The sequence below is a fragment of the Pristis pectinata genome, chromosome 9, assembly GCF_009764475.1.
Source record: "Pristis pectinata isolate sPriPec2 chromosome 9, sPriPec2.1.pri, whole genome shotgun sequence".
NCBI lineage: Eukaryota > Metazoa > Chordata > Chondrichthyes > Rhinopristiformes > Pristidae > Pristis > Pristis pectinata.
Genome location: NC_067413.1, coordinates 68,487,333 through 68,718,449, shown reverse-complemented (window position 1 = coordinate 68,718,449; position 231,117 = coordinate 68,487,333). Strand labels below are relative to the sequence as shown.

The following is a 231,117-nucleotide window of genomic DNA, read 5'->3' as shown; positions in this document are numbered from 1 at the left end:
AAAACAAGCTGAAATTGTGAGATGCAAAACAAAGCAGTTGTTGGAAAGCCAAAGTGAAAAAATACTGAAGATATTTAGCAGATCAGGTAGAATTGTGAAGTGACAGAAACTGAGTTAATGTTGAATATGGATGATCTTTCATCAGTACTGGCCAATGTGGACACAAACAGGAAAGGCTGGTAATCTGCAAATGATTAATTCAATCTTGAGGACTGCTTCAGATGGAAGATGAGGTGCAGTTTCACATTGGGCTTTGTTGGAACAGAATAGGAGGCCAAAGATAGAGAGTATGAAAGAGAGTGGGATGAAGGATTAAAGTGGCAGGCAATTTTAAGGCCATTGATCTGAGATATTAAATCTGTTTCTTTCTCCAAAGATGCTGCTTGATCTGCTGAGTATCTCCAGTATTTTCTCTTTTTATTTCAGATTTCCTGATTCTACAGTTTTAGTTTTTCAGATAAAGAATGGGTGCTGAATTGGACAGACATGCTCAGTGGATAAGTGATACATATTCAGATACAAATGCAGAATGAGGTAGCACAGATGCTTGTAGTGCTCCAAACCAGATGAGGATTAAACTTCCTTTGGTGTATTTTTTTCTTGATTTTCCTGGTCCCTTATAGAAGAGAAGAATATGGAATTGAAATAATGCATTAAGTTGTTGGACTACTGAGGTATATTATCACCATTGACCTGATAACTGATCAAAGGTTTGTGCTCAGTTTAAATTTGTATAACTTGTATACTGTGAATAAAATGTGTTTACTGATAACAAAAACATAATGGAACTATAAGCTCAGAGAACTATTGAGGATTGCTGACAGATTAGTAGATAAGTGCTGAGTAAGACCGACCATGGTGGTGCTGCACCTGATCCCTTATCTGTGTCTTGTATCTGATGCCATACTAGGGTGGCAGTGGAAGCATTAGGGTTTGCCTCAGTGCTATGATCAAGAGAAGTTAAAATCAATCTGGATGTATATTCCTGATTTTTATACAGTAATCTTCTCTGGAAGTATGTGTGTCGATAATTTGTTGAGATCAGTAATTGCTTTTGTTTTGATCCCACACTCCAAGCAGAAATTGACATCCAGATTCAGTCATAAAGGTTAGGCAAGTATAAGTGCTGTGAAACCATAATCCAGTTATGAATTACTCCATTCTGGACAGGAGAGGAGAAAGGGGGTAGGAAAAAATAACCTATGTCTACTCAATAGTTACAAATTCCCAACAAAGGTTACTGCTTTCAGAATAGTTTGTGATAGCAGCAAATAAAGTGCTATCATATCAGATGAGAATTGCACTGTTAAGCTTCTATAAAGATCCTGGAAATTATAAGAAATGTGCTCCATCAATTCTAAACTCCAGTGCACATTATAACTCAGACCAGAAGCACCAACTGCCTGTGAGATTTAATGTTTCACACCACTGTGTTCAAACAATGTATCCATTTGTCTATATAAAATCAAAACATGTGAAATCTGACCATATTACATTAACTAATATGTCCACCTCAACAAATCAAGTTCAATCAACTCTACCTTTGTGTTCACTGCATATTCTTAAAAAGTGCTATCAAATAGTGAAGGTGAGTAAAGAGATAACAAAAGCAGGCTGCTCCTTTCCTCTGAAAATGCTGTATATCCTGCTTTTTATCCACATGTATAATAAAAGGGGTACTGTTTATATATGTAATGCTTGACTGAAATGAAATCAGACAGACTTAATACCACATTTACGCTCATTTGGCTGTAACATTCATGCACTTTAACAATATCATTCCCTGTTTTATCTAACATTGGCAGAATAATTACAGTACAGTGATACAGTTTGGGGCCAAAACAGCCCTGGAAGCAGCTTGTGTGAAATATCAGTGCTTTCAAAAAGATAAAAATTTCCAACACTGATGAAGACCCAGAGAAGTACTGTTATGACAAAACTAAACATGAAAAAAATAACACATTTAAACAAATTCACATTGTGTTTCACGCCACGATGCAATAACTTTCAAGATCTTGGTGCAGATTCATTATAAGCCTATAAAATCTACTGTTATAAAACTTAAAAATAGTGCTAAATTTTAACAATGCTTTCCTTTTATATAGCTCATATAGTTTCTCTGTTGTAAAAGCACATAGCTGGCGTGAGTGTTTCAGCATCTAGAGTAAGCCAAGGTGGTGTATTCAAGTATTATGGCACATAATTAACATAACTGTAGATTATTCTACTTCTAAGCAATTAAAATATAAGGTCAGATCTGCAAAATAAACCCTGTAGAGGTTAGAAATTTTGTAATAGGATTCTATTCCTACAAAAACTGTAAAAAATGATATATGCAATCTATAAGTGATTAAAAATGTGCTTTAAAGAACTACTTGCAAAGCATCTAAGAACTCAATACAATTTTTAACTCTGTGAAAGCAGAACACCTTTACAAAGTACATATTTCTATAACTAGAATAAAAGATAATGTGTTATCCAATTCTGGTCACTTTTGGACTAATCTCTCCACATTGCTTAATTTCCATGTGACTAAGAAAGCAAATTTATCACTTGTTCTCACGGATACCTTATAACCCACGGCTAGGCTACTGGGAAGAAAGGGCCGTTCTCTATTTTCCCAGTTGTATGATGTGTGGAACTGCTGGCACAACCTCCTCACCTTCTAATTCGCAAGAGATGCAATGAAGTACCAACATAACGCAATTATCTATAATCATCTAATTCTAATTCTTCTAAAAGTAGAATTTGTTAAATATTGCAGTGTTATTGGAGTACATGTTGTAATCTTGAATTCTGGTGTAGTGCAATGGTACAGCTCTCAAAGGGTTAACAAAACATCCATTGAGATTCTTTTGCAGGATCAATTATTAACAAAATCTTCCTATTACTGTACTATGCGTTGTGGAAAAAATGTTTTTGGTCAGGCACCGTTCTCTATCTTACTACCAAGCAAGCTACACACAACTTTGAAGGCCCTATACAGTCATCATGACAGAAGGCTCCACATCCTTTACACATAATCATGGCTTTAAGTCTGCAAGAGCACTTCAATTCTAATTCTGCACCACTGTTGTTAGAAAACTTATGAGCTAGAATTGAAGTGTTCTGGTTAGATAAAGTAATGGTGTCATTTCCACTACTTCCCAGAAAACTTCCAATGGACTGTTCAATAACAGAAGCAGCTTGCTTCAAATTAGTGCCACTGAAACGTAATGTGGAATAATTTCCATAGAGTTGCTGCTGCTGGATAAGTTTCTGAGTGGCAAGATGTGAGGCTGGCTTAATAGACTCGGTGGGCAGATGAGAAGAAAAATCAGGTTCATTTACTAATTTACCTAAAAAGACATCCATTGTTGGTCCAAAAACCTTTATGTGTTCTTTAGTTTCATAATGATCATTTGAAATATCTTTGACATCCACTGCACAGCTTTTGCTTAAGGCATCATCAACAGAGAACTGCTCTATTTTAATACCACTCGCATTATCAGTTGTAGCATGTAAACTCAGTCTTTTATTGGTTTCCATAGTAACTAATCCTCTATTTTGATCAGATGGTGCTTCACATTCACTAAATGAAGAAGGATGCTTCACAGCATTATTCTGGACAGTCTGTGTTGCTCTGCAACTGAAATCAGTTTGCTTAATTTTAAGACTGCTTGAGAAAACGGCGTCTGTGCTTTCCAAATCTGTGTCCACTGATGTATCTTCTTGTGCTATAGTGTTAAATGCTGGGCTGCTTTGCTCTAAGGATCGGTTGAATGTTAATGCATTTGTGGTGGCATAGCCCAGAGTGGCTGGTGGTATAGTTTGCATTGAGGTTTCTGGTTCAGTTAATCCTCTCAAAGTAAGAGACTTTTGATGAGTGTGCTGTTTCTGTGAGGTAGGGGCTGTGATAATCAAGTTGTTGCTGTTGCCACTGCTTATCAACAAATTCTGCTCAAAACCACATGCAGACAATGGCTTATTGTGCTCTTTAAACTCTGGACTTTTAATGACTTTGTGCTGAATGAAAGTCTTGTTTATCCATTCTTGTTTAAATAATGTTTGCCGTTGCCCTGACTGGTCCCGATCCATACTGACTGGAGTCTGTGACCACATTTCGACTCCTACTGAGGTGAACTGCTTTGCTTGCTTTAACCTGCTTTGTGAGTGTTCCTCTATTGACTTAGCCTGCCTCTTCCTTACTTGCATGTCACGAGTGTTGCACTGAATCTCCCATACTGTTCCCCAAGTCTGCCCCTTCGAGGTCTGAGAAAGAGAGTGAGGAATGTTAATGGTGACATCCCTTTCAGCTGCAGTCATTTTCGATTCACCAGAGCCTCGAGAGGGCAAAGGAAGCCTATTAATTTCAAGCCTGGTGCCTGACCGTAGCTGAGGCAACACTTTCTCCAGAGGCAAGTTACCTTGCAGCAACTGTGTCACAAGAGGGTTATTGGCTTCGACTGATGAAAGATGACGATTAGTGCTTCCAGGAGCAGGACCCTTTTCTTGGTTTTCCACAGTTGATAATGTAAATGCCTGAGATTGGTTTGTGCCAAAAGCTATTTTAGAGCTTGTTGTTTGCAAGTTGCCCACTAATGGATTGATTCTGGGATGAATGGCAATTTCTGTAGCTTCAATTTCTTCCAGGTGCTCCCCATGATTAGTTTCAGAGTCATTCATATTGGACAGATTTTCTTCCTTTTCCCCAGACTGGTTAGCTTCTGCCTCAGCAAAAGTGTTAACAGATTCCAAATTTCTTTGTTTTGTGTCTGTGGATTCATCAGGATTGGTATAAGTATCTAATTTGTCACTCTTCACTATACCATCATCATATTCATTATATTTATCCAAGCTGTGGCATTTGCCATTGTAGCCCACCAGTTCCTGAATATTTTCACCAGCATGATAGCTTGATTTACTTTGGTTTGAGATCTTTTGCTCCTGGTTATTACCAATCACTTCTTCAAAATCTGTTGAGGTTTTAATTGAAAAACAGTGATGTTCAAGATCATTAAACTCAAATTGTAGACCAGTAGTGCTTGTTGTTCCATGCAGAAGTGTAGATACTTTTGAATCTTTAGCAGATTGTGGTGCACTGTGATTCTCTTGTTCTGTTATCGCTGTAGAATCATTGTTTCTGCCATTGTTCACTGACTGACTTTCAGGGTCAGTTTCAGTGCAGTTACTAACAAGTTCCTGAGATTGCATATGAGAATTCAAGGCATTTTCTGTTTTAACCATTTCAGTCTGTGGATCCATACCTAAATTTGACATGTAAGTTTCTGTTGTATGTGAATTAATTACAGTGTAACCAATGTCAGTCTTAGAGGTCCCTTCTGTACTGATAACAGGTTTCAAAGAGCTCAACAGCTGGGCACTTGGAGCACCAATTTCTATCTTTTTTATTGCTGCAGATCCCAGATCCAGTGAGTGATCTGCTGAATTTGATTTGGCTGTAACACTGAAATTGGTTGGCATGTGGATATTGCTGGCAGAGTTCAAAATAATTGCTGTGTTGAAATTCAAAATGCCTGTACTGGCAATGGAGCTGGATAATGTGGTGTTAACAACAGAGGGATTCTCAAAGGCATCTTCACTGCTTTCAACTACATTTTCATTATTGCTTAGAGATGTGCTGTCTTCACCACAGCTTGGAGAAGAAATTTTGCCAGAAGAAACATCGCTGGTGCAATACATTGCCAGGACAGCATTGACAGGCAAACATTGTGCGGATGTATTAAGTACAGTCTGAAATTTGGAAGCCCTGCCTTCAGAAGATGGTGAATCTTTATTATTACTAGAACCATTAGAACTTGATACAGTAATTTCAGTTTCAATTTCAGTGCAGTTTAGCTTTGTGCTGCTGGCGGCACTGCTTGGTATGAAAATCCCATCAGCAGTGCTTGGCATTGCACTTTTATCAGCATACCTTGGCACAGAAGCACTGTTAGCACAATTCTCTTTGTTGATAATGTGAGGACGTTTTTCCTTGTCATTGGAGCTGGGCGCAATAATATTGTCAGTAGAGGCAACCGTAACAAGACCAACAGAACTTGGTACTGCAATATCATCAGTACAGTGTAACTTTGTAGCATTTTTTACACAGCTGGATGCTGTAGAGTGAGGAATGTTTGTCACTGTAGCAATATCAGAGGAGTAATGAATAGCACTTTTGATGGTACAATCTGACGCATTGACATTGTCATCACTTTTGAGTGCTGGGGTAGTTTCAGTACAATACCTTGATGTAATGTTATCTGCTTTAACAACCTCTTCACTCTTTACAACATTGGCATCCAGTACACCTCCTGCTGTGGCCCTGCCTTGCTTACAAGAGGTTTGCTCATCTAATTGCAGTAATTGCGTTCTGGCCTGATGTTTGGCAAGTAACTTTGCTTTTGTTTGTGCTTTAATATCTGCCAATGTTCTGGTCTGCCCTCCGGTTGCTCCTGCGACACTGATCCCTCCATCTCCAACTGGGCCAGCTGCAGCGGCTGCCGCCGCCTCTCTCTGAGCTCGAGCCTGCTGTGCTCTGGCCTTGATATCCGCAAGGGTCCTAGCACCAGTGTTCCTTCCTCCACCCAGTGCCATACTGGAGGATGACTTTGGACATATCTGGTAGGATGGCTGACTCTGGACAACAAAAGGAAGTTTAATCCTTGATAAGTGAATCTGTTGAAAAGAAAACACCACAATTAGAGATCCATGTAAATATTCTGACAAATTGGAGTAAATATGTACATTGCATCATTTGTATCAGATTATTAATTTAAAGCTACTGAATTGGCTTTACTCAGTGGATTTGGATCAAGGTTAGTGCTAGCAGTCAATGGGAGAGTGGCCCTTGACAGTCAGTTGGAGATTGGGTGATCACTGAATTGGAGGACAGCAAATGCTGTTCATGTAACTGGTGAGTGGTGGATTGGGTGGGGCAAGGTTTACGAGCTTGGGAACAGTAGGTGTAGGTAGAACAGTGGGGGTGGAGCTAGTGTGATGAGGAGTGGGGAGGTCACAGAGTGCTAGTAGATAATTAACTTAAGAGGAACCTACTTGAGTCTGGTTTCCTGCATCAAGCTCAGGACCTACTCAGGGAGGTCCCTGTGTTATGCAGAAGCAAACCTCACTGGCACAGTGAAAGCCTGCTACTCAGAAGTGGTTTGTGGGTTAGGCAGGCCACCTCACTATGAATGAGATTTAAGAAATTGGCAGTTAGATTAGGCAGTGCATGTCATTCAAAGCTACTGTGCAGGTTTGCATTACACAGCAAACAAAGATCTTCATGATATGAGCAAATAGTCAAACAAAACCTTTGAAGACAAAAGTGGAGAAAGGTTCCATGTGAACAACTGTTGAACGTGAAGCCAGAACATAAATTACAGACTTTGTAGTAATCCATGCTGTAAGTGCCCTAGTTTCATTGTTTTTTATTTTTCATAGAAATTGGACCATATAAACACACTCAAACATGGCAGAGTGTGATTTAATTTTGGGGCAATTGCAATCTGACAATTTTAGCAGCCAGCTAAGCCTGAGACGTAGGCTAGCTGGCTGTTGAAGTTTTGTTCAGCATATGTGTGGATGGGTTTGTCCTGGTTCTCCTCATGTGTAGGGATTTATGAGTTGAAGGCTTGTTATTGGCCTGGATCTCATTGCTGAGACTGAAGGAGACATGTTCTAGCAAGCATAACTCAAGAGATCCTCAGAATTTGGAGTACTCTGTACAGTCTTGGTCAGCCTGTTATAGGAAAGATGTTATTAAACTAGAAAGAGTGCAGAAAAAACTCACCAGGATGTTGCCTGGACTTGGGGGCCTGAGCTACAAGGAGAGGCTGTGTAGAATAGAACTTTATTCCCTGGAACATAGGAGATTGAGGGGTGACCTGATAGAGGTATATAAGATCATGAGGGGCATAGACAGAGTGAAGGCACATAGTCTTTTTTCCAGGGAGGGGGTGCTAAAAACAAGAGGGCATAGGTTTAAGATCAGAGGCGAGAGATTTAAAAGGGACATCAGGGGCAGCTTCTTCACACAAAGGGTGGTGAGTATTTGGAAAGAGCTGCCAGAAATAGTGGTTGAGGCAGGAACATTAGCAATGTTTAAAAACCATCTAGATAACTACATGGATAGAAGAGGTTTAGAGGACTATGGGCCAAATGCGGGCAGATCAGACTAGCTCACTGGGCAACAGTCAACATGGACAAGTTGGGCCAAAGGGCCTGCTTCCATGTGTGGTGCTTTTTTGTAGGCCAGTGACAAGTGCAGGTAACTCACCACTGATTTCTGGGTGAATACGCTTTGAGAAGTTCACCAAAAAATTGGCCTTTAAAGTCAATGGAAAGAGCAGTGAGTTAATTTCAGCAGTATTTGTAATTAATGGAAAGTATTGTTAGCTTTCTGAGCTTGGTGATCTCAATCTGTCTTCAGAAAAGTTAGGTTATGTCCCACAAACCTAACCCAACTTTTCAGGAAGTCAGTTGAAAGATAAATCAGGGAGATTAAAACAATTTAAGATTTTGAAGCATTAAAGCACCTTGCGCTAAAATTGTTAATGGTGTCTCAGATGGCATCATAACACAGATCATATACTTAAATAAAGGATCATATGCCTGAGGTGAGTTTTAATAGCACTGCTTCCCAGTAGGGTCCAGGTAGAGTTGAGTTGCCTCTGAAGATATGCCAAGGACCAGCAGCTCCACTAAATTATTGAATGTATTCTGAGACTCAAATGTAAGATGATTCTGGGAAGATGGGTAGGCAAAGGCAGATAGAGAGAGTAATGTACATTGAAATCATCCAAGGATACGTAGAAGTTCATATTTAATAAGCATTTAATCTTTGTTTTGATAACTTCAATAAAGGAATGATTGGGATTTTCAATTCAATAGGCATCTTAGTGTCATAGAGTAACAAAGCAATGGAACAACCCCTTTGGCCCAACTCATCCATGCCAACCACAGTGCCCACCAAGCTAGTCCCATTTGCCCGTGTTTAGCCCAGATCCCTCTAAACCCCTCCTATCCATGTACTTATCCAAATGTCTTTTAAATGTTGTTATTGTACCTGCCTCAGCCACTTCCTCTGGCAGCTCATTCCATATACGCACCACCCTCTGTGTGAAGAAGTTGCCCCTCAGGCCCGTTTTAAATCTTTCACCTCTCACCTTAATCCTATGCCCTCTAGTTTTTAGTTCTCCTTCCCTGGAAAAAAGACTCTATGTGTTCACCCTATCTATGCCCCTCTATGGAGGTGATCTTATACACCTCCATAATGTCACCCTCAATCTCCTATGTTCCAAGGAATAAAGTTGTAGCCTGCTCAACCTCTCCCTATAACTCAGGCCCTCGAGTCCTGGCAGCATCCTTGTAAATCATATCTGCACTCCTTCCAGTTTGGTGATGTCTTTCCTATAGCAGGGTGACCAAAACTGTACACAATACTCCAAGTGCAGTCTCACCAATGTCTTGTACAACTGAGCTTGGAATGGAAAATAAAATTAGAAGAGGCACTTAATGTTGGCTAAATTAATATCGTAGTTTTTTTACAATTTCCAAATGTTAATGTGTTTTACTATTTTGTATCACAGTTTAAATAACTTAATGTTGTTTCTGTATCCATTGCAAACACAGCCAAAATTATGCCTACTGGTGCATTGTCATGGTGGAAAAAATCTGGTGCAAAGGTATAATTTTAAGCTTTCCCATTTGAAAAGTAACTTGGTGAAATTGATCAACAACAATAACCACAGCAATTTTTATCTTCTAGGCATCTTCAGGCATAGAAGATGCCCTAAGGCACATCACATAAATGTTTTCAAACAAAATGTGACATCAAGCACATAAAGAGCTATTAGTGATCAAAAGTCTGTCAAAGAGCTGGTTGTGAGAACATCTTAAAAGAAGAAAGAGAAGTAGAAAGGCAGACAGGTTCAATAAAGGAGTTCAAGAAAAGGCCTTGGCAGCTGAAGGCAGGGCTGTTGATGGAGGAGCAATATAAAAAAATTGAAAGGGCCAGAATGGAAAATATCTCATAGATTTACAGACTGGAGGAGGCTGAAAAGATAGGGGTGGGTGAGACCAGGGATTTCAAGGCAATGGCGAGTATTTTAATATTAAGACATTGCTTAATTGGGACCTAACATACATCTGCAAGGAGCAAGATGATGACTAAATGGAACGATGCAATTTAAATCAACCATTGATCCAGGATCAGTTGCAGATTAGAAAAAGGGAGTTCCAAAGTTCTGCCACTTTCAATATGTGTAAACATTTCCTAACTACCTCTGAAAGGCCTGGCTCTTATTTTTGGACTCTGCCCCATTGTGCTCGACTTCTCACCCACTAATTTTTTTTCTTTCAAACTAGTCCATCAGTTACCTTAAGTATCTTGAAAATTTCAATCAAAGACCCTTTAACTTTCTAATTCCCAGGCAATAAAACCCTACTTTCCAATATCCCTCCTTGCATTTTAACCCTTTGACTCCCATATTCCCAGTTAACCTTTGCTACCTCTCTCCAGCACCATTATATCCTTCCTAAGGTGAGGTCCCCAGGACTTCTCATGGTTCTGCGGGTGTAGTGTAATAAGGTCTTCCTGTAGCTGTAGCTATCCACTTGCATTAATTACTTCAATTTAAAAGGCCACCATGGTTGCTCCAGTTTCCTCCCACATTCCAAAGACGTACAAGTTAGGAGCTGTGGATATGTTATGTTGGTGCCGGAAGAGTGGCGACACTTGCGGGCTCCCCCAGCACATTCTCAGTAACATAAAAAGACACATTTCACTTTGTGTTTCGATGTACATGTGACTAATAAATAAATAAACATCTTATCTTGATTACTTTCTGTATGTGCCCACAATAGTTTAATGCTCTAGGCACGTGGACCCCCAAGTCTCAACAGATCTCTACTGCTTTCAGGATTTCACCATTTGTATTCACTTCTATCATTTTAGATTCAAAGTGGATTACCTCCATTTACCTACATTGAATTAAAAAAAAAAGCTACCTATTCATCAATGCACTATTGAGCTGGATCATGCTCGCCCCAGTCAGCTCCTGCGGGATGTCTGCAGTCTACCTTTTATGGTTGCAATGCTCCCAACATCCAGGAGGCTTCAAGACAATGGACACTCTGCAAGGTGGAGTAGTCCATGCTGTAACTAGGACTCAGGCCCTACTCTGGACCAGCTGCTGGCTTTCTGATAGCTCGCCCTAAATCAATCACCGGGATTTCTGCTAGCTAGCTACCTGAAGTGAATGGTGAGATTCAGTGTAAGTGATAAACTCTGACCTCACACATACTTTGAGAGGCGGTGAAGCTCTGTCCTGAGGCTTTCCAGTTGTTAAAGTTATCAAGGAGATTGAATGTCTGTTAAAGTCTCTGACATTGCAAAACTATTTGAAGACTTTTAAACATATCAATAAAATCTCTTAAAGATATGAATATTTAAAAAATAAACACCTAAGAAACAATTAAAAAGTATCAAATATATGTAAATCAACAATTAAATAATAGAAAAGGAAATTATCCTGTACTTACACACTAATCATTACTAAATGTAATGTGACCTGCTCCCTTGTCAGTTCTGTTGTAGCAGGAAAACCTCCCATACACACTACAAGAAATAGAACATAGAAAGAACATAGAAAAACTACAGCACAATTCAGGCCCTTCAGCCCACAAAGCTGTGCCAAACATGTCCCTACCCTAGAAATTACTTGGCTTACCCATAGCCCTCTATTTTACTCAGCTCCATGTACCTATCTAACAGTCTCTTGAAAGACCCCATCGTATCCGCCTCCACCACCGTTTCTGACAGCCCATTCCAAGCACTCACCACTCTCTGAGTAAAAAACTTACCCCTGACATCTCCTCTATATCTACTCCCTAGCGCCTAAAACCTATGTTCTCTTGTGGCCACCAATTCAGCCTTGGGGAAAAGCCTCTGACTATCTACCCTATCAATACCTCTCATCATCTTATACACCTCTATCAGGTCCCCCCTCATCCTCTGTCTCTCCAAGGAGAAACGGACGAGTTCCCTCAACCTGCTTTCATAAGGCATGCTCTGCATTCCAGGCAGCATCCTTGCAAATCTCCTCTGCACCCTCTCTATGGCTTCCACATCTTTCCTGTAGTGAGGTGACCAGAACTGAGCACAATACTCCAAGTGGGGTCTGACCAGGGACCTATATAGCTGCAACAATACCTCTCGGCTCCTAAATTCAATTCCCTGATTGATGAAGGACAATACACCTTATGCCTTCTTAACCACAGAGCCAACCTGTGCAGCTGCTTTGAGCGTCCTATGGACTCGGACCCCAAGATCCCTTTGATCCTCCACACTGCCAAGAGTCCTACCATTAATACTATATTCCGCCAACATATTTGACCTACCAAAATGAACCACTTCACACTTATCTGGGTTGAATTGCATCTGCCACTTCTCAGCCCAACTCTGCATCCTATTTATGTCCCTCTGTAACCTCTGACAGCCCTCCAAACTATCCACAACACCCCCAACCTTCGTGTCATCTGCAAACTTACTAACCCACCCCTCCACTTCCTCATCCAGGTCGTTTATAAAAATCACAAAGAGTAAGGGTCCCAGTACAGATCCCTGAGGTACACTACTGGTCGCTGACCTCCACCCAGAATACGACCCTTCAACAACCACTCTTTGCCTTCTGTGGGCCAGCCAGTTCTGGATCCACACTGCAATGTCCCCTTGGATCCCATGTCTCCTCACCTTCTCCATAAGCCTCGCATGGGGTACTTTATCAAATGCCTCGCTGAAATCCATATACACTACACCTACTGCTCTCCCTTCATCGATGTGCTTAGTCACATCCTCAAAAAATTCAATCAGGCTCGTAAGACAGGACTTGCCCTTGACAAAGCCATGCCGATTATTCCTAATCATATTATACCTCTCCAAATGTTCATAAATCCTGCCTCTCAGGATCTTCTCCATCAGCTTACCAACCACTGAGGTAAGACTCACTGGTCTATAATTCCCTGGGCTATCCCTACTCCCCTTCCTGAATAAGGGAACAACATCCACAACCCTCCAATCTTCTGGAACCTCTCCCGTCTCCATTGACGATGCAAAGATCATCATCAGAGGCTCCGCAATCTCCTCCCTCTCCTCCCACAGCAACCTGGGGTACATCTCATCCAGTCCCGGTGACTTATCTAACTTGATGCTTTCCAAAAGTTTCAGCACCACCTCTTTTCTAATATCTACATGCTCGAGCTTTTCAGGCCGCTGCAAGTCCCCACTACAATCCCCCAGATCTTTTTCCGTGGTGAATACTGACGTAAAGTATTCATTAAGTTCCTCCGTTATTTCTTCCGGATTCATACACACTTTCCTACTGCTGCACTTGATAGGCCCTATCCTTTCGCATCTCATCCTCTTATTCTTCACATACTTGTAGAATGTCTTGGGATTTTCCTTAATCCTGCCCGCCAAGGCCTTCTCATGTCCCCTTCTGGCTCTCCTAATCTTCTTCTTAAGTTCCTTCCTTTTAGCCTTGTACTCCTCCGGATCTCTAACATTACTTAGCTCTCTGTACCTTTTGTATGCTTTTCTTTTCCTTTTGACTAGATTTATTATAGCCTTCGTACACCACGGTTCCTGTATCCTATCATGACTCCCCTGTCTCATCGGAACGTGTCTATGCAGAGCTCCACACAAATACCCACTGAATATTTGCCACATATCTTCCGTACTTTTCCCAGAGAACATCTGTTCCCAGTTTAATCTTCCAATTTCCTGCCTGAGAGCCTCATAATTCCCTTTACTCCAAGTAAACGCCTTTCTAGCCTGTCTGTTCCTATCCCTCTCCAGTGCTAACGTAAAGGAGATAGAATTGAGAGATCTGACACCTGACCAGGTTCATTTCCCAATATCAAATCAAGCACAGCCTCTCCTCTTGTAGGTCTATCTATATACTGTGTCAAGAACCCTTCCTGAACACACCTAACAAACTCCACCCCATCTAAACCCCTCACTGTCTGGAGAAGCCAATCGATGTTTGGGAGATTAAAATCCCCCATCACAACAACTCTGTTATTCTCACCCCTTTCTAGGATCTGCTTCCCTATCTGCTCAATAACCCTGTCACTATTGGGTGGCCTATAAAAAACACCCAGCACAGTTATCGACCCCTTCCTGTTCCTAACCTCCACCCACAGAGACTCCGTAGACAATCCCTCCACAACGTCCACCTTTTCTGCAGCCGTGACACTATCTCTGATCAACAGTGCCACTCCCCCACCTCTCTTGCCTCCCTCCCTGTCCTTCCTGAAACATCTAAAACCCAGCACTTGAATCAACCATTCTAGCCCCGGAGCCATTCAAGTCTCCGTAATGGCCACCACATCATAGCTCCAAGTATCGATCCAAGCTCTAAGCTCATCCGCCTTGTTCACAACACTCCTTGCGTTAAAATAGACACATCTCAAGCCTGTCTGAACACGTCCCTTCTCTATCACCTGCCTATGGTACTTACTCCTAGCCTCCTCTATTTGAGAGCCAAACACCTCTTCCCCAGTCTCTCAAGTACGGATCCCACCCCCCAACAATTCTATTTTAAACTGTCCCCAGTAGCCTTAGCAAACCTCCCCGCCAGTACGTTGGTCCCCCTGGGATTCAAGTGCAACCCATCCTCTTTGAACAGGTCATACCTGCCCCAAAAGAGGCCCCAATGGTCCAGAAAACTGAATCCCTGCTCCTTACTCCAATCCCTCAACCACACATTTAACCTCCTCCTCATTTAAATTTTTCATGCAATGGCGAATTTAATTTAGATATTTACTATCTCTTTTTTGTTCAGTCAGGATTTCAACAAATATTTTTAAACTTAATGAACGTGGGTGACCAGTGCAGTAGCTGCAGAAGTGTGGCCAATGGAAGTCCACAGGATACGTAGGCAGTTGTAATTTTGGAAGTGCAGCCATCGGTGAATTGGGGAGGGAAATGTGGCTTTTTAAAAGGGTGGACATAAAAGCTGGATGTGGAGAGGGAGCAATACAAGGAAGTGATCAGTCATGGCCCATCTCCCTGATGGGAGTAGTGAGTCCATGTGACATTGCAAGATCTGGAACATGGCCATACATTTGGATTCAGGACTTCAAGTCTTTAAATGGAGGGAGAGATTAGTTAGGATAGAAGGGTAATGGATTCAGAAGAGAAACAGCAAAATAAATGAGGAAGTAGATTTTAATCACTGAAGGTAAGTTATTCAGGGCAGAAGCTGAGAGAAATACTTTGGTGAGAGTATGTTAGTAAGAAAATTAATGGTAAAGTGAGGTAAAGAGAAAAGATTGTAAATGAGATCTGAGATGGGTAAAATAAAGTGGGACGTTCAAAGGAGAATTAAGATCTTGTGTAGAAGGAGGAAAGACCAAGGTATAAATGGGTGACAAGAGCCACGTAATCATCGCTATGGTTTGGATAGGTGAAGAGGCGGAAGGCATAGCAATGTGGAGGGCAACACATAGATAGAGGGTATCATCACACAGCACCCAGGTTCCACCGTGTACATGATCTTGATGCAATTGTCCACAACAGGTTTGCTCTTGGAAAGTCTTGTTCAGAAGTGAATGGACCCTCTGGAGGAAGTGAGGAGAAGGGTATAAAAAGTTAATTCACTGATGGAATCCCCAGAACCAGTACTAGGTTAGGTGAGGTAGATAGGGGATTAGCTCCAGTGACCTAATGTGCATGTTAGCTGCTTCAGGTTACTCTTTGTGTGAAAAAGTTGAAAGTGAACCCACAAGACCTGACACACATTTCCTTTCCACTTTGCCTGGCAAATCAATATTCTTCAAGTGGAACAGAAAAGAAAGTCTGCTGTTGTGCGCTCATGAATAATGTGGCACAGAGAACAAATAAAGGAGGGAAGCCAGATCGTTAATCAAAGGAGAGGAGAAGGGGAAGAAAATCACTGGAAAGCACTGCCGAAGAAGAAAAAAATGCTTGTATGTAACACTGTAATGTTGAAATAATATCATCTCCCTTTACAGACTAAATAAGTTGTTAAACACATTTTAAAGAAGAGGTTTTAAAACATACTTTTTAAAAAGCTTGAACTTCTCTGCTAATCTCTTTTTTTAACTGCCAAGATGTAAAAGAAACAGGAAATGGAAGGCTTGTTCACATTGCATGGGAAATCTCAAGAGTAAACAACAAACTGAACAGGAAGATGAAACAGGTGCTTAAAGTAAACATGAACAGAGATGCAGGACGGAGATGATTAACATTTATAGAAAAAATAAGAGGGAAAACATCTTATAAAATCAAAGAGCTGAGAAACAGAATTGATCATTTGTTAACCAGTTGAAATCCAGTTGACAAAAGATAATTAATCCTTTCCTTAGTTTAGACATAGCTAACATTTCACTGAAGTGTCTTATCAAATTTGGAAATCTTGTACTTCCATATTGCGGGTGTTCAAATTCTAGTTATTCAATTAGTTATTCAGCAAATATTAACAAATGGTAACTGATTCCCATTGTACCATACACCAAAAATTAAAATTGCTTTCTATGTTTTTGCTGTGAATTTTATTCTAAGTCCCATTGTACTGCAGTCTCTTTGTCATATGGTCTGAACTGATACTCTAGCAGACAGTGTACTAATTCTTCCTTGACTGTGAATATGCTGGCATATTTCTGAATGCATCTCTCCTGCACTGTTTTACTTTTATTAAACTTAACATGCTCAGAAAATAAACCACTGCTGTTGGGGCAACAAAATCCTGAACTGCACCCTGAAAAAAGTAAATGCCTTCACAGCCCTTGCAGATAAGGGGAGCAGGAGTGATTCCTTAGACCACCTGTTTCCCTGGCCACCATAAGCATAACTCAACCTGCTACTGACAACACTCTCTGTATCAGAATCTGCAGACTTTCCCCCAGTCCTCTAGGGTACTCTCTATAATCCCACAAACCCAGCACTGGCCTTTCTATCTCCTTGTTGCTCAGGTGGGAAACAGATGGATTGGATTACCATGCCTGTTCTTCATTCCATTGAGTTTACTGGAATGAAGTAAGGGGAAGTTCTAGAAGGATCCATTCCTTCAGGTTACCATCCAAGTGGGAAAGATGAAACTTATGTCTCCTGCCTGTCTTACGTCTCAACAATATAAATTCAGCCAGTTAATCATTTTCGAATTTTCACTTAATACTTTACAGTCCACTCAATTTATTTTTGTGTGGGTGTGCACGTCTAAATGTTGTGACCAATGAAGTCCATTGTAAAATTGGTAAGGGTTATAGCTCAGTACAATTAGAAACAAATTGAAGCTTTTTTTGTCAATGTAATAGATTGCATAAGTTTGATGCCTATTGTATACTTTCTGGGAGAAGATACAGGAGATTGAAAGCCCTGACATCCAGACTTAAAAACAGCTTGTTTCCACTGCTATCAGACTCCTGAACCAATCACCTCTTTCACACCCCCTTCCCAGTGGTGCTAACACATTCTCATACTCTTAACTCAACCCCTCTCGGTTATTTCTCTATTGACACTGAAGTATTTTTTTTGCTTCAGATTGCACTATAATCTTTGCACCATTTTGTTGGTTTGCACTCATTGTATTTATTGTTGTATTTATTATTATATTTGTATTTAACATGTATGTTAATAATAAATACAACAATAAATACAATGAGTGTGAGCTTCATGTGAACAAGGAATTTCATTGCACTCTGGTATATATGACAATAAACTTATCTAATCTATTGGAGACTAGTGGGCCAGACTTTACTCAGTCAGACCGTGTTTGCTCCCTGTATGAGACCTGAGGCCATAAAGCCTCTGAAGCTATGTGGCTACAAATGAGCTTGAGACCTTGGTTCTATGAGCAATTGGCTGCTAGCGCTGACCAGGTCTGAACATGATGTATCCTGTGGCTATGCCCAGCATTGCCCTGACAACTTCTGCTATTAAATGCCTGCTTCATTGCTTTTAAATGTCTCTGATAATCAAAGATGTCTACAAACAGTTGAAATTGATTTGCAATTTAAAAAATAACAAAAAATAAAGAAATTATTTAAAACATTAAAATACCATTAATTGATACAAAATATAACCATGCAGAGAAATAAAGCAAAATAAACAAAAACCTAGTTAAACTTCCATTTTTATTAAGATCACCACCCTCTTTCAAATGAATGGGGCCACACAATATCTGCCAGCTTTAGTTGTTATAAAGCTGAGGGAACCAGATACAAAATGTGGGTAGACAGGTCTAACATGCCTGTACCTGACATCTAGCACACTCCATATTTTCATGCTGCTGTGCACTGGTACGGATATGATGATGCACACACTGCAATTTTCTGCAGAACTGCCAGCTATCCTCTAGCATGATCTGGCCCTATGTGTAAAGAAACACACAGAATAAAAAGCAACAGCAGTTAAGATATGGCACAGCAGGGTGTGTATCAGGGCTGCAGTATGTGGGAATTTCAGGACAGCAGAGTCTGTCCAAATCAAACATGTGTAAGTAGATGCCTCCATCTTAAATCTCTCCATTTCTGTCAGAGAAATTCCAGTGCACTGTTTGAGGCAATGCTCCATTCAAGCCTTGACTCTGCAGTGCGGATAGATTTGGGCCAGAATATAGGCCCTTAATATTGAATAGACTATCACTGCCAAATCCACCAGCACCAACATTCTGGGGTTCATCAGTGACTAGAAGCTCCACATAAACACTTTGGTTACATGAGTCGGTGAAATGTGGGATATTCTGTGGAGAATGATTTACTTCTTGTCCTCAAAGCCAAGTAAATAAAACTGTGGTCTCTGTGTTACTGTATCTTATTGGTTATAGAATTGAATCTTCAATTCATTATGAGTTTTGAATCAGAATCAGAACTGCAGCTTCTCCCTGCTCCCAGCAGCAGAGCAGCCTTATTAATAAGTATAAAATGTTCCAAAAGGCCACCAGCTAAAATTTTCAAGTATGAAGCAGCAACAACCACAAAACAACAGCTAAGGTAGTGAAACCTGTGACAGACAACACTTTGGTTCAGTTTATGCTTGTACTTATGCAATTTTTAAAAATGATGCACTCCCTGTCACACATTCTAATAAAATTCACACCAGGTAACCAATGCACTTTCAGCACTTTCACAGAGTAAACTTGTCATAGTCAAAGAGGCTTTCCTGCCCACACATTAAACTGAAACAAGGGGTCAGCACCTCTTCTTCAGAACCATCATCTAAATCTAGGTAAGAACTTGAAAATCACAAAAAAATGCTGCAGATGCTGGAAATCTCAAATAAAAACAGAAGCACTCAGCAGGTCAGACAGCATCTGTGGAAAGAGAGACAGTTCATGTTTCAAGCCTTAGGCTCTTCATCAGAACATTATTCTGATGAAGGTACTAGGTCCTGAAACACTGTGTGGGAACTTACTTGTAAATAATGAAATTGAAGCTTACTGTCATGTTCATTTTAAGAGAATTAAAACATCTATAGGTTGTCCCCAGGTCGTGGCAGGGTTCTGTTCCTGTGAACTGTTTGTAACTTGAACAGTTCACAAGTTGGAAATGCAGCCACGAACCATGTGCCCACATGGCAGAAGATGCCTGCAGCTCTGCAGCAGCTGGCAAATCCATTCCGCTGGTCTCCCAAATGCTCGATCATATGTACAGGTTGTACATAAGATGGGCGTTCATAAGCTGCGGAGGACCTGTACACCTTGTTTTGAAGATGCCAATTCTTAACTATGACACATTTATTTATTTTATTAGAAACAGTCAGTTATTGGAGCACTCAGTTTTAAGTTAAAGACCTTAGCTGTCAAAGGTTTATTTAACTGAAAGTCCTTTATATATATTCTTCAATAAAGAATCCAATAATTTGGTCTAGATAAAATACTGTGGATTACACTGATGATTTTATAAGTTTTTGGATATGTTTATGATTTACTATGAATTTTTTTTATTTTAACACAAAACTACAAAATCTCAAATAGACAACTAGGACAATAAAATAGATGTAAATACAAAGAAATGTAACAGTAAATTAAGGCAGTTTAACATTATGGCTAAAAACAATTGCTGTCTATAGGAATATAATAAGAATATAGTTCACTCTACCACACCTTACTAGACTCCTCACCTCCATGTAACATACCTTGATTGGTGGAACCTTTGGCTCTTCTTTAGAAGGTATTTCTTTTTCACTTTGAGATCTGTTGGACAGAGTAGAAATGGTCTGGTCATTTTCAATTCTAGGTCTTTTCTCATGACAAATCTCCAGAATGTGCTGTTCCGGTGGTTTTCTCTTGTGAAACTCAAGGTCTTTATTATCTTTTCTAAATCCCTCAGAAGATAATGTGGGAAAGTCTGAAGGTGTTGATGTCCGTGGTGGTGGCTGAGGGATGTCCTGCAATATCCTGAGATGGTTTTCAGAGTCTATATTCTCAGTTTCGGAAGGCTCAGACAATATAGAGGCTTCAGAGCATGTAGAAGTGAGGGGATGTTGGGATGTGCACTGTGTATTCCCTCCTGGAGAATTGGGATTATCAGTGAAGGCCTTGAGCTCCTCAGCATAAGTGTGTTCTATGGTACTCTCTTCATTACTTGCATTAGGCGTTGGCTCACATATGTCACTATTAGATGCATCAAAGGAATCAGACAACTGAGAGGATGTAGAAGTAGAAGAAAGCAGTTGGAAAGAAATGCCAGATATCTCCAGGGAAGGTGCCTGTGGATCTATAGTGTGCTCAGATTGTAACTCAAGCTCCTTGATACTTTGAGTACTTAGATCAGACTTCAAATCATCTGTCAACACTACTTGTTCTGTTTTGTCAGGACTAAGCAAACACGACTGATCAATATCAGACATATTAGACTGGATAGGTTTGCTTTCATCATGACTTCCACAAATAGTCGGTTCAACTTCTTCAGCTATCTCTTCCTGAATAACAGATTCATCTGAGGTAATATCTGAGCACAAGGATATTAGCATATCCTCTTCTTTTGCAGTTTTGGATGATTCTTTGGCTGGGGTTTGCTGTATGATGCATTGTGTTTGATGTAGATCTGAATAAGGCACAAGATTTACTTTACTTTCACATTTACTATCAGATGTGATCTGACAAGGCTCTGATATGATGCTTTGTGGTGAAAATGAAGAGCTGTCTTGATTTTCTAAAGAATGTTTTACTGATTCCAGCTTCATTGCTTCTTCTTGTGTTATTCCCAACCTGAATACAACAGAAGAGAGGAATGTAATAATTGTAACAAAGGAAACTTCTTTTTATTAGTGACTTGAGAATAAAGCAGAAGATTATCTATGTCAACAGTTCAGCGGAATATATTAATATGTAAAACAAAATACTCCTATAACGGTCCACATCTTCAATCTGGATCTTTTGTCTTTTAAACACTAAATTGAACAGAAGCTTGGATTCCCAGATGCAGACTGAAGCATGTCTTATGCAATGGCTCGAAGTGGCAGGCTGCAAAGGTCTGCACTGGGCCAATAGACTCCTCATGGAAGCTAACAGGAAGCACAGTCATCTTTGGATAACCCAGCTCTCAGGCCAGGAAATTTGCCTGCTGTGCCTGTGCAGTCCCATTGAGATGAACCAAAGGCTATTAATAGAAGGGTCAGTAGGTTCTTTTACTAAATTAAGTTAGTAAATTTAAATGTATTTCATAGTTTTAACTGGATTTGTTTCTTGGAGTTTAAAGTTACTTTTCTAAAATAAATTAAGTTTCTTCATATTTTTATTTTGTAATAGATCCTGAGTCTAAATAAATGTTTGTGAACTTGAAAGACATTCACTAATATTCAGTGACAGTTTAAAAAGCCAGTGAGCCTTGGAGATGAGCCTTTACTGGATGTCAAAGCCTCTCTGGAAGAATACTTTATGTGCCTGGGACCACACAGCGAGGAACAGCATGATTTCCAGGCCAGGGCGCTAGCAATCAAAGTACCAGCAGAAGATTTGCCCCAGTATGCTCATTGATTAGAGGGTAGCAAGGTGGGACCTGGAAGCTGTATATTTATATTTAATTCTGTAATGTGTGTGGGGGGGGGGCACGGGGGGAGCTTTTTCTGATATGAAGTAGAAAAGGCAGCGTGGCACTGAATAGATACCATGGCATTTTACCGTGAAGAGCAGCTAAAATAACAGTGTCATGTGATTGACCAAAATATGGATTGGTCCCTCTCAGCAGTAGTTGATTTACCAGCCAACTACTAGAGGACACCAATCACATAAGTAGAAAGAATAAAAACATGTGAATTAAAATACAAAGAAGAGCTAACCATGTTGCAGCAAACTGAAATTGTGCAGAAAGCACAGCTCAAAATGTAAAAAATTTGGCTGCAATAGAAGATAACCTATAAAATGCTTACTTTTCTCCATAATATTGTTCAAAGAATTTTTCCTTCCATTGTTCAACCTTCTTTTCCTTTTCAATTTCTTGTCGAATACGTAATTGCATTTCAGGAGTAAATTCACCTGCACAATGTTTCCAGAAAATGAAACAAAAATAGTTTATTCTTTGTTAGAATGTACAAATGTAGCATTCAATAAAAACATTTTTTAATACCGTAGTGCTCCACAATTTAGTTCCTGCTTCTGATAATATATTTATTTATTAGTCACACGTACATCGAGATACAGAGTGAAATGTGTCTTTTAGCGTTACTGAGAATGTGCTGGGGGGCAGCCCGCAAGTGTCGCCACTCTTCCAGCACCAACATAGCATGCCCACAGCTCCTAACCTGTACATCTTTGGAATGTGGGAGGAAAGTGGAGCACCTGGAGGAAACCCACGCAGACACAGGGAGAACGTACAAACTCAGTACAGACAGCGCGACCCCAGGCTGGAACAACAGAATAAAAGAAAACTATTCAGCTGCTCAAGCGTGTTCCTACATTCCATAACATTATGACTGATTTGTATCCTGAGTTCATTCTCATAATATCTTGGCTTTCAAAAATCTCTCATTCACATACTTAAATTCATTGAGTTACCATCCATGTTTTCAAGGGAGAGGTTCTATATTTCCTCCGCCTAAATGTTCTCCATCTTTTCTCCTTAATAGTGTGTCCCTTTATCTTAGACATCTTGACAAGTAGAAAACGCTTCTATCAATTCCTTTAAAAATCATATAAACTTTAATTAAATCACATGTGAACCTTTTGTATTTCAGGAAATACAAGCCTTGAGATTCATAGATAACCAATTGTTGAGAACCAAAGTAGAGTGGGTCAATACAGGTGGCACCACAATAAGTGCTGACAATTATCAAGGCAGGAACTGGAATCAAATGAGATAGATTACTATTCTTCTTTTCTCTGTTGTCATTTACACGGACCAAACTGCAGCATTTGACGCTACTGGACAGGTTTTCTTCTACGTTTAAATCGAGTCACCTTTAATTGGGCATGAAGCAAATTCTCTGTGAAAAAATATCAAGGTAGCTTGTAATTAAGTGTACTGAACACATAATTACGCTAAGCTTGAACATCTTTGCTCTTATATACCTCTCTATTAATCCCTGTATCCAGAAGAACCACATAATGGCTTCATCCTGAGACTAAGGAGCCATATATGTCAATATTTTGCATTTTTGGAATCAGAATGGATGCAAAATTAAATCCAGAATTTTGGGTGTAACAGGAAACAAATTCATGTTTTTGATTATGATTTTTGAGCACTTAGTTATTCTCAAAGATATTGTAATTGCATTCTCTCTTTCCTTGACTGCACTTTTACAGTTTCAGTATAAATCATACTTGAAAAGTTTGCTTGATAATATTTTCTTAATTATGCTGAATGGAGAAACAGAAGTGAGCCATTTACCTCCCTTAAGTCTTTTTTTGTCATTTAGTTGGGTCATGGTTGATCTGCACCTAAACTCCATTTTCTTGCATTGGTTCCATATCCTTCAACAGTCTTAGTATAGTAGTATTTCAGATGTATATTAACTGGAGCTCCATACATAACTTCCACCCCTTTGTATTTCAACACCTTTGAGGTGAAGGTTAATATTCCATTAGTCTGTTACATTATTTTTGTAAGTCTTTAGCCTGTATTCTCTACAATTTAGAAGAATGATGGGGAGATCTTATTAAAATTTATGAAAAGCTTACAGATCTCAAAAGACTGGACACAGGGAGCATGTTTCCTCTGGCTGGAGAGTCTAGAATCAAGGCTCAAAGTCTCAGAATAAGGAGTAGGGCATTTAGGTCTGAGATGAAGAGAAGTTCCTTCACAAAAGGGGTGGTGACTCTTTGAAATTCTCTATTCCAAAGGGCTGTGGAGGCTCAGTTACTGATTTCTAAACAGAGGTTGATAGGTTTCTGGATATTAAGGGAATCAAGAGATGTAGGGATACTGCAGGAAAATGGCATTGAGATAGAAAATATGCTAGTATTTTGATGAATTGCTTGAAGGCCAAATCATCTACTTATTTCTTACGTTTTTATGTTCTTGAAGTACCTATAATTTTCTCACCTACTTTTAATATGCTGGAATTGATACTGCCACGTTCTGGAGATTTTCCAGTTGTAGTCACAGTTTAGTTTTCAAGTTTAGTCAAAGTTCCTGCTCTTTCACTTTATCCACTCAATTATTATTCCTCTGCAGTTATTTACCCTATTTCCTTTTGTAGATCTGTACTAAATCTGTACCCATTACATCAGGCACTCCATTCTAAATCTGAATCATTCATGCCATTAAAAATTACTTCACTTGCTCTTGGTTCTTCTGTCAGTCATTCTAAATCCTTGCTGCTGGTTTTTTACCCTCAACAAATAGTTTCTCTTTATTTAATTATTTAACTTAAATAAACTTAAACTCTCAGATCTCCTAATTTCTGCTCAAAGAAAAAAACATCAATCTTCTACAGCAATTCACATAGCAATCCTCATCTCTAATCATTCTAGTAAATCTTTTCTGTACTGCTTAAAAGTCTTCATTATCCTGCTAAAGTATAGTGCCTGTAATTGGACACACTTCTATAGCTGGGGCTGAATTGGCATTTTACTTTGTTTTAGGGCAACTGCTTGAATTTCATACTCTGTCCCTTTATTGAATATCATCAGTGGCTATTAACTGTTATGTTAACTTGTTCAACACAAACACCCCAAGGTTTCTCCTATCTTTCAGTCCCTTTAAAATCTACTTCTTAGCATGTATTGCTTCTCCTTATTCTTCCAACTAAAATGCATCATCTCACACTTTGCTGCAATGAATTTCATCTCCCATATGTCCCATTGTTCTGACAGTCTGCCTGTCCTTTTGAATTCTATTACTAGCTTCTCTACTGTTTCACTTCCATATTTTGCATCATCTACACCTATGAACTGTGTTCTATACCCTCCAGTCCAAATTAACAATCTATAACAAAAACTGTCATGTTTTGAGTACTAAACTCTTAAGAAACGCCACTGTACATGCCTCTGTTTTCCATACCTTAGCTAATTTTCTATCCATCTCAGTTTTTTAGTTCATGGGCTTCAGTTTTATATGTGATACATTATCAAATGCTTTTTGAAGGTCATTGTATGAAATATCCACTGCATGGTCCTCATCCACTCTTCGATCAAAATCTCAATTGAGTTAGTCAAACACTATTTATATGGGGTGGGGTGCGATGGTAGTGGTGGTTACCACTCAGCAGAAGTTCAGCTTGGGCAGCATATAAATAATGTAGCAAATACAGCAGATCAGAAGCTGGGTATCCTGCAGCAAATGACTTCACTTCCTGATACCCCGAAGTTTTTTCCATTTTCTACACAAGTCAGGAGCAGGAAGACAGACTCTCCACATGCCTAGGTGAGAGCAGTTCCAACAACACTCGAGATGCTCAATACTAGCCAGGACAAAATATTCTGCTTGATTACCTACTGAAACATTCATACCTTCTACTACTGGCACACCGTTGCAGCAGTCTCTGCAACCTACAAAATGCACTGCAGTTACCTCCCTATGCTACACTGACATCTCCTAAATTTGCAACCTTTATCCCCAGGGCAAGAGCAACAGGTGCATGGTAATACCATCACTTCTATGCTCACTTGCATGACTTGGAAATATATTACTGTTACTTTATTGCCATTTCTTTAATGTCTAAATCCTGGAAGTGCCCACCCAATAACATTATGGGAATATCTTCACTGCCACCTTTCCAAGGCGAATTAGAGATGAGCAATAAATGATGCCCACATCCCAAAAAAATGCACAACGAATTCTCGAGTAAGCAGATGGTTTAGCAGCTTGTGGATTAAACAAACAATATTTCAAAGGCCTGCACTTTTAAATTAAAAGCTCCACCTCCAAACAGCCTCCAGGGTATACAGTCAGAGTATAGCAAGAGAAAATTAATTGCAGAAAAAGTGTATAATTTGTACACTTATAGTAAGAGTGTAGTAAGAGTATGTCAAACCTGATTAAACTTTTAAAGCTTCGCAAAGCTTATTTGCATTGCATTACTATATCCGAGCGAATCATATATTGTAACACATCTAACAACCACTGGAAATTAAAACGTGTAGTTTTAACCACTGCAAAGAATCATACAGTTACACAGCACAGAAGCAGGCCCTTCAGCCCAACTTGCTCATGCTGACCAAGACGTCCATCCAAGCTATCCCATTTCCCTGCATTTGGCCCATATCCCTTTGAACCTTTCCTATCCAATATACCTATCTAAATGTCTTTTAAATGTTGTAACTGTATCCGCCTCTTCAGCTTCTGATAGCTTGTTCAGTATACCCACTACCCTCTGTGTGAAGAAGTTGCCCGTCAGATCCCTTTTAAACCTTTCCCCTCTTGCCTTAAGTCTATATCCTCTAGTTTTAGACTCCCCTACCCTGGGAAAAAGTCTGTGACCATTCACCTTTTCTACGCCCCTCATGATTTTATATACCTCTATAAGGTAACTCCTCAGCCACCTATGCTCCAGGGAAGAGTCCCAGCCTCCCCTTATAGCTCAAGCCGTTCAGTCCCAGTTACATCCTTGTGAATCTTTTCTGCACCTTTTCCATTTTAATGATATCCATCCTATAGCTGGGTGACCAGGACTGAACATAATACTCCAAATGTGATCTCACCAATGACTTGCACCATTGTGACATGACATCCCAACTCCTGTACCTAGTGTCCTGACTGATGAAAGCAAGCATGCCAAATGCCTTCTTCACCATCCTGTCTACCTGTGTCTCCACTGTCAGGGAACTATGTCCCTGTACTCTTTGGCCTTTCTGTTCTACAACACTCTCCAGAGGTCTACCATTTATCGTCTAAGTTTTGCCCTGGTTTAACTTACTAAAGTACACATTCTTACTCTTGTTGGGGTTAAATTCCTTCTGCTATTCTTTAGCCCACTTCCCCTGTTGATCTAGATCCCATTGTAATCTTAGATAACCTCCTTTATTGTCCATTATACCACCAGTTCTGGTGTCATTCGCAAACCTATTAACCATTGCAACTACATTCTCATCCAAATTGTTAATATAGACGACAAACAACAGTGGACCCAGTCCCATCCAATCTGAAAAAAAACCCTCCACTACCACCTTGACTCCTTCCACCAAGCTAATTTTGTTTCTAACTGGCTAGATCACCATGGGTCCCAGCCTCTGTTTTAGTGAAGGATATTAACCATGTATTTACTTAGACAAGATCTCTGATAAAATAAAGAACAGAAAAATGTCATGCAACAACATTAATCATTAATCTGTCATCATCAATCATAATTTTTAGTTACATGTGTCAGATAATAGTTGAAATGTCCAATCGTCTAACAAGAAAGCAGAGGGCTATGATTTTGATGGGCTCTTCCTCCAGCTAAAGCACCTTTTAAAATATATTTTCTTATTGAAGATAGATATTTTTATCAATAAGCCTTCAATTTATGTAATCAGTGCATCAGTATCTGGGCGACCAAAGGCCCAGCAGAGGACAAATGCAAGAAAAGTTGCACTGAATCAATTATCTGTTTTATATTGTAACTCTGTCAGGAAACTTTATTTTAAACTTATTGGACAGAATTACATGCACTTGGAAATGTGAAGTGAAGTGCCAAAATCAAACTTTTCTGAGGACTGACCTAGACCCCAGAAGCTAAATGACTTCAATTTTTCCTTCAGTGATGTCTAAATCAATAATTGTGCATTTTATTTCTTTCCCAATTCTGTAAAAATTAATGATAATGTGTTTACCTGCAGTTTAGGTTAAAACAAGCTTTGGAATTCAACTTTTCACAGGCTTTATTTACAACTGATATTTTTCTTAAGGAAGATTTGTTATTGGCTGTGAATGATTTCTCCTATACTGCTATCATTATAGGTCAGAAATCAAGCTGAGTTAATGGTCATGTTGAGAGCGTAATGCATTAGTGAAGAGTCTTCAATAAACTGCTTAGTGGACAATAATGCAGACTTTACATTGACATTCACATTAACTTTTACTGAACAGCAGTGCCTGAAATTCAATGGTGGTTGCACACTGTGTGCATTACTTGGATGTGCTGTGAATATAAGCTCTGCTTCATGAGAGCGGTACGCAGGGGTTCTCTTTCATTCACCCTGATGTCTGGCTGCCTGCCTGCTAGCTAGAGAGTGTCGAAAACTACAGTAACAATACTGCAAATGCTCAATTACTTTTACTATTCAAAGAAAGGAATATTGAGAAAGATCACAGAAATGAACACACAGATTAAACAAGATGTATTTGATTCCCACTTTGAGGAAAGCATAACATTTCAAATTCTGTTTGTACATCAATGAATTAGACATATTGATGAATTAATTATACCTTCTGCTAATCGTTCCTTCCAACCTTGTGCCGCATAAGCAAAGAATTCATTATTCAGGGCTGAAGCACTGAGGCGAGAAACGCCATCGCAACCAATCTGAAAATACAATAATTACAGTATGAGAGGCAGAATGAAATAAAAATTGCAGATTGCAGAAATGTATTTATCAATTAATTTTGAACAAAAGTCTTTAATTTCCTATAGAACTATACTCACCCTATATGAAGCAGGAAGCCATGATTAGATTAATCTGCTTGGCATACAGACTGCAGCTAGTGAATTTGTTTCAGGTATAAATCAATAATGAACTTCACCCCAAAAATAACTTGGTCAAACAATTTCCCAGGCATAGTGAAACCATTTAGCTCTGTAAAGCAATGCAAATTAGATCTGATGGGGATAATTTTTCTACTTTGTGCTTAACTGATTTGCACTGTGTTAAATCATTGGGCTAGAAAGTTGTCGTTGTGTGTTATACTCCACTTCCTAGATTTAGATCCATTTATTTTAATATAACTGAATTTTGGAAGCTTAGTACGACATACTGATACTATTTTCTTGAATGTTTACTGGAAATGATCAATCTATCCCCAAGTCATTGTGATTGATACCTCTCCCTCAGTGGAAGAAAATTTTATGCACTGGTGCAGGGTTTGGAGGCGTGCACCACAATAAAGTAGACATGAGTCCAGGTACAGCCTAGATCTCTGATCATGTGGTAAGTCTTCTTCTGAAATGTGGCTAAGGACCCTCAACAACAGCAAACCAGGGCAAATGCCACCCTCTGCCTCTTTTCTATAGCTATGGAAACAGCACTCAGAAAGTTCAATGAGCCAGCCACAGACAGCAGAATCCATCATAATCTTTGATTAAAAGTTTAGTAAGTAGTTACAGCACTGAAAATTATTCTCCTTCTCATACACTTCAAATATTTTCAAATTTTACAATAAGTTCTGAAGACGTACAGCAGCTTCAAATATCCAATCTGCCTGAAATTGTTTATTCTCTCATAGCTCTGTGTGCAGTTAGGTGAGTCGTATCTTCTTATTAATGTACTCCAATGTTGCATATCCACATGATTATTCCACATATAGATTACACACTGACATATGGGCATGCATTCACAATTAACAAATTGAACCTCTCTTGATTGTTGTTGCAAATTAATTCGTAATCTATGTAGGAGATCCATTCTTGAAGATGAACTTTATAATTTCATTTCTCCTCACACTTCTGGGATCTGAAGCCACTGAGACCGATGTCAATGAGAATCCCGCAGGTTTTCAGTCAGTTAAATGTTCACCTGTAACTTCTGCTGTGCATTTTTCCCCTTCAATTCTCTCAATCAAAGCAAAGTGTAATAAGCAAGACTGTCCAGCATGTCAATCCTCCAATCAATAGTGGGTAGTACGATAACCTTTACAACCTATCCACCACTTATCCTCCAGCTTTGCCTGAAAGTGAGCCACTACTAAGGTCATTAAAGGTGTTACATACTGTAAAATCCTGCCTTTTTTCTTTCTTTATTTTCATATTCAGTACATCAGCCATGCAACATTCCACTCTAAGCTCTATCCCTCCCCTTCAGAGACTACTAAGGTAATAGGTTCTTCTATCTTGAAAAGCAAAAAACAAAATGCAGATACTAAAAACCTGAAATAAAAACAGAGAATGTTGAACTTACTCATAAAGTAGGAAGTATCTGTTGAGAGGGAAACAGAGTTAACAGTACTTGTTGATGGCCTTTCATCAGAACTAGCTATCAGAGACCACATCATGAGCACCAAATGCAATACATTATACGGGAAGGATTACAAGATCCAGATGAAGCAGTGATTCACTTTTACTTCTTCCAGCTTAATGTGCTGAATTCAATATTCATGATATGGTTTCCTCTACAGTGGAGAAACCAAATGCAAACTGTCTGACTACTTTGCAGAACACTTCCATGCAGACTGCAAGAGTGACCCTGAGCTTCCACTTGCCTGTCACTTAAAGTCCCCATCCCACTCTGACCTGTCTTTGGCCTTATACACTGTACCAATAATACTCCCCGCCCCATAGAATAGCATCTCGTCTTTCAACTAGGCATTTATGGTCCTCAAGACTTAAGACTGAATTCAACAGTTTCAGATAACCAGCCTCTCCTGTCTGTATCAAGACTTGCAAGTTCTGATGGGACTATATTCCTCTCTCCACAGATGTAGTCTGGTGAACTGTATTTCCATTATTCTGTGTTCTTATTTCGTGATCCTCTACCTCCTGAACCTGTTCTTGTTTCCTCATACCACTCGACTCACATGAATTATACACGAAGGCAGAAACCATGTTGGACTTGGCTACTCATACAATTGTGGAACAGCCATAGTATGCATCAGGTCTCTGCCAGGATTCCAATGCAGTAAGGATGGGTTACTTCAATCCTTGGAGCCTTATGCTTACAAAAACTTTTGGCTGCTACATATTTCTTCCATTGCATCAAAATTTAAAAGGAAGCACCAGTCAGACATTGTTTAATTACCAACAATGCAGTTACACTAAATTTATATGTGCTGAATGCCATTTAGATTTGGGATATCCCTGCAGTATTATCACTACTTGCTCAGTTTAGTGTTTTCTCTGGTTATAGATTAAATCTCAATAAGAGAGAATTTTTCCCATTAAACATGCAAGTCCCAATTTATAGGCAATTACCATTTAGATTAGTGACTGATTACTTTATGTACCTGGGTGTTAAAATTACCAAGAAACACAAGGACTTATTTAAAGTTAACTTTTTACCTTTAATTGATTATGTTAAACAATTATTTACTAAATGGTCCCCAGTCTCTCTATCATTGATTGGCCAAATTAATGCAGTTAAGATGAATATTTTACCAAAATTTTTGTATCCATTTCAGGCGATTCCAACTTTTATTTCGAAATCCTTTTTCGACACTATTGATTCCAAAATTCTTTCATACATATGGCAGAATAAAAACCCAAGGTTAAGTAAGAAATATTTACAAAGATTAAAAAAGGATGGTGGTATGGCTTTGCCTAACTTTAGATCTTACTACTGGGCAATTAATATTAGATACTTAGTTTTCTGGGCACAAGATTTAGATGCAACTCATTGTCCCTGTTGGGTACACCTTGAGTGTGAGTCAGTGCAAGGATTTTCATTAGTTTCTATTTTAGAAGCTTCATTCCCTTTTGCACTTACTACATTGAGTAAACAAGTGCCTAATCCAATAGTTAAACATACAATACGGACATGGTTTCAATTTCGTAAATTTTTTGGATTGAATAAATTTAACTTATCAAGTCCTATTCAATCTAACTTTTTCTTTCAACCATCTAGAATTGACTCAGCTTTTTCCTTATGGAAAATGAAGGGAATAACATGTTTTCGTGATTTATTCATTGATAACTGTTTTTTATCTTTTGAACAGCTGTCTAATAAATACAATCTGCCTAGATCACACTTTTTTGATATTTACAGATCAGAAATTTTTTTAAAGTTACTTTACCTTCTTTTCCGACACCACATAAAATTGAAATTACGGAAAAAATTTTAGGTTTTAATCCTTATCAGAAGGGCCTGATAGCAATAATTTATGATCGGATTATGAAAATACGTTCAGAGGAACAATAGAATTAAGAATGAATGGGAAAGAGAACTCCAGATACTTGGAAGAAAATTCTTCAATTAGTCAATGTGTGCTAGACACTCTTTGATACAGTTTAAGGTGGTTCACAGGACCCGTATGTCCAAGGACAAGTTAGCCCATTTTTATCATCATATAAATCCTATATGTGACAGATGTAATTTGAAGGTGGCTTCCCTGACACATATGTTTTGGTCCTGTCCCCTTTTGGAAAAATATTGGAAGGACATTTTTAACATAATTTCAACTGTATTGAACATTGAATTACAACCTCATCCTATTACTGCAATTTTTGGGTTATCAATGATGGAATCTCACCATTTATCTGCTTCTGCTCGTCGTATGATCACCTTTGTCACATTAATGGCCAAGCGATCCATTTTGCCCAAGTGGAAGGATCCAATACCTCCCACCACTTTTCAGTGGTTTTCTCAAACTAAAGCACGTTTAAACTTAGAAAAAATTAGGAGTGGTACTATTGATCCTTCGCTTAAATTTGAGTAAGTTTGGAGTGCATTTATTCAATACTTCCATATGATATAAGCTGACCTTTTACAGATCCCTTTCAATAACCTTTGAATACAGAGGAGCGGAGTTGACGACATAATAATGTTTTTCTTTAATTGAAGAAATATCAGTCCATTTTTTTTTGAAGTTTTTGGGTTTTTTTGGTTTATTATCAATTTTTTTTTGATTTGGGGGTTCTTTTCTCATATAATTAAATTTCTTTTCAATCTTTCCTTTTGTATTATGTTCACTTAATAAGAGAGCGGGAGGTCTAGATTACTTTTTTTTACTCCTTGTGATTATAAAAATTAACAGTTATGATTATTATCCTGATCTCTTTGCACCATATGTATAATTACTAATGTTATTTGTATTATTTTGCACTAACTTGAAAATTAATAAAAAGACTGAAAAAGAAAGAAAGAAAGATTTGGGAGGTGGTTTAAAAGGTATAACGAACAGGGGATTTGCGCTAACAATTGAAAATAAAGCACTGTTAATGGGATATTTCTTGAAGATATGGAAATGATGTAGACAGGAGTGTTGATGCAGCAGACAAATATGCGTGGAAAGAAAGGGAGGTCAGTGTACCTCTGACCATACATCACAAGTGTGTGGTACAGCTTGAAATGCTTGACATCTCTCATTGATCCTGCTCTTCTCTCAGACTTGGTAATTCCCAAGGGAAAATCCACTGCAGCACTATGTCAGCTTTTGTGGAAAAAATACTGCACTGAGGCAAATGCTGCAAGAGAAGCAGGATATCTACGAGATAACAGAGAAAAAAACCAGAAAAACAATGGAGAATTACCTGACAATTTGGAAGGTGTTTTCTGAGCTCTTTTCATTCACAGCTCAGCACAGAGTGCTGAAGGTCTAGTTTACATTGTAAGGTAATCAAAGCAGCACTAAATTACAAATTATGGAAACTATGTTCATTTGTTACTTTGTGTGCAGCCATCCACCAAACACATCAACATTTCTTGTACTCATTGAAATTTATGGAATAAGATTGGAGCAAGTGAAAAATAAGTGGAGGACTAGTGTGATAGTGGAGTAGGACTAGTGTGGGATAATTTTCTGGTCGGTTAAATTTATCTTGCATAGAAATGCATAACTGACCTGAAATATTTACCCTAATATGCTTGAAAACCTATACAATTACTTTGTTGAAATTTACTGGATTTATCCTAATGTGTAACTTAGTTATGAAAAATAAGACTATATTAAATGAGATAATACTACGATATGGCCTTGATTTGGTATAGGATAAACCATGGTATACAATTTTAAAGCATTCCCTATCATGTCTATGGGTAACTGTATGTCCTCCAAAGTTTTGGTAACTTATGAGATTTAGTGAAGTCTAACAAAGAAATTTCTTGTTGGCCATTCACTTCCTATCAATGGGTATTAATGTCTTTGCTCTGTTTTCAAATTGATAACCATTACACCCTTTATCTCTTCTCTTCATTGTGACAAAGAACACTATTTATTGTTCTTCAAGGTGGCATTTTCCATTAACTTATCCGTTTATCGCATCCATTAATCAACAGCTCAACAAAGAAACACAAATCCATAAATCCACAGAAAAGGAATTTAGAAAATATATTGGCTTAGAGATTGTTCTGTGCCTGTTTGAGAAAGTTAACCCATCAATACATGGGAAACCAATGCATGTTTGGTGTGGGGGCCCTTTGCATACTTTGCAGGGACAAAAGCTTTTCCTGTGTTAGTGCTGTTATTGTGGTAAGAAGATCATGGATCATGGGAGACAAATCATGTTGGGGAAAGTTGGAAATGGGTGGGTGGGTGGTGGTACTCATGGTGAAAAGAAGCCTAAATAGAATGGGGGAGTGGGAGCCTGGAGTTTCAGAATGGGGTTGTATGGGACCTCGAAGCTGGGCCATGATTGTTTGTTGGGGTGAGGTCAAATCCTGATTGGTTGCTGAGAGAGGAGTGAAAGGAACCCAATATGCGATCTGTCTCGTTCAGCAATGGAGCTGCAGCAAAGGGAGTGGGGTGGGGTAGTGGAGCAAGGCTAAGTGAAATAAAAGGGACCTATCCGTAGGACTCCATGGTCATAGTTATGCTCAAACTGGTTCCCTTTAATTTTGTTGAAACATGTCTTGTCTGTCTTACGAAGGCCTTGTCTTACATTACTGCCATATGTTGTTCACAGGCCTTACATCTGAAAATAAGTTTTGAAAAAATGATGCCAAAACTTAGGTTGAACACCGTTTGATGTCACTGTGCATGTCTGGATGCCCACAACATGCGCCCAGAGGACTCAGAATCAAACTATCTAGGAGAACGACGGAGAGAATGCTTGGGCTTTTTGATGAAATTCCTTTGAATAACATGAAAAACATTTTATACTAACATGAAAGAATTTTAAGGCCTTTAAATGGCTTCAAAATGAAAGTCCAGCTTGAGAGTATTTTAATATTCCAAAAATGTTTCTGCGAAGAACATAAAATGCAACCACCATGGGTTTGGAAGCAACACAGAAATCTTTATTTACTGACAAAATTTATCATAAATTGAAAGTATTAGGGTGAAGTTTCTGTGGTATGCATAATACCACCATGTTTTCTATTTGATAGAATGGTGTTTACCTTATAACCCTGGACTTTTTAAGTTGAAATCTAAAATCAGAATCAATGTGTTCTCAGGTCAAATATTATTGACCAAAGATGTCAAAATTATGTACCAAAGAGGACAATCAAAGTATGCCCAAACTAGAGACCACAGATGAACCGGGAGATCCACTCCCTACTGCAGTCCAGGACTGCAGTATTCAAATCAGGTGACCCTGACCTTTACAAGAAATCGAGATACAACCTCCGTAAAGCTATCAGAGGTGTCAAGAAACAATATCAGTCCAAAATCGAGTCCCAGACCAGCCGTCAGTTGTGGCAGGGCTTACTTGCTATAATGGGCTACAAAACGAAATCTGGCAGCATCGCTGACAACAGCACATCCCTTCTCGATGAGCTTCACACATTCTATGCACATTTTGAGCAGAAGGGGATTGGAAAGCATCAGGCCCAGATGGGGTCCCTAGCTGTGTCCTTAGATCCTGGGCTGATCAGCTGCTAGGGGAATTTACAGACATTTTTAACCTCTCCCTGCTTCAATCTGAGGTTCCCACCTGTTTTAAGAAGATCACTATCATCCCGGTACCTAAGAAAAACAAGGTAGCGTGCCTTAATAACTACCGCCTGGTGGCTCTGACATCCACCATCATGGAGTGCTTTGAGAGGCTGGACATAGCACGCATTAACTCCAGCCTCCCAAAACACCTTGACCCACTGCAATTTGCTGTGGTAAGATGAAACAGGATTAGTGATTTCCCTGTTGCAATAGCTATATAATGGCTGAATATGTCAACAGGATGGCTGACTTGTTTCATTTTAGGCTCTGGTTACACAGGTAGACCTGTCTGAGAGATTTATTGGAAATCATGTGGTGGTTTCCAGTAAATCACGTATTGATGCCTTGCCTTATATGGAATTGTTATTCACTTGTAGGGGAGATAAGGGAGACGCTGAACAGTATAATAATAAGTCTTTTCAAAGGATGTTTTGGAGCTTCTCCATGGGCTGGATCATGACCAGTGCTTGGCGATCTTGATACCCCTCCATGTCTCGTCGAAGTGTTGGAGCTCCCCGGCAGACAAAGACTGAGTGGTTAAGAATACACAAGCAGTGCTGCTAATTGTTAATTGCTGATAAGTATTACTATGAATTGCCTGCAACCTTGAGCTTGATTTATTAGAGGAGAATCAAATAAAGAAGCCTGATTTTTTGTTCTTTTAGTTGAGTTAGACTAGGTTTGTAGCTGTAGTTATAATTAGATCTGTAGCTAAGAGTTAACCAAAATTACTTGAGTTACTAATTTCTTTGTTCTTTTAGTTAATAGCTGAATAAAGTTACTTAATAAAACTATTGGTGTAGTTGAGTCGTTCATTGCCAATTCAGTCACTCGAGAGGAATCAAAAGAAACCTCTGTTTTGAGACAAATTGGTGTAGTCGGCAGGATTCCACTTTGATGGTTCTGGGAATGAAAGTCGAGAATAGACTGGAGGAGTTTTATGTTCCTGGGTGGGCAGATAACTCTGAAGGTCTTGGTTCTCTGGCCAATTTAATAGCAACAAAACATGAGCCAAAGACCTGGGGACCTCGGTTGTTGCAAGGGCCAGAGAAAATAGCTCATTGGATGGCACAGATGTTACGGGAAGCAGGCTTTCAGTTTAAAAAGGGGACCACGGAGCTGCACCTTGGATGTTTATGGATGTACTTAAGGATAGAGAGCAACAAATACATGCCTTAGAAAAAGAAGTTTCCAGATTGAAAGATGAATTAGAGGAGAAGGGGAGACAACTGAACTTAGCACATGAAACTGTACACACAGCCCAAGAACAGGCTGTGAAAGCTGAAGAGTTGGGAGCCACACTGGCCTGCTGACTAGCAGTGGCTAGACAAAAAGAAATGGCAGAGAAAGTTGGTTGTGCCCCGGACCCAATAAAGGTGTGGGCCAGGATGGTAAAAGGCTGGGATCCGGACACATGGGATGGGGATATCTGGTCTGACCCTGATGACAGACAAGTGGATGAATCCATTGATCAGCTGCAAAAGAAAGGGGGAAACATTTTTACCAGACCCACCCTCTTAAAACTGTAGTAGATAAACGTGAGGACAATGGGGAACAGGATGAAGATGCACAACACCACGCACCCCAACAGCTTGTTCAGCGGCGGCAGGTCATCACTGTGGAACAGAGTTGAGGGATTTGCGGGATAGGTTTTTCCAGCAGCAAGGGAAGTCACTTACTGCCTGGCTGACCTGAATCTGGGATGCAGGTGGAGATGAGGTTGAACTGTCAGCCACCGAGGTGGCTATGCTAGGGTCCCTGAGTCTACATTACTGGATCAATGCAACTATATGGGGCGGGTCAGCAACGGGTTCCTTGTTTAGATGGGTGGTGTATGCCATTCGACAGCCTTACCCTAGCCCCATAGACTGGCACGTAAGTCCAGCAGAGTGGAACACACCCGAACAAGGTGTGCAGTGGCTGTGGGAAATGGCCATTCAAGGAACCATGAGCCAACAGGCCCAAATGAAGCCCCTCTTACCCAAGGACTCCAAGCAAGGCTGGTACAATTGGTTGCTAGTTCATTAAGAGGGGTAGTGTTGGCACTAACCACCTCTGTGCTAGGAAAATCAATAGGGGAAATGGTGTTTGCCATGGGAACCTTGGAAAACACAATAGAGGGGAAGAGCAAGATGCGACCAATTAGGGGAAGCACCCCAACGTAAGCAAGGGGGCAGTGACTGGGGAAAGGCTGTTCAGAGAGATCAGTGGGGCATGGTGTCAGGATAACAATCTCTCCCTCAGTGTCGGCAAAACAAAAGAGCTAGTCATTGACTTCAGGAATGGGGGTGTTGCACATACACCTGTCTACATAAATGGTGCTGAGGTCAAGAGGGTTGAGAGCTTCAAGTTCCCAGGAGTGAACATCATCAGTAGCCCGTCCTGGTCCAACCATGTAGACGCCACGGCCAAGGAAACTCACCAGCCTCTCTACTTCCTCAAGAGGCTAAAGAAACTTGGCACGTCCCGCTTGACACTCACCAACTTTTATTGGTGCATCATAGAAAGCATCCTATCTGGATGCATCATGGCTTCGTATGGCAACTGCTCTGCCTGGGACTGCAAGAAGTTGCAGAGAGTCATGGATACAGCTCAGCACATTACAGAAACCAGCTTCCCCTCCACAGACTCTGTCTATACTTCTTGCTGCCTTGGTAAAGCAGCCAGCATAATCAAAGACCCCACCCACCAGGGGCATTCTCTTTTCTCTCCTCTCCCATCAGGCAGAAGATACAAAAGCCTGAAAGCACATATCACCAGGCTTAAGGACAGCTTCTATCCCACTGTTATAAGACTATTGAATGATTACCTAGTACGATAAGATGGACTCTTGACCTCACAATCTATCTTATTTTGACCTTGCACCTTATTGTCTACCTGCACTGCACTTTCTCTGTAGCTGTGACACTTTACTCTGTATTCTGTATTGTTTTACCTTGTACTACCTCAATGCACTGTGTAATGAATTGATCTGTATGAACGGTATGCAAGACAAGTTTTTCACTATACCTCGGTACAAGCGACAATAATAAACCAGTTCCAATTCATGATTAGAGCCTACTATTTGGGTAACATATCTGGGGCTGCTGCAGTGCTGTTTTGAAAAAGAAATTTTAGATTATTGAGGAGCATTGAGAAGTGAACTACCTCAAATATACAGTAATCTTATGTCTCCATATAAGTACTTGTTGCTACCAAACAATAGTTCCACCTAGGTAAGCAGTGCATGGATAGAGGAAGAGCTGACATTCTATCTCAGGCTTCAGTCTCTCAATTCTCCCAGAGAGTACATGGCTTTGTTCTGCAGAAAATGTCTGAATCGTGATGCATATGGGATCATGACTGTAGGGCTGAAACCAAACGGACCTGCTGGCATTTCCTACCTGATATTTTTGTATCTTTGCATTGCTTTTCTCTCCTTCCATCATATGCACAAACTTTGCGATGGGTTAAGTAGATGAATGTATTTGCAAACTTTACGTTAGTAATCAGTAGACTGGAAGGGATAGAAAGAACAGATGAAGATGAGGTTAGAGTCATTTTACAGCTTAGGACAAGAACCAGGAACTCCTGTTCTACCTACTTAACGTCTGCATGCTATCACTTGCTACCTCACAATGCATATGTCAGTCTTTTTTTATGAAATAGATATTTGAAAGGATTTCAAGTAGCCATATTCTGATATGTTATTTTATGAAGGTGTGCCAAAGAAAGTTGTTTTTACCACCTACATCACTCAAGCCTTGAGCTTCTAGTATCAGCAAAGGTATAATCATCTAGCGGATTCAGTTGCTGAATAACAAGAGAGAGTACAGGGTACTAATAGTGATACTAAACCAATAGTGATGGATTCAATAATCCTGGCTCTGTGGCCCTGTTATCAAAGATGTCGCAATTATTGTCTTGGAAATGAATATTCATTTTCTCTTCCCCATTGCTGGATCCTAAATTGACGTACATTGCTGGACTGTAAACATTTTTGATTAGTGAAATTAATATAATTATGTGGAGAATCTGACTGGGGTACATTGGTGCTTTCAATTGCTTCCTTGGCTCTGTAGGGTGTTCTTCTGACTGAGAAAAAAACATTGCTTAATGTAACTTTGTATTCCGCATTGGCTACATGGAAGAGGAATTAATGAAATTATTTGCTCTGTCAAACTGTTGATTGACAAATGTTGCTGACATACAGCTTGGAATGAGTCAGAGCACAAAGTTACGGGTGTAGTGAACTTGAAGTCTACAGGTATTATTTTTCCTGTACCAGACACCAAAATCTCTAGTCATTGCTGTTCAAGCCAACTGTAAAGTGTGAGGACACTTTTACCCAGATCTGCCAAAGAGAGTAACATTTTGGGAAATGTTTTTATTTCTATTTCAGAAAATGCTTCATTTACCTGGATTGTTTTTTTTCTCTAAAATCAACACAGAAATAATGTGAACTCCATTGAAATGCTCACTCTCAAATAATTACAGTAATGAAATGTATCCGAGCCAAAAGTCCGATCATGAAATAATAACAATAAGCCCCATTTTAATTTAGTATCATGTTTTCCTTTGATTGCTGATTTTCCTTTGTTGGCACTTAAAGTTTGCAAAGTTCACATTATATTGGTGAAAACAGTTCACTATGATTCTGAGAAAAGTCATGGGAAATGCAAAATTTTCTCACTTTTACAGCAGTAGAAATGTGTAATATTGTATTGAAGCAGAAACTTCAATACAAAGCAAGAAACTTTGAAACTTAAATGGTCCCCTCCCCTCTTTAATGACTGAATATTGCATATTGGATGGAAACCAAAGGAATGGGTGCTCTGTCCAACTTTATGGCTCGACCATCAGTGGTTGCAATTCAAAGTCAAAATCAAAGTCGAGTTTATTGTCATATGCACAAGTACATGTATGCACAGGTGCAATGAAAAATTTACTTGCAGTAGCATCACAGGCACATAGCATCATATAAGCAGCATTCACAAGAAAAACATAAATTAAACATAAATTAAACAATTTTTACAAGAAAGAATACAATTAAAACAAAAAAAAGTCAATTTTTGTGCGAAGTGATCAAAGCGGTCACGGTGTTGCTAAACTGTAGTGATTAGGGTTGTGCCAGTTGGCTCAAGAACCGAATGGTTATAGGGAAGTAGCTGTTCTTGAAGTTGGTGGTGTGGGACTTCAGGCTTCTGTACCTTCTGCCTGAGAAGCTGCAAGAAGATGGCTGCAAGAAGCTGCAAGAAGCTGCAAGAAGATGGATGTTGCCTTCTAAATATAGTATCATAGAATCATAGAAACATGCAGCACAGAAACAGGATCTTTGGCCCACCTTATCCATGCCGACTGTGAAACCCATCTATGTTAATCCCAATTGCCTGCATAAGCCCGTATCACTTTACTCTTTTCCTACCGAAGTACCTGTCCAAATGCCTCTTAAACATTGTATCTGCCTCCACCATCTCTTCTAGCAGCTCATTCCAGATATTCACCACCTTCTGTGTGAAAAACTTAGCCCTCAGATCTCCTTTAAATTTCTCCCCTCTCATCTGTGCCTTATAGTTCTATCATCCTCTGCCCTGGGGAAAAGATTCTGAATACCTACCTTATCTGTACCCCTTATAATTTTATAAACCTCTATAATGTCACCCCTCAGCCTCCTATGTTCCAGTAAGAATAACCAGCCTCTCCAATCTCCTTATAACTCCTTAAAGCCCTTCATTCCGGGCAACATCCTGGTGAATCTTTTCTGTACTCTCTCTATTGTTACCACATCCTTCCTGTAGTAATGCAACCAGAAGTGCACACAATGCTCCAAGTGCAATCTAGCCAATGTTTTGTAGAGCTGCAACACAATGTGCCAACTGTTATACTTATTGCCTTGGCCTACGAAGGCAAGCATACCAAATGCCTTCTTCACTACCCTATCTCGCTGTGCGCTGTATCACGCTTTCATGAGCTATGGACTTGCACCCCAATGTTTCTCTGTACATCAATGCTCCCAAGGTTCCTGCCAATTAGTCTATATATCCAACCTGAATTTGACTTCCCAAAGTGTATTACCTCACACTTTCTGGATTAAATTTTATTTGCCACTGTTCTGTCCAAGTTTCCAGCTGATCTCTGGCCCAGTGTATCCTTAGAGTACCTTCCTTGCTATGACACTGCCTATGTGTCATCTACAAACTTAATGCAGACCACCCAAATTCTCATCCAAATCATTCATATATATGACAAACAACAAAGGTCCCAGTACTGATCCCTGTGGTACACCACTTGTTACAAACTTCCAGTAAGGAAAACACCATCCACCACTACAATCTGCCATCTATCACCCAGCCAATCTTTGATCCACCAGCACTAGTGGGAGGAAAGGAATTGTCAACATTTTCAGTCAAAATGCTACGTCAGGACTGAGAGTGGAGAGGGGAGATGGCCAGTATAAAGAGGAGAGGGGGAGTGGTACGACAAGAATCTGAGATGATTGGTGGACTGAGGAGGGGTGTAAGATGACAGTTAGGTTGTGACAGGTGGGGGAGCGGGATTGGAGTTGGGAGACAGTGCCTGGTGAATGATAGATGGAGGCAGACAAAGAGAGAGAGAAAACAGAGGCAGATGGAACAAGGTGGGGGAGAGGAGCGTGAAGGTTGGAGACAGTTGCTGGTAGGGAGATAAGCAGGAACACAAAGGGCTACCAGTGCTGGAATCTGATGAGTAAAGGAGGTGGAACCATAATGGGAACCATCAGGGGAGAGGCGAATGGCAGATGGAATTAGAATTAGATAGGGGAGGGTTGGGGGGGGGGGGAAATGCCTGTGGGTGAACTGTGTGTAGTGGGTGAATGGAACCAGGAGGGGGAGGGGGACTAAGATGAGGTCTGGGGGCAGTCTTCGAGGAAATGGAGACAAAAATTGGAGGATCTGAGGAGGATAGGAAGGAGAAAGAGAAGGGGGGGGGGAAGAACCCTCCAGAGGGGAGGGTTATCTAAAATTGGAAAACTCAATGTTCATGCCACTGGGTTGTAGACTACCCTGGTGGAGTATGGGGTGTTGTTCCTCTAGCTTGCATTGGGCCTTACCCTAGCAGCGGAGAAGGCCCAGGATGGACAGGTCATTTTGGGAAAAGGAAGGGGAATTGAAATGCCATTTCAATTTAATTTAAATGCTGTCTGCTCTCCAGTAGTTTGGTTGACCCCTTCAAAATACAGGTAAGGTGACATGGAGTATTTTGCATTTGGTCAGAAAGAACATTTCTAAGCCCATAAAAATAAAAGCTGATAATTTTCTGAATGTTTATCCGAGTCACTCTTTGAGAATTACTGGTTAAATTACTGAACATCAGCTAGTGGAGGAAACAATGCTTAGTTATATTTGAGTTTTATATAAGGGGCTTCTGTAATTGGCTTGGATACTTTAAAAAGTTTAATGCTTGCTTCAAATTGTTCATAGAAACAAATCACCAAAATGAACATTTAAAAAATGTTCAGATCGTCTGATTTGAGAAGTTTCGTAGTTAAAATAAGTTTATGAATTACGTCTCCATTAAGCTACACCAGGATCCAGCTGGTAAATGTGCCTAGCCTGCTGCATAACGTTTTTGGAATTTAATTATTTCTGCCATTGAGGGAAAAAATTAGGTTTCAAGGATAAAATGTTTGGAAACACATGGGTAAACAAGGGAATGAGTCTCAGCATGCTGTTTTATGATGCTAATGAGATAGTGTTCAATTTGATAAAAACCTGCACATATTTTTTGAACATTTTGTCTTACTATTTTTTGTAACTTAAAATTTTCTCCTGCTTCGAGACATACACCAATGTCAATCTGTAACTAACCAGCAATCGTCTAATTTTCGAACCTTCTGACACAGATAACCTCATTGTTAATCTGTATCCTCATACTTGTGGATTACTAATGTCAACAGTTCCACAGCAACAACAGAATTCAGTTGTTAACATTTGTTAGAAGATTTTTAGTAAAGTGACATATACTGATATAGGTAAAGGCTAGTGAAAGTGGGAAAGGACAAAGCTGCAATTCTGTGAAATTCAAAATAAAATCAAGATGGAATACAACTAAATAAGTGAAAAATATTGTAACATCAGAACCAACAGAATGAGATAGAAGTAAAATTGGACTGCAAAGAAAAGAGAAATCAACAAAGAAGAGATGGAAGCAACCAAGAAAACAAAAATGAGGCAAAAATAAACTGATGGATTAAAGAAAAGAGATTCTGTGGGGGAAGAATAAAAGAACTAAGATGCAAGAGGCAACTGGTGATGAAATGAGCATCTGTACTAGAACCGAGTAAAGAAGAGCAACATTATCTGAAGACAAAGGTGGCTTTATTTTGCAGGAGCAACACTTCTCATAAATTGGAGTTTTTAAAACAGCATGCAGCCTTCTGATCTATAAGCAAGTAAGCTAATATTTTTCCAACTCAATGAAGACAAACTGAAATCAAGCTTTATGCATGCAATGTAGTCTCCCTGATTGCTATTTCAGGTAAGGTATATTTGTTTAGAGCTTCAGTGTATTGCTTGAATTGGAACTTAATTTCCATCTGAATATCCCGTCCACTTTTTTCACATCCCAAATACATTGTATTCCTCTGTCTCTCCCTCACTATTACTAAGGTTTCAATCTGGTAGTTTATCATTTTCAAATATTTCTCTTTCTAATGTTCACTCTGCAGCTTTCACTCCCCATAAGTTACAACTCACCCATCACCAGGAATTTGCAGGCTTCATTGGTTCCTTTGCTGCTCATATTTATCTCAACATCTTTGTCTTTGCATGTTCTGTGTTTTTGCAGTGTTCTACCACAGTCTGCTTTAAGTGACCTCCTCCAGCTTTATACAGTCACTCGTTTAACATGACCAACTTGCTGTTTCCCATGGTGCCATGCTTTTAACCCCTGGTACTGCCTCCCCAACCCTCCATACTTTGCTTCTTTCCCTTTTGTCTTTAAATGTCTCAAAATTATTCTCTGCTTTTTCAGCTCAACTACTGATTCTAAAATCCTAGTCCCACCTTCACAGTATCCAAGTTTTTATGCGGACAACGCAATATCTGAAACTTCTATTAGAGTCATACAGTTATACAGCACGGGAACATGCCCTTCGGCCCAACTCATCCATGCCGACCAAGGTGACTAAATTTCCATGCCAACCAAGATGACTAAGTTATTGTCCAAACAAAAAGCATTACTTTCGGAATATAAATTGTAATGTTTCTTAATGACAATGAGAAGTTACAGATACTTATGCTGTATTTTCTACTTAAAACACAGTAAGTGAACTTCAGATATAAAAGCTGGGAATGATGGCGACAGTAAGCAGATCAGGCAGCATCAGTGGAGAGATTAATGGAGTTAAAATGTTGCAACAATCATCTGTTATCAGAAGGGGGCATGACTGTTTACCTTCAACTTCTCCCAATTCTTATGAAAGATTAGTTCTTTTTTCTTTTTCCACTGATGCTGCCTGACCAGCTGAGTATTTCCATTATTTTCTGATGTTTTAATTTCAGATTTCTAGCATTCTCTGTATTTTGCTTAAGCAAATTTCAGAAATTATTTTGAGCAAATAAATTTTCAGATGGAATGTATTATTCGCATATTGCAGTGCTGGCAAAACCTAGAAATCTACCTTTAATATTCTTATACACCATTCTTCTTAGAGCCATTCTTCCCACTCCAGATAAATAAGTACATCCTGTTAACTACATGTTATACTGTATACAATATTCCTGCAATCCAAGCTGCAGAAAAAACAAGAACTGTTATTGAAGCACACAATGCCACTGCCTATTTTTAAATTGAAGCTACATCAAAATCAGAGAGTTAAATGCAGAAAGTAACAGGAAAATCCTGTAATTCTCCACTTTGTTCTCTCAGGAGCTATGGAACTGCAATTAAAATGTGTTTTCATAAAAATGTACTTACTTATTCAGTGACCAATAGGTAAATATCCTTCCATTTTTAGGTTGCTATATACCTTGTTTATTCTACCAGAATTTCAATCAATAATAACTTACTTTCCAAGAGTTCAGACAGAGTAATATCACAGAATCACAAAAAACACTAATCATGGGTGCTAAGGGTAAACAAGCTTGGAATAACACTAGCAGTAAATGAAAAGCAGAAAGGTTTTTCATAACTTTGCAAAATTAGAAAATGCATTTACATATCCTCTTTTTCTGCACTTGTGGGGTTTGGAGCAAGATTTATGACTTTGATAAACAACAACATTTAATCTTCAGCAGCAGAATTCACTAACTTCCTCCTAGACTGGAAGGAGAGACCAGGAGATCCACTCCCTACCGAAGGCGAGGACGCTGCACACAAATCTGGGGATCCTGATCTGTACAAGAAATCGAGGTATGACCTTCGGAAAGCTATCAAAATAGAGTCCCTCACCAGCTGTCAGTTACGGCAGGGCTTACATGCCATAACAGGCTACAAGATGAAGTCGAGCTGCATAGTTAACAACAGCGCATCCCTTCCTGCTGAACTTAATGCGTTCTATGCGCATTTTGAACAGAAGGGAAGTGGATTGTCACCATCCACCCTGACAGCCTCCAATGCAGCTGAGCGTGTGATCACAGTGGAGGACGTAAGATCAGTCTTCCAGAGAGTGAACACGAGGAAAGTACCTGGCCCAGATGGTGTCCCTGGCCGTGTGCTCAGATCTTGTGCTGATCAGCTGGCAGAAGTATTTGCGGACATACTTAACCTCTCCCTGCTTCAATCTCAGGTTCCCACCTGTTTTAAGAAGATCACTATCATCCCGGTACCGAAGAAAAGCAAGGTAACATGCCTCAATGACTACCGACCAGTGGCCACCGACCACCATCATGAAGTGCTTTGAGAGGCTGGTCATGGCACACATCAACTCCAGCCTCCCAGACAACCTGGACCCACTGCAATTCACCTATCGCCGAAACAGGTTTACAGTCCTACACTCAGCTCTGGAGCATCTGGACAGTAAAGACACATACATTACACTTTTGTTTATTGACTATAGCTCTGCCTTCAATACAATAATTCCAAGCAAGCTTGTCACCAAACTCCGAGACCTAGGACTCAACACCTCCCTCTGTAACTGGATCCTTGACTTTCTAACAAACAGACCGCAATCAGTGAGGATAGGCAGCAATACCTCCGGCATGATTATTCTCATCACTGGTGCCCCACAAGGCTGTGTCCTCAGCCCTCTACACTCATGACTGTGTGGCCAGATTCTGCTCTAACTCCATCTACAAGTTTGCAGATGATACCACTGTTGTAGGCCGTATCTCAAACAGCGAAGTGTCGGAGTACAGGAAGGAGATTTAGAGCTTAGTGGAATGGTGTCATGACCACAACCTTTCCCTCAATGTCAACAAAACTAAAGAGCTGGTCATTGACTTCAGGAAAGGGGGCGGTGTACATGCACCTGTCTACATCAATGGTGCTGAGGTCGAGAGGGTTGAGAGCTTCAAGTTCCTGGGAGTGAACATCACCAACAGCCTGTCCTGATCAAATCACGTAGAAGCCACGGCCAAGAAAACTCACCAGCGCCTCTACTTCCTCATGAGGCTAAAGAAATTTGGTTTTTTCCTTTTGACTCTCACCATAGAAACCATCCTATCTGGATGTATCACGGCTTGGTACAGCAATTGCTCTGCCCAGGACCGCAAGAAACTGCAGAGAGTTGTGGACACAGCCCAGCGCATCACGGACACCAGCCTCCCCTCCTTGGACTCTGTCTTTACTTCTCGTTGTATTGGCAAAGCAGCCAATCAAAGCCAATCAAAGACCTCATCCACCCAGGACATTCTCTCTTCTCTCCTCTTCCATCGGGTAGAAGATACAGGAGCCTGAGAGCAAGTTTATGTCTCTGTGTGTGTACCCAAACTTATGCTTCTGCAGGTGTATCTAAACCAATAACTGTGTTGGCGCATTGTGCCAGTGTGTGGGGGCTTGAAGTGTGTGTAACCAGAACAGAGCTCCATTGCTCTTCTTTAATTTTTTTAAGATCACACGGAAGTTCAGTTCAGATCAGATCATAGCTTAATCAAAGGGTAGCCTATTGAACAGGGCAGCACTCGGGTTAGTATCTGTCCTGCAGGAAGGCACAACCTGCATACCTATATGGAGTTCAGAGCAGCTCTTTGCCTCTATGACAGGACTGTAGGAAGCAAATATGACAAAAAGGTTTTGATGCTTTAGTTTTTTTTGAAGCTATTCTCTAAATATTTGGGTCTAATATGCACTCTGCAATAAATTGAAATGAATAACAACATGTACTGAAAATTATGATTCCTAGGGTCATTAATTACATTTGAAATCACAAATTGATTGAGCAAATTAAAGATTATTGCTGCAAATAAAATAATTATATAAAGGTTGTATAAATTTAAAACACCTGCATTCTTCTTGATGACAAGGGGACACCTTTGGAGCAGTAAAGATTAGTTCACACCAACAAATATAAATCATTTATCTAGATTAGACACTACTGCAGAGCAATATAATATTTTATTTACCATGTTTGTACTGAAGCGGAATAGTATGCCACCATGATAAATATCACAGGATGACTTCAGGTTTGACACTGCTGTCAAAAATACCTTAATAACAGATATTGAGCTTGTGCACAGGAGTTCTGCAATTTCATTGCCATGACCAATGGATCAAGTGAGCAAAGGTTTTCAGTTTATGCGGGAAGTATCATCTGGACAAAAATATGACTTAATAATACAAAACTGAAAATAATAACAAACAGAAAGATAAACCACTGAAAATGCAAAGTTTATTTCTGGACAACTGTTGTCTGAGTCATGGAATAATCAATCAAGGAAAGTGGTTGGAGAAAAGAATATAAATGGTCAAAACACAAATTTTAAGGTCTGAGGTCCTTGCCTTTCTCCTAACAATATAAGTGAGTACATCTTGCACTGTCAATGATTTCAGGATCTAAATTTACATGACTCCTGCAAGTTGGCACTGAAGATTGTGCAAGATCCCTTAATTCACTGCTTAGAGAAAGAGGAAAATATGGGGTGAATGAGTCATGGATTGTGCATTCATTATTCTAAAGGCAGAGCATAAGGAAATTATGAGACGGATTTCTGTAAAGAAAAAAGATTGCAGAATTTATTGATGAGGTGAGTAGGTACAAATTATTAATGGAAAGGCACTTGCCTGTTGAATGGCTGACTTTACTAATTACCATACAGCCACAATAGCTGGCATCCTGGGGTCACAGGTTGGAAAATGAGGAAAATTAGCAGAATTGAATTGAAGATGTTAACAACTAAAATTTTCCTAAAGCCATTTTATTGTAGCAAAGCAGGAGAAGGGTAGCAGAACTATTTATTTTGAAGATGCAGAATTGGAGATTTTGTTTCAGGAAATGTCCTGGCCTAGGTTTCACAGTTACTGCAGCCTTTACTGCAGAATTCAATGAAAGCTGCCAACAAACATCTAGTGATCATGGCATGGATGCAAGGTTCTGTCAGGCATCAGATGCAGCAGGTGTCTGCCATGCTGTGATATCATCAAGCAGGCTGAGTACCTCTTCAGAATGAAGACTTTTTTATTGACAGTAGACCACTGAGTAAAAATCTCTAATTGTTAATTACATTTTAAATATTTTATGGAATGAATTGAGGGACATTCACATAAAATTATGTTAGAAATTGAAATTTTTATTGATCTGAATAAAATAATAAAGTGAAATATTTAAATATTGATTCTGAAGAACTTAGATTTAATTCTTTTAAATATTGTTTCAGAACAGCAATCATAATTTAGCAGGGCATCGCAAATTCACCTATCCCACATTTTCAAGGACTTTTATAGCAAGGAAATTACGTAAAAAGTCAGTTCTCATCAATTCAGTGATTTATACAGGAACTTCAACAGTACATCCTGAGAAGGAACAGTATACCACTGACAGCAAGTTCTAGATTTCCATGTTAACTGTTTGAGCAGACTCCAAAATAAGCTGTTGGTTTGACGGTGTAATGACGTGAATGCTGACAATTTTGCTAAGAGTAAAATCACAAGAAATAGCAATACAGTTCTGACAATTTACCTCCAGTCTGGAGTTCAAATATTTGGATGGAAGTGACAGAGTAAAATAATGCAGCCTCCAAAGAAATGTTCTTAATTGAAGGAGATTGGTGAGTGTCCTGACACTTTGCCAACTTTTAATACACAGTTTGTTGAATAAAGCCATCAGGAGCACATCCTCACCTCGGTTTCAGTTCTGACCAGTAGGTAAAGCATACATGCAGCCTTTCAGTTGCATGCACAAGTATGGTCTCAGTCTGAATTTAAAATAATGTCTTTAAGGAAAGAGGGGTAGTGAGACAGAGAGGAGAGGGCCCTGACAGTTGAAGACAAGGCCATCAAAGGACGAAATATTAACATTGGAAATGAAAACAGAAAATGCTGGAAATAACAGCAGGTCAGGCAGCACCCATTGGGAGGGAAACATAATTAATGTTTCAGGTCAATGACCTTTCATGCTTCTGGATTAAAATTAGGATTGCACAGGAGTCCAGAATTGGAATAGCACAGATATTGCCAAAACTTATAGAGATGGAAGAGGTTACAGACATAGGGAAATGGAAGGATTTGATAAGAAAGATGAGAATTTGAAAATTGAGGCCCCACATGAGTCCTTCCTATAACACTGCCATCAGAAAATAGTTTCTTGTGTTTAAATTCAGTGAGTGGAGTGGTTTGATTAAAAAAATGTTACATATTCAAAATCAGCTTTTTTTAGTAAGTTGGGTGTGCTGCAGACCAAATTGTGAGATAATTACTTCATATCTTAAAAATGGCAAATTGGACGGCATATATGCTCACTACCAGGAAGGTATTTTAGTCAATTAAATAAATTGTTTTATATTTAATGTTTTGCTGGATTCTATTTATAATTCCAACAATATGCTAGAGGAAATTACAAGACGAACTCAGTCGAGATTGCACCAGAATTATCAGGTACACAGACCACTGTCACAAAAGAAATGCTGCCCAGAAATTGAACATTAGTCAGGAGAGCTGCATGTGATATGCAGTGCCAATTGCACATTCCACTCTTCTGACAGTTGTTTTCAATGAAGTTATTGGAACTAGATTACAGGAAAAAAATCCACAATTATAAGTGCATTTAACACTACTAATGAAGCATATATTTTTTTTCTGTCTCATACAGTTAGAGCAACATTGATGTATAATATGATTGATGAATAATAATTGTTGGATTTTCCCCAATCAAAAATATCTTTAGCTGTTTTGCTAGATATGTGTATGCATATTTTGTAATAATACACCATAGATGATCTTAATTATGTAGTGAAATATGTTTCATATTAAATAAAAGAAAAATATTTAAGTTTTCCATTGCAACTTAGAGTGGGGGTGAAGGAACAATGTTGATTCAAATAGGAATTGAAAAGCAGAAAACTGCAGATATTGAAAATCTGAAGAAAAGAACAAAATGCCACAGATTTAAGATAAGCATCCTGAAAGGTTAATTATGTTTCTCCCACCAATAAATGCTGCAGGATCTGCTGAACATCTCCAGCATTTTCTGTCTTTGCATTGGAATCAAATCGGAAACTGGATGAGAAATATAAGAAAGATGTGATTGCACTGAAGAGGGTGGAGAGTAAATTGACCGATATGTTGCCTGGGATGGAGAGTTTCAGCTATGAGGAGAGATTTGATAGTCTGGGTTTGTTTTCTTTAAGGCAGAGAGAGCTGAGAAGTCACTTGATTCAGGGACACAAACAGGGTAAATAGTAGGAAACTTTTATCCTAAGCAGAGATGTGTATTATTGCAGCACATAGGTTTAAGGTAAGGGGTGGGAGGTTTTCGAGGGGATTACAGGAAGATACGTTTCTTACCCAGATGGTGGTTGAAATCTGGAGTGATGGAGGCATGTACTCCCACAAAATTTAATGTGTTTAGATGAGAACTTGAAATACCAAGGTATAGTAGGTTACAGACCAAGTGCTAAATAAAAAGATACGAATGGATAAGTACTTGGTGGTTGACACCATAGAGCTATACAGCGTAGAAGTAGGCCGAAGGTCCTACTTCCACGCTGTATAGCTCTATGGCTCTAAATTACTTCTGTTTGAAGTTATGAAGGTTTTGACAATGTTGCAGCCCTATTTTCACATACTTTGCTTTTGAGTGTTACTTCCTTCTGAAGCTGACGGATCTTGGAAACAGTCTGAAATATTGTCACCATGACATTGTCGAAATTACTGTACAATATTTCTGCTTGCAAAGAAAAAAAGCGTTCAGTTTTACACTTTTAACTAATTTGCTGTAGTTTCTTTAATATGTTTTTCAATGTTAAAAAAACTCAAAAAACATAAATAGCTGTAAGTGCAGTATCTGAATGAGAAAGATTATTTATTGTTTTGTAAGTTACTTTTCATCAAATGATTTTTTTGCACATTAGATTTACCATCATCAGTTCACAACCAAAAAACAATTTAATCATTGTCTTCCCTGCACTATGAGACTCAATATACAGCTACCACAACATACAAAGTCATTTATACTCTGCTTACCTGCCTATCTACTTCTGGTAGTAAAATCAGGAGCTGTTGTTGAAAATGATGTGGTAGAGAGGCAAACGTGTGCTTGTTTATTAAAGCTCGCAGATTAGTGTTCACCAGGATAGAACCTGGGGTCTCAACATCAATGTCCTCTCCTCTTGTCCGTTTGAGCTGTCCTGTTTAAAGACATACAATAATGTCATTCGAAATGGCCACCTGTATCAAACATGTTATGGATCTCTAGCAGGATCTATGGATATATGGATCTATGCAATGCTAACCCTAATTTAATCTCCTCAAAGAAAGGCAAATATCCTTCTGAGAAGTTCTCTAGATATCCCCCATGTCCTTCTAGGAAGCAGGAAGGACTTTGAAGATCAGTGCAAAACATGACGACCACATGCATAAAGCATCCATGCACAGCAGACGATGAGAGGGAATAGAGGTAAACAATGGGAATCAATTTTACTTCCACCCCACAGTGAATTGATGAAAGGGAGAGGGAGAGAGGCAAGATTGCAGATTGGGTGTAAATTTCTAAATCCCCAACAAATAAAATTGTAAAAAAAGTTATTTTTTTCTTAAATTTAATAAAACAGAAGCAAAAATTAAACAAAATATAAAACATATTTAGGAATCCCAGGGAGATGGTTGTGGGCCTTAATAACAGAAAGTCACCTCATTTGATTGTATACCACCAAATTGATGTTGGTTTGTGGAACAACCAAGATCTGCCCTGGTTGATATGCTTTTTCATGAGTTATTGCAACTATCCCTCCGAGATGCCACAAGTTTCCTGCATCTCCGTTAAACATTAAGCGCATTTCAGGTGAAAGGACTCAGCTCTTTTCTTCTGCATCTCTGTGCCTGGCACATGTGCCACTGGGTGGAATGGAAGTAAATTCTAACTCCAAAGGATATGCCTACAAATGTAACATTGTATGTCAGTATTATAAAACTGGGAAAATGGGGAAAATTTAAATTTGGGATTTCAGAGAAACATTTTTCTTTTAACAGTTCTTAGCTATTTCTTTGAGAAGATTTAATTCACAAAGCCCAGCTACAGTCCTTTTCCAATAATTTGGCATGCAATATTGCGAATCATAGAATTACCAAAGACCCTATTTGGTCTAGCTTTGCCATTAGTTTAAATGACATAACACTCATGTTGAAAACATAGCGATTAAAATCACTGACACTGACATGATAAACTACCAAAGTGACTACACATTTAAAACTATGACATGTGAAATACTTAGTAATATTTAGTAACTGTGGAGATTGCAAATTATAGATTCAGCTTCCAGTTAACAATAATCCCCAATTTTTTTAAAAATGAATTTAAATAATCAACAGAAAATCTAAAAATTCAGTGACAATTCCTTCTTATTCTTAGGCTGCCCCTGGGGATTGAGGATGACTTGCTTTCACTCCAGTTCTCTGGGTTCAGAGGTAACTGATGAGGCCAACATGGGACCTGCAGATTCTTCCACAGGTAAGGCAGGAAATACTTGGTGGGTCACTGGGTGATCCAGGATGTGGTGCACTCCTTCTGACATTTATGCTGGGCTTCTGTGTACTTCTGGCACATGTACTTCTGCTTCTCTGTGCCAACTTGAATACTCCATCTCCATCTTGGGCAGTCATGAGCCAGAGATTCATGTGGGGAGGTTCCACTTTTTCAAGGATGCTTAGAGAACACTGTTGAATCTATTCCTCTACCCACCTGGCAATCTCTTTCCATGACAGAGCTCAGAGCAAAGCTTCTGATTTGGGCGTCTGGTGCTGGGCTTACGAACAATGCAGCCTGTCCAAAGGAGCCAACTGAGTGTAGTCAGGGCCTTAATGCTGGGGATGCTTGCCTGCGAGAGGATGATAACATTGGGTTGCTTTTCCTGCCAGGGGTGGTGGGTTTGGGGAGACAATGCTGCTAGCAATTTGAGGTGCATTTCAAATACACAGGAATGTAAGAAGCTGCAGAGAGTAGTGGACTCTGCCCAATACATCATGGGCACATTCCTCCCCACCATCGATAGCATCTACAGGAGGTGCTGCCTCAAGAAGGCAACATCCATCATCAAAGATTCCCACCATCTGGGCCATGCCATCTTCTCGCAGCTACTATTAGGCAGGAGGTACAAAAACCTAAGGTCCCACACCACCAGGTTCAAGAACAGCTACTTCCTTCAACCATTCAATTCTTGAACCAACCGGCACAATCCTAATCACTGGAGTTTATCAACACTATGACCACTTAGCACTAAAATGGACTTTTTTTTGTTCTAATTGTGTTCTTTTTTGTAAAAATTGTGTTTATGTTTTTCTTGTGAATGTTGCTTATATAAGGCTATGTGCCTATGATACCGTAGTGTGAAAGGTCATGGCTGTCATGTGACACCATCGAGTACTGGTCGAAAGTGACACTGTCAATCAAGGTCTGGCTTCACCCACTTATTTGCACACACTCTTGACCATTGGTTCCTGTGCACACCTTTTGTACCTGGCCATGACCCATTGGACCTGTTGAATTACCTGAGTTAGCTTCACCCAGCTCTCCAGCACTGTAAAGAATGCCACATGTGCGTGGCTCTTCCTCTTTTTGATTGCTGCAGGAGTTGAAACCACGCCGAGGTAAGAGTGTGCCCTTCCACAGTGGTTTAGGAGCATCCTAAGTATATTCCCGATGTTTGTCCAGAGTCAGGGGGTTAAGGCATCGTATTGCGTTTTCCCTGATCGTTTGTAACTAGTTCGCTATGTGTGTGTGTGTGTGTGTGTGTGTGTGTGTGTGTGTGTACTTCACCGCTGTTGCAACTCCCCTCATGTTTCGCGATCACCCATGTGTGTGTGTGTGTGCATCTGTTCCCGCCCATTCTGTTCCCGCGTTTTTCTTTGTGAATAAATCCTTTTTCAAAATCCAAAGACTGTGTCCAGAGTCCTCTACCTTTGAGACCCCCAAAGGACCTTCTCTCACAACAGATACTGCTGCAATTAAGTTCTTCATTGCACCTGTGCATACATGTAGTTGTGCATATGACAAGAAACTCAACTTTGACTTTGCCTGCTTGAAGGTAGTCTGTGTCTCCGGAGGCATTAATCACTGCTGCCCAGTAAACAGTGAGCTTTGTGCTAGTTTGAGCACTTGATCTTCAAACACTCTTTTCCACAAATGGCAAAAGGCTGCGCCGGTGCACTGCAAACAATAATGAATTTCAATAGCAGTCTATACCTTCATTGAGAAATGATTCCTGAGATGTGGTCCAAGTTTTCCAAGGTCTCATCACACCCTTGATTGTCAGGGAGTGGTGTTGTACAATGGTGACCAATCGGTAGAGGACCTTTGTTTTATGGATGTTGCATGTAAGATCCATGCTCTCACATGCTTTGGTGAACAATAGCATGGAGACATGCACTCCTCATCCCAGTGCATTCAAGCATGACTGTGAAAGGAGCATATCTTCACAAAATTTGCTCCAATATGTGCTTAATTATACATATATCAGGTGAAAGTTGTAATAAGGTTATTATCTTCAGAAGTTACTTTTTCCCAAAGAAATAGCTGGAAGCTCAGTTTCAACATGGAATTCAGTTGGATGGGTGTCAACCTGTCCCCACTGTCCAACACTACTCCCTCACAATAAAGAGTATGAGATATTGGACAAGGTGGACCATGCCCCATATCTTGGGAGCCATCATTCATCAAAAGTAGAGATCAATTATTGCACAGCCAGCATAGCTGCTCTTGGATCTCCCAAATCCTGGTGATTAAATTTTATGCAGGCATCTGGATCAGCATCAAAGCCTTTCATCAAATTAATGGTTTAGGGTCCAATGACATCAGTGAACCCAATTGCAATTCTGAATCAGGTCAAAACCAAAAGCATGAAAAGAAATGGGACATGCTGGGAAAATGAAGTTGAAAGAGACAAGATCATTACTAGTCTTACTAGTGGTGGGAGGTTCAGGAGGAACCATTGGATTTGATAATTAAAGTTTAGGGTCCCCTGCTTTTGTCTCCTCCTCCTTCTCTCTCTCAAAGTTCTCTCAATTAGGGGTCGGGATCCGTTAGGGATCCATGGTTTTCAAGAAAAGTGAACTCATCAAACTGGCAAGTAATTAATCAGACTGTCTAATTCTCACAGCCCTGAAACCCAGAAAGCAAAAAGTGCAGATGATAAGTAACCCATTAACATTTCACAAAAAGTAAGATATCGACTGAGCTTTACACATGGGATGAAGGCAAAACCTGAAATATCACAAAGAAATTAAATAACCAAAAATTAAAAGCTTAAGAAATAGCAGCAGGATTAGACATATGGCCCACAAAGCCTGCCCCACCCCTTACTAAGAACCCATAACCTTACATTCCCTTGTAGTTCAACAATCTAATACATTCAGTGATCTGGTGTAGGAAATTCCAAGATTCATGATCCTTTGAGAGAAGACCGCCATTCCTCGTGTTCAACTATACTTCTCTACTTTGTGTCATCTATAAATTCTCACAATTGTGGCCTAGATCCCCAAGTCAAAGACTGACATGATAGCATATAATCAAAAAGAAATTGAAGTGATTTGGTGAGAGGTCCAAGGTGTGACCGGACTGAGGTCCAGTGTAAGTGGGGAAGTGTTGGAGATGCAATTGGGGCCCAAATAACACTAAGCAATATTTTTAAAGAAAATCTATCTGCCAAAAGGCAGATGGCTTTGATCTCCTGTCCATGAAACACATAAGGCTGATCACCATTAACAAATGCTAAAGCAAGCCTCGACTCTCGACTCCCGACTCCCCAGCTAAGGAAAGTGTCTGAACAATCAGCTAGCACCACTAAAGGGACTCAATGCACATTGCATGCTTTATGATGTAACTGTGCATGCCCAACAGCCTTGTATTTATTCATCAGTTTTTAAATGACTCTGCATTCCACAGAAAATGTTGCACTACATAAAAGAATTTCTAGTCCAACACCTTCTTTGAAAATGGAACAGCATGGAAGGCCAAGGACAGAAGCCAGTTTGGGAGTAGGATGGGAAATTGAACTGGCATCTTATGGAGTCTGCACCTAAGGTGCTGGCTCATGTGTTTTCTCCATGGATGCTGATTAATCCACTGGGTTTATCCAACACTTTCTGTTTATATATAATGTCTCTAATATTTGTGCCTTTTGCTTTTGTTATATTCCACATTCACATTGCTTTTATTCTTATCTGTTAAATCGAAAGGTAAGCTAAATGTGATAGAACTAGCTATAGGTTCTATCTATAGTTTTGATGCTACCAATAACTCAGTAAAATTATTGACACATGAAATGAACAAAAAAATTACCATTGTTATCACATGCTCTGCCAAATATATATTTCACATCATTGTGCATTAATGTTAGACTTAAAAGCAGAGTATTCACATTTTTCACCACCAAGCTGTCATGGCCCCAGGCTAACTTCATCATAGCAGCAGCCTGGGCATTGTAGGATGCAGAGCACATGATTTTTTTAAGACCGCATAGCAACCAACTCAGTAACCATGTTATGAGGGGTTGCAGTTGAAGAAATAATTAGCCTGCTGAAACCTATTTGAAAGTACAGTGGAATCCTTATGAGTCTGCTAAATCAAAAAGATTATCAGTTTAGTGGTGTACAATCAGTCATTTGGTAAATGTTCATTTGGAAAAACTATTATTTAAAAATAGTCCAAACTATATTTATCTTAAGGGTTTTCTTTACTGGGGGAAATGGTGAGGGTTAAAATATTGTTAGTAACTCATTCTCAATACAGTTTTATTCCTCCAGTTTCAGTTTGGACACAAGAAGGCTGTGTATTCCAGGCAGTTAGGGGTTTGGCCATCCTGGATAAATTACTAGCTAAATGTCATGTCAACACCCCAATCCCATTTTAACTCTGAACTTTGGGATGCTGGTACTGTATCAAACCTAACCTCCCCTGGGTCCCCAGCATTCTTGAACTCCTGACTTTATGTATGAGTCCATTTGTGCCTCCTACATTTTTCCTGCTGGCTTTGTTTGAGATTCAAGGATTAAAATGACCCAGACTCCACATCCCAATCACACTTAGTCATTGTTCACTATTTGTTTCCAATTAAACTATGGCTTCTTTATGAAATCTAATGGCTTAGGTGTAAGAGCTACTTTCTATTCTTCATTCTATGATGAGAGCTTTGCTGGGCAGCATTTACTGCCTTGTCCTAGCTTCCCTTGAAACACTGATGGTGAGTCATCTTCTTGAATCAATGCAGAACAGATGATGAAGATATTCCATAATATTGTTAGGTAGGAAACTCCAGGATCTTCATTAGAGGCAATAAGGAATGACAATCTATGTGTAAGGCATAGGGGTGTGTGATGCTGGTTACACAGATCATAAGCTCACAATTTGTTGATGATACAAAACTCAGAAAAGGAATAAATAGTAGTAGAATTCAGGAGGAACATAGGTTGGTAAAATTGGTAGATGCTTCATTCTTATTATATGTTGGGTGATACCGTGGAGGGAGGTCTGTCAAAAGGAGGCAGACCTCTGAGAAACACAGGTATAATGAAAGTTACTGCAGAGAACCTGCACTTTGAACTTTTCAGAAATAGTCTAAAGGCCTTATGATTACACTTATATATTGATTTCCTCTGCTGTTCTTCTCCAAGGCCATTTAGAGGACAGGACTCAGTCAAGACTACTACCAGGCCATAATAATTATCCAGGCAGAAAATATGGACATGTAACCTCCTCCGGTTACAGTAGAACTCTGAGGTCCACACCCTACAGAGGAGAATCTACTCTTCATACCAAAGGATTTTTGTTGATATTAACCAAGATGCTACTACTATTGCTTCTAAAGGAAAGTACAAAATCCACAGTTAAAGGTTCAGATTGATGATGATGTCTGATAATTGACTTGAAGCATTATTTCCGGTTCTCTCTGCATATTTTTATTTCAGATTTCCAGCTATTTGAAAAAGTTCAGATTTCTCTGGCAAACAAAATATGATTGATTGTTGTGAAATCAACATTACAACTAGATTGCCTAGAACTGAATATATTAACAGATAGTCATTATTTTTCTACTCTTCTTTAAAATAACTGCCATCAGCAAATTATGTTGTGTTAATTTGGTGGTGTGGGTTTATTAACTTCTTTAACAGAGCAACTGTTGTATGCAAAATGTGCAATCAAAGGAACAATTCAAATGTTAAGAGTTTGGAATTGAGGTTTATTGATGTTCTTTAAGCACTAAGTGTTTATTGACCCTAAAAGTACTCATATTTTAAGGAACGCTACTGTAGTTTTTGGGAATCCTGACTGGCTGCAACCTTGACGCATTGATAACATTTTCAGCCCCAGATCAAAAGTTTGTGGGCTCCAGAGGTCAGAATATCTAATTTAGTCCAATGGGGGAATCCCAAATCATCATTTGCAAAAGAAGAGGGAAGATTTCTGCACTTACTCCTATCCAACTACACATATTAACTCATAGAAAATAAAATATTGAAAAGCTGAAACTAAAAAAAGAAAATGCCGGAACAGTCAGCAGCTGTGGAGAGAGAGTAAGTTGTCTCAAAAAAGCTTTAAGAAAAGCTAGGTGTTGTGAAGCAGAACTTTATTCCACTACAATATGTGTTTTCATGCTCAAGATACTATGCACTCTACCATTACTGTCAAGAACAAAAGTCTCTGATATAATGGTGGGCAGGAGAGATTAAATGAATAAAAGGGACAATAAAGCAATGTCAAAATTGATAGTTACTGGGCAAATAAGGAAGTAAAAGATTGGTCTGGAGAAGTTGTAAATGGCAAAACAGAATGATTACCAATAGCTGCTAAAACAAAATAGGAGAGGTGTTTGTGATTTGAAATTATTTGACCCAATGTTAGGTCCAAGAAGCTGTTAAATGCCAAATTGAAAGATAAACTGCTATTCATCAAACTTCCATTGTATTTCATTAGAATAGAGTGAGAGGATAAGGGCGATATTAGAGACCAAGTACTCTAAGATCAGTGTGGGAATAGACAGAGAATTAAAATGACTGTATATCTGAAGCTCAGGATTGTACTTGTTGGCTCAGTGATAACCTGATCGAATACAAAGGAGACCACATTGTGAGAGTATGCCAAGTTGAAAGAAATACAGGTAAATTACTTGAGGCATCTAGTGAGATTTGTCCCAGTTAGTGTGCCACTGGTGCCACTTTGAAGATCTAAGGGCATTTGCAGTCACTATAAAGCAGAAGGTAATGATCCAAAATTTGCAGCCAAAAATATTTTGCTGTAGTAAATAAGTATTGCTGTAGTATACATTTCTAGACAGCTGGTTGGCTTATGCTGCTTGAAATTATCTGAGATCATCAAGTTAAGAGCCGTGGTGACCTTGACAGCTACTGAGCACTGTGCCCACGAAGCAGTGTGTCTGCAGGTCAGCTAAGAGCATGCTGCATAACTCTGTCACAAGTGTCTTCTGTAAATTACAGACTCTGCAGGCACTAGATCTCTGACACTGAAGCATGTGTGATTCTAACTCTAAATTTTGGTGTAAGGGTTACCACAAAATGTTTTGGCTGCATAATAGCCATTAGTAACCAGGAAAATGGGGCTTCACATTAGGATCAGTTTTGGATCTGGTCTTAGACACCTCTGCCAAGGTGAAAAGTTTCTTATGATCTACCCTATCTCTGCCTCTCATGGTATATGTCCTATCCTTATGCCCTGCCTAACTTTCCAGCTGATGAAGATCCTCCTAGGGTCCCTGCCATTTACTCTATTTGGCCTAACAGAATTTGACCTCCTAAAATGCATTACCTCACACTTGTCTGGGTTAAAACCATCTGCCACTGTTCCACCCAAATTTTCCAGCTGATCTATGTCCCACAGTATCGTCTGTAAACTTACTAATCATATCCACTACATTCTCATCTAAACCTCATTTCTCATTTGTGAACCAAATCTCATTTGTGTGAATGACTTCACACAAAGTACCATGTTCAGTGAATATAACAAATTCCATCTTCCAGTACTACAATCTAACATTGCTCCATGTTACACACCTCCACTGCTCATCTAACAGAAGTATCCAATACCCTCACACAGATATAATATTCACACACGTAACTTGTAATTTACACCTTCAATCAAGGCAGGCACATCACACAAACACATTGCAACACATTCCCTCTTCCTTGCAGGAAAAGGTGTTATACAACCACTGCCAGCAATGGCAGACTGCAACTGCTACAGAGTCAGTGCTTCACGATGTAACAGAGATTGCTGCAGATGACTATGTGCTCACATCTAGTCTTCCACCTCATATTTTACTTTCCTGTCATTTCTCACTCTTCTGATCTTTAAGAAGTAGATGATGTAAGCATGGACTACTATCTTCACCACGAATGCACCTTGTGGTTTTCTATTTTCAGGTATCCACCACATCAGATCTCAGCTGCTGAGCAAAAGGACTTTGATGAAGATATCTTTTTATTCTATCTGATACTAGCAGCCACCAACATTCCATATACAGCAGAGAATACTTAAGATATGAAACCTACATGTGGTGAGTGACCTGCAGGCGGGGCAAGGAATAAGGACAGCTCAGGTGTCAAGTCCTCAAGAGGCTGGGTTTGTACAAATTCTGCTTTAAAGAGTCAAGTGAGGTTGATACACGAAGGCCAATGTACAAGCATGTCAAAATACGTGGGATTCTCATAGATCTTCCTGAAAATCTGCATTAAGATGCATGGAAGAAGTCCAGCTCTAAGCTTGCATGGAGCCTGGAATCTCTCCTTTTCTTCTTGGAAGTACAACCTGAAAGCTCTTCAGTAAATGCCTTCAAGTCTGAAAACATCTGTTTATGTATACAAATTATAGGATTCCTTATATCTCCTGTAGAGTTTTATCTGATATATTCACTTACATGAAATGACACTGTGGTTGGCACCTTGCCATGCTCTACACACACCATTGCTTCTTACTGAGCCATAAAATGCTGCTTGGCAGCACATTAAAATATAATTTAATATGCATTACTGAACGCAACTAATTTGGTAATTTCAATATCCCCCCAGCAAGTAGTTAGTTAGAGGTCAAAAAGCAAAAAAAACTGCAGATGCTGGAAATCTTAAATAAAAAATGGAAAATGCGAGAAATATTCAGCAGGTCATGCAGCATCTGTGGAGAGAGAAACAGAGTTAACATTACAGGATGCTGAGTATCTGCTGAATATTTCCAGCATTTTCTATTTTAAGAGACACAGAGCAGGATTGGAGGGATTCGACCCAAAATGCTGACAATTCCAGATGCTGCTCAACCTGCTGAGTTCCTCCAGCAGATTGTTTGTTGCTCCAGATTTTCTATTTTACTTTTAGTTACTTGGATGTCTTTATGGCAACTTATCTCTGAGCCTCACAGGATGGGGGACAGTGAGGACATTAAAGAAAATGATAAAAATCTATGCATTAAAACAATGTGGAGTAGTATGTATTGTGCAACTTCACATATTAATGAACATATTAACCTTCAATATTGGGATTATGTGGGAAATAAACATTAAAAATTTCAAACTTGATTCCAGCTCCCGAATTCTGATTTCATGCACTGGTATTGGGACATATGTGGCCAATCTGCTCCCAGGGGATGAACATCCATTTTGAAAGGACTTTTATTTTTGAGAAATATATTTAGGTTTTGCCTGGGACTTGCAAAATTTGACATATAAAAGGAAGTGAGAAGGTCCAGATTCACAAGCTAAGTATATTTACAGAACTGCCTTTGGGCCAGTTGGAACAGGAATGATTATTTCAAAGCTTGCAAGAAACTATGCTTGTTGACCTAACAATCAGCCAAGAACCAGCCCCATTCCATCCCTTCCCTCCACTACTTCACTCTGACTTCTGTGATTTGCCCCAACCCACCACAATCTCATCCTGACTTGTCTCTGAAAAGTCCAACCGACATCTCTCCCTGAAATTTGTACCATGACCTCCACAATCTCTCCTCCAACCCGCTGACCCAATGTTCCCTCTAAATATTTCCCTCCTCTCTCCCTCTTATCCAGTTCACAGCTGCAGATTTGTGCTCATGCTTTCCTGTCTAACAGGTTGTGAATCTGTGATGTATATAAATGTAAGTGTACCATTAAGTACTGAGTGTACAATGAGGTATGACCTCTGTAACACTTTTGTACCAGATGCTCTCTTAGTTGAGAGTTGACTACCTTCAATAAAAGATGCTTTGTTGGTATCTTTACCTCTATTACTTGATTTAGTGAGTGACAGCATTAGAAGACAGCTGACACCACATTGGTGATGAGAATTGAATGTTTGAGGAAGTGTTAGGACTGTGATCAAATGAGAAGCAAATAGAGAACAGGATCCCCTAGCTACAGCAATGAGGACAGCAGACATCACGATGAACATGTTTCAGAACTTGAGAAATATGAATAGTCTTATCTATTTGGCCTGTATTTGAAATGAGTAAAAATGCTTCTGATGAAGAACAATATCATTAAAGTCCTGAGGGAAGATACAGGACAGAGAAATGTGGTCACTATGTGAAAAGAAGGTGGCAATACCTTAGGTAGCAGTAGTGCAGGAAACATCTGAGATATTGATAAATTCATAAGCACCACAAACTATGGATCAGGTCATGTTGAAAACCTTGAACATTGGTTGTTTTAATCTGGATCTGTCAAAAATCCATGAGAATTACAAGTTTGGCACATAGAATAAGGGTCAGAGAAAATGGTTGGTGAATTTGTGGTCAGGCTAAAGGTCCTGGGAATAACAGTATAATTTTGAGAACTTTTAAAATCAGCCAGTGCAGTGTTGCCTTGTGTGTAGGTTGGCAAATAATAAAATTCAGACAAAATTATTTGGATATGCTAGATTTAATGTCAGGGTGAGTATGGAGACTGTGCTTATAAATGTGTGGCAGTATGACTCAGAGCAGAACTCCAAGGTGCAAGCAGAGAACAAGACCACGGGAAGGGTATTGACTATCTGGCCTTCCTTGCGGCTGGGTTATGTGGATGCTACAAATGGGTTTGGTGAAAAACCAGTAGATCACAATAGATGTTCTGGGAGTCACCTGGCCTCAGAATACATTTTCAAAATGGCTAGTTTCGTTGTGCCACAGGTTGGGGATATTGAACAGGATGCAAGTCCCTGAAGAAAGTAATTGATAGTAAAGATGTCAGCACTTTTCATTTCAGATACAAAAAGGATAAGGAACTGTCCCACTGTGCTACTGCACAAATAAAATCAGATAAGTAGGTGGAAATGGGAACATTAAACAGCATTTTATGTACATCTGAGGAGGATGGTAAAGAGCTTACATTTAAAGTCACCCTATTAAATGAAAGGGCAACTTCAAGCATGCACATTGATAATGTGGCAATGTAGAACAGAAAACACTTCAGCGCAAGAACAAGGAGACACAAGAGACTGCAGAGGCTGAAACTTGGAGCAACAAATAATCTGCTGGAGGAACTCAGTGGATCCAGCAGCATCTGTGGGAGGAAAGAAATTGTCAACTTTTCAGGTCATCTTATTGCAGGGTTTTGATCCAAAACGTCAGCAATTCCTTTCCCCCCCACAGATGCTGCTCTATCCACCGAGTTCCTCTAGCAGATTGTTTGTTGCTCCAGCACAGGAACTAGCCTTTTGGCTCACTATGTCTGCACTGAAAATGATGCTAATCTAAACTAATCCCATCTGCCTGCACATCATCTATATCCCTTTACTGCCTGCCTGTTCACGTGCCTGTCTAAGTACCTCTTAAATGTTGTTATTGTATCTGCTTCCACCACCACCCCTGGCAGGACATTTCAGGCACCTACAACTCTCTGTGTAAAAAAATCGCCTTGCATACCTCCTTTAAACTTTTCCCCATCACCTTGAACCTATGCCCTCCAGTGTTTGACCTTTCCATCCTGGGAAAAAGATTATCCATCCTATCTATGACTAGCTACTCTATCAATAAGTTGGTCTGTTGTAAGCCCAGATGTGTATCAGAAATACCTCAACCACTTTCTGCTGAGGCAGGGCAAAATGGTGTTAGGTACATATACAAGACGGATCCACAGTGGTGTGGGGAGAGGGTTCACCATCACCTTTAATGCACTAGTGCAGCCTTTCATCAATTGATGGAAAGGTTGTTTGAAGATCAAAACCTCAGACCTGGTACAAGACTCAATGGACTACCTTCTATATGATTCTAAGACCTGGACTACTTGCAGTAGGCACCACCCACAATATCTCCACAAAATCCTCCAACCCCACTGGAAGCATAAGTGAAGCAACGTCAGTGACCTCTGCCAAGCCAATATTCCCAGCACTGAGACCCTAGGTACACTCACTCGGCTCTGTTGGGTAGCCCACGTTGTTCACATGCCTGACACCAGGCAATTGAAATACACATTCGATTCTGAGGACTGTCAAGGAAAGAAATTACCAGACGGGGAAAGAATTTATAAGGATGTGTCCAAAGCCTCCTTGAAATAAGAAACATCCCTCGTGATTTCTGGGAACTCCTGATCTCTGACACTCAACGTAGCAACACTTTGTACCATCTACTGGATCCACTGCACAACTCTCCTGTTGACAGCACCTTATTCAGCTCCTTCCAAACCCAAGACCTCTACCAGCTGGAATGATAAGGGCAGCAAAAGAATAGGAACACCACCACCTGTAAGGTGCCCTCCAAGCCACACACCATCCTCACATGGAAATATATTGCCATTCCTTCAGCATCACTGGGTCAAAATCCTGGAACTCCCTCACTAAGAGCATTGTGGGTAAACTCACACCTCAAGGACTGCAACAGTTCAAGAAGACACAAGAGAAGGCAGATGCGGTGGTCTGGAGCAAAAAATGAACTGAGTTCCTCCAGCAGTTCAAGAACTCATCCCACCAGCACTTTCTAAAGGACAATTAGGGATGGGCAATTAAATGCTGGCTCAGCCTGTGAAGCCCACATCCCTTCAATGAATACTGAAAAAAAGGAGCATTTAGAATAGTTTTTTGAATCACTAATCCATGTATCAAGCAGAAGGGAACCCAACATAAATAGTGAAAGGAGCAGATTACCTATCAAACAGTTCACCCACCTGCTCCATGAAGATGCAGGTACTGACTCTATCTGTTCTATAACAGATTATAAAAGGAACCAATTGGCATCTTTAGAGGAAAGCCTCGGAGCAGCATTCTGTGGTGGACATCCATCACCCTTTCATCCTCACCTTCTTAGTAGACAACCAGATACATCGATAATTGGGGTGTTTTCACTGAAAATATTTAAAACCAATGAACCTAACTGAGCCCATAAACTCCAGAGTGGGGGTATTTCAGGAGACATGTCAGAACTGAGATTATTTGCAGCCATTTTAGTTTTCTCTAACATCTATAAATAAGTTTGTGTATTGATGAAACTTCAGTATTTGTTATGTGCTGAAAATGTGGCTTTGATTCAGAGGTGGAAGAACCTTGGTCCTCAGGCATATGTCTTCAAGTTAAACTTACAATCTAATGTCAGTCAGGACATGAAAATAAAAAAAAACTGTGTTATTAGTTGAATGAAGATCATGGTTCAAATCTAATTGTTACTGAAATGCTGCTGGCCCTACTTAATGGGGAAACACCTCTGAAGTTACAAAATGGGAGAAGCAAGACAGACACAATATCCTTTCAAATTGCTACTGCAGTGGATGCTATAGAGAAGCCAGGGCTATTTTCGACTGAGTGGTACAGCCTGGATGGAGGTTGCTGAATAAAATAATGCTGTCCTACATCTGCATTTGAACCAGTAAACTTTCAAAGAAGGCACTTGCTGGAATATGAAAGGATTCCAAAGTAAGCACATTCATATTCTGTACTCTTTAACTACTTTGGCTAAAAAAGTATTTTGAATGTAGTTTAATTTATGCTAATTTATAAATGTTCGGTACAGCTTTGTGGGCCGAAGGGCCTGAATTGTGCTGTAGTTTGTCTATGTTTCTATGTTATTGCAACATTATGGAGCAAGCATGCACAATGCTCTGGAAATTGTTCACCTAATTTGAAAATGCATATACCTGTCAATGTTTCATTGTCAATTACAATGTTTGCCTTATGTGGGGCATAAAATAAATACTAAGAGCAGGAGTTTCCACTTGGTTGCATGTTTTATTCACCACAATTTGCTCCAAATAACCAAACGAACAAGAAGTCTTACATATTTTATGCATGAATCTGTGTAAATTGAGATATTGTGATCTTTTGTGGTGATGTTTAAAAAAAATCTAGAAGGTGAATCTAGCAGGCTCTGCCCACAATTCTACCATACTCTAGACTGAACAAATGACCGATGTGAGTTACTGCTAATTATGAAAGACAAACAGGATAAATGTAAGGAGCTGTTCTTTTTTTAAACAGGGCTTGTTCAAAAATTGGAATAGGTTGATATGCAAGTCGATTAGTTCTTGTTTTAGTGATAGGATTGCCCAGTCGGGAACAGATTTAATTTTGAATCTTGTCTGGAGTTATTCAACACTTCGTGTCCATAGAGAGTTAATGGTGATTTCAAGTAGAAGAGAGATGAACTGTCTGGAGCAAAGTTATGAAATGGAAATTCAGCAGGGAAGAATATAAATAGATGGAATAAAAGTCAAGAAGTTGTAAGTGTTCATATGAAAATACAGCAAGTTTCATGGTTAGCCCAAAGAAGGGCAAAATGGGATGATTCATTACTGCACCAGAAAGCAATTGTTAGTTGTATTTGCTGGGGACATAAAATTTCAAGGGTGGAGATAAATGTAAAATGGTACAATCAGAAAAATGTTTTGCTGTTGAATGTAAAGGTTATTGATACCAAGAAAGAACTTCTTGTTTCCTTCTGCCTTCACACCAATAACCTTTACCTTTATCATACCCTTGGCAATCACCAAGTTAATAAAAAAACTATAGAACAGAAAACAGTCTGAGAGGAACTAAGTAACCATGAAAAATAACTTGACGGAATACCATACAATGATAACTTGTTTCAAAATGGACTGTGCCACATTTGTCAAAGGTTTTGAAGATGCATAGGTAATGATGGACAATTCATCATGGACTTCAGAAACAGACTTGTCAAGGTACGTACCTAAGCCACAACATTGCTAGCAGTGTAGACATAGATGAGGGAATAATTATTTGAGTTAATATCGGCTTTCCTAACACTACATATGAGATGGGTATCAATCATAAATTGAATTTAGAGAAATTAGTTGATACTTAAAACAAGTCTTGCATAAAACAGGATTACAATGTTGCTGGTGCTTGGAAATGTGATTGGTCTAAGTTTGCAACAGGAATCTTAGGGAGGTTACGGACTAGGTTACTATTGGTGAATGTTCCTTTAAGATAAAGCATAGTGGTGTGTGTGTGTGGCGTGATGATGACAACAGAAGATAAAGGACATAATGACGTTTTTGAAGCAGTCAGTCGGATCAACTGGGGGAGGGGAGGGGAGGGGAGGGGAGAGAGAGACCAGCCTGCTAGTCTCTATTGATGGATGAAAAACAGTAACTGTATCTGTCACTACAATCCACGTATGGATTTTTGGAATAACCCGGTGGAGTCCACATTGTCATTAATCTGTAGAGGGAAACAGGTATTTGTGTGAACAGCCACATCTCGGATGCCTTTCGGGGTGGCAGATACTTCGGAACAAAGCAGAGGAGTTCACTTTGTTGTTGACCTGTATAAGGAAACAGGTATTTGTGTGGATGGCCACGATTCGAGTGCCTTTCGGGGTGAGGAAGATGCGGTGGAGTAGTCACTGCTGAGTAGACACTGAGGTGTCATATGGGTTCCGAAGTGGAACATTTGGATTTTGTAATGTCTCTATTTTCTCTCTACGTCTATGTTTTGTCTTCAGTCAACGGTGGTTGTTGAAGAAGCCTTTGCTCATGTTTCACCTTACGGCTTGCTGAACTGAACTTTGAGAATTACTCTTGGAGTTTGGGAGTTTGCCACAAACACATTACGAGTTTAGTTTTTGGGGTTAATGTTTAAGATCTAACATTTTTACTTCTAACAATCTAACATTTTTACTTCTATTTTTCTTATTATCATAAGTAGTTATTAATAAAGTAGTTTTTAACACTGATACATGACTTGGTGTGTTTCTTTTGTTGCTGGTTTGTAACAGGGAACAACAAGTAACTAGAAAAATATTTATCAACAAATTGACTGGATGTTAATGACATCTTTGCACTTTTTTTTCCCCCAAGAGTATCTTCCACAACAAGATGGCAACTGCAAAGAGATAAAACTGTTCAATTTTAATGAGATGGTTCTCCAAACCTTTCATGAGTAGGTTGAGGAATGAAGAGAAACTGCTGGGGCACAAATGGAGGAAGCTGAAATAACTGAATTGACTCTTGTGCCATGTAAATGAAAATGGTACTGACAATTATCGTCAACCCTCTCAGCCCCAGCAATCAAAATCAGATGTTCAATACTTTCAATGAGAACAGTCAAGACTAATATGGCAGCCAAATGTCCTTTACCTCCTGAAGCACCTTGGATTCTGGTACAGTCTTTATGCACAAAAATTAAGAGATATACAATTAATCTTTTACAAAGCACTGTACTTAATGGACTGCATTGAATTAGGATGTGTTGACGTGTCTTATAACAGTAGTTACTTGTATAAGGGACCTTATAAATTTTTCCTTCATTGTAATAGGATGATAGGTCCAGATCTATTGAGGCAGTTCTTCTTTGTTCCAAGTACTGTTTAAAATGTTGTGAAATGGACTGATAGCCTTTCTGCTGGGATTCCGTCCTTGGCAGCTGTCTTGCCAAAGTTCACTTGTTTGGTAGATTTTTGACCGAATCAACTGATGGAGAGAGAAAATGTCCTCTATAATGCATTTCAAGTAATTGATTAGGGGTACACAGACCAGATGTGAATGATCTGTTGAATAGAACCCTTTAGCCCAACTGTGCATAATTCTACATCATGCATGTTCCGAAATCACAACTGTCTTATTGGCAGTAATAACATAGAGTGTATGGCGCATGGATTCAGACTAGTCTGAAGCACTACAGGCATGATATTTTTCATACAGAAGGTCTAGGAAAGATGCTTGGGACAGAATATCGACCAGTATACAGTCTTCATTCACTTCACCGAAGTCTTTGATACAACAGGGAGGTTCTGTGGGTTATTCTGCATAAACTGGATTGCCCAAAGATGTTCATACAAATCATCTGGATGTCCCATGAACATAAGACAGGGCAAGTTCTCTCCACTGGTGATTCACTGTCATTGTTAAATGAAGCAAGGTTATGTAGTTATCCCAGTGTTGTTCAACCTATTCTTTACATGTGTCCTTAGTCATACCAGAAGAACGTCAGGGATATAACTTCTATTACCAACGTGATGACTCCATGTTTAATTTTTGAAGATTCAAAGTTAAGATCAAGATAGTGAAAGATTTCTCTTTGAGGCATTCTTTTCACAGGTGTTGTCTGACTTACTGAGTGTCCCCAGCATCTTTTACATACATTGTTGATGATCTACAACACATTGTCCTATCATCTCTCCATTATGGTTCTGAGATGTGGACCCCCTACAGAGAATACTTTAAGCCACTTCACATGCACACCCAATAGCCAAAATGAACATTTGTTAGCTGAACAAAATGACGAACATTGAGATTCTGGAGTGCAAACTCAACTGTCATTGAGGAAATACTGCCGGTAATACAATTTACATGGAACAGACATATCATAAGAATGCCACACCAGCACGTGTGGAAACAGATCTCGAATGGGAAGCTGAACGCAAGTGGAAATAGAATGCATGTAAGCACTTTGACAACTTGAAGTGCAGCCTCCAGTGGGGAAATAATAATACTAAGGAGCTTGTGCAAATGGTTCAGGATAGAATTCATTGGCAGCCCTTCACAAGATAAGGCTGCAACTGTTTCAAGTAAAGCTGGCTACTACTAATGATTAACTCAATATATGACGATTTCATCCTAAGTTACTCAGATCCATAGAGTCATGGAGATACAGCAGGTAAACAGGCTCTTCAGCTCACCAAATCTACATTATCAACTACTCATTTACACTAATCCTACATTGATCCCAATTTTTTTTTAAATTCTCCCCACCTTCTAATTAACTCCTCCCAGATTCTACCATTCACCTACAGACATTAGGGGCAATTTACAGTGGCCAATTAACCTATCAACCTGCATGTCTTTGGGATGTGGGAGGAAACCCATGCAGTCACAGGGAGAATGTGCAAAATCCACACAAACAGAGCCCGAGGTCAGGATTGAACCCAGGCCTCTGGTGCTGTGAGGTGGGAGCTCTACCAGCTGTGCCACTATGTTGTACTGCCTCTTGCAATTGCCCTGTCAAAGCTGCCAAACTAACTGGCCTGTAATTACCTACAATCCACCTTCCTCTGTTTGTAAATTTAGTTTAGATATTTTCCAGACGGTCAGCACACATCCATAGTGAATACAGCCCTGAAATAAAGGTTCTGTCATCTGGACAATTTTCTCCCTCATTTTTCTCAGGAAACCTGGCGGGGTCCTAGTGTAATGTCTTCTCTTATCCTAAATATATATAACATCTTTCTTTTAGCTATAATATTGCTGATCTTACTGTTAATCACTTTCCCTCTTTTAACTAAAGACAGCTTAAGTAATTAATAGACCTCTGTGGCAACAGAAAGGTGTGACTCTAGAGATTGAAAGCCTCATTTTAGTTAGAATTTTGGATTTGGATTTTTTTTTAATTTCAGGTATCAATATAGCAGATTTATTGTATTCCCTAGCAGATTCACATCGAGGAAGTAACCAGTAAGTACCTACAACTTTACAGAAAAATAGACTGTAAATTTGGTGATAAATAAAACAGATCTCTAAGATGCAGGTCCTGATGCAGGGTCTTGACCCAAAACATTGATTATTCCATCCCCCCACAAATGCTGCTCAACCTATTAAGCTCCACCAGCAGTTTATTTTTGCTCCAGATTCCAGCATTTGCAGGGTCTTGTATCTCTATTCTGGTTTGGAGACACAGGATATTACTTCTCTGGAGTCTGAGGGTCTGATAATTGCCATTAAATCTGGCAATCTGACCGATCCGGCATCTGTATAATGGAAACAGTTGGAGGCTCCTTATAAAGCCAGTTATTACTCAGGACTGTAGTGCATGCCTTCGCTTCAGAACAACATGATAATATCATACAAGAAGCAATGTCCTGCTGCCTGGCAACAACTCCCTTCAAGGAGTAGGCTGTCATAAGAGAGCCACCTAGATCACATGCCCACATATACAGGAGGAACCCGATTACCTGCTGAGATCTGTCTTAATGTTGGATGTAGAATTTAAAAGAGAGTAAAAACCAACATTATTTGTTGCACCGTGGGAGGAATAGTAGGTTGTCACTTAGTTACTTTGGAAGTTGTACTAAAGAGAATGTGCACATATTGTGCCTTATTATAATCAGACATTACAATTACACAGGAAAAAGTGCACATACTTTGTGTTGACATCATTATTGCCATGGCCGAAGGGTATCTGTTGTGTTGTGACCTTCTTGAGTAGATTTTGGATTAAAGGATTTCTCCTTTACTTGGAAGTACAGGAGAAGTTAGAGCAGCAATGACAGAGACTAGCTGTTGCTGCCTTGCTTTGATGCCAAGATAGATGTACGGAGTGAAATATGCTTGTCCTGAGAAAGGCACTTAGATTATAAAACACAATTAACCTGTTCCCTTCAGAGTAATTCAGGCATGATGCTGACTTTGTGCTTCCAACTAAATATGATTATACATTCAGTTAGTGAACTTAAAACAAGGTCGTCGGTCAGGGGAAGGTGGATTTGATGGGAATGTGTGCTGGCAGGCATCTCATAACTTGTCAAATTTAAAACAAAACATGAGGAATTACTGGAGTCACTCAACAGGCCAGGAAGCATTCTTCATAGCTCGGAAGAGTTAATGCTGTAGGTCACTGACCCTTCATCAGATGATAAAGGGTTAGTGATCTGAAATGTTAACTCTCTTTCTCTCTCCTGCACTCCAAAATTTATTCTGACTTGGGGAACTTTGAAGAATGCTACACCGCAAGAGACAGTAAGGTTCATGATTTTCAGAGGTAGCACTAGAGGAGATGGAAAGGAGGAGAGAGGTTCCATCCCGCAGGGGGCCAAGAATTTCTCCAGAGGTGCTCAAAAGGCAGTGTGAGTAGATAGCTGTGGAGCTGTCAAGTACTCCACTGATCTCACTGAGTGGCCAAGGCCAGTGAATTCATCTTCAAATGCCATCTGCCACCAATTGCACGATTAACTTAGCCACAAATCTCCAGCTGGGACCTAACTACCCTCTTTCAAGGAACTAACACAGCTTTGTTGCTCATGGTATTTTATATCCTTTATTTATTATGCTAGGCATCACATGTTCCTTTTAATGAGCCTTTTAAGCCAGTCCTGCCAATTTTGAAGACTTGTATATGTAAAACTCTCTCTCTTCCAACACCCCATTTTAAAATTATGTCATTTTGTTTACAAGCAAAACAGAAAAGTTTGGAAATATTAAGGAAGTTGGACAACTTATGTGGAGAGAAAACAAAATTACATACAAGTTGATGACCTTTCATTGGATATATTGCCTTTTGGCCATTTAGTTTATATCGTGTCTCCTCATTTTTTCTATCAGAATAAATTAAAACTTGTTAAATTTAACCTGCCACATGAAGATGTTTTTCCAGCATTGTTTTTTTTAATCTGCCACATCTACCCTTGCACCAGCAGTTAAATAAGTATACATCATCAGATATGACAAGTATGCATCAAAGCAAGGCAGCAACAGCTAATCTCTGTCATTGCTGCTCTAACTTCTCCTGTACTTCCAAGTAAAGGACAAATCCTTTAATCCAAAATCTATTCACGTATTATATGTAATCCAAAACTTTGTTAGCGTTATCTCTATCTTTTTATTTAACTGTTAAACACCCTCTCTGGCACTGAAAATTAATGCTTTACAAGTATATAATCACATTCATTTGACTTTTAACTATTGCCAAGTATTTTCTGTGTACAATATATATTTCACTTTTTGTGCTGTCTTTATGTCCCTTCTATCTTTTTATTTCCTTTACCTGATTTTGTTTACTACTTCAATTTTCTCGTCCTGATTCAGCCTCTGTGCACTACATTAATGATTCTTTGAATTTGATTTCCTGTTCATGCAGTTCCCCCATGGCTTGCAGAGTATGCTTTGAATGCTTGGCTGATAACAGGCTGATGTGCAAATATCCACTGAAAATCTATGGCCAATATTAATCTGAATTGACAGCACTCAGCAAAATCTGTCCCAATGTCTTTTTTCACTAAATACAGTGCTACTTTGAATTTTGGTTTGATGACGCTTAAATGACATGGAAAAACAATGATTAAAACTGCCATCATTTGCAGAGTTTTGTAAAACATACCTGAGCTGGATCTCTTCAGTCTTTTCAGGTGCTGATCTGATGTCTTAATGAGACTTGGTGAGGATCTTGGCCCTTCTTTCAATTCTTTATCAGAACCATTCAGCTCACCAATATTGTTTGTTTCAAATCCTGGAAAAATACATAAAATTGATTTAATCTTACTGAATAATGTTGTACACATCCAGTTCTTTGTTCTGCACATTTACTGACAACATTAGTTAGGACTTTATTGTGGTAGATGAAGTAAGATTAGATTACGTACAAAAGTATAGTTTGTCGTGTCAACTAAAAAACCCATCAAGAGGTGACGGTGACCTTTGTTGGTACATTATCGCTGGGCTCTATTATGGTAGTTTTCTATTTTAAAAATCACTACTCATCCATCATTTAATTAATGCTTCATTTATAACATTCCAGTAGGTATTTCCTTGAGTATCTACACTATGCTGCTTTACTTCAGAGTGAAAAAGAGCAGCAGTTGCAGTCCACTGCAAATTAACCCCTTAGGAGTTATTTGACTCCAGAGAAATATCTCATCTAGTTCCAGCAAGATGTTTTATTCAGCAGCTTTTAGGTAAGTGGCACACATGAGTATGACTGACCTTTGCAGTCATCTTCAGATACAAACCAGGCACCAGGCTCCACATAGTGATGTACTGGTGTCTGTATTTTTTAGATTGGCACAAAGGCTTCACGTTGCTGATCTTTTACTCCTGTTCCTGCACTCAATCTATCTATTTAAATATAGTATGTTAATGTCTTAGAGCAGCTAGCCAGTGCTTAACAATCCAAGAACATCTGAAACAAGTGGCACTAATTACATTTATATCATTTAAATAGAATGCTTCCATAGAATGTGTTCTGATTTTATTAAGGACGCATTTGATCCATGTGATGCTCATTTAACTTATTTGTCAAGGCTAGAATCCTGAAGATATCATTTTCTTATCCATATGATTGTCAAATGTTTCTTGAGCTTACACCTTAGGGAGGTTTTCAGTCTTATACAACTGTTGCAGTTCAGGTCAACTTATCCCTTCTCTGGAAATAGGTGAAGTTAGAAGATATACGGAAGTAATCACATACTAAAAGCATCCAATGAAAAATACGTAACAACTATAGATGCAATCACGAAGAAGGTGTGTCAGCACCTCCAATTAGAAGTTTAAGGGGATTCGGCATATCATTGAAAACTCTGACAAATTTCTACAGATGTACAGTGGAAGGCATTCTGACTGGTTGCAACACGGAATGGTACGGGAACTCCAATGCACAGGAATGCAAGAGGCTACAGAGAGTGGTGGACACAGCCAGTTCCATCACAGGTACAGCTCTCCCCACTATCGAGGACATCTATAAGAGGCGATATCTCAGGAAGGTAACATCTACCATTAAGGCGATGTCCTCTTCTCATTGCTGCCAACAGAAACCTGCAACAGCTTCTTCCTCACTGCCATCAGGTTCTTGAACCAATATGAAAAACCCTAATTCTACCTCGGACTATATTTCCCTCAACTTGAGCTAATGTCGTTATGTCTATTTTTGTTTATTGTGTTGTTTATGTATTATTTAAGTTTATGTAATTTATGTTTGTCATGATTGTAATGTATTGGGCTGCTGCTGCAAAAAGCTAATTTTCATGGCATTTGAATGCCCCTGACAATAAACTTGAACTTGAACTAATATTTTAATATTGTTAAATGAACACTAGATGGCTCCTTGATGGGTTTAAGCCTATTGCTACATTTACATTCCAGTGTCTCGCATGATTTTGTGTTTCTTTGATATAATATTATAGAGGGTTTGAATATAAAAGGAGCAAGTTATCAAGTGGCAGGTTTAAAGTTAGAGTGGAAATATTTTAAAAGGACCTAAGGGGCAACTTTTTCACACAGTGGGGGGTGGGTATATGGAATGAGCTGTCAGAGGAAGTGGTAGAGACAGGTACAATAATGACATTGAAAAGACATTTGGTCAAGTACATGGATAGGAAAGGTGTAGAGTGAGATTGGTCAAATGCAGGCAAATGGGACTAGCTTAGGTAGTTGCAAAAGCAAAAAAAATCTGTAGATGCCGCAAATCTGAAATAATAAAAAAACAAAAATACTGTAAATACTTAACAAGCCATCTGTGGAGAGAGAAATAGTGAATGTTTCTGGTCCACGACCTTTCATCAGAACTAGGAAAAGTTAGAAATCAAGGTTCACAAGAATGATCCCAGGAATGAAAGGCTTAATTATGAGGACGATTTGGTGGCTCTGGGCTTGTACTTGATAAAGTTCAGAAGGATGAGGGCGCATCTCATTGAAGCCTACTGGATACTGAAAGGCCTGGATAGAGTGGAAGTGAAAGAATGTTTCTATTAGTAGGAGAATCTAGGATCTGAGGGCACAGCCTCAGAATAAAGGGATTTCCTGAAAATTGAGATAAGGAGGAATTTCTTCAGCCAGAGGTTGGTGAATCTGTGGAATTCATTGCCGCAGAGGGTCAGGAGGGTCCAAAATTGGCATGGTGATGGAAGTCAGATCAAAGTTCTACACTTCATCTTGTCACATTACACAACACTCACTAACACACCTCCATATCTTGCCAGAGGAGCTGGGCCATAAGCAACTGCAAGATTTTACTTTGACACAGCCACCCTCATCACCAACCACTACATAGCAGAAAGTTCTGGCCATTATTGAATCTAAGAGTATACTGAGACCACTTAAGATATCAGCATTTTCTTAACTGATCTTTCTACAGAGGCTCAATTTCTCCCTCGTCTCACAAAGGTTTCTGCTTACAAGTTCTGGATAGTATAAGCAGCTACCTCCCACTTTCACTCCTCCACTTACCATAAATCTGCTTTCCTTCCAGGACAGTACTTGCTGACAGGGCAGGGAAGATGGTGGTCCAGGTGCAAATTTACTGGACTGCAAAATTGGACACAAGTTCAATAGTACAGCATTCAAAAGATTTTAATGTGGCATAAATACTGAAGAAGGCCAATGGCATGTAAAGTTAAATATTTTGTGCACTTGCAGTGCTTACAGGAAGCATGTGTGCTTGTTAGAAAGCACAAGGGAGCCTAGATAAAACTTTGCATTGAGTATGCAAAATTTGAACCAATCCTTTTCAGAATGAAAGTGGTGGCGAACTCCATTTCAATGGTCATGGACCCAATCACATGCAGCATCTTATTATCAATGTCTCAGATTCCATTTTGGGGGTGTAAAATACCGCTGGTCCTCTTACTTTGTCAGAGGGTGTGATGAGCCAGTCCAAGTCAGAGTGACAATGTCATCAGAAAATATGCTTCCAAGCTACAAAAATCCCAGTCAACGCTTTGACTACTCAGGCCGATAATCTCTTCACTTTCACTTTTCTCAGCATACATGGCAGAAAATCCACCCCACTGAAGATTGCAGGGGAGTGTGTGTGTGAAGGGATGGGTGCAGGAGGCATAGTAATTATTTAAGCGCATTAAGGACTTGCACATATGTGCATATCATGCATTTCTTTTAACATGCCCCTTCAAAGGTTATCACATTTACGTTTCTGTGATTGCCTCTGCAGAGTTATACACTCACAGTTCAGTTCAGGCATCTGAATGCACAACTTCACTTGCTCTGATTGCTATTATATTGCTTACTATATTCTTCAACAAGAATTTGTAGATGTAAAGGTATAGTCTTTGAGCAACATCACGCATCCCCAAAGATCTTGGATCGATCTCAAAACCTTCTTTATGATTATGATGAAATGAATCAGTTATGACAGGATTCTGGCTAAAAAGCAACAGTGCATACAATATTCATAGCATTACAAATTGCATTAACAGCATTGTATGAAATCTTTCTCCATTGTAGCAGCAACTCCATCCATGAAATAAACTGTACAGAAAGAGATAAATCACAATTGCATAAGTTATAATGAGAAATTTTGTGTTTACTGTGGTACCTGGGAAAAGATGATAACTTGTTCAAATGAATGACATTACAAAATTATATTAAGATTACACAAGGCTGACTAGTTTGTGCCCATCAACAGACATGGTGGGTTAAATCAGAAAACCTTCTGCGAGCAATAGTGTGGCTAGGTTCCTTTTATGTATCGGACTCCTTTTAAAAAGGCTTCATTTCATTCTTTAGGGGAACACAATAATATTAAAATAAATACCTAATAAACATTCTTGTACTTTAAGCTTTTATTTCATATTTTTCCTTTAAGTTCCATTTTGAATGGCATGAAGGAAGCTTCTAATATGATAACGTTCTTGTAAGGGTGCAGGCTTTGTTTGGACATTTTCATTGCAATATTTTTGAATGTGGGAATTGCTACACAAATGAAGACTGGAGTTAATATTATTCTCTTTCTAACATCCAGAAGCCACATGAAACAATAATGATGTAGTATGGTGTTGATGAGTATGTCACCACTAACATGGACTTTATTGGCAAGTGTGTTGAGGACTGTGTACCAAAGAGGACAATCCGGGTGTTCCCAAACTGGAAACCATGGATGAACTGGGATATCCACTCCCTCCTGAAGTTGAGGACTGCTGCAGTCCGATCAGGTGACCCTGACCTTTAAAAGAAATCAAGATACAACTTCTGTAAAGCTATCAGAGATGCCAAGAGAAATATCAGTTCAAAGTCCCAGACCAGCCATCAGTTGTGGCAGGGCTTACATATTATAACAGGCTACAAAATGAAGTTGGGCAGACTAGTCAACAACAGTGCATCCCTTCCTGGTGAGTTTAACGCATTCTATGCACGTTTTGAACAGAAGGGTTGTCACAAGTGGGTTGTCATCACCCACCTTGGCTGCATGCAATGCAACCCGTGGTCACCTTTGAGATGTAGGATCACTCTTCCGGAGAGTGAACCTGAGGAAAGCATCTGGCCCAGATGGTGTCCCTGGCCGTGTGCTCAGATATTGTGTTGATCAGCTGGCGGGGTTATTTACAGCCATATTTAACCTCTCCTCACTTCAATCTGAGGTTCCCACCTGTTTTAAGAAGATCACTATCATCCCGGTACCTAAGAAAAACAAGGTAACATGCCTTAATGACTACCTGGTGGCTCCGACATCCACGATCATGAAGTGCTTTGAGATGCTGGTCATGGAACGCATCAACTCCAGTCTCCCAGACAACCTTGACCCACTGCAATTCGTCTACTGCCAAAACAAATCTGCAGTGGATGCCATCTCCCTGGCCCTACACTCATCTCTGGAGCATTTGGACAGTAAAGACACCTACGTTAGACTATTGTTTATTGACCACAGCTCCTCATTCAATATCATAATTCCAAGCAAACTCGTCACCAAACTCCTCCTCCCTCTGCAACTGGATCCTTGACTTTACGACCAACAGCTGCAATCAGTGAGGATAGGCAACAACACCTCCAGCATGATTATTCTCAACACTGGTGCCCCACAAGGCTGCGTCCTCAGCCCTCTACTCTACTCCCTATATACTCATGACTGTGTGACCAGATTCTGCTCTAACTCCATCTACAAGTTTGCAGATGATACCACTGTAGTGAGCCGTATCTCAAATACTGATGAGTACAGGAAGGAGATAGAGAGCTTAGTGACATGGTGTTATGACAACAACCTTTCCCTCAATATCAGCAAAACAAAAGAGCTGGTCATTGATTCGGGAAATGAGGCAGTGTACATGCACCTGTCTACATCAATGGTGCTGAGGTCGAGAGGGTTGAGAGCTTCAAGTTCCTAGGAGTGAACATCACCAATAGCCTGTCTTGGTCCAACCACGTAGACGCCATGGCCAAGAAAGCTCACCAGTGCCTCTACTTCCTCATGAGGCTAAAGAAATTTGGCATGTCCCCTTTGACATTCACCAACTTTTATCAATGCACCATAGAAAGCATCCTATCTGGATGCATCATGGCTTGGTATGGCAACTGCTCTGCCCAGGACAGCAAGAAACTGCAGAGTTGTGGACACAGCCCACCACATCACGGAAACCAGCCTCCCCTATATGTCTATACCTCTCGCTGCCTTGGTGAAGCAGCCAGCTTAATCAAAGACCCCACCCATCCAGGTAATCTCTTTTCTCCCCCCTCCCATCAGGCAGAAGATACAGGAGCCTGAGGGCACATACCACCAGGCTCAAGGACAGCTTCTATCCCACTATCATAAGACAATTGAATGGTTCCCTTATACGATGTGATGGACTTTAGATCTCACAATCTACCTTGTTATGACCTTGCTACCTGTACTGCACTTCTTCTGTAGCTGTAACACTTTACTCTGTACTCTGTTTTTACCCTGTGCTACCTCAATGCACTGTGTAATGAATTGACCTGTACGATCAGTTTGCAAGACAAGTTTTTCACTGTACCTCGGTACAAGTGTCAATAATAAACCAAACCAAACCAAACCAGTAGTTGCTGGGTAATCATAGAAATAATCTCTATCAATTATTGATAAAAGATTCAAATATGAGATGAGTGGTAGAAAGCTTTAGGGCCCGTAGGTATGAAGTAACTACTTCTCTTAAACAGACAGCATTTACCATATGTCATATCTTAAATTACATTACCTTTTTGTACTGTTTTGTTTTTATTACATATCATTTTTCAGAGGAACATGTGGCAAAGAGAAGTCCAGTGTAAGAACTAATGTGATTAGATTCACTTACTTATTTCCCTTTAGCTCTAGAAATCTTTCCTTCTCAAATACTTAATTCCCTTCTAAAAATTACTATTGAATTTTCATCCACTACTCTTTCAGGCAGAGAATTTAAGATCACCACAATCTACTTGTTCTAATTAAATAAGATGCATGGAATAATTTTTGGAGATAATTTTGTTTTACTCATTATTGCAAATTTATTCTTAAGCAACCTTTTGCTTTCTTGGCCATATGAAATCAAACTGTGAATGAAATATCTACGGAACTGCGGGACAAGGGAAAACGGAGAAAGATTATCAAGGAAAAATAATGCCTCTAATAACAAGGATCTTGGTACAAGCTGCAGAATCCTGTGGCAGCCAGCCAGTAAGGGTAAAATTAATGAAATGAAATAAATTAAATTAAATGCATTCCCAATGCAGTTTTTAATGTTGTACTTAAAATATTAGAAAATATTCCAGTAGATAAGCAGGTACTTAAACCAAAATTGGTAAACCAGGTATTGTTAGTACAACTAATAATCTCAGTATGTCTTAGTACATGAATCTGCCAATGGTCAAAAAGAAATGCTTCCAAAGCTGCAAGTCTAAAGACATCAGTTGCTTCAATTTTAAAAGCTGCAATCTAACTGCAGGTAGCTACAATGAAAACACAGCCCCATCTGCAGAAGTCATGGTCACCACTGCCCTCAACATGATAACTTCTGAATGCTTCAAGTCAAGCACTATTAAATCACTAGTCAGTGCTTTTATTTCCTTCTCCTAAAAGAAATGGAAGTATAATATTTATGCCCAATTTCAACACACAGCCAGTACAGGATGAGACTGGGGATAGGCACTGCAACTCTGCCACTATAGCTGACTCCTCCTAACCTGTGCATTTTGATTCACTGCATGATCCTTGGATTCATTAACTGCATCCTAAATAAAGTATATAGCTGATAAACAAAAGAGGATGTGGTAAGACGAAGTGCTCCCACTGAGCTGCACAATGACACATAAAGGAACAAATACTGCAAAACTATCAGTGATGACTGTGTGTAGGTTGATGGGCAATGAGTGTGAAAGGAAACAAAACACAAGAGTAGGATAGCACTAGGTACAGGCGGGGATGAATGCTTCCCTTAAATCATGGAGTAAGGAAATATAAAAATCTCAAGGGTTGTATCTTTCAAGGAGCCAAGGCTATGGGATTACTGCCATCACTTCCAAATTTGACTTTATCCATTGAAAGGTATAATGTTATCTTGCATGCAAGGTAAGCTGCAGCTGTACATGGTAAACATGTGATCAACCCCCAAATCATTTTACTTGGTATTCTGAGGAGATAGTTCCTTAGAGTACCAGGGTGGCCAACTATTCAATCAGCTTCATATGATATCCCTATTTATTTGATAATCAACAAAAAAGTTTGGATGCTGTAGCATCTGCCATTTACCCTACACTGACTTTGTCACTCTTTGTCCTTTTACTATCCCTTTCAAATGTTGGGAAGGCTGATAAATATTCAACAATCATTGTTAAGACTAGGAGGACTGAAACATTACATGCACTGCAATGTCTCCTTTACCTTTAAATGACTACATTTTGTTAAATTTTCCCAACAGCCCACTTTTTAATTCTGCTCCCTGTGCTAATGTGTCCATGGAACATGTTTCCTAACTTCAAATTAATTACCCTCATAAAATCACAGAAGGTCAGTTGTCTATGCCACTTGTGAATCATATACCGACTGTATTACAATATTGATGCCAGAAGGCACAGAAGTGAGGGTGTTACCATTATGCAAAGACTGGCATCAGAGTACTACCTTCTATTCTCTTCCATAGGAGTTGAGAATACAGAATAACCAGCAGCATTCCTGAAGTGCTCTTCATATACTGGGTGAGATCTGCAGAACTGCAAACGTTACACTCTATGTGAAAGAAAGCAGAGGGCAGGCTGAGTGGTTCTTTGCATACTGGAAGTGTATAGTGATGGCTATTATGGTTTGGTATTGGGACCTTTGCTTTTGTTGACACATATTAAAGACCTGGATATGGGTATATAGTACATTGTCTCAACACCTGCGGATGACATGCAGTCAAGAACTTCAGTTAATAATGAGAAAGGTACTAACTATAAGCAGGACATAGAAAACTTGTGAAGTGTCCTAATACATGGTAGTTGAAATTTAACACAAGGAAGTATTACTTCATTCATTTTGACAGAAAGAATGAAGAGAGTCAATAATAACCATAGAATGTAATGTTAAAGGGATTTCAGTACAGGGATAAGGAAAGCAGGACAAACTCAGAAACTAATAAAACTAGCTTATGGCTTTCATGGTGATAAAAATGAAGGTACGGTATGGGAAAACAAAATAGCTTTGCTAAAACATTGATTTTGCCCCAACAAAAGTACATTCTTTAATGCTGGGAACTGTCCTATAGGACGGACAAGGCTTCTGAGTGAAAACAAGATTTATCAGAATGTATGAGAATAAAATAATTCAGTCTTACGTGGTGAGAAAGAGAAACGGAGGTTGTTCTCTTTGGAGCAGGGAAGAATAGGTTTGTAAGCAATATTCAGGAGCATGAAGAGCTCTGATAGAGTAAATTGGGAGAAATCATTTCCAGAGCCAGAATGGATGACAGCTAGAGAATACAGATTGAAGATAATTGGCTAAAGGACTAGCAACAACATCAGGAAGAAAAAAATTATCAAGGAGTTGTTTTGATCTGGAACATGCAGAATGATAAAGTGATGGAAGCAAATTTAATAATAATTCAAAATGGAATTGGATATTAACTTGAAAATGAAAAATCTGCAAGGCTATGGAAAAAGAGCAGGGGCAGACACTAATTGGTTAGCTCTTTCACAAGCCCAGCACAGCCTAAAGGTTTGAATGGCTTCTTTCTATGCTGTATTACTCTATAATTCTTTTATCACCACTAGAAAATTCCTTCTTTATCTGTTTTGTTATATAAACAATCCCAAATTCTCTAGACTCTCCATGCATCCCTAATATCATTCCAGTAAAGCTGTTCTGCACTGCCGTTAAAGTTTTTGCCATTCTTCCTAAAGTGTGGTGTCCAGAATTAGATGCAACATTCCACACTGGGCCTAACCAGCAATTTGAATACAGATTTAATACAGGACTGCTGATGGACGTACACCAGGGAATGCTAAACAATCAGGCAGTCTATCAATGACTCCTATACACAATGTCACACAGCAAAGGGGTCTTTAAACATGTGCCAAAGCATTTTGTGAAATATATTGAGCAGTCAGCTCCATGGATATGACAGTGATGTCCACTTTGAAAAGGCCTCTAGTTCAGTTTTATCAGCTTCAATGGCAGTTTACATTGCTGGCATCATGGCTTGGAGGGCCAGTGGTAACAGTGGTTCCCAATTGTCACCTCACTCTTATTTGATGAACCTTTTCTAGAGAAGAGTTAACTGCAAAGTAATACTTTGATCTGCATACAATAAAAGCATTTTTAATTAGAAACTGCAGTAACCCATTTATTTGCTAATGATCATGTTAAATTCATATACAGGAAGTCCCTGACTTACCAATGCCCGACTTACGAACGCCCGTACTTACTTTGTGGTCGGTTCGTATGTGGGCCCGGCCCCCGATCCTACCACGGTGGCACTACACCTTCTTTGGCCCAACCCCGGGCCAAGTGCACATGTGCGGCTGGGGCCATGCGCGGCCGTGATCCCTGGCCCATGTGCGCATGCGCGGCCGTGATCCCTGGCCCAAGTGCGCATGCGCGGCCACTGTTCCGAGTTACATACAAAATCGGGTTACGAACAGTCTCAGAAACGGAACTCGTTCGTAACCCGGGGACTTCCTGTATTGAAATGCGCATAAACAAAGATTGTTTAGAATACATAAACAATGCGTATGGCAATTTGTGCATTTAAATAAAGTGTGTTACTTTGCATAAAAATGTGTTTTGAATGTCATCTGTTAATCACGTAATAGTTTTATCTGCTTTCCTTTAGCGTAGCACCGCTCAGTTTGAGAACATGCTATGAAGAGACTCTTGTGGTGTTAATTTAGCATAATCTGTGTTATCATCCATTTGGAAAGATTAGCAAAACTGGAATTTTTGAACTGTCATGACTTCCCAGCTGATTTCCATAAATTAGTCAAGAAACACTGAAGTTAATTCAGTATTGCTACTTACCAGATGGTGATTCTGAATGTTCTTCTGATACTTTTAGTGGTGTCAGTACAACACACGGAATGGCCTTGTTCATCATCATAGAAACACCAATCCTCCTCTTCTGTTGCTGCTTCAATGCCTATCAATTTAAAAACATGAACTTTGAGCCATAAACACCTTTTTCTCCCCCATTTCATTTCATATTTTTCCTTACCTTTGTAATTAACTACAACAGCTCGAGTCTGAATTACCTTCAAGTTTATAATCATCTTAAATAGGACACTAATTATCTCAACTTGAGACATTCTGTGTGCTTTTTCTGAATAGAATACTGCTGGCAGCACTTATACCTGCCCAGCCTCTATAAAGAATTGTATCAACATAAATGTATTTTTAATTAAAAGAATACTTCCCCCCTTCTCCAATGGGAAACAATTCTTTTCTTTTAATTTACTGAATGCAAAAGCAATCTCAAATACCACTATGAGACTTCTAATTGCTTGATTGCACTAGAGCATGATTACAACAATGGATCAATTCTGAATGTTGCTTGCAGTTCCCAAATACTAATCAAAGTTTCAGTTCTGATTCATGCTGCAACTGCTACTGGTTCTATATTTACAACTCAGATGCTGCCTGACCTGCTGAGTACTTCCAGAATTTTGGTTTTATTTGGTAATATGTCAAATTTTGATGCAGATGATTCCAATGCCATTGAATATCAAGAATAAAGGTTTGGACTCTCTCTTGTTGGCGATAGTCATTGGATGACACTTTTGTGGTGCAAATATTACTTAGCACATGTCAATGCATGCATAAATAACATCTAAGTCTTGCTATATGCAGGCATGGACTATTTCCTTTTCTGAGAAGTTGCAAATGGAATTAGATGTTTTGCAATCATCAGCAAAGATCCCCACTCTGAGCTAATGATGAAGAAAGGTCATGGATGAAGCAGTTGAAGATGGTTGGGCCTAGGTGCCCTGAGGAACTCTTGTAATGATGTCCTGAGGCTAGATTGATTAAGCTCCAACAACCACAACGCTCTTCCTTTGAGTGAGATATACTCCAATCATTGCTGTATTTCCCCTTGAGAGCCAATTACATCTGTTTTACCAGGGCTCCATAATGCCACATTCAGTCAAATTCTGCCATGAACTTAAGGGTAGTTACTCTCATTCCATCTCTGGTATTCAGCTCTTTGGTCCATGTTTGGTCCAAAGCTGTGATGCGATCTGAAGTCAAGTAGTGCCGGCATAACCCAAAGTGGGCATTGATGAGCAGGATAATAAGTGTTGTTGAAGCTTCCCTCTAGGCACATGGAAACTATTCCATCACATTCCTTACATGTGCCTTTTAGACAGTGGAAAAGCTCTGTGGTATTATGAGGAAAGACACTGACAGTAAGATAGCCAGCCTCTGACCTGATTTACTGTTAAATCCTGGGGGTCCAACAACACTCAAGAGCTCAACACCAAGAAGAGCAAAGCAGCTCACATCCACCAACCTAAAACTTCATTAACTCCATCATTGGCATACAGTGGGTGCAGTGTATTCCATCTATAAAATGCACTCGAGTTGTTTGCCCTGGCTATTCTGACAGCATCTCCCAAATTCATGATCTCTACCACCAAGAAGGGCAAGGACAGCAGACATATGGGTACCTCATCACCTGCAGGTTCTCCTCTAAATCACACAACATTCTGACTGAAAATATGTTGCAGTTACTTCATCATCATAATTGGGTCAAAATCCTGGAACTTCTGATCCAACAGCTGTGTGGGAGGACCTTCACCACAAGGACTGCAGTAGTTTAAAAGCCTGTCTCCAACCATCTTCTCAAAGGCAATTACCTATGGGCTGTAAATGCTGGCGATACTCATCATTTATTTGTTTATCGGGATATGACCATGGCTGAGGAATTGAATAGGCTGAATCAAATTGGCTGAAGGCTGACTTCTGTGATGGTGAAGATCTCAGAAGGAAGCCGAGGTGGATCTTCCATTTGGCACTTCTGGCTGAATGTGCCTGCAAATGCTTCAGCTTTGTCTTTAGCACTCACATGCTGGGCCTGCATCATTAAGGATGAAAAATTCTTGGTGCCTCCTCCTCCCATTAACCGTTTAATTGTTCACCACCAATCATGATATAGTGGGACTGCAGAGTTTGAACTGAACAGTCAGTTATAAGATGACATTGTTCTGTATATTGTGTGCTGTTTTTGCAGATTTGTGTACATGATGTCATATATTGCTGCTTTAACATTTTTAGGTAGGCCTGATCTTGCTCCCAGCATGCCCTGCCTCATTGAACCATTTTAAAAAGTTAATTAAAACTTATATTTTGAAAGTAAGAGAAGAGATAGCATAAGAGCAACAGAGGGAATTGCTGGTTAATTTCCATGATGATGAAAATGATCAACTTACTTCATAAGGTTATATCCATACTTTGATGTGTTAGTGAATTGAACTTCTCTATCACATTTTGGTTATCTAATCAAATGTACATTTACCTGAAATGTTGAAAGATCAACAAGGAATTCTCTTTTTTTTTAAGTCCTACTTGTCAAATTTTAGTACTCAATTCTGATCTCGAAATTCTTTCCAAGATTAACAGTATTAAAAGGATCTTTTTTCTTTTTCCAAGATTATTTAACATAGTTCTTCAATCAAGTGGCACAAAAATTTTAATTTTTATAATCTCAGTTCCTATTCATGATATATTGCAATCTATTATGAAACCAGTACTTGGGCTTTATGGAGTAAAACTAACCAGAATGTGTATTAGGTGGTGGGATGTGAAGTGGATGCCACTGGCAAAGATGACAATTATTGTCCATTTCCATAGATCTTGAGAAGGTAATGGTGAATCATGTCAAATGCTGCAGCTTGTGTGGTGAAAAAAACTAGAAATTAGCTGAAAGGAAGCCATTCAGCCCATCGTTATGCTGGTCAAAAAAGAATTAACAGCTTAATCCCTCTCAATAGCAGGTCACGGTTTTGCAAGTGACATCCAACTATAATTTCAATGTGATGAGTGCTTCTGCCTCTAAGACCCCTTTTAGGCAGAGAGTTCCAGATCTCTACCAGCCTGTAAGTGACAATTTCTTTCCTTATCTCACCTATAATCTTTATACTGAGCTCTTCCTATTTATCTTGGCATTGGATAATTTTATATACTTCATTTAAGTCTCTCCTCTATTACAAGGATTATGCATTAGTTTGTATCAGCCTTTCAGTGGATAAACTGGCCTTTTTACAATATTAATTAGTATTAACATATTAATAGCAAAACAATTGGCTGATTTTCATTCTTTGCTTCAAACATAGAGCATGGTTCTCAACTATCTAACTGAACTGCCCAGTGACAGAAGGAATGAAGCAATGCTGAAGGTAGGTAATGGCCTAAAAGCAGAAGGAGTGGTCTTCCTGATGGAAATAGGGAACTTGAAGTAGGGAGCTGGAAGCTGAGCTTCTGATAAAAAAAGATACTTAGGATGTGAACAATCTGAATCAGCAGCTAGGGGGAGCATTGAGTCAGTAATACCTGCACTGAGATTTTCACAGGATGCTGATATCAGGCATCCAGTATTCAAAACTGCAACCCCCTCAAGATTATATTTTGGTTAAACATTTGAAAATACAGGGATCATGCAAGGTAATGCTAAGGTACACGTGGTGATGTGGTGAGTGCACATGCGGAATATCATGGTTGAGAAAGATGTTGCTTTGTTGAAGAGAGCAGGAGGGGGCCAAAGGTAGATAACTGGATGACTCTTGAGATTCTGATTTGACATTGGACACCAAGAAACCTGGCCTCAGGTAAGTGTGTACCTAATCAAAAGTGCAGTCAGCATTGAGTGCACGCAGAGATCAACTAAGTGAGTAGGTAGCAAAAAGATGGCCTTCAACAGAGAGAACCTGCTTCTGGAGCAGGTACACTGCTACTACATTCCACATACAGTGGGTAATTTTTCTCTAGTGAGCTTATTTCTCGGAACATTGGTTCATCAGGGAGCTATTGATACTCTGTTCTGAGGGTAGGTTTTGAAGGTAAAAGTATATAACTGTATGGTTTCAGCTTTTATTAATTCAAGTCCTGACATACATATTAAATAGTTACTGTAACCAGGGCAACCCAACAGACTATCCATCTGCTTTTCAAACTGATAACAGCACTCCCTTCCATCTGCTGAAAAATCTTGACCCCAAAATCAACAGTTACAATGAAACTTTCACACTGTGCTTGTCACAGACTAAGTGCTAAAAATGGTTCAAGTTTTGAAAATTATATCACAGATTAAATGTTGAAACTCCTGGTGGCTAATAGCTTATTTTCTTTAATTTCTTGACATGCTTGTTCAGCCGTTCTCACAAATTGAATGTTTCAATGTGACAGTTATTGTCAATTGTAGACTCAGAAGAACTAACATAAGAGACCACATTAACAGAAACGATCCATATAAAACAAGCTATTACCTATCAACCCCTGTAGTATTGGTTGAAGTCTAGCATTTTGACAGTAAGTTTCATTTAATTATTGTGAACATTGAAACAAAATCCCAGGATACTTTGTACAAAATACCAGACTGGATTTAGATTGTGATTTAATAAATGTTTGCATTCAGAATGCAAAAAAATATTCCAAGAATGACTATGACAGAATGCAAAATCCAAAACAAAATTATTCTAAGTTTTATTCACTTTTAACTTTAATTTAACAATGGTTCCTTGAAATATCTTTTCTCTCTTCCAGCCTATCACAAGCTTCTCTTTTATTTTCTCCTTCTTCCTTTTTTTGCATTTTATAATTTGATTTATTTCTAAATCTGTTTGGTCAGTTAAAATGAACAGTCATTGACATGAAACATCAGTATTCCTCTCTCTTAAAATGTTGCCCTACTTGCTGAATAGTTCCAGCATTTTCTGTTTTTATTTCTTGTTGATCTAGAAATAATAGCCTATGGGGTTACCTACCCTTGGTGGCACAATAAGTGCTGGCAACTCGATCCAAAGGTGTAGATGCACAGCTAAGGTCTGAAGCTGAGACATCCTGGAGTTGTATTTGGCTGCGTGTTGCAGATGCAGTGCTGATCTGAATTCCTGACTAATATATACTCTGAGATCTCATGAGATATCAGCGTGGAATGCAGGAACATTCAGGATATTAACTTATTTTGAAGTGATTTGCCATTCTCCATGAAATAACACTCCATGTGTGAATAATGAACTTCCCAAACCTTCTTTTCATTACTTAGAGGCTTATCCAGGCTGTATTTAGATTAGTTTATGTATAATGGTTCATACAATCACAATGGTCCGACCAACATTTTTACTTAATTTACTGGGAAGGGTAGTGATTTAATTTATTGTGAACCATCTATTTCCAATATTTTGACTGATTGATTATAGTTATAAATCAATTCACAGGTGGTGTAATAAAACTTAAAAACTATATTAGTGAAAAAATAATGTAAGCTCATTAAGGTTCTTGGTTTAATAAGACAACCAATTTAGTTCATATGGAAGTGAGGATATAACCATATAGGCACTCCCAGATGAGGAACTGTGAAAAAAGGCAAGCTACAGCAACTTATCACTGCCCAATGTGTTGTTTTAATAATGTGCATATGTGGATATTGAATGGTATAAGAATAAGCTTGGCTTATTTAAGTAAAATAGTTTACTGATATTCTCTGAAGTTTGGACAATAAGCAGTATAGGTACAGAAGTGTGACCATCCAAAATCACTGGGTTCAGGAACAGCTTCTATCCTACAACCATCAGGTTGTTGAGCTGACTTGCACAACCCTAATCCTAACTTATCAATGGAACACTACAGACCACCCCTTGCACTACCATGGACTGCAAAGTCTTTCTTTCTTTCTTAACTGGAGCTGCAGCTGGACGATCCTCGGCTCCTAAGGGAGAACGAGGAGTTCATAGATAAGAACTACAGGAAGGCAGTCACTTCTAAGCTGCAGGAGGCAGGTAGCTGGGTGACTGTCAGGAGAAGGAAGGAGAAGAGACAGGTAGTGCAGAGTACCCCAGTGGCCGTTCCCCTCAATAACAGGTATACCGCTTTGAATACTGTTGGGGGGATGACCTACCAGGGGAAAGCCACAGTGACCAGGACTCTGGCACCGAGCCTGGTTGTGTGGTGCAGAACGGGGCGGGGGCGGGGAGAAGAGAAGAGCAGTAGTGATATAAGATTCAACAGTAAGAGGGGCAGACAGGAGATTCTGTGGACATGAAAGAGACTCCCGGATGGTATGTTGCCTCCTGGGTGCCAGGGTCTGGGACATCTCGGATGAAGTCCGCAGCATTCTGAAGGGGGAGGGCAAACAGCCAGAAGTCATGGTACAAATTGGTACCAATGACATAGGTAGGAAAAGAGATGAGGTCCTGAAGAGGGAATATGGGGAACTAGGTAGGAAGCTGAAAAGCAGGACCTCAAGGGTAGTAATCTCTGGATTGCTGCCTGTGCCACGCGCCAGTGAGTGTAAGAATAGGTTGATTTGGCAGACGACTGCGTGGCTGAGGAGTTGGTGCAGGGAGCAGGGTTTCAGATTTGTGGATCATCGGGATCTCTTCTGGGGATGGTACGACCTGTATAAAAGGGACGAGTTACACCTGAACTGGAGGGGGACCAATATTCTTGGGGGCAGGTTTGCTAGAGCTGTTGGGGAGGGTTTAAACTGGTTTGGCAGAGGGATGGGATTGGTGCATTTAGTGTATAAGTAGATGCAGCGTGTAGAAAGACTGAGAGGAAGGATAGGCAGTTGAAAGGGCGAAATTGCGGTCAGTTGGATGTGCTGAAGTGTGTCCACTTTAATGCAAGAAGTATCAGGAACAAGGGTGATGAACTTAGAGCATGGGTAAATACATGGAACTAATACGTTGTGCCCATTACAGAGAATCAACTGTCACAAGGGCAGGAATGGCTGCTGGATATTCCGGGGTTTAGATATTTCAAAAGGGACAGGGATAGAGGTAAAAGAAGTGGGGAAGTGGCTTTGCTGATCAGGGACAGTATCACAGCTCTAGAAAGGGAGGATGTCCTGGAGGGATCGTCTACTGAGTCAGTCTGGGTGGAAGTCAGAAACAGGAAGGGAGCGATAGCTCCATTGGGAGTATTCTACAGACCCCCCAATAGCAGCAGAGACACTGAGGAGCAGATTGGGAGGCAGATTTTGGAAAGGTGCAAAAATAAAAAGGCTGTTGTCATGGGTGATTTCAGCTTCCCTAATACTGATCGGCACCTCCTTAGTGTAAAGGGGATAGATGGGCAGAGTTTGCTAGGAGTGTTCAGGAAGGATTCCTGACACCGTATGTAGACAGATTGACTAGAGGAGAGGCCAAACTGGACTTGGTACCTGAGCCTGATCAGGTTTCAGATCTCTCAGTGGGAGAGCATTTTGGAGACTGGGACCATAATCCTTGACCTTTACCAAAGCCTTGGAGAGACATAGGAGCAGATGATACCATAGAAAAACCATAGAATTACAGAACAATACAACACAATACAGGCCCTTCAACCCACCATGTTGTGCCGAACTTTAAACCACGCCTAAGACTATCTAACCCCTTCCTCCCGCATATCCCCCTATTTTAAATTCCTCCATATGCTTATCTAACAATCTCTTGAACTTGACCAACGTATCTGCCTCCACCACTACCCCAGGCAGTGCATTCCATGCACCAACCACTCTCTGGGTGAAAAACCTCCCTCTGACATCTCCCTTGAACTTCCTACCCATTACTTTAAAGCCATGCCCTCTTGTATTGAGCACTGGTGCCCCAGGAAAGAGGTGCTGGCTATCTACTCTATCTTAATATTTTGTATACCTCTATCATGTCTCCCCTCATCCTCCTTCTCTTCAATGAGTAAAGCCCTAGCTCCCTTAGTCTCTCCTCATAATCCATACTCTCCAATCCTGGCAGCATCCTGGTAAATCTCCTCTGCACCCTTTCCAACACTTCCACATCCTTCCTATAATGAGGCGACCAGAACTGGACACAGTACTCCAAGTGTGGTCTTACCAGAGCTTTGTAGAGCTGCATCATTACCTCGCGGCTCTTAAACTTGATCCCACCACTTATGAAAGCTAACATCCCATAAGCTTTCTTAACTACCCTATCCACCTGTGAGGCAACTTTCAGTGATCTGTGGATATGAACCCCCAGATCCCTCTGCTCCTCCACACTACCCAGAATCCTGCCATTAACCTTGTACACCGCCTTGGAGTTTGTCCTTCCAAAGTGTACCACCTCACACTTCTCCGGATTGAACTCCATCTGCCACTTCTCAGCCCAGCTCTGCATCCTATCAATATCCCCCTGCAAGCTTCGACAGCCCTCCACACTATCCACAACACCACCGACCTTTGTGTCGTCTGCAAACTTGCTAACCCACCCTTCTACCCCCTCATCCAAGTTATTAATAAATATCACAGGTGAGGGGCGCGGCGGAGCCGCCAATAAAAAAAAGAAAAAAAAAGAAAAAAAAGGAAAAGAAAAAAAAATCACGAAAAGTAGAGGTCCCAGAACCAATCCTTGTGGGACACCACTAGTCACAGCCTTCCAATCCGAATGCACTCCCTCCACCACAACCCTCTGCTCTCTACAGGCAAGCCAATTCTGAATCCACACGGCCAAGCCTCCCCGGATCCCTTGCCCTCTGACCTTCTGAAGAACCATACCATGTGAAACCTTGTCAAACACCTTATTAAAATCCATTTAGACCACATCTACTGCACTACCCTCATCAATCTTCTTGGTCACCTCCTCAAAGAACTCTCTCAGGCTTGTGAGACGTGATCTTCCCTTCACAAAGCCATGCTGGCTGTCCCTAATCAGTCCATGATTCTCTAAATGCTCACAGATTCTATCTCTTAGAATCCTTTTCAACAGCTTGTCCACCACAGACGTAAGGCTCACTGGTCTGTAATTCCCTCTACTATCCCTACTACCTTTTTTGAATAAGGGGACAACATTTGCCACCCTCCAATCCTCCGGTACCATTCCCGTGGACAATGAGGACTCAAATATCCTAGCCAATGGTTCAGCAATCTCCTCCCTTGCCTTGCGGAGCAGCCTGGGGAATATTCCGTCAGGCCCCGGGGACTTATCTGTCCTAATACTCTCTAACAGCTCCAACACATCCTTTCTCTTGATATCTACACATGGGAAAGTATTTAATTGGGGGAGGGGGAATTATGATGCTATTAAGCAGGAACTTGGGAGCGTAAGTTGGGAACAGATGTTCTTGGGGAAGTACACAATGGAAATGTGGAGGTTGTTTAGGGAGTACTTGCATAAGTTCTGGATAGGTTTGTCCTATTGAGGCAGGGTAAGGGTGGTAGAGTGAAGGAACCATGGTTGTCAAGAGATGTAGAATATCTTGTCAAGAGGAAGAAAGAAGCTTACCTAAGGTTTAGAAAGCAAGGATCAGACAGGGCTCTGGAGAGTTACAAGGTAGCCAGGAGGGAGCTTAAGAATGGACTTAGGAGAGCTGGAATGGGGCATGAGATGTCCTTGGTGAGTAAGATCAAGGAAAACCCCAAGGCATTCTACAGGTATGTGAAAGATAGGAGGATGACTAGAGTGAGGTTTGGACCGATCAGGGATGAAAGAGGAAACATGTGCCTGGAGGCGGAGGAGGCAGGGGAGGTCCTTAATGAACACTTTGCTTCAGTATTCACGAGAGAGAGAGAGAGAGAGAGAGAGAGAGAGAGAGAGAGAGAGGGGGAGGGAGGGAGGGAGGGAGGGAGGGAGGGAGAGGGGGAGAGAGAGAGAGAGAGAGAGAGAGAGAGAGAGAGAGAGAGAGAGAGAGAGAGAGAGAGAGAGAGAGAGAGAGAGAGAGAGAGAGAGAGAGAGAGAGAGAGAGAGAGAGAGAGAGAGAGAGAGAGAGAGAGAGAGAGAGAGAGAGAGAGAGAGAGAGAGAGAGAGAGAGAGAGAGAGAGAGAGAGAGAGAGAACTTTTGAAAAACATTAGGATAGATGTCACCAGGATCGGACAGGATATATCCAAGCGAGGGAAGAGGCTGCTGCGCCTTTGGCGATGATCTTTGTGTCCTCACTGGCCACAGGAGTAGTCTTACTTCAGTGGTGGGCAAATAACTGGAGAAGATTCTTAGAGACAGGATTTATGAGCATTTGGAGAAGCAGAGGCTGATTGGGGACAGTCAGCATGGCTTTGAGGGGCAGGTCGTGCCTCATGAGCCTGATTGAATTCTTTGAGGGTGTGACAAAGCACATTGATGAAGGTAGAGCAGTGGATGTGGTGTACGTGGATTTTAGTAAGGCATTTGATAAGGTTCCTCATGGAAGGCTCATTCAAAAAGTTAGGAGTTAGTAAGTTTGCAGATGACACAAAGGTTGGTGGTGTTGTGGATAGTGTAGAAGGTTGCTATAGGTTACAACAGGACATTGATAGGATGCAGAGCTGGGCTGAGAAGTGGCAGATGGAGTTCAACCTGGAAAAGTGTGAAGTGATACTCTTTGGAAGATGGAATTTGAAGGCAGAATACAAGGTTAATGGCAGGAATCTAAGCAGTGTGGAGGAACAGAGGGATCTTGAGGTCCACATCCATAGATTCCTCAAGGTTGACGCGTAGGTTGATAAGAAGGTGTATAGTGCTTTGGCCTTCATTAGTCAGGGTATTGAGTTCAAAAGCTGTGAGGTAATGTTGCAGCTCTATAAAACTCTGGTTAGACCACACTTGGAGTATTGTGTTCAGTTCTGATCGCCTCATTATAGGAAGGATGTGGAAGCTTTAGAGAGGGTGCAGAGGAGATTTACCAGGATGTTGTCTGGACTGGAAAGCACATCTTATGAGGATAGGTTGAGCGAGCTAGGGCTTTTCTCTTTGGAGAGGAGGAGGATGAGAGGTGACTTGATAGAGGTGTACAAGATGATGAAGCATAGATCAAGTGGACAGTCAGAGACTTTTTCCCAGGGCGAAAATGGCCAACACGAGGGGGCATAATTTTAAGGTGATTGGAGGAAGGTATTGGGGTGATGGCAGAGGTAAGTTTTTTTTTACACAGAGAGTGGTGGGTGTGCGGAATGCACTGCTGGCAGAGGTGGTGGAGGCAAGTACATTAGGGACGTTTAAGAGAATCTTAGATAGGCACATGAATGATAGAAAAATGGAGGGCTATGTGGGAGGGAAGGGTTAGATAGATCTTAGAGTAGTATAAAATGTTGGTACAACATCATTGGCTGAAGGGCCTGTACAGTGCTGCAATGTTCTATGTTCACTGTCTTGCATAATTTATGTTCTATGTGTTGTCTGAATCTATGTGCCTGTGATGCTACTGCAAGCAAGTTTTATCACTGCACCTATATGTACTGTATTGTGCACATGATAAAACCTTGACTTGACTTGAGGAAATCAAGAGAGATACTTCTTTAAAATTTATTTGAGATGTAGACATTCCTGGAAAGGCCAGTATCTTTTGCCTATCTCTAATTGCCCCTGAGAAGGTGAGGTTGAGCCACCATCTTGAATTGCTGCAGTCTCTGGTGAAGGTACTCAACAGTACTTCAGAACTATTGATGATTGTTTGCTTCCTGAGATGAGGGTCCAAGCCTATTTTCCCTTTTTCACCAAGATTCCCTACAGCAATATCTCTCTCATCAAGTCAAAACCCATGGCTTTGTAATCTTTAAATCTGACCTTCAAAATATTACCTTGCCTACCTCCCACCTTACACATTAAAACTCTGTCTCAATCACCATTTATTCCAGTGCTTATGGACCTGCAAAGTCTGTTGGTTAGGCCATGTGTTGATTTAAAAATTCACATCTTTGTTTTCAAATCTCTCCATCGCTAATAATTCTAAATCTCTCTAACCTCTTCTCTCCTTATCATCCTGCAAAATCTACTTCACAGTTCTCGGAATTGTATTTGACTGTATGTTGCTGATGCAGTGCTGATCTGAGCTCCTGACTAATATATAACATAAACTCATTAAGGAGGTTCTCGGTTTAATAAAATAGCCAATTTAGTCCAGATGGAAGGGAGGAAATAACCAGTATAGGTATTTCCAGATTATGAACTGTGAAAAAAGGCAAGCTATGGTAATTTATCATTGCCCAAATTCCTAATGTTAATCCCTTCAACACTTCCCTTCAACTGCCCAGACCCTAAACTCTGGAATTTCTTTCCTAACCCTTTGCCTATTTTCCTTCTAAGATGCTTAATAAACCTATCTCCACGTCCTTATTTGACATGGTTAATGTGGTAACATTCTTGTGAGAATTTACTCTTTTAAAATCTCAAATAAAAGTTAGGTGATCGAGTCTGTTTACAGTTTGATAGTTTGATAGTTTTTTAATTGCCATTTTAGGTATCTGCCATTTTCCACATTAATTGTACTTCAATTCCACTTTCCTACAGGTTAATATTTTCTCTCTGCTAATCCAAACGAAAAAAAAACAGAAATCAGAAAGAAAATGAGAGCAAATCATGTTCAAGAGATGCATTTGATATAAAGGCCAAAGAGATTCAAAAAGAAAACAAGAAAGTTAATAACGTGACTGAAATCATCTTCAAATGCAGAAGTTAAAACATCTAATGCTCATAAACAGTGCATACCCGGAAAATATTTAATGTACAATGAAGTGGGAGAAGGTCGTTTGACACAACAAGCTTGAGAGGAGTATTTGAAAAGGCATAGTATCAGCAGATTGATTGCTTGCAAGTTATGAACACTACCCCAGGTGGTTTCTCTACACCCACCCACTTCCCTCAATGCACCCACTCCTTTCTGTCATCGGGCTTCATGCTGAATCTTCTTGTGGTCAGAAAGCAAGATGGTTAAAGTATAGCATTCTCCAAGGAAACTAACAATGTCCATGTCCATAATTATCCAAGGAATTCAATCTTTATGCAGATGGGATTATTTTACACTTTCTGCCTTAGTTTGCTCATGCTGATTTTGAAACATTCTACTGCTGTATAGTGCTTCATCTACTGATTTCACATAAAACTAATCAATTCTCCTTCCCAAGGGGAATAGGAGAGTTTGAGGGATTAAATGCAGACTTCTGGTTTAGTATCTAGTATTCTATTAGTACTGCTGGAGGAGTTTAGATGCAGTGACACACATTATTGCTTAATGCACGAAAAATAGATTTGATCAATTAATTAACACAGTAATCCCAGTATATAATTTTCTTTTTTTTAAACCAGGGCCAAGGGTAGCAACCATACCTGTTGGCAATAAATTTCAGACTTCATTTAAAATTCATGAAGTCAAACATTGTTATCCTACCAGCTTTAGGAAAGAAATGCTGGAACTCTGAAAAAAAAAGTTTAACTAACATAATAAAGAGAAGCAGAAGGTGGCCATTTGGCCCTGCCATTCAAGAAGATCATGACTGATCTTACCTCACTGCCAATTTATTGTACTAATGCCATACCCCTTAATTCCTTGACTGTCACAGAAAAGTTTATATTTTTGTGGAAGTAAGTATTTGGTGAGTTTCTTTTGCAGAAGAACTGATTTTGAAATAATAATTTCATTTGCACATTAACAGTTAATGCATAAAAACCAAATGAGCAGAAGACACAAAGGCTCGAGAATATATACCATCAGGCTCAAAGAAAGCTTATATCCTGCTGTTATAAGGCTCTTAAATGGATTATATGATAAAGAAGAACTTTTGATCTCTCAATCTACCTCATCATGGCCTTTGCACTTTATTTGTCTACCTGCACTGCACTTTCTCTGTAACTGTAAGACTATATTCTGCATTGTTTTTTCCCTTTGTACTACTTCAGTGTACTTATGTTTGTAATGATCTGTCTAGATGGCATGCAAGCAAAAGCTTTTCACTGTATCTCGGTACATGTGATGATACTGTAATTTTACAGGGAAATAAGTTGGGGAAGAGGATTGATGGGATTGTTTTGAGAGCAATGGACTGAATGTCCTCCTTTTGTGTCCGATGAAAAAATGAAGAAAAATCAAAGATGCTATTTTCACCAGGAGTGATAATATTTCTTTTTAATGAGAGGGGCATATTGGGAATATATCACAATGCCATCAAATATGGAGACCAAGAAATAAGGTTGAGTGACCATCCATTTTGTGGGAATGGGGTCAAGGGCTAAAGTGGGGTAGCAGGAATAAAATGAACTCAGTGAAAGCTTGAGGGAAAATAAGAGAGAAGATAGAGGAATATGCAGATTAAGAACTTGAGGAGAGAGAAGTCTATGGAGGTTTGGGTTAATGGGAAAGGGGAGGGTAGGAGAAAACAACTGAAGCAAGCAAATATTAAGAACAAGTCAATTAATGGCATCACATGGTTAAACATAGAACATAGAACAATACAGCACAATACAGGCCCTTTGGCCCACCATGTTGTGCCGACCTTCAAACCACTCCTAAGACTATCTAACCCCTTCCTCCCATATATCCCTCTATCTTACATTCCTCCATATGCTTATCTAACAATCTCTTGAACTTGCCCAACATATCAGCCTCCACCACCACCCCAGGCAGCGCATTCCATGCACCAACCACTCTCTGGTGAAAAACCTCCCTCTGACGTCTCTCTTGAACTTCCCACCCATTACCCTTAAAGCCACACTTTCTTGTATTGAGCACTGGCGCCCTGGGAAAGAGGCGCTGGCTGTCCACTCTATCTATTCCTCTTAATATTTTGTATACCTCTATCATGTCTCCCCTCATCCTCCTCCTCTCCAATGAGTAGAGCCCTAGCTCCTTTAGTCTCTCCTCATAATCCATACTCTCTAATCCAGGCAGCATTCTGGTAAGTCTCCTCTGCACCCTTTCCAATGCCTCTACATCCTTCCTATAATGAGGCAACTAGAACTGGACACAGTACTCTAAGTGTGGTCTAACCACACTTGTTGAGTTGTTGAGTTGAGTTGAGAGTAGCAAGTGCAAATGTGAATGGATTAAGTAGCTGGTAATGGAAAAAAGATAGTGATATCTTTGCTTTCCATGATAATCCCAGAGAAGTGGATGGTAATGGTTGTGAAAACTATGGCCAATATACTTCATATAATCTAGCCAGATTTGATGATAGTTGTTCTAACCAGTGGTCCCCCAAATACAGTGAGTTCTGAGTGTGGTTGTAGACTTAACATGTCTCCTAGGACTTGACCAAGGATATTTGGGACCATACCAAGATAATGACATGTGTAAGGCCAGCTACAGAAATTATTGGCAACGAAAATGCAGGATAGGGAGTGCTTCCGAAGTTCATTAGCTATACATCTTGGCAAATGGAAGCCCACAGATGAGAGAGTTAACAACTTACCAGTACAATTGTAAGTAATTTGCAGGAAGCTTTGAACATATTCTGGGAAATGTCACTGATTGTAATTAAGATGATGAGGTTTGAGGGGTCTTGTGAAAAAGCAAGGTAAAAAGCTGGTCACAGGTATAGATAGATGAGTTTCTTTGGAAGGAGAGAAGGAGATGTTAAAGGGAGACAGGAAGTCAATTTAATCATAGAGAATAGAATGGAATAGAGATCACTGAATAAAATAGATATCACTGAAGACAAATGCAACACAGTGGCTGAAAGAGAAAAGGCAGATCTTTCAGTGAGAAACTCAGGGTACAGCTTTAGAAGGACGGTGATCGACAACAAGTGTTAAAAGAGAGGTAAAAGTATGGAACAGGACGATGTGCCAAAATGAAAAGAAATTGCTTGGGGTTTAGGGACATATATTTGCATATGATTTAATGTTAACGGCTACAATTTTACAAAGGCAAGATGTTGAATGAAATGCATAACCAAGTGGGAAAAGCTTTACTGATGGGTAAGCCAGTGGTCTCCATGAATCAAATTTCAGTTAACACTGGGATGTCAATGTAATCTTCCATATTAATGTTGTTAATGGCAGGACCTTGTCTGCAATTGAAAGCCTGATTGAAAAGGGAGTTTTAAAACCATATGAGATCTATACTTTTATAAATATCCAGATAAAATAGATTATGTTAAACTCTAACATTGGCCTTTCACAGGGTATACAGGACGTTTACTGGAAAGGTACTAGAAGTAACTTCAGCTTTATGCAGATACCTGAGAAACTATGGTTGTTCCTTTCAGAGCAGAAGTCAAAGGAATATTGGATACGGGTATTCAAAACATTGAACGGTCTTGATAGAGAAAGGTGAAATCAAGGTCATGACCTAAGTGGTATTGGCAAATGCAAAATCAACATCAGTAGACAGTTTATTGCTGAACAGGAGTCATCTTATAGCATTTTAATTACCCTGTCAGTACTGTGCTAATTATTGGGAGAAGACTGATAAAACAGTAAGTGATATTTTCTGTTTTTCTTCTATGGATTGGACATACTTTGTCAATTTTTCAGATGGTTAATGAGATCCCAGGATTATAACTAACCATGAGAATTGCTGGCTGTGGCTAGTTCTCATACAATGGTATTCAGCATTTCAATGGAATATTAACCAGGCCTTTTGGTTTGTTGGATATACCGTATTCAGTCATTTTGTAATGTCTCACACACACACATTGAGCGTAACCTGGCTGGTCACTTTCACTTCTCGGGAAGAGACTGAAAACCAGAAATCAAAAAGAGAGAATGATTGAGAGTTATCAAAGGAGACTGACAATGTGGCCAAAAGTGAAAGGCTTGTTTAGAGTAAGCATTAAAGATGGACTAAAGCAATGGTCTTTAAGTAGAAAGTTCCAGAGCAGGGATCTGTTGACTGAAGGACCTGCTCCAAATGGCAAAAAGATGGGTAAAGTAGAGATTGTGGGCTAGGCAAGGTAGGAAGGAGTGAGACAAGGAAGATATCTGTAAAGCAGGATGAAGAAATTTATTGACAAAAGAAACTTGATAGCTTGTCATTTTACCACTTTCTGCATCATAGCCTGTTTCCTTACTGAAAGGAATTTCCACTATTAAATACACCTCAAAATAACAAAAATCATTAGTGGAGCTTATCTTAACCACAGAGTACATCACCTTTGTTGTCAAAACTGTTGTGGCTTCATATCCAGAGTTGACTATAAAGTTGGGCAAGCACAGAATGGGGCAAATTAAGAAAATAAGAACAAAAATTACAAACATTATATTAATAATAAAACAGCACACTTTAAAAGATTGAGGTTTATTATTTGGAATCCTGGAATGTGTTTTAATAGTCGCCATTTTAACACATGCACCTTATTATTTAAATAACATCATATTTCTTATAAATAGTCTACAAGGGTGGCATTTAAATTAGATTCATTAAATTCATTTACACTTCAGTGGTTGAGAAACTAATTCTTTGATTTTGCATCCTGCAAGCTTTAAGGTAGATGAGGAAACAGCAGTTGCTCACAAGGAATACCAAACAGAGGCATTAAAGAGAGAACAAACAAAACCAATCACATCAAGTCTGATATTCACCTTGTACAATATTTTAAAACAAGCAGTAGTGACCTGGCAGCCATCTTACATTCTGTCTGATGTTCTATGATGGAATAAAAAAAAATCACATCGTGTTAAATGGATTGCTGATTTGCAATTGCCTGTTTTGTTATCGCCCAAATCCAATTTCAGCCTGACAGAATTTCCAATAAAAAGTCAATAATTCAAGTTGTTAGAGAAAACATAGTTTTTTCTGGATGACAATGAATATTAACAAATGTATTTTTTTGATTAGATATTTTATTTATTTTAATAAAAGCAATTTGGAAAATGAAAAATCAATACAAATTTATTGTGGGGTTTGACCAAATGCAGATTTAAGGATCTGAACACTTCCACAATGCTCCCCTTTTTATAACTAGGATAGGTTATATATAAATTAAGCTGTACACAATTTAACTCCCCCTCCTTGATAACGGGCCTTAGTCTTACTTGCAGGTCTCTCCAGCCTAGTAACAATTCTATGGGTGTATGGCAGCAGGCAGTTAAAGATCAAGCAGTATAGGTTTTCTGGACTGAGAGGAAAAGAACTCTTATCAGCAGCTGCAGCATTTACATATTAGCCAGAGCATGAGAATATAGTGTTGGCAGTCCTGCCCTTTTTTTCAACCATGGCTCAGTGATTGCAACAATATCACATTCCCACATGCTGATAAAAGCTCCAACTTCATCTGTCTTACCAGTCAGGCTCCATGAATTAAAATAGATGAAATTTAGCCTTCCAATCCTCCATGTGCCCTATCATGCCGACATCTGCTCTGCCTACTGGACTAACCTATTTTTTCTTCTCTATTTGACTGAATCTCACCCCTAACTGCACCTCTATGTTGTGTCCCATCTTCTTGCCAAATTAATTCAAAACTTCCCTTACTTTGAGAGGGCATGTGCTGTAATTGTAATTGAACAATACAGCTGCAAATTAAGTTATCAGAAAATGCACACATCAGTATTTGTTTTAAAGTGAAATGTTTTTTAAGTTGTTCACATCAGTCTGGGTTCAGCAATTTCTCAACTAATGAGACCAGAAGCCCATTTGGTGTCATTTCAATCGAAATTTGAACCAAACTGATGAGAAGTCAACATCAAAGGAACAGAAAGAACAGGTATGTGAAAATTCAACTATGTTATTGGGCTACTTTGTTTAAACCTTGACTGAGCAGCAAGTAGTACAGAAAACTCATTAAACCATGAATGCTTGGAAAGACGCCCAGCAAGAGTCCAGTTAAAAATCCAGTTGCCATTAAAACCTTACTGTGCTTCAGCTGTGTCAATGGTTCATCAATGTCCACAGGATCAATGCCTACAAGGACAAGCTGGTCATGGAGCCATAGAACCATATAGCACAGTAATGGGCCTTTCAGCCCACCATGTCCATGTCAACCTTTTTGCCCACTTACACTATTCCCATTTGCTGCATTAGGTCTGTTTCCTCTATGCCTTGCCTATTTAAGTGCCTGTCTAAATGTCACTTAGACATAATGATCATCTGTAATTCCACCACATCCTCTGGCAGTGAGTTGTGTAAAAAACTTACCCCTCAAATCCCCTTTAAAACTCCTTCTGGACCAGTTTACCACGAGGGACCTTGTCAAATGCCTTGCTAAAGTCCATACAGACAATGTCTACTGCCCAATCAATCTTCTTAATTACCTCCTCAAAAAATTCAATCAAATTAGTGTGGCAGGATTCCTCCTGCACAGAGCCATGCTGACTATCCCCGAACAGCCCCTGCCATTCCAAAAGTCATAGATTCATAGAGCAATACAGTATGGATACAGGATCTTCAGCCCAGTGAGTCCATGCCGACCACGTCGTTCGCCCAACGTCTCAATTTCCTGCATTCAGCCCATATCCCTCCAAGCACCTATCCAAGTGCTTCTATGCCTGTGTTATCCAATGCGGAAGTCCTAAGCTGAATGAACAATCTAAGCACTGTATAGGTCAAAACTCTCCACTGCAGGAGTCCACATGGTGTCCAACATAGAGTCATAGAGCAATACTGCACGGATACAGACCCTTTGGCCCATTGAGGTGTTCAACACCATCATCTCCTCAGTACTAATCAACAAGCTTCAAAACCTGGGCCCCTGTACCTCCCTCTGCAATTGGATCCTTGACTTTCTTATCGGGAAACCATGGTCAGTGCGGATCAGTAATAAAGTCTCCTGCTCGCTGACAATCAACACAGCCACACCTCAAGGATGCGTGCTTAGCCCACTGCTCTATTCTCTCTACGCTCACGACTGTATGGCTAGGCACAGCTCAAATGCCATCTATAAATTCAAGATTTTAAAGCTTGTTGATGACACCACTATTGTTGGCAGAATCTCAGATGGCGACAAGGAGACGTACAGGAGTGACATAGTTGAGTGGTGTCGCAACAATAACCTCGCACTCATGATATCAAGACCAAGGAATTGATTGTGGACTCCAGGAAAGGGAAGTCTTCACTGAGGGGTGAGCAGCTTCAAATTCCTGGGCGTCAACATCTCAGAGGATCTATCCTGGGCCCAACACATTGATGCAATCATGAAGAAGGCATGCCAACGACTCTACTTTGTTAGGAGTTTGAGGAGATTTCGAATGTCACCGAAGACTCTTGCAAATTTCTACAGATGTACGGTGCAGGGCATTCTGACTGGTTGCATCACCACCTGGAATGGAGGCTCCAATGTGCAGGATCGAAAGAGGCTGCAGAGGGTTGTAGACTCAGCCAGCTCCATCACGGGCACAACCTTCCCCACCGTCAAGAACATCTTCAAGAGGCGGTGCCTCAAGAAGGCAGTCTCCATTATTAAGGACCCTCACCATCCGGGACCTGCCCTATTGTTACTACCATTAGGGAGGAGGTACAGGAGCCTGACAACCCATATTCAACTATTTAGGAACAGCTTCTTCCCCTCCACCATCAGATTTCTGAATGGTCCATGAACACTACCTCGTTATTCCTCTTTTGCTTTTTTTTTTGGTGACTTATCGTAATTTTTATGTCTTGCACTGCACTGCTGCTGCAAAACTACAGATTTCATGACATACGTCAGTGTTAATAAACCCGATTCTGGTTCTGCGTCCATGCCAACCATGTTGTCTGCCTAGCTAGTCCCAATTTCCTGCGTTTGGCCCATATCCCTCCAGGCACCTCCCCTCCATCTATCTATCCAAGTGCTTCTTAAATGCTACTATTGTACCCGTCTCAGCCACTTCCTCTGGCAGCTCATTCCATATACTCACCATCCTCTGCATGAAAAAGTTGCCCCTTAGGTCCCTTTCAAATCCTTCCGCTCTCACCCTAAATCTATGCCTCCTACTTTTGGACTCCCCTACCCTGGGGAAAAGACTGTTACCATCAACCTATCTACATCCCTCATAATTTTAGAAACTTCAATTAGGTCACCTCTTATTCTCCTATGTTCCAAGGAATAAAGACTGAGCCTGGCCAACCTCTCCCTATAACTCAGGCCCTCTAGTCCTGGCAATATCCTTGTAAATCTTTTCTGTACTCTTTCCAGTTTAACCACATCTTTCCTATAACAGGGTGACCAAAACTGTACACAGCACTCCAAGTGCGGCCTTACCGATGACTTGTTCAACTGCAAGATAATGTCCTAACTCCTGTACTCAGTGTCCTGACTGATGAAGGCTAGCGTGCTAAACACCTTTTTCACCATCCTGTCTACCTGTGATGCTGCTTTCAATGAACAATGCACTTGTACGCCTCGGTCCCTCTGTTCCTTTACACACTCTAATGCCCTACCATTTGTAATATGAATCCTACGCTGGTTTGACTTTCCAATACAGATAACCTCATGCTTAGTTGTATTGAAATCCATTTGCCACTCTTCCGCCCACTTCTCTAACTGATCAAGATTCCCCTGTAATCTACAATAACCTTCTTCACTATCAACACCACCCAATTTCGTGTTATCCGCAAACTTACTGATCAAGCCTTGTGCATTCGCATCCAAATCATTTACATAAATAACGAATACCAAGGGTCCCAACTCCGACTCCAGCGGCACACCAGTCACCGGTCTCCATTCCGAGAAATAACCTTCCCCACCACCCTATCTCCAAGGCAATTTTGATCCACCTAACTAGCTCTCCCTGAATTCCATAGGACCTAACTTTCCAGACCAGCCTACCACGAGGCTTGTCAAAGGCCTTGCTAACATTGAAGTAGACAACATCCACTGCCCTAGCCTCATCTACCCTTTTCGTTATCTCTTCAAAAAAACTCTAAAAGATTCATCAAATATAACTTCCCATGCACAAAGCCATGCTGACTCCTCCTAATCAGACTCTGTCTATCCAAATGCTGGTAGATCCTGTCCCTCAGAATTCCCTCCTGTAATTTCCCTACCACTGATATCAGGCTGACTGACCTGTAGTTCTTAAACAATGGAACGATATTAGCCACCTTCCAGTCTTCAGGAACTTCACCAGTGACTAATGATGAAGCAAGTAGCTCCACAAGGGCCTCCACAATTTCCTCTCTAGCCTCCCACAAAGTCAGAGGATGCACTTGGTCAGACCCTGGGGATTTATCCACCTTAATGCACTGTAAGGTTGAAAATACCTCCTCCTAGGTAATGTGAATGTTCTCCAAAACATCTCCACCTGATTCTCTCATCTCTTAAGCAACCATGATTTTCTCTTCAGTAAACACCAAGGAGAAATATTCGTTATAAATCCCACCCATCTCCTGTGGCTCGAGACATAGGCGGCCCTGCTGATCTCTAAGGGGACCTACTCTCTCCTCAGCCACCCTTTTACTCTTAATATACCTATAGAACCTCTTGGGGTTTTCCTTAACCTTGCCTGCCAGATCCATCTCATACCCTCACTTTACCTTCCTGTTTTCCCTCAAGTGTATTTTCAATCTTTTTATAGTCATCAAGGGATACACTTGCCTCCGACCTCCTTAACACAATTCCTTCTTTTTCTTGACCAGAGCCTCAATATCTCTCATCAGCCAGGGTTCCCTACACTTGCCAGATTTATCCTTCACCCTAACAGGAACATGCTGCCCCTGGACTCTTGATATCACACTCTTAAAAACCTCACACTTGCCATTCATTTTTTTCTCTTCAAACAGGCTCACCCAATTGACTTCTGTTAGATCCTGCTGAATTCCCCCAAAATTAGCCCTGCTCCAATTAGGACCCTAACCTGTGGACGTGTCCTATCCTTTTCCATCACTATCTTAAAACTAATAGAATGATGGTCACTAGAGCCAAAGTGCTCCCTGACCGCCACTTCAGTTACTTGCCCTGCCTCGTTCCCCAAGAGGAGGTCCAATATTGCACCCTCTAGAGTAGGGCCCTCTATATATTGAACTCAGGAAACTTCCCTGAACACATCTCACAAATTCCACTCTGTCCAGGCACTTAACACTCTGGGTGGCCTAGTCAATACCAAAGAAATTATTCTTACAACTATGAGCAATTTCTCTACACATCTGTTCCTCAAGTTCCCACTGACTACTGGGGAGTCTATAATATAGCCCCACTGGACTAACCCTCCCTATGGTCATAAAGGACCATAAAACCTATACTTTTTACTTCAATTTCCAATTATTGGATTTTTTCCAATAATTTCCTTCCAACTGATGCAAGGGTCACTGTCCTGCAGTTACTTGGCTTATCTCTGTTGCATTTCATAAATAGAGGACCTGGTGTTCAATTGGCATAATCTGTCCGCAATGGCAATACAAAACTGGTGAAGGCTTTTTCAGCATCCAAGAAAAGTATTTTGGAAATGGTATAGAGGAACATAATGGAAACAGGATTATAAAACTAGAGGCTGTTCACCTTCATAGCAGGTTACACAATACTTGTAAAGGTCTGCTATTAACAATACATAGGTATATGCTGATGGGTAGCAACAGAGAATGCAATACAATGAAAGTGCTGATACAATCTGATAGGATCTGAGATTTGTCTAATCTGGTAGCATTCTCACTCTTGAGTCAGAAGTTTCTGAATTCAATCAAAACCAAAGGAATCTGCACAGTATTTGAGTCAGCTCAATGCAATCCAGTTTTATTGGAGATATCACATTTCAGATGGGGTCTTAAACTGAGATCCTATCGATCTGTACAGGTGGGTGTGAAACATTCTATGACACTTCTCAAAGAGGTGCTGGGGACTTTTCCCAGTCCATTGTTCAACATTCCCTTGGGTTTGCCAGATAATAATGGCAAAACTGTCAACATTTCATGTCATTATCCCATGAAATTTACAGCACCACTGGGACTTCCAAGTGTGCATGCATGAATACAGAAATCCTGAATTTGCTGTCAGTGATCATCTATTGGGCAGCAGAGGATATTGGAGCTCAGTAAGGGAGTGATATGCTGTGATCACTCTTCCCCGCTCAGTAAGATGGAGGAGATGAAGAAAATGGTTCCTCATTCATTTAAATTGTGAAGGGCTCAGGGAAGGATTGATTAATTTAGATAACTTAGAATTTTCCAAGTGTTCTCAAATTCTTGAGTGCTCTAACAAGTATAAAAATGTTAGGGTTGTTTAATATTTTTATATTTCTAATACTTCAGAAAGTTTTTTTTAGTTTTTGCTTGTATTCAAGTGTTTTTTAATATCTTTGAGAGCTCAGGCTAAGTTAGGGAACATGACCTGACTTAGATCTCTTTCTACTTTTGCAAGCAAGGCTTGTTTTTCTCAACCAATTTTCCCCTACGAATTCCCACTAGCCTCAGCAAAGAGCATATTTTCAACGGAAGCAAGCAGTCAGCAGGGTTGGTTTGCAACAGCAAAATAGGCCTCATTAATCCCTCAACCAGTATCACCAAAGCAGATTAACTATTCACACATTACAGCTGCTCATTATGCAGTTTTGCTGTATGCTAATTAGCTGCCAACATCTTCTGTATAACAAATTATTTAATTTTAAAAACAATTAATTGGTTCTGAGGTGCTTGGGGAAGCGGATGTGAGAAGTGCTATATAAGTGCATATCTGTCATTTTACTGGAATGAAAGGGTGATCCACTAGTTTGTTTTGCTAAGAAAGCTCAAACTTTACGTTTACACTGTTCCACATACATCACTTCTTTCAAGCAGCTGCACAGATATACACAACATGGAGCTTGCACTCCATAAATTAAAATGGAGAGTACAGGGTAGATTGGAGTGCACACTCAAGGAAAACCTAGTAATTTTGGCTACACGAAGTCAGGCAACTACTAATTACCAGGTGTCACCTGGTAAAATTTAAGACCTCAAATAAGTCAGTTCATATATGGAAAGAGCTTTCTGATTACTAATACAAGCTATTTATTTTCATGGGAAATTGGCTACTAACTCATGAAAGGGCTGAAGTCTGCCAAACAGCTCCATGCAGCTACTGATGATTGGCTGCATTGCAGTGTGCAGTGAAGTGTCTGAAAATGCTAGTGCAAGTGCAGCAGAGCTCTTAGTGGTGCAACTAATAGGTACATTGGGAGCATCTCTTCTGAATGTGCATACTGCTGCTTATGCAGTCTGGACTACAGACTCCAAATGTAGCCTTTGTTAGGTTCAACTGGTAACATTGCAACAAATATTCACAAACCTTTAAAAAAACATTGAAAATTTACAAAACAAAAAGAGCACATTTATCCCATTGTGTCCGTTCCAGTTTTAAAAGTTATCAGTCTGTAGTCCATCATGTCTCAACTTTTCGTATACACGTACCAATGTTATCCAAATGTTACGAGTTGTATGCCTTTATTGCCCCTTCAAACAATCTGTTCTAGATCCCTATCACACTTGGGTGAAAAGTTTTTTTAAAAAATATCTCCCCTCTAATGCTTCTACCAATTACTTTAAATCTATGCTCCATGCTCTGTGACTAGTCTGTGAAAGAAAATGGGTCCTTCCTATTTACTCTTTTTGGGCCCCTCGTATGCACTTTAAATAAATCTCCCCTCAGCATCCTCTGTTTATGAAAAAATGACTCCATCAAGTCTTTCCTTAAAGCTAAAATTCTCCTGACAACATCCTACTAAATGCCCTCTGCACTCTCTGTAATATAATGAGCTCTTTCCAGTAAAGTTATCACCAGAACCATCTGCATTACTCAGATTCTGACCTAACTAATGTTGTAATTGGAAGAGACTCCTATAATGGGAGATTAGTGTAGCAGTGAGAAATGATCTTGGCATGACACATCATGATGCTGAATTGGAATCAATTTGGGTCAAACTAAGAAACAGCAAAGGGCAGAAACCATTGGAGTTATTTATAGTGCACCAAATAAGAACTGAAAATTTGGGCATGGTATAAATCAGAAATCAGAGGCATGTGTAGTTCATAGAGTTATACAGCACGGAAGAAGACCCTTTAGCCCAACCGGTCCATGCCGACCAAGTTGCCCCATCAAAGCTAGTCCCACTTGCCAGCATTTGACTTATAAACTTCGAAACCTTTCCAATCAATGTACCTGTCCAAATGTCTTTTAAAAGTTGTTATTGTATCTGCCTCAACCACTTCCTCTGCCAGCTCATGTCACATATATACCACCCTTTGTGTAAAAAAAGTTGCCTCTCAAGTTCATATTAAATCTTTCCTATTTCCTATTAAATTCCAAAGACGTAGGGGTTAGGAAGTTGTGGGCATGCTATGTTGGCTCCGGAAGTGTGGCGACACTTATGGGCTGCCCCCAGAACACTCTACGCAAAAGATACATTTCACTGTGTGTTTTGATGTACATGTGACTAATAAAAGATATCTATCTTAATCTTTCCCCTCTCACCTTAAACCCATGCCCTCTAGTTCCTGATTCCCCAACCTGGGAAAAAGACTGAGTGCATTCACCCTATCTACGCCCCTCATGATTTTATACACCTCTGTAAGATTGCCTCTCAATCTCCTATGCTCCAAGGAATAAAGTCCTAGCTTATCTAACCTCTCCCTATAATTCAGTCTCTCAAGTTCTGGTAACTTCCTTGTAAAACTTTTCTGCACTCTTTCCAGTTTAATAACATCTTTCCTATAGCAGAGCGACCAAACTGAACAAAATACTCCAAGAGTGGCCTAGCCAGTGTCCTATACAACTGCACCATGACCTCTCAACTTTTATACTCAATGCCCTGACTGATGAAGGCCAGCGTGCCAAAAGCCACCTTCACCACCCTGTTTACCTGTGACTCCACTTTCAGGGAACCAGCTACTTGTACTCCAAGGTCCCTCTGTTCTACAACACTTCCCAAGGTCCTGCTGTTCACTGTGAAAGTCCTACCTGGAGTTGACTTTCCAAAATGCAACACCTCGCACTCATCTGAATTAAACTCCATTTGCCATTCCTCGGCCCACTTATTCAGTTGATCAAGATCCCCCTGCAATTTTTCCATAACCTTCTTAATTGTCCACTATACCACCTATTTTGGTGCCATCTGCAAACTTACTAACCATGTTTGGTACATTCTTATCCAAATCATTGATATAGATGACAAACAGCAATGAGCCCAGGCCCGACCCGAGGCACACCACTAGACACTGGCCTCTAGTCCGAGAAACAACCCTCCACCATCACCCTCTGCTTCCTACCATCAAGCCAATTGTATATCCAATTAGCAGGCTCTCCCAGGATTCCATGTGATCTAACCTTCCAGAGCAGCCTACCATGTGGAACCTTACCAAAGGCCTTACTGAAGTCCATATAAACCACATCTATTGCCCTGTCCTCATCGACTTTCTTGGTCACATCATCAAAAAACTCAATCAAATTCATAAGACACGATCTGTCACTCACAAAGCCATGCTGACCATCCCAAATCAACATCTGTCTTTCCAGATGCACGTATATCTTACCCCTCAGAACCCTCTCCAGTATATTTTATCCCTCAAAATCCTTACCTGCCACAGATGTTAGACTTACTGGTCTATAGCTCCCAGGTTTTTCTTTGCTGTCCTTCTTAAATAAAAGCAAAACATTCACTACCCTCCAGTCTACTGACACCTCACCCTTGGCTAATATCTCAGCCAGGGCTCTCACAATTTATTCTCTCGCCTCCCACAGTGTCCTTGGATATACCTGGTCAGGCCCTGGAGATTTGTCTACCTTCATACCTTTTAAGACATCATAATAGTGTAATAGGGGTAATATAGTAATTATGGAAACCTATCCTACATATAGATTAGGTGAATCAAATTTACAATAATAAGCAAAGATAAATTCATTGGTAATCGGTACAGATACAGTGAAAAGCTTTTGTTTGCATGTCATCCAGACAGATCATTCCATACACAAGTACATCAAGGTAGTACAAAAGGTTAAAAAAAACAGAATGCAGAATTCTGTATTCAAAACACTTTTCAAGATCAACATGCAGGGAACCAACTATGGAAATGACTATTTTGGATCTTGTTTTGAGCAAAGAGAAGAAATTGATTGATGATTTTGCTGTCAAGGGGTCTTATGGAAAAAGTGGCCTTGATATGACAGAACATTACAGTGGGTTTTAAGGTGATGTAGTTCAATATTAAACTAGGGTCTTAAATCTAAATGAAGGAAACTATGAAAGTATGAAAGGAGAGTTAGCTGTTTTTGATGGGAAAGTGCAATAAAAGGTATGATAGTGGACAGCCAATGGATAGCATTTAAAGAAATATTGTAATGCACAAGTTGCAAAAAAAAATCCTTAAAGGCAGAAAAACTGAAAAGTAAAAGTGATTCATCTGTAGCTGATCAAAAAAATTAAATGATAGTGTTTGCATGTTCTCTCTGTGACTGTGTGGGTTTCATCTGGGTACTCAGCTTTCCTCCTACATCCCAAAGTCATGCTGCTAGAATTAATTGGCTATTGTAAATTACCCATTGTGTGGGTGTGTGGTAGGAGAATTGATGTGAGTTAATGGGCATCTGAGAGAGAATGGGTTGAAGGAAAATAAATTGGGGAATGAGATTGATGGTATTACTCTAAAGTCAGCACACTTGATGATACAAATGGCCTCTTTCTACGTTGTAAGGAAAATATGAAAATATATTAAAAGATGAAAAAATAATACCAGCCTTTGAAAATATTCTTTGTCACTTGGTAGAAAACCAATAGCAAATATTTATGCCGAGAAAGTAAAGTGCATAAAGGTTTTTTTCCAACATTACACAAGCAAAGTAAGATTTCTTTTTGGAGTAAAAGGCAATAATGACCATTTCCAAGTCATCTTGAGTCACTCCAAAATGTTGCATGGCAGCTTCTGGGTTTGTGTTACCCTTCTGGCCCTGATGCAATTTCTGCTTCAAGGATGCACTGAATGTTATCACTCCTCATGCAAAACCCCTTTAGGAACATTGCAAGGGAACTTGGATGACATTGTTTTGTCGGGCACTCTTCGTCAGGCACCTCTGTTACAATAGAATTGAACTATGATGTTTGACAGGTAAGTGAATGACATACTTTCATTCTTTGGAGCAAAACTCCTCCTGTTCCCCCCCACCCCCCACCCATCCCAATCTGCAGTTTGCTTTCTGACTTTGAATATGCCACTCCCTAACTCTGTTGGAAATGCTGGACTCCTGATTTCTTCTCTAATCATTAAAAATACTGATCTCCTGATCCCTCTGCCTAATGCCTTGCCTTCCATTCTTAGGTTAACAAGACCACTGAGGCAGCAATGCAGGATAAAAAAAAATTGAAGTTTGAGGAATTAAGATGAAACTGATTACAGCTATTACTCTGTACTTTGATTGGTAAGCAACATAAAGCAGTTAAACAATTCATATCTGTATCTCACTAAATACTTCCATCCATTATGAAAACACTAACGACATACATGCGAGGACACGTGCCAATAACATGACATCCAATTCAGATGACAAGGGCTCCCTTTGCACCTCTTCGTTACAGATTGGTAAATGAAAATCTCAGAATATGAGATGTTCAAGTACTGCAGTGTTAGCCATGGTTCAATATTAGTGCTCTTTGCATGAATCAGAAGGTTGTGAATTTGTCCCACTCCAAGGACTTAATGACATGGTCTAGACTGAGTGATGCTTTCCTGTTTTTTCTCAGCAGAGTGTTTTACTTTCAGAGTTGTTATCTTGACAATGAGATATTAACTGAACTTTAGTCTGACCTCTTAAATGGATGCAAAAGATCCACAAACACAATACGACGAATAGCAGAGGTGATCACTACGATGTCCTGGCCAATGTTTACCTCTTAAACAATATCATTAAAAAAATTATCAAATCATCATCATATTGCTGCTATTACAAAGGTACATTGGGTATAAAGTACCTTACAATTTCAAGGTTATAGAGGGCACTATATAAATGCAATATTTTTCTTTCATCTACGAATACATCAAGCACCATTAGACATTTACTACTGGAAACAGAAAAGAAATATTTGAAAATATGAGCAGGACCACTGAGAATTTGCTTGGAGAATATTAAAATTAATAGTATTTTAAATTACATATTTTAATGAAAAGGATGCTGTGGTTCCATTGAAAGATCGTTGTCCTGAACTGTTAATGCTGCTTTTCTCTCTCTCGACAGATGTTCCTGACCTGCTGAGTGTTTCCAGCATTTTCAGTTTTTATTTCAAATCTCCAGCATCTGAAGGTTTTTTTTTTGTTTTTAGATAACTCCAGTAACTTTTTATGCACACCCAACCACGTGAATTTCAAAAGTTAAATCTAGAATGACTAATGCTTGCAATGCACACTTTATCCATCGGTGGTGATGTTGCACTTCTGTCTTTACAGGTTTTAGCATATTTGAAATAATGAAATTGCTTCTTTCCAAAGATGGAAATGTATCGATGAACTTTTACCATTCTTAATTTTTACTTTTAGTTATAAGTTTAAATATTTCTTTGTCCTACTTTGCCCCTAGCTTCTCCAAGGAAAAAGAATTCTGCATCTTTGAAGGTACTCCTCAGAGCTATAGCTTTAGCCCAACCATCTTCAGCTTCTTCATCACTGACCTTACCTCTATTGGAAGATCAAAAATGCAGAACTTTACTGATAATGTTAACTCCATTTATAATTACTCATAATGAGTAATCATACATTCCTACAAGACTAACAAACAACTTTGTTCTGAGAAGTGGGATCTAACATCCATGCCACGCATATAGCAGGCAATGGCCACCTCCAACTAAAGATCCACCACTTCCCTAATTGCCAATCCCTCACCATCAACATTCTAAGGTTTCCATTAACCACATAAATAATGTGGATACAGTAACAGGTTAGGGGCTGGGTATTCTGCAGTAAGAAACTCAGCTGTTCATTCCCAAGACCTCTCCCCCATCTGTCAGACACCATCCATGAGGGTGGTGAGGAAATATATGGCACACATCTGGATCTGTGGTGCTGCAACAACATTCAAGAAGCTCAAAATCCTTGATAGGCTACTTGATTGCCAGCTATTCATGAGCTCAAGAGTTTGATCCATCACCAGTACATAATGCCTACACTGTGTACTATCTAAGAACACAGGATACTGAAATGGGAGTAGACCATTTGAGCCTTCAAGCCTGCTCTACCTATCATCAACATCATGGCTGATCATCTATCTCAACTGCCATTTTCCCAAATTTTCCATACACGTATCCCCTGATTTCCTGAATATCCAGAAATCTATCAATTTCTGTTTTGAATGACTGAGCCTCCACAACCTTTCGGATACAGATTCACCGTGCTCCACATGGAGAAATATCTCCTCATCTGAGTTCTAAATGACCTAACCATTCTTTTGGTACAGTGACCCAGTTCTAGACTCTTCAGCCAGGAAACAACCTTCCTGGTGAGCCTTGTAAGAATATTGTATGTGTAAATGAGGCCTGCTCTCATGTTTCCAGAACCTAGAGGATACAGACCTATTCTACTCAATCTCCTCATAGGGCAAATCTGCCATCCAAGGGACCAGTCTTAATTCACCATCCCACTCCCCCACTGACCTCTCTGTCTGTGGCCTCCTTCACTGAATATTTAAAAAAAATGAAGAACACACATTTCCTATTCACAACACCTACATCAGATTGTTATGAGCTTTGTTCTTCTATCAAGATGTAGTATTGTATGGTGTACTGTGAACTTTTCTACAGTGTTGATACGGCAATAGTCAAGGTGAAGTCGGAAGCTCTAAGAACTGAGTTTTAGAATCTTTATTGTCTCTTCATTGCCAGTTTAGTCACAATTCATCAACTGACATTGATAACACCACAGCCAACATCAGTAAATAATGTTTAACTTCCAGCTACAAAGTTAGATTTTAACTTGGAGAACAAAACAGCTGATAATAGTCCTGATCAAGTGTTCTGAAAACTGTTAAAATGAATGTGCCTTACTCACTTTATTGAGTTTAAGGCTGAGCAAGAAAACTATTCCAGATATCACCTATTAGTCAAAGACTAAAACTGTAACAACTGCTGTCATATATATATATATATATATATATATATATATATATCTCCACCCCCTTATATGACTATGCCATTCCTCTCTCATTTGAGCCTTGCAAATGCAAGAGGGGCTTGCAGGTTTAAGAGGTGAGACACTCTTTGTAAAGTAGCCAGCCTTTGCCCAGCTCTGATAGCTCATATTGTTCATTCAGTTAAGCTTCTAGTAATGCGGACCTCCAAAATGATGACATTGGGTTCATCAATAGTGGTTCACATGAAGGTCAAGGGAGATGACAGAAAAGATAATTACAACAAACAAATGCTACTTCTCACTTTTCAATTAAAACTAGGCCCTGCTTCATTTTTGGAGGGGTTGTAAATGGGTCTGATTTTAATGGATTTGAGTGAATTCTTAGTCTTATGATGAAAGATCATTGATAAAAAACTAAAGGTTTGCTTGATTTCTGCTTGAGAATATAAATGAACCTTGCATAACTATTCCTCAGGAAAGTAAACAGATACTGTAGGTGTCATTCTTGTTAAAATGGATCTTAGGAAGTAGACCATAAAAAGGTCCACGATTTAAATGCCTTTCCATCTTCCATGTCTTTTTGTCCTTTACATAGTACATTTAATGTCATATGCCAAGCCACTAGCAGCATTTTTCGTTTTCCCATCTCTCTTTCTTAGTTTGTTCTTTGTCACACTACCTCCTTTCAGAGTTGTCCTGCTACGTTGGGAATCAGAACGACTCCTTTTTTAAATATTGTCCTCCCGTAGGACAAGAGTTTGCGACCAAGGTCTTCTGTGGAAAGTTCCACTTGTGTCAAAAGAAGCACAAAAATAGAGCAGAGCGATATGAGGCTTGAGTGAGTGTTTTCTCTTCCTGAAGTGAGAAAACCTTCTTCATTTACCTCATCTCCTGTCTGGGCATATTTCAGCCATTGGAGTTAACACTGAATTCAACAATATTTTCTGTTTGTATCAGAACTGGCCAGATTTGTTGTAAGGTTTATCCACCTTAATATTAACTCAGGTTTTCCCTCTCCACAGACATTTTTGCCTGAGGTACTGGGCATTTCCAGCAATGTCCATTTGGTTTCAGGTTCAGCAACAGCTTTAACATGTCCCTTTCTTAGTTTTCTCTCTTTTTAACTGCTCTCATCAATCTATTAATCAGATAGCTCTGTAAATATTGGAATTACCTACATAATCCTGGCATCACCCCATCAGAGCTATTCATTTTGTTCTATCCATCCCTCTCTTTGCACCTGAAAACTTTCCTAGTTTGAGTCTTCAACCTGAAATGTTAACTTTGTTTCTCTTTCCTCAGATGCTATTGAATGCTTCCAGGATTTTATGTGTTTATTACAGATTTCTAACAGTTGCAGTTATTAATTTTTAACCTTTTTATTTTGTTGACACGTGTGGAAAAGAATGAGTTGTGCACATGGAGATGTGGGGTACTTGATAGGGATCAACAATTACTGGACGGGGTTGATAGGAAGATGATTAAAAACTACAACAAACCTGAATAGAAACAAGTTAAAAAAACTAAAGTCACATCGTCATCACAGTTGCAACTCAATAATACTGTATTGGCAGTAGCCAAAAGGTATGGATTTGCTAGCTGAAGGGAAGTTAAAAATTCTGTGTATAATCGCTTCTAAAAGAGCAGGTTGGCTGTACAGTTCCTGGCATAACCTTTAGAAATAAAAAACAAATGAACCAACTTAACTATTATCTAACTATGCAAACAGAAATGCAACAAAGCATGACATCAAGGAATGGGAACCATACTCTGCCCTCCTACAAAAGTGGGAACAGGGGCTGGGAAGGTCAAGAGAAAGCAGCGCTTGAGAATTTGGCTTTATATTAACAGCGTATCTTGAAGCATAAACTAACATTAGAACTCTTTTCCTACTCAGTTTCTTTCAACACCTGCGTAGTTGTTCAGTAAAATTTTTGAATGCAAATAAGCAATCCTGTACAAATATTATTGGAAAAAAAATTTGTACATGGCATTTCAGGAACTACATACTCACATAGCAGTGCTCTGCTACTGCAGATGCAATGGTCTGTCATGCAGTGTTATTTTACTTTAACTGTCATTTTGTTTTCCTCACTAACCTAATTGTTTTAAGTACACTGCATTAGCATCAGCAAAGGAAGCTATCCAAAGGGTGTGATTGCTCCACAGCCCCATACTGGAAAGATCTCAACCTTTAAAAGGTAAGCAGAATATTTAAAATTTAAACATCTAAAAATGCTGCTAAAAATAAACAGAGAAAAAGAACAAAATAGTTCAAGAAAGGTGTAAAAGAGATGAAGTGAAATAAAGTAAACAGAAAATTAGCTGACAATTTAGATTAGAATTGCATATAAGAAAAGGTGAAAGAATCGACAGATAAAACAAAAAGGAGTCAATTTTAATGAAAATTTTAATGTTTTAAAAATCAAAAAACATTATAATAAAAAATGGAAGCAGATAGGCACGTGATCACGCTTAGGTTTTTCAGTCTCTCAGATTTGTTCTGCCATTCATTTAAATTATTGCTGATTTGTTTCTGTCTTGGTTCCACTTTCTTTCATTATCTTGCAAACAAAAATCTATCCCTCTCTGTTCTGATAATTATAAATTGACTGATCCTCAGTGTTTCAAATTTATACAGCCTTTCGTGAGAAGTGCTTTCTGACAATAACAGTTAGAATTAGTAACATTGGTAACATTCCCTTGTTCTGGTGCTCTCTCACCAAAGGAAATAGTTTTGTGCCACTTATCTAAAAATGTCACTGGATGAGGTACCTTAGACCCTTCTCCGCACAAGGCCACTGTAACGACTATCACTCCCACTAACTTGACAGCCTGCATTAACTTCAAGGCGCACTGTGAAGGCAGGACTGACCCGATCCACTGATGTTCAGTGATTGATACAAAATAATATTAAACATAGATTTACAGATTTATATAATGTTCTAAACATTTTCTACTATAGTCAAACTTTGTCTGTGTAACCTGTTATGATGTCGTAAATATTTTGGAATGGAGAAATAGAGAAGACGACAAAATGTAATAGCTTTTGTAGGTGCGCTGAATCAGTGACAGCAACTTTCAGACTTCTAAGTTAAATAACATGTGTATGGAAATCCCAAGGGTGCTTTCAATTTTACAATGATGAATACTGATGATCTCACCTTGCACCATCAACTGAGAAACCCTTGGATTTTTACAACTGTGGCCTAGCTGGTAGCATTTTGTGGACTCAAACCCCAGTCTAAAAATTGAACACACAAAATCTAGACTGGCACACAAGTGAAGGACCGAGGGACCGCTGCATTGCCAGAGAAATATTAGACAAAGACTCTTCCTTGTTCAGGTAGACAAACAAAATCTTATGAAACTATTTTGAAGAGCAGGCAAATTACTCCAATGTACTTCTTCATACTTGTCCCTCAATCAATATCACAAAAGAATTATCACAATGCCACTTTTGAGCTTGCTCTGTGCAAATTGGATGCCATCTTTTTTGCATTATAACAATAATCACAGATCCACTGGCCGTGATAGCTTTTGGGATATTTAGAGATTACAAAGATGCTAATATAAATGTGTAACATTTTTCTTTAAGTATTCTGTAACATGCATATTACTTTGCTGAAGCAATTAAAAAGCCTAAATTCCTTTTGATTTGTTTTTTTTTACAGAATGAACTCAGAAAAGAATTAGCATGCACATAGATTCATATACATGCCATATATTATCACTTTTCAAATACCTTGAGCAATATATTAGCAAACAGCATGGAACGACCAAGTTAAAAATGAGTTGTACGATCTGATAGGTTTTTTTAGGGCCAGAATTTTAAACTGGTTAATGCCAACATGATTTGCAGTGTATTTCTGAAAGAAAAGTCAAAATTTATGGTGCAGTATTTAACAGGTCCATAAAAACTAGGGTTGAAGACAGCAAACTGTAAGGTAATGCGGCTAGAGAGATATATGGGATTCTTTCATTATTAACTGAAGCACAGAATATAAGAGTAGGATAGTTATGCCAGCTTTGTATACCTATTGTATACAGTTTTATTTGCTGTGTTTTCACCAGTTCTGGATATCACAGGAACAATATGATTGTTTTGGAGAAAGTGCAGATAAGACTTAGGAATATATTGCCAGATCTGGAAAATTTTAGCTATGAAGAAGTATTGTACAGGGTATGGTTCTTTGGAATCAAAGAGATGAAGGAAAGCTTTAATTGAGGTGTATAAAATTAGGAGGGGCCTATATAAACATGAAGGATCTATTTCCCCAAGATAAGGGGCCAAAAACCAGGAGACATAGAATTAAAGTAATTGGTGGAAAGATAAGCGGTGAGATGAGGAATCATTACCAGGTAGGTAGTAGGAATGCGCGGCTCACTGTCTGAAAGGCTGTAGAGACAGAAATTCTCTTCACATTTAAAACATGCCTGGATGTGTACTTGAAGAGCTGCAGGGCTATGGATCAAGTATTGAAGATGGAATTAGTTTGAGCAGCTCTTTATAGACCAGCATGAATGTGATGGAATGAATGACTTCCTTTGTGTTGTAAATTTTCTAACAATTCTATAAATTCTAAAAAACCAATGGAAAAAATGATCAGATAAGTTGTACTTTTAGCAATTTAGATTAAGGGATAAATACAGATGAGAGCACAGGATGAAAATCTGTGACAAGAATTGTGTGCTCTTCTCTTACGTTCACCCAAGAGAGCAAATGGAGCCCTGGTTTATAACCTCATCTGAACATTTGCACCTCTGATAATGAGGTACTTTTTCTGTACTGGACGGAAGTCTCAGACTTGGTTCCTGTTCTCAACAACAGGTGGCCGAAAACATTGTTTGGAGGTCCTCTAACAGTAATTGAGCAGAATATAAAGCATAATGTATAACAGAAAATGGATGTAGATGTAAGAAAGATTGTACAAAGTTCAAAGGGGTACATTAATTGTTATCTAGACTGGTCAAAATAGATTGACTAAAATAGTTTGAAACGCAAGCTAGTTGATTGCATACAAAGCCATTCCTCGACCACCCCCTACAATGCATCACTCAAAAAATATGTCCTTACCTTGGGCTCTGTTGGATCCAGTCACTGCCTGTGGTACAGCAGAATGCTTTTGTGTAGCCTGTTCGATGAAGGCTGCAGTGTCTACCCCATTGGTGTTTGGGTCTCGGATGGATATCTAGTAGGCTCAATGGCTAACCATGCATAATTTTGAACTTAATACTGTTTTATTTCTTTTGAGAAAGTGTAATATAAGAATCAATCATATCCAACTTTTTTTTTGTCTACCTGCACTGCACTTTCTCTGTAACTGAAACACTATATCCTGCATCCTGTTTTCTTTTATACTACCTTGATGTAATTATGTACGGCATGATCTGTCTGGTGGCACACAAAACAAAGGCTTTTCACTGTATTGTGGTACATGTTACAATAATAAACCAATACCAATAATTTTAGTTTGTCATGAAACTGGCCTGTTGCCTGCCTTTCCTTGATTTCTTTAAAAGTTGCATTTGCCTGCTTTGTGTTTATGTTTTGTTCAGCTAGTTGCTGTATCTGGGAAACTTGAGCGCAGCAACAAAGAAAGTCATTTCTTTTGAACTGAAACATCAGGTAAATCTGAACTCTTAATAGGTTGGATCCAGTGTGCTGCCTGTACTCACCACTGGCAGTGCCTACACAGCCATGCTAACCTATTTTGGAAATTGAAGGCCTGTCAACTCTACCTGAGAGTCATCTCATGAGGCATTGCTGTGATTAGTCACTTTGCTAATATTGTCCAGAAACCCACTTGCCTGCCACATGGGATTTGCTGGTTTTCACATTTAATTCAATTAGACTTTGGTCTGTGTCCTCTCTTTAGCATGGGATATATATTGCATTTATCTACTCTACCTACATGCCTATTAATATTGCCATTTCTGTGTCCAAAAGAGAAGCTCCCTCATTAACATTTGTGACAGAGAAATACACTGGGAAAGCACAAGCACAGAGGAAATGGGACGTACTGAAGGCTGTGCTGCCAAACTGTAATTCAGTGCAAGAAATGGAGTAATGGCATGCTGAGAAGTGGAAGCTGGGCTAGACACCATTTGTGTTCAAATGTATAATGCCTGCTGGGTTATGCTGGTCGATCTACAGAATTCCATGCATTTTTGAAGTGAATCATCCACCTCAATATATCAATAAGCATCTTAGCTAACCAATCTGGTATATTGCATTCAGTGCTCACGATGTAATCTCTTCTACACCAGAGAAACCAAATACAGATTTGGTGACTGCTTTGCAGAGTGACTGCCTTGAGTCAGCAAAAGATACTTAGAGCTCCCTGTTGCCTGACATTTTGAATCTCTGGCCACTTTCACGTTTGCAGTATTATAAGGTGGTTCAATGTAAGCTTGAGAAATAGCACCTCATCTTCTGCCTGGGTATGTTGCAGCCTTCCAGACCCAATACTGAATTCTATAACTTGCTTTCCTTGTCTGTGTCAGAACTGGCCATATCTGTTGTAAGTTATCTATCTGTGATACTGGCTCAGTTCTTCGCTCTCCATTAGCACAGCTTGACCTGCTGGCCTAAAGCCATATAATTTGCAACTTTTACATTCCATTGTTTGTGTTCACTAACTAACCTCATTTCATTGCTTTTGTTCATTTTCTCCCTCTCTAATGGCCCAATGAATGGGTGACCTATACAACTCATTTGCATGGCAACTTTAGCCTTTCTCAGAAATATTCCCTTTGTCCTATCCATCACCCCTATAAACCCCACCCCCCCCCACACTCTCTGCAACTTATAACATTATGTTTTATTTTCCCCAGTTCAGATGAAGGCTCTTCGACCTAAAACATTCATTCTGTTTCTCTTACCAAAGATGATGAGTGACTTGCTGAGTAATTTCAGCATTTTCCTTTTTTTTAAAATTTCAGGTTTCTAGTATCTGCAGTTTTTTTGATTTTCTTGAACCAACTAGTGAACTGTAATTTTTTTAGATCTGGTTATGCACTGTGAGTCAGGGTTCATTAGTGATCTTAGAGTAGAAGATTCATTGAACAAGTTTGATCCTACAATGAATTTCATATTAAATTTGAGAATTACTTCATTTTTCAGCTGAGGGGAGGACAAAATGTGAACACCACATTATAAAAGTACTGAAGATTGTAATTGTTTAGCCTTACCTGTTTTAGTGCTTTTTTGGTATGCTGCTGAGTAGAAGATATCAGCTTGTTTTGTGCAACTGTTGTTGAAGAATTTGTATTATGTGGAGAAGAACTCTCATCAGGTACATGTTTTTGCTCTGGACAAACTGGAAAAAAGATGGAAAATGTACCACTGACTATTCTGTAACTGTTCTTTCTGGCATTAAAAAAAGCAAAATCTATGATTTTAAATTTACTGCAGAAGAGCAAGCAATACTTAACCAGTTACATTGATCTAGGGTCCCGATTGTTAAATATGGCAGTGCAAGTACAGAAGGTCATTCCCAGTATCCTCATATAGTGCATCAGTCTGGTCCTGGTCCACTAACACTGAACACTACCATACTCCAATTACCTCTCAACAACCAACACTAGCACTCCAGGCTGACACTGTTAAAAATCATTTTACACAGGCAACAATCCTACCTCTTCAATTCCATGGTTGCTGTCTCCTGACTTACTTGCAACGAACTTGTCATCTTTCAGTCATCCTGACTCTCAGCTCCCTTTCAGATCCAAAAGTTCTGGAGCTTTTCATTGTTTACATCTTTATACCCATCTCTCTAAAAAAAAATCTGTGCTTTAATCTCTCTAGTTTGCTCATGAACAGCATTACAGCTGCCTTGGTGAACTTCATCAATGGCATCCTCTGATATAGAATTGTAACTAAAGGTAAGCACAAGATTCTTAATATCCTGAATGATTTCAAAGAAAAATATGAATAACATTCCTATCCCAAACAGAGATAACCAAACTTTAATTAATGACCTTGATCAAAGTGAAATGGAATCTCTAGACAGGCTATGAAAACACAAAATATGATGCAAGATCAGCAGAATAGTATTATACTAAACTAATGTATATTTTCAAATGAAAAGGCCATCACTCCTTGAATTAGCAAATACTGTGTGACCACCAATAAAGCTTCCTGTTAGTCACACCTAGCAAGTTTGGATGATTCAGTCATGTGCACATGAGATGCACAGCACTGTGAGATCAAATCTTTATCCTAAGATCGTCTAATATGCTTGACAGAATTCTCCCATCATACTGGTGAAATTGACAATGTCTAACCTTCCTACATAAATCCTCAACGATGAGAAGCATTATATATGAGCAAACGATATCCAGTTGTCTGCTGGTCACAGACCTTATTTCTGCTGACCCCATGACAGCTAACACCCTCTCTTAAATTTGACCTAATCTGTAAGCACTGAAGGGCTCACCTCCACTTTGCTTCTGCAGTCTGAGGTTACATGTGGCATTTTTCTGCCATGTTTTGTAAAGTATCTGTGTGAAGTGCTTGCACCATTCATTAGCTGGAAGTATGTGAGCTATGATGTACCTATATGTAGAAGTTATTGTAAATTCGAGATTGTGTGTTGGAGTTTTTGAACATTTGGTAGGAGTGTTGATTGTTAGTTAAGCAATGAGTGCATGATACTGGGAGCATTATAAGTGGAGTTATGCATTTGTTGGCAAATGTGTTTTGCTGCTATTTACCCTTATTACAACCACACATGTGATGTCATTAAATTTCTTTCCTGCACTGGAACTACATCCTAGGAAGATCCTTGCTCTAACGTCTGTCCACTCACTTATGTCATAGAGCACTATAGCACAGAATCAGGCCCTTTGGCCCATCTAGTCCATGCTGGCCTGGTTTTCTGCTTAGTTCCATCTACCTGCACCTGTGATCTGCCTTTAATGTCCTAAAGACATGAATGACAGTATATAAATGTAAGCTCTCTTCAAGATTATGTTACATACACTGCATAACATAATGAAGAACAGAATGTATTGCTCTTAATGTAACAAAATGTCCAAGTACGTATCACAGTAACATTATCAAACAAAACTTGACACTAAGCTACACAGGAGATATTGGACCAGGTAACCAGTTTTAGCCAAAGAGTCAGGTTTTGGGAGAGAACCCCATTTATATTCTTGGCAGTTGAAATCATGGCCTACCAATGGTGGAGTGATTAAATTAAACAAAAATCACCTTTTCAACACTTATATATGAAAACACTAAGGATGGAACTTTTTCTGTTGATTATTTTGTGACCATACTCACTAAGAGTTAAAAACATTGAAACTACCGTTTTAATGACATTAATTACTGACAACAGTGACCTGCACTCATTTCTCCACAACAGGTATATTCAACACCTCATTCCAGAACTTTAGTTGGACAGAATGCTGGTAATTAGGCCTTTGTAGCTCCACCATTCAAGGAGTCAACTGTAAATTGAAATTATATTTTTATTTTGATATATTCATATTTGCAGAAAACAGCATTTCTACCACTAACCAGTGTGCTGATCTATTAAAAAGGAGGAACATCCTTATAAGAACATGAAATGGGGCTGGAACATTCTGTTCTGAAATATCGCTGTGTGGATCCAAAAGTGCTAAATCGGTTTTCAAAATGGTCATTGATGCACATATGTTCATTTGTAGCAAAAGTTCCACAATCTCATCAATGCCACTTTGGGCAGGTAGTTCTCTTCTACTTTTCTTAGACAGTCCTTCAGAATTGAGATGACTTTATTCCACCGTGTTTGATGGGTTGTGAGATAGCTAATAAAGCTACTATGGAAGTGCAGACCCTCCTCACAGGTGGGACAGATGGTGATTGGACAGGGCAGGTGGGGTGGGCAGTTTGTGAGGTGGTCTGTTCTCATTCACCACTTTATGTTGGGCTTCTGTGTTCTCACAATAAATGACCGTGAGGTTCTTAATACCATCCCAAATGCTCCTTCTCTATTTTGAGTGTTCATGGGCCAGGGAGTCCCAGGAGTTAGTGGGGCTATTGCATTTCTTCACGGAGGCTCTGAGTACATCCTTGAATCTTTTCCTCTGCTGTTAGTATTTCTGATGCTAATGGCCACCAGAAGTATGCAGAGTAGGAAAATAGTGACATCAATCAGCTGCAATACAGCCTTACACACCTGAACACACATTCAGCAGCAATACTATTTAAGAGGATCATCAACCACATTGAGATTTGTTGCTGATTGATTTTTATGGGCTGTTGCTTTGATTGAATGATGGCTTTCTGTTTTTTACATTTCTTTAAAGTTGCCATTCTCCAAGAATTGGTGTGCTGGATGCTGAAGAAGTTTGTCAGTTATTCCCTGATTAATATGCACTGGAGAGGATCAGAAAGTACATAGAAAGATGGGACAGTTAAACACAGAAATGGCTTTCAACAGAAACCTAATCCACCTGCACCTATCTGCCCTCAAAATGCTTCCCCATTCTATGTATGCTACATGATATTAACCAATCAGGTCCATCACAGATTCAATTCCCAGTACAATAGAGGTCAAGCAAAGCTATGTCATTGCTGCAACCTTTTCTTCAAGGTTTTGTGCTGCAACATTGCATCCCATCTCCAATAATCTTCATGTTCAAATGGAGCTAATCTTAAGGATGAATGAGCAACTGTTCAACCAATGTTGCCTCCATTTCAGAACCAAGGTCATTCCAACCTCAGCCATTGACTGCAATATGTAGACAATGTATGCATATGCACACATTTACAGGCTGAATTCCAAGTCATCATTGACTTGTTCACTGAAGCAACTGAGAAACTGAACTTAATGTGAACATTCAAAAACAAAGGTTCTCTTCCAACCTGCTCTGTCTGTACAACATTGCTTTCCAACAAAATGTATTTGTAATGTATCACAGTTAAACTCACTAATGCTTGCTTTAGGCTTTGCCAGAATCACTTGGCTCTCGGCCTCACCACAGCCATGATCCAAATATGGGCAGAGGAGCGGAAGTTCAAAGGTGAGGTGAGAGTATTTGACATTGTGGCAACATTTGAATGAACGTGGCATTAATAAGTCAGTGGCTTCAAGGGAAAATTCTCCTTCAGTTATAATCTTACTGTGTGCAAAGAAAGATGGTTGTACTTGCTGAAGGTTGATCAGCTCAACCTCAGGGACAGTGTACGAGGCTCACCTATCTTAATCTGGTTTATCAATGACCCCCTCCCCCCACAACAACAGAAGTGGGAATATTTGTTGACGATTGGAAAATATTCAATTCCATTTGCAACTCCTCAGGTGGCAAAGCTGGCACGGAGCAAAGCCTAGACAACACCCAAACATGAGGTGATAATTGACAAGTAACATTCATGCTGCATAAGTGCTGGGTGATGCCCATCTCCAACAAAACGAGTCTAACCACCTCCCTTCAACATTTGATCGTGTTATCATAGTTGAGTTCACCACCATCAATATCCTGGGAAGGAGTCAACACTGATTGAAGGTTTATATTTGCCATGTAAATCCTGTGAAGTCAGGGATAGTTCAAAGATTGGATTACCTATGACTCTCCAAAGGCTTTCTACCATTTGCAAGGAAGTCAGGAGTGTAATAAAACACTTTTCACTTCCAACAACACTCAAGAAAATAAACATCATCCAGCACATTGCCAGTATGAAGTCTCAGGCCTTTTTTTTTTTACCAGTTATGTGGTGAGCAACTGCAAGGCAGGAAGAAGATGAGTAGATGAAGAAGGGGAGATAGAGAGGAATGATGAAGAGGAAGGATGGAGGCCACTGGGATATCTCTTTCTAATGGTGTGGTCTTGATCAACTCTGAATATAATAAACAATGCCAAAATAAAATGACAAAATACATGTTACAAAGTTACAAACCAAATCATAACAAATAGCATAAAAAGATTAATTATTCACCCTTGTGCCTTCCTTAAACTGTTCTCGTTCATGATCCATGTGCTCCTACCTTCACAGTTTTACTGAGTGGTAATGCTGATGGAGGGTTTCATATGAGGTTATTTATTGGGCATCAGTCATTGGATAAGACTGCAGATGACTTAAAGACGGCTTCAAACAACTTCTCAATAAGAGTGACAGTAATCTAGCCTGACTGATTGACATGTAAAAAGCAAGAGTACAGGCAGAGTAGCAGTGATGAGATCATGAATGCTGTTATCTTTAGGCCTTCAGTACGTACCTCAGCAAGCCTAGTAAACTGTTGGAGGGCAGGTTGCTAGACTGCAACATCTGCCATCCACTTTTGAAAAATGTTGTTAACAGCCATGATGGCTACAAGTTGAATTTGCATGACTAAAATCTAAACTTCTAGCCCCAGACTTCAGCTGGTTTCTGCTGCACAGAAAACTTGGATGTTGGCTATCACTGCATTATGGCTGAGTTGGTCTCAAGCTCTGTGCAAAGCCTTGTGCAAGACTGGTGATGAACTCCTCTCTGATCAACACGGTGTGTGGGCCCACTCACACACAAATTATTTCATTGTCCAACCTATCAGCCTTCTGAAGCAAGTTTAGCATACTACTTTTCTGCAGTAGTACGTACACACACACACACACACACACACACACACACACATGCACGCATGCAAATCCTCTGCAGCAATACTCATGAAGGAACAAACCTTCTCCAGAACTCAGATGGGATCTTACCCTTCTCTTGCTGCTTCAGATGACTTGTGTCTGATAACTCATCCCAACAGATTCTGCCCCTAAACTAATCACTAGATTTTGTGTAGTGTCAGTACTTACTGGCTAGGATTATTAATTTGTATCTTCATTTTCATTCTCTCCTTATTTCTCTGGCCAAATTGTACTTCTTACTTAACTGATAAGAGAAAAGCACAATGAGATTGTTGTGCGGAAGACAGCTGGGAAAAGTATGAGGTATTTTTCACTACCAACTGCGGCTTGTAAATAAGAGGAGAAAGCAGGATTGAGAGAAGTTAGACTGGGTGTAAGGATACATCACTTCCATGGTTTCCTTCCCACTGCTGGCTATGGGTTTAATAAGGGCCTCACCAATGATGCCTAGTGTTCTGCCTTCCCTGCAGGTTAGCCGCTGATACCTCCATTTGTGTGCAACCCTCTCCTGCAGAATTGAGGGAAATGATTTAGTAAGTGCCATATTTGGATGGCATACCTGTCATGGTTGACTAACTGGCAGTTTGTACATGCTGTGTGATGTAGATGTGAGACTTGCGGCAGTGCTAAGAATGTGAGGATGCAGGGGAGCCTTAAGAATGTTATGTATGAGTTCTGATTGATAGTGCGCAATCCATTCAGCACTTCATGAGGCTAATGGCATGCCTGGTGGGATATGTCAGCTGAAGATGCATTCAGTGACTTTAACCTTGTGTATGAAGTCATTGAACTTCTTGCAACATTGCATCCAAGTTCTTGAGGATTGATTTCTGGAATCCGTCTTCATAACTATCTTCTATTGCCTGCTCATTATGAATCTGGAGGGTTAGTAGTACATCACTGCTGCTTTCTAACTTCTGCACTAAGGTCTCCATAGCAGCATTCAAAAACCAAAGTGCCCACCTCTCCCATATTGTGCCACAAGTCTTTTGGCTTCCATTACCTGCTGCGACCACAATGTACCTTCACTTTAAATGATATAATTTGGTTTTAACTAATGCTAGCCATTCAAAGAACTGACCCCCGTTGAGATAATTGGCAACTCTATGCTTATTACTGGTTGGATACTGAAACTATTATGATAAACAGGCAGCACAAGTTTATTGCTCCTTTGGTATCATTGAACAGGTGCCAGCTAATTGAAAATTGTGATTCATGTATCTCTTTTTAGGAGCTAATTTAGTGCTCCTGGACTTGCATAACTTCAAAGCATTCAGTAGTGCAAAAATAGTCGTGACAAAATGTAGTGAGCATTAAAATTGCTAAGTCAATGGAAATATGGCTTTAATCACATTAGTTATTTGTCCTCTTAGGGAAGAAAAAAATTAAGAATCAAAAGGTATAAAGCAATTTAGCATTTTACAAAGAATAAACTCCGTATTTTTCTGCAAATGGAAATCCCTCCCAAAAGCTATACACTACAATTTATACTCAAATAAAAAAAATTAAAAATATACTGAGGTGATATTTCTGAAATTCACTGACTTGGTACAAGCTCATCACTATCAATTTCTTCTTGGAAGAACACATCAAAATGTCAAGAAGATAGTTGTTCAGAACTTTGAACAGAATTAATGCTTCAGCTCTTTATTTTCCATCCGTACATGGATTCCATCACCACAGGATTATATGCCACCACATTACAAGTAAAATAACCAACATTAGTCTGCAACACTCCACCATTTTGGCAGTGTAAGAGCACTATCTGGTGGAACATTTACTCCATGCAGCTAAGTCTTGATAATGCACATCTACCCATTAAAGTGGGAAAAATAATATCAATATTTTGCTTCTTCAATCAGCAACCTCTGTGCCAATTTGCTTAATGGTTAAGATGCAGTTAGTGAGGTTACTGAAGAACACTGATTGTTTAGTGAGCAATTACTGGAAAAAGTAACGGTGCAGATTAGGAAGCTACTGGAATTGTTCCTTGAATAATTCAAAAACTGCTGTAAATAAGCAATAAAGGGGTCACTCATCAATGAGTAAAATGCTGATGATTGTGTGAACTTTTGAAAACTATTCAGTCATAGCTATAATGTAATGTACAGAATTATGGTTAGCAACATGCCCTGAATCATTCAAAAGTTGCATTTCATGCAACATTTAACATTTTTTTTGCTGAATAAACTCTATAATTACAGCAGCTGATGTGAAGGTGTTTAAACAATGAAGGTAGAAGAGGAACTCTGACTCTAGTAGTAATTTTTTTGTGATACAGACAAGAAAGTTGGACTTCTATAGAGTTAAATAAAAAAAAGATATACCCTTCCTCTTTTTTGCCAGGCCCAAGAATGGGTCACCACCTTAAAGAGCACAAAGGCAACTTTCTTCCAATCTTCACCAAATGATTGAGATTAAGAGGTCCATTGTTTGTAAATTAATTTCCCTCCAAACCTATTACCAGATAGCAGATGTAGTTTTAAAAATGTTATTAAAGCTATTACCCCATTGTAACATGAAAAAAGCTCCTCGCATCCACTGAGTACTTTACACATTAGAAATTCTATATTTTATAAAACACTGGATTTGCATCCAAACCCCAGCCAAATAGATAGTTCGTAGTGAAAAAGAACTGCATATAACAATGTGATTAGCTTCATTTATTTGCTGAAAACCCAGCTATACAGATATTAGTACAAAGCTACTATTGATTAGTCACTGTTTCCAGACTCAAATGAAGATCTAAGGCCGGTCTTTACAATTTATAAATTACCAAAGCATGATGTTCGAAGTTACTGACATACCTCCATTTTCCTCTTCATTGCTATTTGTTTCAGCCATTTCGCAGCTGTCTAAATCTGATTCGCCATCCAAATCAATGACCCCCTCTGCTGACATTACCAATTCATCTTTCTGTAGATAACAAAAGCAGTTAAGTTAGTAATCGCCCATCTTTTCTTCAGAAACACTTTCAATATAAAATAGTGCAACAATTATGTTCCTTTTGAACAGAAGCTAGTTCATCAACCTTGTTGTTCATCTTGTTGAGGTTTGCTCTGCACACAAAGCAAATGGCTTACTTTTGCCTTACATAGCCCTTGTACACTGACAACTAACGCTGAACTGTTATAGTGAAAGTTTACTTGCTTCAGCTCACAACTGTTCTTTGCAGCCAGTGACATCAATATCCAGGCTACAAAAGAGAAGTACAAATCTTTCAGTATCTGTCAAGGTTGCCTCTTTCCTGATTCTGAGCCTTTTCATGATTATATGGATAACAGTGTGAATGATATGAAAAGCCAACATTCTAAATAAAAGTTATTCAATTTAACAATTTTTAAAAATCCAGAAATGCATTTTCAACAGTACACTAAGTATTTCTATCATTTAGATTATCATTTTTCAGACTAATAATAAGCTGGAAAGCTATAACTGTGGAATTCGGGTGGGCGTTGGCTCACCACTCTCAGATCCTCCCTCAACAGCAAATGAGAATCAGTATTTGATTAGAAGCTTAACAATTGTTTGAGCTTTTAACTTGCCTTTCAAGTGGATAGCAATACAATGCCACCTTGCTTCAGCTCATAGCATTCTTGCCTCTGAATCAATAGGTTGTGGTTTAAATCCCAAGGTGGCATTTGAGTATTTAAATTATGCTGACATTCCAGTGTGGTATTGTTTCCCCTGAAATACATGCCTTAAGATGTATCCTTGTTAAAATGGCAGTGTTCTTGCATTATTTCAGTAATTCAACTGCAATGGTTATACTCTGACTGTCAGCTCGAATAAATGTTATAGATCTGGCTGATCATGGAGCTCTGATGTACAAGCCAACCACAGAATGAGAAATCTATTAACCACTCATTACTCTCACTACTGTGCAGAATATGGCTATTGTGTTTATGTTAAAAAACAGCAATTAATGAAGTTCTAAAGAATATATTTTATCTTAAATATTTTGACCTGTCTGAGAGAGATGATATAGCTTTACATAAACACATCTTTTAAAAATGACTGATTGAGCTCAAAGAATAGTTGAAAGATCTCCACATCTGGTGATGTATCAATATTATTAATTAATCATTGCACACAACATATTATAGTAAGGTATCCTCAGTGAGGTCTGTCTTCCTTTGAAATGCATAAAATTAAATTAATCATAATGGTGTATCTTTGAACATGATGAAAGTACTTAAAATTAATTGTTAGTACATAACTGGATATATAATTGATTTAAGGAAGCCAACAAGTATGAATTCAGCACTTTTAAAAATCTCATTTAATAATAAAACCCAAGTAGATTGCAAGGAATAATGCCTTCACCATCATGCACTCTAGTAAACTTATTTATCTGCTAAACTGTAGTATTACTTTTCTCTTTTGAACAAAAATGATACATTTGAATATTTCACATTTTTTTGTGGAAAAACATGCAAGCCAGTGATTTTTCTGTTTCCAAATCACATCATGGTATTAGAAAAGTACTTGGTCTTAAAACATGTTTTGTATTTACTTACTTTCAGGGCATAAAGACCCATCTTTCCTGGAATTCGACAGAAAGCTCCATCTTCCACACGAGCATTGGTGTGAAGCATGGCATTAAGGCAGGCCAGAGGAGAGGTTCCACTGATTTGAGAGACAGATGCATACATAAATGTGTGAGCACTCCTCACAAAACATTCACTTTCCACTTGGACTTTGTGCAAATTCCTCCAACCTTGACCAGTATTTACATCACAATAGCAGACATGAAAAGCAAATTTTAGTCTTAAGCATTTGTGAAAATTAACCATCTGACACTTAATAAAACAAAATCCAAATGAAATCACAATCTAACTTAAAATATGTGTTGTACTATAGACTGAAGACAAACCTCAATACATATGGCAAAATTCAAGAAACTACCCATGTTCTAAAATGCCAGAATGATCAAAGAAGGGGAAAGTTCAAGAGTATCAGTATTCAATGAAATAAAAGAAAATGCATTAGAATGACCTGGAAGTGGGGGGGTTGGGAGATACTGCTACAACACATTCTTCACTTTCTTCTTTTCCCTCTCAGAAGTCATTTAGCCTGTTGTTGCATACGTGACTTGTTAGCAGTATGCACCAGCAGGCTAAATTACTTCTTTCTGACTTTGAATGCAAGGAAAATAATTCTGCTATACAGTGCATTTCATGCAGTACACTCTCACTCAACATTGCCACCTAAAATGCCAATTCACAAATATTTTTATGATTTTACTTATTTCTTTTTATTCATTCATGGAATGTTTACACTGCTGGAAATTCTGATATTTACAGTCCAACTTAATTGTCTCTGAACTGAGGACACATTGAGAGTCAATCACATTGGTGGGTCTGGGTCAGGCGTAGGCCAGATCATAAATAAGGCAGATTTCCTTGCTGAAGGACATTAATGAACCATATAATTTTTTATGACAATCAGCAGTTTCATGGTTATCATTACAGAGAAAAGCAATAATTCCAAACCTACTGAATTAATTGAATGGTGCATTTCTGGTCTCTCTCAGCCAATCTCAAAGAGTTGAACAGCTAAAGAAATACTTTTGGATTGTAGTCATCATTGTAACAAAGGAATAAGATAAGCCATTCAGCTTTTTTGCTTGTTCTGCTACTCAGGTGGATCCTTATGGAAAAATACCTTGCCTAGAAACTCAATCGAATAAGGATGCAAGAAAACAGGAGTAGGAGTTGTCCACTCAGCCCCTCCCTCAACTCTGACCTGCCATTTAATATGATCATGCCTGATAGGCTCCACAGCTGGCCTCATCTCTTCCTCTGTGCCAGTTCCTCATAGCCCTCTATTCCATGATCTTTCAAAAACATACCTACTTCCTCTTTAAATGATCTAGCCTCCATTATACTCCAGGGTAGAGAATTCCAGGATCATCACTCTCTGTATGAAGAACTTCCTATGCACTTTGGAAAAGACTGTTCCCTAATCATTTGAGATTGTTCCACTAGTGAAAACATCTTGACATCTACATGCCATGCTCTCTCAGGATCTTACACATTTTAATAAGATCACCCCTCATTCTTCTAAATGCTCATGACATGACAAGCCTTTCATCCCAGAAGTGGTCTAGTGAGAGATTATAAACCCAGTCCGTTTTATCTCTTCTCATATGATAAACAAGCCCATCCCAGGAATCTATCCAGTGAATTTTTGGTGCATTCCTTATATTGCAAGTATATCCTTCTTTAGGTAGGGAGACAAGACCTTTAAACAATATTCCTGGTTTATTCTCACCAGTGCCTCATTTAGTTCCAGTAAGACATCAATATTCTTGTATTTGGATTCATTTGCCTCCTTACAACCCATACTGGATCCATTGTATCATCAACAAAACTGGATATATCATACTTGGTCCAGTCATTCAAAACACTGGCATCAGCACTGATTCCTGCAGCCCTCCACTAGAAACAATCAGAGAACTTATCTGTTAACCAATCCTCAGTCCATGCAGGTATATTACTCACAATTCCATGTACTCTAACTTCAGCTAATAACATATTGTAGGGCACCTTATCAAGGGCCAGTGCAAATGCACTGCATGTACTGGTTTCCCCTGTATCTTTTCTGCTGATAAAACCTAAAAAACCTCTAACAAATTTGACACATATGATTTCCCCCTCATAAGTCCATGTTGAGTCTGCCCAATTTTTTTTCATATTTTGTTTTTAAGCCCTGATCCACTTGTTTAATCACATATTCCCCACATTTTCTTTACAGCCAATGACTGGCTAATTTGCCCATTTTCTCACTCATTTCTTTCTTAAATAGTGGAGTTATGTTTTCTATACCGCAATTTGTGGGAACGGTTTTGGAACCTAATGAACTCTGATAAATGACAATCTCTCCGTTACTATCTTCAGAGCCACTTCTTACAAAACATTAGGAAGCATATCATCTGTTTCTGGAGATTTATCACCTTTCAGCCCCATTTATTTCTCTAAAAAAGTGTATTCACTTATGGTAATTCTGACAACTTCTCATTCAGTCTAGATTAACTTCTGGGAGATTTTCCATGTTGTCTGTAGTGAAAGCAGACATAACATATGTAATAAAAAACATAGAATGACAGAAACACTCAGCAGATGGAAAGAAAAACAGAGTTTATGCTTTAGGTAGAAGATCCTTCTGTAGAACTATGAAAGGGAGAAAAACCAAGTTAGTTTTAAGTTGCAGACAGGTATGGGAGGGATGGAAATGACAACGGGAATCTGTGCAAAGCGGGATTTTGGGTAACTCACTCTCTGCCTGTATCAGAACTGGCCAGTTCTGCTGTAAAGGCACATAAACAATAAATTAATTATTTAAAACATTAGATATTGCTCCTTTATTATCATACTTTTTAATGTAGTTTCCCAATCCACCTTGGTCAACCATCTTTAGAGTTTGATTTCTTCAAATTTAATGTGCTGGTTTCAAAGGGAACTAAATTTGATATTAAAATTCCATCATATTATGATCACTCTTCTTTAAAGGCTTCTTAACTACCAAATAATTACCCTTTCTCTTTACACAGTACTAGATCCAAAATCAATCCTGACTCCACTGCTCCTTCCTCATACTGAATGAAACACTCAATTCAAGTTCTGTATGTCATCCATCTGTGACATTGGCTCAGTTTTTTTCTCTCCATTAGTACAACTTGACCAATTGGACATCCTACTGCTCTGCATTTTTTAACTTTTACACTACCTTATTTGTGAGCTCACCCTCCAAGTGCCTTCATTTTAAAGTTTTGTGTTCTTTTTCTAACTGCCCCCATAAACTGACTGACTGAATGTCCTGATACTCAACTTATCCTAATTGGAACTTTGGTTTTACCCTATCAGAGATATTTCCCTTTTCCTATCCATACCTCTCTGAAACTTAAAACTTCTTTTCTCTCTTTGAAAATCAAAAAAAATTATTTGCTTGCCTGAACATTCTAACATTGAACAACTTTTCCTACAACTCTTTTCACTTTCTCCAGATGAAAGATATGGCTACATAGCTATGATGAGTAATGTTTAAGATGCACTTAGACAGACACATGAACAGGCAGAGAATGGAGGAATATAGACCATGTGCAGGCAGATGTGCTGTTTAAATTGGCATCATGATCAGCATAGACATTGTGGGCCAAAGGCTTTGTTCCTATGCTGTAATGTTCTATGTTCAATATGTACTTGCATGGGCCTAAACCATGCCTGTATTTCATTTTGGGATATGTGCAAGTCTTTGTTTCAATCTTACTTGGGCCCACTCCCTCAAATCTTTATCTGGAATATTGATGACTGCATTAGTGCTGCTTCCTGCATGCATTTGGAACTTGGAAATTGCATTACTTTTGCTGCCCTCAACAGATGCTCCATCTTTGCCTTTCTCTTCCCTTTCAGGATTTCTCCATCTCCAAATCAAGGGATTTGCTGACCATAAACATCCATTACAAGCCCATGAAATTCCACAGCTACCTTGACAATACTTCCTCTCACCCTGCGTCCCATACAGATTTCACTCCATTCTCTCAGTTTCTCCATCTCCGTAGCATTTGCTGTGATGATGAGACATTCCTAACAGGTGCCGCCGAAATGTCTTCCTTCTTCCTGATCTGTGGCTTCCACACTACCATAGTAGACAGAGCCCTTAACTGCATCTCATCAATTTCTAACATCTCTTATCTCATCCCCTCTCCACCTGGACAGAGCTTTCAACCAATCATCCTTCACAATTTCTGCTAGCTTCAACAAGATTCCACCACCAAATAAACCCGCACTCTCCCCCTTCTGCATTTCATGCTCCCATTGTGCCTCCCTAGTCTGCCCTTACATCCCCACCAACCACTCTCCATCTTATGGCACCTTCTCATGCAGCCACAAGAGATATAACACCAGTCCTTACACCTCTTCCCTTCCCATCATCCACGGATCCACAGTCCAAAGTCCTTCCAGATGAAGCAGCAATTTACTTGCACTTCTTCCAATCTTGTGTATTGCATTTGATGTTCACAATGTGGTCTCCTCTACATTGCAGAAACCAAATGATCAATTTCTTGATGGTTCTTTCTTTAATTCTACTTTGATTGCAATCCTCAAGACCTACTATGTTTGTTGGCAACATTATAACCTTTTCCTTTGATCTAATGTTATCTTTGTTTTATTAGTCATGGCTGGATCACTTTACCTTCTGGATTTCTTTTCACTTTAAAGCCATATAAACAATAGATTATTTCTTTAAATATTAGATATCGCTTCTTTTTAATCATACCCTTTTAATATAGTTTCCCAATCCACTTTGGTCAACTGCCTTCATAGTTTGATTTCTTCAAATTTAATATGCTGGTTTCAAAGAGAACTAAATTTGATATAAAATCTATCATATTATGATCACTCTTCTTTAAAGGACCCTTAACAACTGTAGTATGAAAGGCCAGGGGTCAGATGACAGTGACAACACTACTGACCCCCATGGTCGGAAGATAGCATTGCCTATCAGGTCGGAAGCTATACCACTGTCAATCAGGGGTCTGGCTCCGCCCCATTAGGTAAACACCTTTGTCTTGCTGGACCACTCGGATTGGTCTGTGCGAGCACCTTTGTTCCTGGGCACATCTACTATTGGCTCGTTTAAAACACCTTTGTCCTTGCTGGGCCACCCAGCCCCCCAGCAGTATAAAAGTGCCGCATGTTTGGTTTTTCTTTCTCTTTCTGTGTCCGAGGATGTTGAGGTAAGCTGTGCACTACTTCAGGGCATTTAGTTAAGGACTTCCGAGACCAAAGAGCCAATGTTTGTCCAGAATCAGGGTGTCCAAACATTGTATTTTTTATTCCTTAATCATCTGTACCCAGTTATTTTGTGTGTGTGTGTGTGTGTGTGTGTGTGTGTGTGTGTGTGTGTGTGTGTGTGTGTGTGCGCGCGCGCGCGCGCGCGCACCTCACCCTCTGTAGCGATTTTCCTCCACATTCGTGATCTCCTGCTTGAGAGTGTGTGAGTGTGCATCTGTTCCCATTCATTCTGTCCCTGTGTTTGTCTTTGTTAATAAATCATTTTTAAATTAAAGACTGTGTCCAGACCTTTATCTTTAAGAGACCAAAAGAACCTTTCTCACAACAACAACCAAATAATTATCCTTTCTCTTTGCACAGTACTTGATCCTAAATCAATCCCAACTCAACTGCTCCCTCCCCAGACTGAATGCAGCACTCAATTCGAGTGCTTCTGTTCCTAATAACTGCAGTTTGCAGCTCCACTGCTACCACCTGTCTGATGATCACCCCAAATCAACCACCCCATTCCCAACGAATGATCACAACTGACAAAAATGCCTTCACCCCACCCTCTGACTATGACTACAACTCTTGACTACCCTCATCGTAACAAAATGCCACTGCTCATTATTCCCACTATCAACTGATCCCAGTAGCTAACCCAATCAATTCCAGCCCCAATCTCACCCTGCACACTCCATACACTGATTCAGAGGCTGAATGGCACATTCCTTATTTACATCACATTCAATGGCCCCGTTTTAACTCATCTTTGTTTTTATATTCTATAATCTTGTCCTGAACACTAGGAATTCATTTTCTGTTATCTTTGGGTTTATTAATCCAAGATATTGCCTCTAAATCTTTTGAATATATCCCTAAAAATCTCTCTATGCTTCCACACCACTAAGACTGCTTCCATTCAGAGTATAACTACCATTATTATTGTTTTTAAAGTAAAATGTTTCAACTTACACTTACTAAAATCTGCCTGCCACATTTCAGTCCATTATTCCATTTTTATTAATATTCCTTTGCAATTTCCTTTGTTCTAAAGGACTGACTGTAAAACTTTTATTTTGATTTCATCTACTAACATTGATGTTAATGCAAGGAGCATTAGAGGTAAGGCTGTTGAACTGAGAGCCTGGATTAGTGCATGGAACTATGATGTTGTGGCCATCAGAGAGACCTGGTTGAAAGAAGGATAGGACTGGCAGCTCAGTGTTCCAGGCTTTAGATGTTTCTGACATGATAGAGGGGAATATAAAAGAGGTGGGGAATTGCTCTCATAATCAGGGAGAATACATAGCTACACTTAGAGAGGACATCCTGGAGGACTTATCCCGTGAAGGAATACAAGCAGAGCTCAGGAATAACAAAGATTCAATCACTATGGTGTGGTTATACTGTGGGCATCACAATAGGCCACGGGAGATGGAGGAACAGATATGTAGACAGATTATAGAAAGATGTAAAAGCAGCAGGGTTGTTGTACTGGGTGACTTTAATTTTCCAATATTGACTGGATTCCCTTATTGCCAGAAGCTTAGATACAGCATTAGTTAGGTGCTTCCAGAAGGGTTTCTTGACATATGTCAATAGCTCAGCCAGGGAGGGGTCCATACTAGACCTTGAGCCTGGCAAGTAATGAGTATCAGCGGGAGAGCAGTGTTGGGAGATGATAACTCTAAGTTTTCAGTTAGATATAGAGAAGGACAAGACTGGACCTCAGGGGAAAGTACTAAATTGGGGGAAGGCTCATTACGACATTATTAGGCTGGAGCTGGAGAGAGTAGATTCAAAGCAGCTGTTATTGGGTTATGTCCACATCTAGCATTTGGGAGTCGTTTAAAGCCAGCTAGTCAGAATTCAGGATGAACATGTTCCTGTGAGGAAGGCAGAAAAGAATGCCAAGGTTTGGGATCCTTGGATGTTGAGACGTGTTATAAATTTAGTCAAAAAGAAAAAGGAAGCATATCTAAGGTTTAGGAAGCTGAAATGGGACAGGGCCCTTGAGAAACATAAAAGAAGCAGGAAAGAATTTAAACAGAGAATCAGAGGATCTAAAATTGGACATGAAATGGATTTCATGTAGGATTAAGGAGAATCCCAAGGCATTTTATACATAACATTAAAAACAAACATGTAGCTAGGGAGAAGGTAGGCCCACTCAAGAACAAAGGAAGGAATTTATGCCTGGAGTCAGAGGAAATAGAAGATGAGATCAAGGGGTATGCTGAAATTCTAGGGCACGTTGATATCAAGGAGGTGGTGTTGGGTCTTTTGAAGACCATTACGATGGATAATTCCTAAGAGTCTGATGGGATCTGTTCTAGGTTAAACAGAGAGGCAAGAGAGGAGATCATTGCATCTTCTTTAGCCACAGGCATAGTCCTAGAGGAATGGAGAATAGCCAATGTTGTCCCTTTCAGGCAATAGGGATAAATCAGAAAATTATAGGCCGGTGAGCCTTACATTGGTGATAGGAAAATTATTGGAAAACACCACTGGTCACAGTCCTCCAATCAGAATAACACCCTTCCACCTCTACCCTCTGCCTTTGATGACCAAGCCAATTTTGAATCCAATCTACCAACTCACCGTAGATCCCATGTGCCTTAATCTTCTGGATCAACCCACCATGAGGAACCTTGTTGAAGGCTTTACTAAAGTCCAGGTAGACATCTTAATCTCAAAAAACTCCAAATCAAGTTCGTAAGATGACCTCCCCTGCACAAATTCATGCTGACTATCCCTAATAACTCCATGCTTTTTGTGTCTAAATCCTAACCATAAGAATCTTTTCCAATAATTTCACTAAATCAGTAAATCTACCTTGTTATACAATCACCATCCTTGTTTGATGTTGCGGTTCTAATCCACCTGGCACAGCAAACTGCTGCGAAATCAAGGAATACTGACTGCTGCCAGGATACTGGGCATTGGCTAATTGGCCTGTAATTATCTATAATTAGTAACCTTCCTTTTAAAAATGTGCTAAATTGGTCATTCTTCCGTTCCTTTGATATACATCCTCACTCAATAGAGACATTGAGACATGAAATTTAAATCCTAGCCCTTTGTAATTTACCTCATCTCACTCAGGACTCTAGTACGTATCTAATTGGACTTTAGTACGAGCTTTAGTCTAGCTACCTTGTCTTAAATTTTCCTTTCCTCCAGTGTAATATCACATAACTCATTCACAATCACTTTTGGATTTTTCTCTGTTTCCTTTACTTGTCACTTCAAAAGTATAGAAGTTGAGAGGTTTAAGAGTTCAGGTATAGAAATCTTTAAAGTAGAAGAAGGGTAATAAGCTTTGTTTTAATAAAAGAAAAGAACCTGGAATATTAGATTTCAACTTTATTCTGAAAGGACTGCCACGGCTTTGAAGATGGTGTAGAATATATTTATACCAGGGCTAAGAAGCTTCAGCCATGATAACAAATTCGAGTAAGTGGAGGACTTTTCACCAAATAGTAAAAGTCAACAGAGGAACTGGTGGAGATAATCAAAATTTTGAGAGGTTTTCATAAGGTCACAAGATCACAAGACAAAGGAGCAGAAGTAGGTCATTCGGTCCATCGAGTCTGCTCCACCACTTCACCATGAGCTAAACTATTCTCCCATCTATCCCCAATTCCTGGCCTTTTCTCCATATCCCTTGATATCCTGACTAATTAGATACCTATCAATCTCCGCCTTAAACACCCCCAATGATCGGGCCTCCACAGCTGTATGTGGCAACAAATTCCATAAATCCATGACCCTCTGGCTAAAGAAATTTCTCCACCTCTCTGTTCTAAATGGGTACCCTCTAATTCTACGACTGTGCCCTCTTGTCCTGGACTCACCCACCATGGGAAACAACTTAGCCAGATCTACTCTGTCCAGTCCTTTCAACATTCAAAATGTTTCTATGAGGTCCCCACTCATTCTTCTGTACTCCAATGAATACAGTCCAAGAACCGACAAACGCTCCTCGTATGTCAGCCCTTTCATTCCAGGAATCTTCCTCATAAATCTTCTCTGAACCCGCTCCAACATCAGTACATCCTTTCTAAGATAAGGGGCCCAAAGCTGCACACAGTACTCCAAATGAGGTCTCACCAGTGCCCCATAGAGCCTCATCAACACATCCTTACTTTTATACGCTATTCCTCTTAAAATGAATGCCAACATAGCATTCGCTTTCTTTACTGCTGACCCAACCTGGAGGTTAACCTTTAGGGTATCCTGCACGAGGACCCCCAAGTCCCTTTGCACTTACGAATTTTCAATTTTCTCCCTATCTAGATAATAATCTGCCCATTTATTTCTAAATGGCACAAAACTAATTTTGCTGTCAGTGGATTGGTAATTAGAGAGCACAAATCTAATATAAGCAGCAAATAAAGGAAGGAAGAAGTTAGGGGATTTTGTTTATGTAGTTTTATCAAGTCACGGAATACCCAGCTGGAAACATAGGTGGAAGCAGAATCCATAATAGCTTTTAAAAGGAAGATAGATAAATATTTAGGGAGAAGTGATGTGAAAAATCGGACTAAGTGGGCAGCTCTTTCAGAATACATGATGGGCTATTCACTTCAATAATTCCCCAAGTTGGAATTAATCCTTCCACGTTGAAGCCAAACCATTTGTGCTGTTTCTGCTAGGTCTGGGCAACACAGGAGTTTCTAAATTTCAAGAATAATGCAGATAAAAGGCTCAACGGGAGTGTGGGTGGATCTGAGATAGACTGTGAAAACTGAACTCTAGATTAAGGGTGAATTAAATGTTTACACTTAGGCATTCTTAGTTATTAATTCAGGAATTTGATTTAAAAAAATCACAGAAAGGTCAGAAGATGTAGATTGATTATTGGAGTAATGGGACACAGTTATTTTTGTCAGCTCTTGGTAAGTTTTAAACTTATATTTAACAATGTTCAGTTAAGCCAAGAGAAATCTTAAAAATCCAAGTTAGTGAAAATCAGAGGAAATAATCTATAATTAGATGACACTTTACAAGAAAATATAGTTTGCTGTTAAATATATTGATAACTTTCAATTATTTAATTTCAAAAAGGGGTACTATTGAAACAAAATAATTCACCAAAAATTTTGAAAAACCAATAAAGATATTTATTTAAATTGAGGTGATACTTCAAAATTTGCACAGATATGAATGGAATTTTAAAAAATATTATAATACAATTAATTTCCTTGTTTTTATTTGGGCAAACACCAAATTAACACCCTTGAAATTGATACCAATAAGTTGGTATATAACATTAGTATATTAAATTACGTCATAAATTGGCACCAATGTATAAAAATCAATGCTTAAGTGATCAACTATCAGAGTTACCAGTCTTAGCTAGTTCTTTTAATGAGAGAGGCGAGAATGCTTACATACTTCATTATTGGTTGCCCTAAGAAAAACAGCAAATGAATTATATTTAATCATGGTGGGCCACCTGAGTCAAGAAAAATATAAAAGTACTTGTCCATTTATAAAAACAGTACAGTACATCCAAATAAACAAGATTTTTAGAAAGAAAAACAATATCATGAATGCTCACCTTCTAAAACGCCACCATATGTTGAATAAGGTCCAATGTATTAAAGCAGGAAAAAAAAACAAACAAAAAAAGTAATGTAGAGAGTAAGATAACTACACAACCAAAACATTAAATTTTCCTATTTCTTATAAATTGAGCATTAAAGTATTTTCTTATGGCTATAATGTTATGCATATTATTCTGACAGTTGTTGGTCATCACCTGGCATAGTAATAAACCAAAAAAGCATAGTCGTAGATACTACTTTATGAAAGTTGGTTACAACTGGAGGAACGTGGAGAGCTTCACAGAATAAGATAGAGCTCCTGCACCCAAGGGTTACTCAACAGCATAAGCATTTGTACTTGTTCCAGTCAAAGAATCAATTTTGACAATGACAGCTTTAACAGCAACATCTCATGCTTGCAAATGAATGATCTAATTCATCAGAATGGTGCTCAGGAATTACGTCTTCAAGGAAGGGAGGGAATAAGAATGGCAGTTCATTCTTTGGAAATACATTGTCAAATGTAATATTTCTTTATAAAAACTCTCCCTTAATTTTCTAATTCATTCTGCTCTCAAATCTTTTTAGTAAAGTTCAGTAGCTGGATTTAATAAGAGGATATTCCCAGCATTTTATAGGTGGTGATTTCATTGTTTATAATGTCATTAATATACTGTGTAAATTTGTAGAGCTGTGGTGATCAGAACCGTTGGTTTCTACCATGTTTTGGTGTACACTCATGTGTACAAACTTAATGCATTATGCTTTACAAACATTGGTTGATAATTACTGAATATTTCGCTCAATTAATACTTTTTTTTACTGTTTTAATAATAAGTAGTTTTAAAACAATCAGTGTTGAATAGTGACATCAAAATTCCAATTGTTGTAGTTGAAGTTTAAAAGAAAAAAAACAATTAATAATAAAGACTAACACACTAGATTACAGTATAGATCATCCCCAGGTTAAGAATGTCCAACGTATGGACATCCCTACATATGAATGAGCTTTCATAATATTATTAAATTCAAAAGTTTAATGTACATACATGTCCATTCCTATGAATGGCAGAACTAGTTTCCTTTCTCTCTCCACCTTTAGTAATTGTTCTTTCCAAGCAGTCTTTCTTGCTTTTGCTGTCTTTCATTACAATACTTATGGAGGTCTGGTTACCATACAGAGTGATTTGTGTGTATTTTCTGACTTAAGGAGAAAATCGATGCATGGACATCTCTAAAAATGGAACCTGTTCTTTACTGGGGGACGGCTTGCAATCCTGACATTGTACTAAATTAGTAATTAATGTTTTAATACCCAGGTCCTCCCCAGGTTATGGCAGGGTTCCATTCCTTGAACTGTTCGTAACCTGGCTGTTGGAAATGCGGCTGTGAGCTGAGTTGCCACATGGCAGAAGATGCCTGCAGCCCACAGTAGCTGGAAATCCATCCTGCCAGTCTCCCAAACACTCGCTCATATGTACAGGCTGTACACAAGTTGGCTGTTTGTAAGCAGGTCAGGACCTGTATGGGTAAATCTTCTCATGGAATTTTTGTTACTTTGGAATTCATTGTGACTATATATTTTAGTTGATAGCCAAAAATATTGGCTTATAAAGGGGTAATTTTCTGACTTCAAATTTCTGGTAGGAAGCCAAGCTCAATAATTAGCATATTGGAAATTCAGGAGTGGGTTCTATGGTGCTGATCCAGATTTCTTGTGAGATCCTAATAGGTGATGCTCCCTGATTCAAAGCTGGCATAGTTCTGTTAAAAGCAACTCATGCCTAAATAACTGGATAGAATTTTTTGATGAAGTAACAGAGAGGGTTGATGAGGGAAATAACAGCTGATGGAGTACATATAGATTTTGGACTGGTCAGTTGATCAGTTGAAGGCCATGGAATAAAAGGGCCTGAAGCAGCATGAATTGATTAAAAGGGGTTTTCAGCATCAATTGTTTTTTGGACAGGAAGGAAGTGTACTAAGGAGTTCCCTGGGGATCAGTACTAGGATCACTACTTTCCTTAAGATATACTAATGAGAAGAACTTGGCTGCATGGGTATTATTTTTAAATCTGCAGATGATATAAAACTTGGGGTGTATGGAACTGTGAGGAGTATAGAAATAGATTATCTCCTAGGAGATAAAGGCAGGCTGAGGGAATAGGCTGCTGGTGGCAGATAGAATTTAATACTGAGATAACCTATATATTGTATTTTGGTAGGAAGAATGAGAAGAGGTAATAGATACTTGAGGGCATATTTCTAAAATATGTGTGAGAACAGAGATCTGGGAGCATAATTCAGTGAAAGTGGCAGAAGAGATTGATAAATTGATTAAAAAAGCATGAAGGTTCTTGCATTTTGTAAATAAAAGCTTGAGAGTAAAGATGTGATGCTGAACCTTTATCAAACACTGGACTGACCACAACTTGAGTATTATGTTATTTCTGGGCACCTCACTTTAAGAAAGATGTATGAAAATGACTCCAAGGATGAGGGACTGTAGTTAGATTCATAAAAAGATGGGTGGGTTCTCCCTGGAATAGAGGGGATTGCAAGCAAACTTAGCTGAGGTATTTAAAATTATGAAGGGTACAGATAGAAAAGATAAATTTAGACTGTCTCATTGGTGCAAGGGTCAAAAACCAGGGAAGAAAGAATGAATGTGACTGTCAAAAGAACCGTAAGTAATATGAGGAGAAACATTTTCTACACAAGTGGTTAGGATCTGGAATGCACTACCTGGGATAAGTAGAGATGGGTTATTCAGTTGTAGAATTCAAAAGAGTTCTAGCTAAATACTAAAATACAAGAATCTGGACCATGGGGAGAGAGCAAGGGAATGGGACCAGCTGGATTGCTCTCAGATAGAGCCAGTGGGAACTTAAAGCATGAATGCCCTCCTTCAATGCTGTAAAGTTTATGTAATTATGCAAAACTATTAACCCAGAAGCAGAAACACTGAATTCCAGAATTCAAATCAACTATTAGGAAGATGTGTTGGATAATGTTTACATACTTTTAGTAAGTGAACAGCTTAATATTATATATTATGCTTGCCCATAATCTGGATATTAAACCATGAAAGGGACCTCAAGAAAAAATACTGGACCATCAAACCCATCTCATCACTCACCACTAATGTAACAAATTTTGAGATTTGTCTTTCATTTTGAGATACATCAGTTGATTATTCCCCAAAGGCCTCAAAAGTATCTATCCTAGTGCATCTAGATAGACGTTTTGTGATAGTAGTGAGTGAAAATAGTGAAAGCCTTTCTTTAGTTCCTTCAGATACCTTATTGATTTTGTGTTTCCACAGGATCTCTAAAAGAGACAGCATAACACAAGAAAACCTTGCGTAAGCATCTAGTTTCAATAAGTCCATTGAATATATAAACAAGCAAATAGTAGAAACTAAATGCTATACAACTTACAGTAAACTAGGGCTATAGCATCTCCTTCAATAGAAATACTATAATGAATGTTTAGCCTGGAGATTGTAAATCAATCTTATACTGATTTTCATAAATAAATATTTGTCTTTTCTGCCTGAAAAGTTAATTGTGCAGCTAACTGAGCTGATTCAGTTTTCCATAGTTCCATGATGACTCATTTGAACAATGCATACCAATAAAATATCCAAAAAAAAACATTTAAATTAATGTCGACTAAACTCAAAAAGAGTTACTGGTCATGCACACAACCTAATATTTGAATTAAAAACAAAAAAGATACTGGAAACTCTCAGCAGGTTAGGTAGCAACTGCGGAAAGAGAAACAAAATTAATACTTCAGGTTTAAGTATTTAAGTTTGACCTAAAATGTTTCTCTGTCTCTTTCCACAATTGCTGCCTGTCCTGGTAAGTGTTTCCAGCATTTTCTGTTTTTATTTCAGATGTTTAGCATCTGCAGTTTTTTTTCCATTTATTAACATTTCAAATGGTTTGCCTCGATCATCTCTAAAGTAGACTCAGGTACAACAGAGCAAAAATATTTTTATGAATTAAGGCAAGGTTCCAGATAATACTGATCTTAAATTTATTACACACTGTGATCAAATTTGATAAAACAACTTTCTTGCCAAAAATAAACAATAGACCGAGCCCTTTGTATGCAGTATCTTAAATGACACACATAAAATTATGGCTCATTCAGAGGGGGGGAAAAAAAAAACAGGAAATTCTACCCTAATTCCTTACCTGACTCCAGCAGTGAAAGACAAATGCCCTGAACTGAGCGCTGCATTCACATTGCATCTGGGTTCTCTGTTTTACATAAATATCACAACCTCATTCATTTGAATGTTGTTGTTGGCCTTGACTAAAAAGATTAGTGCAAGAAAATGGCTATTTTGTTTGGCTTTATCTGTATGTTTTCAATTAATTTCTAGGTTTACAAATATCTTAAGAATAAATATTTTCTTTTATTTTAAAATTATCTTTAACATCTCATTTAGTTGCTAGGCCTCAGTTTGAGTGACGTGGTTGGCTTTTCTTTGCAAGATCCACTTTCCAGATCATTTGAGGTTAATTCATTTTTTTTTTGGAAGTGAGCACTGAGTGCGAGTGGCTCATTGCCTCTGACCTGTTCTATTCTCTGGTAAAATTGTTATGTTCTTTTTAAAAACTGTAGCAATTCCATATCACCTCTAATCAATTTGTTTTAGAAAACAGTGACTCTGTAAGTACATAAATCCTGACAACAACTGCGGGTCTTTGCCTGCAAATTTTATAACCGTGACCTTACTGACCATCTACATGGATTTCAAATAATCCACTGAGACCATGAATATTCATCCACTTCATAATCTTAAAAAATTCAATCAAATTCCTTCTTGGATTGCATTATTTCAAAGTAGTAACCTTAAATCTTGGAGCCTATCCTTATAATCTCAGGGAAGTTTTATTCGATATGGCTTCCTTTGAAAACAATATCCTTGACTGTGTGAGGGGATCAGTGCTGAGCACAATACAGCTAATGGTGTCATGTAGCTTAAATTTTCACTCTTTTGTTAATGGTTTTGTAGAAGTACCTAAAATTCTTTTCATTTTCTTTAAAAGCAACCACCTACTTTATGAGCATCTTTAAACATGTTAAATTTGCTTTAAAAGATAACCCAGGATGATATAGGCATGCAGAGAGTTTAATAACCTCATGTGCAGAACCTTACAATTGCTGCAATTAAGTAATCTCACCTTTACATGGCCTAGTCACACAATTTATCTTACCTACCTGCAACCTGCTTATTGTTTTTGAATTTCTAACTTTGACATACATTTTTGTCTCCTGTAGAAATCTGAGTATTGTTCCATGTCAGATTTCCTTAAAATTATTAACAAAATATATTGAACAGAAATTGTATATACAAAAATAATAGTGATGAAAAACATCCAATCGAAACCAATTCTTTTCCATAAGAGGAAATCATAAAAAATAATCCCTAAATCAGTTTTGTTTATATACAGTAGAATATGTCTGGAATGATGTTGTCTGCCTGTTCCCTCTGTCTGAGATGGCGTGGATCATAGCAGACAAAATGAGCAGATCTCTGCATCTTCTTATCTGATCGCCTCTTCTCTTCAATATTTTCTCTGATACCTCTGACGAATTTTTTTTTTACTCCCTTTTGTCTTGTTGACCAAGTAAACATTTTCAAATCCTATCATAATTGGATTATTTTTTAAAAATGAGTACATAACAGCTGGCTTCAAAACAAAATCAAATTTCTGCCAGATGCTGTCCATGCCACATCCACTTTATTCCCAATCACTTTCCATATTCTTCAATAGTCCCCTTTTACTGTGTTCATTGGAAGCTTCTTAGCTCAAGGTCAGAAATTTGTGGGTTCACTCCCCACTCCAGAAACTTGAGCACAAAATCTAGCTTAACATTTAATGGAATACAGAGGGAGTGTGACACTGTCTTTCCCATGAGTTGTTATATAAGAAATAAGAGCAGCAATTGTCTACAAGGCCCCTCAAGCCTGCTGTGCCATTCAATACGATTTTGGCTGATCTGATCTTGGCCTGGGCTTCACTTTCCTTTTTGGGACCCTTTGGCTCCCTTTCACTCCAAATAACTGTTAAACTTACGTTGAATATATTCAATGATTGTCCCCACAGCTTTGAGGTAGAGAATTTCAAAGATTCATGACTCAAGACAAAACAAACATTACCGCTCTTTTCCATCTTAAGTAGGCAACAACTTACTTTGCAATTATGCTCCCTGTTCTAGATTCTCCCGTGAAGGGTACATCCTTTCACCATCAACCCTGTTAAGCCCCCTCAAAATCTTGCAAGTTTCAATAAGGACACATGTCATTCTTCTAAACCTGAATAAGGATAGATTCAACCTTTCCTCAAAGGCTTCATCCCAGGAATCAACCCAATGAACCTTTTCCGTGCTGCCTCCAATGAGGACAGTAAAACTGTATGCATTATTTCATATGTGGTATCACCAATGCCTTATACACTTGTACCAAGACTTCTCTACTTCTATATTCTATTTCCCCCTGCAATTCAAGCTCATATTCCATTTGCCTTTCTAATTACCTGCATGTTAACTTTCCATGTTTCATATAAGAAAATGAATAAATCCTTTAGTACAACAGCATTCTGTGATCTATCTTGATTTAAATAATATTCCGATGTTCTATTCTTCCTGCTAATGTGGATAACCTGACATTTCCCTGAATTATACTCGATTTCCCAATTTTTTAGCCACTCACTTAATCTACCTCTCTTCATTGCAGACATGGTGGGTCCTGCTCATAACATACTTTCCCACTTATCTTTGCATCATTGGCAAATTTGACTACAATAGATCGCGTGCTTTCATCTATGTCATTAACATAGATTGCGATTAGTGGAGGTTCAGTCCTGATCTCTTTAGCACCCCTGTACCTGTAGCCTGCCATTCTGAAAATGACAATATTTTCCCAACTGTCTGCTTTGTTAAATTGAGGTGGGCATAAATGATCTTATGGCACTATTTTAAGAGATGAATCGATGAGTTATCATGTGCTTGTCAATATTTATCTTTCAACCTACATCACTAAAGCAGATTAGATGATCCATATCTAATTGTTTTTTTTGTGGGAGATTGCTTTGTACAATAATGGTTGCTCCTTTATAATGTTAAAACAGCGATTTCACTTTATTGGCTATAAAATATTTTGGGATGCTTTGAGGTTATTCTGCAAACCTTTATTCTGTCAAGTATCTAATTTTATTTCAAATGAGTTCATGAATTCTGCTCCTGCAATGGGATGTGGAAGAGAATTACAAATTCTAACTTCTGTGTGAAGAAAACTTTTGTACTTTCCACTTTTTGGTTTTTTTTGTGATCATCAAAAGTTTATAACCTTTTGTTGCTGTTTCAACTGATAGTGGATGTAATCTACTGCTATTTATCTGATTTTTTAAATAATCTTGAAGAAATTATTAATATTCTCAACTCCAGTGAAAAAATGCCTTAAACTTTCAACTCTATAGCAATAGCTCTTCATCCATGATATTATTTTGATTATGTCATGAAATGATCTTCAAATATTATTTGAGTTTTAACCAATAATTTCAAGGAGGAGATAGACAGATATCTAAATAGTCAGGGTATCAAGGGATATGGGGGTAAGGCTGGAAAATGGGATTAGAATAGTTTTTTTTTCCCACCCCATTTCTTTTTCCCTTTTCCTTGGAGTAGACTCGATGGGCCGAATGGCCTGCTTCTGCTCCCTTGTCTTGTGATCTTGTGATTTATGATTATTTTTGTGTTTGATCGTAAGGAAATCAGTCTAACATATATCAGAAATGAATTCAACATTGGTATTGGAATTACCTTTGGTGAAAGAATATTTTGTGCTACATTATCTCATAATTTATCACTGCTAGCAAGGTAGGGTGTAAGAAATGAAAATAATGAAGAAAAAAAATATAATTTTTGAGCATTAGTAATTATCGGATAAAATCAAGAGTAGCAGGTCCAATTTGATTTTTACTACGAAAACCTTGCTTGACTCAGACTGCAATAACAAAAGATGTTTGTATTATATATTAGCGATAAACTGAGTGTCAGAATGTAGAAAGGTCCATTGCATGTCCATTTCCAACAAATGCTTTGTTTAGAATTTTGCCTGATACCCTGAACACTTGTTGTTTTGATCCACTTAGTTTCCAAAAGGCAATGTAACTATCCTTCCAAAGCAAAATACATTCCAGCAGGGTTCTGATTGCTTGTGATCATTTTGCAAAATTGCAGAGGCAGAATATTAACACAAATAGGGTAGTGGGGACACAATAATCAAATTAATCTTAATTTAGGGTCTGAATCAGCAGAATTGCAAAAATATAGATTTCAAATCCTGGACTGCAAATTCCACAAAGTTCCAATGAACTGGAATGATAAAATCCATACTTAAAGGTTGCCAGATGTCTAAATTTATGTTGTATTGCTGTCCACTGACCTCATTTCTTTTAGTCCCTCCTTCTGAATGACTTGTAAGATCTGCTTTGGTGTCATTGGTGTATTTGGATGTTTTTCCAGAACCTGGGAGAAATAAATATGCACATGAACAACATGAGAGCAAGAAAGGACAGAGTTTGCGCTGTCCTAATTTCTTAAATTTATATTGATAAAAAGTATCTGAATTTTCATAAACTGAAATTAACTAAGTCAGCCAAAGTAACAATCTATTAAGAACACCATTAACCACAGCATCTCTAATAAAGGCTTTAACCCTTGCTCGTAAGGTAAACAAATGGGTGTTGAAGCAGGCAAATTATGCTTTTTGTGCATTATTTATGCATAAAATGAGGCATAAATAGTCCAAATTCTTAGCAGTAGTGTCTCCAACCCCACTCCAGCGGAGTGAGTCTGAGACAGAGATTCTAAATGGTGATGTTTACTGCATATATGTTTGTGACAGATTCTTTGTCCATGACTTACCACATAGTATAGCCCAGGCACAAACCTGCTTATATTTTACTTTACAGCCCATTGAAAGTGTTTATTTTATAATAGAAACATATTCATTCACACTATATACTAAAAGGACAAAAAATTAGATAATATTTTAAATACTCCTGGCCTCATGCTTACACATATTAGAAGCAAAAGTCAGCTTATCCCTCTGTCCAAATTGTCTGCTTTATTGTTTGCAATGCACTTATAATGTTACTTGAATAAATTCTGTTTGAAGCTCAAAGTTCAAATATTCTGCCTACTGATGAAATGCAATGACCAAGACTTTAGCATTTAGCTATTCAAACTTTCTTGCACAAACAAAAGTAATTTTGGGATATGCAGACTGAATTCATGTTGCTGCTACTCGTGCATCAGAACTCAAGTAAATTCAGTTTTCATTTAGGAGTGTGATTTGTACACTGGCATGCAGATTTCATGCTTCATTGCATATAGACACATGGTTGATGTAGCAGAAAAATCTTGTTCAAAAAGTGATGCAATTCCTGAATACTTAAGTTTCAATTCAAATTGTGTCAGTTTGGAAAAGCTGGGGGTTTCTCAGACACCGGAGTATAAAATACTTTAATCTGGACCAGATGCTTTTATTATTAGTAAACCTGGGAATGTATCTTCCATCTGCCCTAATTAGACATGATTCTTTAAACCAAATGCCAAGAGACAAAGAAAACCAATAAAAACATTTGCTTTGACATTTAGTAAATAAATAAACAAATGTATAACAGGAAAAGGCTGAATAAGCAATTGCACGGCAACTGTTAGAGAGCAGTGGTCGAAGCAGCCAAATATGTCTTGCTTTCTTGAAAATTCCAAAATAAATATTAATTTAATATTGCATTAGGACCTTGAAAAGGATCCAAAAAAGTAAAATAAAGCAATGAAATTAAAACAATTTATCTTATTGGCACAACAGCATGTAACATAATGCTAATTAAAACATTAATTTCTTCTGGATCATTACTCAACAGTTAAAACTGGAAGCCAAGTGATGGACATGTGGTTGGTAAGGTTCCAATTATATCATTGAAATATATGTAGGCATAAGCCAATCCAATAGCTGGATATTGTTGTTTAAATCAAGGGCACTTTTTCCATACAATGAACATTCTATACATTACACCATAATCCATTGATCTCTCAATCTACCTGGTCATGGCCCTTGCACTTTATTTGTCTACCTGCATTGTACTTCCTATGTAACTGCAACAATATATTCTACATTCTGTCTTTCTTTTATCTACCTCGCTGCAATTACGTACAGCATGATCTGACTGGATGGCACACAAAGCAAAACTGTATCTCGGTACATGTGACAATAAACCAATCCAATCTGACTCTCTTACTTAAGTTCCCAGAAGGATTTTTGAAAGGAAACAAACATTCAGGTTTTCATGATCTAAAATTCTGTAACTATTTGCTGAGGGATGTATATGCATAAAAACTATGTGGTCAAGTGTGACTTCCTGTGGGACAATGGTTTACCTCTGTTTGGAATGGTCTCTTGATAATCTTTCTGAAAGTAGTACAATGTGGGAATTGAGTAAAATAGGATAAGACAGCACCTCATAAAGGCTACCAATACCACGAGAGGTGACAATTTTCTAAGGATAGAGTGTAGTAACATTTTGTGGTAGAAGTCTTTGTGAATTCCTCATTTCAGAGGAGTTGATAAAGGCCTTGCTGCTGGGGTGTAACAAAGGAGGATTTTCCTCTTTACAAAAATACCACCACTCTCCTATTAAAAGCAGATCAGGTTTATGAAATCCATTAGCTTGCCTGAATTTGCAGATAAGTATCATAAAGTTCTTCAGTGGCCTTAGCAGAAGTAGCAGGACAAGTGTACCCACCTGTTCACATACTATCACTTTACAGGCATAGAAATAAATCTGATGCCTTCAAAAAAATTACGAAAAGTGAGTTAACCTCTTCCCATCCACAGAATTCACTGTAACAAGTTTAAAGAAAAGAGGTATCGAAGTTAAAGGTTGTCTGCTCTGAACCCATTGCAATTTGTAATTATTTTCTGTGTGTAAACTGCTACTCTTCCTTCAGTTTACTTCAAAAGTACTTCATTGATTATCAAATGCTATGGGATATCTTAAGGTTGCAACAGCTTGAATTTATGTGGTTCACTGAGCAAGGAAATGAGGTGCAAAATACATCACTTGATTGGAAAACAAAAGCATTAAGAGATAGATTTGGTGGGAGGTAAGGTTGTGACAGAAAGCTTGGTTAAGGAGTCAAGTCTTACCAAATTGAGGAGAGTGGCAAAACTTGTAATTATACACAAGTACATATTACAGAATAGAAATAGGTAATTTGCCTCACTAATCCATGGTGGTACACACTCCAATCATTACTGCTCCAACCATTCCTCATCTAACTCCATTGGCATCACTCTGTATCCCTTTTCTGCCATATGCTTATAATGAGGGAGTAATGTTCAATAAGGCAGAGTTATAAAGATGGACAGCGCACTGAAAAAAAATTTACAGATGGGAAGGAACAAAATCATGGAGGGCTTTAAGCATAATAGCGTTAAATTTAAGCTAAAATAGGGCTGAAAGCCAATGCAAAGACTGAGCTGAGGAGCAAACAGTACTTTAAATGTGGTCAGCAGGATTTTAAGTCAGCTTATGTTCATGGTAGATTGGTCAAAAGTATTTCAAAAATTGTGTGGAGGTAATATGGATATAATGAGGTTTTCACTGGTGCGTGATCGGAGTTAAGGATGTAATATGCTGGAGATGGAAGCAGAGGAGACGCAAGAGACTGCAGATGCTGGAATCTGGAGCAACAGACAATCTGCTAAAATAACAGCAGGTTTAGCAGCATCTGTGAAGGAAAGGACTCGAGATGGAAGCAGTATCAAGAGAGTATTATATTAAATGCTCGGTAGTAGGAAGCAACTTCAATAATTTTGCTCTTCATTGTGTTTAGTGAGAGAAAACTGTAGTCAGAATAGATGTCAGAAAAGCAGCAGGACACCATGGAGATAAGGGAAGCATCCAGAAAGGTATTGGGAAGGCGCAGTTTATTGTCACGTTGACTTGAAATCTCTCTATCCTCAATCAATCTCCAGATTGTCAACAAAATTGACAGAAAATATGCAAACTAAATTTAAATTTGTTTCAAGTTATTGTAATCTAATGTAATCTTTCATTTTTTCTTCCCCTTTTATTACTTTTAAGAACATACAAGAACACCAAACATCTCACCTGTTGCAAGAACCAAAGCAGATCATAGTCATACAGCACAGAAAGAGGTCCTTCAGTCCACAGAATCTATGCTGTTCATCAAGCACTATTTGCATAATCCTCTGGTAATCCTATTTTATTCTCTTTACATTCCCATCAATTTGTCCCAGATTATTCCACTCATCTACACACTCAGGGCAATTTACAGTGGTCAATTAATTTAGCATCTTGCACATTTTTGGGATATGGCAAGAAACCGGAAGACCCAGAGGAAACCCATGGGGTCATGCGGAGAATGTGGATACTCCAACCAGACAGTACTAGAGGATTGAACCCAGGTCACTGTAGCTATGAGGCAGCAGCTGTACTAGCTGCACCATTGGGCTGGTTTAGCAGTATACACTTTCCTAGCAGTATATACGTACTTCCTAGAAGAAGAAATGGTGAATGGTGCATCAATACACAAATTATAAAGAGCATGTGAAATCAGCAAACAAGGCTGGAGGTACAAGATACTTCTCTGCCATAGGGGTTAGGGATTGGAATCTTCTAATTCTCCTTTCAGACAGAACCTAATGGAAGAACAAAAAAGCTTTGTGACATTTTTTGAGAAATTGTTAGTGGTTTATGGGGATTGCAAAGCAGTGTATGTTCAACATCATCACACTCGTGACTGACACTTACTGAAAGCAAGACATCTGAGAGCAAGTGATATCTTCATTGTCCAACAGTAACATGTATTGTAAAATTACTGAGGTGGTGGGAATTAGAGCATTTCATTAATACAAATGACACAAAATAGATAAGGATTTAATTGATATTTCTTGTGAATTCTATTGCACTTGACATTGAAAAGTAAAAGATGATGAACTTAACAATGGGTAGAAAGCTAGATTTTTGCTTGGGTCATATAATTTGTAAGGTTCATTCACAATGAACTCTGGTGAGGGATCACAATTACTGGAGATTATTAACAATTAGAATGTCACAAATAAATCCCAAATAGTACTCATCCATAAGGATTATCTAGCAGGGTGTTCCAAAGAAAACTCCCAGCCAGTACTTAAGATCTACATCAACTTTGCTTCTCCAGGACTTGACAGCACCATATAAGAAGCCCCGAGAGAATGGTTTAAAACATAATTGTTCCCTTTGTGTCCCATGCTGTGTTCAAGAGTATTTTTGGTTATGCTATGGGGCTTAATGTATTTTTGCTGCAGTTACTTCTAGAAGGAAAGTCAAAGAGTTATGTACCCAAGTTCTCTAATATGCCAAAGCTGCGTGGGAAAGAGGATGGAGAGTCTGCAAAAGGATATGTATAGATTAGGTGAATGAGCAGGAATGCAGCAGATAGATCTTAAGATGGAAATGTGTGGTTGTTAGCTTTGATAGATAAGAGCACAAACTATTTTTAAAATGATGAGAAACTTGTAAATGTGTGTAGAAGGATCTTGGGATGTTGTATCATGAGGCACAAAAGGTAAAAAATGAAGGGATAACCATTTGGAAGAAGAATGATACGTTATCTTTTATTGTAAGGGGATTGTAGTACAAAAGGTTGTGCAGGACTTTGCTGAGGCATCATAAGGGGAAAGCAAATAAGATTTGTCACTGGTTTAGGAGAATGAGTAGGTGATCTCATGAGACACGCAAGATTCTGAGAGGGATGGTGGGGAGATGCCTAGAGGCTGATCGCTTCAGCTGGAGTCTAGAACTACGTGGCATGTGTTAGGACCAGAAGTAATCCACGTAAAATAGAGGCGAAAAGAAATTTCTTTCCACAGGGAGCTGCAAATCTTATGCATTCTTTACCTCCGGGCTGTAGAAACTCAATCACCTTGTACATGTAAAAACACAAGTAAAATGAAAACAATTAGCAAAACTGGATCCCTTACAGACTGAGAAAATAAAATTGTATTGGAGAACAAGGAAACGGCAGAGAAATTAATAAATACTTTGTCTCTGCCTTCACAGAAGAATACACAACAAACCTTTTTGAACCTTGTGAAGAACTACAGCTCTAGAGTGATTGAGGATCTGAAAGAAAACAGCATTAGTGGACAAAAAAAGTGTTAGAGAAATTAACAGGACTGAAAGGCTGTAAATTCCCAGGACCAGATCATCTGTATCATAGGATGTTAAAAGAAATGGAAATGGAAAACCAGTGCAAGCACTATTTCATCTTCCAAATGTTCCAGGTTTCCCATACACTGGAATATAGCAAATGTAAACTCATTATTTAAGAAAGACTAAAGTGAGAAAAATGGGGAATTACAGACCAGTTAGCCTCACAACAGCATCTGGGAAAAATGATAGAATGTATCATTAAGGAAATAATAGCAGGGTACTTTAAAAGTAAATCATAGGATTGGGGAGAGTCAAAATGGATTTATGAAAGCAAAATCATGTTTGATAAATCTGCTAAATTTGAGATTGTAGTCAGCAGAGTAGATGAGGGAGAACCAGTAGACATGGTAGATTTGGATTTTCAAAATATATCTTTTATAAGCTACCACACAAGAGATCGTAAACAAATTTAGAGTACATGGAATTGAAGGTGATATATTGGAGTCAATTGCAGATTGATTAACAAATGGAAAATAGTGGGAATAATTAAGTCATTTTAAAATTGGGAAGCAATGACTAGTGAAATACTGCGGGGATTGGTTCTGCATTATTCACATTTTATAGATCAGAAGATGTTGGTGTTTAGTGGGAACTGGGGAGCTGGGTGGGCTTGCACACAAATCACTAAAAATTAACATGCAGGTACCACAAGCAATTAGGAAATGATACTTTGATATTTGTTACAATTTGAGTTCAAGAGCAATGATATCTCTCTGGAATTGGAGACTGCAACTGGAATACTGTGTACAGGTCTAATCTCCCCTGCCTAAGAAAAGATATATTTGCAAAAGAGGAAATGCAGTGAAAATTCATCACATTGATTCCTGGGATTGTGGAGAGACTGACCTACAAGGAAAGATTAAACCGACTGTCAAGTGTTTAGAAGAATGAAAAGTGATTTCATTAAGAGATGCATAATTTTTATACGGTTTGACATAGATGAGATGAAATTTCTTCAACCTTAGGTCATGACTCCTTAGAATTCTCTATGACTGTGGAGGCTCAGTCATTAAGTACAATTCCAGATAGAGACAGATTTTTTCCGGATATTAAAAGAATTGAGGGATATGGGATTCATACAAGAAAATGGTGCTGAGATAAGAAATCAGTCATGATCTTACTGAGTCACAGATTAGACTCAAGAGGCAAAATGGCCTACTTCTTACATTCAAGATAGGGATTGATAAATTTTTGGATATTTAGGGAATTAAGGGATAAGGAGATTGGGCATGATCAGCTGTGCTCTTACTGAATAGTGGATCAGACCCAAAATACCCTGAGACCTTCTCCCGTTCCTTACTTTCCATGCTTTTGTGAATGCAAAGGAATTCTTAACAACTGTCTGAGTCTTCAAAGTGTTACTTAATATAACTAATATTCACATATACATCACCTGGATGTTTTAGCTGCTTCATTCCTTATTCAAACTCCTTTCTTAAATCTACTTACCACATTGGTTCTCCCATTTGCTTTAAAATATATGTCATTAGATTACCTCCAATTCTGTGCATGCTTATTTCTACTAATAATTTATGAAGAACCTTAATAAAAATGTGGTTTTCTTTTCAATCTTTTGTCATGTCCTGCACTTGGCTCTACATGTAGGCTTTTTAACAAGAAAATATACATGAACTCTCTCAGTGGTTCCATTCAAAAAGAATATGGGCCCATGGAGACCAAAATGTCTCAGTCTCAATTTCCATTTAGTAAACTAGTTTAAGAGAATTCAGTGTTTGAGGTATCACAACTGGCCTCAGTAAGCCTGACCAAAACAAAACTCAGGCAGCATTCTCAATCTGATTGTTATGCAACAATCCCTTTTGATAAAGGCTCAGCATGGATCTCTAGGATTTACAAGTATACTAAATCAACATCTAACCTGTTTTGAGGTTAAGAAACCTAGATGTCTTGATTTTCCCAAGAGGTAGCTTATGACAAGTTTAGCAAGAACATGAAAGACCCTACAAAATACATCTTACTTAGGATGATAATTAGGAGGTCAAAGTGGGGTCTTGAAATAGCACTGGTGGACAAAATTAAGGAAAATTCCAAAGTATTTTATTAAATATATTAAGGGCAAGAGGGTAACCTGAGGAGGGACCTGATTGAGGTCAACAAAATTATGAGTGGTATAGATGGGATTGATAGAGAGGAACATTTCCACTCAGCAGAAATAGCTATGACAATTGGGCAAAGTTTTAAGTTAAGAGGTCAGAGATTTGAGGAAGAACCCTTACACCTAATGGATGGTTCAAATCTAGAAAGCACTGCCCGTAGGGATTGGTGGAAGTAGGTACTTACACAACTTTTAAGAAGTATTTAGATAAGCACTTGGAAGTCCATGGCAGAGGTGGCTACGGGGTGTGTTCTGGAAAATGAGCATTGTATAGATAGGCTCTTGATGGCTGGCACAGACATAGTGAGCCGAAGGACCTGTTCCTGTGTTGTGTATGATTTTAAATTTGTTTCTTTCGATTTCCTGACTGGAGATCTACAGTAGGAGGTTCCTGCCAGACTGGCTGGGGAGCAGGGGGATCTAGTTCGGGAACGGGATAGATCTCAGCTGGTGGTACATGGAAGGTAGAGGATGGATTTATGTGAATAGGTGATGGTCAAGGAATGGGGTAGCAACAGAGGATGGAAATAATTTACTGAGTAGCTTGTTGGATCTGAAGGCAACACTTCTAGTCTGTTCTTCCTGACCCACAAGCATGGCCTCAGCCCCTCCCATCTCCTTTAACTTGCTCAAAGTTTCTCTAAGGCTTGGGAAGCTTGGCTGACGAGTTAAAACTAGTGTAAAATGAAGAGTGCAACCTTACTATAATGTTTGAAGAACCAACCAATAGTTTCTATTAAAACCAAAAATGGGAGGTTTCCAGGCAAATTGGGTCCCTGTTAAAATATTTCTCTTAAAGATGTAAACCTTCAGCTTGTTTTTGAAAGTCAAGATTCAGCCTTGCATGGCTGAGTAAGGATTCTCTAATCTAATTGGTTAAGTTGATACATTACTTTGTTCACACATGTCCCAGATACATAGAACTGTACAGCAGTGGACAGGCCATCCGGCCCACAATGTGTGCCGATCTTGATGCCAATTTATACTAAATGTCCTCCTCCTGTGTATAATCCACATCCCTCCATTCCCTTCATATGTCTATCTAAAAGCCTCTTAAACTCTACCAAACTATCTGCTTCCATTACTACGGCTGGTAACCCATTCCAGGCACTTGCTATTTTCTGCGTAAAAAACTTGCCCTTCACATCGCCTTTAAATTTCCCCACTCTAACCTTAAAATCATATCCTCTGGTGCTTGACATTTCTACCCTGGGGAAATGATTCTGACTGTCTACTTTATCTATGCCTCTCATAATTTTATAATGTCTATTATGTTTCCCCTCAGCCTCCGACGCTCAAGAGAGGACAACCCAAGATTGTTCAACCTTTCCTTACAGCTCATACCCTCTAATCCAGACAACATCCTGGTAAACCTCTTCTGCACCCTTTCCACAGTCTCCACATCCTTCTGAAAATGGAGCGACCAGAACTGCACACAATACCCCAAGTGCGGTCTGCCTAAAGTTTTATATAGCTGCAAAATGATTTCTTTACTCTTATACTCAACACCCCTACCAATGAAGGCAAGCATTCCATATGCCTTCTTTACCACCTTATCCACTTGACTTGCATAGCCACTTTCAGTGAACTATGGACCTAGAGCCCCAAGATCCCTCTGTACCTCAATGCTAATAAGGGGCCTTCCATTAACTGTATACTTTCTCCTTTCATTTGACCTCCCAAGGTGCAACACCTCACACTTGTATGAATTAGACTCTGTCTGCCACTTCTCTGCCCATATCTGTAACTGATCTATATCCTGCTGTATTCTTTGATAGTCCTTTACACTGTCCACAACTTCAGCAATCTTCCTGTCATCTGCAAAATCCAAATCATTGATATATACCACAAACAACAGAGTTCCCAGCACCAATCCTTGCGGAACACCACTGGTCACAGACCTCCAGCCAGAATAACAGCCTTCCATCCTTACTCTATGTCTTCTATGGGTAAGCCAGTTCTGAATCCAAACTTGCAATTCACCCTGGATCCCATGCATCTTTCTCTTCGGAATTAACCTGCCACAAGGGACCTTATCAAATGCCTTAAAGTCCATGTAGATAATGTCCGCTGCCTTATTCTCATCGAGCACTTCTGTCACCTCCTCAAAAAACACAATCAAGTTTGTAAGGCATGACCTGCCCCGCACAAAGCCATGCTGACTGCCCCTGAGCAGGCCATGCCTTTCCAAATACACATAAATTCTATCCCTCTGTATCCTTTCCAATAGCTTCCCTACAACTGACAAGGTTCATTGGCCTATAATTACCTGGATTATCCCTACTTCCGTTCTTGAACAAAGGCAAACATTTGCTACTCTCCAGTCCTCCAGGACACAAAGATCTTTGTCAAAGCCCCAGCAATCTTCTCATTTGCTTCTTTCAATATTCTTGGATATATGCCATCAGGCCCTGGGGACTTATCCACCTTAATGCTTATAGATGATGCCAAAGTAGATTTATTATCACTTTAGATTCTTGTGGAAAAGTGTATAGAAACTCTGAGAAAGTGTATGTAATTAACACTAATGCCATATGCTTGCTATTAACTGTAAAATTCAGTCTACTGCATTAATATTCTTAAATGACTCAGCAGAATTATTGGACAGATGTAAGATTTTTTAAACTAACAATACACATATATTCTACCAATTTTTACATTTCACACGTGGTCTACTGAGAATTGTGGATATGCAGCACAAGTTGATCTTATAAGGGTAACCAATTAAACCACCTGCTTGAAGTTTAGATCACGTTTATAGACAAAGCTTCTTTTTAACCAAATAGAACTACCAAAAAATAGGATGACTATTTTGAAAATATTGTTTTACATTTCAAAGAAAGGGCTTTAGACAGAGGCACTATTTGGATCCTAATCAACTATTACTTATTTAAATACTTATATTGGAGGGGAAAAAAATCAACCATGGCAAGTGCTGTGGAATAATGAGACAAATTTAAATATACCACGGTATAACAATCTGGCTATAAAATTATTCAAATATACAAGATGTGGAACACAGGAAACAGGATTTGGAATTGGCCCCTCCACCCCCCAGTGAGGCTGCTCTGCCTTTCAGTAAAATCGTGGCTGATCTAAATTCTTATAATCCTCATTTCTGCTATGCAATAATTTTCTTAGCTCTTAATATACTTTCTTTATAATCTCCAGCTTTCTGGAGTACAGAATTTCAAAGGTTCACAACCGTCAAAGAGATTCCTCCTCAGTTGTACCGTAAGTGACCCCTCATCCTGAGACTATTCCTCCAAGTCCATAATCATGCTCATAGCCCTTCAGAATCTTATATTTCAATAAGATTCTCTTTCTTCCAATCTTCAGATGGTACAAGTCCATTATTCAAAACCGTTTCTGAAAAATACAACCCCTATTATCCCAGGAATCAATCTAGCAAACCTTTGCTGCACTAAGAATATCCTCCTTTAAATAGAATAAAACTCTCTGCAGTACTCCAGGTATAATGAGCTGGGATATAATAACATGCTGTTTTTTTTTCTGGATTAGGCATCTAGAGGTTTGGATTAAAGACTGGGAGATAGGAGTCTGAATCCCATCATAGCAGCTAGAGAATTTAAATGCAGTTCATTTAAATAATAGACCTGAAATTAAAAAGTTAGTACCAGACATGGTTACAATGAAAGTACAAAGTACAATGAAAGTCACAAAGATTTGTCTGGTTCATTTATCTACTTTGGGGGGAAAAATCTATTCTCCTTACCTAGTTTTGGCATGTTTTATGTGCTACATATGACCACAAACCCAATGCAATCTTGCTAAATCTTACAAAGATGGAATACAAATAAAGATTGAATTGGTCTAGCACACCACTCAATTCAAGGAGAATTTGGGAGCGGCAACACATGCAATAAAAATACCAACCATATTCTGCAAGTGTAAACAGGAAGTTTTACCTTGATTTTCTTTATGCTTAAAGATATATTGATCTTTCTTAGTGATTTATTCTATAACTCATAAGGTATAAAATTAGCTACTGTATTAACTATTATTGTGAATGACATGTAAATCTTATTCACTTTCTTTATACTATAGACAGATAATAAAACTCCTACAAGTGTAGGACAAACAACCAACCAAAGAAAAAGTATTGCTTTTCCCAAATCAGAAACAATGGATAAATAAATTACTTTTGTCAATTCTTCACATTGCTTTAATTTATATTATACAGAATATACAGTTAATGATCTTGGTAAAGAGAAATCACCAAGTGCCCATCATAATTGTCACTTATTCTGCGAACTGTAAGGAGAAGTCCACTAGAGTCTGAGGATGAACATTTTCCATTGCTATGAACAATATTTTACGTTAAAACAGGCTTTTTAAGGAGTTGTGATTATTAACCTCCTCCTGTGGAACTACAATGGCCAGAATATCGTGTTCAACCAATACATATGAAAGTCAAATAGATTATTTACAAATATGAAATGTATTAGAGAAAATGCCAGGCTTTTTTTCCAGCTTAAGGCATCAAACTTAAAACAAAAGGCAGTGGTTGTTTTTATATAACTGATGGGATCTAATACTTGTAGTATAGTCAGATGGAGATGACTATATGATGCTTAGGTACTGAACTTGGCTACTGTAGGCAAAATCAGTAAGTCAGGCTGGATAAATGGTCATCTGTTTGAGAAGTTTACATTGAAGACTACTGAAAGATCTGTCTACGGTGATGCATGTTTCCACTGAAATGGACAATTTTCAATGGGAAGGAGCTTACCTTTTAAAATTATTTATCAACTGAAATTAAGAATATTTTTGGAGGGGAAGCTAAGAAGCATCAACAAGCATTTGCCTCTTAAGAAAATATTGCAAATCCATCTTTGAAGGTTAAACAAAAAAAATTAATGTAAATAATTGAGGGTAAACAGTTTCAGGAAAAAAGATACGATAATTATAAAATCTCCAAGACAGTTTCTTTCAGTTTCAGTGAAACGAGTAATATTTTATATTGACTCAGTTATAAGCAATATTGCTTTGTCAAAGTGCTAAAGCACAGTGATGACCAAATAGTGGGCATCAGAAGCCATGCTCTAGGCCACAAGTCTGTGAGCAACATAATGAACTGGAGATGCAATAACTTTTCAAAGCTCTTGATTCTGGAACTGTATTGTTGAAATGGAAAATCACAAGTGTCAATCACTCTTTCTTTTAAAAAGGTGTGCAAGAGATAAATTAGGCAACTGAAGACTTAATTTAACATCAAGTACAGACAAGTACTAGAATCGGTCATCAGAGAATGAGTGGCATTTTAGATCAAAGACAGACAGCATGGATTTCAGAAGAGTGAGTTAAATCTTTAAGGCGGTCACTAATGTGTTTGCCTACAAGGATTTTCAGAAGGTATTTGATAAGGCGATGCACAATAGATTTGCAAAAATGGGACTGCATGGAATTGAAGATAACTTTACAACATACTAGGGAGGTAGGAGGCAGAGAGGAGTGAAAGAAGCATTGAACTGGAAATTCCATAACCTAGTAGAAAGATTTTATATGCAACAATTTTATGTGCTACAGAGTTGAAAATCCTTCTCCTCTTCTATGGGTGCACAGCATACGCTCAGAAACTAAATTGAGGTTCTCCGTGTGTACAACTTGCTGGATGAGTATCAGTGACATCAATTGGCATACAATTCACGACTGGCTGCACACTTGCAATTTGTCATGGGTAGACAATATATCGGCCTGGACTGTGGGAGCAGGGCTCTTTTCCTGTACAATTCAAGGGGCCCAAAATCAATCAGGGCCATCGTCAGGAAGCCACAAGTGATTAAGGAAGTTACGGTGATCCCAATCAGCTACAACGGGCGACTACAATGGGATGAGGGAGGAATTGGGTAGCGTAGACTGGGAACACAGGCTATATGGTGGGACAGTTGAGGAACAGTGGAAGACCTTCAAAGAGATTTTTTCACAGTGCCCTACAAAAACTATATTCCAGTCAAAAGCAAGGACAGTAGGGGTGGGGAGAGCCAGCCTTGGATAAATAAGACGGCATCAAGCTAAAAGCTCATGCATACAATGTCGCTAAGAGTAGTGGGAAACTGAAAGATTGAGAAAACTTTAAAAAGCAACAAAAAACCACTAAGCAAGCAATAAGGAAAGGGAAGATAGATTATTAAAGTAAATCAGCACAAAATAAAAAAAACAGATAGTAAAAGTTTTCATAATTATATAAAGTGGAAAAGTGTGACTAAAGTGAACGTAGGTTCCTTGGAAGATGAGAAGGGGGAACTAATATTGGGTGATGTGAACATGGCTGAGGCCTTGAACGACTATTTTGTGTCGGTCTTCACCATGGAGGACATGTCTAACATGCCAAATAGAGATGTTATGGATGTGATGAGAGGGGAAGACCTCGATACAATCGCTGTCACTAAAGAGGTAATGATGAGCTAACTAGTGGGCCTTAAAGGTAGACAAGTCCCCTGGTCCTGATTGGATGCATCCCAGGGTACTGAAAGAAATGGCAGAGGTTACAGTGATTGGATGCATCCCAGGGTGCTGAAAGAAATGGCGGAGGTTATAGTAGACACATGCAATAATTTGCCAAAATTCTCTGGACAGGTCCTAGCAAATTGGAAGACAGCGAATGTCACACCACTGTTTAAAAATGGATGTAGGCAAAAAGAAGGTCACTAAAGCCAGTTAGCTTAACATCTGTAGTCTGGAAAATGCTTGAAGCTATCATTAAGGAAGAAATAGCGAGACATCTGGATAGAAATGGTTCCATCAGGCAGACACAGCATGGATTCAGGAAGGGCAGATCCTGTTTGACAAACTTACTGGAGTTCTTTGAGGATATAATGAGTGCAGTGGATAGAGGGGAACAGGTGGATGTTGTATACTTGGATTTCCAGAAGGCGTTCGATAAGATGCCAAACAAGACTTATCCATAAGGTAAGGATGCATGGAGTTGGGGGTAAAGTATTAGCATGGATAGGGGATTGGTCTACCAATAGAAGGCAGAGAGTTGGGATAAATGGGTGTTTCTCTGTTTGGCAATAAGTCGTGAGTGGGGTGCTGCAGGAGTCAGTGCTGGGCCCACAACTGTTCATGATATACATTAACGATTTGGAAGAGGGGACCGAGTATAGTGTATCCAAGTTTGCTGATGACACTAAATTGAGTGGAAAAGCAAATTGTGCAGAGGATGCGGAGAGTCGACAGAGAGATATAGATCGGTTAAGTGAGTGGGCAAGGGTCTGGCAGATGGAGTACAATGTTGGTAAATGCAAGGTCATCCAGTTTGGAAGGAAAGATAGATCAGATTAATATTTAAATGGTGAAAGATTGCAGTATGCTGCTGTGTAGAGGGACTTGGGAATGCTTGTGCATGAACTGCAAAAGGTTGGTTTGCAGGTGCAACAGGTTATAAAGAATGCAAATAGAATGCTGGCTTTCATTGCTAGAGGGATTGAATTTAAGAGCAGGAAGGTTATGCTGCAACTTTACAGGGTACTGGTGAGGCTGCATCTGGAGTACTGCATGCAGTTCTGGTCTCCTTACTTGAGGAAGGATGTACTGGCTTTGGAGGCAGTGCAGAGGAGATTCCCCAGATTGATTCCTGAGATGAGGGGGGTTAGCCTATGAGGAGAGTTGTCTTGGACTATACTCACTGGAATTCAGAAGAATGAGATGGGAACATACAAAATTATGAAAGAGGTAGATAAGATAGAGGCAGGAAGGTTGTTTCCACTGGTAGGTAAGACTAGAACTAGGGGACATAGCCTCAAGATTGAGGGGAGTAGATTTAGGACAGAGATGAGGAGAACCTGCTTTTACCAGACAGCAGTGAATCTGTGGAATCCTCTGCCCAAGGAAGCAGTGAGGCTACCTCATTAAATATATTTAAGACACAGTTAGATAGATATTTGCATAGTAGGGCATTTAAAGGTTATGGGGAAAAGGCAGTTAGGTGGATGAGTCCATGGACACATCAGCCATGATCTTATTGAATGTCGGAGCAGGCTCAACGGGCCAGATGGCCTACTCCTGCTCCTATTTCTTATGTTCTTATCCCGGCTCCAAATGCCCACCTCCAATAGCTGCTATCACTCTTAGGCATATGGCACCCATGTCCATTTCCACCTGAGAACAAATCTGCCTCTAGCCAGTCACGGCAGTTCAAATGGTGGTTTCTGACTTTGCTTTAAAAGCTCCAGCCACAGTGAAGATCATATAGATACAGTTATTCTTTGTGTACAGCTTTGGGCCCAACACACCATTTGTTCTACAGATAAGGCTTGAGTTTGCAAATTTTATTATACACATGTTACAATCAGCAACCGTGACCATCTCCTTTTCACACGTTGAAGTATTTTTAGGTATTCTGATTGATGATTGGTGAGATGTAATGAATTGTGCTTTCCAGGCATATGCATTGCTGCTTCAAGTTTTAACATCTATTAATGTTGGCTAAATGTATAACTTTACCATGAACACAAGATGGATAAACTGTATCAAAGGTTCCTTGAATGGGTCAGATATAGGCTGCAATGCTCTTTGCAAACTTTCAGTATTGTCTATTAACACAATTTGAGCAGTTCTATATACTTTACCCACTGTATATAAGCCACTTTTAACTCTCTCATCCACACAGACACTGAAAGATTTGAAGAAGTTATGTTGCAGCACCCATGTCAGTTCAATTAGCACATGCTCGAGTAATCCTGATTTTACACTTATTTGCCATTCAAAGGACTGAACTCCAAAGAATGACATACAAAAATTTCACAAGGATTGGAAATCTCTATTGAACTATCCTGTGTTTTTCTTTGTGATCTTCTTGAATTGTCAAAATAAAAATTACTGGATATCTGTAGCTCTTTTAACTCTGACACTAAATGTGCAGATAACACATTACCATTAGAAATAGTTATTGCCATAATTTTACATAGAGGAGGGAGTTTTAGCATATGTCCACAATGAGGAGTTGTGGATTATGGCACAGACAAATCTATCCTCAGTGCGTCTACAGCTCCTAACTGTATTGAGGTTTAGAAGTTGATCGGAAAGTGGGCTGTAAATATTTTATCATTAAATGTATATACTTTTCCCAAAAGTTGAAGTTATTTACATGAATCCTATCTTACACATGAATTTGCCCCTAAGTAGAAATGTAACGAAGACATTGAATTAGTTTAAAAAATGCTGAAATATATGTCACAGTGATTTGGAAAGAGAAAGTTAGGAGCTTATCATGTTTTGGTGTGTACCTCTCAGTGCTTATTAAATATAATCACCAAAATATTATTAATCTGCATTTTATCTTTAAGACATTTAAACTTTTATAAACACATATCAACCTATTTTGGTTTTAGCTTCATTTTCTACATTTATTTGAGATTTCCTCCTGATTTTACAATATCGTGTTTCATAACATTTACATCTGATAAAAAAGACAAATATGCTCCCTTGAGAAATCCTATATAGGAACTTTGAAATATGGAATGACATTTATTATGTTGCAACTTTGTTCCTCTTTTGAGGATTTCAAAACATATGAAGTCACAGTTAGCAAGAATACTCAACTAGGTTAAGAAATTTAAACAAAGTCTTACCTTAATATTGGCTATTTTAACTTTGTAATGAGACAACAGTGGTTAAAAGGAAGTAAATCACAGATCAAATTCATAATTCTTTCCTCAGACACTTATATCATGTACAGCACATACAATTAATCAATTAAATAATTCCTTAGCTCTGGTTATTGTTTTAGTTGGAAAAGGGATATGTATAAGCTCGATCCAAATCAGTAAGCTTGATCTGAAATTGCTGAAGTGGTCATCTGAAAAGAATCCCTAATGAGGAGATGGACTAGACAATTTCTGCAGCTGGAGGAATGGATTATAAACACAGCCAATTAATTGTACTCAGTTTTGGCACTGGAGTTGCAAGCCATCTATTATTTTCTCTACTATAATTAGTTAAGACAATGTAGCAATGAAGATTATATATACTCCTACGGCATTATGCTTAGTGACGCAGGGTAGAAGCAGAGCCAAGCTGTAGGAGATCTGTAATATTATAGGAACTGCATCTGTGTTGGTTCAAATTACTGTCAATTACAGAAGATTTCCATTTGGTAGGTAATATTGTAAAAGATGAGTGATTGAAGTGGGAAGGGGGGGAATGTGGGGAGAGTGACCACAAACAGAATGCCAATAAACTGCAATTTAAAAAAAAACTACAAATTAACACCAATGCTTATCTAGAAATCTTTTACCCAATAAAAAATTAAAATAAAAATGTATTCCATCCATTTGATTCTATTTCCCTTTGATTTTTTTCCAAATGGCAGTTACAGATGGGATCTGGATAACAGCCTGCAGCAGGTTTCAGTTTCTTTCACTTCCTCAACAAATCAACAAAAATATGAAATTAGAAAAGAAAATGCTGGAAACACTGAACAGGTCAGGCAGCATCTGCGGATGAAACAAGGTCAGCATTTCACGTTAAAGATCTTTTATCAGAAGTGGGAAAAATGAGAAAACAAGTTAGTCTTAAGCGGCAGATAGTGTGGGGAAGGGATGGATAGGACAAAAACAATATCTCTGATGGGGAGAAGCCAAGATTATGGTGGCGATCCACTTACTAGTTTAATAAAAGCAGTTAGAGAGAATGCAAACAAAGGCACAAGTAAGGGCTCTCACTTTAATTCTCCTTTCCACTCTGATCTACTGTCTGTGGCCTCCTGCACTGTTATAAGGAGGCTCAGCATAGGCTTGAAGAACAAAACTACATCTTCTGTCTGGACATATTACAGCTTTGCAGATTTAATATCCAAAATTTTCACATAACTCACTTCCTCTGCTTGCATCAGAACTAGTCAGTTTTGCTGTAGTTTATCCATCTATGATATTGGTTCAGTTTTTCTCTCTACACTAGCACAGCCTAACCTCTTGGACATTCCTTCAGCTCTGCATTTCACAACTTTTACGTGCACATCTTTCTCTAACTCCCTCATTATTCTATTAATCAGACACCTTCATCAACAACTTATCACCTTGGCAGCCCTGGCCTCGCCCTACAAAAGATATTGCCTATGCCCTATCCATCCATCCCCCATCCTCTCCACAATTAAAATAAACTTGTTGCTCACTTTTCCAATTCTGGTAAAGGGTCTTTCATCTGAAACATTAATTCTGTTCTTCTTTCCATAGGTACTGCTGTCTTGATGATTTCATAAACAAAAATGACCTGTTAAGCAACCAGTAATGGAACAAATGAGCTAAAATAGTCATTTTCTTTGGCAGTCACTCAGAATCAAGGATGACATGCTTCCCTCCAGTTCAGAGTAAAAAATGCCCGTGCTTGAATTCCTTTAATGTCAGGTGGGTGCTGTGCACCGTCTTAACAGAGCAATGTTTTGGCCCAATGGCAGGAGAATCCAACGTAAACTGGCAATCAGGCTCTGCTACCCCCTATTCTAATGCATTGAAAATAATAGGAGGAGAGTGACTGTCCTTGACACAAGGTCAAGGTTTGCCTAATTGTAGCATCAAGAAACAGTAAAATTAAAATCCCAGGCATCGAAAGGGAAAATTCTCCAGTGGCTCTTGTCATACATAACAAAAAGAAACTGATGGAAGATAACACAGGATAAATCATCTCTGTGGCAGGACTTCACCACAAGAGTTCCTTAGAGCAGTGTCCTAGGCCCACCCAACAATCACTTTCCCTTCATCAAAAGATCAGAAGTAGGAATGTTTGGTGATAATTGTACAGAATTTAATTTCATATTTCCTTCGTAATGTAGCAATCCATGCAGCAAGATCATGTCAACATATAGGCATGGGCTCATAAGTAACATGCATCATTTGCAAGATGTGACAGAGAATAATATCTCCAAAAACATATAACTATCTCCCATTGAGATTTACTCCTTCCCATCATCAACTTTCTGGGAGTCACCACAGACAAGAATCTTGTGTGGATCAGGCATATCCATACTGTAGCTGCAAGAACAGGTTAGAGACTGGGTATTCAGCAGTGAATGACTTGCCCCTAATTCACCAAAGCTTTTCCATGATCTGCAAGTATCAAAATTATAATGAAATATATTCCTCTTTCAAGGATGACTGCAGTTCCAACAACAATCAGGCATTTCAACTGTGGATGGTGTTTTGGCTCACTGGTGTCAGGTTAAAGGTTGTCACAGAACAGTTGCTGGGCACTCCAAAAGAGAGGGTAAACAGCCAGAGGTCCTGGTTCACATTGGTATTAATGACATATGCAAGGGTTGTAAGATCCTGCTACATGAATTTAAGGAGCTAAGTAGCAGATTGAAGAGTAAGACCTCAAAGGTTGTAATCTCTGGATTACATCTGGTGCCATATGCTGGTGTGTACAGGAAGATGAGGATAGGTCATATGAATGCAAGGTTAAAAAGTTGGTATAGGAGGAAGGTTTTAGGTTTCTGATTACTGACACTATTTCTGGGGAACGTGGCAGCTGTACAAATTCGACATGTTACATCTGAACTGGAAGGGGTCCAACATCCTTGTGGGGAGGTTCACACATGTTGTTGAGGAGGGTTTAAACTAATTTGGGAAGAAAATGGGACACTGAGTCAATGTACAGATGGGGTGAGGGACAATCAAATGTAGAAGGAAGAGAAGGGCATTATTCAAGAAGGCAGCAGGGATAAGGCAAGTAACTACAGTTTAGTAAGTTCTGTATCAAAGGTAGGGAAATAATTGGAAAAAATTCTAATGGACAGGACGTATGCACCTTTGAAAAGGCAGGGATTGATTAGGGTTAGTCAGCATGGCTTTGTTTGTAGAAAACCTCATCTCACTAATTTGATTGAATTTTGTTTTGAGGAGGTAACTAAGTATATTGATGTTAACTAAGTGGACTTTAGTAAGGCCTTTGATAAGGTCCCACATGGTAGGTAAGCCCAAAAGGTTAGAGCCCATGGGATCCAAGGCAAGCTGGCAAATCAGATCCAAAATTGGCTTGGTGATAGGAAGCAGAGGGTGGTGGAAGAGAGTTGCTTTCTGATTGGCAGTCTGTGAACAGTGAGGTACCACAAGGATTGGTGCTAAAACTCTTGTTGTTTGTGATGTATATTAACAACTTGGGTGTGAATGTAGGACATATGATTAATAAGTTCAGAGATGTCACAAAAATTTATCCTGTTGTAGGTAGCAAGGAGGATTGTCTTGTGCCACAGCTTGATATTGATCAGCTGGAAAGTTAGGTGGTGTGTTGGCAGATGAAATTTAATTCTGACAAGTGAAAAGTACTGCATTTTGGAAGGTCAAATAAGGGTAGGACATATACAGCGAACAGTAGAGTCCTAGGCAGTGTTGATGAACAGAGTGACCTTGGGGTACAAGTCCATAGATTCTAAAGTGGCAGCAGAGGTAAATAGAGTGGTGAAGAAGGCATATAGGATGTTTGCCTTCATCAGCCACGGCATAGGATTTAAGAGCAGGGATGCAATGTGAAACATTGGTTCGGCCATACGTGGAGTGTAGTATGCGGTTCCGGTTGCTGCACTATGGGAAGAATGTAATTGCACTGGAAAGGTGCAGAGGAGATTCACCAGGATGCTGCCTGGATTGGAGCATTTCATATGCTGAGAGAGATAGGATGGACTGGATCAGTTTTCCGTTGAGTGCAGAAGGCTGAGGGGTGACCTGACAGATGTATACAAAAATATGAGGGGGATAGACAAGGTACAAATCCCTTTCCCTTGGTGGGGATATCTAAAACAAGAGAGAATGGGTATGAGATGAGAACTACGTTTAGAAGGGATCTGAGGGATTTTTTTCCCCCCACGCAGAGAGTGGCTGGAATCTGGAACAAGCCACCTAAAGAGGTAATGGAGGCAGATCACCGACAACATTTAAGAAGCATCTAAACAATCACTTGAATTGCCAAGGCACACAAGGCTATGAACCAAACGTGGGTAAATGGGACTAGTATTGATAAGTACAGTGGGCTGAAGGGCCTGTTTCTGTGCTGTATGACACTATGACTCTATGAAAACTATGTCAGTCCAGTTGGCAGAGCAGACACGGGCATGATAAGGGTGGAATGCAAAGCTAAATTGCATCTACTTCAATGCAAGGAGTCTGACTAGTAAGGCAGATGAATTTAAAGCATTGATCAGCACATGGGATTATGATATTGTTGCTGTCACAGAGAGGTGGTGGAAAGAAGGACAGGACTCAGCATTCCTGAGTATACATTCTTCAGAGGTTTGGGGGATTTAAAAGAGGTAGCACTGAATTATTAAGGACTCTGTTACTGCAGTAATGAGGGAGGATATCTAAGATGGCTCTTCAAATGAAGCCATTATGGGTAGAACCTGATTATTATCCCTTTTCTGGGGGTATATTACATGCTCCTAACAGTCAACAGGAGATAGAGGAGCAGATGTGCAGGAAGGTCATAGAGAGGTGTAACGAATAATAGTGATAGGGGATTTCAACTTCCCTGATATTAATTGGGATCACAGTGTGAAAGGTTTAGAAGTGGTGTGATTTTCTTAAAAAAATACATCCAGGAGAGCTTTTTGAGCCAGTACATAGACAGTGCTACTGGAGAAGGGGTATTACTGGATCCTCTCTTAGAGACTGTAGCTGGCCAAATGAGAGAGCATATTGAAGATGGTGGCCATAACTGTTTCAAGATATTTATGGAAAAGGTTAAGAACAGATTGGAATTTAACATCCTGGACTGGGAGGGGGGGTGGGAGAGCAAGTTCAATATCATAAGATTGGACCTGACAAAAGTAGATTGGGAACAGCTGCTCGCAAGAAAGTCTATATCTAGTGGGAGTCATTTAAAAGTTAAATAGTTAGTGTTCAGGGCAAAGTATTCCTTAAGAGTGAAAGGTAAGGGCAATATGTCCAAGGGAGCTTGGATATCATAGGATATTGAGGGCTGGATAAAGAAATAAAGGAAGCATACAGCAGGTATAAAGAACTGAAAACAGAGGATGTCCTTCACCACTATAGAGAATATATTGGGGTACTTAAAAAAGGAATAAGGAGGGCAAAATGGGATATGAAATACCATTGGCAGAAAAGATGAAGGAAAATGCCAAAGCATTATGTAAGTATAGCAATGAGGGGTAGCAGGGAAAGAATAATGCTCATTGGGGACCAATGTGGCAAAATGTACTTGGAACCAGAGGATGTGGGTAAGGTCTTAAATGAATACTTCTCATCGGTATTCACCAAGGAGGAGGGTAGTGTAGTTGAAACTTTCAAGGAGAGGGATGATAACATTCGACAATAGTTATATGCTGGTATGTCAAACGTCAATGATAGAGAGGTTATTGAAAAATATTCTGAGGGACAGGATTAATCTACACTTGGAAAGGCAGGGATTAATCAAAGATAATCAATTTGGGTTTGTTAAGGGGAGATCCTGTCTTGCAAATTTGATTGAACTTTTAGAACAGCTTAATATAATGTAATATAATGTAACTGCACTGTGTAATGAATTGATCTGTACAATCGGTTTGTAAGACAAGCTTTTCACTGCACCTCAGTACAAGTGACAATAATAAACCAATACCAATAATATAATGCACTGATGAGAGTAATGCAGTTAATAGAATCTACATGAAATTCTATAAGGTCTTTGTAGAGGTCTGAAATAGGAAAATGGAAACTGGTCCAAAAGGTTTGAGCCCATGGGATCCGAAGCAAGTTGGCAAATTAGATCCAAAACTGGCTTGGTAACAGTGGTGATGGTAGCAGGTTGTTTATGCTGTGACCAGTGGTGGGTCTAATAGAGGTTTATGGAATTATGAAGGGTTAGATTGGGAGGATAATAAAACTTTTCCCTGTGGCAGAGGTGTCCAAATGGTTGAGGGCAAGGGGTAAGAGGATTTCAGTGGATCTGACACTGAGAAAAAATAAATCACCCATAGGGTAGTTGGATTCTGGAACACATTGTCTCAGTGGAGGCAGAGACTCAAAACATTGAAGTATCTAGTTGAGTTGTTGAATTGCCTAGGCATAAAACATGACAGATCAAGAGCTGGTAAATGGGATGAGTACAGCTGGGTATTGATGATCGACATAGTCTTTGTGGATGAAGGGCCTGTTTCTGTGCTATATGGCTCTATGAAGCATGCAGGACAATGCAACTAACTTGACTGGCGTGTCAAATCATCCTAAATATTTTCTCTCCATCAAAATGCACTGCAACTCAAAGTTTTTCCAACAGCATTCCCACCTTTATGACACTACAACTCCCAGAGGAAACCTGGGAATACTGTGGCTTGCAAGCCACACACCACCACAATTTGAAAATATATTACTAGCTCTTCAACACTTTTGCATCAAATTCCAATACTTCTTTGCCCAATACATGACAAAATATGTGGCATTGTCTCACCATCATCTTTAAAGCCAATCAAAGTTTGGCATTAATGCTAATATATCTGGCAACGACCACAATCCCACAAATGAAATTAAACAAAATTTTCCTCTAAACTCACAGCATACAAACATTATCTACACATATTACACAACCTTAGAGAGTATACAGATCATATATTGACAATTATATTTTTTTAATGTCAATAATGAGAAAGTAAAACATACTTAAATTACATGCAGGCCAGATGCTAAACAACACAAATAACAGATCTTCCAGCCTATGAAATTGTAAAACAATTTAGGGATTTGTGGCTCTTAAACTATCACACCAATGGAAAAAAATGCTTAGCTTTCAAGGGATACTCCTTTGGAACACTTATTTGATCAGGTCCAATCAAGCTCACAGTTGTTTCTTGACTGTAATGCATTCACACATGGGAGTGGGGAGGCTCAGAAATGCACAGAAAAGCCTTTTGACTCTGCAGCCATTTGACAGCAAAAGAAAATATAATTTACACCCCCAAATGATGTGTTTAACACATTTGAATTACAAATTAAAAAACTCAAAAGAATGAAAACGTTGACCTCTTTCTTCCATTGTCCCTTTACTGCGAAGGGTCTCCCTTTGTTGCCAGTGTAATTCTCAATCTATCTTGCTTGCTCATCTATCACTCACTGTGGCCTCCCATGCTCGCCTCCCAGTCTCAATGTTTTTTTTTCCACAACTTCAAAGTGATTTTTAACACAATTAAGGAATTTTAAGTAAATTCTCACTAGATCACAGTTAAGCTCCTAATTTTGACGACTTGTGTAAATGCACATCATCATATCTAATTCCATTCCATTGGAACTGTTCCTCAAGCAATATGTAAAGTGATTTGAGCAATACATTCTAAATCTAGGGGTCTGTCCACATCACGTCTGAACCAGTCTGCCACCCTTCAAGCTTTCACAATTGATTTGTAAATTAAAATATAGTTATTTGCTGCATTTCATCTCAAAATTTATTGCATATGATTGCAACACTGTACTTGGAAATTACACAAATATAAAAACAATCCTTGAAGTTGCAGAACATGAAGTCTAATGTTACTTTATTTCTTTAGTTTCCTTTACAAATCCTCCAATCATTTTACAAATCGATATCTGCAACAGTGAAAGGAGAAAAGGACTAGTATACAGCAAATATGTTAGACAAATACAGTTTTGTTTGGAGGATATTTTAAACTTATAAAAGCAGGTGCTGCTGGGGTTTGTGAAGTCATTTTTTGGTTTTGGCTACAAAGAACTGGTTGATCAGACATACGGCAGTCAGATACTAAGAAAAGCTCTCTAATCTACCCATACTGTGTGTTTCCTTCCCAATCTCGGGGCTTCTGCTCTTGTAATGTTAATCTTTATAATTTAGAATTCTTTATAGTATTTCAGACCGAGACTGCCATTTTATGGCACATCTGTCGCTGTGCTAAAAGGCAAGGTAGCAAATGAGAATAGTTCCAGGGGAGTCCAAATTAATTAATGGTTGAATATGAGATAAAATGCTTAAGTGAGAATTCAGATAAATTACATTTGTTTCTATCTCTATCTAACTGTTTGAGTTTAGAACTTTATTCCCACTGCTCCGTTCCTTAGTTACTGAGATGTAAACATGGTAGTGAGGCAGCATCAAGTGACAGTAGAAAATGCGTGTTTTTGTGTTGCAGTATGCTAGTAGGACACTCGTATCATGCACAATATTTGCTCTTACATACTACATTAGTTTCAGGAAAATCTGTTCTTAATAGCTAAATTGCGATTAACACTCTAATCAAGTGGAAACAGTGCAAGATTTTGAGAGGACCAATAATTTATTGTTTGCAATTTTGTTTTACGAAATAAACTCCTATAATACCGCTGTGGTCTAGAAGCTTAGTTCATCTTAAAATTAGTCCTACGAGACTCTGCATCACCTTAAAGAAAAGAAACTTTACGAAACAAGAGCTCAGTTTCGTTGATGCATACTCAGTAAACAAAGCCCTAGGCAGACAACAGCAGTTGCTGCATCCGCTGGGCTCTGACCTGACCTGGATTTGATTAAAAATAAAAGAAGAAAAAAAAGGCATACCAAACGGGCCGCCTCAGCCCAAGTGCGGTCCTTCTTTTTCCTTTTGTCTTTCATTCTTTTTTTTTCCTTTTTCACTCAGATTATATAATTGTTTATTTTGGGGATGAATGGAAGACGGGACACACAAACAGCAAAGGACTACACTAGCAGACAACATACAGTACACAGCTTCCCCCGCCTGCACCCTCCAGCTGACAGCTCTTCCATCCCCCTCCTCCCCTCACACCAAAACAATACAATACCCGGCGTCCCTGGCGCCGCCGACTCACCCCGCTGCCCCTTCTCGCGTCTCGCGATAGTCCAACGAGACATCGGACCTCCGGCGGAATGATTTGTTTTTGATATATATCGCGCAGATTTGTAGTGGGGAAATGGATCGTTTTCATGCGCGTAACAGTGTGATTTTGCTGGGGATGATGAATTGTTTAGGAGTCGACCGCAGGAGCAGTGTGCGGGCGTCGGATGCGCCGTTGCCGTGGTTACAGGTGCTGCTTGGTAACTGGGGACGGTCCCGGAGCGAAGCGCAAACACTCGGCGGCTGCAGCGCTGACTGACCGGCTGTGGGATGCAGCCCGGGGGCGTGCGTGGTGAGTAACAGTGAAATTACAAGGATTATGCCATACCTTATAATTACATTTCACTTCCCACATCTTAATTCCCCCCCCCCAAAGAAATTGTATACATTAGGTGGACAAAATTCCTCCGATAAAACAATTATTGCTGATTATGTACTGCTGATTCAGTCCTATGCCTGTTTGTTTTATAGAAGCCTCCACCTACTACTATACATTTAACTTGTTCAGCACACCCTTCTGTTCCTTTCTCTCTTATCTAGCTTTCCCTTTAATGCATTTATACTATTTATCTCAACTACATGTAGAAATACATTTCGCATCTCTGTTATTAGTGTAAAGAGGTTTTCTTTTCACTTGCTTATAGAATTATTAGTAACTTTATGTTTATGATAGGTGGAAACAATTTATCTTTGCTTACCTTTCTTGAAGTTAAATCCTTCTTTTACTTGGGCAGATCCTTGGGATTGAGGATGACTTCCATTCCATTCCAGTTTTGTGGGTTCTGAGGTGACTGATGAAGTCACTTTGTGAATCCTAGACTCTCCTACAGATGAGGCAGCTGGTGCTTGACAGGGCGTGTGGAGGGATGGCTTGCGTGCTTCTTCTGCTGTTTACGCAGAACTTGTAGTGCTCATTATGTGTGCCTATGATGCATGGATTCAAAGTTCTCAATACCATATTGAATGCTCCTTATCCACTTTGAATCCTTGTGAGCCAGAGAGTCAGAGTCAGTGGAGACAGGCCAGGGTCAGTGGAGATGTTGCACTTGTTTTCGTGGTGTTTTGAACACATCCATGAATCTTTTACTCAATTTGTCTGGTAATTTGTCTGGTAATCTCTCCTAATTTGTCTGGTAATCTCTTTTAAATTTGTTTTCTGTCAGGAAACAGCTCATAGAACAATACAGCACAGGAACAGGCCCTTTGGCCCATGATGTCTGCGCCAAACAGAGTGCCAAATTACACAAAATCTCTTCTGCACGTGATCCATATCCCTCCATTTCCTGCATATTCATGTGTCTGTCTAAAAGCCTGTTAAATGTCACTCTCGTATCTGCTTGCACCACACCCACTGGCAAGCCCACTCCAGGCACCTACCACTCTCTGTGTAAAAATAAAATCCTTGCCCCACACATCTCCCTTAAACTATCCCCCTCTCACCTTAAATGTATGTCCTCTAGTATTTGACATATCTACCCTGGGGAGAAAGATTCTGACTGTCTACCCTATCTATGCCTCTTATAATTTTGTAAACTTCTATTAGGTCTCCCCTCAGCCTCTGACACTCCAGGAAAAACAACCCAAGTTTGTCCAACCTCTCCTTATAGCTTGTACCGTATAATCCAGGTGGCATACTGGTAAACCTCTTCTGAGGTTCACATTACACTTACCCATCTACATTTTCATCCAAGTCATTTCGAAAGCTTCCACATCCTTCCTGTAATGGGGGTGACCAGAATTGCACACAATACTCCAAGTGCAGCCTAATCAAAAGTTTTATATAACTGCAACATGACTTCCTTACTCTTATAGTCAATGCCCTGTCAAATAAAGGCAAGCATGCCATATGCCTTCTTTACCACCCTATCTATTTGTGTGGCCACTTTCAGGGAGCTATGGACTTGGACCCCAAAATCCCTCTGTACGTCAATGCTGTTAAGGGTCCTGCCATTAACTATATACTATCTTGTTGCATTTGACCTCCCAATGTGCAACACCTCACACCTTCCCGGATTAAACTCCATCTGCCATTTCTGTGCCCATATCGGTAACTGATCTATGTTCTGCTGTATCCTTTGATAACCTTCTTCATTGTCCACAACTCCACCAATCTTTGTGCTGTTACGTACCAGCAACAAAAGAAACACACTGAGTCATGTATAAGTGTTAGAAACTATTTTATTAATAACTACTTATGATAATAAGAAAAATAAAAAGTAAAAATGTTAGATATTAAACATTAACCCCCAAAACTAAACTCGTAGTGTGTGTGTGGCAAATTCCCAAACTCCAAGTCCAGGAATAGTTCTCAAAGTTCAGTTCAGCAAGCCATAAGGTGAAATGTGAGCAAAGGCTTTTGCAAAACCACTGTCGACTGAAGAGAAAATGTAGAGAGAGAATAGAGACATTATGGAATCCAGATGTTCCACGATGGAACCCATACGACACCTCAGTTACTGATGATCTCCACTGCTTTGTTCCGAAGTATCTGCCACCCTGAAGGGCATTTGAGATGTGGCCATCCACACAAATACCTGTTTCCTTCTACAGGTTAACAACAAAGTGGACTCCACTGCTTTATTCCAAAAATCCATACGTGGATTGTAGTGACAGACAGTTATTGTTTTTTCATCCATCGATAGAGACCAGCAGGCAGTGTCTGTCTCTCCCCTCTCTCTCTCCTTCTTCTGACTCCGACTGAACCAAAATGTCAGCACGTCGTTATCTCCTGTTGTTGTTGTAATGACGCCACACACACATATACACACTACTGTACTATGTCTTAAAGGGACATTCCCCAAATAGTAACCTAATCCGTAACAGTGTCGTCTGCAAACTTACTAACCCACCCATCTACACTTCCATCCAAGTAATTTATATATATCACAAACAACACAGGTCCCAGCAATGATCCTTGTGATCATGGACCTCCAGCCAGAATAATGCCCTTCCATTACTACCCTCTGTCTTCTATCGGCGAGCCAGTTCTGAATTCAAACTGACATCATTTTGGATCCCATGCATCTTAATCTTCTGGATCAGGAGACTTCCTGATTAAGAAGTTCTTTCAGAAATGGTGTCATCATTGTGTATGACAACACAAGAGACTGCAGATGTTGGAATCAAATGATACATAATGGCATCATCACTGTGTATCTTTTTTTAAAACATTCTTCAAATATTCTCTTTCCTATTTCAAGCAGGGAGACCTGAACTGTGCACAGTTTTTCAAGTGTGATCTTGCAAATGTTCAATACCAGTTTGCAAGCTCAAAAGTGATGTACTTGTTTCTTACTGGGTAAATTTCCCTCCTCCTCAAAGAAAAAATAGTAATTTCTTTCTATTTGGTTTTATTGATTAATTATCATCTGTATATCCTCATGGTTATCCTTTTATCTAAAGCCTACCTTTTTAAAATCCACTGGTTAATTACATACCGGTTGTAATATATGGTTCAGATTTTTTGAGTTTCAATGTACATAGATTTAACCAATAAGAAGAATAAAGTAAGTGAAACTGGAGGCCACATAGGGTCTTTGCCCTGATCTGCCTTTTGACAAGTTCATGGTTAATTCTATAAATAATATTAGATCAGATGTTTTAAGATTTTGATAACATAACTCAAAATTATAAACGGTTTTGCTAGAGAAAAAAGGATAAACTGTTTCTGGTGATTAGTAATTAGAGCATTTAAACACTTTTTTCCAAGTGAATCAATGTATTCTGAATGAAAGATAGTTGGAAGTAGGTTCAGTAGGAATGTCTAAGAGAGAATTGGATAAATACTTGAAGAGATAGCATTCACAGTTCTATGGGGAAGAGCATTCACGGTTCTATGGGGAAGAGTAGGAGAGTGGGATTTATTGGATTGCTTTACAATGGGCTTATTAGGTTCTTTCTGTTCTCATCATTCTATCATTGTGCAAATATTGATATACTGATCAGATCTTTAATTTCAGTTCAATGATTTTTACACAAAAACATGGTGTTTTTATATAGGAACCAAATCTATATTGGAACAGAATGGCAAAGATGCAATTTTTAAGTCAATCTGACAGTGGACTACGTGTTCAACAAAAAGGTACGCAAGTTGTTTTTGTGCTTGGGGGGGTGGGGGGGGGGGGAATAGTAAACTTGACTTGAATTTATATAACACTATATTGTTGACAAGACAGCATTTGACTTCAAGGACCCCGGGTTAAAGTAATGCCAATGGGCATCAATGGGAAAACACTCCAATAGTTGGAGTTTTACCTTACACAAAGAAATATGATTGTTATTGTTTGAAGTCAATAATTCCAGCTCCAAGGGATCCCTGGGGCTATGTCCTCTGCCTAACACTCTTTACTGCTTCATCAGTGATTTCCCTTCCATCATAAGATCATATTTGAGTACATTTGCTGATGATTACACAATGGTCAATTTCATTCACACCTCCTCAACAAATGAAACAGTCTATGGCTATGTGCAGCCACACCTAAACTATATTAAGACATGGGCTGATAAATGGCAAGTAACATTCTCACATAAAGACGGATCTCCACCAAGATCTGGTTGAATTACTTACCCCTGATATTCAGTGATATTTTCATTGCTGAGTTCCCCATCGTCAGCATCATGGGGGAGGGGGTTCACCATTGACCAGATTTTGTGACCTTTCTTCCCTCAGTTCTTTTATTCTGTGGTTCCCAACATCTCTTCCTGGGCAGTAGAGTGTCCTCCCAGAGCATGCTGGGATACTTGACATCGCTCTGGCTGCTGCAGGACGGTCTCTCGCCTCTGAGGTAGAGAATTCTAAAGATTCCCCAACCTCTGAGTCAAGAAAGTTCTGCTCATTTCAGTCCTAAATGGCCAACTGCTTAATCTAAGGCTGTGACACATTCTCCCAGCATCTACCAAGTAGAGCTCGCTAAACATTTTGAATGTTTCAACAATGTCATGAATTGTTCTTCTAAACTCTAGAGAACAGAGGCCTGGTTTACCCGATCTCTCCTCGTATGACAGACCTACCATCTTAGGAAATAGTCCGTTGAATCTTTGCTGCATTCCCCTGAGACCAAGTATATCCTTCCTTTGATGTCATTAAACTGGACAGGGTGCAAAGAACATTTAAGGGCATGTACTGGGAGTGGAGGGCTTGGGTTATAAGAAGAGGTTGAATAGGCTGGGATTTTTTTCCCAGGAACATATGAGGGTGAGGGGTGACCTTATGGATCTTTATAAACCATGAGTGGCATAGATAGGATGAATAGCCAAAGTCTTTTCTCCGGGTGGGGGAGTCCAAAGCTAGAGGGCATAGGTTTAAAGTGAGAGGGGAAAGATTTAAAAGCGATCTGAGGGGCAACTTTTTTCACACAGAGGACGGTGAGTATATGGATCAAGCTGCCAGAGGCAATGGTGGCGTTAGGTAAAATTATGACATTTAAAATGCATTTGGACATTTACAAGGATAGAAAAGGAGGGGATATGGGTCAAACACAGGCAAATGGGACCAGCTCAGGTAAGCAACTTGGTTGGCACAGACAAGTTGTTTCGAAGGGCCTGTTTCCATGTCATATAGCTCTATAACTTCATAACTTGGAAAAGAAAGCAAGTATTCTACACAAGACTCCCAAGGTGTGATTTTTTTTTTTGTCTCTTCTAAAACCTTATATATTTGTAGTAAGACATACTTGCACATCCTTAAGCCGTTGTTCAATAAAGGTCAACATACCATTTGCTTTTCCAATTGTTGTCTTCACCTGCACATTAGCTATCAGAGACATGTGCACAAGGACACCCATGTCCCTCTGAATATGAACATTCCCTAGTTTGTCTCTATTGACTGAAGTGGTGGTCTTTTGTGTCTTCTTCAGTGAAGGAGATGCAAAGTGTTAGTTTATGCCATTTCTTTGCTTCCAATTTTAAGTTCTTCTATATGTCTGTAAGGGACTTTTCACTAATCTTTACTGCTATGCGGTAGTGTAGCTGTATTTTTTGGTTGTATTTTATAGGTCACCAATGAATGGGAGAGATATAGAGGAGCAAATGTGCAGGCAGATTAAGAAGTGCAAAAACTATAGGATAGTTATAATGGGGAAATTTAGTTGTCCCAATGTAAACTTGGATAGCAATAGTATTAAGAACAGAGTTTCTAAAATATGTTCAAGGTAATTTTCTGAAATTGTATGTTTCTGATCTAACAAGGAAGGAGGCATTGCTGAACCTAGCTCTAGGAATGAGTTGTGTCAAGTGTATCAAGTTTCGGTAGGGGAGAATTTTGGAGATGGAGATCATCATAAGATTTAGGTTAGCAACAGAAAAGGAAAAGGAGCAACCCATAGTAGCAATAATTAATTGGAGGAAGGCCAATTTCAATGAGTTAAGAGTCATAGAGCAGTACAGCATAGATACAGGCTCAACGAGTCCATGCTGACCACGGTGCCCACCCAGGTAGTCCTAATTTCCCACATTCAGCCAATATCCCTCCAAGCCCAGCTTCTCCATGTACCTATCTAAGTGCTTCTTAAGTGATACTATTGTACCTGCCTCAACTACTTCCTCTGGCAGCTTGTTTTATACACTCACCACCCTCTATGTGAAAAAGTTGCCCCTCGGGTCCCTTTTAAATCTTTCCCCTCTCACTGTAAATCTATGCCCCCTAGTTTTGGGCTCCCCTACCCTGGGGAAAAGACTGTTATCATCCATCCTATCTATGCCTCTAATAATTTTAAATATTTCTATAATTCTGCTACGTTCCAAGAAATAAAGACCTAGCCTGGCCAACCTCTCCCTACACCTCAGGCCCTCTAGTCCTGGCAACATCCCCATAAATCTTTTTTGCACTCTTTCCAGTTTAACCACGCCTTTCCTATAACAGGTGACCACAGTACTCTATGTGCGGCCTCACCGACGACTTATAAAACTGCAACATAATGTCCCAACTCCTATACCCAATGCCCCAACTGATGGCCATCATGCCAAAGCCTTTTTTCCCCCACCCTGTCTACCTGTGACACCGCTTTCAACTAACTATGCACTTGTACTCCTAGGTCCCTCTGTTCCATTACACTCCCTAGTGCCCTACCATTCATAGCGTAAGCCCTATGTTGGGGTGAATTTCAAACACCTCACACTTGTCTGTGTTAAAATCCATTTGCCACTCTTCGGCCCACTTCCCTAACTGGTCAAGATCCCCTTGTAATCTACGATAGCGTTCTTCACTATCAGCAACACCTTCTAATTTCGTGTCATCCGCAAACTTACTGATCAAGCCTTGTGCATTCACATCCAAATTATTTATATAAATAATGGATAACAAGGGTCCCAACACAGAACCCTGCGGCACACCACTAGTCACCGGCCTCCATTCCAAGAAACGATCTTCAACCACCACCTTCTGCTTCCTACTTTTGAATCCACCTAACTTGGTCTTCCTGGATTCCATGGGACCTAACCTTCCAGACCAACCTACCATGTGGGACCTTGTCAAAGGCTTTGCTGAAGTCCAAATAGACAACATGCACTGCCCAACCACCTTTTTGGTTACCTCTTCAAAAAAACTCATCAGGCACGACTTTCCACGCACAAAGCCACGCTGACTCCTCCTAATCAGACTGTCTATCCACATGAGAGTGAACAATTTGTACATACACACCTAGGCTAGATCCAAAGTGGCAGGGCTGGATGAGAGAACAGTTAATAAGGCATGCACAAATTTGGTCTTTGTTAATAAAGAGGTACAAACTATAAATCCATTGGAAGATGTGCTGAACCTGTATAAAATAATGGTCTGGCCTCATTTGGCGTAATGTGTTCCAATCTGGTTACTGCATTAGAGAAAGGATGTGGAGAGATTTAGAAAAGATCCAGAAAAAAAGCCATTAGAATGGTCCCTGGGATAAGAGACCACAGTTACAAAGATAGATCACAGAGATTGGAGCTGTTTCCTCCAGAGAAGTCTGAGGAGAGATTTGACAGAAGTATATAAAATGATGAGAGACCTGGATTTGACAGTGTGAAGCTGTTCTCATTGGTGGAAGGGTTGAGGACTAGTGGTGATAGACATAAAATAAGGGAAAAGTGGATTAAGCTTGTCTCTTTTGGGGATTTGTGGAATAGTCCTCATTTCACTACTGTTGAGGTGTAACTCATCTAATTATTGCAGATTCCACCTGCTCCAGAAATGGTTCCAAATTTCAGAAATCTAAAGCTATTCCTTTTGCACCATCTGCCCATTTGTCGATCCTCCTTTTTCTGTACATGATACTAGAAGTAATCCTGAGATTACAACTATTGAGATCTATTTTTAACTTCTTTTCTTGCTCCTCGAAATCTGCCTGTAGGACCTTATCTCTCCTCCCATCTATGAACTAGGTTCCAATGTTGGCCACAGCTTCTGGTTCTTCATCTTCTCACTTCAGGATAAGTGAGTACATGGGTGACTACAAATTGGTGCAGTTTAAGACCTGAGCAGAGTTTTGCATGACTAATTTTGCAAAATATAGGATGCAGAAAGGAGGATTGGCATGATCAAATCTAGAGGTTGGCTGGTTCTTTTCTGCATACGGTATGGATTATTTGCTCAGCACAGAATCAGATAGAATATTTGGGTCGAGGACTGGTTTGGCCGAGACGTTGTCTATGTTTTTAACCAAGTTTGCTGAAGTCAATTTCTTCCAACTGTTTTGCTTATTGTTTATTACAATACAACTCTGCCAGAATAAATTTTCAAAACATCAAATTTATACCATCATGGGTTCCATGTGCATAGAGTAAATTCATTAATTGCTGATATATGCTCCTGTAGCTTGAGTTCTGGGATAGAGGTTGGCCTCTCATCTGCTCGTATGGGGTTCAAGTTCCACACCAGCTGGTGTGTGCTGTTCACCCACTCTGTCCTTCTTTGTGTTTTATTTTAATGCTACCCTTTCTGTGAACTTCCCACTGACAATGCTCCCTGCCTATAAGCATTAATAGCCTATAACCTTCAAATATGAACCGCTCCAACTCGTTCCACCCAGAGATCACGCTCCTAATAGAGAAAATGCACTGCTGGATCCTACTTGCCTCAACACCAGGTGCATGTTTGCCCCTTGAAGTGATCCTGAAAGGAGGCTTAAATCTCCAGCAACTCTGAAAAGAGTCAGAAGGTGCTTTCCTTAAGAGGAAATCTGTTGATTTAGTAAAGGACAGTCACTCTTCTATTTAAATAGGGGACATCCTTTTATGAGAGTTGTGGCAATTCTCCCTTGGTGCAGTATGACCCCGTGGTTGCACCTGAACTGGTTTTGCTTAGATAGTTGTCAGGGAAAGGGATGGAGCTGCCAGTTGGAAAAGAATGTTTGTTCCAGTGACAAAGACAATGGATTCAGTCTTCCCAATATTTAATTGGAGGAAATCTCTCTCATCGAATGCTGGTTAACAAACAAGCAGTCAATTTGAAGTAACTTTGTGTAGTTCTAAATCCCAGTACTCTAATAATGTTTAAATTAGTATCTACTATCTTATGGTTGATTCAAATATGGAGTAAAAACTATAATTTTCCATTTGGGTGATAATGGCAAATAATTAATTCAGGAGTAGTGAAGTATATCCTTCCTTTATATTTTGGCTTTCATATGTACCAAAATTTATTTGGATGACCAAAACCAGACACTGCAGAGTTTTTAATTTTCTGGGTTTTTTTTTTGCATCATGTCTACATCTACCATAGTTTATGGGGATGTGGTTTAGAGTAGTTAAAAAGTTATCTAAAGATTGAAGTTGGGGATCTTCTGTTTCTGTGACTTTACATTTGACATTCCGGGCTCAGCAATGCTCATATCACATTACCGAAGGTTAAGCATGGTGGTCCATAAGAGCTTGTGCAATGTCAAACAGTGTTGTGGTATATTGCTGACATCCCAACAGATAGGAAGTATTAGTAATTTAATCAATATTCTTTTCATTGAAAGGAGGTTTGAAGACACTCCCTTTTTTTTCTCTTGCTCCAGCTCTATCGCTTCATGTTTTCCCCACCTCGCCCTACTCAGCTGTTGCCAAAATCTAAACATGTGTTATTGCCAGGTTGTGAAAGATACACAAGTTTGAACACTTGCTCAGTGCTATACTGTACAGCATCTCCCGAGCGGTCCAGGAGAAGCTTTGCTTGAGGATCTTAGTTATGCGCTGTCTCAAAACAGCTGGGCTTTCATTTCATTCCACTTGAGTGACCAAGTCGGCAATGAAAGACACTACTACACAAATAATCTGACCAAGTAATTTTATTTAACCCTTAACTAAAAGAACAAAGAAATCAGTAACTTTAGTAACTTTATTTAACTCTTTATTTGACTCTCACTAATAAATCAAACTCAAGGTTGCATGCAATTCATAGCAATACTTGTCAACAATCAGCAGTAAGCAGTGCTGTTTGTGTACTCTTAATTACCCTGTCGTCGGGGAACCCCAACACTTCAACGAGACTTGATATGACCAGGCACCGGTCATGATCCTGCCCATGGAGAAGTTCCAAAAATCCCTTGAAATGTCCTTGCTAATATACTGTTCAACTTTCCCTTATCTCCCTTTAAAAGTGAAAACAACTCAATTAAGCCTGTGACCTTATTTGCAAACTATATGTATTCATGGTCTCTGGATCTTATTGGGGATCTACTATTAACTTTAAAGATTTTTTTGAACACCTGATTATTATTTTTGTCTTAATTATAATTTGAATGCATATACCTTTTATAAGACTTGTCATTTGTATAGTGTAGTGTCAAACAGTGCCGTCTGAATTATATTCAATATTTAGGCATTATGCCTGCATGAATGGATTGGTTGGCTCACTTCTATCCTAGCCTGAACCCAACCTCCCTCCCTTGAACTGTACGTGCTCATTTCAGCAGCTGAATACAGGTGCACGTTGTAAGCCTTAAGTGGGCAGAAGGAAGAGATGGATGTTAAAGCATCAAAAGCATATAACAGATGTATGAAACCTTAAAAGTCCTAAATAATTTCTCATGAAGAGGTCTAGTAGTGCCACTTATAGTACAGACTTAGTCCATTTGACCCAACACAATCCATGCTGTATTTTTATTGCACTTTTTCTACCTATCTTGTTTATGTTGTTTAATTTTCCTAATTGTCCATATTATATCAATGTTTTTAGCTTTGCTCTTCCTCATAAATAGAAATATTTTCTTTGTGCCTGGTTCACCCTGAATGATTTTACAATATCTATTTGGTCACTGCTTGGCCATGCCTTTTACAGAAGAGGGACCTGTCCTGTTCATCATTTATTGTAATTCTTTTGTTCCTGCTAATACCTGTTTTGATAAGTGAGAGCAATTGGCAAAAAGATAACTGACAGGGTTAAAATTTGGGTCCACACATCAGGTAATGATCATTAATTTGGAGGGAGTTGAGAGCAAAAGCTTTCATTATGACCATTAACTTTGATTTTTTTTCCCACATCAAGAGAGTAATGAAGATCCAAGGCAACTCCGGTCCTCTACATGTCAAAACTGTGATTGGCTCAAAACTTCATTACCATTTGTTTGTAAAGTGATTCACCATATCCATGAATTGGAAGAAAAGACTGAAGCTTGGTTCAGACAGGTAAGACTTGGAAAAATAGATTACTGAATGTAGAATATTTTGGTAATGTGATACAAATGATTTTTTGATATAGTTGCAGCTGGGAAAGCAAATTATCAGTAGGACACTGGCTGTAAAGATATTGACAGGTTAAGTGAATGGGCAAAAATATGGTAGATTGTCCTAATGTGAAGAAAAAATAGAAAAGCAAAATATTGTCTAAATGGGAAGAAACTTAAGAATGCTTCACAGAGGAATTTGGATAACCTCATCCATGAAACAGAAAGTTAGCATGCACTTAAAGTATTTAGGAAGATAAATGGAAAGTTGGTCTTTCTTTCAAGGAGGATCAAGTACAAAAGTAGGGAAGTCTTACTGCAATGAAATATGACTTTGGTGAGACCATACCTTGCGTTCAGAGAAGAGTTTTGGTCTCCTTATGAGGAATATACTTACTTTGGAGGCAATTCAGATAGCATGACTCTTGAGATGAAGAAATTGCCTTATAAGGTTGAGTAATTCACCTTTATGGACTGGAGTTTTAAAAAAAAATGAGAGGTGATGTCTTTGAGGGGCCTTGATGCTAAGACGATTTTCCCCCAATAGGGAAACTAGAACTGCAGGCTTTGTTCCAGAAAGGATTGCCCATTTAGAATAGAAATGACAAAGAATTTCCTTTCTTGAGACCACAAATACATTTGCCCAGTGACGTGAGGAGACAGAATCATCAAATATATTAAAAGCTTAGGTAGATGGTTTATTATGCTATAGAGGCATTAAGGGTTATGGATGATAGGCAGCTGAATGGAGTTGAGGCCAAGATCAAATCATATCATCGTTTATTGAAAGTTGCCATCGTGTGAAGATGGTTTGGTGTGGCTCTCATTGGCATCTTCTGACTTCAAGTGGAGTAGTTTTCAGAACCAGTTTCAACAGACTGACTAGGGCAACTAAGGTAAGCTAATTTCTTTCCATTTCTCTTGAATTATTTTAGATGAATTTGCTTTACAACACAGGATGGAAATTGAAACACAAGGTAGAAATTAAACATGTGATTCTTTTTATCTTTATGAGCAATGTCTTTTATTTATAGATATTCAGAATACTTGCTGAAATGGTCTGATGTCAAAAAACCAATTGTCAGATATGATGGTTATGGAGTTGCCAGTTGTTTATAAAATTATAAATATTCTCTTTATTGACTATTTTTGCCTGATGCATGATTTTAATTTAGCAGTTTCTGTTAGTTTACAGCATCGATACAGTCAGAATCCCAAGGAAGAAGTCAATCTTCTGAAAAGTTGAGTGGGAATTCTCAAAGGTGAGGTTTGATAATATTTTATTATTTTAGAAGCAAAGTGATTTTCTTTTGAGATGCCTCGCACAGTATTGTTTTATAATAATTTAACCTAATTTCAAGTTGGAATTTGTATTTTCAGTTTCTGAATCTTAAAAGTCACTAGTACCTAAAGAACAATGTATTTTAAAATATGTATTAAAATATGTAAATTCAAAACAAATGTTAGTTCTTTGGTAAATATAAACAACCATATGAGCAGAATGCATGTCTTTTGTGTACTAGGGCAGAAATGTGATTTTTTTTTATTTTTAATATTTTCTTTGTTTTTTAAAAGTGCCTCTAATGGAATCCATTTCCAATTACTGTATTTGTTGAACCTACCTGGGGTGGCAGTAAGGGCAATTAATCTTAATTCTTCTGAGCTGATAGGGAAACAACCAGTTCACAACCTGATTGTTGTACATTAGCCTTTACTGAGAAATAAGTCAGAATGGAATATAATTCTGTTATTTTCCTGTCTAGCTCCATAAATTAAGAATAGCTGTTGAAGTACAGGATATTGCAAATGTTGTGGAACCAGGACACAGTAAATGTTGTGACCATAAGTTTGCAGTTGCCTGTCTTTCTAATCTTTTCATTCAGACTTTTCTACCTTTTGGCCTCCTACAATGTTCCAACAACGTTCAAGACAAGCTCAAGAAGCAGCATCATACCTTCTTATTTAGCACATTACAGCTTTCAAGACTTAGCAATGAATTCCACAATTTCATAAAATAAGCCATTCCAATCCTGTATCCCACATTTCTAGTATTTATTTATTTCTTCTGGTAGTTCAGATTTCATTTCTCACATCCAGTTTGCAGATTCTCCAGATATGCCTGTAATGCCCATTTTCAGCTGGCACCACCACTATTTGTACCAGTCAATCTTTCTTGGTATCCACTCTATCACAGACTTGTCTGTTCCTTCCCTCTACCTTTTCTGCAACTCAAAACACTATTTCTAACTTGTCCCAGTTCTGATGCTGGGTCACTGATCAGAATGTAATGCTTTACTTTACGAGTAATTTTAAGCCAGTGACTTCAGTACCGGAATTGAGAGAGAAAAATCTGTTGTTTAGAAATGATAACTAATTTTTGTTATAGTGATATGGGGGTGGGGGGGAAGCATGCAAGCAAGAACATTCCCGTTTTAGCTTTCTAATGTTTAGGCTTTGAATTTAAATTTTGGGCAAACATTTTTTTAAATGTAAATGAGTTCACTTTACGAGGCTTTTAAGGATTTTAAAACCCTTATGTAAAACTATATTTCTTACTTTACTTTTATGTTAACAAATCTAATCTACAGTTTGTGTGACCAATTTTGATCTAATTCTGTCTTCTGTAGAAATGAATTCAATCAAACAAGTTTTTCCAGTGATGTGACATCTACAAATCTGTGCATTAAGGGTATTGGATTTGATGAAACAGGTATGACTTTATTTTAAAAAACTCAAATAGAATGTGCTTGTATGGGTTGAATAAAATGTGTAGTTGTAAAATGTTACATACCAGCAACAAAAGAAACACACAGAGTCATGTATAAGTGTTAAAGGTTACTTTATTAATAACTACTTATGATAATAAGAAAAGTAAAAATATTAGAATGTTAGAAGTAAAAATGTTAAATTTTAAACATTAACCCCAAAAACTAAACTCGTTGTGTGTGTGTGTGTGTGTGTGTGTGTGTGTGTGTGTGGCAAATTCCCAAACTCCATGTTCAGGAATGGTTCTTAAAATTCAGTTCAGCAAGCCGTAAGGTGAAACATGAGCAAAGGCTTCTTCAAAACCACCGTTAACTGAAGATAAGACTTGGATGTAGAGAGTAATTACGAAGTCCAAATGTTCCACTTTGGAACCCAAACGACACCTCAGTGTCTACTCAGCAGTGACTACTCCACCGCATCTTCCTCACCCCGAAAGGATCTCGAATCGTGGCCGTCCACACAAATACCTGTTTCCTTCTACAGGTCAACAACAAAGTGAACTCCACTGCTTTGTTCCGAAGTACCTGCCGCCCTGAAAGGCATCCGAGACGTGGCCGTCCACACAAATACCTGTTTCCCTCTACAGGTTAACGACAAAGTGGACTCCACTGGATTACTCCAAAAATCCATACGTGGATTGTAGTGACAGACACAGTTACTGTTTTTCATCCATCGATAGAGACTAGCAGGCTGCTGTCTTTCTCTCTCTCTCCTCTCTCTCTCTCTCTTCTTCAGACTGACTCAGACTGACTGCTTCAAAAATGTGATTACGTCCTTTATCTTCTGTTGTCGTAACCACGCCCCCCCCCCCACACACACACACACACACACACACACACACACACACACACACACAACTGTGCTCTATCTTAAAGGGACATTCACCAATAGTAACCTAGTTCGTAACAAAAATATCTTTTTGACAATTAAAAACAGGTATTTGTATTGTATTAGTCTTTGTATTTTGGACATAACTACCCTGTCAAATGATGATTGCTTCAGCACATGTATTTGTCTGTATCCTTGTTATGTATTTTTGCCTCATCTTGCACTGGCTCATCTCATAATATTTTCTTTTAATAAATTGTTGGACCTGATTTTTTGCAATTAGAGGGAGAAATTGCAAGGGTCCTGACATTTTACAGCAGACCTGCCACATGGGAAGTAGATGCATTATATTTTATTTACTTTCACCTCGTATCAGCCTGATGTTGTCTCCTAGTTTGAGTTGGGGGAAGGGGTGTAACGTCATATTTGAAGAAAAATGTAAACCAAAACCTTAAAATGGTGACCTTCCATTTGAATTGATACTGGCACTACGTTTATCCAGGTTTTGACCAGAATAAAAAGACGAATGTGTTTGCAGGCAACCTCATGCACTACTGTAGATGAACAGAATAATGTCTCTGATTTTTCTCAGATGAAACAAAAATATTTAACTCTCAAGTTAGAAACGCTGCTGACTGATTTATTTATTTAAAGACTGATCAATCTGTTGGGTCATGATGTTTCCTTTTTGGATGGAAAAGTCTGCAAGATATTATCAATGTTATAATATTACTGAATATATTTTCTGAAGCAGGACTGAAAGTAAACCTTAAACAATTTGTTAAGCATATTAATTACTGTTCATTTTTTTGTGAGGGAGGAGGGAATGGGATTTATTTATGTTCTGTTGTACTGGGGAGTTTTTGGCTGTAATTGATGATGATACCCTAAATGGTCAATCGTTATGATAGGAGGTAGTATCTGACAAATGATTTGCATTGAATTTAAAGAAGTTGTTATTTCTTTTTTTGACTGAGATAGAAATACGATGGAGAATCTATTTTAAAGAAAAACAAAATGGGCCAGAGATTCTGGACCTTCCCTTTATCCAAGTCTTGCTTAGTTGAGTACTACCTCAGTAAAACTTGGCCCTGCGTCTAATTGAATGAAACGGACCAAACTGGGGTTGTCAGGAGTCTGTTGCTATATCCTTATTTTTTTTTGGTCTTGGTACAAAAATTGAAGTTAATGCATCCTGTGGTTTAAGTCCCTGGCTGATTTTAAAAATAAAACAAAATTGGGAAGTACTGTGCTGGATTTTGCTGATTTTTTTTTTTACCCTGTGTTCTGTGGGGAGTAGCTGCTAGCTTCAGTATGTATTACAGTACATTTTGGATTTCCACATTTGTGCACTGCAGCTGGGAAGTACAGAATAGACTAGGGGGCAGGTGACAGCACCTCTGACCCCCATTCCATTTTTGGATTCACTTTTGGAGTCTTTTGGCAGTTCCAGATCCTCCTGAGCTAAAGAGCTGGTTACATTTCACAACTGGCCCTTTTGCATGGTCAATATTGTGCAATCCCATTCATTTGAATGGGGATTGTCTTTCTTCAATAAAAAGATAAGTAAAGCCCAGTAGTCTTTTTTTTCCCTTGAATGAGTATTCTCTTAATTTAGATGAGGTAAGTGTTTTAAACTTCTTAATTTTTTTTAGATTTGTATGTGGATATACATATAAATAATTGCATGTCCACCGTTGCTGTCATGTTGCCAAACACCAAACAGTGGAAAAATTTTTATGACATCATGAATTGTCAAAAGGCCAGTAGTGTGATCCAGGGTTGGAGCCTTAGGATCAGCAGCTTGAAGCCTACTCATCACTTGTGGGCAACTCCATCCTGTGGAGCAGCTGTGGCAGGCTTGATGCTTTCAGGGTATTTGGAGATGCATAGCCGCAGACAATTAGCATGGCTGTGGGCATCATTTGGGAGGTGAATGCACAGCTCAATAACCATATTTTTGTTTTTCTTCATGTCTTTCTCAGACCAGGAGAGACTGGCATTCTCCTTCCAAGCAATGTAGAAGCCTGCATTTTGTATATTTATAATGTTGGTTTATGGATGTTGGTCAATATGAGGAGTTGATTAGAAACATTATTTATACAATTTCAAGTAATGCTTGTTAAATATATTAAAAACTTACTGTATTTGTCACAGTAGAAATAATTTTTGGTATTATTCACAAATATCAATGTGTGTAACTTGTATATGCTGCTAATATTTAGTACGTCAGAAATGGCTAAACCAATAACATAAAATAATTGCCACATGGTCAATGTGTGGTCAATTATTTATTGAGAACTTGTTGATGCATCCATTTAGTTGACAATGCAATGATCATTCCCTGAATTTAAAAATGACATTTTCCCAGCAAGTACCTGAAGATCATCCGCTACAACTGTAAGGTATTGGCAAGTTCCTGTTTCATGGAAATAAAAGATGCAGTGTGCAAGCATAATTTAATTGGGATTTAGATGAAGACGTGGTCTAAGAACATGATCACTGAAAGTCTGCCAGGAGAAAAAGATTTTACTGGCCATAGGAAAGTTGTAACTTAAGGTTAAAATTTCTACTATGTAGTGCAGTATTCACCTTTTGATTTTTTTTTTGTAGACTTCATCTCCTTAGCTGTAAATCTAATACCATTCTCTACTCAAAGTACCTCTTTTTTTTTAATGTTTTATCTATGATCCATCGGTAGAAAAACATTAGAAGTACTTCAGAAATCTTCATTGAATATAATTCAGTTAAAATTAAATTCAACCAAATGGAATCTCTTTCTATTCTATCTTCAAAGAATGTGAATCTGAGGCTTTTTTCTTTAATGACTGATATTATTATATCTGACACATGGAGCATTGTACGTGCAGGTGTACTTTCAGCTGTTTGTAGAGAAAGATTAAAATCTACCTTGGAAAATACGAGCATTTTAGTGCTTACACATGTGAATTCATTGTTGTTTATATATAATTTTAAAACAATGTGATTTGTGTACTTCAGGTACAAGTATGTAGAAGTATATATCATAAGAACAAAACAGGCTGTATTTCTGTAGTTATGGTGAGGCTACACAAAATAATCCTAGTCCTATTCAGTTAACTTGTTCTGAGATTCCTTTCTCCCCATTTACTTCATTCACTAATCTAATCAAAATTTTGAAAGTTTTACTTTTATCATTATCCCTGGAGGTCAATTTCATAGTTTTAGAACTCCTTACAAAAATGTTTCTTTTCTCCTGCTGTCCACTTTGCATCTTTTCCATAATAATTTAATAAATCAGAAACCTAAGACAAAGAAGGTAGATACCAGGCAGCTACCTTGATGGCTTGGCATCTAAAGTAGGATGATACCTTAAAATGAAGCTTTTACTATATGCAGAATAGAAATATAAACTGAAATATTCAGTCATAGAGGTCTTAGAATTGTACGGCATGGAAACATGCCCTTTGGCCCAACTCATCCATGCCAACCAAGTTGCTTACCTGAGCTGGTCCCATTTACCTGTGTTTGGCCCATATCCCTCTAAACCTTTCCTATCCATGTACCTGTCTAAGTGTCTTTTAAACATTGCATTTGTACCTGCCCCTACCATGTCCTCTGGCAGCTCGTTCCATGTACCCACCACCCTCTGTCTGGAAAAAGTTGCCCCTCAGGTCCCCTTTTAAACTTCTTCCCTTTCACCTTAAATCTATGTCCTTTTTTTTTTAAAGACTCCACTACCCTGGGTAAAACACTAACCATTCACCTTATCTATGCCCTTCCTGATTGTATATATCACTATAATGTCACCCCTCAGCCTCCTATGCTCCAGGGGAAAAAGATCCAGCCTACCCAGTCTCTCCTTACAACTCATGCACTCCAGATCCAATAACATCCTTGTGATTTTTTTTTTCTGCACCCTTTCCAACTTAATGACATCCTTCCTATAGCTAGGTGGTCAGAACTACACACAATACTCTAGGCGTAGTCTCACCAACATCTTGCACAATTGTAACATGACATCCCAACTCTTGTATTCAATGCCCTGGCCAATGAAAGCAAGCATACCAAACGCTGCCTTCCCCACCCTATCTACCTGTGTTACCACTTTCAGGGAACTATGTACTTGTAGAACAGAGAGACCTAGGAGTATATCACTCTCCAGGGCCCTACCATTTACTGTGTAAGTCCTGCCCAGGTTTAGCTCACCAAACTGCAACACTTCACACTTGTCCAAGTTAAATTCCATCTGCCATTCCTTGGTCCACCTTCCCAGTTGATCTAGCTCCTGCTATAATCTTCTTGCCTGTCTGCTATACCATTCAATTATCATATCACCTGCAAACTTACTAACCATGCTATCCATATTCTCATCCAATCTGTTAATATAGATGACAAACAACAGTGGAACCAGAACCAATCCCTGTAGCACACCACTGGTCACAAACCTCCAATCTTAAAAAAAAGGCCTGCAATACCATCCTCTGATTCCTTCCACGAAGCCAATTTTGTATTCAATTTGTTGATCACCCTGGATCCCATGTGATCTAACCTTTTGGACTAGTCTGCCAGGCGGGACCTTGTCAAAGGCCTTGTTGAAGTCCTATAGACAATGTCCACTGTCCTGTCCTCTTCAATCTTCTTGGTCATCTCTTCAAAAAAAAACTCAATCAAATTCATCAGACACGATTTCCAATGCACAAAACCATGTTGATTATCCTTAATCAGTTCTTGCCTTTCCAAATTCAGGTAGATCCTGTCTCTTAGAATCCCTTTCAGTAACTTTCTCACCTGATGTTTGGCTCACTGGCCTGTGGCTTGTCCTTGTAGTCCTTCTTAAATAAAGGCACAACATTAGCCACTCTCCAGTCTTGTGATACCTCACCTGTAGCTAATGATGATACAAATATTTCTGCCAGGGCCCCAGCAATTTCTTTCCTAGCTTCCCACAATATCCTAGGATACACTTGATTGGGCCCTGGGGATTTATCCCCTTTATGCACTTCCTCTTTTGTAAAGTGGGTATGTTTCAAAGCATCAGTATTATCTTCCCTGAATTTCCTAGCTTCCATAGTCCTCTTCCCAGTAAATACAGATGAAAAATATTAAATTAAGACCTCTCCCATTTCCTGTGGCTCCACACATAGACGACCACACTGATCCTTGAGGGGACCCATTCTCTGCCTAGTTATGCTTTTGCTCTTAACATACTTATAGAATCTCTTAAGATTCTCCTTTACCTTTTCTGCCAGAGCTACCTTGTGTCCTCTTTTTGCCCTCCTAATTTCCCTCAAGTGCATTCCTACATCTCTTGCACTCCTCAAGGGATTCACTTGATCCCAGCTGTCTATATCTGACATTTGCTTCCTTTTTTCCTCAGGAGAGCCTCAATATCCCTTGAGATCTCGGGTTCCATGATCTTGCTAACCTTTCCCTTCACTCTAAGAGGAACATGCTCACCGTGAACTCTCTCTATCTTACTTTTATAAATCTCCCACTTGCCAAGCATCCCTTTACTTGCAGACAGCCTCTCCCAATCAACCTTTGCAAGTTCTTGTCTAATGCCATCAAAATTAGCTTTGCCCCAATGTAGGACTTTAACTTGTGGGCCAGTCCTATCTTTTACTATAAGTATTTTAAGACAATAGAATTATGGTCACTGGTCCCAAAGTGCTCCCCCACTAACACTTCTGTCACTTGCCCTGCCTCATTACCCAATAGGAGGTCAAGAGTTGCTTCCTCTCTAGTAGGGCCATTTACATTTTGCTTGAGAAAACTTTCCTGGACACACTTAACAAATTCTGCCCCATCTAATCCTTTAGCAGTTAAAATCACCTACTATTACAATCCCATTATTTTTGCACCCTACATATTTGCTTGTCTAAGGGGGCCTATTGTACAATCCAATCAAAGTGATCACCTCTTTCTTATTGCTGAGTTCCACCCATATAGCCTCACTGGACAATCCCCCAGGAATATCATCTCTAAGTACTGCTCTGATGTTCTCCTTAATCAAAAATGGAACTCTCCCTCCTCTCTTACCTCCATGTTTAATGCACATGTAGCATCTGTACTCTGGAACAGTGAGCTGCCAGTCCTGCCCATCCCTGAACCAAGTTGTTGTAATAGATATATTACAGTCCCATGTAACTATCCATGCACTGAGTTCATCTGCCTTACCTGTCAGGCTTCTTGCATTAAAATAAATATGGACAATCCCCCAGGAATATCATCTCTAAGTACTGCTCTGATGTTCTCCTTAATCAAAAATGGAACTCTCCCTCCTCTCTTACCTCCATGTTTAATGCACATGTAGCATCTGTACTCTGGAACAGTGAGCTGCCAGTCCTGCCCATCCCTGAACCAAGTTGTTGTAATAGATATATTACAGTCCCATGTAACTATCCATGCACTGAGTTCATCTGCCTTACCTGACAGGCTTCTTGCATTAAAATAAATATGGTTTTGTATGTCAGACCTTCCTCACCCTGCCTGTCCTGTCTACTGAACTCAGTTGCTTTGACTTCTATATTTGCCTCAACTTTCTCATCTGACACACTACTGCTTTGGGTCCCACTCCTCTGCCAGACTAGTTTAAACTCTCCAGAGTAGCATTAACAAATCACCCCACCAGGATATTGGTCCACCTCCAGTTCAGGTTCAACCGGTCTGTCTGTATGTGTTTAGACTTTATTGTATTTCACTACCTCAGTTATTGGTTTCTTCAAAATTTATTTGCCAATGTAATTGCTGATGTCTGCTTCTAATGTAGAACATGACCAAACCACATCTTTACATGAAGAGGCAAGAGTGGTCTTATCAGAAATCATTGGCTTGATGGAGCAACTGGAAGCAGAATGCAAAAAGACAAATGAGGCTCTAAAAATAGAAAGAGAGCGGGTCACAACTCTTGGAAACAGAATTGATCAGCTGTCTCTTTGGTGGATGCAAGAGCTTCCTGAAGCTGTACAAAAAGGTATTGGAATACCTAACTAAACAGGAGCTGAATTTTGGTTGTGCTTTGTTGGAGCTCTCGTAAGCAAATGAAAGTAGAAATCGTAGGTATTTTCTGTGTAATGTCAACCAAGGTAAAAAATCAATGGGGCAGATCTTCTGTTCTGGCGCTAGTTTTAATGCTGGGATTTACCTGGACATCCCTGCATAGAACAGTACTGCACAGGAACAAGCCCTTCAGCCCATGATGTCTGCACTGACAATGATGTCAATCCAAACTAATCCCATCTGCCTGCACGTGGTCTAAATCCCTCAATTCCCTGCCTGTTCATGTGCTTATCTAAATGTCTCTTAAACATCAGTATCGTATCTGCTACCACCACTTCCCCAGGCAGCACGTTCCAGGCCCATACCCCCTCTGTGTCCAAAGAAAACAACTTGCCTCATAAATCTCCTTTAAACTGTACCCCTCCTACCTTAAAGTTATTCCCTCTAGTATTTGACATTTACTCCCTAGAAAAAATATTCTGACTATCCACCCTATCTATGCCTCTCATAATTTTATGTATGTCTGTTACATCATCCCTTGGCCTCTGATGCTCAAAGGGAAACAATCCAAGTCATCCAACCTCTCCTTATTAGCTGATACTCTCTAATCCGGACGACATCCTTGTGAACCTCTTCTGCACCCTCTCCAAATCCTCCACATCCTTCCTGTAACGCAACGACCAGAACGAAACACAGTACTCCAAATGTGGCCTAAACAAAGTTTTATACATGACTCCCTGACCGATTAAAACAAGAATGCTGTCTTTACCACCCTATCCACTTGTGTTGCTACTTTCAGGGAGTTATGGACTTGCACCCTAAGATCCCTCTGTATATCAATGCTCCTAAAGGGCCCTGCCATTTACTCTATACTTTCCTCTTACATTTGACCTTCCAAAGTGCAATACCTTACACTTGCCTGGACTAAACACCATCTGCCATTTCACCACCTATATTTCCAACATCTATATTTTGCTGAGTCCTTTGAGAACCTTCCTCACTATCCACAACCCTGCCAATTTTTGTGTTGTCTGCAAATTCACTAATCAGCCCACCTACATCTTCATCCAAATCATTTTCATTATCATGGCAGAGGTCCCAGGACTGATCCTTGCAGAATACCATTGGTCACAGACCTCCAATCAGGAAAAGACCTCTCCTCCACTACACTATCTTCTATGGCCAAGCCAATTTTGAATCTAATCTACCAAGTCTCGATGGATTCCATGTGCCTCAGTCTTCTGGATCAGCCTACCAGGAAGGACATTGTCGAAAGCTTTACTAAAGTCCATGTATACAACATCCACTACCCTGCCCTCATCAATCATATTCGTCACCTCCTCAATAAACTTAATCAAGTTTATAAGACATGATCTTCCTCACACAAAGCCATGCTGACTACCTTAATAAGTCTAAGCTTTTCCAGATGTGAGTATATCCTATCCCTAAAACTGTTCTCCAATAATTTCTCTACCACTGATGTAAAGCTCACCAGCCTATATTTTTGTTTCTATGGCTCTTCTTAAATAGAGGAACAACATTGGATATTCTTCAGTCCACTTGGATATTCTTCAGTCCTCTGGGACCTCCCCTTTCATTGAAGAGGATGCAAAGGCCCCAGCAATCTACATTTTTGCCTCTCAAAATAACCTGGGATAGATCCCATCAGACGTTGGCAACATCTACTTTAATGATCTTTAAGAGCCCAAACACAACCTCCTCCTTGATATCAACATGCCCTAGAATAACAGCATACCCCTCCTTGATCTCACTATCACCCACATCCTTCTCCTTGGTGAATACTGATGCAGAGTACTTGTTTAGTATCTTGCCCACTTCTTCCGGCTCCAGGCATAATTTCCTTCCTTTGTCATTGAGTGGTCCTACCCTCTCCCTAGTTACCCTTTTGTTTAATATATGTATGAAATGCCTTGGGATTCTCTTTATTCCAACTCAGCAAAAGACATTTCATGGCCCCCTTTAGCCCTCCTGATTCCCTGTTTAAATTCCCTCCTGCCTCCTTTATATTCCTCAAAGTCCCTGTCTGACTTCAGCTTCCTAAACCTTACATATGCTTTTACTTTTTGACTAAATCTGCAACATCCAATGTTCCCAAGCCTTGCCATTCTTGTCTTTCTTGGAATATGTTGGTCCTGAATTCTGACCACCTGGCCTTTAAAGGACTCCCACATGTCAGATGTGGACTTGCCCAATAACTGCCACTCCCAATCTAGTGTCCCCAGCTCCTGCCTAATACTGTTGTAGTTAGTCTTTCCTCAATTTAGCACTTCCCCGTCCTGAGGTCCAGTCTTATCCTTATCCATAACAATCTGAACACTTGCAGAGTTACGATCACTGTTCCCAAAATGATCTCCCAATGAAACTGAAGTATGGCCCCTTCCCTGTTTGGTCTATCTACGTACCATGTCAAGAAACCTTCCTGAATGCACCTAACAAATTCTGTGCCATCTAAGTCTTTGGCACTAAGGGAGTTCCAGTCAATACTGAGGAAATTAGCTTTGTCCTACTACAACTACCCAGTCGCTTTTACACCTTTCCATAGTCTCCATATCTGTTCCTCTATCTCCCACTAGCTATTGGGAGGCCTGTCGTCTCACCTCATCATAATGATTCACTTTTCATATTCCTGAGCTTTACCATATTGCCTCACCAGATGAGCCCTCCAGGATGTCCTCTCTAAGTGCCGCTATGACATTCTTCCTGTTCAGTAGTATAATTCCCCCACCTCTCTTACACCCCCCTCTATCGCATCTGAAACATCTGAATCCTGGAACATTGAGCTATGAGTCCTGCCCTCCTCTCAACCAAGTCTCTGTTGTGGCTACACCATCATAGTTCCATCTACTAATCCAGATCCTAAGTTCATCTGCTTTACCCCAATACACCTTGCAGTGAAATAAATACACTTCAGCCCATCCGTCCCACTGTGTTCATTACCTGGCTCTGCCTGTCCTTCCTTTCAGCCTTATTTAACCTAACCCCTACCTTCCCCTCAATCCCTCCACTTGCTGGCCTACTGCCATGATAGTTTAAACCCTCTTGAGTATGACTAGCAAATGTCCTGTGAGGATATTGGTGTCCTCCAGTATGGATGCAACCCAACCTCCTCGTACACACCCCACCTACCCTGGACGAGAGCCCAATGATCCATGTACCACTCCCCCCCCACCCCCCCCCCCCCCCCCCCCCCCCCCCCCCACTGCACTAGCTGCTTAGCCACACATTTAACTACTCTCTTCCTATTTCCTGACCTCTTGCACTTTTATAACAAGGCACAACACAAGCTTGGGGAACAACACCTCATCCATCCTCTGGACATGTTGCAGTCTTCCGTACTCAGTATTGAATTCTCCATCTTCAGGTAATTCACTCTTTCTTTCCATCTGTATCAGAACTGACTATTTCTGCCTGTCATCATTTTGGCTCTGTTTTTTCCTTTTTCCGTTAATATATCCTGGCCTGCTGGACGTGTCCCACAACTTTGCTATTAGCAACACATTGTACAGACAAAGGCAAAATCTGATTATAGAAGCTACATTAATTTGTTGCCTTTTGGGAGATATTCCTTTTGTTCTACCCTGCCCCCACACCTTTTTTGCTACTGAAAACTAATTTGTTTTATATCTTTTCCAGTTCTGACAAAGGATCTCAGACCTGAAATGTGAACTGTTTCTCCTTCCACAGGTGCAGGAGGCCACAGACAGGCTAGTGTAGGAGTTTCCAATCCCACTGCCACTGTTTGTTCCAGGAAAGACATTGGTGCAATCTTCCACTGGCAGTCTGGGTCCCAGCACTTCTGTTTTGCCCTGTGCAACGTAGAAGTTGTTGTCCAGAACTCAGACAGCTGGCCAGACCCCACACACAGACCCACTAGCCATTAATGAGTCATCAGAGACCAAAGCAGCAGACGCATAATTCAATTAACACATGTATCCGGCAGCTCACATGCAGAAATTTCATAGACAGTACATGGTAGTTTAGATAACAATAAGCACATGGTATTTCATTACATGTGAACTGCAACCAGGCAGTGGATTTAGAGTAGCTTCCATGCCACTTCCACAGAAAGCAAGCTTGCATGATAGTTCTGTTCTGTTGAGATAAGGGCTGATGAACATAAAGGTGAAGATGCATAGGGTATTGTCCACCCTACTTGAAGATTTGTTGTGATGTCTACGATCATGGGAGAAGTGCAGGTCCGACCTTATACTTAGAGCATGGGAGAAGCACAAGGCTAAGTATAAGGTTGGACCTGCACTTCTCCCATGATCTTAGATATCACAACCATCCTTCATGATGACTCATCAGCTAGGGCTTGTACAGTTAGTATATCTTGAGTTTCTGGTGCAAAGTTAGGCTAAAAGTGAGGGGAGGGGACAGGTAAGAAGGGCATATTCAAAATTGTTGTGGAATTTTATGGCAGAAGAATGTGGGAATGAGGGGGAAATGGGTGGATTACATATGACCACACCATTGCCTTCAATGATCTTTGCTAGGCTCTGTACTGAAAGGCTTGCTGGCCCTCTGAGCATGCAGACCTTCTCTGAATGTGGACCTCTTCAATAAGGAAGTCAGATTGGTGAAATAAGGTATCTGTTGCTGTTCTTGTGTTCCACATGTAATATTAGGACTTCTGCAAAAGCTGGGGTCAGTGCTCTTACTTGTCTTCATCAATGCAATAAAATGGACGACTTCAGCTGAATGTGTTGGCTTGATTAAGGATTAATGTCCTAATGGCAGAAGCAAATTTAACTGCTAGAGAATGTCAGCATTTTCTGATTTTTGATTAAAATTGTATCTCCTTTTCTTATTTAGAGTATGCGCTGCATTCACAAGAGATTTATGAATTAGAGTTCGATGCTGAGTGTAAGGCAGCTAATTTACAAAAGTTACAAAATCAAGTTAGTGATGCAAGAATACTGAATCAGAGACTACAAGAAGAAATAAATTTAGTAAAGAAACTTGAAGATCACCTGAAGGAAAAACTGGATTTGGAAACAAAGACCATTGATGATATTGTACCAAGTCAAAATGAGGTATTTAACATAATATACTGTCAACTTGAAAGTGGCAAAATGAGCCTAATGTTACAAATATGTTAGATACTATATTTTGCAAGTTTTTTTTCAAAGAATACAAGAGGGTTGTGGGTAATGGAATCAATCACTGCCTGTAAAAGGGAAACGGATGGGTATTTGAAAAAGAATAATTTGCTATGGGGAAATAGTTGGAGAATTTGACAGATGGGATTAATCTAGTATAAATTTGATGGGCCTCATGGCCACCTCACATGCCATAATAATTCTATGATTCTGTAATTATAAGTTCTATTGTGGCCTATGAAAGAACCCAGATCCATATAACACTTTCAGGTCTATGTTATTCTCTATAATATTGAATAATCAGTGATGCAATCATGAAGAAGGCATGCCAGCGTCTCTACTTCATTAGGAGTTTTGAGGAGATTTGGTATGCCACCAAAGACTTGCAAATTTCTATAGATGTACGGTGGAGAGCATTCTGACTGGTTCCATCGCAGCCCGGTATGGAGGCTCCAATGCACAGGATCGCAAGAGGCTGCAGAAGGTTGTAGACTCAGCCAGCTCCATCATGGGCACATCCCTCCCCACCATTGAGGACATCTTCAAGAGGCGGTGCCTCAAGAAGGCGGCATCCATCACTAAGGACCCTCACCATTCGGGACATGCCCCCTTCTTGTTACTACCATCAGGGAGGAGGTACAGAAGCCTGAAGACTCACACTCAACAATTTAGGAACAGCTTCTTCCCTCCGCCATCAGATTTCTGAACGGTCCATGAACTCATGAACATCACCTAGTTATTCCTTTTTTTTGCACTATTTATTTATTTTGTAATTTATAGTAATTTTATGTCTTTGCACTGTACTGCTGCAGGAAAACAACAAATTTCACGACATACAAGTCAGTGGTAATAAGTCTGATTCTGAGCTCTTTTGAAATGTAATCAAAATACAGCAGTCAAAATATATACAGCAAGAGTCCATAGAAAGGAAACCAAACAGATTTACTCATCTGTGCATAAGTTCATCTGATTTTGGTGATGTTGGTTGAGGAAGGAGTTTGGACTGGGACACCTATTAAGTTTAAACTCCTTTAAAATGCCATGGGGTATTGTAAGACAATATGAAAAAACGATATGAAATCAAACCATAGTTTGATTCTTTGGCTTGAAAAATTAGATTGTGCTCAAATTAACATGTGATCCCAGTGCTGCCCGTGCCTATATTATTGAAGTACCAGGCAGACAGAAAATTGATCTAGCAGCTGCATTACGAACCCTGACAAAAGTAGGATGCTGCACCAGAGGCAATTCCTGGGTGGAATCTAAGTCAGCCAGCCTGTATGTGGGTCAAGAACCCAAGGAGACTGTGGGTTGGGATGGATGGCAGCTGGCATTGTCTTAGCTTCAAAATAAGATGTTTCTTCTCTAAGATGGAGTCCATTGGGTCCATTCTGCTATCCAAGGGAGAAATCCCATTAGCCCATTTCCCCTTCACCTTTTCACTCTGTACCCTTGCAACTTTTGCTCATCAGTGTCCGTCAGCTCCCTTTGACTCTTTTTGCCAAAAAGGCATGTTTTTGGTAATCTCCTTGACACTCAAGCATATACTAATAGTGATGGCAACATTCATGCATGAAACATATTACCCACCACCTGTAAACAGAATTCAAAAACTTAAGATAATCAGCCTTGATAGTTTTTTTGGTACCCAGTATGTCCCTTTTCAATGTCATATGCCACTTATTTGCACATCCTGCTTGTGGTAAGAGGTTGGTGGAAGTTACAGAGTTTCCTTTGATGAGGACAATGTCGACAAGGTCGTAGCCTAATTGCAGGCTGGTTCTTTTCTTCCAAGGAGTCTAGGGTGATTTCCTGCAGAAAAAAATAATGTTTCAGTAAAAATCTGAGGGATGTTTGGAGAATATGATTATTGTCGTGGAAAAAAAACTAATGTGACCTGGTGGTTGTTTAGAGTGAAGGGAATTGTGTACAGTAGCCTAGTGAGTGCAGTGAGTGTTATATGTGACGTTTAAGATCTGTAAGCAGCATATATTAGCACTGTTTTCTTAGCTTAATGTCTGTATTTTGATCATTTAACTTGTTATGGAATTTTCTTCTATTGTCTAAGTACAGTTGATGCCCAGAAGGCTGCCTGTGCTCTGAGGAGGGAAACAATTCCTCTTTACCCCTCTGCTACGTGAATTAGGTCTTCAACACCTACTTTGGAGAATCTAGTATCTGGTCACTGCTATCTTAAAACAATTTTTTTTAATGGATGTTTTTTTCATGTATTTATAGCCAAAGGACAGCTCCCTTTTAGCGTCCTAGCAACTATTGAGCAGGGCAAATAATGATGAATGCACTCCTGCATCAGTATAAACAGTAGGCAGCAGAAAAGCTGCATGGTGCCTTTGTCTACATTTTAGACCTGTGTGGTGCATGTCCAGCCTGCTGTGCACCTGTTTTCAAGCATGGTTGGTCGTAATACTCCTTTGCTTCCTTTAAACAACTGAATGCATGGCTCAGAATCAGGCCAACAATGGAGAAGTCACCTGTTCAGAAAAGAAGGGCAAGTTCACTTGAACTTGATTTTATTCTGCGTCCAACCTCTCCTGTCAAACAAATATTAATGTGATATTTTACCTGTAGAAATGGGTTTATTGAAAGAAATATAAACTTCGTGTTTACTGTAGATAATCTAACATTGTACTGTATTATAAATAAACTTTATTTCTACTCTTTAGTTGACAGAAGTCTTTAGCAAAGTTTATTTGGATCTTAATAAAATACAGCAGGAATTTGATGATGCCACTGCTGAAGCACAGTCTGAAAAAACTGCGATGCGTACAGAACTTCTCTCAATAGAGAACAAAACTGCACAGCTCAAGTAAGAATATTGTAATACTATTCAAGGGATTCTAAGAGCATTGATATTTCAAAATACAATGTGATAATGTTATTTACTGATCATATTTCCTTACAACATTGTCCATTGAGCCTATGCCAGCTCTCAGGGAAATCCCATTCCCCTGCAACTTCACCCTGATTCTCCTACCACCCACCTACACTCGGAACATGAGAGGAAACCAGAATACAAGGAGGAAATCTACCATTGATATAAAAAAGACCTGTTTCCTATAATTAACAAATGCTAAGCTTAATGAATACCTTAATGAATAATCATTTATTAAAAGTGATTCCTAATCTGGAGTCATGCCAGGTATGCATGCACGTAAAAACATTAGAACAGAAGCATTAGACATCCACTGGCCCCACGTTTGTTCTACCCTGTTTATTGCATCTGTCAATCATGACTTCCCATTTATAAAACATTGATAGTCCTGCTTGATTGCATTATGATTCAATGTTCAGCTGCTACCTCTTTGATAATGGAATCCAACATATTCCCTATCACAGATGTCATGGTAAGTGTCCTGCTTTTTGTCTTGCTCCTTCCTTGAAAGCAAGCATTACATTTGTAACTTTCCAAACTGCTGAGCCTTTTTCGGAATGTACTGAATGTTGAAAATTCACAACTAACATCTCCACTATTTCTTTGGATACTTTTAAGATCTTAGGATGCAGGCCAAAAGGTCCAAGGGATTTGTCAGTTTTTAATCCCATTAGTTTACCTAGTACCTTTTGTCTGGTGATGATTGTTTTCAATTCCTCCTTTCCCTTTTGGCCCCTTATTTTCTATTATTGGGATGTTTTTAGATTCTTCCATTATTAATTCCCCAGGCTTACCCTCCAGGAGATCAATGTTTATCTCAGCTACTCTTCTTATTGTAGAAGCTTTTACAGTCTACTTTTATATTTCTTGTTAGTTTGCTCTCAAAACCTATATCATTCTTCTGTTATTGAGAGACTTACAGCACAGAAACAGGCCGTTCAGCCAAATTGGTCCACGCTGACCAAGATGCCCATCAAAGGTAGTCCCATTTGCCAGAGTTTGGCCCATAATCTTATAAACCTTTCCTATCTATGTATCTATTCAACTGTCTTTTAGAAGTTGTTATTGTACTTGCTTCAACCACATCCTCCTACAGCTCGTTCCACGTACATACCACCCTCTGTGTAAAAAAAAGTTGCCCCTCAAGTTCCTACTAAATCTTTCCCCTCTCACCTTAAACCTATGCCCTCTAGTTCTTGATTCCCCAACCCGGAAAAAGACTGAGTGCATTCACTCTATCTACGCCCCCATGATTTTATAAACATCTATAAGATCACTTCTCAATCTCCTACGTTCCATGGAAAAAGTCCTAGTCTGTCCAACCTCTCCCTATAACTCATTCTCTCAAGTCCTGACAATATCCTAGTAAAATCTTTTCTGCACTCTTTCCAGTTTAATAACATCTTTCCTATAACAGGGTGACCAAAACTGAACATAATACTCCAAATGCAGCCTCACCAGCATCTTGTACAACTGCACCATGAAATGTCTTTTTAAGTATCTGCCACTGCTTATATATCATCTTACCTTTTAATTGGACTTCAAGAGCATTGAAATGTTTCTGTTGACATGGATGTTTTGGAGCCTGGCTGATGGAGATAATAGATCAGATTAGACAGTGGTCAGACCAGCAGTCATGTGTGCCTGCCATGGTCTGAATGATCTGGACATCTTTGCACTCCTTTGCTTGGATGACAATATAACGTTACAGATGCCAGTGCTTGAACTGGGGCTATTGACACAATCTCTTGTGTTTCTCCTCCTGATGCCATTTGTATTTGCGCAGACTTGGAGGTCAACCTCCAAGCCATCATCCACTTGTTCACTGAAGCATATGACAAGATGACACCTGTGAGGGATCTTATCAAAAACCTTCTGAAAATTTAAAAATGCCACATCCACTGGCTCCCACTGACTGTGGTTAACCTTCTATCTGTAGCTCCATTCATTGAATTTGCCACAACACTGGCTCACCTTCCTAAAACTACTGCTGTAGGGTATATTTTTATTTAAAGCAGATAAGTTTTTGTGAAATATTATCAATATTGCAGTGATAAACTCTGCGTGCAGAGTAATTTTATGTCTTTGCACTGTACTGCTGCTGCAACACAAATTTCACGTCATATAAGTAGTGATAATAAATCTAATTCTGATGCATTTCTGGCTGATTGGTTTCTTTGCAATATCACTACCATAACTATTCCATTAAAGTGTTAGGCCATGTTAGGCCACAGAGTTTGAGTACTAAAGGAATCCCAGTCCCTTAGCCTTATACAGTTGAACACATTATATTAATTGGTGATGGGTTGTTTTCAGACAACAAAAAATCAGTTGAGTCACTTAAAATTAAATCTAGATATTTTGGAATGAAATCAATTAAAAAGCTGCACTCTCTTCCCAAAAGCCTGTGGATTCTGAGTTGGAATAAAGTTTTCAAAACTGAAAGTCATAGAATTTTGTTAGGTAGAATTTTGAAAGATTCAGAAACAAAATGAAAAAAATGGTGTTAGAGATCAGGTTGGATTGTCTGCATCTGTGGCAGTAATGTGCACCATTTGTGAAACGTTAATCCAGCCGAATTCCAAACTGAGTTTGCCAATCATTAGTGTGTGGGCTGGTGACCTATTGTCCTTTGTGCCATGGATGATTAATGTGGGCACACTTGCACCTACTTCCCTTCCCCTGCCTGCACCCTCACCCCCACTTCCCACCCAAAGTCCCAGAATAAACCAGAGAGCCCAGGAATGGTAAGGGTCCTATTCAGTTCAAGGCCTCCAGCCACTCAGTGATCCATCTGCACTGAACTGGTTTTATAAATGGCTGGGGCTGCTTGCCAATGGAAAGGCTGGGGGTTTCTATCTCCTAACAGTGTGGTGAGGGACTGCCTTTGCCAATAAACAGGTAGTCAGAAAGCAGCTAGCTGGGCAATTGGCAAACCATTTTGCTGGATGGCAAGCAAGATTGCATCCGGCGTTTTGCAGGAACAAGTGTGCTCACGACCATACTTGTCAATCTGTAAGGCTAATGTGCATAATAGCAACCTTTAAATAACTTGTGATTTCTCTACCAATTTGTAGAGTCACTCAAGGCAAGATGGGACAATGATGATTATTTGTCTGTGGACCAAATCTTGCTGGGTCAGACTTCCACCTGGAATTACTGCCTGTGGTTCTTTTTCCATGCCTGGCCCTCTGAATCCTGACTCCAGCAGTGTGCAGTCAGTAAAATCAGAGCCTTAGGCAGCACCGTGTATAGGCCTTTCTGCTGAATTGCCCATCAGCTGGCAAAGCATGGGCCAGGGATTGACCAGCTGTTCATACCTGTCTTTGATTTTAATAGTTTGCTATGGTGAACATTTTAAATATTCACCAGGTATAGGATTTGAGATGTGAGTTTGCCATTGTAATGCATAAAGTCTAGACTCCATTGTTAGATTTCATGTAAATTCCAGCCACAGAGTAAACTGACAGATTCTGAACTTCTCATTGTCTGGATATCTGTGTTTGCACAAAACTCTAGAACCCACTGCATTTTCATAGAACATAGAAGAGTAGATCACAGGAACAGGCCCTTCAGCTCACCGTGTCTGCACCCACAGTGATGCCAATCTAATTAATCCCATCTCTGGCACATGATCTATATCCCTCTATTCCCTGCCTGTTCATGTATCTGTCCACATGTCTCTTAAACATTGCCATAGTATCTGCTTCTACCACTTTCCCGGCAGCACATTCCAGGCACCTGCCACCCTCTGTGTGAAAAAACTTGCCTTGGACATCACCTTTAAACTTTCCTTTGATCACCTCAGCCCTCTAGTATTTGTCATTTTACCCCTGGGAAATGGACACTGAATATCTATTCTATCTATGCCTCTCATAATTTTATGTACTTCTATCAGATTGTTCCCTCAGCCTCCAATGCTCCAGAGAAAATGATCCTAATTTGTCTAATCTCTCCTTGTGGTCAATTCGGGCAATATCCTGGTGAACCTCTTTTGCACCTTGTCCAAGGCCTCCATAACCTTCCTGTAATTTGGCAACCATATTTGCACAGGATGCTCCAAATGTGGCCCAACCAAAGCTTTATACAGTTGCAACATCACTTGCCAACTTTTATACTCAGTGCTCTGACCAATGAAGGCAAGTATGCCATATGCCTTCTTTACCATCCTATCTACTTGTGTTGCCACTTTCAGGGAGCTATGGACTTGTACCCCAAGATCCTTCTGTACATCAATGCTCCTAAGGGCCCTGCCATTTGCTGTATAATTTCCAATTGCATTTGACTTCCCAAAATGCAACACCTCACATTGCCCAGAATAAATTCCATTTGCCATTTATCTGCCCAAATTTCCAACTGATCTATGTCCTGTTGTATCTTTTGACAACCTTCCTCACCCTCTACAACACTTGCAGCTTTTGTGTCACCTGCAGACTTACTAATCAGACCACCTACATTTTCATCCAAGTCATATTAGAATACCGATCTTTATGGAACACCACTGGTCATAGGCCTCCATTTAGAAAAATGACCCTCAATCACTACTGTCTGTTGTCTATGACCATGTCAATTCTGTATCCAACTTACCAACTCACCATGGATCCCATGTGACTTAATCTTCTGGTCCTTGTCAAATGCTTTAATAAGATCCATATTGTTAAATGTCAGCTGTTCCAAACAGAAGTGCTGGCAATATCCAGTATGTTTCAAAGACAGCAAGTTTTTGCATCGTGTGAATAGATTACATTGCAGTCATTTATTAGACATCAACTGTCTCATTGTGGATAAATACAGCTGATGTGCAGAAGAGCCACGATCTAAAAGTATGGAATTACAGGCTAAAGGAGCCAACTGGCTGATTTCTGTTCTGTATTTCTCTGTCCCAGCACCAGCTGAGAGACAAGGCCCTGAGGAAACTTACCGGAGAAGGTCAGGAATTACTTGAGTTGAATTTCTGGCCACTTACAGTAGGGAAGCATAAATCATGTTTCCCCATATTTTGTCTTTTTTTTGTGTGAACAATGCAGGAAAATCTTGTATTTATTTAACACTCTGTTCACTTTCTTGGAGAGGGTGATCAAAGGTAGCAATCTTTGTATAAGACTTCCAGTATGATTTTATCATAATGTAATAAAAGGGTGATAGCAATTAAATATTATTGTAATACAACAACTATTGTAAGATAAGTCATATTCAACCTAATTGCATCAGCAACATTTGATTTTTGTAGAGCAGAACATTGACTTTAGAATTTATAGAATTATTTCCATATTATTTGTGAAAACACATTTTTATTCTTTCCACAGAGTTCTTTGCTGCATGATACATTACTGAATTCATGGTGGTTTACAACTGCCATTTAATTTGTTTCTGATTATAAGCAATGTCTAAGTTAATTAAAATCTTGTTAAGTCCCACCACGGCTCCCAATTTCAGTATTCCTCTGGAGCAGCATAACCCAAATAAGTGTGATTTATTTTTGTTATAAACGAAATATTGAACTGATAGGTTAATATTAATGACTTTTTGTGTTGGAAGCAAATGAAGAATCGCTTGCTAATTTTTTTTCATGAATTGGTCTCTGATTTATATGAAAAGGAGCAAGCCAAACATTCTTTTCCACTGAGAATATTATTAAAAAGTTAATGTGTTACAAACATTTTTGTAAAAAGTACATGTATCCAATTATTTATGTCTTCTTTGTTATAGCTGTATATATGGTTGAGAATTATTATTCGATATTAATCTGTACTTATGTATATATTTAAAATGTCATTATTTTGCAGTGAACCCCTGGACAAAAATATATCTGTGAAAGAGAGTAATAGGTTTATAAGAACTGCTTTGTAATATATCATCTTTCTATTTAAAGTAAGGACATAATCAGAGCCAAAACTGTATTTGAAATGTATACTAATCAGGAGCGAGAAACTCAGGATCATATTGTAGAAGCAGAAAAATCATATGAAAGACTTATTAATGAATCTGTTGATTTGGAAGTTCAGAAGAATATCAAGGAACACAATGTAAGTATTTAATTTGTTTTCTTTACTTGTGTTGAATCTCCGAATGTGTGTTTCCATTGAGTAGTGCATCTATGATTTCCAGATATATCCTCTTGGGATTTGAGGAATTGTGTGAGGAAAGTAATTTTGAGAAGTCATAACTAATATGTGAATTCTAAAGTGACAAGATTTGGAAATACAAAACTTCTGTCTTTTAAGATCTAAAATAAAGAACCTTGTCCAAAATAATGGCTGGGAATTTGCTTGGACATGTTTCTGCTCCATCACTGTAACTTCATCAGAGATGTGACTGAAATGTTGACATGTGAGTGTTCTATGGGTTATTGGACTGACTGCAGGCCAGGCACTGATATTGAAAGGGAAATTGGGTCTTTTGTGTACTAAGTGGCTGATCACGTATCACTGCCTGGAAATTTAAGGTTTTTTTGAGCATCATGTGTTTGAAAATCAGTTTTTATTTACTGAATTGAAATACAGTAACAAACGTTTAAGGGTCATTTTGTGCCATACCTGAAATTCAACTGGGCATTTTTGGATGTCAGTTGCCAATGTATCCCTACTCTTCTTGAAATATGGATGCATAAACAATGTCATTCTCCATGCAACTTTTAATATGAAACGTTGTAAAAGGACTTGGATCACTGTTGTTCAAAGAGGATCCATCATTAGCATTTCCAGGTCAACCCTGTCTTTTGAGCACAATGCCAGCCCACTATACCTGCAGGTAAGTTAATTACTCATCATCAGCTTTGGATTCCACCCCTCCCTGCACCGCATTCACCCCACCACATCTTCAGCCCATCCCAAAAATCACCAGTTTCCCTCACCCACCCCCCACCCCATCCACAACTATTGAAAATCTCAGTCACTGACCCTTTCATAGAAACATAGAAAACCTACAGCACAATACAGGCCCTTCGGCCCACAAAGTTGTGCCGAACATGTCCCTACCTTAGAAATTACTAGGCTTACCCATAGCCCTCTCTTTTTCTAAGCTCCATGTACCTATCCAAAAGTCTCTTAAACGACCCTATCGTATCCGTCTCCACCACCATTGTTGGCAGCCCATTCCACGCACTCACCACTCTCTGTGTAAAAGACTTACCCCTGACATCTCCTCTGTACCTACTCCCCAGCACCTTAAGCCAGACTAGCCATGCGAGTCAAATCATCAACCTCCAGGATACATAGTGGTTTTGATTCCATTCTCCCATTTTTCTCCTATTTCTTCCCACCCACCAGGTCCTGCTGTTCAACCACATGCCTAGCCCTTGGCCCTGTTCATGCCCACCAACCCTCCAAACCAACTGGCAGCTGGCTGGTCACTATCCTCAATATCCAAATTCTGATGGTCCAATCCCTGAACTCTCAGTTATAAAAAAACACCCAGTTTGATTCTGGTGTCATTTCTAGCCAGTTATGCTTTAAAGGTATCAATTCCATAAGAACTATATACAAATGAACAAGTTTTTTGATAGATATCAAATTCTTCATATTGTTCCAGGTGAAATATGTAACCATATTTTAGTTTTCTTAAGTCATTTTTTGTTATTTTTTAAACACCAGGTAATCATTTTAATTTAAATGTGTTCCATTTCTGCTCCTGCAGAAGACAATGGAATATTAAAATAGTGGTATAAGAATCTTCTGCTAATCTTGCCAACATTAATTTCTAGGATTACAGTATGTACCAAGATTTTTTGAAACCATAGCTTTGAAGTACAAGGAAGCCTACTGGCAATTGTGTCGGTTCATATTTCTATATACTTTCCAGATATCCTTTTATGTTTTTTCTTAATTATTAGTTTTAGTATTAGTTATCATTTTTAAACACTTTCATCTTTCATTGCCGTTTGTATGAGACATTTCACCACTTAAAAATGTCCTCTTAACCTCTCATTTCATACTTTTGATTATCTTAAATCTCTATCATCTCATTTCTGTCACATCAACAATTATCCATAAGTTTTCCCGACTTATCTGGTCAGAGCCTTCATATTTTGAATACCTGTATCAAATTTAAGCTTATCTTTTAATGAAAGTGGCCCAGATTTTTGTGTTTCCTAGTGAGTGAAGATTCTGGGAAATGACTAAGAAGGGCCATATGCCAAAGAACTCAGATTTAAGGCAACTAGCATTAGAGCCAGAGGCTAAATGAAGTTATAAAAATTGCACAGGACATGGTCAGAACCTAGAATACATTCCCTCAAAAGGCAATGGAAGTAGAACCTGTGAAGTAAGTGGGTAATTATTTGAAGGGGGAAAATGTGTATGATTATGGGGAAAGGGCAGAGGAAATGTACTATATAGAAAGTTTTTTTAAAGAGCCACATGGGCACAATTGGATAAACGGCCTTCTTCTGTGGTGATTTTATGATTCTGCCTACTTAAACATTTATGAATTGGCTGCTTAAGATAATTAAAAGCAAATTACTTCTAATGCTTTAGTAGTACTATTAAAAGTTGGAATAATATTTATTGGCCTTGTTTTTTTTCCCCAACAGGTAAAACAGTTGAAAGCTAAAGTTGCAGATGAATATGCTGAGATCAATATCCTAACAGAGTCTTGCACTGAAATTGAACAAAGTATTAGAGATAAAGTAAGAGACTATTATTTACCTTCTTTAACTTCAAATAAAATCATGTTTTACTCCACATAAAAGATGGGAAAATGTATGGATCCAGGTTATACCTGTCTCTTCAAGGGATACACAGAATGTTCTTTCTGTTTTAATTTTGTTCAGGTCCCATCTCTTGCCTCTTTTTCCTCATTTGTTGGTGACTGCAATTTCCTGTTCTTTCCCTGAACGAGACAATTCAACCAACTTTGCAGATAACCATCTCTCACCTTCACATGGAGATGGGATAACTCTTACCTTCCCTTTGACTTTTCTATCTTATTTTTCTTTAAGCATTTGGCTGATGACCAGTATTTACTTTAACCCCACTTACTCCCACAGTTACCTACACTACACTTCCTCCCACCCTGCTTCCGAGAAGAACTCCACTCTACTCTTCCAGTTTCACTATTCTGATGATGCAGCCTTCTATACTTGCCATAGTTTCCTTTTGGAAAAAGGGGTCTTTTTCAATTCTATCCCTCCAGCTGTTACATCCAATGCATCATTCTCTGCAATTTTTGACAGCTGCAATGTGATGGCACAATGAAACACATTTTCCTCTTCCCTCCCTTTGCAGCTGAAGCTCTGTTCCTCCATTTCCATTAGTAAACCAATCCCTTCCCCTTTCGCCTTCCCATGCAAATACAAGGAATGCATTTACTTCCTCTCTTCCTGTCATCCAGAATCCCAAACACAGTTTCTAGACAAAGGAGAAATTTACTGTATTTCCTTCATTTTAGTAGGTGCTAATCATTAATCAAGATGTGGATTCCCCAATATAGAGCAGACTACAGCCAGATTGAACGACTGTCCTCCTGATTGCAAGTGTGACCCCAAGCTGGCAGTTGCCTCATTACTTTACTTCACTTCCCTTCTCCTTCTGTAATTTTTCATCCTCATGCTTCTAATGAAGCTCAGTATTATCCTGAGTAACAGTGCACTTCAGAGGCACATTACAGCTTTCTGAACTCAACCTTAGATTTAACAGCTTAAGATAATAGGAATTTCCGGGATTTTCTTTCCAGGATTTCCAGCATCCATATTATTTTCCTTTTGTAATTTCAGATAATAGTTCTGCTCCTCCCGTTTACACCTTTATCAGATCAATTTTTATTTCTTTAATTGTCCTACATCCAACCTGATTTGCCCTTCACTTTCACTGCTACCTATTGTGTAATCTCTCCTGCTTTCCATCCTATCCTAGACCCTCCCTTTCATTCTCCCTTCTTTCTCTAAATCTAATAATTTGTTTATCTCTAACTTCTTCCAGCTTAAATGAAAGGTCATCAACCTGAGATATTAGCTGTGTTTCTTTTTTACAATTGCTGCCTGATCTAATGATCGTTCCATGCAGTTTCTATTTTTATTTCTTTTTCAGATATTGATCAATTCACTATATATTTTCAGCATTTTCCTTTTGTCGTTCATTTGTGGGTTTCTTTTTTTTAAAAAAAAAGTCACTAATTATAGTTTCTCAGGGAGAGTTGTTCAGGTGTTAGCCTATAACAGAGTCCTGATCCTGACGGTTTGTTCAATTCTGATCTGGTTTGACACCATGATTAACAATGTGGGATTTTACCTCTCTTACGCTGTATACAGGTCATACTCAGGTTATGGCAAGGTTCCGTTCCTGTGAACTGTTCATAACCCAAGCTGTTTGAATGTAGGGAATGTGTCCCCAAATCAAATTCCCACATGGCAGAAGATGCCAGCAGCCCCGCAGCATCTGGAAAATCCATCCCACTGGTCTCCCAAATGTTTGTTCATATGTACAGGTTGTACGTATGTCAGGCAGATATAGCAAATTACTAGGAAAGCTAGCGGAATATTATCATTCATGGTTTGGGGAATTGAAAACGAAAGTGTGGTATACCCCTACTCCTAATTCATGTTTGTATCTATTCGTAATTGATATTAACAGTTTAGATTTCAGAATCAGAAAAACAGATTTGATGGTAGTGCAGGGGGTTATTCAGTGCTGGGGAGGGGTCCAACAGATTACAGGAGGATATTAATAAACTTACAGAATGGGGAATGAAGTTCAATACAAGCTGATACATTTTGTAGAAAGAAAAGGCAGTTTAATTATGTGGAAGGGAGGGGTTTAGTTGGGATGGAGGAACAATGGGATCTTGAGGTACAAATACATCTGTGTAAGGAGTTGTGGCAGAGGTTAGCAAAGTAATAAAGAAACCATACAAAACAATAGGGTTTATTTCTAGAGGGATAGATTTGAAAAGCAAGGCCCTTATGCTAAATCTGTACAGTGCTGGTTGCAATATTATTGAAACAATATGAAGGCAATGGAGTGCAAGATACCAGGAATGTGAGTTATCAGGAAAGGATGAACAGACTGCCCCTCTTTTTCTCTTGTGTAAAGAAGGCTGCGGATTGACTGAATAGAAATATGCAAAATTATGAAAGATTTTGATCAAATGGATGCAGAGAGGATGTAGGGGAGAGCATATCTGGGCCCCATCAATATGACTGTCAAAAAATCCAGTATGGATTTCAGAAGAAAACTCCTTTACCCGAAGGGTTTTGAGTATGTGGACCTCCCAACTGTAGTGAATGGTGGAAGCATTGGCTGGCAGGTGGGAAAATTATGTCAATTCCATCCTCCAGTCCTTTAAAGCTAGCACTTCGAAGATCCTGAGAATTTTTAGATGTGGGTGCAAAATCCCACTGACCAGTAATTTCTTGCCATTGATCCAAATTAGTGTGCCTTTCCTACTCTGTGTTTTCATCTGTTGGGAATCTGGGACTGATTTTGCAGTTTGCTGTTGTTCATTTTGTCTTTGCTACCAACTACTTCACACAGCTTTTATGATTCTTCTAATACAGCCATTGTCCTTTTTAATGAACAGAAGCCTAAAAATTGGGTCACATAGTACTTTTTCTTAAGTATTAGCAATCACTTCTGTATGAAACTGAACTAACCATGAAACTTGACCAGGCACTGCCTTGTGCAGTCCATGTTAAAGTACCTGATGCTTTGTTGGCATTGATCTATGCAATATTTGTCAAACTGATCTTCGCCACAGAATAAGAGAAGTCATCAAGACGCTGTACTTGCAAAGAAAGAATTTTATGGTGTTTGGTGTTTTGAAGACTGGGATTTCCAAGTGCTGCTGGCTTCACATAAGTGCAGCAAGCCATTGACTGAACTCGTGTGCCTGTTGGGGCTCCCATTTAGCATCCCAGACTTTTTTTTACATCAACTTAAAGATTTGTCATTCCCTAAATGTAAAGCTGGTCATTGATCATGTGAAGAATTTTCTGATGATCAATGAACATAAGAAATAGAACCAGGAGTAGGCCATTTCAATTCTGTGGTCCTGGTCCCCATTCAATAAGATTACAGGTGTTTTTTTTATCTCAATGCCACTTTCTTGCCCTAATCCCATATCCTTTGATCTCCTTAATATCTAAAAATCTTATTGAACTCTACCACTTTTCTGTGAAACACACAATTCCTTCATCCAGAGAGTTTGCACTTCTAGACATTTTCAGTGACCTGCACTGCCCTGTGGGATGGAAGCTAGGAGAAAAATGCTACTGGTTACTATGATACCTTTGGAAAAGGTTCATAGATTGAAGAGTGCTTCCTGTAATGCCTCTTTAAGGAGGTTAAGAACACCGAACAAAATAAAAGCTGTTACATATTCTAAAGTGGTCATGCCAAACTTGATATTGTACCATTGTTTAAAATAATGCATCCATCACCTGGTCTATGTGTAGTAGTCAACATCAAGCTGACCGATATATGCAAAGCCCCAATTGCATATTGAAATAAAACTAGCAAACATGTTTAGTGCAATAGTTAACATTCATGGAAAAGAATAGTTTCCTTGCACTGGAATTGTTTTATAGATCTGTTTGTAGTCAAATGTAATGTTGATTTCAATGCATCTTGCAGAACCCTAGTCTCTTTATCACACCTTTTGACTAGAAGTACCATTGTCTATATAGTGCTCTAGCACAAGATTAAGGAGAATTGATTTGATTTTCATTGGAGCAAAAGAACTGCAGATGCTGAAACAGAAACAGAAAATGCTGAAGGCACTCAGCGGGTTAGGCAGAATCAGTGGATAAAGAAATATAGTTGATGTTTCAGGTCAAAGAAAACAGCATGTTAAGATGTAGGTGGAAACCAAAGTCATCAAGATAACAATTACTTTAAAAATTGGTAGTTGGAGACAGAAAAGGAAGAAAGAAGCACATTGAAACAGAGAGGTACAGCCACATCTGTGAAGAGACAGGAATAAAAACAAAGAGGTTACCTGAAATTGTTAAATTCAATATTAAGTCCAGAGGGCTTCAGCATACTCAGATGGAAGATGAGGTGCTGTTCCTTGAGCTTACATTGGGCATTGTTGGTACTGTGTAGGAGGCTGAAGACAGGAAGGTCACAATGGGAGTGGGCAGAGAAAGCAATCGTTAAAGCCCTTGGAAATTAACATTCAATTTAACAATTTAAGATCACCACTTTTTTTTCCTTCCACAGATATGGCTGTATCTCTTTGCTTCAGTCTGTTCCTTTTTTCTTTTCTGTGTCCGACTACAATTTTGAAAGTAATTGTTGCCTTGACAATTTTGATCTCCACCCTTAGAACCATAGAACAGTACAGCGCAATACAGGCCCTTCGGCCCACGATGTTGTGCCAACCTATCACATTCTCTCTGTTTCTTCCCCTGCAACCACCCACCACCACCACCTCATCACATCTTAACACACTTGCATTCTCACTTTCCCAGTTCTGATGAAGTGTCCTTGACCAACATTGACTATGAATGCTATTTAACCTGCTGAGTGCTTCCAACGTTTTCTGTTTTTGTCTAATTCTCTTCCTGTGCTAATGGTGATTCATGCTAAAAGTTGTAAATCAGAGAAAAAAAATCTTTATTCATTTTTTTTACCAAATATATTGAAAATCAAAATAAAATTGAAATTGCTCCAGTATTGGCTGAGAAATCTGGATGTTTTAGGAAACCTAAAGCATTCCAAAGCACTATTCTTCCTTGATCCTCTGATTCCTGTGCTCATATCTATTTTTGTTCAGATAAAGTCATTGGCATGCAGTAAGTGGTGGGAATGAGTGTGCTCCATTTCACTAGAACTTCCAGCACCACATAAAATAGACGTATTTGACATCTCTTGATTTTCCTTTCCCCTCTTTTATTTTAAAAATGTCCAATCTCTGTTCCAATTTCTTTTGTGTACCTAACTCTGTGAATAAGTTGAATCACAGATGTTCAGTTAGATTCCTTTCAACTTAACTGTAAGAGTAATTTTCCCTCTTGTGCTCAGGTGCTGAGAATGCATGTTGGAAAAATGGGCATTTCCTTGCATGATCTTCCAACCATTAACTAATTGGAAAATTGTACACAGCACATGTATCTGAATGCAAGCATTCTTTTGCCTCATATAGTTTCTGGTGAGAGGAGAAGCTGATTGGCCCTAATGTATAATTTCAAGTCATCAACAAGCCTAATGTAGATAGTCTTTTTAATTGTGTGTGTATGATTAATGGCAATCTGTTATTATTCAGTTGGATGTCAGGAGCATTTGCATCCCAAAGGAATACACAGCAATTTAATAACCCTTCTAGAATCCTCTTATCATGGGATATTTTTGTAATAGTTTCCCTTGACTGGTCACAATGGCAGCAGTTACTAATGGTCTGATTCGCATCCAATTAAGTGAACTTGATATTTTAGGGAACACAAAGCTGTGTTTCAGCATGCAAAATCTATAACAATTAGCAATAGTGAGTTTCCCAAGCTTGGACAGCTCTGATTGGTTTTAAGACTGATCAGAGGCAATGATTCTACAATCATGGCACTGTGGAATGCATGAGTGATGCCTTCTGTCGCAATCACTTGAGTAGCTGGGATGGGAGTCTGAACACAAAATGACAGCCTCTGTGAGTAGAAGCATCATTGAAATGGTGGGGACTAATATTATTTGAAGGACAAAACAAATTGTGATTTGATGTATCCTCTTATAATGCAACTTGAATCTCAACCAGTAATTTTCTAGTCATACTTCCTTTGAAAAATTACCTGAACTATTAGTGCACATTTGGAGGTTCCAAGGATTGTACTACTTTTGAGGGAACAGAATAATTAAGTTAAATGTAAAGAGGAATGTAAGTGGAGAGGAATAGGTTAATGAGATGTCACAAGGAGAGGTACCGGATACAGAAAACATCTGGAGCGCACAAGGACATCATCGCCATTTATCAGTAAACTTCCTTAAGGGTGTGTGCTGGAAACCAAAAACCCGTAACTAGGATGATAGAAAAGAAATGGCTGGGGTGCTGAGATTGGTATTGGTAATGCAGGTGATAATGCAAGGCCCAGACTCTAATCTAATGGTATTGAACAGCCTCTGCAAAAGTGCTTGCATGGGAAGTTTTTCTTCCTAAGTTACTCCCAATCTAGCTTCCCATCGGTCACCTTGTGCCTGTGAGTCTTGGTCGTGGGGCATCAAATGTCCAGAACACTCTATTGTAAAAACTGAACCAACCAATTCTTGGCATAATCCAATAGAATGGCAATGTGCTGTGGTACATGAATGTGATTATCTTTTATATCTCAAGGCAAATTTTCATCACAGCTGACAGTATTTTGGCTGAGAAAACTGACATTTGAACAGTTTCTTTGTGTGTCAAATTTGAAATTCTCCATTAATAGGATTCTCCATTAATAATTCTCCATTGATTTATAAAAGCATTTTTACATATTACTTTGGCGTAAATGTAATACATTAATATTCCTTTATTGAAACTGTGCTGGTATAATTCTTTGCTACAAGTTTTAATAGCTTGAATTTATATGCTTGCATACATAGATGCGAATTGGCAACTCTGAGTTATCAAATCAACAAAAAGAACTTGACAGAAAACTGGATGAGCTTACGAATTTGGAGAACAAAAACAAAGAACTCGAATTGGATATTGAAACATTTAATAGCAACATTAAAGAAAGGTAGGTAATAAATTGAGTTTTACTTGATCATCATTATTTTAAATTATTAAAAATATAACAATGGCATCTGTTAAAGTCGCCAGGAAAGAAATAAAATGAAAAAAGAAATGCAGCAAATACAAGAAGCTCTAAAAATTAAAAATGACAAACTAGCCAGCATGAAGAAACAGCTCTCACCAAGTGGAGAGAAACTCTAAATGCAGTGAGAACAAAGCTAGTGACGTTGAAAAAGACAATATCTGATCAAGAAGAAAACTGAAGGTTAGTGATTAATACAATATGCAAATCTTAAGAACATTTTAGATTCTGTGGATTTATTTTGCCATGGCTAATATCTAGGATTGGATTTTAATAATATTAAAGCATAAAAGTTGATAATGAACAAAATAAAACTCATCATGGCAATACTTATGATTCTTTACAACTTATTTAAACTGTATATGATATATTAATGAATTTAATGTGTATCAAAAATTAAGAAAAGAATCCAATATGTGAGTATGCAATTCAACTAAATAATATAAAAGCTAAAAACCACTGAATCTCTAAGCATGCAGGGATAAAAACATAAAATGCTGAAAATACTCGGAAGCTTCTGAAAGAAACAAAGTTTGCATTTCAGGTTGAAGACCTTTCATCAGAATGTTGATGAATGATCCTGCTGAATATTTCTAGCATTTTCTGTTTTTATTTCAGACTTCTCACATCTGCAGTTTTAAAAACTTTTTGATTACTGGCACACAGATTCTAAGATCCAGTCTCAGTAAGACTTGCTCCAGTTTCATCTTCTCATATGCTTTATTTTTTACAAAGCTTTTTTTGTTCTGTACAGCCCAAAATGTTAAATGGTTTCTGAACTATGATAATTCTTCATTGCCTCTGTGAGCTATGAATTACCGCCCATGATTCTGACAGCCCTTCTCACACCTGCAATCTTGACCGAATCTGCAGATGCGAGAGGTGCTGTTGGAGCAGTCTGTGCAGGTAACTGCAGTCCCTTTTTTAGACATTGCACACTACAGCCAGGATATGGAGGAAATGAATGTTTGAAGGTAGTGATAGCATACAAAATATCCAATGTTATTTGATCTGGGTGATGCTGAACTTCTTGAGTATTGATAGAGCTGTATTATAAAAAGTGGACAGTATTCCATTGTGCTCCTTGTAGATTATAGAAGGCTTTGGGATGTCAGGAGGTGAGTTAGTAAACAGTGGATAGACAGCCTCTGATATGATCGTGTAGCCATAGTGTTTTTGGTGAATGATATTTCACAGGATGTTGATGGTGGGGGATCTGGTGATGTTTAGGTCATTGAATATTGTGAGAGGGGAGGTCAGTAGGCAGTTAGATTCTCTGGGTAGTCTTTGGCATTGGCATAAGGCATTGATGTTACCTGCCATTTATCAGCCTAGCCCATTCCTGCACATTTTGCATGCAGCACTGGCCTATTGCATTTTCTGAGGAATTTTAATGGAATTGAACATTTTGGAATCATCAGCAAACATCCTCACTTTGGTGTGATGGAAGGAATGTCATTGATGAAGTTGGTGAAGATGATTGGGCTCAGGACATTGTCCCAAGAAACACCTGCAGCAATGTACTGGGGCGAGGATGATTGACCTCCAATACAATCTTTCTTTCTTTGTGGAAAGTATGTCTCCAACCATTAGCTTGATTTCCCCTTAATGCCTGTAAACTTCAGTTACTTCTGTTTCACCAGGATTCTGTGATACCACACTCAGTCAAATGTGCCATGGGCAGGCACTCTCATCTCACCTCTGGTATTCAGTTCTTTGATCCATGTTTGGATTAAGGCTGCGATGAAATCTGGAACTTTATAGCACTGTCTATGCCACCTTCCATTCTTTGCAGATGATTGAAAATAGACTGATTAGGCATTAATTAGCTGGATTTGATTTATCTTGCTTTTTGTGAATAGGACATATATGGGCAATATTCCACATTGTTGGGTAGATGCCAATGTTGTCACTGCAATATATCAGCTTGGCTAGAGGCATGCACAGTTCTGTAGCACACACCATTAGTACAATAGCTGGGATGTTTTATGGTCCCAGAGCCTTTGCTGCTTCCACAGCTCTCTGACATGTTTTAATATCATGAGTGGTGAATCAATTAACTAAATACTGGCCTCTGTCACGTTGGGGATCTCAAGAGGAAGCTAAGATGAATCATCTCAGAAGTTCTGGCTGAAAGTGTTGCGAATGCTTCTGCCATGTCTGTAAGTCTCACATGCTGGACTCTGCCATTGCTGAGGATGGGGATGTACCCGTAATCTCCTCCTTTCAGCTATTTAATTGTCCACTACCATTCAACACCAAATGTGGCAGGACCACAGAGCTTTGATTTGATTCATTGGCTATACAGCTGCTTATGTCTGTCTATGGCATCCTATTCTTGTTGTTTAGTTGGCATTTAGCACTGTGTATCTGCTACACCAGGTTGATATGTCATTTTAGTACATATGGTGCTCATTAAATCAGGGCTGCTGAGTTCTTGTTTGATAGCCTGTAGTGAATGGTGTGGTTTGATGCTGGTATTTTTCTGATAACCTGAAGAGTTGTGCACCACAAAGGTAGTCACTACTGAAATATGCTCTGATTCCCTGCATATTCAAAAATCTGTTGAGCTCAGCATGAATATGCTGCATGACTGAACATCCATAGCCCTCTGAGGTGGAAAATTACAAGGATTTAGAATTGTCTATAACCCTGAGAATTTTTTTTGTCTTCTCCATCCAAAATGGTCAGCATGTAATTCTGAGATTATACATCTTAGATCAAGATTCTTCAGCTAGAAGAAATAGTCTCATTCTCTGTCCTGTCACTGCTTAGAATCCTGAATGTAATAATAAGATTATCTCTCCCTCTTGTAAATTCCATTAACCAAAGACCATTCTCATTGAATCCCTCATCACAAGACAATCCTTTCCTTCTGCATCTCTCTGTATCCTGTTTACCACAAGCAGGCTCTCTGGCCAGTCTGCCAATATAGTAAGAATTTTACTGAACAGCCTTCTTCTCTATGTCACCCTATAAAAGTGTTGAGCTATGCACTTTAAAGCAAAATTTGTGTGATTTTGCCATCTGGGGAGCTGGGTCAGGTGTCACCTTTCTTTCTGCCCTAGCTGAAGGCTATTCATACCCAATGACTCACCAATGCAGATCCTTCTCTTAACTGCCCCCTGAATTATGTCCACTGTCAGCATCTGAACTGATAGCTGCAAGTGTGTCAGCAAGTGACGGTGTCCTTTGAATAACATTTTTCTTTATCACCTTTACCTGGTCAGGTTGTAGTTTCTGACTGTCCAAGGAGTACAAAGCAAAAAACTTTGGCTGAAAGGAGAGGCCTGGATAAGTAAGATCCTTACACTGTCTGCACTTTATAATTCAGAATAAATTGTGGGATATGAGAGAAGTGGGATGTGAGAGGGAGGGTAAGTTTAAGAATTAGAATTTCATCTTCAGTTCTTTAAGTCCAACACTGACTGTGGCCTCAGCAGTGGTAGCTCCAAAGAAGGCAAGTACTACTTCATCCATGAGACATAGAGCTGTGTCTGTCCCATGTCATTTAGCTGTGACTGCCGCTGTTTGTGTTCTACAGGAGAGAAGAAAGTGTATGAATAAATATTTTGATTAGTTGGCTGCCTTGATTAAATAGTGGATATGCGTATAAGCTGAGGGTTGCATGTATGCCTTGGAATGTGCTATTTGTGTGAAGGTGAGGTGAATCTATGAATACCTGGTGTATGTCCTGATTGAGAGAGATTTAGTCCATTATCAGTTGCTGATGCAGCTGGTGAAGTAAGGCATTTGAAGATGCATTCACTGACTATGGCCATGCGTGTGACATTATTGAACTTGTAATGCTTTTTCCCATGTCCTTAGCTTCTGGCATTGGTCACCATTGCGTTCTGATTCCACTGCCTTCAGAAATTTCTCCTGTAAACATAAAAATATAATAAAGCACTTTCTCCTGCTTTCCACTTCTTCCACTAAGATCATCAGTGCAGCACTGAAATACCTTGTAACATACCCTCTCTCTTGCCCCATGCCATTATCTTTCTTGTCAGAATAACTTCACTAATGACTATTTCAAAGACTGCAACACAAAACCTCTCCTATTATGGTGCAGGCTTGCTTTAATTAGTGCAAAAAGCAATCTGCTGGAGGAACTTAGTGGGTCGAGCAGCATCTATGGGGGGGGGGGGGGGGGTGGGGGGAAGGAATTGTCAATTTTTCGGGTTGAAACCCTGTATCAGGACGGTTCTTCGACCTATGCTGACTCTTGCTTTGACTAGTGCTGGCTAGGTTGGAATGAGA

At 39.2% G+C, this 231,117-nt stretch overlaps 2 protein-coding genes across 2 annotated transcripts; one reads left to right on the top strand and one right to left on the bottom strand.

Moving 5' to 3' along the window:
• Nucleotides 1-2,775: 2,775 nt before the first annotated feature.
• Nucleotides 2,776-180,796, bottom strand: LOC127574002 (putative Polycomb group protein ASXL3). Its single transcript, XM_052022595.1, has 12 exons — nucleotides 180,630-180,796; nucleotides 154,183-154,265; nucleotides 134,899-135,007; nucleotides 133,186-133,294; nucleotides 124,964-125,091; nucleotides 85,972-86,089; nucleotides 75,142-75,270; nucleotides 52,681-52,844; nucleotides 28,792-28,888; nucleotides 22,376-22,481; nucleotides 20,141-21,215; nucleotides 2,776-6,657 (listed from the first exon to the last, which is right to left on the bottom strand). The coding sequence occupies exons 1-12, from the start codon at nucleotides 180,681-180,683 to the stop codon at nucleotides 2,938-2,940; spliced, it is 5,892 nt and encodes a 1,963-aa protein (XP_051878555.1). The 5' UTR covers nucleotides 180,684-180,796; the 3' UTR covers nucleotides 2,776-2,937.
• A 151-nt stretch (nucleotides 180,797-180,947) lies between these two features.
• Nucleotides 180,948-226,973, top strand: LOC127574001 (coiled-coil domain-containing protein 178-like). Its single transcript, XM_052022594.1, has 12 exons — nucleotides 180,948-181,216; nucleotides 184,924-185,005; nucleotides 192,368-192,507; nucleotides 193,734-193,807; nucleotides 195,173-195,255; nucleotides 202,891-203,094; nucleotides 207,957-208,177; nucleotides 210,928-211,070; nucleotides 217,009-217,162; nucleotides 219,667-219,762; nucleotides 226,640-226,776; nucleotides 226,853-226,973. The coding sequence occupies exons 2-12, from the start codon at nucleotides 184,948-184,950 to the stop codon at nucleotides 226,971-226,973; spliced, it is 1,431 nt and encodes a 476-aa protein (XP_051878554.1). The 5' UTR covers nucleotides 180,948-181,216; nucleotides 184,924-184,947.
• The last annotated feature ends 4,144 nt before the right edge of the window (nucleotides 226,974-231,117 follow it).

Coding starts and splice junctions, on each gene's coding strand:
- LOC127574002 (XM_052022595.1), bottom strand. CDS start 180,683: ATGAAAGACAAAAGGAAAAAGAAGGACCGCACTTGGGCTGAGGCGGCC. Junction 125,092..133,185: donor CAATGAAGAGGAAAATGGAG/GTATGTCAGTAA, acceptor TCTTTTTTCCAG/TTTGTCCAGAGCAAAAACAT. Junction 21,216..22,375: donor GAACAATATTATGGAGAAAA/GTAAGCATTTTA, acceptor TGTTGTATTCAG/GTTGGGAATAACACAAGAAG.
- LOC127574001 (XM_052022594.1), top strand. CDS start 184,948: ATGGCAAAGATGCAATTTTTAAGTCAATCTGACAGTGGACTACGTGTT. Junction 217,163..219,666: donor AGAATATCAAGGAACACAAT/GTAAGTATTTAA, acceptor TTTCCCCAACAG/GTAAAACAGTTGAAAGCTAA. Junction 226,777..226,852: donor AATAGCAACATTAAAGAAAG/GTAGGTAATAAA, acceptor CATCTGTTAAAG/TCGCCAGGAAAGAAATAAAA.